At 43.4% G+C, this 224,904-nt stretch overlaps 3 protein-coding genes and 1 non-coding gene across 8 annotated transcripts; 2 read left to right on the top strand and 2 right to left on the bottom strand.

Moving 5' to 3' along the window:
* Positions 1–9,322: 9,322 nt before the first annotated feature.
* Positions 9,323–169,456, bottom strand: CLIC5 (chloride intracellular channel 5). 2 transcript variants are annotated; one of them, XM_060109968.1, is made up of 6 exons: positions 168,986–169,456; positions 56,942–57,051; positions 52,984–53,109; positions 44,881–44,987; positions 17,191–17,375; positions 9,323–9,490 (listed from the first exon to the last, which is right to left on the bottom strand). In XM_060109968.1, the coding sequence occupies exons 1-6, from the start codon at positions 169,454–169,456 to the stop codon at positions 9,323–9,325; spliced, it is 1,167 nt and encodes a 388-aa protein (XP_059965951.1). The 2 variants fall into 2 exon arrangements, with proteins under 2 accessions (XP_059965951.1, XP_059965952.1); XM_060109969.1 differs by lacking the exon at positions 168,986–169,456 and adding an exon at positions 113,551–113,613.
* On the top strand, positions 117,238–117,343 carry LOC132498049 (U6 spliceosomal RNA). Its single transcript, XR_009533672.1, has one exon. It is a non-coding gene; the product is annotated as a U6 spliceosomal RNA (small nuclear RNA).
* Positions 169,457–197,318: 27,862 nt separating the features above from the next.
* On the top strand, positions 197,319–211,120 carry ENPP4 (ectonucleotide pyrophosphatase/phosphodiesterase 4). 3 transcript variants are annotated; one of them, XM_060110829.1, is made up of 4 exons: positions 197,319–197,558; positions 203,277–204,135; positions 205,319–205,489; positions 207,514–211,120. In XM_060110829.1, exons 2-4 carry the CDS (start codon positions 203,301–203,303, stop codon positions 207,876–207,878), a joined length of 1,371 nt encoding a protein of 456 aa, XP_059966812.1. In that variant the 5' UTR covers positions 197,319–197,558; positions 203,277–203,300; the 3' UTR covers positions 207,879–211,120. The 3 variants fall into 3 exon arrangements, with proteins under 3 accessions (XP_059966812.1, XP_059966814.1, XP_059966813.1); XM_060110831.1 differs by lacking the exon at positions 197,319–197,558 and adding an exon at positions 197,586–197,640; XM_060110830.1 differs by lacking the exon at positions 197,319–197,558 and adding an exon at positions 197,706–197,783.
* A 119-nt stretch (positions 211,121–211,239) lies between these two features.
* Positions 211,240–224,676, bottom strand: ENPP5 (ectonucleotide pyrophosphatase/phosphodiesterase family member 5). 2 transcript variants are annotated; one of them, XM_060110581.1, is made up of 4 exons: positions 224,584–224,676; positions 221,048–221,911; positions 219,241–219,417; positions 211,240–215,187 (listed from the first exon to the last, which is right to left on the bottom strand). In XM_060110581.1, exons 2-4 carry the CDS (start codon positions 221,874–221,876, stop codon positions 214,760–214,762), a joined length of 1,434 nt encoding a protein of 477 aa, XP_059966564.1. In that variant the 5' UTR covers positions 221,877–221,911; positions 224,584–224,676; the 3' UTR covers positions 211,240–214,759. The 2 variants fall into 2 exon arrangements, with proteins under 2 accessions (XP_059966564.1, XP_059966563.1); XM_060110580.1 differs by having other exon boundaries at positions 224,437–224,659.
* Positions 224,677–224,904: the final 228 nt, after the last annotated feature.

The raw sequence follows: 224,904 nt of genomic DNA, 5'->3' as shown, positions 1-224,904 counted from the left end.
CAATTACACTCCCCCCCCAAAAAAACCCCAAACCAAACTAAACTAAAACAAAACAAAACAAAAAACACACTAGAAAATCTTGATTAAGAAAAGCTAAGTTTATTAGATTTATTTCAATAAAGAAGAATACAGAGTCTTAGCAGTAGAGCAGAAAGGGGAAGCTGCAGGAGGAGGATATTTACAGGGCTTTACGCCAGAGCTCAGTTATTGATTATAAGGTGGGTCTTACCAGGTGGGGAACTGGTGGGGATTGAACGATTTATGACATAACAGCTTTGGACTGATGGACACAGTAAGGTACTGTCTTGAAACAAACATTGTTGAGCAAACTGTTGATCTTGATAAGTAAACAAGTATTTTCTGGAGCAAATAGCAGGTTATTTGTGCCTAGTCCTGGTATAGTTTGGTGCAGAAACAAGAATATATGTTTTGCTCATAATTGTTTACCATAGAGACAAGAAAGTACTTTGATTTCAGTTGTCAATAATAGCTCTTTTGTTAAAAAAATTGTTTATATTTATATTTCAATCTCACTAGAAAATGCCTAGAAAGATAATTATGTGTAAATTAAATGTGGTTACCTCCTGGTGGAGGGGTTACAAGTATTGTTTTAGTTTCTTCTTTTTTGCTAGGTTGTATTTTCTAAGTTTTCTCTAATGAACATATATTCAGAAAAAAAAGATGCATTCGTTTAACTCATATTGAGCCAGATAATTGCAGGACTATAGCATCCTTAGTCACTCTCATTTCAAAACTTCGAATCCATTTCTAAGTACACCAAATCGAGCAGAATTCTGTGGCCAACTTGGGAAACTGGCTAGATCATTACCTAATCACAACCATGCGATTCAATGTGCATTAGACGGCTTTTCATCTTTTCAGACAGATAAGCACTGTACAGACTGTATTAGAAGGATCCATTCTTCACATGTATAATGAAAGCATACTTAACAAACACAGACATGCATTTCTGTCCTGGACTCTGTTATCATTCTACTTTCAGAATTACGATACAGTGGGGATCAGAGACTCCAGGGAAGAGAGGGGTAAGATCCAAGGTGAACCAGAAGTCTTGAATACTGTCTCACGACTCTCCAATCAACCACTGATAAATATTTTTGAGCATCTGATATTTGCTGAGTGTTGGACAGGTGAGGCATGGCACAAAAATTGGATAACCTACGTTCCAGTCCTTAAAGGAGCTTAGTTTTTCATTGGGGAAGGGGCTATGAGGAGTGATTGACACACAGGGAACAATTCCAAGTAGCTGAAAAATGGCATATAACCACAGGTGGATCAGGACTTGATTCTATGCTGGTCTCTATTATGACATTTGTATTATGCTTCTTATGTGGTCTAGACTCCAAGTCCTATACAAATTCACTGGTTTGAAGGTTTGGGACATTGAGATATTCTAGTTAAAGACGGGTTAAACTCAAATTTTAAAAAAATATCCTTTCTTTATATTGAAAACCCTTCCAAAACTTGAGTCTGCTTTACTTTCTGCATAAATAACTGTAGCTCAGTGAACCTAATTGCAGGGCCCACAGTCATTCTCATTGCATCTAGATGTAGATTTCATTCAGTGTAGATGAGAAAGATAGGAGGCTGATGTGGATGTGAACTAACTCCAAAATAGCCTGAAATTTACTTTAAAAGACACCCCCCAACACACACACACACACACATTCCTAGTATCCATGTGTTTTCTGGTGATCATCTCTTTCCATTAAAGACTACAGTGAGACCTTCCAACAGATTGAAGATTCCAATTGGCCAAAATGTCATTCCACTTGAAATAACCCTTTATTATTCATAAATACTCTTCATCAGGAATTTCATCATCTCATAGGCAAGAGGCCTTAATAACCCCTGGGGGAAACTGAGACTCAGAAAGGGACTTTATTCCAAGTCACATAGTAACTAAGTGATGGACCTACGATTAATATCCTGATCTCCTTGTTTTTAATCCTCAGCCTCCTACCTCTCTAGTCTGATACGCCATGCCTTTCCCCACAAGGCAAAACTTACTGGGGACTCTGGCGATCTTAAGCTACTAGACATAAGAGTAAAAACGACACGGCTCACAACACCTTTGAGTATATGAGATGCTCCCATCTCCAAGTCCACCTTTTGGAAGCTTCTCTGGAACAAGGCACAGTTCTCCTCAATGTCAAGCACAGTGATTGCCACTTGCATGCCCCTTGGTTTTGTCATAGCATAGGGAAGGAAACAAGATGCAGAGAGATGAAGACCCATGTTCCCAGACCTTGGTCAGCCTGTAGAACAGACCCTCTGCATGCAAACAATAGAAACACAGAACACCTCCTGGGTGAACAAACTGATGATCTAACTGGCTATTAACAGCAACAACAAACCTGGCTAATATACCACTTAGGATGTTTTGGCCACTCATAATAATAAACAAATAAGCAATAAACATCCTCAAACAGTCTAGGATGTATTACAGGACAGGAAGTGCAGAGGTAGAACCAGTCTCAAGATTTGACATTTCAGCGGCTCAGGGTCCCATCAAGGACCCAGGCTCTCTCCACTCTTGTTGCATTTTGCAGTGTATTAGTGCCTTTGCCTGAGGCTTGCCCCTCATGGTCTCCAGAGGGTGGCAGCACTTCCAGACCTCACATCCACATTCCAAGGGAGCACCAGAGGCAGTGACTTAGGGAGTCACTTTCTGAAAAACAAGGAAATCTTTCTCAGCGGTTCCTGAACAAACCTCCCCTCAGAACACTGGGTGAAACTTGGTCAAGAGTCCACTCTGAAACCAACCACAGCCAGGAGGACAGGCTCAGACCATTCATGATTCACCCCTGAACCTGGGGCTGGAACCATTCTCACCTGAGTCACAGGAGGGTGGGGAGAGAGTGGGCAGGTGGGGAGAAGGGAGGAATGGGGAAGTGGACTCCGACCCCATCAGAGATCACCAGAGGAAGATAGGGGTGGTCGGGATGGAGAGATGACCACCAACAGTATCTGCTCTGAGCTGCCGGCTGCCTCTCCCACCAGGACTTATTCCCTGAGTCAAGGGTCTGATCTCTTCCAAGGGATGAGAAGCTGTTCTGACAGAGCATGGGGAGCACAGAGGACTGCCAGGACCTTTTCACCTTTCAGCAGTGTGACTGCTCACAGAGGTCCTCCTCAGGTGCTACATTGACTACAGGTAAATTCTTTTTTTTTAATTTTATTTTAATAAATTAATTAATTAATTTATTTTTTGGCTGCGTTGGGTCTTCGTTGCTGTGCGTGGGCTTTCTCTAGTTGCGGCAAGCAGGGGCTACTCTTCACTGTGGTGCAAGGGCTTCTCATTGCGGTGGTTTCTCTTGTTGCGGAGCACAGGCTCTAGGCACGCAGGCTTCAGTAGGTGTGGCTAGTGGGCTCTAGAGTGCAGGCTCAGTAGTTGTGGCACACGGGCTTAGTTGCTCCGTGGCATGTGGGATCTTCCCAGACCAGGGCTTGAACCCATGTCCCCTGCATTGGCAGGCGGATTCTTAACCACTGAGCCACCAGGGAAGCCCCTACAGGTAAATTCTTACTGAGGATTCTGGGGACCTTAATCCAGACTCAGTGACATGATGCTAAGGGCGGGAATTTCAGGCCAGGAAAACTGATAGGGCGAGGCCACCGCGGGCCAAGAGAGAGCTTTGGGTGCAGATAGACCAGTCTTTTAAGGTGTTCCTTAAATCGCACCTACACTGTCACTGCTGGCCCACCCCCAGGTACAATACACATAGGAAATTGAAATAAGACCCATGAAGGAACATCAGTATATTTTTTTCACCTGGGCCATGTACCATGATAGATTTTTAGCCTTGCTAAAATAAAAATCTGTTTTTGGATGGCTGAGTCACAAGCTTTTTGCTTTTCTTTCTGTTCTTCTTCCTCCTGTTTTTTTTCTTTTCTTTTTTAAATTGAAGTATAGTTGATTTACAATGTCGTGTTAGTTTCAGGTGTACAGCACAGTGCTTCAGTTTATATATATATATATATATATATATATATATATATATATATAATGTATATTCATTCTTTTCCGGATTCTTTTCCCTTATAGGTTATTACAAAATACTGAGTATAGTTCTCTGTGCTATAGAGTAAGTCCTTGTTGGTTATCTATTTTATAAACAGTAGTGTGTATCTGTTAATCCCATCCTCCTAATTTATCCCTCCCCCCCTACCCCTTTGGTAATCATAAATTTGTTTTCTATGTCTCTGGGTCTATTTCTGTTTTGTAAATAAGTTCATTTGTATCTTTTATTTTTCAGATTCCACATAGAAGCGATATCGTATAATATTTGTCTTTGTCTAGCTTACTTCACTCAGTATGATAATCTTTCGGTCCATCCATGTTGCTGCAAATGGCATTATTTCATTCCTTTTATTACTTTTTTTTTGGCTGCACCGTGGGGCTTGCGGGATCTTAGTTCTCCAACCAGGGACTGAACCCAGGGCCTCGGCAGTGAAAGCGCCAAATCCTAACCACTGTACCACCAGGGAATTCCCTATTTCATTCTTTTTTATTGCTGTGTAATTTTTATTCGCTTTTGATTTTTAAGAAGAATGAACATATTTTCTTTCATAATGGGAAAATAAAATAACGTTTGGGAAAAAAGAGGTATTTTGTACACATTTCAAACAGCATAGGAAATCCCCACCTCCAGTAAGAAGTCTGATGATCGCCTTTGTATTATTTGAAAATAAACCAACTTTATTTGAATCAGTTAATATCAATCAAGACTGGAAAACAAATTTATAACTGGTTCAGATTCATGAGGAAGACACTCAGTAATATCTTCATTAAAAGGCATTTTATATTATTAAGGCTTGAAAGCAAGACCTATTATTTTATCACCACAGTTAAAGGTCTTGAGAAAATCAAGTTACCATCATTGGGAGTGTCTTTATAAAATGATATGTTTGATCTTTTATAAAAGCTAGGCTTCTTTTGCTAAATTAGTTAGCTCTCCAGCTTATAAAATGGGATAGGCAGGTGGTCAGGAAAGATAGACAAATTCAAACATCAGCTGGATATTTTATATTTTAAATATATGCATAGTCAATATTGCAAAATCTCTAATTATACATAAATACCTTAGACAACTGTATCCTTTAAATTGTATTTTGCCAGAAAACAGATTGCTTTTATAGAAACACAGATTAGCCCAAACCCTACAATGAGGCAATTTTTAATTTTATTTTTGGTTGCAGAGGGTAGCATTGGATCCATTTCTTTGAGTAACATTAAGTAAGATTATGCACACTTTGGATCATATCTAATTATGAAATGAAAGTATCCTGAAACTAAACTGGGAGGAGAATATTGACAAAGGGAGAGGAAGATGCATTCATAGGAGGGCACGTGTCATTTGGATTAAATGCCAAGAGCAGCGGATAGAAGATAATGGGCCTTGTGTGCTAGAAGGGCCCCAAAGCCAATGATGTGATCACTTCTGTCCTAACATCAGAACCAGGATGCTTCACAGGCACACTCCTTTCTCTAATGCTTTAGGTTCTTTTTAATGTTACATAAAAAACAAGAAAGTGATCCCGTGTGAATCATCGAGCTTAGTTTTAACCATGAGTTAATGCTTCATCTTTCCAAGGAAGAAGACACCAGCATCTTGATTCCCTCTGCTGTTGAACTGGCTCCTGGGTCAGTGGAAATTGGAGCCACAGACGTACCTACTGGATGTCGGCTGTCCCTAGACCAACTTAATTTCAGACAGACTCTCCCTGTTCCCTCCGGATGGAAAACTTGCTCGGTAGACCTGCACTTTCCTGACTCTGCCTCCGTTTTCATTCTATTTGTCCAGACCTTGCTGATTTCTAAGACTCTTAGATCCTCAGGGTCCCTTCTGGGTGTGATGCATTTTGCAACAATTCTAAGATGCTTGGTCTTGTCTTTCTGCAGAGTGGCCACTGGGCACAGGTGTTGTGAGCTTCACTTATTTCATTCAGTACTAGAAAATTCAGCCCAGGAAACCTCACTCTTGCCATGGCCCCTTTCTAATGAAAAGATCAAACTCCTCAATGGCCCCACCAGCACAAGAAGTGAACGCTGAAGATAGTGCCATTTCCTAGGAAGCTGAAACTGGTTTGAGATCCTGTGGTCCAATAACCCAGTGGAGTGTGGGTGTCACTTTTCAACTCATGAGCTTGGTGCCAGGTAGTTGTATCCTTGTTCAAAACAAGACAGCCATACTCATGCCTGTGATTCTGAATTGTCAGGTGATGAGGGCGTGCAATAGAAGGAACTCTGCTCTGGACCAATCCAGATTTTACTGACCCAGCTCATCTTTTATAGTTATTAAAATCTTATCCCATACCCTCTTGGGGCCACCTGAGAGGCAGGCAGGACTGAGAAGATGGGTAAATTCAACACAGTCATTCTGAGTATGATTCTTATTTCTCCCCCACTATGCTACTCCACCAAAAAAGCCACAGTGATGTGAAAGTCGAAGGAGAGAATTAAATCCAGAGTAAAACAGGATCTTAACCCAAATAAATCCCCTTTCAGCGTCACTGAAATGCTTTCTGAGGCATCAATATGCATTCCAGAACAGTGACAAAGGTCACCTCCCATCTTAACACTCTGGATGGAGTTCAGGGTCAAAGTGCAGACCATCAATACTCCCTGAGTTGGTTCTGGGGACACCTAAGGACCTCTCCACACTGTTGCTGGGAGATGATAAGCTGTGTACATGACAAGGTCATGGCCAAAACCCGGGGAGGCTGAAAGATCTGGAGAAAAATCTCTTTGGAAAAAAATAATCATAAGGCAGTATTATTATGCTTTAAAAATATTCTGATAAATCTGGTCATAGACATTAAAGCTTTAAATCAATAGTCAGTTGCATCACATGATAATCTCCTGTTGCAATAAAAAGATAGTCCTGGATTGAGTACCAGGAAGTGCCGTCCATCTGTAACTCCTCTCCCTCTTCTAAGTGGTTACGATGGATCATATAACTGTCCCAACCTCACCCCTGTGCCTTAATATTGTTATTTATGTAAAACTAAGTCAACCACAGAAAGAACATCTAGAACCAACAATGCTGATTTGGTTTGGCTTGTTTGTTTTTAAAGGCTGTGTTTAAAGACTCACCAGTTGCTGAATTCTGAATATCAAAGCAGAGTCTTGGTGTGCAAAAACTCCCCTGGGGGAGCTACTCCACTTGAGCTCCTCCTGTTTTCTCTGTCGCCGGCTGGCTATGCTTCTCAGATGTGCTTTAAGAAGAGCGCCTCCCTGGGTCTCAGGAAAGTAAATTGCCTCTTAGATCATCAAGCCTGTGCTGTGACGTTGAGGGAAGGATTTCTGGGACAACAGGATTTCACACTACTTAAAAGGCCTTTGGGATCATTCAAGCTTTCACCTCCCAGGAGGCCAGTTTGGGGTTTTTCCCTACAGTCAAAAGGACTGTTTCCTTACCAGTTCTTTTCAAACATCTCCAGGGACAAAATTACCAGGGAGTCTGTGGAAAGATTCCCTTAGAGGTGAAAATGCATCAATTCCTTCTGCTTTTTGAAAGGTCTCAGGCTTATAGGATGTCTTGCTGAGAAACGTCGTCTTCCTCCCTGGGCTAAAGGAGACCCTCCTGCTGCTTCTCCTTGGCTCTGATCAGGGGGCCCCTTTTATCTCCAGAGATCCCTGGAGGCAGGTAGGTCCGGGCATTGCTTGGGTTAGAATCTGGTGATGTTTCTACAGGAAGGCCCTGTGCCGTCCTGCCCTCACTGAGCAGTGAGCCAAGTCCTGGGGCTTTCGGGCACTTGGGAGCCTCTCTCTCCACCAACAGGCAGCACAGAAGGAAGGATTGTTGGAGGTGAGGGTCGGTGGAGGGTGGACTTTCACCCAGGGTGTTCACGGGAAGAGGGAGCTGATGACTAGCTCATTTTTCTTTGGTTCCTCTGCACAGGTCCCCGTGCTCAAGCAGGGTGAGATTTTAAGGAGGTGAAATTCAAGGAGAATGACTACAGAGCGAAATATTAGCTAAAAAATTTCTTCTTTTTCATCTGGCAGTTGAGTCAGATGGTAGGAAAATTTACCCAGATGTGTATGTACTTTCTGTTCGAGTTTAAACCACATGGTTTCCCAATCAGAAAGGCCCATGAACTTTATTCCTAAGGCTCCGTGATCAAGCCACCTCCTAAATGTATTCTCACCCATCGGAGGCTACAGTTGATTCAGAGAGCACCCGGCTTAGCAGACTCACATCCAGGAACAATTTGAAGAGACTGGACAGTCATTTTTGGCCAATTCTTGGATTTTTGTTATAAGGTGTGTAGTTACATGACATCACCAGTTCAAGACTTAGTTAGATCATAAGAGAGAAGACCAATCTAAAAGATTCCCGGGAAACATTGAGCCTCCTAAAGGACTTTTCTGATCTTCACCCATCCCTCCACCCCCGACTCCCATCTGCTTTCTCAGAGACCGAAATTCACTCGTGGATAAACACAGTCAAACCCAGGCATGTAATCTCCAATGAAACCACTCCCGTAAGCAAGCAAACCCCATGGCTGGTAGACCCCTTGGGCCTTTTGGCATTAACACTGTTCCCCTCCCCTCCCCTTCCCAGTCACCCCAGCTTGGAATTACATGCCAATTTCCCTTCCTGGCAAGGCCTGGACAGATAAAAATGGAGATCAGCATCAAGCCAGGTACTTGATAGCATCAGACTGTGCCTGGCACTGCAGCGAACTGAGATTGTGTCTGAAATAGTTTTCCAATCTGGCCTTCAGTGCCCGAAGTGACAGGAGTGCCAGAAAGTGCTGAGTGACTGGAGGTGTGTCTGCCGGATGCCCAAATCCACACCTGCTCCATTCTTTCCATTCACTCTCTGTCTCCCCCTAACAAAGCACTGCATCTCTTTCTAATGAGAACTAAGATGGCGTTTGGCCTTGGCCTTGGAGTTACTGACAAAGAGGTGAGTGGATGAGGACCGGGTGTTGCACGTGTCTAACGCAGCCTAGGCGATATTTTGATATTGGCAAAAGGGGCCAGTGACAATCCCACAGACGGGTTCGTTCTCCTGCACGGACCCCAAATACACTGAACCCAGCCCAGGCCTGAAAGGCTGAGAGCTTGACCGTTTCTCTCACTTCTGCTTGCAGATTCCTGCCTGATCAGATGGGGATGGTGCCGACCTTCATCAAAGACAGCAGGCTGGGGTTCCAATGATGCCAGCAAGATGTGGCCTGATAAAAAGAGAAGTTTCTGGAGGTGACGTGGAAAAGGAGTCCGTGAAGCTGGAGTCCTTGGGGAGATGGTGAGTCTTTCTGCAGCAGTGATGGGGCAAGACGGCCAAGTTCAGGATCGGCTGAGGCGCTTGGCCACATCCGCATAGGCCAACTCAATCTCACTGTCGGCCGCGCAGGTGTTGGTGAACTCGTCCCGGGCGTAGGCATTCTTAAGGTACCGCCACAAGCCCGTCATCTCAGCCGGGAAATCGTAGTTGCGGTATTTCTTGGCCACAGTCTACAACAGAGATGGCAGGATGGAGATGGTGTTAAAGCATGAAACAAACCACTGGGAAGGTGTTAGTGGTGTGACCGAGTGTGTGCACAGCGGGAAGACCCTCCATGCATCCTAAGGGGCCGGCAGCAAGATGCTTGTCATGCAAGGTGGCAGTGCTGCCTTTTTAATGCAATTTTGTTTATTTTATTTTATATTTTATTTATTTTTATTTTATTGTATTTTCTCAAGCAAATATAATTTGCCCTTTGACTTAGTAATTCTGCTTCCAGGGATTTTTTTCCTTAGGAAATTCCATGGGTGTACAAGAAGATTTAGCTACACACATAGGGCCGTAGGACTATTTGGAATAGCAAAAAATGGTATCCAACACAAATGTCCAACAACACGTGAATGGATAAATACGTTATCATACATATCTGGAGAGCCATGAAAAATGATGCTGCAGAGGAAATCCCAGTGACTTGGAAAACGCTTCAAGAGAGGCCGTGAAGTTTCAAGTGTAGTATGAGGCATTTGGAGAAATATGTAGGATGACTAGAAGTATATACACCAATCTATTACCCGTGGTTATGTCTGCTTGACAGAATTATAGACAACCTTTTTTTTTCTTTTTTCCCTATCCACTTTGTTTTACTAAGCATCCTTATTTACAGAAGAGAATACAAAGCATAAAACGCAAGTTAGGTATAGGAATGTATCTGTAGGTTCAGGGTATGTGGGAGTGAACAGACAGTGATTTCCGTTCTCTCCTTAGTTTACCACACTCGGGGCTGTGGACTTGGGCCTTCTGGGGAAGTGGTGTTTGTGTTGAGAGACACAGTAGCATCGTGGTTAAAGCGTGGGCTCTGGATCCCAGCTGACTGGATCTGCAATCCTGACCCCACTACTTGACAGCTGTGTGACCTTGGACTAGTTACTTAACTTCTCTGAGCCCCAAATTCTTTTCCTCTAAAATGGAGGTAATAAGACGAGCTACCTTGGAGTAATAAATCAGTTAATACACATAAAATGATTGGGGGTGTGGGGGGGGCTGGCTCATACTAAGTGCTCAAGAAAGATTACCTGTTGTCAGAATTCACTGAGACCCACCTTTTGCCCATTGCATGCATTCCTCCCTAGGTAGGGGCTGCGTGGTCTCTTTAATAAGGTCTCTCTAGCCGGGGGCGGGGGGGGGCTTCAAAGACGTGAGACCCGTGAGTCGCAGGGGGTCTCACACTCAGAAGGGCCCTGCTCTTGGTTTAACACTCTGCTGTCAACATCTGGAAACTGAAGACTTTTTTAACAGGCACGCTTTTAGTTTCGCTGGGCACTGGGACCTGCACATTGGCTAGTCTTGCCTCTACCCCCTCGGGAACTGGGGAGGAGAGAGCAAAGAGTAGCCTCTCCTGCAGCACTGACTTCTGACTCCTTTCCTTGCTTTCTTTTTAAACAGGTCACCAGATCCCTGGCCCAGGGATCCTCCCACTCAGGGGACCCCCCAGACCAGCCACTCCGGGCTTTCATCTTCATCTGGGCGCCAGTGCTGTGCAGGAGTCCCCAGAAAGCAGTTCTGAGTGAGGGACACCGATGACCTATTGTATGAACAGCTCAGTCGCATAGACACGACCACGTTCCAGGGAGGATGCATTTCCCCGCTCCGACCTCCTACCTGTGTTTTGAACTTCCATTATGGCCCTAAGCTCTATTCTACTCCGAATCACAGTCAGTTCATAACCTCCCTCTCTTCCCTAGCTCGTGAGCAGTATGAGGACAGGAACCGCAGCTTCTTCATTTCTGTCCCGCTTGACAACCTCAATAATGCTGCTGATAAGAGGAACAACAATAGCAAACATCTATTCCCTCTGCGCTCTGCACCGGGCACTGCCTTAAGCACTTGGCGAGCTACTGAAATCTCTAAATAACTCTGCAAGGAAGAGTGTGTTATATTCCCATTTTACAGATGAGAAAAGTAAGGCAGAGAGAGGTTAAACAAGCAGGGAGGGATTCAATAAAAAGTTGTATTTAATCTTTACCATCTTGTTATCTGAACATCAGACAGAGTGCCTCTAGTGTCAAACGTATATGATCACTTCACTTTAAAGCTTGCAGATCCTTTGCCATGAGCAAACTGGAGTCACAAGAGATTTAGTGGTTGATACAATGTTACACAGGAAAATAATTCAACCAGGATCTGTTATCTATAATTTTCTATTAATCACTAATATTTATTACAGTCTCTGCTGTCTAATCCAATTCTTTCCACTTTGCCACTCAGCCTTATGTAAATGATAAAGGAAGAGCTCCACTCAGAATCTCTCCTGTGCCAATGATTCAGCTACTGTTGCTTTATCTCCAGACCTACCAGTGTAGCTGTACCGGCTTCTTGGTGATGCTGGGACTGGGACTGCAAACCTTACCTCTGCTTTGCCGGCAACTCCCCTGAGGCTCTAACAGGGGGTGCTAGACAGAGGCTTCGAGACTGGAGGAGGGAGCAGGGACTGGCCCCTTCCTGTGGGTTTCCTGTTCCTATGAGAGTCTCCTTTTCTCCAGTAGCAGCAGCTGAATCCAGTTTGCCATTCTGCAAACGCTCACAGGACCCGTGTCCTCACACCAGCTCAGAGAGGCCGGCACACAGCAGTGAGCCCCCCACTGAGCTTGCATCCCAGCCCCACGGGCCTCTCTGAACTCAGCCCTCAGCCCCAGCTAAGCGGCACCCCACCCCGGAGGTCCAAGGTGTAGCTCTGTGGGATCCCTCATGGAGTTCAAGGTTTTTTGTTTTTTTTTTTTTAATTTATTTTGTTTAAGTGTAGTTGATTTACAATGTTGTGTTGATTTCTGCTGTGACTCAGTTATACATATATATTACAGCAAAGTGACTCAGTTATACATATATATTACACATTCTTTTTCATATTCTTTTCCATTATGGTTTATCCCAGGATATTGAATAGAGTTCCCTGTGCTGTACAGTAGGACCTTGTTGCTTATGCAGTCTATGTACAAATGCAAATGTAGTTTGCATTTGCTCATCCCAAACTCCCAGTCCGTCCCTCCCCCACCCCTGCCCTTGGCAACCACACGTCAGTTCTCTCTGTCTGTGACTCTGTTTCGTAGATAAGTTCATTTGGGTCATATTTTAGATTCCACATATAAGGGATATCATATGGTATTTGTCTTTCTCTTTCTGACTTGCTTCACTTAGTATGATCATCTCTAGATCCATCCATATTGCTGCAAATGGCATTGTTTCATTCTTTTTTATGGCTGAGTACTATTCCACTGCATATAGAGATGTACATATATGTATACATGCATATATATATATATATATATATATATATTACATCTTCTTATCCATTCATCTGTCAATGGACATTTAGGTTGCTTCCATGTGTTGGCTATTGTATAGTTCAAGTTTGGATCATTCCACCCTCTTCCCTCTGCCCTGCTGCCCTGAAGGAGGGACCTCAAGGAACATTTTGGCTTCCTAGTTCTCAGTACTTAGTACTTCTTCATATGAAATTATCTCGGTTAAAATAACTGGTTTGGGGTGGTCACTACAGAAGCCACCTGGCACTGTGTGTCTAGCGTAGGTGTGGCTGATAACACAGGTGATGGAATCAGGGTCCTTCGACAGAGCCCTCTGCTCACTGCAAGATGGCGGCTCCTTGGGTTTGCTCGCGAACCTTTAGAAAAGGCTGTCTTGGGTAACGAGAAAATCCATGCAGGGGTGGAGGTTCCACCAAGGGAAGCAGCTGGAAATTGCCAGAGTGAACGAAAAAGGCCCACACAATGTAAAGTGATGCAGCCCCTGTGGAAAACAGTATGAAGTTTTCGCAAAAAAACTAGAAATAGAACTACCATATGATCCAGTAATTCCACTCCTGTTTATACCCTAAAATAACGAGAACTGTATTTCAAAAAGATACATGCACCCCAGTGTTCATAGCAGCACTATTTACAATAGCCAAGATATGGAAGCAACCCAAGTGCCCATCAACAGATGAATGGATAAAGAAGATGGGGTCGGGCTTCCCTGGTGGTGCAGTGGTTGAGAGTCCACCTGCCGACGCAGGGGACACGGGTTCGCGCCGCGGTCTGGGAAGATCCCACATGCCGTGGAGCGGCTGGGCCCGTGAGCCATGGCTGCTGAGCTTGCGTGTCCGGAGCCTGTGCTCTGCAACAGGAGAGGTCACAGCAGTGAGAGGCCCACGTATTGGGAAAAAAAAAAAAAAAAAAAGAAGATGTGGTCTATATACAATGGAATACTACTCAGCTTTAAAAAAGAATGAAATAATTCTATTTGCAGCAACATGGATGGCCTTGGAGGGCATTATGCTAAATGGAAGAAGTCACACAGAGAGAGACAAATAATGCATGTTATCATTTATATGTGGAATCTAAAAAAGAAAACAAACTAGTGAATCAGAAACCGATTCATAGATACAGAGAACAGACTAGTGGTTACCAGAGGGAAGGAGCAAAATAAGGGGTAGGAGATCAAGAGGCACAAACTACTATGTATAAAATAAGCTACAAAGATGTACAATACGGGGAATATAGCCAGTATTTTATAGTTAACTATAAGTGGAGTATAACCTTTAAAAATCATGAATCACTATGTTGTACACCTGTAACTTATATTGTACATGAACTATACTTCAATTTAAAAAATGGAAAAAAAAACAGAAAAAGTCCCACAATAAGGTCAAGGCATCGATCAAAAAATATTTTTCAAAATTATAAACTGATCCATGGGGCAGCCTCAAGTCTCTACATGCTGGAATGCATTTTCAAGTTTTTAAAGGATATATATAATATGAGCTTGAAAACGGCAGAAATGCAACTTATGAATATATATTTGTATTTATATATATAGCTCCCTTCCTGTTTGCTTCAGCAGCTAAACAGGTCCCTGTGCCACATGAGGGTCCAGGGGCTAAGGGTCCCAGGGGCAGCCACAGGAGTCCCGTGTGTCCCTCCCTGCCCAGATCCACACACCATGACCTTGGCCAGAGCTGGTTCTTTCCTCACACGTTGACTTGTGTGGGGAGATGAGAATAGAAGGAAGCCAGGCAACGAAAGTTCAAACCAGGCTGTCCGTGAGCAGCGGGGCCAGAGCAACTCAGCCCCCAAGGATGCAGACACACTGAAGGAGAGCCAATGAAACAGAGAGGGAGAGGATGCGCACGGCAGAAGCTCTGACGTCCGCAGGAACGTCCATGCTCATGTTCTGAATTTGCTTTCATATGAAAACAGTTAGCTCCCCCAGCCCGGATTAAGTCTCAGCATCTGAAGCCAAAATGGAGGTCTGACTTGGCTTCCCCTTCACGCTTTCCACACTTCAGAGGTTTGCCAGGGCTCTGGGATCTGATAAGCTGGATCAGCAGAAATCCAAGAAGACGGGAGGTGAGGCCCAGCCTTTGGCCCCTCGCAGGCCATCCTCCCTCTGATCCCCAGCTCCTCCAAGTAAATGACACACTGCACTTCATCCCAGGACAGGAGTGTAACTTAGTCATCCAGGGCTGGAAGGAACTGGAGAAACTAGAGGATGAAGCACGGGGCCTGGAAGATCCATTTGTTCACCTGATCAGACACATGCTTCTTGAGTGGGTGGTCAACCCACGTGTGAGTGAGAGGAGGAGGGACGGAAGTGAGGGGGAGAGGCGAGAAGGAATGTAATCCACATCTCTTCTTTTGGGCATGAGAGAAAGGATTCCCCAGAAGAGTAAAAGGCCTGGCCCAACTCCTGCTGCCAGTTGGTGGCCCCCACGGGACCAGACCTTGGGTCTCTGGACTTCTAGAACAGGTTTCTTTCCATTACCTCACTCTGACAGTGTGACTGATAGAATCAGATCACCCCTAATGGTGCCACTTGTTCCTCAGGAAATGAGAATAAAAGATGTTTTGGAGGTGGGGTGGGTGTGCAGTAATTAATAACTTCAAAGGCATAGCTTGGCTGGACCTACCAGTGACCACTGGCTTGGCCCAAACCCAAAGTGTCTTCCTACTAATAGACTGAATTTGCTCTGCCCATCAGCCCCAGCAAGCAGGATGCTCTCCCAGCCTCCAGCCCTGACGTGTCCCACAGGAGCACCGGTGGGTGCACAGCTAACATTTCAACTCAAGCTGGCATGTGCTCTGATTGGAGGGCTCTGATTTCCAGCTCAGGACATCAGCTGAAAACCAGTAGGCAGATATCCAGCTGATAAATGATTGAATCTGGTTCTCCTTAGTGACAGGTGGAAAGAAACTGGGGATCACACGCTAGGTGATCAAATGGTCCATCAATGAGTATTTATTAAAGGGCCACCATGTACCTACCATCGTGCTTGGAGAAGACCTGTCCTCACAGAGCTTTTTGTCTGAGACAATAAGATATTAACACATGTAAAAGTAGAGAGCAGTCTAGCTCTACGATCACACTGTAATTTTCTCTGGTCTGGTGAGCGTCAGAAAAGGATGGGATAGAAAACAAACTTATGGTTACCAATGGGGATAGTTGAGGGGCGAGGGGTGGAGATAAATTAGGAGTTTGGGATCAACATGTACACACTACTATATATAACATAGATAGACCACAACAGTATAGCACAGGGAACTATACTCAATATCTCGTCATAACCTATAAAGGAAAAGAATCCAAAAAAGAATCTATATATAACTGAATCACTTTGCTGAACACCTGAAACTAACACAACATTGTAAATCAACTAGACTCCAAGAAAGATGATGTTAAAACAAACAAATAAAATGGTTAAAAAAATAAAAATGAAAAAAAGGATGTGAGAAGAAGTATTAGTGTAGAGAAATGTGGGAGACACAACTGCTGTCTTCAAATGAGATGAAGAAAGCAGCCTTGTTTCGTGCTGCTCCAGAGAACCAAGGGGAGCAGGGAGGCATGTCTGGGCTCCATATAAAGAAGGATGGTTTAATAACTGGAACCGTCCAAAATGGTAGTTCTGGTTCGGTAGGCAGAGGGCTCTTGGTCATCAGAAACGTGCAGTCACAGCTGCGCAGAAGCCTGTCACAGACACACAGGAAGGGGTCCGCTTTGGGGTGGGAGATTAGGGTGACCTCAGAATCTCCCCTTTCTTGCCAATTCTCAGGTCCTAAGGCTGGATAGGAAGGGATTACCCTGCAGGTTAACCGTGATCAGTAAGTGCAGCAGTAGCAAGAAAATGCTGTCACGTCTTGCAGCCTCCAGTTCTTCAACTGGTAGATGAGGAAGATGCCTGCCTGCCCCAGAGAGTGGCTACAGGGAATCAGAAGGTGCATCTGCCCACAAAGAAAAACATGCATATGAGGCCACGCTTAATAGAGATGTCGGGGTGGAGGTGTGGCCCGTGAAAACCCATGAGGAAGAGGTAAGGAAGAGGACTGTGGAGTGACAGGACTATATATAACTATATATAACAGGACCATAATAGCAACTATTATCTATTGAGCCCTTACAATATGGCAGGCACTTTCAGGCCACACTTAGTCTCCCAACAGCCCTAAATAATATATGCCTATGCGACAGGTGTAACCTGGAGCTCAGAGAGGCTATACAGCCAGCACGCAGCGGAGGCTGACTTGGGGTCCCGGTTCGCGTGACTTCCGAGCTCTGACTCTCCATCAGCAGGCGGCACTGTCCTCACCTCACCTCCACAGGTGACCCGGGCCCTTTGACGGAGCTGGATCTGGGGAGCACCTGCGGATAGATAGAGCGTTTTTACCTTGACCACATGGAGCTTGGGCAGCAGGTTGCAGTCGGCCAGGGTCAGCTCGTCGCCATCCAGGAACTTGCGCCGGGAGCCCTTGTCTTCGTCCCCGCGAGTGTTGGAGTCGATCTCCTCCGGCAGAGGGGTGTTCAGGTAGTCATCCAGTTTCTTCAGTGCCTTGGTCAGGCCTCGCTCAAGGGCTGTCATGGAACAGCAAAAGAAGTGTCTTTAGTCAACCTTCCTGCTGCTGGATACAGCCACGGGGTCTTCAGAGCAAAGGAGCTTATCCAGAATCCTGTCCCCCTCATCATAGCGTCTTCCCCCACACTACAGAGTACCTGACAGCCAGGTACACGCTGCCATAGAAGAGTATTAAACAGCCTGAAAAAGCAAACCTTAACCAAACAATAAACATTTGCTAATCCTTTTTTTTTGGAAAAGATCATATAAATACAGAAGTACAACCATCAGGATATCTATCAAAGCTTGTACAGTACTCCTCTCCAACAGATGCAATAATAATTGTCAGTTTTCATTTTCTTCTTTTGCTCATCTAAATTTTGCCGATATTCTGCAATTAACCCGCATACTAATTTTGTAGAAAGAAAGAACTATTAAATAAGTAAATAACAACTGCATAGAGGTCCTAGGAAAGAGATAGTCACTAGATTTGAGGGCAGCCTTAGCTATGGCTAACCCAACCTCAGAAGGAGAGGTGTGAAGGCTTCCAGGAAGACGTGACATAGGACAGTGAGCACCCGTGTCTGGGGCTGCCCCCAGGGAACCAGTGGGTATCAAGGAGGCATCCCTGACTTTAATCTAGAGGGGTTGTTCTAAAAATCAGAGTGGTCCAAAATGGAACGCCCAACGCACCGGGCAGCAGGCTCCACCAGAAACGTGCAACCTGCCTTCGTGGAAACCTGTCATGGATACAGCTCAAAGAGTGAAAATCCAAGGGAAGACAAGGTGGCAGAAGATTTTTCCAGTCTTGCCCCAGTGATTATCTATCAAAGAATTCATGTACGTATAAGAACAGAACAAAATACTCAAAAGAGCAGCTATAGAAAATCACTATCACTCAGAGTCATCCCACCCGAAATCTCACCGACCATTCCAGTCAGAGAACCCTAATCTAGAAACTGTCCACCTGACCGCTGGAGGAGATGGCTGGCCAGGTCATTGGCCAATGCACCTGTCATCAGCCCACCCCCCAATGACTGTTTTTTCCAGACTCTGGTTTAGAGATTGACACCGAGATGATGGGAATCAGTCTGGATGTTAATTTCAGCAGGTAAAGGAGGGAGCTGCCTCTGGAGGAAGAGCCCAGAGGACTGTGCTCTTGCTCAGATTTTCCCCAAATGTGCCTTCTGTTAGCTCCGCCTCCTCACATAACCCGTGTTTGTCTTTTCATAGAAAGACTTTGTCTGAGACAATGAAACGACACCAGCCCACGATACATCAACTGAACGCTTACTGGAACATGTGAAAACAGGCTGGAGGTTGGATGTGGTTTCTCAACACTTCCTTCTCCCTGGCATTTGAACTTGGACTTCATCATCTGCTTTGTGTTTCCAGTTTGGGAGAATAGAGTGAGCGGGGCTGGGAAAAATGCTTGTATTCCCCTTAGTAATTGTCTAGACTGGGATGGGACTGCAAGCCTATTCAAGAGCACCAGCAGAGGGCGCCAACAATACTTCTTAGCACCCCAGCTCAGCCCCACTGAAGCAGCTGTGATTGATATCGGGTCCGTTTGCTTCCACAAATCCCGCTACCCTTTCAGTGATGGAGATGATGACAAAATCTTGATTCTAATGGAGAAAGGAAAACTCAGATAGAATGCCTGCTGAAATTTGATGAGCTGATATCATCCGAGGGAAAGAGACATTGATGGGATACGAGACATTGCAGGTTCTAACTCCAAGTGCCCCCCAGACACCTGAGCAGGTCCCTGCCCGAGTGCCCAGTCTTGGAAACGTGAAATTTGGTAAGAGAGGCCTAGAACAGCAACTGAAGCTCTTGGGGAGGATAGCTCTGGAGAAATTTCAACTATCGCTCCAGCCGTCTCTTAAGGTGGAAGGGTAAAGTTTGGCAATCAGCAGGGTCGTTGCCTTAGGTCACAACTACGACATGCCATGTAATATGCCAAGTCAGGATGTTCTGAGGACATCTTCCGAGTGTCAGTGGCATCACTCGTGTTTGTGCATTTTTGATCAGGAATGTGAAGGCCGGAGCTGGCGATAATCACGGTAGAGACAAGAGGAGACGAGGCAGCGGGGGAGGGCCCACGTGACAGAGCTGACTCCGTGTTTAACTTTTGACCCCTCCCAGGGTGAATGTACCATGATGCTGCTGAGGCTCAGACTCCAAGGCCTTGAACTTGACTTTTCAAATTCCCTTTTTATTGTATTGGCTTCCGATTCCACAAATCCTGGAAATGACCCTGATCCTGGCACTTATGAAGTGTGACCGTGGGCTCGTTCCTCAATCTCTCTGAGCATCGCTTTTCTCATTTCAACTGCAGGATTAAACATCCCTAACTCTCGGGCTTCCCTGGTGGCACAGTGGTTGAGAGTCCGCCTGCCGATGCAGGGGACACGGGTTCGTGCCCTGGTCTGTGAAGATCCCACATGCCACGGAGCGGCTGGGCCCGTGAGCCATGGCCGCTGAGCCTGCGCATCTGGAGCCTGTGCTCAGCAACGGGAGAGGCCACAGCAGTGAGAGGCCCGCGTACCAAAAAAAAAAAAAAAAAATCCCTAACTCTCATAAGGCCACTGGGAGGATTAACTCAGCCAATGCAGGGAAAGCGCGTCACGCAGTGCCTGGCTCCTATTAGGACATCAGTTAATGACACTTACTGCCATTGTGTTACCAAACGTGGCAGTCATCCTGCTCTCTGTCCCTCACCCCACACTCTTGGTCAGTATATTCCTCAAAAAATCCAAGTTACGGCAGAGCACGAGAGATTCTAAGCTCCGATTCTGAAGCCCAGTCCCTAGAGGAGGAAATTCAATGGCCTGCAGCTTGGCTTCTCTTACTGACTGAATGTCCAGCCACAGCCCTGTCCCTTACCCTCCCTCGGGATCCTTCTCGGTGACAAGCTGTGTTGAGAGGCAGGGCCAGAGGGAGATAGACGTGCCTGTGTGCTAACACACTGCTGTGTTGTTGAATGACAAAGACCAGCACCAATACATTCTCTGCTGCTTCTTTCCCCCCTACCTGCCAACTCATTCATTCTTCTGACCCCCCGGCTCAATCTGGCATCCATAGAATTTAATGATCTCTTTTGGCTAATGGTACCCAGGTCATGAAACCGTTGCTGTTAAACTTTCTGCTCTGCTGAGAGTGAAGGGGATGTGAAAGAAACCAGAACGACAAGAAGATGTTAATTCCTTCTGTGTTGGCATTTGAAACCCTCCCTCCTAAAGACTTCCTCTGAGTAGCAGGACGGCGTTGGGTGGGGGGTGGGGTGGGGGAAACCTCAGAGAGCAGCAAGCAAGCCTGAGGCCAGGGGACCCCGAGACCCGGGACCACTAACGTCCCAGGCACTTGATGGATCCCCAGTCCTTGAACTGCTTTCTTCCCCTCTCCACCCCACCCTTCCCGTAAAGATTTATTCCGTACCACACACAAACACACTGGGTAAAATATGTGATGAGGAAACAAGGGGAATAGTTCATAAATATTCTCAGCCATATGCAAACAATCTCAAATTTATTTTTCTCTTTTTTAAGGAGGGAAAAAAAAAATCCACCCATTCCATGATCACTTCCAGATTCACTGAGGTTGATATTACATAAGACCCAATATTGTTTTCTCTTCGTAGAGAAATAATGACTTGGAAACGGCAATTTGAGCTAAGAAAATAATATACTCTTACCCGGGCATGGAGGCTGAATGGGGACCAGGGAGCCAAGACCCAGCCTCCAACAAGCTCTTGCAAGCAGGGCTCAGCCCTGGTTTGCTGACATGCTTTGTGCAGCGGGGATATCAAGCAGCAAAGAGCCATGCAGACCCCTGGGGGCTCAAAATTCACTTGGAGCTGAGCGATGTCACAGGTGGCCTTTGAAAGGACAGGAGCAGCCCTGGGGGCCCAGGTTGCTATGTTCTCAGTTTCTCGTATGTTATTTTTCTCTGGCACGTGAACTTGCAGACAGATAAGAACCAGGGGTCCACCTCTGATCAGGGTCCGTGGCCTGGATGGGGGTCTGTTCACCTCTCCCGTGGAGAAGGAGATGGTGGGGAAGGGAGCCTACCCCAGAGCGGGCACCCTGTCCCCTGCTGTGTTCCTCTCCCTGCTTGAATCCTGTTCCTCGGCACCAGCACGAAATACACTTACTGATGTTCTGAAGTGGACCAGGGGTGTTTACGCCACTGATCATTTAAATACACAACGAAGCCATTGAGATGAGAGTTATTATTCATCCCCATTGAACAGATAAAGACATTGAGTCTTAGTCCCATCCAAGGCACACAGGCCTGTGCCAGCAGGCTGTTCAAACGACTCCTGGGGCGTACCATGAAAAACGTACCTTGTTTTTTGTATTTTTTTGTTTTTTTTTTTTTGCGGTACGCGGGCCTCTCACTGTTGTGGCCTCTCCCGTTGCAGGGCACAGGCTGCGGATGCGCAGGCTCAGCGGCCATGGCTCACGGGCCCAGCCGCTCCGCGGCATGTGGGATCTTCCCGGACCAGGGCACGAACCCGTGTCCCCCGCATCGGCAGGTGGACTCTCAACCACTGCGCCACCAGGGAAGCCCCCCCTTGTTTTGTTTTTAACCGCTTTGCTCTTCCTGACAAGCTCCCAACGCGTGGGTCATGGGAAAACAACAACTTTAATTTAGTCCATTCTGGATTAGAATCTAGTTGATGTAATAATCTACATAGTCCCTCTAGGGAATTCTCAGTCTCTTTCATAAAAATGCTCAGTTACTCAGAGAACCTGCTCTCCCCTGCGCTTCCTCCTGAATAAATGGGGAGTGGGTAGGTGAGGAGGACCCTGGGACCTCCTGGCACTGGGGAGACGGGAATCCTGAGGTCTGTCGGGTGGGTGGCTTGGGGAGGCTACCACAGGGGTTCTGTCTCTTCTCAGCGATGCTGACCCTCCACATCCTTCCAGAGTAACCGTGGGGATGTTGACCCTTGGGTGGTGGTCAGAGGTGGGATGCTGCTTGCCTTTGTCCAAAACTTTGATTGGGAAGAATACCTGAGCAAAGCATCCCATGGGGCTCCCCAGACACGTCTCTAGTTCCCTTTCTCCCTGCCTCTCTCTCCTCCTTCATCCCCAAAACCCCTGTTTCAGTTTCCTATGTCAAAGATTCCTTCAACCACAGAGCAGCTATCCTCCCTGTGATCTGAGTCCTCCAGGCCTGGTTCCTGATGTGCTAAAATTGAGAGAAAAAGGCATCTAGGACATTTTAAGACAATAGCTTGGCTTGCAAGGCTACTGTCTTGTTGAAAATGCTATTTTGAATATCAGAGGCTAAATATTAAAGTCTTTGCTCTTTCTTAGAATTCCTTCTATAGAAACCCTCATCTCTCATTGAGTTGATGGAGGCGTAGGACAGATTAGAGTTAGGTACTCAGGAAAATATTTTCAAGATAGTAATCCTATCCTACGAGTTAAAAGCCAAACGAGGAGTTAAAACCAGGGCTGCTGGATTCTAAAACTTAAACTTCTTCTACTCTGCAAGGCCATGTCTGGATGCTGAGGACTGGCCCACTGTTCCTTGGGGGTCCACCCAGCCTGCCATCTTCCTTCCATACTGCAGACCTTTCTCACGTACCCCTTTCCTCTGACAAGAGTGTGGCTGTCAGGATACCATTCCTCACGTCCTAGCTTCCAGCTATTTGATAACATATTTGTACTCTGCTATTAATGGGTTTATTTTAGCTATAATCCGTGGTGCTCTCAGTAAGCATGATGGGCTCTAGAAGGAATAATCTCTGAAGAGAGAGCTTACCAGGGCCCTTTCCATCACTCCTCAGTCACAAATAGCAACTCTGCGTGTACTCGGGGCCAGGGCTGTCCCCTTGCCTCAGGTGATAGCAAAACATCTGGGTGAAGAAAGAAATCCATTTGGGTTTTGCCTATGAAGGAAGAAATATCTACATATTGAGAAATACCTGGCTGACTGAATAAAGTTTTTATTTTCATCTCCTCATTTGAGACCGTGTCAATATAAAGGAGGCAAAAAAAATAAATGCTGCTGTGGTCTGAGGGAGACCACAACAGAGATGTTTCTGGCCATCACATATCCTTGGAGGGAAAATACAAAGATGGCCTCACCTTGTTGATATTCGATAGCTTTAAGCATGAATGAAAATGTGATGGGAAAAACAAAAAAAAAATCAAAGAGTCAGAATTTACTATCACTTCTTCCTCACCTTTTGGAGAAAGAAGGCTTTCTTTAGAAACCAAGAGAGGTCAAATTGTTCTTCCGTGAGATGCCCAGGGCCAAAGATCCAGGAGACAGGAGCGGGGCGGGGGCGGCAGAAAGGCCCAGGAGAGTTATGAGAGGCGGGGGAAGAGAAGCGGTGGGCCAGGTGAGCAGAAACGTAGATGCTGTCATAAAGAATACAGTTTTGAGGAGAGAAAAAGATGTTCTAAGGGCATATCTAGGACTTTCAGCTTTGTGACGGGCAGTGTAATTTCCTCTCACTAAACATCCTCTGTAAAGATCTGAATTCCTCTTCCAGGTTTTGGAATTAGAGTCATGTAGCTTTTCTCTGTTGCAAGAGTCCTTAAAGAGAGGAAGGTGGCCCAGTTATATGTGGGTTACATGAGTATGAATGACCACATAGAGGGAAACTTATAAAGCAGGTAGAAACTGGGGGCCACACCCACTCTGATTCACAGTGACCCTTCTAGAACACAAAGCAGGTAAGGGGTGGCTGATCCCCACGGTCCCTTCACTCTTAAAGCAGTGTCTCTGCCGGGTCCTTAGACCCCAGTGAGGCAGAAATGGTAGCAGGGTTGTAGGAGATGGGAATGGCTTTCCTTCTGGTTTGGTGGGCCCTTCTCTGCTGTGCCTGGGTCCTCTGGCTATGTTGGCATATCACTGGTATCATCAGGGAAGGGACGGAGAGAGCCTGGGTCGGGGGTGTCACACAGCCCTGGACCAGGCTGCCAGAGAGGGCCTGTGATAACAGCCATGATACCAGGCAAGGTGGTCCAGAGCTCCGGTGTTCAGGAGACCTGGGTTTGAATCCTGCCACTGGCCCTACAGAGTCCGGTGGGACTTAATGAAACATCATTGTTATTATACTAATTATTATCATTATTATGGCTGTAGAATGTAAGTTTGAGGATGGAGCAAGGACAGAGTGGGTAAAAGATGAGAGCAAGAGATAAACTCAAGGCAGAAGCTGGCTGTCTGAAGTGAGGCTTATCCCATCACCCCAGAACTTCGCAGGTCCAAGGAGAATCGAGGGAGCTCAGAGGGTGAAGCCCACTCCTGCATTCCCCGACACACTCGGGACCCCAAGTCTCCTGGAATCATCTCTTTGGGTTGAGCGTTTTTCTCTCTGGGCTATTTGGGTGTGTCAAATATTCTTGGTTTGATGGTTTGGAGAATTCACGTCCACTTTGGCATCAGACCAGGAATGGAGGATGCTGTCAAATGGACTCTGTCTGTGACGGGCTCATATGTGGGAAGCAGTTCCCGGGTCCCCATTTCTAGGCACTGGTGAAAACAGGAAAGGCAGAAAAACAGTGGTTTATGAGAAAGCAAAAAGCAATGACAATTTCAGCAGACCCCCTAGGGTTCCCTTGTGTGGCGTCACCTGGCCTTGAGAAGAGTCTGCAGCTCATGCTGCCATGAGTATTATTCCCTCCATTCTAGAAGGGATTTTGGCCTTGAATGAGAAGGATGTTAAATGGCAAATTCTTGTGGTTCTTCCAATAAGAGGCCAGTAGATAATTCTCTACTCCCAAGGCAGGATTCAACTCTGGCAACAATGGTGGATTGGGATCTAGTACATCGTTGGATGCCTCCTTATCCCCCTTTCGTGGAGAGAATCATCGAGTGAATGGGGCACTCTCTGACAGATTTCCAAAGAATTCCAAAGGATTTTCCTTGAGGAAGAGACAGATCCTCTGCATAGCTTCCTCCTCAAGCCCTGTAGGGCATCATTGTGAATAATCATCTTACTTATACAGCTCCACAAATCAACTTCATATTTGCCCTTTGTTCAGAAGTATTATTCCCCAAAACAACAAACAACGAGAACAAAGATTTTTCTTTAAGAAAGATGAGTCTTTGGCAATTATCTGGCTGTGTTTAAAACACCAGCGTGGTAAAGAATTTAGGACAATCCAACATGCCTTTCATAAGCTATGATTTTAAAGTATGAGGGGAGGTATGGATCACATAGACAATTCCAGATTCAGATAATTTGCTAAATCTCCTAAAAGCCACAGTAAATTTGAAGAGAAAGATTATCACTTAGCTCTTCACATGTAGGTTTCCTTTTGTGGACACAGTCTGTACCATGTAAACGCCCCAAATGTTTATTTATGAACAGGAGGAGAAAGAGACAGAGAGACACTGAATGCAGCCAGCTGAAGAGGAAAATGCAGAAACTCACCAGGGAGGGTAAAAACTAGCTGGAGCCGCCAGGAGGGAATGTGGTCCCCATTAGGGAGCCTGGCCCCGACTTTTGTGACGGGGAGGTGGCGCCCCCTACTGGCTGAATGAGATTCAAAAAAAAAAAAAAAAAACCTCTTCTGCAGCTTCCGCAGCAAACACGTATGTGTGTTTTCTATTAGGCTTTCCAGAAACTCATAAATGGTTGTAAAACCCATTGTGCTAATAGGAAGAGCGACATAAATGCTGACTAAAGCTATTAATGCTGGTTGTAGTTTATGCAGCGGACTGAATCAGGCTGAAAACTGGGAGTTTTTTTACAGTGATTTTCCAACAGGTTATTTTTAAGTATCAGGCCATAGATTAGCTGGAGTGCTGATGTTCAAACATTTGGAAGGAGCTGGTCAAGGGAGATTCTGACTTCCTCAGTCATCTGTTCCAGCGTTTAGACCTAGAGACTTTCATTCTCAACTCTCAACCCTTCCAAACAGGCTGAAATGATTTAACCACATTCTGCCTTGCTTCATCCTCAAATGGCCACATCTTTTATGTAAGAGCTATTAACAGCTTTAAAAACGGCCACCCTGCTGTCACAGCTCTGTATTTAAATGATTACTGGTTCTAGTCGTTTTGTGATTATAAATTCCTTTCCAGTTGGCCCGTTCTTTCATTTGTTAAACGGGTATCTATGGAGCGCCCTCTATGGGCCAGGTTTGGGACTCCTAGTTCCCCACGGATTGCTGAGTTAGGACTCTAGAGGTGAAACTGGGAGGGTTGGGTACATATAGCGAAACATATGTGGTAGTTGTTCAATCAGTATTTGTTGTTCTATGAGTTGATTTGATCCCAGTTTCCGAAATGACCTACCTACTCTTGTTCAAAAACTCCGTACCACATGCATTTTCAGTAATGAACTGTATTAAATGTAGACTGTGCCTAGATCAAGTGCACAGACCATGGGACCAGCTGCTTGGGTTGAGATCCCAGCTCTGCCACATACTAACTTAACCTCTGGTGTCTCAGTTTCCTCATGTGCAAAATAGACATCATAGCACAGCACACCTTATAGGAGGGCTGTGAATAATGCCTGCAGAGGGCTTAGGACAGCACCTGGTCGTTATGTGTAGTGTGTGATGATGCTGGTGTATAAGGATCAAAGCTACAAAACAGCTAATAAATTCTTAGAGTTGCGAGGAAAAGGACTGCTTGATAAATATTGTGCTTGACTGGTCGTCTGCCTCGAGGAAGTCACCTCGGATGAATTAGGCAGAGTCTTTTTTTCGTGTGTTCAGCTGGTCCTTTCACTCTGACTCTGCTGCCGTGACCACAGTCCCACCAGAGTGGGCCTTTGTCCTAACAGTCATGCAATGAGGCAAACTTAGAGGCTAAGATGAGCGGGGGTTGAGGGTGACCGACACTTTTGCAGAATTTCCCAGATAGGCCACAATTACACCCGCCCCCTCCCTTGCTCAGAGCAGATCTCTGGGTGCCCGCTCTTGCTCCCCCATGGATTACAGTCTGGGGGGGGGGAACTCTCCACTGTGTATTATAGCTTTTACTAAACAGCTTTTGCTACGTGAGTCTTGTATCTTCTAAAGTTTGAAGTAAGAGTACTGCAGATTAAGTGTGAAATTTTATATTTCTGTTGCCTAAACTCTAGGTGGGGTAAGATTCAGAATTGGTCAACCCCAAGGGAGAATTTGAAATAGTATGCCTTTTTTTGGCATGGCTAGCTGAGATACTTTCACTGCAGTTTTTTAAAAAAATCATACTAAATTGAAAGTGAATTATATGCAAGAATTCACTCTTACCTTCTTTGTTACCAAGAGAACCCAGATTTTTTCAGAGTAGCAACATGCTGGGTCACAAATACTTATTTTCCCAGACTCCCAGACTAGAGGAGGCCAAATGATCAAGTTCTTGCCAATGAAATGTTAAGTGGAAATTGATGGATACGCTTCTGGGAAAGAAAAGACAAGATATAGCTGGCAGTGCCTGAACTCAGATGTAATGTCTGGAAGTGGAGCAACTATCTTGTGACATGAGAATGGGAGTCACACACTCAAGATGGAGAATCAGGTGCTCTAAGGAGCTGGATCCATGACTTCTTGAAGAACTACAACTGCATGGAATTCTCTCTTCTCTGGACTTCTTGTGATGTGAGAAAAGCAAACTCCTATTAAGAAGTAAACGTTTATAAAGATAAAGAATAAAATACCTAGGAATAAACCTACCTAGGGAGACAAAAGACCTGTAGGCAGAAAACTATAAGACACTAAAGAAATTAAAGATGATACCAACAGATGGAGAGATATACCATGTTCTTGGATTGGAAGAATCAATATTGTGAAAATGACTATACTACCCAAAGCAATCTACACATTCAATGCAATCCCTGTCAAATTACCAATGGCATTTTTTACGGAACTAGAACAAATAATCTTAAAATTTGTATGGAGACACAAAAGACCCCGAATAGCCAAAGCAGTCTTGAGGGAAAAAAACGGAGCTGGAGGAATCAGACTCCCTGACTTCAGACTATACTACAAAGCTACAGTAATCAAGACAATATGGTACTGGCACAAAAATAGAAACATAGATCAATGGAACAAGATAGAAAGCCCAGAGATAAACCCACGCACCTATGGTCAACTAATCTATGACAAAGGAGGCAAAGATATAAAATGGAGAAAAGACAGTCTCTTCAGTAAGTGGTGCTGGGAAAACTGGACAGCTACATGTAAAAGAATGATATTAGAACACTCCCTAACACCATACACAAAAATAAACTCAAAATGGATTCGAGACCTAAATGTAGGACCGGACATTATAAAACTCTTAGAGGAAAACATAGGAAGAACACTCTTTGACATAAATCACAGCAAGATCTTTTTTGATCCACCTCCTAGAGTACTGGAAATAAAAACAAAAATAAACAAATGGGACCTAATTTCAAAGCTTTTGCACAGCAAAGGAAACCATAAACAAGACAAAACGACAGCCCTCAGAATGGGAGAAAATATTTGCAAATGAATCAACAGACAAAGGATTAATCTCCAAAATATATAAGCAGCTCATGCAGCTCAATATTAAAGAAACAAACAACCCTATCAAAAAATGGGCAGAAGACCTAAATAGATATTTCTCCAAAGGACATACAGATGGCCAAGAAGCACATGAAAAGCTGCTCAACATCACTAATTATTAGAGAAATGCAAATCAAAACTACAATGAGGTATCACCTCAAAACAGTTAGAATGGGCATCATCAGAAAATCTACAAACAACAAATGCTGGAGAGGGTGTGGAGAAAAGGGAACCCTCTTGCACTATTGGTGGGAATGTAAACTGATACAGCCACTATGGAGAAAAGTATGGCGGTTCTATGAAAAACTAAAAATAGAATTACCATATGATCCAGCAATCCCACTATTGGGCATATACCCAGAGAAAACCATAATTCAAAAAGACACATGCACCCCAATGTTCACTGCAGCACTATTTACAATAGCCAGGTCATGGAAGCAACCTAAATGCCCATCAACAGATGAATGGATAAAGAAGATGTGGTACATATATACAATGGAATATTACTCAGCCATAAAAAGGAATGAAACTGAGTCATTTGTTGAGATGTGGATGGATCTAGAGACTGTCATACAGAGTGAAGTAAGTTAGAAAGAGAAAAACAAATATCGTATATTAATGCATGTATGTGGAACCTAGAAAAATGGTACAGATGAACCGGTTTGCAGGGCAGAAGTTGAGACACAGATGTAGAGAACAAAAGTATAGACACCAAGGGGGGAAAACGGCGGGGGCCTGGGGATGGTGGTGTGCTGAATTGGGTGATTGGGATTGACATGTATACACTGATGTGTAGAAAATTGATGACTAATAAGAACCTGCTGTATAAAAAATAATAATAATAAATTTTAAAAAAGAAGTAAACATTTATAAAGAGTGCTTAGAGCAGGGCATGGAACGTAGTACTGATAAAATGCTACACAGGTTTGCTAAGTAAAATGAAATAAATATGTGCTTTAGGTTCTGTGATCAGGTTTGTATCATATGCAGCCAAACACAACCTTTGCCAGTACCCATAGATATTGCCAATATTTCATTATTACATTATAATTCTAGCACCTTGGGCAGTGTCTGGTACTGACTACGTATTTGTTGAAAGACTGAGCTATTCAGTGGGGTTTGAGGAAAGATGAGAGGCCCTAAAATGTAACTCCATGTTTCCCTATGTTCATGCAACAGGCTTCCTGTCCTTAGAGGACCTAGGATGGCTCCTTTCTTTGTGTGCTGAGAGCCCTTGGTTTCTGGGGGATGGATGCAGGGATTCCATTTGTTTGGCCTGGCATGCCCTCTTGCAGGGTCATCAGAGTCAAATGAGATGCAAAGGCCATCACCAATCTGCAGCCCCCTGCCAAGTGATGCAAGCAGTATGGAGGCCAGGGCCAGACCTGGGCAGAGCGTTGAGGAAGCTTGCTTTGAGGTCTCCACCATGGAAACAAAACATGGGTAACTGTCAGTGCAAACGCCAGCAGGCATGTGACCATCAGAGTTAGAGCTGGGCGGGGGGGCAGGGGGGTGCTGAGAAATCATTGGGTGGGACCCTCTTCCCTGGAATATTCAGGAATGGAAGGCGTTCTGGACATGCGCACAGAGAAACGCATTTCTTACTATGATCCAGATCATTAAATGCTTCTTCAACTAGGAGTTCCTAGAAAAATAATTTGACCCCTGGCTTCTGGCTGGAAGAACACTAGAATTTAGTCTTGGGTGCTTACTTTCCCCGCTCTTGGTGATGTTTCACCTTTAACACCGAATATAACGTTCCTTGAATGTAGTTATAAAAATGAGGGTGACAAGAAAAATACCATTTAAGCCAACACCACCACCCACACTGACAGTCTTCATGGGGGGAACTGTTCAGATTTTTACACTTTTATTGATTTTTTTTTTTTTTTTAATGTGGTACGCGGGCCTCTCACTGTTGTGGCCTCTCCCATTGTGGAGCACAGGCTCTGGACGCACAGGCTCAGCGGCCATGGCTCACGGGCCCAGCCGCTCCACGGCATGTGGGATCCTCCCGGACTGGGGCACGAACCCGTGTCCCCTGCATCGGCAGGTGGATTCTCAACCACTGCGCCACCAGGGAAGCCCTACTGATTGGTTTTAAATGAGGTTTTTCTTTTTTTTTTCCTACCATGATACTGGATTTAATATAACAGAGGTTATATAAGCATGACATGTTCCCAGCTGGGAGGCAGTTCTAGCTATAGAGTATCATAAAATTTAAAAGGAGACTTGGGAAGTGTCAGGGGTAACCAAGAGAATGGAAGGGGCTGTACAGTGGGACAGGCTTAAAGGTGAGTGCAGGACAGGCTGGAACGGGAAGCATCCTGGAGGAAATGCTCCTGACATGGGTGAAGCAGGGTCAGCCCTTCCATCCTCTCTCAGTAAATGAGCAGAGAGGGTTGGGGCATCTCGAGGTGTTTGGGATATGGTTCGTTCATTCATTTAGCAAATGTTTATTGAGCACCTGTTCTGGGCTAGATGATGAGCTGCGCTCTGGGGATGAGGATGATGAATGAGACCCTACTTCCCAAAGCTCTGTCCTGGACCAGCAGCATCAGGACCACCTGGGGGCCCTCAGGCCCCACCCTAGACCCATCAATATCTGCATTGTCACAAGACCCCTCGGGGATTCAAATGTACGTTCAAGTTGGATAATGGTCTGGATCACAAGGCAGAGTGAAGTGCCACTTGAGCCTTAAGTCCTGAACTTATGTGTCTCTTTAGTTCATGAGGCTTCTCAGGCTGAACTCACCAATAGGCCGGAGGTGGGTTGGGATGCCTTCCAGAAAGACAGTTCTAGAGCAGGGTTTTAAAGAAAGCTAGAGGTTTTAAAGTCAATATTCTGTGTAGCAACTTTGTTTTTCAATAAATTATCCTCAGGACTTTCCTGGTGGTCCAGCCAGTGGTAAAGAATCTGCCTTCCAATGCAGGGGAAGCGGGTTCCATCCCTGGTAGGGAACTAAGATCCCACATGCCGCAGGGCAACTAAGCTCGCATGCCACAACTACTGAGCTTGGGCGCCTCAACGAGAGAGCCCGCATGCTGCAAAACTACAGAGCCCACGCTCTCTGGAACCCACACAACACAACTACAGAGCCCAGACGCTCTGGAGCTTGCGTACTACAACTAGAGACAAGCCTGCACGCCACAACGAAAGATCCCTCATGCCTCAACAAAGATCCTGCGTGCCGCAACTAAGACCCGACGCAGCCAAAAAGATAAAGAAAATAAATAATAAAAAAAGAAGGAAGAAAATAAAATATTTTAAATAAGTGAATAAATAAATAATCCTCTCTAAGTTGCTGATAAATACCAGACTGGATTTAACCCCTGGTTTCAATTCTTATGTTTTAGTATTACTAGTTTGTTAGCAAAAGAGTTTAAAAGCTGAGAAATGCCTGGTTTGCCCTGTGTCCATCTCTGGCTCCATCATGTCTTCTGAACAGTTTATCCACGCTTCAGCTTTCCTCGTGTGAAATGGAGAGAATGTTGCCCATCCTGCCTGGATAAGATCGCGACAGATTTGACAAGGAGGATTCATAATTGGGGTGAATCTGAAATTTTGGTTAGAAGGTTCAACCCACTACCTGGATTTCACATCTTGTCATTTTCAGCCCCAGCTCCACCACAAATGGGGAACCCATTCTACGTGCTCATTTCCCCAGAGCCATTCTCCACCGAGAGTCAACAGAGAAGAGGGGGACTTTTCCCTCAAAGCTACGTTCTAATCACAGATGAGGGACTATGAGTGCAGTCACCGTATAAACCAACTACAGCCCTCCAGACCGGTACGCGCACAACGACATGTAGACACCTGCACCCACACGCATCCCACGCTTCTGTGGTCTGAACACCATGGGGCTTAACGGCAAAGCTACTCCATCATGTCCTGGCACTAACACAACTTTACACGCAAGCACTTTTTTTTTTTCTCAGATTAATTGATCGATGACCCTGTTTATTTAAAGAGCTATGTAATGGCCTCAGCTGGCACATAGAAACATCAGAACACACACTAGCTGTTTGTGTGTGTGTATGTCTGCATGGAGGGGGAGAGAGAGAGAAAGGTAGAGATTGAGTTCCCACGTACAGACTGTATAAGAGTCTGTATCTGTTGCACAGGACAAAGTAACGGTAGCCCGAGGTGCAAGAGCACTGAACTCGTGTTCGAATTAGTCATTTAATGTTCCTTATTCCCCAGGCCTTGATCCGAGGCCAGGCCAGGCGAGGCGAGCTCGTTCTGGTCAGACGGCGGGAAATTCCAGCACATGGAATGGTGTTGGTGGTCTCAGCTCTGCTGCCGGGAGCCCACACAGCTAACGGCGGCTCTCTCCACTAATGAATGCGCCCACCCACACAGGACCCTGCTTGCCATCCCCCTTCCCCCCTCCTCCCTCCCCAGGCCCGCCGCCTTCAACAGCCCAGTGCCACCAACCGCCTTCCTGAAGACTTCATTTCAGGAGCAACATCTGTGAAATTCGACATGGCCAGCAACGGCCTTGATCGTAAGCCAAATCAAAGACCCTCTGGAGGGATGCTCTGGGCAACCGCTGGTAGGTGCCAAAAGGAATTGTTCGACCCTTCCCCTCCTTCCGGCTCTTAGCCTCAAGGACCCTCCGTGGGTGTGAAGACAGCCGAGCATCTCTGCAGGGCGCTCCACACCTCGGAGGTGGGTCCCCCCGAGCCTAGGTTATTTTTCCTCGTAAGACCGTTAATCAAAGCAAAACGGTAACCCAACAAACAAACAAACAAAATACCCCAAGTTGGCCCTGGGCACGCAAGGGTGGCCAAGGAAGGCAGCCTGAAGGGCTCCTTTATGACTAGAGGCGTTTTTGAAATGAGACAGAAATGGCTGCTTTGTGAGGAAGTGGGAGGACAGCCCCCTCGTTACCCTCCGCTCTGTGGTAGTCCAGGGACCACCCCGGAGATGCCCTCGTGATAACAGCCTGGGCTCGGGCCTCCTTCCAGGGAACCCATTGTCCCGAGTTGGACACAGCTATCTTCCTCCAGAAGAAAACGTTGGGGTTTCTTATAGACTAGATCTGGAAGCCCACGCCACCTCAGGACCTCTGTCTCTGAGCAGCGCGATTACAACGCATGTTCCTTCTCCTTTTGACATCTTGCCTTAGCTTCCATCTCTGAGCATCAGGCTGAATAAGGGAGGGTCGTGCCCATCCCCTTGGGCAGGTCTGGCCTCCAGCCTGGGCCCACCGTGACCTGGGGCTGAGGGCAGGAGCGAGGAAGAGGTGAAGGAAGGAAGTTCCTGGGATGGAAACGGTTGGCTTGGAATAATAAATGCACACACTGGCGTCTGAACGCGGCTTGCCACATCCTGGGGAATCTGGGGAAACGCTCCACCACTGCACCCCCACAGAAGCTGGCTTTCACGAGGCCGCAGGAAAAAGCACGGGGGGCTTTGATAGTAAAGGGCTCGTGAGTTCTGGGCTAACGGCCCTCCCAGGCCGCTCCGACTCCTTTCAAATACTGTCCTAGTTTAGGTCAAGGAAGGTCATAAAAGCAAAGACTGGAGGTGATGGAGTGGGGAGAGGCAAGGGAGAAAGAAGTAGTTGATGGAGGACAGCTTATCACCAGGCAGCCAGCGACCTCTGGAGGATCCATCAGGCCTGGGACACATGCCTCACCCTGGGTGCAGGGGGACAGAGAAAGCAAGATGGCTTCGAGCCCCCGAAGGAGACCTGGCCTCTTCTGGAACTCCCAACAAAAGCTCAGGATAACCGAGTCCCTGAACGCAGAAGATGCTTAAAAGTCCATAGGTTTCCTTACACTAAAACATGATGAGCTGTCCCTCACGCTGATTCCTCCACCTGCCAGAAGAGGGCAGCACATACTTCTACATTACCGGGAAAGCTGGACTGCCCAGTCCAAAGGGTGGGTACCATGGAATCTGGGGCAGGATGCATGAAATGAATAGCAGAAGCAGTAATAGCCATCACCTATTGGTGCCTACTGGCTGAAGTGCTTTAATGTATTCATTCGTTTAATTAACATGACAATGCAAAAAAGGACACTATTATAGTCTCTATACTAGAGATGAGGAGGATGAGAGGCATAGAAATTAAGAGAATCTGCTATTGTAGCCCTGGACTGCCTAAGGCAGAGCTCAGCAAATTATATAGTCCAAGGGCCAAATCCAGCCTACTGCCTATTTTTGCACTGCCCTGAAGCTACGAATGGTTTTTACATTTTTGGATGGTTGAAAAAAAGTCAAAAGAAAATAATACTTTGTGATCCCTGAAAATGTTGTGAAATTCAAATTTCAGTGCCATAAATGAAGTTGTATCGGAGCACAGCCACACCCATTGGTTTACATATTGTCCGTGGCCACTTTATTCTTCCAGCAGCAGAGTTGAGCAGTGGCGACATCCTGCAGAGCCTGAAAAGTCTAAAAGTTTGCCAAACCCTGAGCTAAGAGATAAGCACTACTTGTTTCCAGGCAGGAGAGACAAAGGGATATGGGGTTAGGACAGCCATCCCAGAGGGATCTGGAAGCAGTATTGACCTCAATTCGCTTTCCTTCCAACAGGGTAGCTGAAGGTCAAGCAGAAGGGAGGGTTTGACATTTCATGCTTAGCCTCTAGGAAGTAACGGAATGTTAGACTTAAAAAGGGCTATGGGAGTTGCCTTCCATATTTCATTGAGACTAAGATGCACATTTTTTCACATTTGACGTCTTCGAAATCAGACTGCATCTTACCATGAAAATCTTAGAGTTTAAGTGAAAGCATTTTTGTTTACTTGAAGGCACTTTTTGTTTCTTAGTGGTACTTAAAATAAGTGTCTTATAATAGTCGACCACTTAGGTTAGGCAAAGGTCCAACCTCTGAAGGTCCAGTCTCTTTTTGTATCCTTCCATTGACGGGACCCTCTCTTCTTTAGTTAGTGGCCCATTCTGCAGATTTAATTGTAAACTTCTTAATATTGAGCTGAAGTCTTGTGATCCTCAATTTTCTATACATCCAATGGGGATTGTCTTGTTTAATATATGTACTTAAGGGGTCTTACAGATCTTATTAAAAGGGAGTGAGGGGCTGTGCTAGGGAAGAGGCACTTTGACGCAGGGGCAAGCATGTGCAGAGCTGGACGCAGGAGGAATCTGTGTGTTGGTCTGATGGAGCCAGGCAGGCTGCGGTCAGGGGTGAGCTCATGCAGACATGAGCCTTGGAGAACATGGCAGGGAAAGAAAGATTGCCAGTGCTACAGGCAGATTCTTTTTCTACTAGCATCCGCCCGGAGCATGGCCCACTTCGGGGGGCACCTCTTAGAAGAGAAGACAGGAGTGATTTGAAGATTCGGGCCTGAATGGAGGATGGAGACAAGGAAGGAGTAAGGAATTCAGCTGTGGCTGGTTTGCTCAAGCTGCCTTTCCTGAGGGCTCCTGGAGATGCTGGGGGCGAGAGAGGCAGGATGAGAGTAATTGATATTGTGTTGATAACCATGATGTAGGCCTTCAGTCACATGTCCATCTGGAGAGAATGACCAGTCCAATGATGAGATGAGCTCACCGAGGTTTCTAGATACCCTGAGGGTCTTCTTCAGGATACGTGGCTGTGACTATCAATTTTCTCAGAATAAACCCAGGGCGCCTGCTACCTGCTTCCAGGTCCCAGGAAGTGAAGCTGCTGACACAAGCCTCAGGAAGGGAGGAAACCTTGATCCTTATTTGGAAACAGAACCAAGACTGCTCAGAGAAGCTCATGGCTAATGGACACTCATTTGTCTGGTCAAGGATGTGGGGCCAGGAGGTGGCAGGAAATGCGATGCACTTGCCTTCCCCCCCACAGTGGCAGCCAGGTGTGGATTTGGACTGGGGACCAAAAAGCCAGGTGCTTTTCATTTGGAGACATATGTCCTGGATTTTCTGGGACAGTACTGATTTCTTATAATTTGATTATTTTCAATGAAGGCAATTTGTTAGACATGCGATTTTTCAGTTTGGAAAATATGGCCACTGCACTTACAACTAATAAAGGTCAACAGCTAGAGAGACAATTCAGTGCAAGCACGGGACACTAAATACATAGCACTGGGGCCAGCACATCATGGGTGTCCAAGGAAGGGGCTTTAGGACTTTATTTAGGAAGTTAGAAGTATCTTACTAGGGCAAATATTTTAGCAGGAGTATGTTAGGATATCCCAGTGTCTTCCATAGCTAGAAAGGGGGATATCTTTGCAAACACAGCACAGGGGGCCATCAGTCATAATAAAAAGAGACAGGCATGATCCAGCAATTCCACTTCTGGGTATTTATCCAAAGAAACAAAAACACTAAAAATTCCACTTCTGGGTATTTATCCAAAGAAACAAAAACACTAACTTAAAAAGATATCTGCACTCCCACGTATACTGCAGCGTGATTTACAATAGCCAAGACATGGACACAACCTAGGTGTCCATCAGTGGATGAATGGATAAAGAAAATGTGATATATATGTGTATACACACACACACATACACACACACACACACACACACACACACGCTGGAATATTATTCAGCCATAAAAGGAGGAAATCCTGTCATGTGCAACAACATGGATGGACCTAGAGGGCATTATGTTAAGTGAAATGAGTCAGAGAAAGACAAATACTGTATGATCTCACTTATATGTGGAATCTAAAAACAAAACAAACAAAAAACAGAGCTCATAGATAACAGAGAACAGATTGGTGGTTGCCTAAGGCAGGGGTTGGGGAGCAAGCAAAATGGGTGAAGGGGGTCAAAAGCTATAAACTTCCAGTTATAAAATAAATAAGCCCTGGGAATGTAATGTACAACATGGCGACTATAGTTAATAATATACCGTATTGCATATTTGAAAGTTGCTAGAAGAGTAGATCTTAAAAGTTCTCATCACAAGAAAAAAATTTTGTAACTGTGTGTAGTGATGGATGTTAACTAGACTTATTGTGGTGACCATTTTGCAATGAATACAAATATTGAATGATTATGTTGTCTACTTGAAACTAATACAAGGTTATGTGTCAATTAAAAAAAAGGGAGGGGGGCTTCCCTGGTGGGGCAGTGGTTGGGAGTCCGCCTGCTGATGCAGGGGACACGGGTTCGTGCCCCGGTCTGGGAAGATTCCACATGCCGCGGAGCGGCAGGGCCCGTGAGCCATGGCCGCTGAGCCTGCGCATCCAGAGCCTGTGCTCCGCAACGGGAGAGGCCACAACAGTGAGAGGCTCGCGTACTGCAAAAAAAAGGGGGGGGGAGGGGGAGGGCTAAATTGGGAGTTCAGGATTAACAAGTACACACTACTATATATAAAATAGATAACCAGGACCTACAGGGAACTATATTCAACATCTTGTAATAACCTACAATGGAAAAGAATCTGAAAAAGAATAGGTATATATATATATACATATATATATATATATGAATCACTTTGCTGTACACCAGACACTAACACAATATTGTAAATCAACTATACTAAAAATAAATTAATAAATAAACTAATTAATTAGCTAATTAATTAATTAAATGCCTGTTGGATTTAGCCCCACGTGCACCACTGATGACACTTATGAAGGTTGGTCTAGGCCATCCCTGATTGGGTTGCATGGAAACTGAATAAATGGAGATACAGAGTGTGGATTTAAGAATCTGTCTATGGGGAACTTCCCTGGTGGTCCAATGGTTAAGACTTCACCATCCAGTGCAGGGGGTGAGGGTTTGATCCCTGTTCGGAGAGCTAAGATCCACATGCCTCATGGCCAAAAAACCAAAACAGAAAACAGAAGGAATATTGTAACAAATTCAATAAACACTTTAAAATTCGTCCACATCAAAAAAAAAAAACTTAAAAAGAAACTTAAAAAAAAAAGACTCTGTCTATGAAGGAGATTAAAAAAGACAGAGAGAGAAACAGGCCTAGGCAGGAAAAAGAAGAACATGGATGTCAGGTGTAGTGAGGACTGAAGAGAAGACAGATGGGGAGGGGTGCAGCCACAGGGCGGGGTGAAGACGGAGAAGTCATACTGGCATGAAGTCAGCGGGCCTGGGCTCCAAGAGAACAGGAAGGGGAGTCACAGGAGGAAATGGACAAAGATGACAATAACAGCTCCTCTATGACTACGACTCAAGCCCCAGTTCAGGAATACTCGTCATTCTCCTGGGAGGCTGGTTTGCTTTCATCTTGGCCAGGGTCTCGTGGTCTGCCGTCTGCATTCAGCACAGGGGCTCTGGGAGCTGCCTTTCCTGTCTTGCTCGCCCTGAGCTCATTTTATGACCTGCCTTGTTTTTCTTTCTCACCTCCCTCTAGGATATGTTGCTTTGCAGAGCTTTACGTGTCCCTGTGGGTGGCTATAAAGCCATTCTGGGACAAGTGGAGTATACATTTTAAAATTAGAAAGAAAGCCCCCAAGACGGTCGCATACAGAGGCGGAAATAAGAGAGAAAGCCAGACTTGAGGGGGGATGAGATGAGGGAATTTCGAGGGAGCGTTGAAAGACCAAAATCATCCGAATTGGGAAAAACACCACTTAGCACAGAAATAGGTGGTACAGGCAGCCTGTATCAGATGTGTGAAAAAGGAATATGTAAATGTAGGAAGGAAAAGCCACGAGGCTGCATATGATCTATGGATTAGATACAAACAGAGGGGTTTGGGACTTTTTAGACCTCTTAGCAGGGGAAGAGAGCCCCGTGGACATGGGCTTGTGCAAAGGATAAAGGAACGGTGATGGAAAATGGGGGAAAGTACATGAGAATGAGACACAAGCCAAAAATGAGATGGTCACGTGGCAGGGATATTAACTATATCTAGGGACACGTGATAGGGCTGGAGGAATTAAAAAAGAACTTTTAAAATAGCGAATAAGAATAGAGAACTAGGGGCTTCCCTGGTGGCACAGTGGTTGAGAGTCTGCCTGCCGATGCAGGGGACATGGGTTCGTGCCCCGGTCTGGGAAGATCCCACATGCCACGGAGCAGCTGGGCCCGTGAGCCATGGCCACTGAGCCTGTGCGTCCGGAGCTTGTGCTTCGCAACGGGAGAGGCCACAACAGTGAGAGGCCCGCATACCACACAAAAAAAAAATAGAGAACTAAAAACACACATGAGATCCATTTGTTAACTGCCTGGACCCTGCAGTATGTACAAAAAGTGAAATAAACCAGTAGAATGGATAGGATTGAAGCAGAAGGAAAAAGAGAGGTGGGGGAAAAGAAAGTAAAATATAGTCATTTATGCCCAGATTAGAATAAATAGCTAAAATGAGTTTCTTGAAAGCCGAGGGGTTTGGCAGAGGTTTTTAAGAGTCTGTTCAAACAGCAGCTTGAGGGTAAAAAATGCAAAATACAAGATGGATATTCAGAGAGAAAAGCCCAGGTCCTCTTACAAGACGACAAAGAAGAGTGGGAGTGACAAGGTAAAGTAGCGTGTCAAAGAAACCCCTCGAGGGAAGGGATACACCAAACTGACATCCCAGCGGGCAGAGCGCTTAGCAAGTTGTGGGGCTGGGAAGCGAGGGGAGCCGGAACTGCTGAGTCTGGGGGCTGCTGCCCGGCCTTGGGTTGCCTGGGGTCTGTGTGCCATGGTGGCATCTCTGAGGAAGGTGAACGGAGAAGTGCCAGGATGGGTACTCACAGAGAGAGAGGGAGGACATTAGAGATGGGGCCACCAGCATGGCTGAAAGTGGCCTCTGCCAGGCAGAGGCAGGATGCAGGGCAGAGCTGAGCACGGCTAACTCCAAGCTTGTCACCGGACATGCCAAAGGTGGGATGGATGATGCTTGCGCCCTCCCTACCATCCTTCTGCTTCAGAATTCTATAAACCTTCGAGACTCAACAAATGACAAAACCTTTCCTTGCAAGATTGAAACACAAATGTGCGGGGCCCAGGGCAGGGATTCCTGCAGCCAAATCTAAATGCAGGGCTGCTCTCTCCCGTCTCCAAGACGCCCTTCCTCGGGCCATGTGGTTTCTTGGTCTCTCGCTGCACCTCCGAGTTCCAAGGGAGAAGGGCCTGTGCTCGTGGGTCAGCCTGGCTGTCCCGTTGAGTAGGGTCTGAGTTATGGGCTGATGCAGATGAGAGAAGCAGTCGGAGAAGGATGCCTGAGGACAGGTCCAGAAAGCTGAACACAGAAGGCAAAGCCGGGCTTCCCTGGTGGCGCAGTGGTTGAGAGTCCGCCTGCTGATGCAGGGGACGCGGGTTCGTGCCCTGGTCCGGGAAGATCCCACATGCCGCGGAGCAGCTGGGCCCGTGAGCCATGGCCGCTGAGCCTGTGCGTCCAGAGCCTGTGCTCCGCAACGGGAGAGGCCACAGCAGTGAGAGGCCTGCGTACCCCGCACCCTCAAAAAAAAAAAAAAAAAAAAGGCAAAGCGTCCCATGACCTGGGCAGTGTCTTATATCATAGATCAGTCTTTTCCATAAAGTTTTTCTTCCTCATCTTCACGATCCCCTGACCCCCCGCCCCCTTCCGCACTTGCTACTGCTTCTTAATCTTCCTCCCTGGCTCCGCTTCCTCAGACCCTTCTGACCCCACAGCTGTGGGTGATCCTTGGGTGTCATCCCTAGAGCTCTTCTCACTCACGAATGCCCTCAGGTATCAAAAATCCACAGATACTCAAGTCCATTTTATAAAGTGGCACAGGACAGTCAGCCCTCTGAATCTGCAGATTCTGCATCCATGGACCAAGGGAGCAACTGTATACTTTGGAGAGGAGGAAAATGCACCAAGAAAATGGGAAACAAAATTAAACAAGTAGAAAAGAGAATAAATGAGTGGGAGGTTTGGAAGTGCTGATTAGGGGTCAAAAAGTAAGAGCTGCAGCAGCAGTTTCTGATGCCAGTATTCGTGTTTGTCTCATGTTTGCTCTAGTAATAATCAAAGTTAACATTTGAAAAGCATTTATGATGTGTCAGGCAGTGTGCTAAAGGATTTACATGCATTAACTTATAAATAAATGACTGCATGACAGACCTTGGCTATGCTATTAATGGCCTTATTTGTCAGATTGATGAAATTGAAAGCATTATGAAGTATGTTTTACAGATGCAGAAACGGAGGCTCAGAGAGAAGCCTCTCAGGCAAAGTGGTACAGCTGTAAGTGGCAGATCTGGGACTCAAACCCAGGTCAGTAACTGCATGTTTGTATGTTTCACAGGCCCCTGTGGATGGTTAGTTTATAGAGGACAATGATGTTGTCTCATTTGTCTTGGCAAGTCCAGAACACAGCCCGGTGCCTGGCACACAAGAACCACCCTTTATACATTAGCTCAGACTTGGATCCACTTCGTGTAATCTGTATTTGTTGAATGAATAAATGAATGACTGAACGTCCTAACTAACGGACAACTCCCTTGGGGGCTAGCTGTGGATGGCTCCTCCAGGATGGGGTCTTGAGTTCCAGTAGCTGGGGTCTTTTTTGAGGATTTGTGAACAACAGGGAAATGTTGAATGGTGGTTTCTGTATCCACCACGGGAGTGGAGAACTGATCCATCATGTAGAACCAGGTCACAGTGTGGGGTGTTTTCACGCTTTGTTGTTGAAAGGGCAGAAAAGGTCCAAGAAGACAGTCAGTGTGTTGGGGGGCTGGGTGGAGGGTGCTGGGGTATTAGGTGGAGAGAGGGCTCTGCTCAAGATAAAAAAAAAAATTGAAAACACAAAAGGGACAGTCTGAAAAAAGGACGTTGGAAAAACAAACGCAGAGCTGAAGATGCAGAAGGCTGTCAGGGGAAGCCTGGGGGCTGAGGTTGATGCCCTTGCAGAGACCTGTGAGTACAGAGCTCGGACAAAGCAGAGACAGGGTGTGGATGGTCTCACAGGCCAGCGGCTGGGTGGGGTGGGGCCATGGTGCCAGCTCTCGAAGCCCAGCGCGAGAGGGATGCTGCTCTCTGCTCAAGGACGGGCCCACCGGAGCTCCGGGTGCTGGCTGGCTGAGACTAAGAACTTGCGGAGCCAGCTGACCAGCTGACCAGGACTAAGGGTGTGGGCTTGGGGAAGAAAAGTGAAGGGGGCGGCAGGGGAAGCTATAGTCACACTGAAGGAAGAACTTGGTGTCTTGTTAAAAGGCAGGAGAGAACAGCACAGAGGACTGTGATCTGGGGGACAGGCAACTGGGGACAAGAGAAACACTGGCGTCTTGAAATGTGCAAATGAGTTTTAGGGGAGAAGGAGTCACAAGCGCAAGACCCATCACAGAGAAAAACAGGGTGAAACAGAAGAAGCGGAAACAATGAAAATTGGAGAGTGCTCAGTTTATGAGATTGATACATGATGTTCAGTGGTTGCTTTGGCTTTGGGGCAGGAGAACTGTAAATATGGCTCATATGTAAATACCACTCAGAACCTGAGAAGTCTGGAAGACTCGGCTAAGACAATCTGTCTGCTGGCGCTTCAACGACTATGAAGGAAGATATTTGCGGCTGAAAGGACGCTGGATGTGGAATCTGAAAACTGGAGTTGAGAGCCAGCTTAGCCCCTGGGGGCGAGGACAAGCCACTGTCATCCCATTGCTTCTGTGTCTGCAGCAGGGCAAGGGCAGGGGTTGCCTTTCACCCGTTCGATGGCTGTGAGGGCTGCATAGCCACCTAGGGCTGCCACCACGAAGGACCACAAACTGGGTGGCTTAAAACAACAGAAATCTCTCCTCTCCCAGTTCTGGAGACCAGAAATCCAAGTCAAGGTGTCACAGGGCTATGTACCCTCCCAAGGCTCTGGGGGAATGCTTCCTTGCCTCTTTCAGCTTCTGGTGGCCCCAAGCAGTCCTTGGCTTGTGGCTGCAGCACTGTAATCCCTGCTCTGTCTTCACGTGCCCCCACCCCCATCTCTGTGTGTCCTCTTTTCTTCTTCTAAGGACACCAGTCATTGGATTTAGGGACCACACGAAATCAGTATCACCTCATCTCGAGACCGTTACCTAATTACATCTGCAAAGACTCTATTTCCAAATAATAGGATCCAGGTCCACAGCAGCTGTTCCTGAATCATTTACTTCCCACCACACCACTGTTCCTGCCAAAAGTTCATCCTGGCTGCCTTGCCTGGTCACTTTGGTCCAAAGGGATGCCTTTCTCTTCTGAGGTCCTGCAGCAGTTTCCTCCAAGGGGGTCCAAACAAATGGACCACCTTGTTTCAGGATCCATTGTGTGTTCATCTGATATACATTCAGTTCCTGGTTCATTCATGAAGACTCAAGATTGGCTGTTCAGCCAATCACCATTCATTCACTCACTCATTCATGAAGTTTTCGTGCTGCCCTTGCTCTGCACTGGGCTCCATCCTCCTATTCGGAGGGCAAGCAAACTTCCTCTTCCTTCTTCCTTCTCCTCACAGGAACTAACACGGTTCTAAAGTTACACATGCTCATTGTGACAGTTCTATTCAAATTGCTTCAGCTCATGCTTAAAGGACCAACTCAAGTGAGGGACTAAAAGTGCTATCCACTTAAATGAGGAGCTCAAACCCCTCTGAGAAGGCACCACAAGAGAACCAGGTCCGAGTTCTATGGCCAATGCTAGAAATAAAGGGCCGGGTGGAGGATGAGCCGGGCTTGGAGAAGAGGCTTCCCAGCACCTTCTGCGCTTGCCGTTGGGGGGAATGCAGAGGGCCGGGCTCTGCCTTGAGCATTTACCACCATGGTGACTGCCCTGTCCCACCATGGGCTCTGGTCAACCCCCTGAGAAGTCTTTCAGGGACCAGAAGGAAGCTGCAATGTGTCGTTCCAAACAGGACTTCCTGTGAGCGCAGCAGGGTCATGAACTGGGGACAAACAGACAGTAGTATGGCCGAGGCAGGACCCTGTGTGCAGTGTATCATGATGTGGACTAAGGCAGGCTCAGAACACAAACTGCATCTCTCCTCCAATTCCACAGTAAGGCTCACTGGCCGTTTCTCCTGCACTGGCCAGAAAGCAAGATCTACCACCCACTCTCCTGCATCAAGGGGGCCTCAGGGTGAGTGAATAAAAGCACTGATTCCAGGTGCTTCTCTGGTCTGAGTGTCTGAAGATGCCCTGGGCAGGGGACAGTGCCACCAGGGGCTCTGGGTAGAAGGGAACCACTTACCAGCGTTGTTCTGCTGCTTTGTGTTTTTGATGTAGGCGGAGAACTTGGAGAAGATGTCGATGCCCGCTGTGTTGGATTCCCGGTGCTTCGCAGCCAGTTTGGGGTACCTGGAATGCAAGACCAGTGTTCTAGGGTCAGTGAGAACTCGGAGGTCCTTTAAGGGAGAGCCCCTTCCCATCACCTCACGATGAGTTTCTAGCAGGAAACACTATTGTTTCTAGCAGGATCTACAAATCTTTTGGGGTTTTTCCATCCCATCCTCTAGGGAGGGTGGGCACTTGCATCTCTGGTTCAATGATAGAGGAAACTAGAGTCCAGTGAGGTGTGGAGAACTGCCCAGGAACGCAGTCTGTGGGCAGAGAAGCACAGCACCACTCAGAGGGTCCAGGGTGTGTTCTCTTCCTGGGACCACCAACAATAATGCAGCAATGCCCAGGCCTTAGTCAAAATTCTCAATGAGTTCTCCTCTGCATCAGGTGGGGTCCCAGACTTTTCCCAACCCATGTTAAAATAACTATCCACTGCCAGGCCTGCGATTATAATCCTAGCTTCATGGAGCTAATTCTGGGGGCAAGGAGGTGCTAGGCACCTTGGCACTGAGGCCTCGAAATCATCTCTTGAAAGGAATGCTACCCATGGTCCCCTTCTGAAATATTCTTCTTATTTGTGTGCAGGAATAAGATGCAGAAACTACCAGGCTACGTCAGTGGGACAAGCATTTACAACTGTTTTATTTCCAGGCGTGGAGATATATTTACAATGACCCAGCGCCTCTCCCTCACGCATTCTTCCATTTTGAAGCCAGAAGAGTATAAGTGGCAAACTGGGGTTAGGGCTCTTTCCTACTGGCCTTGAGGCCAAATGAGGCAAACTTGCTTTGACCCCACTGGCACCATCAAAACAAGCCATTCTAATTTTCAAAAAATATTATTTCACAAACATTTTACATGGATGGCCAGGCAAGGGTGGAAGGAGATGGGGGACAATTGCTTGGTCATCATTATCACCAAGTATGTGGACCTTTGTGATCTCTGGGTGAATAGTGTGAACTGCGAACTATTTGGCTACTTTATATGTTTAAAATGCAAAATCGTTGCTTTTTTTTTTTTTTGGTTTAATGTTTTAAATAACTTGAACCAAAATGCCTGTAACAAGTATTTGTGTTCTTTCATTTTTTGGCTTCTCCACTGACCATTAGCTAGGACCGCCCACTCTTGGGCCATATTAGGTGGCTGTTAAATTTCAGATACTGCCATTGGACGAGTCCACGGAAAGTCACTGGGTCCAGTCCTCTGCCAAGAGTCAGATACAGAGGCATTATCGTCCTCATTTTATGGAGAAGCAACTGGAGACCAGAGAGGTTAAATGGCTATTTGAGGGCTCATGGGAAATAAATAGTGGAGGGACCCTGAGAACCCAGTTTTTGGGCACTGAAGCAGTGACCCTTCTCCAATATCAGCAAAAGCTAACTTGTACTGTGTCCACTACGTGCCAGACACTGTTCTAACCCCTTCGCAGTTTCATCATTTACTCCTCACAATTTCATTGGTATTGTCATTAGCCTCATTTCCCACAGAAGACAAACGAGACACAGAGAAGCTAAGCAATTCATCTAAGTTCACGTGGCTAGGTGGCAGACCCAGGAGCCCAACCCAGGCAGTTTCACTCTGGAAGCCCAGATCTTAAGTTCCATGTCTTGTGGCCTCTCACCGACTCTGCTGTTTACCCTCCAAGCTCCCAAACACCCTCTGGAGCTGGGCTGAGCACCATGGAGGAACTCCCCTCAACCACCGGGAGGGGGAGCTCTGCACAGGTTCTGCACACATATTTTCCTGAATACCCTGGGAATCATCCATTCATCTGCTCTGACTTGGGGTACAAAGCAATTGTTCCTGCAGGATGCTAGGTTAATCTTCCAAGACAAGGGAATTTAGGATCATCCATCCCTATTTTGGCTTTCTCACATAGAATTAGGCATGCTCTTAAAATGGAATGTCTTAAATTATTTTAATATATACCAAGTGCTCCTTGTTTTTGCTTGATAAGGTAATCATGTAAAGAGAGAAGGGCCTAGATAATGCATTTTTCCTTTGGGTTTATTGGGGTTTGTTTAATTTATGCCATCATTTGATCAGACTTCCACTAATCTGACCATTTCTTCATGGCCAGTGTGGGCCAAACATGATTGGGTGGTAGCAAATCCAAGACAGGCGAAAAAAGGGCCATGTGCTCAGGGAGACCATGCGAGTGCCGTCCTGTTTTCTAAGCACTATGACTCATTGAGATGTGACTTTATAGCATAATGTCCCACTTGAAGACTGTCCTTGTGGGAAGTGTGTCTTCAAATATTAATCTTACGGAGTTTGGTAACTAGATTTGGGGCAGCTACTGTGCAGGATGTTAAGTGCTTTTATTTTAGCTCCATATTTACACTGCATTTTAAATATGAAAATAAGTGGGTTCCAAGGTACATTTTGTTTCTCTAAAAGGCTAACAAATAGTACTTCATTTATAGAAACATCTTTGAAATAAGATTGTGATGTCATCTGGTGACAGTCAAAGAGATGGGCAATTTCTCTAACTCAAGGGTGAATAAATGATGGCCTATGGGCCACATCCAGCTCAACATTTGTTTATGTACCTCCCATGAGCTAAGAATACTTTGTATACTTTTAAATAATTGAAAAAAAATCAAAAGAAGTATATTATTTTGTGACATGTGAAAATAATATGAAATTCAAGTTTCAGCATTCACAAATAGAACACAGCCACATCCATTTACTTACATATTGTCTATGGCTGCTTTTACTCTACTAAGACTCTATGGCCACAAAGTCAAAAATGCTCCCTGGCTCTTTCCAGGAAAGTTGGCCAGCCCCTGCTCTCAATAATGAAAATTTCTCCCCACTCTGTTTTTAAGATATCTTATTTCAAATGCATTCATTTTAGATATGCACTTAAGCTTCATTCTGGGAAGTAAAACAGTTGGCCACTCATCAAAACAATTTTTTTTGGTAAATAGTAGCAAAAAAAAAAATAAGATATGATTGCAGATGGAAATGCTCTGATTGGCTTAGAGTCCCAAAAGATGTCTCACTGACTAACCATAGGCCACCATGCCCCTGAACAGAAGGACTCCATGGAACTAAACCAACATGCAGTAAGCACCTACCAGGGGCCAAGCCCTGTCCCTGGCATTGGGTATACACTGGAGAAAAAGAGAAACAGTCATCTTGTCCTCATGGGGTGACCTCTGCTGATTCCAGGGGCTCTTCTGGCAGCCTGAGTGTTGACCCTCCATTTTCAAATAAGCTGAAAAGTGGAAGGATGTCCCCTCTCTCCCTTCTCTGTTATTCCTGCTTCCTCACCTCACCAAACCCTCACTGAAGAAGCAGATTAATGCTTCTGACTTTTCTGCTCCTGAACTGTGAGCTTGCCTTGTCTTGTCCCTGCTACTTAAACAAATGATCCTTGGAGGTGGTTGGGGTCTGGCTTATTCATAAAAAGACAACCACTGGGATCTGTGGATTTAAGACCTAAGCTCACCAGTTGTTTTTATGATTACACCTGGGAGACGGTCACAAAAGAGGCACTGACCTCTCTAGCTCTTCAAGCTGCCATATAATGAGCTCTGACTCTACGTCAGGTGCTAGGTTAAGCAGTATCATCTTCAATAATAGTCGTTCAGATCAACTTGACGTCATCAGTTTATAGATGTAAGAATTAAAGATCAAAGAGGGAATGAGTAATTTATCTGCAGCAGAGACCACACATGCTCATTAAATACCCATGTGCCTCTCTGCATTTCCCTGCCCCTCCCTCTCAGATAGGTTGGGGTCACGTGACTGGATTCTGACCAATAGTATGGGAGGAGAAGTGATGTAACCACTCATAACCCTGGGCTTTAAAAATATTTTGCATCACCCTTCTCCTCCCTCTTTCCCTGCTGAAGGAGTCTTGGAAGAAATGTATTTCAAAGGCTACAGAATGGAAGAGGGTCACACTACCCACTCAGACTCTGCATGAGTGAGAAATAAACCTGTATTCTGTTAAGCTACTGAGATTTTGTGGTCAATTTGTTACTTCGGTGTAGCACAACCTGGTGGTTCAGGTTAGAACCCAAGGTATTCTGACTCCAAAGCCCATACAGTAAGTTCCCTACATACGAACCTTCAAGCTGCAAACTTTCAAAGATGCAAACGTGCGTTCGCATGTCCAATCATGTAAGTTAGTTCACATGTCTGGCATACACTGTCATGTGTATGCATCCTCTACAAGTCGTTGTGCTTTTGTGTACTTTACTGTATAGTATTGTATAGAGTACAGTAGTACAGTATCTTTATTGCAAGCCCCAGATGTCCGGAAGCAGGCGTAAAAGCAGCAGTGATGTAGCTGGTACCGTTAAGAAGCACCAGCTGTTGTACTGTACCACTGTACTTTCCAAGGTACTGTACTGTAAGATTAAAAATGTTTTCTTTATTTTTTGTGTTTGTTTTTTATGTATTATTTGTGTGAAAAGTGTTATAAACCTATTACAGAACAGTACTATATAGCCGATTGTATTAGCTGGGTACCTAGGCTAACTTTGTTGGACTTATGAACAAATTGGACTTAGGAACACGCTCTCAGAACAGAACTCATCCATATGTAGGGGACTTACTGTACTTTCAGCCACTATGCCATCCTGTCCTTGGTACTGAGGCTGCTTCTCCACCTCCCAGAGGATCAGAAGAAACTTCGTGATTTTTACTATCATGAAATATCCATAAACATTTCTTAAAATAATGAATTCAAAGTGTCTTCCAATTCTGGTATGGCTCTGAGCACTGTTAATACTCACGTGATAGTTGACTGACTAAATGACAAGACATGTAACTAGACTTTATCCGTTCACTCCCCTGAATTTTTACCACTGTTTATTTCAAACCGCAACCAGCTCTGGGAAAGCACTTTGAAAAATTCGTGGAATCATAGAACTTCTGCTGAAAGGCATCTTAGAGACTATGTAGTTTCAGAGATGATGGAATGGGGAGGGTCTGAGAGGGCACGAGGCTTGGCCAAGTTCATACAACAAGCGCTGTGTAGAAAGGTGGCCGGACTTTGGTCTCCTGACTCTCACTTCTGGATCCCATTAACTCGGGCCATTCCACGAGGATGAGGATGAAAGGTAAAGGCAGCATGTCAACAATAATCCCGACGCTTCCCTGTGGAGCATTAACTGGGTCAGTCTAAGGAGAAGGATGGAAGTTCGTCTCATTTGGAAACTTCTTGAGACTTCCTAGATTCCTCACTTTGACACCAAATGCTTTGTGGAACCAAATGTGATCTTTTAAAAAGATTGCTGGAGTGTTTGTATGTGGGTTTTTTCCTTTAAAAAATAAAGCTAAGGGGAAAAAGGCTCCCACAATTTCTTGGCTCTCTGGCAGCTTTTACAAACAGCAGTGTGATGAGAAACACATGCCGACCAGCGTTTGTGGAACAGAAACGGGGGTTTTGCTGCCCCCTAGAGAACCAGAAGGCCAGGCTGCCCTCCTCCTGGGGCCTCTGGACATGGGCCACCTGACCGACCTCCCAGCTAGAGTTGGTGGGAAGCCAGCCGAGGTGGGTGGCTTTGCTGTGGGCAGAACAGCTGGTCTCCCTTTTCAGGGCTGAAGCACAGGTTTGCTGACATTTCCTGGGAGGTAATTATGGCACCTGCCCCAGTCTGATCCATACAAAGGCATCTAAAGGACACTCCTGGGGGCTCTGAAATGGTTGATGGTCTCATTACTAGGGTCCCACCTTGGTGCCCTTCTGGAGTTGTGCATTTTAAGAGTGTTGAGGTTCTGCTACCGTGGCGTGGCGGACCGTAGGGTCACTGACACATCAGGAATGGACTTAGTAAAACCTCCTACACACATTGCAGTCCAGAGGGACCTGGACCAGATGAAGCAGAGCTCAGGACAGGTGGAGAGAGAAGTGAAGAGGCAGCGTCTATGTCCCGCACAGCTTAGCCTGAATCGGATCATGGAAATTTTCCAGAATCTGATGATATGGTGATGAATCTGATCATGGCCCTCCTCTGGAAGAATCTACCTGAACACATGGGTATACAATTCTCGGGGTGGGGGGTCTCATGGGCCCCCTTGGTCCTGTTGGGGATGTAGATTAGAGAGCCCTGAGTTAGAGAAACAGCCCCCCAAAGGCACCGCTGGACGGGGATTGAGGGAGCCTGGTTAAGATGGGCGTGAAGGGTCATCCTTTCACAGGGGAGGGAATGGAAGCCGAGAGCAAGAAAGGGACTGGTTCGAGGGGTCACACTGCATCACTGGCAGATCCAGGAGTGGACCCCAGGCCTCCAGGCCCAGCCCAGCCCAACCCTGCACGCCTCCACCCACCAGGCTGGCTATCCAGCCTCCGCATTGTTTCAGTTTCCCATTCCCTACTGGCCTTGATGGAAGCAAGGACTCCTGCGTGCAGGTATTACTTCTAGAAGAGAAAATGTTCATCGTTCACTTTCCCCTCTGGATCTCCCAGGCAAAGTCCAAACCCTATTTAGTTATTGAAAACAGCATTCATTTTCAGCTGTTGGATTCCAAACCAGAGCCCGCAATAAGGTTGAGTCCCAAGGGAGGAAGAAGGAGCCTGAGCCCCTTGGGGGTCTTTTCAGTAAGTGGCTGGCCTGGTGTTATGGGAGGGGCTGCCCAGCTGATTTAATCAATGCATTTATTTTAAAGTCTATTGGACTTGAGGCAATTTTCCACACTCAGTATGGAGGTAAACTGTCCTAATGTGGATGACTAGGAATACATTTTTAGGAAGAATGTATAAAAGGTTGAGGCTTAATTAGATCACGACTGGGAGTTCTGATTTAACAGTGATTTGCTAGATGTGTGACCTTGGGCAAGTTACTTAACCTCTCCAATCCTCAGTTTCCGCAGCTATCAAATTAGGATAACGATAGCACCTACCTTTAAGGGCCCACTAAGTGAGGGCTATATAAATATCAATTAAAAAATAAAACTTTAGGAAGGGATATGGGAACAGATGTATATGTATAACTGATTCACCTTGTTATAAAGCAGAAACTAACACACCATTGTAAAGCAATTATACTCCAATAAAGTTGTAAAAAATAAATAAATAAAAAATAAAGTATACAATTTGATTAAAAAATAAAAAATAAAACTTTAAAATAAATGCAAGATGGTCATTTTTATAGTCAATCCCACTTATTTTACCTACTAAGTATGTCCTAAAATCCTTCCTACCCCTCTCCCCCCATTTCAGTGTCACTGCCTTAGCCCAGCCCTCCAGTCTGTCTTACCCGGAATGTCACCAATTGGCTCCCTCCTAGTTGATTTCTAGGAGCTTTTCCTCCTCTGCCCGCCCCATCTTCCCCCATACCCCAAAGTAAGCCTGAAAACAGATTCTCCAACACTTTTGCTTAAAGCTTTTCAGTGACTATCCTACAGGATAAAGTCCGTGCACACCTTACTCTATATGTAATATTATTGTTCCAGTTTTTTTTAAAAAGGTGATTGTTTGAATCCCTGATTTCAGTAGAGTCCAATGAACTAGTCTAGCTTCCAGAAGCTTTTAGAATTCACCTCTATTCTCTTCACTCCTCTTTCCCATCAGGAGCAGCTTATCTACCAGACAAGAACCCACAGCCCTCTGGTCTCTCCTCTCCCTGAGCTTGTTTTCAGAAGAGGAACTGCTTTCAGTCAGTGTTTTTCATGTTTACTTATGGGCTCCGACCTGACAGGGTCAGATTTATGACTCTTATTCATACCTTGGTGTGGTTTTAAGTCATGGGATTACCTCTCTCCTGGCTGACTTTTCACTTCGTCGGCCTTTCAGCTCTTGCTTTGCAATGAGGGAGCCTTGGCCTTCACTCAGGCCCAGGGACCTGGCGTTAAGGGGCATCAACTCTTGGGGTTGGACTTCGTGGAGCAGGTTTGAGACTGGCATCCCTTTGGGGGTGGGGAGGGCCATGCGGGACTCTCTGTGCAAAGAGGGTCCTGGGCTCTGGATTGATGAGATGGAAATCTCCCCCAGGATCTAGAAAAGCACAAGGACCCCCCTCCCTCTCATTAGCTCCAGAAACAAGCAGCTCATTACTTTTCAGGGGTCAAAGTCTCCTCTAGGAATTCCTCGATCTTATTGACGTCCGTCTTCACGTCCCCGTTGAAGGTCAGGAAGGGTGGATGGGTGCCAGGGGCGAGGTTGTGCAGGTCGGCTGGCTTTCTGTGGAGAGAGCAAGGTGCAGGGGTGGCTTACACCAGGGTGCTTCACGGACAGGGAAGCCCAGGGTGCACTGTCCATTAGACGCCCGTGGGCAAAAACAGACCCAGTGTGAGGCGTAGGGCAGAGGAGGTTGGAGAGATTCTGGAAGGATGTGGTGTGACACAGGATAGCCAACCGGTGGAGTTCAGTGAGAGAGGAGCAAGTCGGGATGGACTTCGAAAAAGCAGTGTGATCACAGGTGACTATCTAAGCTACAACCAAGCTTCTGATACCCAGGGAGGAAGTCGGGCTTTGCTTTCCAAAGGTCCTTCACCCATTAGCATTTACAAAAATGCACGAGGCAGAATCCCAAACTTTAAATATTCATGAATTCAGTCAGGCTTTTACACTAAGAACGAGCTTCCCTGTTCTTTAAGGTTTGAGCAATGGGAAGGAAGTGACCTTGTGTTTGACGTGGGTCCCTATTCACGTCCAAGGCTGAGCTTCTGGGCTCCCCACAGCCGGTCAGAATGGAGGTGCAGAGATGGAGCAAAGCGAGGGGAAGACGGGCTGGCGGACGGATGGAGGGAAGTGGGCAGGGAGAAGGCTGCACAGAAGACAGAGGGAGGAAGAGGAGAAATAATGATGGAAGCTTCCCCGGGCAGGGCTGGACCTTCAGTCACCCCAAGTGCTCTCTCTGAGAATGCCACACTCCCTGTGGGAGGCGAGCATGGAAAACATTAGATGGAGGACCCGAAAAGGAGTAAACAACGGGGAAGAGGAGTCTGTAATGAAACACATTCCTGGCGTGATCAGCTTGGGAGGGGAAGAGAAGAATTTCAATTAAGGGGCCCCTCCCACATCCTTGCACAACACACAGACTCTCCAGCTGCCTTCTGTGGCCCTTGGAGCTCCTCAGACAATTGACACTGAAAGCATTTCTAAAATCTCATTTCCTTAGTCCCTGTGTTTACTTTGTCAGTGTTCTTCCCTTCAGACATTCTTTACCTTCTCCTCCTGTTTTTGAAAGCTCACCCAAGGCAGCAATGCTTGGGCTCTCAGCAGCGAGGGAAAATCTATACTGATTTTATTTTTCAGCAATGACTTCTCTGGGGCTTAAAGATCCAGAAATGATTAAGGATGATTTTTTTTTTTTTTTTTCCTAGGACTCAAGAGAACAATGGGCTCTGGAGTCTGGCATCCTTGGGAAGTACTGCCCTGACCGCTGTCACTCAGCTGACGTTGCCAACGGACGCTGGTCAGGGGTGGCCCCCTCTCTTTGTTGACCCTCTTCAGCAGTTATGAAATTATGTAATTAGAACTTAATTACATATTGCCAAGTCTAATTTACAGATTATTTAATGTATATCAGTTCTCCTTCCCTACGTGGATTGCCAGCTCCGTGAGGGCAGGACGATGCTAAAAGGAGCCGACATGTGCGGTGTTCTTGCTAGAAGCCAGTACAACACAATGCAAGTGGTCCATGGCCTGCCCCATCAGATCCTCACAATAACTCTAGAAACCAGGCATAACTTTTATCCCCATTGTACAGGTAAGGCAATGGGCTCAGAAAAGAGAAGATTCCAGGTCACTCCACCAATACATGGTGGTGCCAGGATAAGAAATTAGTTTTATTAGGAATTGCTAAACTTCACTGTATCATACATTTTAAAAATTCCTTAATTCATATACATATATATATATATATATATATATATATATATATATATAAATTTTTTTTTCAGTAAGAAATTCTCCTTATCTATAAAACTGGAGTCGTGATACTTGTCTGGCCCACTTCAAAGGGTGTTGGCAGGATCGGATGTGATAACAGCTGGGAAAGAGCCTTGTAAGGATCTAAGGAATGCTGGGATGGTTCCCTCTCCCATGCTGATCCCCAGCCAAATACAAGTCTACTTTCACAGATGATACTCTAAAGACCTCCTGTTCTCCACTGAAGGAAGCCAATCTTTCCAACTGTAGGAAAAAAAGTCTGCCCTCTGTAGTTGTCACAGACAATATCTGCATTTCGTGTGTGTTTTCATTCATTTGACAGAAATTAGTCAGGGCCCCGAATGAATGAATTGGCTTCTAGGGCAGATACAAAGAAACTTAAAACATGATCTCGACTTGCCCTTGAGGAGTTGAAGGTCTGATGCGAATGACCAAATAAACTTCATAACTGATGTGTCCTGAAGAATGCGGCATTTGAACCAAGAAGATTGGGGTTTTAGTGGCAGCCCCTCCAATTCCAGGTGGGCACCTTGGACAAGTCATTTAAATGTGTCTGTCTTCGTTTCCTCATATAGAATGAAGAAATAAGATCTCCTTCACAGGGTTACACTTTATGTGATTTTTTATGGGGAAGCATGCACTAGTTGTAAAGCATCGGGATTGTAGATATCGTAAACTGGTGAGATGCAAAATGGACCATAGATGCTGGGTGAGTCTGGAGGGAGGCTGAGGGATAGATTTGCCTGAGAGTGGTGGTGGGGGGGAGGGAGAAGTTTCCCAGGGGAGGGGTTTGCTTCTGGGGGCTAGGCACCATCTCTCCATTCAGGAAAAACAGAGAGCCTCTGTGAGACAGAGGAAGCATCACAGGCAACGGCTGGAGGCCAGAGGGACAAGGACAGCAGAAGGTGGTCCAGCCTGCCAGAGGCAGGTAGGTCCTGGGAGACAATGTTGGCAAAGACAAAGGAGGGCTGCAGATGCATTTATGCTGCGGGCAATGGGAACTGTCAGGAGGTTTTCTGAGTAGGGAGAGCCACATGATTATAGGATTATTTTAGGAAGAATATCCTTATGATAATATAAAGGATGGATCAGAGAGAGACAGAGAGAAACCAGAAGGATGAAGACCAGTTTGAAGAACAGAGAAACAGTCCAGCTGCCAGTGGTGGGACCCACACCATGTGTGGGCTTTGGGAATGGACAAGAGAGCCTGGAAGTAAGAGACAGCATGGTGAGAGAATGCCCTGGGCTTGGCAACTGATGGGCAATGGGGGTGGCAAGAGAAGGCAGCTGGAAACGTTTCAGTGCCTAGAAAAATGGAAGAACAAAGGAATTCAGGAGGGGACCCCAATTCAAAGGGAAAATGAAGGTACAATTTTTGACACACAGATTTTAAAGCGATAACAGAAAATGCAAGTGGAAATATCTAGACGAGAGCAGGGCTCTGGGTATGGAATAATTGACATAAAGGTGACAGGGAGAGTATGCTAAGCTCACTGGGGGAAAGCTGTGGCAGGTGATAAAGACCCAGGGAGTAAGCCTGAGCCAGTCCACATTTAAAGGACAGGCGGAGGAGAGGAAAGAGAAGAAAGATGGAAACAGTGTGGCTTGTGATGGTGAACAATGCCCGTATTTTTAACAGCCATTAAAAATGCACTTTAAAAGCAGAACACTAGTAACTCTCCATCCCAGTCTCTAATCCAGAGTTCTCACACTAAGGAGTTCTAAAGATGGGAACATAGTGGGAGAAATGGTCTGGATCCCAGCTCCTTGGAAACTCAACCTCTCCCTCTGAAGTCTGGCTGGGGTCCCCTAGGTTGGGGGCACTAGTAGGACCAGAATGGCTCACTCCCAGATTTTTAGATGCTGCGTCCACCTCTGTGCTAGACACTCTCAGTCGAGATACCCATTGTCCATTCCCTCCTTCTTCCTTGCTAATCAGGACTTGCTCTGTTCCAAGGGTGTTGCTTGCTTTTGCAGCCTCCCTTGTGACTAGGGCTCTGGCCAACAAGGTGTGAGCAGGAGGCTGCTGGGAGCCTCGAGGTTTTCGCCCCCCCCCCACCATGGGAGATTCTCTCTCCCTGCAGAGAAACATATTGCTCATGAATGCAGCATCCTTTACCTTTTCAGATCCACAGTGGTGACATTGAACACAACTCCTTTCAGCCAGAGGATCATAAAGAGGCGCTGAGAGAAGGGACAGTTGCCGATGCTTTCCCCATCGATTCCAGCCTAGAAAGAAGAGCGCCAGAGTCCTGAGTTAGCTTGTGCACATTAGCAAGAAGAAATGTAGGATTATAACAGCCAGACACCAGTCTGAGCAGAACCGAAAGTCCATGCCCCAGCCTTACTTTAAAGTTGCCCTCTAAGATTTATCCTTGTCTTCCTAATGTTTATGCAAGGTGACACCTGGCACAGGGTAAGGGCTCGAGAAACACGTGCAGAACTGAATGTGAGTTTCCAGCATGGTGATTAGGGAGAGTCATAACTTTCTGAAACCATCGAACCCTTTTGCATCTCAGGGTAAAAAAGAGACCTTCAGGGCTTCCCTGGTGGCGCAGTGGTTGAGAGTCTGCCTGCCGATGCAGGGGACGCGGGTTCATGCCTCGGTCCGGGAAGATCCCACATGCCGCAGAGCGGCTGGGCCCATGAGCCATGGCCACTGAGCCTGCGTATCCGGAGCCTGTGCTCCGCAACAGGAGAGGCCACAACAGTGAGATGCCCACGTACCGCAAAAAAAAAAAAAAAAAAAAAAAAGAGATCTTCAGCATCACATAGTCTAACACAAAAAAGAGATCTTCAGCATCACATAGTCTAACACAAATGATGTCGGACCAACCTCTGTACTCCTGGGTAATCATCCTGTCTATGCTTGAATATCTCCACTCACCGGCAATATATATCTCTCAAATCAGTCCATTCTGAGGACAGTTCTATTTCTAACCAGTTCTAACCAAAGAAATGCTTTTCTTTGGTTATACCTCGCCAAAGTATGTTCCTCTGTAGTTTATCTTCTACCCTTTGGTCCTTACTCCCTGAAGACATCATGAGTATAGACCCTCAGATTTTGACCCTATCTCTTTCTATCTTGTCAGCAGGCTCAAGACTTTAATCAATGTCCCACTTAGTTCTGACTACTGCTTGACCTAGTGTCAATAAACCATTCATTTGTTAAATTATCCTTTTGCTCAACGAATACATATTGACCATGTGCAAGGCACTGGAAGAAATTACACAAGGGATTCAAAACTGCATTTACTCAGGAGCTTATGGCCTCCTGTGGGCTGGGCTGGGGGATGAGATGGGAACACATAGGAAACCATGACAGATAGCATTATTGAAGACCTGTACACTTCTGCTCTCCACATTTCCCCCTTCTCAGTACCCTCCTCAAAACAGCAGATTTTTTTTTTTTTTTGTCTGAAAGGCAGGTCTATCTTTACCTCTGAGTAGGCTGCAGAGATGTGAATTTGATAAAGAATACACTTTCAGAAACATACGAACAAAAAGTTTGGAAAACTGATCTCTGTGTAATTTTTTTTCCAGTGAGTGGTTTATTGGCCCCAAAATGGTACTTGGAGGGAGAAATCACCCATTCATTCTAGTTTGCTGTTGGCTCCCCTGGAAACCATGGTGGCATCAGGACCAGGCTCCACTAACAGGGAGGGTTCAAAGAGGGAAGGCCCCCCAGCCTTGCTTGCAAAGCTGCCAGCAATCCAACCAACATCCTGGAATGGGGGCTTACGAAGATTTTCTTTTTCTGAAAGAGAAGGAGAAAAATCTACCCTCCAAGCTCAGCACATTATTTTTCCCCTCGAGGTTTGTTTGCTGTGGGGTTCGGGTGGGAAGGCAGGTTTGTGTCCTTATTTCTACCTGGCCCATCGCTCCCAGCAGAGGCTCAGGTTTATAATGGAAAACTGGCGCCTTCGACGGTATTGCTTGTAGGTAATTGCTATGAAATTACAGTTATTTTACCTCTCTCTTAACTCCACCCAGAGCCCCATCCTGATTCAGTTCTCACTTTCCTTAGTGCTGGAGACAGACCCACCCTGAGTGTTTCAGACACCACGGCTAGGTTATAGAAAATCAGAAAGGTGGAGGGCAACAGAGCAGGCGCCACCCCTGCCCACAGGGCTAAAGTTACTGATAAAGCCACACTCAGACAGGTGACTATGAATTTAATAATAGCTCATTGCAAAACTTGAGTTGATGACATCAGTTCCCTAAGACTTTCTTTCCCAAGAAGCACTCATCTGACAGCTTCCTGGTCCTTTAAGACATCCTGACAAAGGAACTTTTCCCCAGGGCCGGTTATGGTGTAAGAGACAAGTGGAGAATTAAAAAACAGAAACAAAAAACAAAAGCCAGCCACATAGCACAGGGAGATCAGCTCGGTGCTTTGTGACGGCCTGGAGGGGTGGGATAGGGAGGGTGGGAGGGAGGGAGATGAAAGAGGGAAGAGATATGGGAACATATGTATATGTATAACTGATTCACTTTGTTATAAAGCAGAAACTAACACACCATTGTAAAGCAATTATACTCCAATAAAGTTGTAAAAAAAATAAAATAAAAAGCCACGGTCCACACACTCTCATCTGTTTTACCTCCGGGGGTGGAGGTGGTCATAAGGGGATTGAAGGAGATACTACTGAATTATTGGAATTCTTATTAGCTGGACCAAAAATTCATATAATAATGTTAATAATGTCAACGAATGTCTATATAGCCAGGCACTGTTCGAAGTGCTTTACGTATATTATTAACGCATTTATTCCTCATGCGAAACCTGTGTAGTGAGATAGTGTCACCATTTTACAGATGTGGAAGCTGAGGGGAAATTACAGAGAGGGGAAATCACTGGTCTGAGGATCCCTGGAATGAACCCAGGCCACCTGGCTCCAGATCCTGAGCTCTTAACTGCCATGTACAGACTCCACCCTGAGGGCCCAGCCCAGATGGCATGTTCACCCAAGGTCACAGAGCAGGAGGCGCGGGTGCTGGATGTGCGTGATGCATCCCAGCCTTCAGTCCATGTGCCACAGCTCTGCGGGGGTGTACAGGCTGGTGGTTGTCACAGCTCCCCACATTTCCACTATTGTCTTATATTATGATTCTAGACCTAGTAGACAAAAATTGCTGCAAGACCAAGAGAAATAATATGCGAGGATTTTACGATTTACCCTTACTTCTTTGCATCTCTCCTGAAGCTCCCCATTCCCTTCCCTCTCCTTCCCTTTTCTTGTGCTAGGAACATTTAACATGAGATCTACCCTCTTAAAAAATATTTCGGTGCACAATGCAGTATTGTTGGCCATAGGTCCAGCGCTGTAAGCAGCTCTCTAGAGTTTACTCACTTTGCTCAAATGAAACTGTATTCCCGTTATTAGTAACTCCCCCCTCCCCCCTCCCCTTGCCCCTGGCAACCACCTTTCCACTCTTTGATTCTATGACTTTGGCTATGTTAGTTACTTCATATAACTGGAATCATGCAGTATTTGCCTTTCTGTGATTGACTTAATTCATTCACCATAATGTCCTCGAGATTTACCCATGTTGTTGCATATTTTAGAATTTCCTTCTTTTTTTAAGGCTGCATAATATTCCACTGTGTGTGTGTACCACAGTTTCTTTATCCATTCATCTGTCAATGGACATTCAGGCTCTTTTCATATCTTGGCTATTTAAATGGTGCTACAATGAACACAGGGGTGCTAAGATCTCTTCCAGATTCCAATTTCAATTATTTTAGCTAACTACCCAGAAGTTGGATTGCTGGATCATATGGTAGTTCTATTTTTTATTTTTTGAGGACCCTCCATACTGTTTTCCATAGTGGATGCACCACTTTGTATTTTCACCAACAGTGTGCAAGGGTTCTAATTTCTCCACATCCTCACCAAGACTTGTTGTCATTTGTTTTTTCCAGAATGGCTACCTTGACGGGGGGAGGTGAGATCTCATCATGGTTTTGACTTGCATTTCTCTCATGATTAGTGACATTGAGAATTTTTTCATATCCCTGTGGGCCATTTGTATGTCTTCTTTGGAGAAACATCTATTCAAGTCCTTAGCCATTTTTCAATTGGGTTATTAGGGTTTCTTTTTTTTTAACCACTGAGTTGTTTAGTCTCCTCTTTTCTTCCTTCACAACTCACCAGTTGCCCATGGAAACCATTTGCTAAACTCATGGGTTAAATGCGGTGAGCTTGTGGCAACCACTTAAAACATTAACCAAGAACTTGGTGGGGCTCAATGGGACCCCAGGTCCTGAAAAGTATGAGGGAAAATCCAGATGGGCTGTGGTCCAAAGAGGCTCTGAGCAATGTGGGCTGGGGACAGGCAAAAACATGGTGTACTGGGTTGAATAATGTTCCCCCCAAATTCATGTCCACACAGAACCTGTGTGCGTGACCTTATCTGGAAACAGAATCTTCACAGATGAAAGCAAGTAAACATGAGGTCACGCTGGATTTGGGTGGGCCCTAAACACAACTGGTGTCCTTATAAGAAGAAGGAAATTTGGACACAGATATAAAGGAGAAGGTCATAGGAAGAGAGATTGGAGTGATCTGTCTGCAGACCAGGGAACACTAAGGATGGCTGGCAGACCCCAGAGGCTAGAGGAGACAAAGAAAGGGTCTTCTCTAGAGATTTCAGAGAGAGCATGGCCCTCATGATAACTTGATTTCCAACTTCCAGCCTCCAGCACTGTGAGAATACATTTTTGTTGTTATAAGCCACCCAGTTTATGGTCATTTATTTTGGCAGCACTGGGAAATGAAAGCAAACAGTGGGGTCAAAGGAGAATGGTGTACAGCTACTGGCAAACTTCCCAAGTTCACGTTTCTGCTTTGCCATGGGCCTCGTGTGCACACAACCGCCAGCCAGCTATGACTCCAAGGTACTGTCTGTTCCCTAGGCATAGTAAATTTATTTACTATTAAGCGTATATATTATACTATACCTTGTTATACTATACGGTATTATATACTATATTATTTAAGTTGTAATAAAACATAAAATATTATACACTGTATAATATTACATAATAGTGATAGCATGATGTAATTATATAGGTTGTATGATTATACTTTATACGTTGTATGCCAGCTAAGTCATATTATACGTTCTGAAATATTGCCTTCCACATAGTCTCTCCCCCATATGGTGAGTTTGGCTACCCCCAAAACACGACTATGTTTTATTCATGTTACCTTCAGCAGCAACAAGCACAGGTACCTGAAACTGAGTTGATATTCAGTGCCTGTTAGAATGGATACATGTTGAGGGGAGGGTGATATTGCTCCACTTTTGTGGCTTGAGTATCCCAAAATTTTGATATTGGCCCTCTGAAGAGCATTCTGAGAAAAAAGCTTGGGTTGTAGAAGACATTATAGCAGGAGATCACGGTTCTAGACCCACCTCTGCCTGTAATTCACCATGTGACCCTGAGTCTCAGTCTTTGCACTTATAACTTCCCTCAGTGTTGTGAATTCAAGTGCCTAATGAAATTAAGCAGTTTAAGACAGCAGTTCTCAAACTCTTTGGTCTCAGAATCCTTTTATGCCTTTCATGATTGGTGAGAATCCCAAAGAGCTTTTGTTCATGTGGGTTATAGATATCGATATTTACTGTATTATAATTAAAGCTAAAAAATATTTCAAATATTTGTTTACTCATTCATTAAAATATAATACTAATAATAAACACATTACATGTTAACATAAATAATGTTTTAATTAAAGAAACCATATATTTAAAAAAAGAAATTTAGTAAGAAGAGTGGAATCGTTATATTTTTACAAAATCTTTAAAGTATGACTTAACAGAAGTTGGCTTCTGCATTCAGTCTTTTGCTACTTGGTTGAAGTATATGAAGAAAATCTGGCCTTACCCAGATATGTAGTTGGAAAAGGGAGGAGTAATTTAATAGCCTATTCAGATAATTGTGGGTATTTTTCTTTTATACCACACTTAAACTCAACAAGTGGTAGTTTCTTAAAGGTTAGTTGACAGGTGGAATTTGAAGCCCTATCAATGAAATTCTTCTGTTCTACTAAAACCCATTCATCTATCTCACACTTTGAATGGGTCTTGTACCCATGAATGATTTTGTCACTTCACAAATTCATCTTTTGGAAAATAGCATTTCACAGAGTTAAACAGATCTTCCAAATGGTGATACTTCTCTTTATACAGTAGCAAAATATCTCCTTCTGTAATATCACCACCAAGCTCATCAGAAAAGTTTAAGCAAAAGGAGGCTGTCAAGATCCTGGTGGCAAATACCTGTTTTCCAATATTCTCATTTTCTCTTGAAAGCTTGTCTTTTATCATTGACAATGAATACTGTCAGCTGTTAGTCTTGAAATGACAAGCTCATTTCCTTGACTTCCCAGGAAATGTCTGGCAAATAAATACCAAGTAGTAAAAACCATAGTTTTTCTGCTGGTTGTCTTTCAGGTAAAAACTGTTCTGCGAGAGAAACTTCTGGTCACAGCTCAATGGTGCAAGTGCTTCTCCTGAGACAACTATTGTGCTTGGTAATGAGGCCAAAGAGCTGGATGTGCATTTCCCATTTCATCTGCCAGAATGTTTAAAAGACATGTACTTGTGAGTTGAGATTTAATTACATTAGATCATTTTTACTGCTTCGTCAAGATCATTCACAAACGAGACTGGTTTTTTTTTTTTTCTGTCCATGCATGACTCCTCCGTTATACCACTGCCTCTATTTGCCCTAAAATGCCAGCAAATTTTACCCACAAAATAGCAACCCCAGGGAAAAATGATGACTTTGAAAATAGTTGTGACCTCTCAGCAACCCCCCAAAGGATCTCATGGACCCAGGAGTCCATGAACAACATTGGAGATCTGTTGGGATAAGATACCCCATGAACAGACCAGGTACATAGAGCTTCCTCTCCAGACAATAGAGTGAAGTTGATAATTGCCCCCAAGTCATTTGAGGGCACCAAGGTCCAGAAGAGGGAAGCATTATTCAGAAAGGATCCAAAAAGGAATAGCAGAATGGGGAGAGATGACACTGAAGCTTGACAGGTGTCGGGTCCCTTATCAATTTATTGTTTCCCAGCTCTGAAGGCACCCTTTGATAAATGCTGGGTGAGAAACAGTGGCAATTCCTCTCGGCATTTCTAAAGTGAGCGCGAAGGTAGGATTTCCCAGAAGAGAGGACTGGAGGGACCCTGCAGGAAGAAGGGGCTCTTCTGCTGCCTCTGGCATGGGCTGGGGGTCAGCAGTGAGCCTGGCCCCGCCCCAGCCCAGACTGTGACCTCTCCGGTTCCCTGTAGCCTCAGCCTGCTGCTAGCCCTCTGGACACAGGAGGCAACGCCTCCATGTAGCCTGAGTAAGTCTGCCTGTGGCCAGGGTGTCCACACAGATCTGCCACTTACTCTGCAAGCCCCGTGTGGCCTGAAGCCCCCCGTTCCCGCCGGCACCTGGACCCCAGTGCACACCTATGCCCCCATTGCTGACCGTCTGCTCCCGTCCTGAGCGCTGGAGGGTGGCTATTGCTTGCCCAGCGACTCCAAACCAGCTCTGGCCTTGCCAGTCCGGTGAACGTCTACGCTTTCTGCTGGGCTGACCACACTTCGCCTGTGAGAGTTGAAACCCTTCTAAGTTTGTCATCCCTTGGCTATTCTCCTTCAACTCTAGGGTACCATGTAGTGGCCTTATATGTAATGGTTACTCTTTTATCCTAGTTAACTATTGCTTTATGTTAAACTTCTGCTAAAATCACTGTGTGGTTTCTCTCTCCTGATTGGACCCATACTATGACAGATGCTTAGATGTCAGATATTTCAAAATGGAAGATTTTTAGGCTATTTGTCTGATTCCTTTAAAAATCTCACACGGTTAAGTCCTAAATGAGGTACTAGAAGAAAGAAACCTGAATTTTCTCCAGAAAGTTAATTAAGTCACCATTTATGTCACATTTCAACTTTTTGTTACTTTAGTCTGTGAAAACTATCCCTGAAGGCTCAAGTGATTAAAAATTTTTTTCAAGTTACAGATAAAAATTCTACAACAGTTGGACTAGAACTGACCTCAAGGATGATATGGTCCAGCTCTTTCTTTTTACTGGGAAGGAAACAGGCCCAGAAAGTTTAGACGTTTTGCCCATGGTGGCACAGCCTGGTCCCATGGCAGAATCTGGGGTATAATTTTTGTTTTTAATGCTGTGCCGTGGCTTATAGGATCTCAGTTCCCCGACCAGGGATTGAACCTGGGCCATGGCAGTGAAAGCCCGGAATCCTAACCACTAGGCCACCAGGGAACTCCCAGGGATACAATTCTTGATTCCTAATTCCTAGCTTTTCTCTATGCCAGGCTGATTTTTCTCTTACAGAAAGAGTGTTGAAGTGACAGAGACCACAGGAAAAGGACTTTCTTTGGATATAAAGTGACTCATCTTTTTTTTTTTTTTTTTTTTTTCTTTTTGCGGTATGTGGGCCTCTCACTGTTGTGGCCTCTCCCGTTGCGGAGCACAGGCTCCGGATGCGCAGGCCCAGCGGCCATGGCTCACGGGCCCAGCCGCTCCGCGGCATATGGGATCCTCCCAGACCGGGGCACGAACCCGTATCCCCTGCATCGGCAGGCGGACTCTTAACCACTGCGCCACCAGGGAGGCCCGTGACTCATCTTTATAGCACTAAACTGATTCATATCACGTGGAAGAGAAAATTTTTCCTCATAGTAGCAATATTTGGATTTGCCCACTTTCTCTTATTCATGTAAGTCAGATAATATTCCTTACTATGACTGTTTTTTAATACCAAATTATCTGCTGTTCCAATAATTTGGTTGGTCAGCCTCCCATGAAAAGAGATGGGATTTGGGGCCGGTTGTGGTCTGCTTGAAGATGGCGAGTTCTACCCTTGAAGAAACAACATTCTTTTTCTCAGTAGTCACATACGGCTTAACTCACTGGGGTCACTCAGGCCTTATTTTCTTATTTTTCATTCAATAAGCAGTCAGGTAATAAGTATACATTTGAGGCTTCAGAGATTCTTAGCATTTTATCTGAAGCTGATTATAAAGGCTGAATCAGCTCTATGCAGAAGGCTGCCTATATAATGTCATATGAGGAATTTCAGGTGTATTCATCAGGGTTCTCCAGAGAAATAGAACCAATAGGATTTGTGTGTGGATAGAGACAGAGATAGATAGAGATAGAGATAGATAGAGAGAAAGAGAGAGAAAGAAAGATATATATATATATATATGTATATATATATATATATATAGAGAGAGAGAGAGAGAGAGAGAGAATTGTCTCCACCCAATTGTGGAGGACTGGTGAATCTAAAATCTCGTGGGCTATATCATCAAGTTGGAGACTCAGGGAAGAGTCGCAGTTGAAGTCCAAAGGCAACCTGCTGGCAGAATTCCCTCTTCCTCCGACGTTGTCAGTTGTTTCTCTATTAAGGCCTTCAACTGACTGGATGAGGCTCACACACAGAACAGAAGGTCACTTTGCTTTCCTCAAAGGCTACTAATTTAAATGTGAATCTCAGCCAAATAAACACCTGCCTAGAAACAGTCAGCATAGTATTTGACCAAATATCTGGGCACCACAGCCTAGCCAGGTTGACACATAAAAATTAAACATCACACCAGATGAATTTAAAAATATTACCTGAGACAGGTAACCCATCAATTTAGTATGCGTCATCAACACCTCAGCTTGCCAGATGGTTTTATAAACAACTGAACATAGTTATGTAAATATCCCCTCCCAAAGGACCTCGTAGGCTCCATGCCCAGCAGGCTACTCAGCTCAAGTGTCTAAGAGAGCAGGGTCCAGTGGTACCTTGGACCCTGAGTTACCAGCCTGGTCCGATAGTGGCTTTTGGGCCAAGGCTGCCTACAACTCAACGTGCTGCGTAATAGTACTGTGCTTGAGGCCTCTTGGGAGTGACCTTCAACCTATGCTGAGCTTTATGGCTTTCTGCACTGAGTCGGTACTCACCCTCCTGTTTGTTCACAGACCCTCCGAGAAAGAACAGCCCTCTCCAGCCCAACACCACACCCTAGCACCATGCCCCTTCCTTCCACTCCTACATGTTCTCCTCCCTATTCTTTCATGTCCAAACAATTTAATAGGTTACTGTGTCTCTCTTAAAATTCTTGCCAGTCTTGCTTCTACCTTAATACCCTCTTCTAAAGCGATTCTCTTTCAGTCACTTTCTGGGACTAAGCAATTTCCCTTCCTTCCCTCCTTCCTTCCTTCCTTCCTTCTTCACTGACTTACCCTTACTTGACTCTGGTAGCTAGAACTTCTGATTATCTCTCCCTCTGCTGCCTGCCTTGTCACCTGGTGCCTCTCCTGTGTCCCAGACTGGCTTCACACACGTGCCATCTGTGCGGATGCACGAGACCCTGAGCACAGAAGGGCCTCACACTTGGCTTAAGGCTCTGTTGTTGCTGTCTCGAAATTCTTAATCATTTTTGAACAAAGGATCCCTCGTTTTCATTTTGCAGTGCGCCCCACCGGTTGCAGCCGGTCCTGCATGTGACTCTCCTGTCCATGTACTGACATCCTCCTCTTCCTGACCTTTGCCCTCTCAGCTAATTGCCCTTCCCCCGCCATACTTCGTGCCCTTCTGAGAACTCACCTACTCCTAAGAACAGGATTATCCTCCCCAAGACAGCAAGAACTCTGGCTTTTAAACCTATAAACATGCTATTTACCCGGAGCTTAAAAAAAAGGAAAAGGAAAGAAAGGGAACAAAGAAAAAGAAAAATGTTGAAATGCTGCAGGGCTTGCTTGCTTTAAGTCTTCCTTGTTAGTTCCTTCTCCTTTCCTAGTGTTTTCACTCTAGTGTTATGTATTGTTCTAGAATTTGCTTCATTTCTATTAGATAGTTTTGCAGTTACTAGATACGTGAGGTTTTCTATTAGTAAGTCAGACACTACTCCGTATTATTTTTTTTGATACCAAATGATCTGTCCTTCCAACCATCTAGTTGGTAAGCCTTCCATTAGCATGGATGTGACTTGGTGACTTGTTTTATTTTGGTTCTTTATTTTATGAAACCCTAGGAACCCAGTAAGGGCTCAAGAAATGTAAATTTGATTGCCCTGATATGTCTTCCAAATGACTCCAGCATGCTTAGCAAGGCAGAATGGCTCTCATTCATACCAAAAACCTGCACCAAGGCTTAGACGGTCCCAAGGTCCAAATCCTCTGCCCTTAAGTTTGACTCTTTTGCTGCACTGGCCCCACATGTAACATTTAAAAACTAAATTCCATTGCACTAGAGGCAGGCTTGTGTCCTTGACTTCACAGAGTTCAGTAGTACAGTGTAAAGGGCCTGGTGTAGAGCCATGCAGAACTGGGTTCAAACTCCAGCCCTGATATCAACCAGCTGGATGTGGCAGATTTTATTTTCCCAAAGTGGCTACAGTACTATTTTCAGTCCCATATACTCTCCACTGGAAAAGCCTATATTTTCTTTCTTGAAATTGGGTGGACCTTTGTGGCAGCATAGATGAATAGAAGAATGTCACAGTGTGAGATCTGAGACCAGATCATTAAAGGTGATGCAGATTCTGCCTGGCCTTTTCTCTCATTTGGGATGCTTACCCTTGGAACCCAGCCACCATGTTGTGAGGAAGCCCAGAGCCCATGAAGAGGCACTGTGTAGTGTTCTGGCTGATCCCCAGCTAAGTTCTCAGTTGACAGGTGCCCTCAACCACCACACATGAATGAGTGAGATTTCAGATGATTCTAGCCCCCAGCCTTTGAGCTGTCCCAAATGATACCTAGTGAAGTAAAATGAGTCATCCCCACTAAGCCCTGGCCAAACTGCAGGTTCACGAGCAAAATAAATGTTGTTATTGCTTAAAGCCACTAAGTTTGGAGTGGTTTATTATCCAGCATATAACTCACATACACACTTAGACTCAGGTTCCTTATCTACAAATTGGGGGCAAGAAACATCTACCTTGCAGGGTTGTTGCACAACTAGATGATAATATGTACAAAACACATAGTTTTTGCTTTATAAATTTAGAGCTATTGTCATCATGAGCACAGAAGACAAACATTTAGGAAGAGCTAATTAAACATCCCTGATTGTGAAATGTTATGCCTTAGTAAAGAGTCAGTAGATCTCTCTCTCTCTCTTTTTTTTTTTTAACATCTTTACTGAAGTATAATTGCTTTAAATGGTGTGTTAGTTTCTGCTTTATAACAAAGTGAATCAGTTATACATATACATATAATATCCCATAAATGTATAACTGATTCACTTTGATGGCACAAAAATTGAGCAATACCTCCATGTTCAGGGTTTTGTGTGTGGAGCAATACATTCAATGGAGAAAGTAAACACAGGAAGAACTATGGCCACTGTCCATTGGCCGGAGATGGGTGATCCTAAGCTAGGGCAGAATCCCATTGACCATGAAGGGGAAAAGGGAAAGTGATTCATATTTGGTGAGCTGTTGTTACAATGATGGGCACATGCACATCTGCTCTCCACAAGGCCATTGAGTTTCTATGCAGAGAAATGTTCTGCAACCAAACAAGATTTTCAAGTAGTTCAGGAACCAGACTCAAAGGTCTGGAATTCAAGGAAGATGGATGGGTAAAACTAAGGGATCAGGTCTGTGACAGATTCCTGGCAGTTTTATATTGAAGCCTAGTGGAAGCCTTTGTGTCCTCTGAATATCCAGGAACCTTTGCCACAAATATTTATGGGACCGTCATGCTATTCTTTAGGCCTGATAATGGCTCTCTGTGCTCGGATCAGGAGAACTGAAAGCTGGAATTCTTCCACCTCAGAAATGCACCAAAGCACAGGAAACCAAAGAACGACACTAATCTACAGCCTCATATAAACAGAACTCCTTCCCACATGGGTTTAATTTGAAGAAGACATCTTCTTACTTAAGCCTCTCCTGGAGAATACCAGTCCCTAATGGAGGAAACATGCCTTCTACTTAATTAAGCCACTGTCAAAAGTTTTGCTTTCCTCCCTTGACATACTTTTTATTATTCAAGATGCTACAGAAATTAGTTCCAGCTTTTGATCATGAATCCATTCCCCCTACATTCATGGAATGAGCCTGCAATTCCTATAATCTTCATACCAAATGAGGGTATCTTGATACTGATTCTCTGACAAAGAGAATGGTGTTTGGGATCCTATGATAATGGAGATTCTGCAATTGTTCTTCATCCTGCCCTCTGCTCTGGTTGTCTGCGTTGTTTTTTTTTTTTTTTTTTTTTTTTTTTTTTTGCTGTACGCGGGCCTCTCACTGTTGTGGCCTCTCCCGTTGCGGAGAACAGCCTCTGGACACGCAGGCTCAGAGGCCATGGCTCACGGGCCCAGCCGCTCCGCGGCATGTGGGATCTTCCCAGACCGGGGCACAAACCCGTGTCCCCTGCATCGGCAGGCAGACTCTCAACCACTGCGCCACCAGGGAAGCCCTTGTCTGTGTTTTTTACTCGAGCATCTTAATATCACAAACTGGTCTGAAAAGACTTTAGAGAAATCACAAAATCTGTCACTGGGCCTCTCAGTTGGGTTCACTAAGCTCTCATCTATCCAAACCTCTCAAATATGAGAGATTAAATGCCTTGTGGCACTAAAATCAAATCTGAATCATGAGATTTACTAAATAGGGTGATGTAAATCCAGGACCCTATGGAACATTCTTTGCAAAATTAGTACTTTATAATATGTCAGTGCAGTAGGGCTTATAGAGCTTGAAAAGTCTATTCTAATATTCATTTAATAATGCCATGTCCGGGTCCCATGGTCAGATATTCTGATTTATTTAATCTGGGGTAGGACTCAAGTGAGTTTTTTTTTTTTAACTCTCAAAGTGATTCTAATGTTCAACAACGCCTGGCCATCTCTGACCCAGTGGTGCTCAAAATTGGGGATGGACAATAGAATCCCCTAAGGAGCATGATAAAAAAGAAAAGTGACAACAGAGCTCCCAGAGCCCACTCCAGACACAGGGAGGCCAGAGTCTCAGGAGACACGTGAGGTGCCCTCCACTCTGTTCCCCATTTCCCTATCTAACCTGGAAACTCCTTTGGATCACAGCCCCCTTCTCCCCCTGACCCCACTTCTACTGCTGTTCCTCCCCACCATCAGTCCTTGCCCTGGACGAAGTGCACCATTTTGAGTCATTCAGGACACACTTTGGATGAGAACATTGGTAGAATCTCAAGTCAACACAACCACCATGTCAGGAGCTTTACTCACAAACTGATGACTTCCTAGTTGCCCATCCACACAGAGCTCTGCAGGTGGGTCATCCTTGAAGGTGACAGCACTGTGACCAGGTCCAGAAATCCTACCCGCTAGGGCAAACTTCTCACATGGTCAGATGTGCTCAACCACTTTCCTCTCTCCAGGCACTATCCTCTACTATCCTCTAGCCAACGGTGGCAGGAAACTTCACTGCTTCTGCAACGCAGGATTCCATCAAGTCCTATGTTCGGCTTTCCTGGCTGTGGGGGGCACTTAGGAGGCTTTAGCTCCACCCTCAATGATGTGTAATCACCCAGCCATGTGGGCAAGGTGGGTCCTCGCAGTGAGGGGGACAAACATCTTCACTAACAGCCTCCTCGGTGCAGAGCCCAGGAGGGTGGTGCTGAATGAGACCTGGTCATAAGTGGAGTGATAAGAGCCTGGGTGGGGTGGGAGCAGGAAGGAGACCCCCTGAGACCTCAGGGAAGGTTTTGGGGCAGCAGAGGCTCCTTCAAGGCTCTACCTTCTCACAGTTTTCCTTGATAGGAGACTTGAAGGGTAAGAGGATTTGTTCAAGCAAAGTGGTGGGGAAGGACATCAGAGCAAAAGCGACCAAGTAAGAATGGGTCTGGAGGCTTGATTACATGATGTGAGGTGTGTTGGGAACCATGAGCAGGTGCTCCTGTTCTTCGTGCTGTATCAGGAAAGCCCACACAGGAATTCTCCAGGTCCCTTTCTTCCTCCAGCTTGAGGATGCCAGCCCAACCACATGCCAAGCCACAAAGCAGTCAAAAGCCTATCTTCTGGGAACCACCTGTACCCTGGGTCTGCTATTCCTACCCTCACTAATCTCTAACCCCGCCAGCCACCCTTGGCCGACATGGCATCTTTCCCGCTTTCCTTTCTCAAAGTCAACTCTGAAAGTATTCCCACTGAAGTGTGAATTCTGGACAACATCTCAACGTTGATCGTGGACCAGATGTAAGCAGAGGGGATAAAGCTCCAGTGGTAGGTTTTCAGGCCTCTGGCAGGGGAGTGAGGAACCGGGAAAGGAGGAAGAAGGACTGCAGGAGCTTCCTGGAGTCTTGAAACAAGACACATGGGCTCTCACCTATCACATCTTTTTTTTTTTTTTTTCTTTTTTTTTTGCGGTACGCGGGCCTCTCACTGCTGTGGCCTCTCCTATTACGCAGCACAGGCTCCAGACACGCAGGCTCAGTGGCCATGGCTCACAGGCCCAGCCACTCTGTGGCATGTGGGATCTTCCCGGACCCGGGCATGAACCTGTGTCCCCTGCATCGGCAGGTGGACTCTCAACCACTGCGCCACCAGGGAAGCCCCTTATCACATCTTATGTGAGATCCAATCAGTTCTTACCTCTGCAACGTACAAGGACAAGCGTCTATAATGGGTGCCCAGGCCAAAGGGTAGCACTTCTTATTGCAAAGCTGCTTTCATTTCCATTCAGAATTCTCTATTTAAAATCACTTCAGGGCTGGTTGGAAGCGTAAGACTTAAAAATAACACATTCCTTTCTAATTAATTTGGAAGTGGGAAACTATAGGCATATTAAGTGTTGCCTTTAATATGAGCACTGTGAATTTGGGATAGTTTGTTTTCCTATAGGCTGTGCAATAAGGCCTTAGTCAGAATTTTTGGAGAAGCAGGATGGTTGGGTGAACTGAATGCCTTAGGTAGCCCTTTAAGCAAAAGAGCGCATAATGAAAAGCAGAGGATCCAGAGTCCTGTGTTCTAGACCTAGTTTTGGCACAAAGAACTGTGTGATCTTGGGCAAGTAATTTCCCCCTCCTTGGGCCTTAGTTTTGTTATTTACAAAGTGGATGAATTAGAAGAGATGATGTTGAAAGATACTCTGAAATATTTCTAAAGTGTGACTGGGAGAAGGTGAATATCACTGAATCGTTTATTTGCATTTAAGAATTCTGGTGGTATACATGTGAAATTAACACAACATTGTAAATCAACTACAATGGACCTGCGGGGTAGCGCCCAGCACTGTAGGTTGGAGGGCAAATGAAGACATAAAGCAAGAAGCCTCTGTGACCACCTTCAGAGGCTCCTTCAAGGCTCTGCCTTCTCACAGCTTGCCTCTAACATCTCTCCATCGTATCCTCAGTACATCACCTTCAACAGCAATTAAAGAAGCATCCCTCTGGGAAGGCTCCCCACACCCACCCTGATCCCTCAAGCTTCATCCAGCCCTCTTATGTTTCAGACCCAGCCAGCTGGAGGTCCAAAGACTTTAGATGACTGTCCAAGACACCGACAATCAGTGGGGGTAGAGTTTGCAGTAGAATGGAGATGGTTGAAATCTCAGTCGAAGTCATTAATGTAAGTAATTCAGCCTTAACCACCAAAGCCATGAGAACTGAATCCTTTCAAACGTCATCTTACGACGTTCCTGCCAGTCCTCGCTTACCTGCCCTTTGATTCTCTTAAGAGCAAAATGTTGAAGACATGAAAAGAGAAGTTCTGATTACTGTAGGCCACAGATTCTCATCAAGGTTTATTCTGCTTTAATGTGGAGGATTCCCTCAGGGTAAAGACCAGAAGCCAGTCTCACACTGAAGTTCCTGATCCCCCAGGGGGCAGATAGGAGAACAGCTGGGTAGCTAAATCCCTCCTCTCCAGAGTCCTTCCTCCCCAGAGGTGATGGGGGAGGTTAAGTAGATAACACAAGTAAAACGCGAGGGCAGGGGCTGCAAGAGAGCAAGCACTCAATACATCAGCTGTCGTCATCGTCACTCTGCTTTCTGGACCACCTCTCCTTCCTCCTTCTCACACCCCCAGGTCACTAAAGGTCATGAGCCTGGAGGGTCTTCTCTGCCACCATGCAAGACAGAAATATTCTACTAACCAAGTGCCTTCTGTCCCATGAGCCCACCCTACTCATTTCTTTCAAGCTCCTGCAGAGCTTACTGTAAAGTGTCATTCTGGATGATTCTATTTCCTGCTTCAGAGGGGGGCTTTTTACAAACAGCATCCCAGCTACAGACGCAGAAACTGAGCCAGGTTTTGCATCAAGGAGACCTCCTTTCATTTCCTCTGCCTTTAAAAACTTCAGTCTGAGCTCGCTCCTGGCTGAGTTATATATTCAAGCTCAAGCCAAGCTATAATTGAAAAGAAGTCTGTCTTTTGTAATTCCCTAGGCCCAAAGGGAAAATGAAAAGCTTTCCCAAATGACAGTCTAAGGCAGGAAATGTTCTATTTATTGTACTCCCATTAAAAAAAAAAAAAAAAACCGACCCTAGTAATTATGCCACACACACAATAGTCCAGGTCATCACCCAGGAAGCCACAACCTGAGATGGAGTCTGCGTTTCTCTCCAAAAAGGGAATCATTCCAAGACCTACCATATTTATTTATGTTTCACAAGTTCTACAGTTACAAGAGACAGATTGCCCACTCTGCTTTCTGCCTGGCCAGTGGGAGTCAGAAGAATTTTCGGGCTGGTCCCACATGTTCTGCAAGGTAAATATACCTTTGAGAAAGTCACTGCCTCAGTGTGGGCTTGTGCATCCTCGCCTATAAGATGAAAGGATGACTGGACAGTGTCTAGCTCTGAATTCTCTGCTTCTCTCCATGCTCACTTGTTCAGCATTATTAATTGGGCACCAAGAAGTTAGAAATAACCCTTGCTTGTGAAGAACTATAATGCAAATTCCCCACTCCATGCCTAGGAGAAAACACTGAAAGTGGCCATCATAAAGATAGAAAACTGCCCCAAATAACTCCAGAGTAAGTGAGGTATAGAAGTTTTCTCTTCTTTCCTTTCTTTTATATTCCATTCCTTTTCTTTCCTTTTTTGCAGTTTTCTTCTCCTCTACTGGATCTTTTCTGTACATCTCAGAATTTGGTGTGCTGCTTCTGGGTACCTCAAGTTCACAAGTACCACAAAACCCCTTGTTTTGGCTTCTGTACCCTAATACTGGGATTCACAGAGAGAATCCCTCAGATCAGCCATTTGGTAGAAGATGTGAAGACACGTTTCCACCTCTAACAGAGATCACCCATGGAAGTGTATGTCACTGTAGATAGTCATCAAAGCATATCATTTGTATTTCCATTTAGTATGAAGGTACTGAGAAGAATTGTTGCACCTGTGTGTTAACAATTGTACTAATGCCATGTCCTCCACACCCCAACCCCCATCAAACAGAATCCACCCTTATAAGCCAGGACAAACCAAAGTCACAACAGCTTCCCTTTACTCGCAAAACCTATCTAAGGAAGGAAGCCTGCTATTGTTGGGCTATGTTTAGTCTAGAAGATGCTAAGCAATGGCCTGCAGGGATTAATAGCAAATAGTCTTCTAGATCTTTTACCTAATGTTTAGGATCAACCCCTCCCAATGATCTTTTGATGGAAGCTCAGAAACGACAAAGACTTTTCAACTTTGCTTCATCTCCCAACTATTGGAAGAGGCTGCTGGAAGCATGATGAAGAAAATTCTGAGGTCTCAGCTAGGATCAGTGGGCAAGAATGTCAGTGTCATTTGGTGATCACGTGCTTTATTGATCATGCTAACGTTAGATGGAATTCTGCAGACACTCCCACATGTACATGTGAAGAGGGAGAAGAAACAGGGCAAAGCTAAAGAAGCAGCAGCAGCATTTTCCTCTGTGTTCTCCCATTTGGCTCTTATCACATCTTTCTTGAATGGAATTTCTTTCTGCTAAGTCATAAAACAGACCCTGTTTTATTTTTCTCTTTTCAGTCCCGTGATATAGTTAAGGGCCAGATATAACACTCTAGTTGTTCAACGTAGAGCTTACATGCAAAGACCACAGTCTTGGGGCCAGATATAACACTCTAGTTGTTCAACGTAGAGCTTACATGCAAAGACCACAGTCTTGGAGACATACGGTAGGGCTGAAGAGACCTTAGGAACAATAGAACGTGAGTAGAGTATAGGACTTTTGCTCTGTCATATTTGCAGTTCTGGAACTAGCTTTGAGCATGGCATTTCTTCTCTCAATTGTTTCTCCCAAAGGGGCATAAAAGATGGCTTGAACTGGCCTCAGAGCTCTCTCCCTCATCTGTCACTGGGGAAGAAAACAGCTGCCCGCCTGCTTCAAGTTCTCTGTGAAGTTCAAATGAGATGATGTACATGCAAGTGCCCTGCAAGGCAGGGGCACAAGAATAACGCTACGACCCCATATCTGGTCCTTCATCAGCAATTACAGCTAGACTATGGTGCCCAACAGCTCAACAGTAGGGGAATGAACATGCACCCAGCCCTCCACCGAGTCCCAGTAAGAATGTCCGGTCTCTCCCACAGAATTCCCAGCAATGGCCCTGAAGGGAACAACTGTCTTCAAAGGAGGGAATTCTAGGCTGTCTACAGCCGTGCTACTCAAAGTTAGGTCCACGGACCAGCAGCAACAGCCTCCTCTAGGAGCTGGGTAGGTATGTAGATTCTCAGGCCCTACCCCAGACCAACTGAACACGAGTCTGCATTTTCAACAAGATCTCTAGGTGATTTATGCCTGTTAGCGTTGGGGAAGCCTGGTCTTCAGAACCTTTGGATGACAAAGGCCTCATAGAGCAACAATGCAAAGACGTTCACGATCTGTGCACTAGGTCAGTGATGTCCAGCTTTTCTGTTTGATCTTAAAAGGTACATTTTTGCACATCTGGATTTGACATCACTCCTGTTTAGGGGGAAAACAAAAAAATCTCTACTCTTGTACCTAGGAATCTGGCCCTACTGGGTTCTAGAAATGTGAGTGAATCTCAGCCAAATTTCCATACCTTGCGCAGAGCAGGGGAGCCTGAATGCAAATAGCAATGGCAGCCTGGCACTGAAAGCGAACACTGCAGCTGAAACTGGAGCCAGGGCTAAATTATTTATTGAAATTCCATGATGTGGCTTGTCCATCATGAGCCAGCAGAGCTCAGAGTCACTGAGCCTATCCATCCCACGCAGGCCTGATCCCTGTGAAGCCCCCTGCCTCTTTGCCTGTGGGGACCAGTCGGATGTTGGACCCTCTCCTGAGAGGTTAAGTTATGGAAACCTGACAAGTCGTGGTTTGTGACCTGGGCTTTCTGAAGGTGTCACATCAGTGCCCATTGCTTGTGCAGTGCAGGCTTCCTGCCTGCCTGCAACCCCTGGGGCATAGAAAGCTTACACAGAGAGGGGCAGAAAAATAAGAAAGCCAGTACGTTGCAACATACTCTTAAAAAAATAAAATAAAATAAAAAATAAAACAAAACCAGAGAAACATTCTCTGCCTCAGGGTTTCTACTTATACAATGGAGAGAAAAGGTTTCTTGGCTAACCAACGTGCCAATGTTTATAAAACAAATTAACCTCTGTCGATAACTTGTCCTTTTATAATCACGAATATTCGATCCCCAAAAACAAAATACTGTTAACAACATGTCCGTTGATAGCAGAATGGTTGATTACAGAATGATCCAGCCGTGTTTAATGCAATAGCATATGGCTAGTAAAAGGAATGAGTTGGAGTCTTAAGTCTTATCCTGGGATATCATGGTGGGGGGAAAAACACAAGTCACAAAGTGATGTGAGTAGTATGATCCCTTTTTATTTAAAAACAAAATGCTGTGTTACATGTGAACACACACACAGGGCTTCATTTTTAAGTTAAAAACGTGTGTGTATGTATGTGGTGTGTGTGTGTGTGTGTGTGTATGTGTGTGTGTGTGTGTGAGAGAGAGAGAGAGAGAGAGAGACAATAGATGGAGGGGAGTGGAGGGCAGTACTTAACACCAATAACATCAGCTTTTCTCCAGTAGGAGGCATTTGAGGGGTGGGGAAGGGAAAGTCTTCATATTTTCTTTATGTGGTTTATGTGGTTTCAGATAAGGAAATATCTGAAACCCTTGAGCCGGATATGTTTCAAAATTTTAAATATTTTGGTATGTAGAAAGGTAACAAGATGCATGTAACCTCATCCCATCCTCAGCAGGCTCTGGGCACCACCCTGTAATCAAGTCCATTCACATTTCTGCAGCACAAAGTGGGACACATAGAGGCAACAAATAGCCTCCAAAAATTTAGGTCAGTTTTGCCTTCAAATGAATTAGCTACAAATTTACAAAAGAACTTTCAGGTGTCAGGGCTTTTTGAATTTCAGGATTCTGGATCCATCTATCTCTTTAGGGTCTGATTTGCCACACTGATTGTGTATTTGTAATTTAAACCAATAGAATAAAATAAAAGGTAAGGGACAAAAGAGAAAGGAAAAATAAAGGGGAACCCCCTTTGGTGTACCCTTGGGTACTTGCACTTGTGCCTCCAAAGGGCTCTGACTTAGAACTTGAGAGTGATCCCGTGGACGCAGGTTTGGTGAAACACATGCAGAGAGTGGGTTTGTGCATTTGAGACATTAGCAAATTCAAGCGCTCTGGACTGCTGTGTAGCAGATACAGGAGAACACAAAAGAAGATGAAAGAAATAGTTTTAACAAAACAGAAAAAGTAACTTAGGTGCTAGGGAGTAACCAGCTACTAAGATGTGGTTCCTGTTATTCAATGTGCAACTGAAACCAAAGCATCTGTGTCAAAGTTAAAATGCACATTGTGTGAGGTCAACAGGGAGAAGCCAGCATACGTATCCATGGCAGCCCCGGTGCACCATCAACTTGTTCAGTGATGGTCTCAGATTCTCACTGGGGCAGGTAAGCTTTTGCTTTTTGTGGGTCTCCATCAATCTAGACATTTCTTTTAAAAATATAAATAGTTATGCTGTTGATCTTTAAAATATCTTTAAAGGTGCTAAGTGTCTAATTATGCCAAATCACAAAGAACAAGACAGTATTTTTTTTTTTTTTTTTTTTTTTTTTTTTTTTTTGCGGTACGCGGGCCTCTCACTGTTGTGGCCTCTCCCGTTGCAGAGCACAGGCTCCGGACACGCAGGCTCAGCGGCCATGGCTCGTGGGCCCAGCCGCTCCGCGGCATGTGGGATCTTCCCAGACCAGGGCACGAACCCGTGTCCCCTGCATCGGGAGGCGGACTCTCAACCACTGCGCCACCAGGGAAGCCCCAAGACAGTATTTTAACTGTCAGTCTCCAAGCTGTAAGTCCTGGATAACCTAAGCCAGGGCAGTTGGAGCCTTTGTTTCTCTTACTGTGAAATGGGGGTTAGTACCATTCACCACGCTCACCTGGAAGGTAATCAGTAAAATTGAAAGGTGTTTAAAAGCCTTTGGATTAATACATGTTGTAAGTTATAAATGACCTATTTCTCTACATTATGGAGGTGAAGGATCAGGGCCAGAATGTCCCAAAGGGAATACAAATGATCAGTGGTGGTGAAATCACTGGACCAGGAATCAGAGATCCTAGGTGTGGCCGAGATGCTCCCCTAAAACCGGGAGCTGCTTTCATACCTGGATCTCTGACACCTGCCCTGTCCATCTTTCAGAGTGACAACAAAGGTCAAATGAGACCATGCAAATGGGAAGGGCTCTGATCACTGGAAGTGGTTCCAGCTTCCAGCTACCTATAAAAAGATGAATATAATAGTAATAATAATAAAGTTATATACAAGGCAGAATGGAATAAATGGTAAATACAGTCCCACCAATGTGTCCTACGTATCCAGGGGAGCAGTGTTTACTTCTGGGTGGGAGATTAGGAAAGTGTCCTTTCATTTTCACCATCTCCTACGGATTTATTTTTTTGTCTGCTTGCTTGTTAAATGTGTAGGATGTCCAGCCATCCCAGCTTGCCTGAGACACAGGGGATTTCAGAGCCTTCAGGGTTTAAAACTGGGAAAGTCCCTGGCAAACTGGAATGAGTTGCTAACACTATATAGGCACATTTCTACTTTCAAAATAGGATTTAAAGGGACATTTAAACATAGATGCTCAATTTAAGAAACTCATTCATACAAAGCCTATGTGTAGACAGAGTTCATTCACTTCAAAGCAGCTTAGAAATTTCAAATAATCCTTTCTTAGCACTTTTGGCCCATCATCCTGCAATTTTATCCTTCATAGGATCAAATCTAGTGATTCTCAGTATTAAGATTGGGAGTTTGGGATTGACACGTACGCACTGCTATATTTAAAATAGATAAACAACAAGGACCTACTGTATAGCATAGGGAACTCTGCTCATTATTCTAGTAAGCTAAATGGAAAAAGAACTTGAAAAAGAATAGATACATGTATATGTATAAGTGAATCACTTTGCTAAACACCTGAAACTAACACATTGTTAATCAACTATACTCCAATATAAAATAAAAATAAAAAAGTAAAAGATTAAAAAAAAATCATTCCAGACTTTAAGTGGGCGATGGACATTGTAGTGGCTCAGACCTATGAGTTTTCCTAAAATAACTAGAAGAGATAAAAGACAGCTAGTCAGGAAAACAGCAATAACAGATGGGTATTATTGATTCTCTTGAGAGGTGGATTTTTTGAGTGCGCCATGTGTATGTGAGGTGCATATTGTATTGCCGTATTCGCTTGACTTTTGACTGAATGGGCAGTGTAGTTCAAACAGATCTGCCCACATATCAAAAGAGGAAGTTACTTCCTTTCAGAGCTTTCTGCTTTGCAAGGAAGCTGTGTTTAAGCTATGTGATGACTGATAATACACATTTGTAATAAATATTTATTTGAAATAAATAGATTGGGTAATTGCTTTTATTCTACCCTTGAATAACAGAGATTATAGCAACGTCTCCATTCTTCATTTTTGACCCTGTGGCCTTTTGGATTTTGCATCCCTCTTTTCTATGACAGCCCTTCAGACTTCAGAAAAACCTCATTTTTATCAAATGCCACTGCAAGCTTTACAGACAGGCATATTGTAATTGTTATCACTCCATGCAAACTATAATGAATCAAAATGACTATGTGACTCTTTTGGAGAGATTATCTTTTTGCTGTCATCCCAGCAAACTCTCCCAGATCTGTAGTCCAGCTGACTTTCCTGTCATCTGTAAAATTAAAAATAACAGACATATATACTAGAATGTTCTAAGTTGTTTCCTTGGCCCTTTGGAGCCCATATTCAGAACCCTCCAATGACCTTTCACTGATAACAGGATAAAGTCCAGCTCTGTAGGCTGCCTCTCAGGGGGTCCCGCTCTCTCTTCCCAGTTTTAGCAATAGTCCCCTTTCAGGACCCCTTCCCTTACCTCCTCACTCCTCCAGGCAAACCGCTTGCCCACCACCTCTGTTGGAACTTGATTTGCTATAGTTGTACTGTTATCTGTACCCTTTCTCTCTTCTGGATTGCATTTTCCCTACGTTTCCATTTTCAAATACCAACCCCGATCCGACCATCCCTGGAAAGCTTTTTATGCCCACTCTTAATAGAATTATTTTGTGAACAGTTCATTTCATTCATTCACTAGACACATATTAGGCATCAACAATGTATTGTGTACTGTTCTAGGGACAAGAGATACCCAGTAAGTCTCCACTCAGCATCTTTCCCTATGACTTGCTACAGCACTGATGTTCTCTGGAAGATGCAGAACATGAGAAGGCAAAATACAACAGTATGTAAGCTCCTGAGCTTTGGAATCTTACTGGGCTTTGCCACTTACTAATTTTGTAATCTTGGGCAAGTTTCCTGGCCTTGGTTTGTTCATCTGTAAAGTGGGAATGCAATGTGGTACACACCTCATAAAGTTGTGGTGAGGATTCAATGAGATAGTTCATGTAAGCATTTAGGGATAGTTTGTGGTACAAACTAAGAGCTCAATAAACGTTATTTACATTACGTTCTTCTAGCTGGTCTGATTCGCCCATCCATATCGTCTGTGTCTGTGATGCCTTCTTTTCTCTCTGTACCTTTCACACAGAGAAACAGGGCTGGGCCTTGTCTTTACTGTATGATAAAATACTCCTCTCTCCCACTGGGGATTGGTTAATAAGGGGTCATTGGAAGTTTTCAAATAAAAATATAAATGGGATTTCTTAAATATTTTAAACATGTTAATGAAAGACTATTACTTAAACATGTTAATGAAAGGAATTCTAGAAAGTATTTATTCAACAGTATTTATTGAAAACTTTTAGAACAGTGGTCCTCAAACTTTAGCATACCTCAGAGTTATCTGGAAGGCTTGTTAAAACACAATAGGTTTGGGGTGGAGCCCAAGAATTTGCATTTCTAACAAATGCCCAGGGTACGCTTCCTGGTATAAGATTCACACTTTGAGAACCTCTGTGCTGGTGCCAGAGAGAGAAAACAATTCAGCCTTCCGAAAAAGTCACCAGCCAAGGTCTGAGGAAAACGCACAGCAGACTGGGACGAACCCTGGACTCAGACAACCCAAAGTCTAGCTCTGGTTCCATCCTTCATTGGAATATGACCTTGTATGAGTCATTTACCTCCTTTGAGCCTTGGTTTCCTTATTCGTAGAGTTAGGATAAGAATATTCCCTTTATACCTCACGGTGCTACTAGGACCCGGGACAAATGTAAAGTATTATATGTACGGACTGGTGATCAACTTAAGAGTCATAGGAAACACAAATAACACATGTTGGTGAGGATGTGGAGAAAAGGGAAGCCTTGTACACTGTTGGTGGGAATGCAAATTGGTGCAGCCATTGTGGAAAACAGTATGGAGTTTCCTCAAAAAACTAAAATTTGGGCTTCCCTGGTGGCGCAGTGGTTGAGAGTCCGCCTGCCGATGCAGGGGACATGGGTTTGTGCCCTGGTCTGGGAAGATCCCACATGCTGCAGAGTGGCTGGGCCCGTGTGCCGTGGCCGCTGGGCCTGCGCGTCCGGAGCCTGTGCTCCGCAACAGGAGAGGCCGCAACAGTGAGAGGCCCGCGTACCGCAAAAAAAAAGAAAAAAAAAAAAAAACTAAAAATAGAATTACCATGTGATCCAGCAACCCCATTCCTGGGAAAAAATAAAAACACTAATTCGAAAAGATATATGCACCTCAATGTTCATAGCAGCATTACTTACAATCACCAAGATATGGAAGCAACCTAAGTGTCCATCAAAAGATGAATGGCTAAAGAAGATGTGGTATATATATACAATGGAATACTACTCAGATATAAAAAAGAATGAAATTTTGCCATTTGCAAAAACATGGATGGACTTGGAGGGCATTATGCTAAGTGAAATAGGTCAGACAGAGAAAGACAAATACTGTATGACATCCCTTATATGTGGAATCTAAAAAATACAACAAACTAGTGAACATAACAAAAAAGAAGCAGACTCAAAGATATACAAGACAAACTAATGGTTACCAGTGTGGAGAGGGAAAGGGGGAGGGGCAATGTAGGGGTGGGGCAGTGGGAGGTACAAACTACTGGGTATAAGATAGGCTACAAGGATGTACTTACTGTACAACATGGGAAATATAGACAATATTTTGAGGGGCCATATCTTCCCCCTTTCCCAGTCCAAAATGACCCCTTGAGTGGAAGAGATACCCTCTAAGCAGGTTGCATTCTTTCCCAGTTCACTGAAGTATTATTTAGTATCTTAAAGACCCAACTCCCTGAATAGATTCCCCAGGGACTCAAAACCTTGAAGCAGCTTTGAATCAAGAGCCCCTCTGGAAAGGGACATTTAGGGAAGGTGCGCCCAGGGCTACAAGCAATCCGTCTACCCCTCCCGCCTTCTGCCTCGTCTGGAATCACCTTGCCCTGCCAATAGTTAAACACTTATACCAAGATTAGCACCTGTGAAAATCACTCTCACTAAATTACATTTTAATGTCATGGCCTCAGCCTTTGCCAGCGGTCACTAGAAGAAATCATCATACAAAGCTTTCTACTGCATTTATTGTTTTTAAAAAGTTGATGACATTATTAAACTCTTCAGTGTTTCCCCACACACAACACATAAAACACCATTTGAGAAATGACCTTAAGACCCAGTGCCACATATAAAAAGACACTTAATGTTCAGGGGAAATGCAAGTGATATAATGCTGTGAATAAAGCATCCTGCTAAATGTATAAGCTATACGATCCCAATATTAAAAAAAAAAAGATGGAAAGAAAGAAACGAAAATGCTATTAGAAATTATCTTTGGGTGGTAGATTGTGAGAGATGGTCTATATATTTATCTGTTCCCAATTTTCTTCAAAGAGCATGAATTACTTTTATAAATAGAAAAAAATTAAACTATTTTTCGAGGTAATGCAGTGGTAGGGAATTTTATTTAGATGGCTTCTTCCACTCTCAAAAAGAGAATTCTATAACTGATTTTGCTTTCTTTCCCCCCTTGCCTTCCATGAAGCTCAAAATCATATTTGAAACACACTCTCAATAGCTATGCTCACTTTGATCGTAGGTTCTTAGTGTCCTTATTTTCATTTTCTATTTTCTTGCAATTTCCTACTATAAGCTTTTACTTATTAGACAAGTAGAACCTTCTTGTCCTATATAATTTCTGAAATTTCGAAACACTCTGGGGTAGAAAAAAATGCCATAGGGAGCCACATCAAGCGAAACATTTAATTCAACAAGTTAAATAATGCAGCTTCTCAACACCTGTTCCTTAAAGGCTTATGTTTACAACCAGGGAGAATTTGAAGCAGTGGGCAAATCTGAGTCAATGTTTTTGATTGTCAGAGGCCACAAAGTGTATAACATCCATCTTCTGTATGCGGGTGATACTCGGATGGGGTACAATGAGGGCTCCTCTGACCATGGACTCTGCGGGGCTGCACCTCGCTATGGCTGTTCAGTTTTGATGGCGTCAGCCAAGAGGACGACTCTGAAGGAAGACCTGCTGTCTGATGGAACAGAGAGGGCAGTCAAGGGTGACCCTGAGACTTTGCTCTAGGAACCTGGGGAATGGCAAAGCCAACATGAGGGATCCTGGCTTTGGGGGAAAGTTCAGATGGGAGATGAGGTGGCTGCACAACAAGCAGTTTGGAACAATGAACAAACACCAGATCACAAACCCAGTAGGGGCTCTTGTTCTTGTGCCAGCCCCACCCTATCCATTTGGGTGGCTTGGGAGAAGTCCCTCCTGCCCCCGCCTGGAATTCAGCTTCCTTATGAGTTGAACTAGTTCATCTCTAAGGCTTTTCCGGTTCTTTTGGTGGATGAGTCTATGACATTATATCCATATAAGCTCACAAGAGACTGCGCACGTGGAGATTCAGACTTGGATCCACTCTGTTTGTCTCAGATTGCCTGGCTGCGTAGATGAGTGGTTTTAATAAGAGACATTTAAGAAGGTAATGATTAGCTTTCAGTGCTGACTGGCATTTTTCTCTCTCATTTATCTCAGTCTAAATGACAAGCCATTGGAGTTGGGAAGAACTGAAAAGAATAATGATATATCCAGAAACGGAATAGCCTTGGTAAAAGATGAGAAATAATTCGAGGATAAGGTGAATAACTGAGGCTGGTTGCCTAATTTTATGGGCTGTCCAGGGAAAAGCCTGCACGTCCTAGGACAGGGAGGAGCATGGAAAAGCAATAAAAGAGAGGAGCTGAGCATCCTTATGGCATATATTTGGTGACAGCCCATAATTCTCAATAAATCTGCTAAATCCTCAGACCTCTACCCAGGGTCTCTCTCACAGCCTGACCGCACCTGATGGAAAGTTCCTGCAGCAGCACAGAAAGGGAGGATCAAAGAGAATCACTGGGTAAGGCTTTACGGGCATTCTTACTGGGAAGCTGTAAAAAGCCAGACCTTCGGGAAGGGGTGTGTGCAGTCATGCACCGAGCCACCAAAGTGTCACTGAAAGAGTAATGTCCCTCCTACCCTCCTGAGCAGGGGTTGGGCTGGTGCATGAAGTCAAGACAGGAAACGTTCTTGCACAGCACGTGGTCCTGTTGCTTTCATCACAGCCTGCTGGGCAGGTGACAGTGGCATCCCCCAGAGCCCAGCTGGGGTCACACTGCTCCCCTACTCAGCTCTCCACAGGGAATTATGGGATTACGGGGCGGAGAGAGGGTGAAGAGCCACATGGAAGAGTTAGGTATGGACCAGCTGGGACCAAAAGGCAACAAGTAGGTCAAGGTGGGTTGAGGGCACGTCTGATTTGAAAGAGAATACAAATAACCATTCATTCACTCACTCATTCATTTTAATTTATGCATACATGCATTCATTCACCAAACATTTCCTCAGCCCCTGATAAGGGCTAAGCCCTGAGTTCAGGGCTAAAATATAGTCTTTCCCAGATAGCTCTGTACCTTCCTCCCCCTTCTAAATTAGCCCCTACTTATTCCCTTCATAGCACCTTATATATATATTTAAAAAAATTTTTTATTGAAGTACAGCTGATGTATATAACATCATGTAAATTACAGGTGTACAATATAGTGATGCACAATTTTAAAGGTTGTACTCTATTTACAGGAGGAAGAGGGGAGAGGGAAATATGAGGGTGGGGGATTAAGAGGTACAAACTATTAGGTATAAAATAAGCTACAAGGATATTTTGTACAACAGGGGCAATATAGCAAATATTTTACAATAACTATAAATGGAACATAATTTTTTATTTCTTTATGTCCTGTCTCATCCACTAGAATATAAGCCTCATGAAGGCCAGGACCCTGTCTACTTTGCTCACTGCTGTACTCTGGCACCTAGAACAGTGCCAGGCACATAGCAGGCCCTCAAAAAACTGCTTTTTGAAAGAATGACTCACAGAGATGAACAGACCTTGGTCCTTCGAGAAGAGATTCTAAGAGAGTGTGGAAAAGCATGTAGTGAGGCAGAAAACGAAAGGGAAAACCAGCACAGAAACTGAATTCCACCACTCTCTCCAAATTTAAAAAGGTACTTGGCATCAAAAAACAAAACATCAGAGGAATCATCAATGCATAGGTTCCTTGTGTTTGAGATGAAAGGGTTGAGCAGAATTAAGTCTGCAGTACTTTCTAGGCCTCCTGGTCTGTGATTCTACTGTTTTCATCTAGATGATGCCAGCACTTTTCACGTGGCCCGGGCCATCCTTAGACCCACTGTGCTCGAGCGGAAAGGACACTGGCAGAAATCAGAAGGCCTCTATCAATAAAATGGGGATGATGACATTTGGACTAAGTGCCCCCACCAACAGTTTTTTTTTTTTTTTTTTTTTTTTTTTTTTTGCGGTACACGGGCCTCTCACTGTTGTGGCCTCTCCCGTTGCAGAGCACAGGCTCCGGATGCGCAGGCTCAGCGGCCATGGCTCATGGGCCCAGCCTCTCCGCGGCATGTGGGATCTTCCCAGACCGGGGCACGGACCCACGTCCCCTGCATCGGCAGGTGGACTCTCAACCACTGCACCACCAGGGAAGCCCCCAACAGTTTTGTTTTGAAGGACACATTAGATAATGTAGTGCCTGTGCTCCATAAACTGTGACATCACATGTAGACAATCACAATTTGACTGTCACCAAGATGCCTTCCCCTGGGACTCACTGCAGGCAGAGGCCTTTGCTAGGAGGGCTGGTTACTCACAAAATGGGGTTCTTGTGGACTTTTAAGGAAAAAAATCATGAGGAGCTGAGTGCCTTTGTTTACAGCCATCGCTCAAAACCACTCATGATGAATTCATTGAGTTTCCCATGATACTTTGTTTTCAAGGGTGAGAAGACCAGGATGCAGGAAATCCTTTCCATCTGCAAACGCTCACTGAGCAGCTCTGGGTCAAGCACTGTCCTAATACAAGGGCAATAAGGTTAATAATCACCATCCTTGACCCCACGACTGCCTCAAGGGCAGACAGAACATTCAGTCTTTGGTACCATTGGACAAAGCCACCCAAAGGATGAAGAGCACCGGCTGGGAGTCAGGAAACCCAGCTTCCAGTCTCATCTTGGCCCATGAGTAGCTGTGTGACCTCAGGCAAGTACAAATCCTGCTCAGCATCAATTTTGATGAAAGGACTTTGTTGCCTTAGAGGGCAGTGGTATCTGCAAGTGGAAAGGGTAGGCATGAATTGAAGGTTTTGGACCATGTCGTCTCTGGAGTTCCAGTGTTCTGTGGAGGTGCCTCAGGGCCCCTTGGGGTTGGGGGGAAGGGGAGTCAGAGCTCCCCTCCTTTTATCTTTTTTATATATGAGGTTCCATCTATGATTTAGTGAACTCTAAAAAAGTGGAATCCAAAAAAGAATTCCTTGCCACCAGGAAATACTTGAAAAATACTTGAAGCTGTGAGGTCCTTTCTGATTTTTAGAGCTGAGATTTCCCCTCTGCTCATTCATTGGGTAGAGAACCTCATAAGGATGCAGCCTCCTCTACAATCCACAGGTATTGTGGCCAGTAGCTCAAGCATGGATGGCATCACTTGACTGCTTAGATTACAAAGGGACAGTAACTGTGACCTTGCCCAACATTAGGAGGCTTGTGCAGGGACAGACGACCTGGAGCCATATTGTTTGTGCACAATTTCAGAACAGCATTAACATGAGTCATTTTCCATGAACTACTCATACATATCAGTGGCAGTTGTGTCTTACTTGAAAGTCAGTGTAGCTCCAGTGATGCCATGAAACTGGAGACCTGATACTCTTCCACTGGCAGCCAGTGGAAGATGCTGAGAATAGCAACATGAGTGGTACTGTGGACTTCACCCAAACATTTGACCTCATTAACCTAGCTGGTATGTGGGAAGCTCTGCAAAAAGTTTGCTTCCTAAAGACATTTACTAACCTCGCTTCTCACTCTACAAAACCTGTCCTGATAATGCCCCTGCCACACATATCCTTCTCAATTCAACATTTAGCACGATCTTCTGCTGCCCTTTGAAGTTAGATACCTGTGGGTGTCCGTATCCACATTTACCTCTTCTGCTGAACTGCAGTCTCCATTGGAGAAAGGAACATGATGTATACATCTCTATATTCTCTGCAGTGTTTATTGTTTATTGATTTTAGCTGATGGTAAAAGTTGGTCAGAGAGGGACTTACAGAATGCATTTTTTTTTGTTTTTTGATAATCACAACACTAAGGTTTTAAAGGGGTTTCTTATTCTTCTTGGGCTGCTATACAAAAGACCATAGACTGAGTGGCTTAAACAATAGAAACTTGTTTCTCATAGTTCTGGAGGTTGAGAAGCCCAAGATTAAGATGCCAGCTCATATGGTTCCTGGTGAGGGCTCTTTTACTGGCTTGTAGATGGCCGTCTTCTGACTGTGTCCTTACACAGTGGAGAGACCTCTCTCTTTCTCATTTTGTAAGGCCACTAGTCCTATGGGACCTGGGACCCACCCTTATGACCTCATTCACCATAATTACCTCCTAACAGCCCTATCTCCAAATACAGTCATGTTGTGGGGTTAGGGCTTCAACATATGAATTGAGGGGGGGCACAATTCAGTTCACAGTATTCCACTCCTAGCCCCCCGAAATACATGTCCTTCTCACATGCGAAATATATTCATTCCACTCCAATGGCTCCAAAAGTCTTAACTCTTTGCAGCATCAACTCTGAAGTCTAAAGTCCAAAGTCTCATCTAAATATTATCTAAATCAGATATGGGCGAGACTCCAGGTGTGATTCATCCTAAGGCAAAATTTCTCTTCAGCTGTGAATCTGTGAAACCAAACAAGTTATGTGCTTTCAAAACACAATCGTGGGACAGGCATAGGATAGACATTCCCATTCCAAAAAGGGAGAAATACAAAAGAAGAAAGGATGATGGGTCCCAAGCAAGTCCCAAATCTAGCAAAGCAAATTCAGCTAGATCTCGTGTCAAGAGTAAAACTCTTTAGCTTGATGTCCTGCTTTTCAAACCCACTGGGGCCGCAGTCTTGCCCCACGGCTCTGGGAAGCCTCCCTCCCAAGGCTCTGCAGGGCGATTTTACCACAGCAGCTCTGGTTGGAGGCTGTCTGACCTGCGATGACTTGGGGAGAAACCTTAAAGGCCAGTCTCAGTCCATAGGGCCCTGGCTGTGAGTTCAGAGGTAGCAGTATGAACCTCCTACCCACCTGGGGAGAACTGCTTTGCAGTCTGGAGGTGCTGATGTGCATGGGGGACTTGGTCTGCCTTCCTAGGCTGCACTTGACATCCATTTGAATTTGTTTCATTCCGTCAAAATGTCGGGAGGAAGAGGGTATATAATTATGATTGGCTTTAACTCTGAATACTCTCCCTGCCCCCACGGATGTTTTCCAGGTGGCATTTTACATGAACTGTGTCCCCACTCCTGACTGTCATCATAAGACCTCAGAGACCCCCTTCCAGGTTCTCTTACACGTAGCCCCCATCATCCTGCTAAAGCTGTATTGTTCTGTAAATATCCTAATTCCCAATACTACCTCTGTAAAGAAGGAATAATTTTGGCTGACAATAGTCAGGGCTACTTTGAAATTTTGGAAAAAAGTATTACGGAAAATACCCCAATTAAGATGTAGATCAATGGAAGTAGTTTTCTAGAGTCACCACTTTTCTGTGCCTAACATCACTGCTGGACCAGTATCTCGGGTGCTGCCTTCACAACATCACATTCACAAAGTCAATAAACATGTAAATCAGGTACATAGTATAACCTGAATGGGAAAATGAGAAAGGCCCATCTTTCTCTCTACAAGGATTCTCAGCTTTGGCTCTGTTTTGTAAATGAGGGATATTAAAATACACAAAAAAATAGCTTGAGCAAGCTAGGCATCCCATTAAAGGTACCCAAATCCCCCAAGGATCCCCCAGGGCAAGTCACACTGGCCTCCAGGATGGGAACCAGTAGCAAAGTACCAGACCTGGTCTAGTGTTTTGAGGATTTTCACCAATCGGATGATGGCTGAATTCTGGGGTCAACTCTTGGGTGTTTCTGTGGGTCCAGGATGGGATTTATTTCACATCCGTAAGCTTTCTTCAATGACATCTCCCCCCATATATCCATCTGTGCTCACGAGAGGGGAGTGGATGGGGAAATTGGCAGCAAATGCCTAGGCAGGAGACCCAGCTCTTCCTCGTACGCACTGTGTGACCTTGGCCAAGACACAGAGCCTCTCCCTGAAACCTTCCCCCATCTGGAAATTAGGGACATGGAAACAGAGCTGTTAGGACAATTTCATGATATAATTATGCAAGTATTCTTTATAGGCTGCAGTCTGTTTTACAAACAAAAGGGATGATGAAGATAAGCAAGACCAGGTAGATTCTTTGCACTCCTGTAAAAACCTCACCTTTTCTGCCATTGCAGGTGGCAGTGATAGAGACCAGTGTTGACCAGTGTTGGACCATTATTTTTTAAAGTGGTTTCCATTCATGCTTAAGTTACCAGTTTCCATTCCAGCAAATGGGTCAGTGAGTTACAGAGTTGGCTAAAAATATAACTGTCTAAAGCAGACAAAAAGAAACCTCCATCTTGACTTTTGTTTCCATTTGAGCTGGCCCATAAGTGTCTGATGGAATGAACTGTGATAGACAGATGGTGGGTTTAACATCTCACTCCCAACAACTGTACGTGGAAGGTCACAGAACCTCCCTGAGCCTGTGGAGGGGTTTCCTGGTAGAGAAAATTTGGATAACAACATTTACACTGCAGAATGTTTATAAGAGAATATATGCAAAAAAAAAAAAATCCTGTCACATAGTAAAGGTTTCCTTCCTCTCTCAGAAAACAGATTCATGCCAACTCCAAGGTCTTAGATGTGAGCTCATCTAAGCTTGGGAAGAAATATAAATAAAGTTGGTGAGCATCTAGCAAGGTCAAAGTAAAACCCGAGTTTCCAATGCAATAGTGTCCTCTGAGTATGTGAGACTGTCAACTCCCTTAAGAGGCCCATAAGTTTTTGGGTGGTTGGCTTGATGTATGACACACCTAAATTCATGACAGGTTCTGCCCCTTAGAGCTGTATGACTTTGGGAAAGGGACTGGATCTCTAAACCTCAGTTTCCTTTCCTATGAAATGGGCCCATATCAATTCCTTCCTCATGCAGCTGTGACGATATGAGAAGATGGTGTATATGAAGTGCTGGGCTATATTATTATTTGTAGAGGAAAGTAAGCTCAACCTACTTGTGACAGACCCTAAGGTGACAGCCCCATGACCCCTGCCTCCTGGCATCTATGCTCTTGTATAATCCCCTCCCTTGAGTGTGGATGGGATCTAGGACGTGTTTCTAGCCAACAGAATACACTAAAGGTGAAGGGATTTTGCAGGTGTAATCAAGGCTCCAAATTAGTCAAACATAAGTTAATCAAAAGAGACTCCTAAGCAGACCTCACTTAATCAGGAGAAAGCTCATGAAAGAGAGGCTTTCCTGCTGGCCTTGGAGAAGCAGGCTGCTGTGATGTGAACCGCCCACATGGAGGCCATGTGGTAGGGAAATCTGAGGAGCCTCAAGGGGTTGGGGGTTTCAGTCCTATTTCTGTCAACCCCCATAAAGGCTTGGGAAGGACTCTGAGCTCCACGTGAGATGCAGAGAAGAGGACCCAGCAAAGCAGTCAGACTCCTGGTCCACAGGAACTCTGATATAAGAAATGCATTGGTTTAAAGAAGATGTGGTACATATATTCAATGGAATATTATTCAGCCATAAAAAGGATAGTAATCTGTAGAGACGTGGATGGACCTAGAGACTGTCATACAGAGTGAAGTAAGTCAGAAAGAGAAAAACAAATATCGCATATACATGGAATCTAGAAAAATGGTACAGATGAACCAGTCTGCATGGCAGAAATAGAGACACAGATGTAGAGAACAAACGTATGGATGCCAAGGGGGAAAAGCAGGGGAGGAGGGTGGGATGAATTGGGAGATTGGGATTGACATATATACATAATATGTATAAAATAGGTAACTAATAAGAATCTGCTGTATAAAAAAATAAAATAAAATTCAAAAAGAAAGAAATGTATTGGTTTAAATCACTACGTTTGTGGTAACTTGTTACCCGGCAATAGAAAACGAATACACCATTGCTTCTGGAAATCACTTGTAGAGACAGGCTTGGATGGAAGGAGCACAGGGTTTTACTTTTATCCATCTACAGAATTGTTGGGTATAGGGATGAAGGAAAGGAGAGGAAGCTTCCCCAGACACATCGGTCCCTTTTTCAAGGACTGTGCCTGGTGTGACCACTGGGAAGACTTCAGCACTCTGGAACCTCACCAGGCCCTTGCCACCCCAGTCATGCCCAGGTCTCCATGAGGCTGCCCAGTGGCCACCTGGCTCTGGTTTGCTGACCTGCCCTATAAAGTTGGGTTAGTCTCTTATTCTCAGCTGTGTGTGTGTGGGGGTGTCTTAGTTTCCACATCTGCAAAATGGGTATAATTATATGAATTTTGCTCAGTTCAGAAGAATGTTGTAAGGATAACATAAAGTAATCACTGTGGAAATAGATTTTGTAAAATTAAAATAAAAAAGAGTGGCAGCAATCATTCTTCTGAAGAGGAGGGGCGGGCAATCTCTGGCCCCTTAAAGGGCGGGCTTCTAATGGAACCTGGAAACAGCCACTGCTCTCACCCACAGGGGAGAGTCAGGGTCAATAGCTCTGAGGTCTCAGTAACTCAAAGCTAAGTAGAGATAGTAGCTGTAAATTGTTCAGGAAATTTTTAAAAATTAGTCTTTAATTTCATGTTATTGATTTTATATATTCCACCAACTCCCCCCAAAAGTTTTGAGGGCACTCAAAATCAAAACAAGCTATGATCATAACAAAAATAATTAACAAAAATAATAATTCCAAACTCCTCTTCCTTATATTCAGGAACCATCATGACTTGGTCACAAACAGAGCAGATATTCAGGCCAGTTGTTCAAGAACTGAAGTATCTGCACTGGTTGGTCAGCCACTGTTGTGCAGCACCTCCCCACCCCCCCACACCCCATTCAGGACCCCCCTGATTCCCCAGCATCCAGCACAAATGGATTAATGGCAGACATGGCATGGGGCAACCCAGACCTTGCCCCAGCGCTGTAACTGATGCTAAACGTTAGAGCAACTATTATCTAGACAACCAAGCTGTCTAAGTGTAGCTCTTACTCATCCCCTGGGCATAACCAAATGGGTTTCTCACTGGAGGCTCCCACACCCACCCTGTGCCCTACACTCTCATGCTCTGTCATATTTCAGCTGCTGCCACTGCGTGGAATGTCTTCTCTACTCCCCACTGCTCTCTGCCTGGAATCAAGTCTTCTCCACACGCCACTGCTCTCTGCATATATATAGGAATATATATAGGAATATGGCTCTGAGATACCGAGTGCTGGCAGCCCCCTCTCTAAGCCTCAGTGTCCCCATCCATAAAGTGGGACTTCTAAGAGGACCTACAGTGCAGGTGATGCCTGAGCACAGTTCTAGGTGCAAAGAGGTAGAGCGTGGCCTGTTCGTATCACCAGCCCTACTCTTCCCAAGGCTTCTCCTCTAATGCAGGCATCCATGCAGCCTTCCTCCAGCCCCTCAGCCTGAAGTGGCAGCTCCCTGCTCTGAACTCTACAACCGTCTCCATCGGCCTTCCACCTGGCTCTGGCTCCTTCCATCTCCCAGCGTCAGGCAGGTGTGGAAGTGGTCTCCCCCTCCAGTCTGATCAAGAACAGACACCCTGATTCATTTTGTCATTGCTAAGCCCAGCGTGGTGACCCCCCCCTGGGATGCTGAAAGCGCTCAGTGAAACTTTGTTGACATAAGATGAAATGCCGAGATAAGTGTCTATTGAAGGAGTAAAGACCAGAAAGCTTTCAATAAGAAATGCCATGGAGCTTTGTAGACAGGAGAGCAGCACAGGGTCATGGACAAAGCCAAAGACTAAGGACAGTCCAGCTCTACTGAGCACTTACTAAGGGCCAGGCACTGTCCGAAGCACTTGGCATACTTGAACTCACGTAATCCTCCCAACAGCCCTGTGAAGGAGGTCCTGAAATTGTGGACCATCTGCTGCACACCTCACAGGCAGCGAGCTCACTGTGGGCAGGGACCGTGCCCTTCATCTCCTGCCCTGTCTTGACACAGAGCGGTGGCTCACCAGCCAAAGGCAGGCATGTTCCCTTCCACCATCCTGGGCGCCTCCCTTCCCCCCGGCTTCAGGGTCCTGTGTCGTGATGCACCTCCCCCACCCGTACGCCACATCTGACTTCGGATGCTTCACTCACACTAAAGTACGATAGCCTTTGAAGTCTCCAGGGGGAGGTGGCACCATTTGGGAAAATGCAGGAGTTTTTCTTTGTGTCCCTGAAATCACACCTATTTTAATCATACGTAAAGCTAGTACCGCAAATCCATATTCTATGAACCAAGAAAGAGGGTGCAGGAGCCAGAGGGATGCAGGAGAGTCTGTGTGAATCAGAAGGGGGTTTCTTTAAAGCAACACAATCCTGAGCCGGTTTCTAAGAAGGTAAAGGGGAGAGATGAAGGAGAAGAGCATTTTAAGCAAAGAACAGGGTGCATCGGGGGCCGAGGCTGTCATGAGAAAGTCTGGCATTAAGGCAACAGTAAATACAGATTTGTTCCCATACCGGAGTTCCTGGGTGGAGCACAGGGGCTTGTATTTTTCAGAAGCTCCCTGAAAAGGTTCCGATGTGCAGTCATTTGAGGAGTTAAGGGAATAAACCAGGGATGCCCAACTCTGGTTGCATTTGGAACCCTCCGGAGAGCTTGTAAGAAATGCTGAAGCTTGAGCCCCAGCCACAGAGATTCTGATTTAACTGGTCCAGAGTGGGGCCAGGCACTGGCATTTGTTGAGGCCTCCCAGGTGCTTTCTAAGGAGGGTTGGGAATACAGCATCAAGGTAACAGGCGGGGATGAGTATGAACAGAGGGTCAGGATAATGGCAAAGGAGCTTAATGAGATAGAGTGTGAGGAATTCAGCATGGACACTTGACAGCCTGGTCAAATACGAGTATTAATTGAAACTGTTTTTAATAAGATCTTTAAAATTTTGACTTTTATGGATTTTGCATATACCACCTATTTCCAAAAAGGTATGATCATAGCAAAAAATACTTAACAAGAGGCCTCAGAATAAGGTGGATAAAGGGTAGTGATGGAAGAGAAAATTGCATCCAGAGCTCCAGAGGATGTGAGGTAAGCCCCTTCCCCTATCTCGGGCTATTCAAATCATCAGCCATCCTTCAGCAGCATCTGGGGTGCTCACACCTGTACGTTCCATCCCTCACCCTCACCCTGCCTTGGGTCCCTGACCCAGGGCCCTTGTCCTCCATCTTTTCACATCCCATGGGAGACACTGCAACTCCACCCACTGAGGAGGTGCTTGGCAGGTGACTGGTGAAATGAATTGTTGACCCAGCTCATTTTTAACAGGCAGCCTTTCCAGAGAATGACAGGAATATGGATTATCTGCGTTTGGAGACTGTATGCCGTGTTAACTGAAGTGTTTGCAATTTAAAAGGAGAATGGCAGTTCATGAAAAATCATGAAAGTGAATGCAAATCCTTAGTTGAAGAAAGTGTCAGAAAGAACACAGAATTCAGTCCTGCCCCTGCCACCAATTCAAATTTCTAGGTGAATCTGTTATAGTATGTGTTATCCCTGATAGGCACACATGTATGCATGGTATACATATGGATGCCCACATCCATGTGTATTTATGTGTCAGTCCATCTGCTCTATATCAGTGTTTCTCAACTCTCAACTCTTTTTTTCATTATCACCTCTTCTAAGGAGACTTTTTAGACATTTCTTCCCTCATTAACTCCCCATGAAAATTTAATACCACAGATATACTGTCTATCTGTTTGTGTGCTGTGTGTGTATTTGTGCCTTATATAAAAGCAAAGTAAGATGGTTCACCCCTCAAGAACCAATTTTATCCCCCTTGGGGAGATACTGCCCCCGTTGAGAATGTGTGGCCTATACGTTCATCTGTGCACACGTGCAAACACACACACACACATGCACACCACTAGCCAGCTAGCTAGCGGGCTCCTGGGAGAGAGACCTGCAAAGCATGTTGAGCTCTTAGAGGGGAGGCTCCCCACTTATCACAGCCAAACCAGAGAGCAGCCCTGGTCCAGTGGTTCTTGTAGGAAACAGACACCAGCAATTAGAAAACCAGGGAACTCTAGCCAGTTCTGAAGCTCACTGGGCATGACCTGGTTTCCGGATCTTCAGAGTTGGGAGAGATTTTATAGGCCACACAAGCAGAAGACATTTAATTGTTTATAAAAAGAAAATACCAAAATTCTAATTTTTGCATTGCCCTTGCAAACCACTACGTTCAAATGCCTATTTTAAAGTAAGCGAACAAAACACATTTTGGACAAAAAGAACCATCAGCATATTTATCATTTTATAGATCTGGTCATCAGGGTAGGCAAGATTTTATTGCACAGTCAACCAGTCAATCTCTGAAAAACTCATTATCTGTCAAATGTTTAGTTCTGTGCAAAGACTTGCAGGCGGTGTGGAAGTAAAGGTCAATGTCTTCAAATGTCTTACAGCCCAATTTTGTTGTAACTTAAGCCAGGTATAATATCTGAGGGGTAAGGAGGCTCTCGGGAATTATTGTAACCTGTTCCCACCCAGTGAAAAGGCTTTACTTTGGTGGTACTAAAGGGGGTGAGGAGGGAGGAGAAAAAACTCACAGTGTGATTTGCTGGACCGCAGTCTTTCCCCCAGTGAGTCAGACGCTCCACATTCATAGCAAGAACTACATGGGATCCTGGATCTACGTTTCTGTCAGTCTCCAATAAAATCACCCCAAAGAATTTACTGAAGTTATAAAAGAAATATTTGGTGTTAAATATCCTAATAGGACAGTCTAAGCACTCAAACTAGGTATAATTAATATCGTAGGATCAGTAAGACTTAAAAGAAGATTCTGTTGTACAATTTTTTCTAAGGAAATACTGATAAGGTAGCAAACCACAGGATTCACTCTAGCTCATTTAAGCAGAAAAGGAAATGGGCTAGAAAGTCAATTTCTGGCTTCTGCCTTGAAGAAGCAGGGCCTAAAAGAAGAATGTTCAAATGGTGCTGGGTCACAACAAAGTTGGACAAATGTCCCCTATACGTGTCACTATTGAAATCAGTTGAAAATACTCTCCCAAAATATAAACATATGAATAGTGAGCAAAAGTACCCTTTATTATTACTTTGTTGGCATTCAAAAGAACCAATTTCCTGCCAGATCATTGTATCTGAGACTGCTGAAAAGAAAAGACCTTGAATTTGAGGAAAAAAAGGCATACACAGACAGACACACACAGATGCACAGACACACACACACAGACACATGCAGACACACATTCAGACACATACAGATACACACAGAGACATACACAGACACACACACACAAACACACATAATGAAACTGGCCAATGCAAAAGTTAATCAAAATAAGTCAACAGTAGCCAGAGACCATAAGTGGATTCCATGAATTTATATAATTTGAATTGAGGCCAGGATCTAACAGACCCAGGAATGTAGTTCCATCCATTTCATAGTTGAAGAATTCCCCAGAGAGGCCAAGTGTCTTGGTCAAGGGCCCAGGGGAGTCAAGGACATAAACCACTCCAAGTGCTTACTGTTAGGAATGTTTGCCTTATAAGACAACATTCTCCTTTCTCAGAAAATCTACCTCTTGCAGCAGATGTATGAGGCCTCACAGATTGGCTTGCCTGTTTGAATCGCTTACCTATCTTATGTGGGTGCAAAACTGGTTGAGAAATGCAGTCATTATTGTATTTTTACCCAGTGATGTTCTTGGACAGACCCCGAGGCGACTCTCCATCACCAGGTGGCTGTGTCCCAGCACACAGGTGTCAGGGCACTGCCCAGAGAAGCAGCATGTGTCAGCAGCACTGGGCTTCGTGGAAGGCAGGCCGAGCAGAAAACGTCAAGGGGATCATTTGACAGAACAACACCCCAAGTGCAGGGCATGAGAGAAAAATCATGCTGGCAGGAGGCAGGAATGAGTTCTGTTCACACACTGCTCTCCCACACAAGGACCTGAGTCCACAGCCACAGAAACCTTTTCCTGGGTCTGGTAACAAAGTCTAGAGCCTCAGTTTCCGTGAATATTTCATCCCATGCAGAATAGGAATATTACTAATTTGGATTCACCCAGGAACACTCTCTAAGAAATTCAGAATGCTTCATCTTACAGCTCCACTCTGGGGTGGCCAGACCTCAGTGCTTAGTGGCAAGGACAGTGACAGGTGAGTACAGGCACCTCCACAGAAGGCAGCCCCTCCAACCTCAGCACATGACAGCAAAGGCTAAGACCTTTGCTCTGGGTAACACACCACGGTCAGTTCATTTCCGTGTCAGCTGGGCCCCTTGGTCAGGGGTCAGCCCAACACCTGTTTTTGTAAATAAAATTTTATTAGAACACAAGCATGCCCATCATCTATGTATTGTCTATGGCTGCTTTCTTGCTACAGCAACAGAGTTTGGTAGCTGTGACAGAGACTGTGTGGACTTCAAGGTCGAAAATATTTACTATGTGACCCTTTATAGAAAAAGTTTGCTGACCTCAGTCTAGGTTGTGGGAGCACGAAGACTCCTCACCAAGTAGATGGTAAACTGCTTGAGAGGGTCCTTTTGGACTCTCCCACCAGGCCTCCCACAATGCTCAGTACACAGTCGAACCCATCCAAGAATCAACTTGTGAGCTGAAAGGGACCTCAGATATCATTTCATCCAACCCTCTTATTTTAGAGATGAAGAAACTCAAACAACCAGTCCAAAATCCTAGAGTGGCAGGAAGCAATAGCAAACAGCAACTTTCCTGAATTCCATTGTATTGCTATGTTCCCCAGTAAATATTCATTAAATCAGGAATAAATGCAAAGATACATATGGATGTATATAGCAATATCATTAGTTGAGCATATGGTATATACCAAACACCATATGAATATAGGCATTTTAGTCTTAGACCTCAAACCTTGGGAGAAGAGTGTACACATAAAAAGTTTATATGTGTATTATATATGATGTATAATATAAATATGATCATATATGTATGCATGTGTGTGTGTGTGTATAAAGCAATAATAAAATGATGGTGCACATGTTCCCTTGTAGGAAACAGCCAGCCATGAGGAAAGGCTCCATCTGATCTGTGACTTCAAAGTAACCATGTCAGTTGGATACTGTCCTCCTTGTTTGAACCCAACAAAAGGAAATCAGCACGAGCCCAGGGGGCACAACCATGGCCCGAGTGACAGCTGTCTTCCATCCCTGGCCTCTTTTCCCAGATCCTTGTAGACCATCCTCCCCCCACATCACAAGTCCTTCGTCATTGAGGGGCATCTGATAACCGCTCCTTTGCCCTCCTTGGCTGATGTCTGATCACACATCGGGAGGTACGCCTTCACCCCAAGTGTTAACCCACCAGACCTTCCCTCCAAGGACCCTTTATCTCCACTCTGGAATGAAACACCCTTGATAATGTAGTTCTTGGCACATAAGTCAAAAAATGTTTTCTGAAGAGCATCAGGCCGAGATAGGCTCCAATTGCCCTTTACGATGACCTAAACTGGGAGCGGGGCCAGAGGGATAGGACTTGGGCTTCCTCCAGGGGTGCCCTTGCTCTCCTGGTCAAGAGCAGCGCCCGGGGTCCTGATGGGGTGGAGAACAGGAGGCCCTTCACCACCTGCTCCTCCAGGTCCTGCCCTGGCATCAGGTCTGTTGCAGGGAGAGGTGGATGGCCTCATCCCCCTTCTTTGCCCCAGCTTAGCCGGGAGTATCCCCTCACTCCCTGCCCCTGAACTGAACCCCAAACCCTTATCTGCCCATGCCACAAAGCTCAGCTCAGTGCCTTCCTAATACCGGGTCCCCTTGCTTCCAGCTCCCACAGCCTTGTATGTGCCCTTGGGTCCCAATCCTCCTGCATATCCAGTGGCTGCCCTGCCCACCCCTCCACCTCAGACTGCAAATTCTGCCTGGGCCCGACTGTGTCTGCCTTGTGTACCTTATTCCCTTCCAGACCAGGGGCTGGACACCTGGTCGACCTCAGGCAACAGCTGCCACGTGGAAGAGTGCATTGCAAGCATGTTTGACTTTAATTTTGTTATTTTTCATCACTAACATATGTTACAAGATGTGGTTTTGTAGTCAGTCAGACCTAGGTTTGAATCCTAACTCTACTACTTTCCATGGGACCCCAAGTTAAGCTCTAACTTTTCCAAGCCCTAGATTTCCCATCTGTAAATCAGTCACAAGGTACCCACCCCATGGCATGTCTGCCTCAGGGGTACTGAATGAAATGGAGTGGCGAGCACGACGTCTAGGGCATAGGAGATGCTCAAAAAATTGAATTTATTATAAAAGCCTCCCACCGCTTTGCTACCTTTGACTATGTCATGTGTCTCAGAATGATTCAGAAAGGGCCTAGCATCTGTGAGGCTGGGCCCCCATAGAGTGAACCACAGCCGATAGCTCTATTCTCCCTGCTGACTTCAGTCTGCTGTGTGGCAATATAATAGCCTACCCTCTCTGGGCCTCAACGTCCTCTTAACAAAAGCACCATCAGGCTCCTCAGAAGCTGCTGGAATCCCGTGAGGACTCAATGGAATCCACTGAATTCCAGAAGTAACACTTAAATTTATTTTGATGTATTATTTTTCACCTTTAGCGGGCCCTGGCAAATTGTTTGTAATTATTTTTATTGTAGGACTCTACCGTACCTCTTTAAATGAGTCTAGTTCTTAGTGATGGAGTAGGGGCAGAGTAACTGGAATACACACAGGTTTCCTTCAAGCCAAGGGTTCCATCCTTGCAAAGATGAGTTTCAAAGCTTACCCTAGAATCCTGAGGCACCTTGGCCAATGGCCATCTCTTGGCAAGGGGATGGGGTCTGCTCTGGGTAGCTACCCCCAGATCGCACAGCAAACATGACCTCTACTCCTGGCCTGAAAGATAGCAAGCTCAGTACACAAGCTGTTCTCCTCGTCTCTCTCTGCCCCTCCTTCGGATCCTCTTCCTCCTGCATCCTGACCTGATAAAGCAATCCCAGCCAACGAACGTGGCAGCAGGGGCTGCAGGGTCCAGGTATAGCCCATCCTGGGTAACACTCACGTTTTAAAAAGGACCTCTGGGGGACAGGCCTTAAAGCAAAGAGGTTGAGCAAAGGGTGGGAACTGATTGACATCAAAGTGTGGGAATTGATTGACAGTGGTAGAGAAATAGGAAGAAGACTTGAGAACAGGTGGGTCTCTAGGTGGCTCTACCTTCCATGTCTGGTCATCGCCTGGTCTGCCTAAGTGTAGCGATCTGACTTGGCCTTGGACTATTTGTTGTCACCTATGGAGAACTAAGGAAAGGCGAAGCCTTGGGCACCCCCCTCTAGCTGGCCATTAAAAAAAATGTCTCTTGACTCAGCACGACAACTTTCTCTTCACGCAGCTGGGAGGGTCTGGGTGCAATGAGAAAGCAGAGAGCACAGATCCCATTGCCTGGGGATGGGGGCCAAAGCCTAGCTCTACCGTGTCCTAGCTCTGTGGCCTTGGACAGTAGACTTGGTCTCTCTGAGCTTCACTTTCCTCATCTGTAACTTGGGAGTAATAATAGGACCCACCCATAGAATTCAAGGAGCTAAATAAGCAAGGCATTCAGAACAGCACAGAGCCATGGTTATTATTATTCAGTTTCCAAACGTATTCTCTGATTTCTGAAAGTGCAGAGACACTCATGGGACCAAAGAGGACTGAGGAATGAGGGTTGATTTTTCTACTTCATAAGTCAAGTCAGCTGCCCTCTGTTTATCTCACCTTATTTCCCCTGACATCACCCCCACCCATCGATTCCCGACTTTTTCCACTTCAAGCACATTATATTCCGGGGATAGGGGTGAACAGCTGTGCAGAAAACACAAGCCCATGACTGTTTTTTTTTTTGTTTTTTTTTTGTTTTTTTTTTTTGCGGTATGCGGGCCTCTCACTGTTGTGGCCTCCCCCGTTGCGGAGCACAGGCTCCGGACGCGCAGGCCCAGCGGCCATGGCTCACGGGCCCAGCCGCTCCGCGGCACATGGGATCCTCCCAGACCGGGGCACGAACCCGTATCCCCTGCATCGGCAGGCGGACTCTCAACCACTTGCGCCACCAGGGAGGCCCCATGACTGTTTTTTAACTCCAAAGGCCATGGAGCAGGTTCTAAAGTCAAGGGTCAATATTTAAGAGGATTGGAATATAATGTACATTGAGGTGACCTGGGAGCAGCTGGAAGACCCGCTGCCCCTCAGATTTCTCTCCAGTGCATGTCACGGTCCTTCACATTCCCACTGTTAGACTCACTTCTCTGGGTTCAGGGTATCCACATGGGCCCTTGTTAAGTCATGGGCAGTGTTCCCATAATGGACTGTGCATCAGAATCCCTGGGGCACTAGTTAATTACAGATGCCTGGGACCTCCTCCCCACAAGACTCTGACTCATAAGTGTGTGCCGGCATTTGTAAAGCGTCCCAGGTAGATCGTGTGATCATGCGAGGCTGGGACACCCTGTGCTGGTTGAGATCACTCAGGTCTGGGGTCAGGATCTCCAGGTTTCTCCCTCAGCTTGTGCAGAAGAAACCAGAGAACAGGCCCCAGAAAGTCATCTTGTCTGTCCTGAGGATTAAACCTCTTCCTTCCTCCAAGGGACTGTGTGAGGATAAAATCAGATGAGGCTCAAAAATGCTTCCGAAACTGTACGGACACATAAGGAACCGTTTTAAGGGCGTATAGGAAATCAGGCTGGGAAAGGGAATGCAGGCCTGGTTAGAGTGTCCTCAATGTCAGGTAGAAGCAGGGGAACTTGATCTAGCAGGTAGAGGAGCGGCTATGACAAGGAGAGTATTCCAGGAAGACTAAGCTCATGGTATCAAACATGGCAGACAGAAGAAGAGAGAGGCTGTCGGCAGGATGCCGTCCTAGGGAGGGATGAGATGACACAGCGGTAGGAAACAAGGAAATAAATCGTTTCTACGGTAGAGATTGGTTTGTTGTTTGTCAAACCCGCTTCCGCTTTTCCTGAAAACACAGCTCAATGACACTTGAGTTCTGGACTATGGAAAGAGGCTTGGAAGTGACTTGGCTGCTTCCAGGCAGGGACCATGTGCACACTTTCCATGTGGTCCTCCACCTCTTCCCCATGAGGCTCCATCCTTCCCCCTGTGCTGGTCGAATGCAGAGTCCAGCAGAGGAGTTGGCAGCCTTAGGGAGGGGCAGGACCACAGGGCAGAAGGAGCCAGAAGAAGGAAGATCGTTCACCAAACCCTCCACTGAGCTATTGTGGGAACAAGGTGATGGGTGCATACTGACCAATACAATGCCCTACACTTAAACAATGAAAACTCTAGTTTATGAAAGGAGTTCATGTTTCTGATTTTATTTCACCCTTATAATAATCCCACCAGACAGATAACACCTCTGACGTGCTCCTAAAGTACTCCAAGGAGAAGAGGTCATGTAACCTTCCCCACGTGGCATCCTTCTCTCCCGAAAGCCCTGTGGTCCAGCCCTGCTCACAACCCTTTATCTCCACAGGAAAAATCTGAGGCATTTGTGATAAAGGACCACAGACATATGGCTCCTTTGGTTTCCAAGGCAAAAAAACAAAGACAGAGTGGATGCTAGATTTTATGATATAACTACAAAACGCCACAGAAGCCAAATGTGAAAATGAATAAAAGGCAGGTGAGATTGCCCCTCCCTGCAACCACCTACCTGCTGTGTTTCCTGGGTCTCTGCTCCCTGTCAAACACAGGTGGGCAGTGAGGGGAGAAGAGCCTTGGGCTGAGTCAAGAAGTCTTTATCTGCTGTCATGCCAACCTCCTAAACTGAGTTCATAAGCAACAGTAACTGGGACGTGGTTTTCACTTCCTCTGCGTTCTAGGTAATGGGTTCGCAGTTGGCGTCCATTCACTACACACCCTCCCCTCCTTCACCTTTTGTGTTATCTCCAGTCTGATACTTGAGTCTTCCCCGCTTACCCTAGAATAATGATAAACTGAAGTGGAAAACATCACCCTGAGCTCCGTAGAGGTTGGTATAGGGTATAGGGTAACCAGCACCAAACTTCTACACACCACAGCCTGGGGGTCACCCAAGACACAGTGTGATGAACTCCACTTCAGAATACCTCTCCTTAGATACAAAGGGGCCAGGCACACCACGTTCAGATTATTAAGTACCTTCCTCGCTTTTAAAATATAATTGCCCCACAAGCAGGAGGTAACACATGGGATCTTCTGCATTTTAAATAAAAGCCCAAATTGCTCAGTTTGCCTCACGATCCGACCCAAACTTATATATCTGTCTGCCTTCCCCACATCCCTTCACACACTTTGCCAAAGAACAGTAGAATGCTTAGTTCTTCTAGACGCTTCCTGACACTTCTTGCCTCTACAAGCCATCGTCCATACGATGGTTTCCTCTGTCTGTGACATCATGTTTGTTTCCTACCGCTCTGCTTCTTCATCACCTTTGCTAAATCCTCCTGGGCCTCATTCCTCATTTAGGAAATGGACATTTCCTAAAGCACAGTCCTTACCTCTTTACCCCTTCTCCAAGCTCCCTCGTCCGAACCCATGCTTTCAACGGTGGTAGGAAGGAAACACGAGTTCAAATCCACACCCCTAGCCTGACCTTTATCTCATTGTTAGCTCTGGTTTTCCAGCACTCCAATGGCCATCTGCCCTCAACTGGTCTGCCATCACTTCAAACAGAACAGTTCTAAAACCAGAAGATTAGTCTCATGACCAACAACTCCCTTCCTCGCGGCTCTATTTCTATCCTAGATCCGTAGGGTTTCCAGGTTAAAAAGGAAGCATAAAGCTGAAGCTCAATTCATTCATCTAGACTCAATCCGTTTACAACAGCTTGGACGATAGTGGTCAAGCCCATCAATAGCATCACCATTCCAGACCTGGAAACCAGTCTCTCCAGAGGTGAAGTGACCATGAATCTAGACTTGGGCCTCCCTCCTGTGTTTGCAGAGGCTTCTTCCAAGGCCTGTGCTCGTTCTGTACCCACATCACTCCTCCCCAGCAGGCCCCTCCTTTCAGCCCCAGCTTGGGCTCACAGTGGCCTCCCCGCAGCAAACACTGGAGGAGCCTCCTCCCCAGCCTCTGCTGCAAGGCTCTCCTTCTTCATAATCCCCGTGAACACAGTCATAAAAGCAAAGACAAAAACAGCAGCAGCTCACATGTCATCTCGCTTCTCTTCCTCAAACCCATAGAGCAGGTAACCAGAAATGTTAGACTGTCAATTTATCTGACAAGAGGGGGTCAGACCAGATGACTTCTAAGAGGCTTTTCCCAATCAGAAATTCTATGATTTTATGATTGTGGAGCCCATCTTACAGAAGAGGAAGCTTGGCCTTAAAGAAAGCCCCACCACCAATATGTAGCAGAGCCAGACCTGGAATCCAGGTTTTCTTACTTGTCATTCATTAATCTTCCCACCACATCGTGCAAAATAGCATAGGAACCATTCTAACGAAGTAGGGACCAGATCAAGCTCCCACCCTGGGTAGAACCCTCTGGTAACTCCTTATTACTTACCAGGGGGCAAAACCCACTTACCTGCCATTCAAAACCCCTTCCCACTGCTGTGTTTCTATCTTATTTCCAGCTGTGGCCCTCCATATACCACTCCCTTCAGCCAACCTTGTAGACCCACTGGGCCCCACACATCCTCGTCTCCATACTGTTTCTGGACCTGACATGGTTGCCCACTCCTAGTGACTCTCATCACTCTTCAGAGCACAAATCAGGCCCCACCTCCCCGCAGACTAGACCTGGAGACCTCATCTGAGCCACATGGGTCCCTTCATCGGCTCCCCTCATTTCACTTCCTACCACTCACAGGGCATGATGTTGGCATTTTTACTCCTCAGCTGCAAGTTCATGGGCTGCTGAGACCCCATCTTCTTTGATCTCCCCTCCCTGATTTCAGCTTTCACTGAGCCTGGCACAAGAGTAGGTGGCTCCATAAACATGTTTGTTAATTGGTTAACTGATTGATGGATTGTTTTTAATCTCTTAACGCCCTACATTTCTTATCTGACTACTATTTCCTTCATGCCCAGCTTTTTAAATTACTTGTCATTCCTATATCATAAAAAAATTACAAAGGAAGAAAAGCAAGTGTAAAAGAAAGGTCAAAAGCATTCCTTTCCTCCCTTTTCTGGTTTATTTAGGGTCAATCTGGGGTGATTCATGCTAATAAGCATATTTGCCTCAGCCTCCTTCATCCCAAGAAATGCACGCTTCCAGTGGGGAGTCGACTTTCTCTTGCCCTTTGGATCCTCCACTGGGTAGGTTCAACCCTATTTACCCATGATCTAGGCCAGTGGTTCTCAATGTTTGATGAATCCCAGGATCACCCAGGGGTAGATACCTGGAACTCACCCTCACCTCCTGAATGTGAATCTCTGGGGACAGGGCTGGGCAAGTCCATATGAAAAAGCTTTGCAGTGACTTTTTCATGCCCCAAAGGTTGTGCGCCAGTGGCCTAGCCATTGTTCACCATGAGTGCTGCAATAAACATAACTCAAAGAAACTTCCCGTGCTAACAGAGCTAGAGGGGACTTTGTTTTAGAGGTTAAAAACTCCATTTCTCTTTACCAGAAAGAATTCATTTTAGTTCTGACAGCAGATTATCTATCTTATTTATCCTTAAAGCCCTTCACATCTCAGAACTAAGATACTCCTTGAATAAATATATGAGTGTGCAAAGTACATTCTCACTCAGGGAGCTGGCAGAGACACTTCCTTGGTAGTTGGAGCTCACCCCTCACAAGCAGCGTCAGATCTAAGATGCCCCGGGGTGGAGACACACCTTCAGGAAGCCCATGCTTTAAACACTTCGCATCTTCACTATTTCTGATCTTCCAGCTTCGATGAAAAAGACAACTGAGAATGTCTCCCGGGTAACAGTTTTTAAAGGTACCAGAGATTGAGAGTCTATTATGTTTTTCCTATAGTCCAGATAGATAATACATGTAAATGTGTGTGTGTGTTTTCTAGGAGAGTAACCATGGCTAGGCAGAGCTTGAAGTTTGCAAGCAAGTGAGAAAATCTGCATAGGGATTCCAGGGGTCCTCTTGGAACTAAAGGACCTGGACTCCAGAGCCTTCTCCTTATTGAAGGGTCAAAGTTGTAGCACCTACGGATGAGCCTGGGAGGCCCCACCTGGAATCCAGTGACAAGAAGGGGATAAAACCCCGGAAGTATCATCCCCATGGAGCTGAAAGGGGAGGGGCACCCCCAGTGGTTTGATGCATCCTGGTCCAGCCCCTCGAGCTATGTGGGAGCAACTACAGGAGGAATCAACATCCCTTGAGTTGGAAGAATCCACCCATTGGTCAGAGATCTACACTGTCCCTGTGGTTACATTACTTCAAACAGTGGCCTGTGGGGGATTCCAGCTTCTGAAGCAGCAGCCCTGTGGGAGGCGATCAGATCCAGAGACAGCTGCCCTGTGCTCGGGCTCCCAGCGGCCTTTGTCCCGGCTCCAGCAACAAGGCAGCAGAACATAGGACTGAATGTCTGACTTCTGGGACACATCAAGGAAGGGACAGGCAAAGGCTTGGCTTCTCACTTTTGGGGCTATACTGGGCCTGCAGAGGAGGCTTTACTTAGACCCCAGATTCTGCACAGCTCACTCAGTGCTCACACCCACCCCAGGAAATAGGTATTGCCATTATCAGTACTGCACTGGTAAGAAAACTGTGGCCCAGAGAGGTCAAGCAGCCTGTCCTAGCTCACACAGCAGATGACCCTCAGTCTGATACCCAAAACTGCACTTTTCTACTACACCTCCTGTCACCACTCACACGGGCCCAGCATCTGGAATCTCAAAAGGAACCAAGAATGGAAAGCTTTTGACCTGACCGTCTAAATTGATGGGCTCTTTGCCCTGGGTGGACAGAGCCACCAAACACCCAGAGAAAGAGCGCAAGGCGGCAGGGAGGCAGGACCTGACACCACTGGCTGTGGGCTTTAGCATCTTGAGACCCTCGGTCCTCACTCCCACCACCTGCCAGGGACGTATATGCGTCACCCTTTGACATTAGCACTGCCATGAATGTGTTACCAGGTAAGGAGGCACTCGCTGACACAGCAGGGCAGATGAATTGGTGTATTGGATTATTGACCAAAGATCAAAACCAGGAGGTAGTGGGAAAGAAACACAGTGGCATAATGTGATCAAAGGAACTTCAAAACCTGATAAACCCATGCTTGGGCAGGTGACCAGGCAGCCAGTGGGCAGCTGGGGTCTGAGAGGCAACACAAAAAGATTTGATCCTGTCTGTTCTGGAAGTCAGATGACCACACCACGGGTCACCACGTCTTGACTTGTGCCCCGCACCACTGTCAGAGACGTTCGGATCACTCAGTAAATGAAAAGACTAGTCATTTCCATCAGACAAACGGCAGGACTCCGTTCTGTTTCCCCCAGGCTGAACTGATGATTATTTACTAGACCGACCCCATGCACGGATTGTTCTGGAGTCCTGCAGATAGGGCTTTATAGTCCGTCAGCATCTGTTCCCGGAACACCGGTTGGCTGCAAGCTCTCTATCAACAATGCTCCTGATCGGGATGATCACGATGCCCAGAGGCTGTTAGAAGTTCTAGACATTCATCTGCACTAGCAAGGCTGCCTAGTTCAGCTGTGGCAAAGCTGACTGCCTCGGGACCCGCCTCTGATGAGGACTCAGTGGCTCTCCACCAGAGCTGCACGCCGAAGTCACCTGGGGGTGTGGTAAAAATACCACTTCTGGGTCCCACCCACAGGAACTCTTCTGTAATTGACCTGGGGAGCAGCCTGGCATCAGGAGTTTTAAAATCTCCCCCAAATGATTTGAATATGTAGCCAAAGTTGAGAACCACTGGTTTCTGTTGAAACTCACAGCCTTGGCCCCAAGAGACACTTGTTGCCAACTGGTGCACCATCATCACTTCACTTGGGTGGCTTTCTACCTCCGGGGTCTAGGGGTGGGACTGGGGGTGAGGGAGTCGATACAGATGGAGATCTAACTATGCAGCACATCCTGCGTTTGTCTTCCCAAATCACTTTCTGTTTTGCTTTTATTTCCGAGCTCTTTTTTCTTTCAATAAACCACACTCACTGCCACTATCAACTCTAACCTGTTGTCCTCCCTTTGTGATCAAAGTCCCAGCTGTGTATGAGCTCATTTATTCTCAAAATAGCCCTGCGAGTGAGGAATCAGCCAGGCCATTGTTCTCTAAGGCAAATCAGGGACCTGCAGATCAAGAAAGGTTCTATCTGCCACGGAACTCATATCCTTATCGAAGTCAATGTGTTCATGGCAATTTCCAATTTACAAAATGCTTTCCTCTATTTGTTCCTGTGGCATCCTCACAGCCCGTCTGTGGGGGAGGTATTTTCATAACCAGGGTGGCCACACGTCCTGCACAACATCGGTGACACCTGTTGTCCCAGCCTAACCATTGGTAGCACCTCCTTTCTCTCTCAGAAGTGTCTTGGTTTGGACAATTCAAGATACGGGCACCTTATTTGTAACCACCCTCTTGTTTTAAGAGAGGTGTATTGAGACTCATACACTTGTTCATACACTCTGAACTTGCTCAGAGTGACTCGACAAACGAGAGGCAGAGACAAGATCTGAATCCAGGTCTCTGGCTCCTCTTCTCGATCCACATCAGTTGGGAAATGAGAATCAGAGCTGACCTCCTCAAACCTCTGTGATCTCTTAAACATCCCCGTTAGAATGTTCCCTGGACGGGAGAGACTTGGAGTACAGAGCAGGGCTGGGCAGGAGCTTTGACAGCGTTTTATGCCCACGTTAGAATGGACTAATAAGTTGCCAGGAAGGATCATCTTGGAAACACTTGAAAGCCTGACTTGGCGAAAGAAGGTGCAAGACCTGACATATGGGTGTTTGGAAAAGAGTAAGAAATGTAGAGTCTCAACTGCTAGCTGAGGACTGGGTCTGAATGCTATTTACTGCCATCTACTTCTGGGCATTTCTCATACGCTCCCTGAGCACCTGAGTTATTCAACCATAAAACGGGACAAATCATCATCCTCAGTTCCTGAGGTTGTTACAGGGAGAGCAAACAGCCACTTGCCAAGTGCTCTGACAGCATCGCGTCTCAAGAGGTCCCTGGGAGCCACATTTATTTGTTTACATCACTTTTCCTGAGTGAACCAAGGCTCCCGAACAAGGAAGCTGGGGATCTGATGAGATAAGGTATTTGAATGCGCTCCCTAAGTCCTAAAACGCTACCATTTAGTATTATTATTAGCAGCAGCAGTAGTAACAGATGATTATCAATTGATGTGGCACAGAATCGTATGTCCTTGAAACTCTGGATTATGGAGGTTGTGAATGACACACCCAGGAGACAGGCCAGGTTTGGGGGCAAGGGTCCCTTCATGGAAGGGTTGAAGATGACATCACAAGTCTTACTGGGTGAGGCAAGCCTGCCTGGGAGGCTTCCTAGAAACCAACCCGCTGGGCCTGCAGAAATTACCTCAGATACCTGACCCCATCAACGAGAAGGACTTTCTTCTGATGGGAATCATACAGCTAAGAGACACGGCAAACTATGGAAATACCTGATTCTACAAATCAGGACATTGCTTCTCTAACACAAAACCGTTCAAAGCCTGGGCAGTGTCTTTATTTTCACAATTTTTTTCAGCCTTTACTTGTCCCTGTAAATGATAACTACTAACCAGAAGCTCAAAAGGGGGGTGGGGGAATCAAAAGAGCTTTCCTATCTGATTTTTTTGTTCCCTCATCAATCTGGTTTCTGCGCTGACCAAGAAGGTCTGCCTGGCTCTCATGGGTTCCTTTCCTTTAGGGAAAAAAAAGCAAATGACAACACAGGTGCTTTAGAATTCTTGCAGGCACTGGGGGCAGCGAAGTGAGCTTTCTATGCAAATGGAGAAACCCTCCAAGCTGCCAACATGAAATTCAGAAGGCGCAGGTAGAATGGTCTTCTCACCTAGGAGGGGGCAAAGGGCTCCTTTGGCTCTAAAAGAGTCAATTTGTGTTTCAAATATCTTTCAGGAACTTGACACCGTGAAACTACCTGCTCCCAAGGAATCTGAGAAAGTCCTAGAATAGCTTTCCTCAAGAAGAACAGCAAGACTCCTTGCTCTGTAAAAGCTCTCCGTATTCACTCCCTAGACCGCAGCCTTGGACGCTGGGGGTCAGGGCAGACCTGCCGGGCCCTGGGTCCAACACTGCCCAGCCTGGGAGGACATGAGCTCTTTCATTACCTGGTCTGCCAGAGAGCCTGGAAATCCTCCCAGAGGGGTCCCAGAAACCAAATGAGGGAGACAGAAGCCTCATTTTGGGGGAGAGAAACAGGTTGAGGAAAGTAAGTCTCACTAAAAAACAAATGTAATATCTATGGATTATTTTGAAAAATAACTCTCCAAAATGAAAAAATCCAACAAAGCTTCGTGGTAGGCTGGGCCAACTGAGACTGAGCAATTTCCAAGTGTAAATTCCACAACTGGTTTATTATTTTTTAGGTGTCAAAAGGTACCAAAAACCAAAAGGTCATATAGATCTTATACTTTCTGTGAAACTCTATTTGTTTAATTAGTTTGTATTAGATAAAGATCCTTTGGCCAAAACAAATTTAAAAGACGTGTATATGCCCCATCCTTGGGGAATATATATGCCTTTTAAATTCAGCCAGGAGGCCCCTGACAGGCACCAAGTTCTCTTCCCTTCTCAGTTACATGTATATGCCTAGGGAAACTGCATTCTGAGGGTTTTTTCCCTTTTGTGAAAGGTCTCAGCGCTCAGGCAGCCAGCCGACGCCCCCTCCCCCAAGTTCTGGCGACTCTGCACCGCCCCGGAGGCAACTTCCCTGCGCCTCAGGTTTCCCGGCTTCTGCTGCACGAAGACCTATCAAATGTTTCTTTCTTATTACGCTCGAGGACCGGGAGACGCTGCCTCGGCCTCCATCCTTCCCCCCTCCAGGTTGCAAAGGAAGTGCAGCAGGTTTGGATGTTAGCCCGTTTCTGCCCAGGGAGCAAGGCAACTTAATTTAATTTTTTCCCCTATGCCCCTTCCTCCCAGTCCGCCCCAGGTTACCCTTAGCCTTTTCTGCTACAACCCCGCAGAAGCATAATTATGACAATTACAATAATGTGGGCGAGTGGAGTGTTTGGTTTCTGCTTTGCGGGTCACAGAGCAAGAAAACGTCTTTGTTTCCTTTTGCTGTTCTTTTAATAGCTCTGAGTAAAAGAGAAAAGGGGGATTTTAAGAAATGTTATTTTTGCTTTGCCAAAGGTCATATTACTAGTAATGCTTTCTTTTCTCCCTCTTCCTTCCCCTCACCCCCCAATTTTAGAAGAAAGCTTCAGGGGTCCAGCCAGGTTCCTGCCATCTCCCTGCACCTGGAGATGCCCTTCAGGACAGGCCAAATTCGCGCCGGGGTAGGGTGACGGCTGGTCCTGCGGCGGGTTTGACAAACTGCCTGGCAGACTCTCCGAGAAGACAAGCCACCTGCCAGACTGCACCTGACTCCATCCCTCCCGGGAGCCCCGAAGCAACAGAAAGGCCACCCAAGGGACCGTCAGGGCTGGGCTGTGCTCCCTGGGGAAGGTCCGCGTCCCAGAGCGCTCGGCGCCCGGGCACGTGAGCCGCGAGCCTGGCTGGAGGCGCGGCAGGTGCTGCGGCGGCGGGACGCCGACCTACCTTCACGAAGAGTTCGATCTCGGGGTCCCTGTCGTCCCCGTTAGCTGTCGCCGCGTCCGTCATGCCGTCGGCGCCCGGGGCCAGCGTCCCGGGCCGGGGAGGCGCCACCTCTGCGGCGCCCGGGCCAGCGCTCCAGCCCCTGCCGCTGCTGCTGCCCGGCTGGGCCCCCTGCGGAGAGAGTTTATTTCCTTTAATCTATTTCTCCAGCCGGTGACAGCGGTGCCTGAGAGATCGGTGTCCCGGGCGATCGCACGGAAAGGAGAGAAGCCAGGAGGGGACAGGGGGCGGCGAGGGAGAAAGGTGGACTCAGGGATGGCCGGCAGGTCCTGAGAGCAACAAGTGCCGCGCGCTGAGAGGTGTCACCGGATCCGCGCCCGGCAGCGATCCCGCGGTCGCCGCCCGCGCCCAAAATAGCCGGCGCCGCGGGGCGGGGTCAGCCCGGGCGGGCGGGAGGGGCTCCCCGCGAGCGTGGCCCCCGCCCGCACCCCAGGCCCTGCGGGGCGCGCGCAGACCGGCCGGGCGGCACCGCCACCCGGGTAGGAGGATGCCCTGGGAAAGGTAAAAGGGGATGGGAGTAGGGGGTGGGGTGGTGGAGAGGATGAGAGAAGAGAAGAGAAGAGAGAGAAAGGGAAGATGGCTTTAAGCTTTACGTTCATTAACGAAGCATCAGCTCCTCCAAGTTACTCTCCTAGCAGCGATACCCACGAGGAAAGCCCCTTCTTGCCTTAGGGATGCTCAGAGTGGGGAGGGGCTGCGGGTAGCGCGGAAGAGAACGGAAGGACCCTGAAAACCATGCATTCACCATCCTCGTGCTGGATCAATAGAGTAGGGTTGGGGGCAGGGGGAGGCAGGGATGGGCAGGGGATGATGTGTAAGGTAGAGAGAGAGGTGTGCTAGCCCAGTCAGGTGCAGCCAGATCCAAGATCCTGTCCTTTAACCTTCTGGGCTGGTTTTCTTCCTCTTTCTTTCATTTTGTCTTTTGCATTCCCTTCTTTTTTCTTTCTTTTCTATTCTTATTTTACTTATTTTCTCTCTCCCTCTTTTTTTTGGTTTGTTTTTTGTTTGTTTGTTTGTTTGTTTAGTAAAGGATAATACACGCATGGGGAAAAATGCATATATTGTAAGTGGACAGTTAGATAAGTTTTCACAAGCTGAACCCATCCATGAAACCAGCACCAGATGACGATGTAAAATGTTAGCTAGCTGCCCAGAAGCTCATTCTGATCTCTCTAGCTGTCCTCCCTCTCCATGGCTCTCACCCACCTGGGGTGAGACTTGTAACAGCACAGGGTAGTTTTGCCTGGAATCTTATAATAAACGTAGTATATACTCCTCCGTGTCTGGCTTCCTTTGCTCACCAGTACGTTGGTGAGATTCATCCATTCTGCTGTGTGTAGTTGCAAACCACCCATTTTTATTGCCGTAATTTATTTATCCATTCTTTTGTTGATGGACATTTGCATAGTTTCCAGTTAATGACTACCATGGGGCTGCTATGAATATTCTATAAAAATCCTTTCACGATACGTGGACACTTCTCTGTTGGCTATATACTCAGGAATGGAATTGCTTGGTTCTAGAGTATTAGAATGTTCTTGAATAAACATTGCCATGGGGCTTCCCTGGTGGCTCAGTGGTTGAGAGTCCGCCTGCCGATGCAGGGGACACGGGTTCGTGCCCCAGTCCGGGAAGATCCCACATGCCACGGAGCAGCTAGGCCCGTGAGCCATGGCCGCTGGGCCTGCGCGTCCGGAGCTTGTGCTCCGCAACGGGAGGGGTCACAACAGTGAGAGGCCCGCGTATCACAAAGAAAAAAAAAACATTGCCAGATAGTTTTCCAAAGTGGCTGTACCAATTTACATTCCCACCCTCCATTTCTTTTAAAAACAGGTGCTAAGTCTTTTGCATCTGGAATCTGGTCAACTTCAATTTGTGTTCTTTGCCTTCTCTTTAGCTCCTCTTGTCTGTGGTCTTTCTTGCCTTACAAATATATATTTGTTCCACAGCTTTCTAAGAAAAATAATTAATCACTTAATAAAAATAAGTAACAGTACTTATTAGGTACCAGGCAAAAAAATGCTAAGCACTCTACATGTCTTAACTTATTTAATCTTTACAGATAGTGTTAGTATCCCAATTTTACAAGTGGGGAAAGTGAGGCATAGAGTTATTTAAGTAACTTGCCCCTAGTCATTCAGCTAGGAAATGGTGGAATCAGGATTTGAACTCAGACAGACTAAGCCCATGCTTTTTTTTTTTTTTTTTTTTTTTTTTTGCAGTACACGGGCCTCTCACTGTTGTGGCCTCTCCCGTTGCAGAGCACAGGCTCCAGACGCGCAGGCTCAGCGGCCATGGCTCACGGGCCCAGCCGCTCCGCCACATGTGGGATCTTCCCGGACCGGGGCACGAACCCGTGTCCCCTGCATCAGCAGGCAGACTCTCAACCACTGCGCCATCAGGGAAGCCCTAAGCCCATGCTTTTAACCACTCTACTAACTGCCTCTCTCAAACTTCAGGCACACTGGGTAAGGCACTTTGGGGAAACAAAGGCACTGCCCTGGTCTTAATGTAGATTAAAATCTATTTCAGGAGAATTGTCCCATGAGAAGAAGACTAAGGCTGCCACACATGGCAGATGGAGGGGCTACGTAAGTCAGCATGTAGAGAGATTATTCATCACAGTTGGAGTGGCCAGAAAGAAAGACCTCATAGAGCAGAAGGCACTACAGCTGAACCTTCCTGAATAGTCAGGCATCTGATAGGCAGAGAAAATGGCAAGGTATCCTGACCGCCCTTTATGGCAGGCTGTTTCCCCATAAACTCCAAGTGCAAATGTCTCCTATTCACTGAAGAAAACAGTCACCAAGCCTAACGTGCAGCCCTCATGGTACACTATAGCTTCATCAAGGTGAGGCTTAATTGCTCGCCTCCTCCTTGGTTTCGGGCTTACATCACCAAAGCCTTTAGAGAAGCAGTCACCTTCATAGCTGTACATTCCAAGCCAATGACCGCATACTCTGGGAAGGACAAGGTTACAGAGGGAGACTGCTACGTTCCCTGCATGCCACACAGACTCATCACTTTCCTGCTCGGGACAGTGGACAATATTCACAATAGCAATGTGAAAGAGGTAAATAAAATTATATGCTAAAGTGCCTTTGAGGGTTTTTTTTTTTTGAATGAAAGATGCTTTACACATGTGATTATTTTCTTGGCTATGAGCTAAACAATGTGTGGTATGACCTCTACTTTCCCTAATCCCAAACCTAGCAGAGTTAGCTTTTATTTCATCTTCTCCAAAGATCTACCACTTACTGAAAAAAAGAACAGTTCCCTTTTAATTTCTAGATAATACCTCCCGTTTGGACATCTCTGCAGATAACTGATAGTTTTGATCTTATAAACTTTCATTTTGCAAAAAAAAAAAAAATTTCTTCTTTGGTTATAAAATATTTCTGTGCATATTTCTAGTTTTTAATTCCACATTCTATTTTAGTTCATGATTAAAAAGACCTCATTTTGTACCCTTTCATGTCAAAGCATAATTCGTTAAGCAATTCTAGCTTTCTTCAGAGAAAAACACTTCCCTGATCATATAGACTGTACTTCTAATAATCATAGTTTCACAAACTTGTTGCAAGTTTTGGATAAATCCTTATTAGGAAAGCACTTCAAAAAACATATTCAATGCTCACTTTAGCAGCACATATACTAAAATTAGAACAATACGGCAAAGATTAGAATTGCCCCAATGAAAGGATGACGTGTACATCTGTGCAACACCCATATTTTTGTATGATCGTTGAAATAAGAAATTATAACATATGTGATTGGATTTTCAATATATTCAGATTTAATGATATGAATTAAAGGGTGAAGGCAAAGGAATTTATATAGCTGTAATGTTTCTATACTTTACTTGAAGTGGTGACCTATGAACTCTAAGCAGACTGAGAAAAGTTAGGTATGTATATGGTAACCACTCCTAAACAACAGCTATAAAAGTTACACAAAGAGATATAGTTTAAAAAACCCAATATGTAAATTAAAATGTAATGACAAGAAATATTCAAATAATCTAAAAGGGGGAAAAAGAGAGCAAACAGAAAACTAATAATAAAATGGCACATTACAGAATCTCACTTCAAACATAATGATATAGATAAAGTAAAAAGATGGGGAAAAATGCCATGCAAATGCTAATCAAAAGAAAGCTAGTCACCATATTAACACCAAACAAAATAGACTCCAGAAAAAGGAAATCATCATGAATAAAGAGACGGGTATTACATAATGATAAAAGAGTCAACTCATCAAGAAGCTATAACAACCCTAAATGTGTATGTACCTAATAACAGAGCTACAACATACATGAAGCAAAAGTGATAGAACTGAAAGAAGAAAAAGACAAATATGCAATTACATTTGGAGACTACAGCACTCCTTTGTTAGAAATTAATAGCACAAGAAGACAAATCAGCAAGAGTATAGAAGACATAAGTAATACTATCAAACAATTTGATCTAATAAACATTTATACAATATCCCACCCAAACAACAGAATACACACTATTTGCAAGTACACACAGAACATTCACCAAAATAGACACACGGAACATTCACCAAAATAGACCAAAATAGACCATATTCTGGGTTACACAATAAACCTTATTATTTTAAAAGAATGAAATCATATAACATATATTCTCTGACCATAACAGAATCAATTAGACCAATAATAAAGATATATGGAAAACCCCTAAATGTTTGGCAATTAAGCAATACAGTTTAAGAAATTCACTTGCTAACAAAGAGGTCTCAACGATAATTAGAAAATATTTTGAACTAAATACAAATGAACATAGAACATACCGAAATTTGTGAGATGCAGCTAATGCAGCACCTAGGAAGAAGTTTATACGTAAAGTGTTCTTTTTAGAAAAGAATAAAGGTCTCAAATCAATAATCTGAGCTTCCACCTTAAAAAAATTAGAAAAAGAATAGCCAGCTAAACACAAAGCAAGAAGAAGGAGGAAAATAATAAATATAAGCACAGAAATTAATGAAATTGAAAGAAAGATAAAACAATGGAGAAAATCAATGAAAGCAGAAACTGGTTCTTGTAAAGCATCAATAAAGTTAATAAACTTCTAGCTATATTTACAAGAGAAAAAGAATATATTATCATGAAACAATGATGATCCTTATAAGGAAATTTTCCAAAAATGTTCCCCTTACACAGTACCAGAGTATATCATTTAGTTATAGGCTCTAACTTTTATGTACCTAATGGCATTTAGTTGAATCCGCTCATTCTGCCCAAGGGAGCTATTTATATAGGAATCAGGTTGTTCAACCCTTACATTCTCTGCAGAGGATCTCTTGGAGAAGCTCAAGGGTTTCAGGTTCAAGCTGAGGAGACTGGCAGATTTTGATGACAGCTGCAGAAGCAGCAGTCATATTGTGTCTCTGTAGGAGGATCAAGTGAGGGTAGACACAGAGAGATGAGTGCTTCCACCTGCACGAGGTCACAGGTCGGGCCCTGAGGAGCATGGGGTGGGTTGCTAATTCTATTCCTTCATAAACTAATGTGCTCTTGGACGTCCTCAACATCGCCGGTGATCTTTGTCCTCGCAGCAATCTGCCTACTTGTGCTCAGCAAAGGGAGAGGCCAGGAGTAGCCTGGACTGAAGCCAAGAGTCCTTGTCAACAAATGTCACTCATCCCACTGATTCACTCATTACTCCACTAGAGTTTTGGGGATGCCATGCTCTTTCTAGAACCCTCTGAGAATATGCAGTGTGCATATCACTTCCTGACAATTAGCAGATTTAGCTCCTGCATTATTTCTTCATGGAATTCCTTCATGGATTGAGTCATGTCTTTCTCACAAGAGTGAAAGCTCCTTGAGGAGAGGAATCTAGTTTTATGTCTCTTTGGCACAACCCACAGAATGTAATGGCCCCTGGCTATAAACTTGCAAACAAACTGATAATATTCCCAGTACAGTGTACATGCTCATTAAATAATGGTTGATGGAATCAGTTAATAAATAGATAACTGGCACCTATTTTATTCACAGCCTCTTCTTCCTCTTGGACTTCTGTACTCATGTCTCTCAAAGGCTGATATGAGTGAAATGGACATTACAGTGTGAAGTCTTTATAAGTATTCTAGCTTTGAACTGAAACATAGGAAAGCATTCTGTAACAAAAATAATAGTTAATATTTACTAAGAGGCCACCATGTGTGGGAACTCTGAATCTCTTATTAGCTTGCTTCATCTTCATAATAACCCAAGGCAGGTGCCATTAGTCTCATTTTGCAAATGAGGAAGCTAAGACTTAAAGAGGTTAAGTAACTTGCCCAAGGTCACATAGATAAGTATAAATAACACAGCTGGTATTCTGACCCAAGTCTCTCCATCATTAAAGCCTATTTTCATAACCACCAAGATTTACTGTGTATGTGAAGTAGGATGTGGCTGGACGAGGTTGAGATACTGATAGAGATTTAGAAATTGCTTATTGAATTGGTAGGATCAGTGAATGGCTGGTCTTAGATAAGGAGTGACAGGATTTGGGGACTCTGGAACCCTAAGAGACACCCAGAGATAAGCTGAAAAAAGAAATCGGGACCAAGAAGTAGCACATCAAAAATAAAAAATGGGCTTCCCTGGTGGCGCAGTGGTTGAGAGTCCACCTGCCGATGCAGGGGACACGGGTTCGTGCCCCGGTCCGGGAAGATCCCACATGCCGCGGAGGGGCTGGGCCCGTGAGCCATGGCCGCTGAGCCTGCGCATCCAGAGCCTGTGCTCCGCAACGGGAGAGGCCACAACAGTGAGAGGCCCACGTACCGCAATAAATAAATAAATAAATAAATAAATAAAATTTTAAAAAATAAAAAATAAAAAATACCCAGCCCCTAGAGAAAGGAAAACCCCAGGAGACAAAAGGCAAGAGAAAAGTGATCTCAGGTCATGTTCTAATGCATCACCATGCATTTTTGACAGGGTTTACTACTCTGGTGATTGTCCTCACTTAATGGCAAAGCTCATACCTCAGTCACAGCAAGATCACATAAAAACACAACTATTACACAAATGCACTTTAAAAACCTTGGTCCAAGGTAAATACATGTAACAAAATTCCAAAACAACTGTTAACCCATATTACTCTTACCCACACATCTGATTTTATTTTGGCCAACAGGTTCATTTTGCCAATTGACCAGAGACAGCCTTTAATAACTCAAAAAAGGGTGTGCTGTTAAAGAGAGTGAGGGTTGGAGAAGAAGCAAGGTGAGGGACATTGGGGATGGAAAGTCAGCATCTATACAAGTGGGAGCAGAATATAGAATGTTTTGAGAGAAGTGGACAAATGTCCATTACCAAACAGATTACAGTTCTGAAAGGAAAAGTTAGGTGTTGTTATAATGATTGACAACTAGAATCCATTCTTTTTGTTAAAGGGGCCCCTAATTTTCCTTAAGATTCTACACCTCCTCCATTCACAGCCTGTTAGCTTCAAGTGGAGTTTCAGGGGAGGGTAGGTGACTCGTGTTGGCCAGTGGGAGCCTCTGAATCCCTCTGAGCACAGTGATTGGTTCAGAATGGGCACATGATCAACTTGGATCCAATGAGATCCAATTCTGGGAATTTTGTCAGAAAAGAGATAATTTTTTGAGACAATTTTTCCTTCTGCTGGACTTACGGAGAAACTAGGATATGATCCTGGAGCTGCTTGCACTATCTTGTCACAGCTAAGATGGAGTCTCACTGAGAGTAAAGCCAACAGAGAGAAAACAAGGGCCAAGAGTTGGAGAGAGGACAACCATGTTCTGTGAGGGACTGGACCTCTTTGTGCCTAGAATTTCCTGTCCTGATGGTCAGTAAAATCTCTTTTTGGCTCAGACCATCTTCAGTTGGGTTTTCTGATGTTTGCAACTAGAGATTTATATCCATAGCAGTTAGAACCTGCATAGACTAAAGAGGGTCATGGGCAAGAGATGGTCCATATGACAGAAATAAGATCTCAGCAACAGAATGATGCACTTTAAAAAAGAGGCCACATCCTGAGATGAATAAAAAGTATTATTTTTAAAGGTCTAGTCCTCATAAAAACACTATGTAGTCTTCTCAGGCTCATAAGCTAAGATATAAGATGAAAATAAAAATATGTTCAGAAATTGACAAAGTTACAGAGAAAGGTCCTATGTGTAGATTGAAGGTGATCATAGATAGCTACAGAATAAAATAACAAATTCATAAAACAATGTCTCCAGGAATTGATTTTTTTTGAATGTCTTACAATACAGTGAAAAGAACACCAGGCTTAGATCCTGAAGCTCCAAATTGAAGACTTGGCTCCTGCTGTTTTCTAGCCCTGTAACCTGGTCATCCAACCCCTCTAAGTCTCAGTTTCTTTATCTGTAAAATGGGGATAACTGTACCTTGCCTCAAGTTTTTGTAAAGTTTAAATAATTCTATTTATGAATATACATAAAGCAGCCAACATACTGACTGACCCGTAAACAAAAAGACAAAAGAGCTCTTTTCCCCAAAATGTATATAAGGCAGCATTGCATTTCACAGGCAGCTTCTCACTTAATCCCTCACTTCAACCCTACACACAAGGTAGCTACTATCAATACTCTATTTCGCAGATGAGGAAACTGACACACACAAATTACTCAGTAAGCATAGCTAACCACAGAGCTCTAGAGCTGGGGTTTGAATCGGGTCTGTTTGACTCCCTAGTGTCTACTTTTAATGACCTCAATAAATAAGCACTATTTAATATTATTTTATTATTATATTTAAATTCGTAGAAAAGTGAGAGAAAGAGAGAGACAGAGAGAGAGAAAGGAATTAAACACCCGGTTTGGAAGTGAAAGCTGAAGATCAGCTACTGGAACATTCAAAAAGCAATGCTCCCAGGTGAAGAGTGGAATTTGTACCCTGTAATTACCCTGATCATGCTTTTTGTTTTTTGTTTTGTTTTTGCGGTATGCGGGCCTCTCACTGTTGTGGCCTCTCCTGTTGCGGAGCACAGGCTCCGGATGCGCAGGCTCAACAGCCATGGCTCACGGGCCCAGCCGCTCCGCGGCATGTGGGATCCTCCCAGACCGGGGCACGAACCCGTGTCCCCTGCATCGGCAGGCGGACTCTCAACCACTGCGCTACCAGGGAAACCCCATACCCTGACCATGCTTGATGGCCTTCATCCTTTATCTTTATCTGACTGTCTGCCTGCCATCGTATCAGCTCTTTAAGTTACATAAGGAATTATTTCCTGACAGGCATAGTATATTATTTAGAAAATTACAAGTTCCTTCTTGGAAATGGGCAGAATTGATCTAATTGAATTGTTATTATTATTTTTTAAATAATCTATCCTAAAAGTGGGAGCAGCAGTATAAGTCTGTTCCTCTCTTAGAATTCTAGGAACATATCTGTATTTGAGTCTTTCTTCCTTTCCATATATTTCCTTGTATCTCTCTCTCTCTCTACTTTAGGAACCCAGAGAAATAGAACATTACATTTCTGTGCATTATTACCTGGTCATAGCCAGGCAGATACAGAAGAAATTTATTTCTTCAGCACAGTAATAAGTGGTTCTCTTTAATCTATATTCAGGGAGGAAGATTTGATTCTATTTTTGTCATATATTTTCACCAACTGTGCAATCTTTTACAAGCTGCCAGGAAGATTAACCCTACTCCCACAAAGCTTGGACAGAAAAATCAGAGAATATTACCTTGAATTGCTTCAGTTTTCTTCTTCCAGGGAGAAGGCAGAAAGCACTTCAAATACCTCACTTTGGTTAAATTCAGCAAACATGGTCAGCTGTTCTGTGCCAGGCACTATGCTCAATGCTAGGGATAAATTTATGAATAAGATCCAGCCACTGTCCCAAGGAACTCACAGTGCCTGAAACAAGTGTGTGTGTGTGTGTGTGTGTGTGTGTGTGTGTGTGTGTGTGTGTGGTAGGGGGGGGTGCTCCCATTCCTCAGCCCTTCTAGTTGAGTAGATACAATGTGTTTTTAGGAACACAGAATCAAAATAGATCTGATAGTATTGAGAAAAGATGCTCATTACCTACATTTTTGTAACCAGATAGCACTTGAAACTATACCAGCTGCCTCATGAATGAGTCCTCTTCCACTGAGACTTCCATGGCCAGTGTTACTTTCACATTCCTTTATCTACTGAGTACCTATTATATACCAAATACGCTTGGAAACACTGGATGTACCTTGGGGAAAAAAAACCATTGTGCATGGCCCTTGCCTGGTGGGTCTTGCAATTCATTGTAGGAGATAGAACAAACATGTAAACAAATAAATAGATGTATAGTTATAAAATTGCTCAATATTATCTGCGAATCTGGGTTACAATGCTAAAGAGTCACAGTGAGGAATGAAGGAACCTCCTTTGTAGGGTGTTCCTGAGGAAGACCTCTCAGGGGAGGTGACATTGAAGCCCAGATCTGAATGATAAAAAGGGGCCAGTCACTTGAAGACTGAAGGGAAGAGAGAAAGGAACAGCATGAGTGAGGGCCCCTGAGGTAGATAGAACAAAGCATTTTACATTGAAGAACTGAAAGTCTAGCTTGAAATCTTCCATGATATCCCTATGTGACTTTGTGGGGTCACATTTTCACCTTTTCTTATTTCGTTACATTATACCACCTTTGTAATTTCAATACATTATTGGAATTGTTGGAGAAAATCTGCCTGGAGGTTTTCATTCAATGAAAAATTTCCAGCCTGAAGAAATAATGACAGCTCCACTGAATGTATATTGAGTTTGCAGCCAATACACTTTCTGTATTGCTCTGTAATGATGCGTCATTTCCTCAGTTAAATACACTTTGGAAAAGTTTGCAATGCACCCCCATACAAAAGGTAGACATTAGTCTAAGACTCCTTTGCAATATCTGTTTTTCACCTCAAGATCTCTCTCACTTGGTTTGGTTCATTGGCTGCATCTAGACCAGGCTAGGACATCGACGGGGGAGGGGGGTGGGTGGGATGGTAAACCCACTTCCAAAGGCTGATATTTTATCTAAGTGAATTTATGTTTAAAAAATGGATTGAAACTCATTCAATTACAGTGGAACTAATTCTTTTTTACCTTGCTCTTTTGGAATCTTGTAAACCCAACCATTGTCACTTTTCCTCAGTCATAAAGTTAAGCCCCCAAATGAATAGAGCTGAATATGGACTCAGTCACTGATCTTCCGTCCACATAGCACAGAGTAACTGCATCACTAGACACCAGACTTAATGCCCTTAATGGAGCCTCCCAATGTTTAAGGCCCAAAGGGACAAACGCTGACCTAAGCTCTGCCTTCCTCTCCACACCCGGCTCCCCACAGGAAGTCATCAAATTAAAGGGCAGAGGGATGCAAAACAGCCACGCCAAAGTGGTCTGGCTGAGTTCATCAGTCAAGGCCAACTCTTCTGTTCCTTCCCTCTGGCTGTAGGGCTGCTGTGCACCCAGCCTAGTGGATGTTCTCCACTCAGCACCCCTCACCCCTGTCTCTTTGAAGCTGCTCGCTCTGCAGTAAATAAGGCTGAAGGGGGTCCTCTCTGAATGATAAATAGTACTGACCCTCTGCATGCACCGGTCACAAATGAAGACAAAATATCAGAACAACAAAAAAGGAAGGCGCTTGCTTGCACTGTATGCATGCAGGACTTACTCCTGTTTATCGATGTCTAAAGATCTGTTTATGTTCCTCTCTCCTCTAGTAAGCTGTAGGGGCCTAAAAGGCATACAGCATCCATTCTCTCTCTCTCTGTCTGTCTCTACATTTACTAAAAAATTGAGCAGTAAGTACAGAGTTTCCATGAACCCCCTGTCCCCACTCTTGCACAGCTTCCCCACGATCAGCCTCCTGCACCAGATCGGTGCATTTGTTACAATCAGGGACGCTTCGCTGACCGTCGTTATCACCCAAAGCCCACACTGACATTAGGGTGCACTCCTGGGGTTATATATTCCATTGGTTTTGACCAGTGTATGATGACATGCATCCACCATTGCAGTATCTTACAGAGTCGTCTCACTGCCCTAAACATCCTCCGTACTCCACCGATTCATCCCTCTCTCCCCCTAGCCTCTGGGAACCACTGATGTTTTCACTGTCTCCATCATTTTGCATTTTCCAGAATGTCATATAGTTGGAATCGTGCAATATGTAGCCTTTGCAGATGGGCTTCTTTCACTGAGCATTATGCATTTAAGTCTCCTCCATGTCTTTTCGTGGCATTCATTCTCTCTTTCACTGGCACAGAGCCTCACACAGAGGAGGTACTCGACTGGCATTTGTTGAGTAAATGGGTTGATAAAGGAGCAAACGAATGAGTGTAGTTCTTGGAGTTCCTCTGATGACTGCTGACGGAGGTCTGGTCAGTGCAGGCTCTCTGCCGGGCATCTTCAGACAATAAGAATGTTTGCATGGGTCCTCCAAAAATATTTCCCATTTTATCATACCAGCAGTCATGAAAAGTAGGAGAACAGGTATTTTTCTTATTATCCCCATTTTAACGAGATCAGAAAACTCAGATTCAGAGAGGTAAAATAACTCATCCAAATTCCCTGTGCTGGAGAGCAGCAAAGCCAGCACTGGCCTCTGGAACTCTCTGATGTACTCTGATGTCTTTATCCTACACAGAGTCTCCCCTGAAGCCAGGCTCTTGGTCATTCAAACTAGCGAATAGTAAACAAGAAACTAATTCATGCTGAGATAGTGACAGGTGAGGGCCACCCAATCCCAATCTTGTTATTCAGGGGAGTGCATCTTCTCACAAAAGAAGAGAACCCCAATTTTCCTTTCACCACAAGCAAACTATTGTTGGGATGTGGAATTGAGCTCTGGGGAAGGAAACTTGAACAAGGATCTATGAGCAGCTCATACTCATTCAACAGCAAAGAATGCACTGCTGGGCTTCCTCTGCTCGTGTTAGAGATCAAAAAGCTTCAAGGATCTAGGCCCAAATTCATTTCAGATCTACAGTGTGATGGGCCATCAGGGGACAATGAACTTCTGAGAGTGATGCCTGGTTATGAGGGAGTTATGAATGAGGCTTATGCTGTGAAACTCAAGGCCATCTGGAGTTCCTTCATTCATTCCCAGATCTTAGCTGTTAGCCTTTATCTCGTCCCTGAGAGCCTCATGCTAATATATAACTGTGCTGTGTAAATCCCATGGGTATCCCAGTTTCCTCAAAGTCAACATTTCCAAAATATCACACAAATAATCCTCTCCTTATCCTGTATTTTCTTTCCCTGCCGGTGACATCATCATCTATCCAGTCACCCAAACCAGAAACCAAGCCCATATTTTTGTTTGATTCTTCCGTCATCCCAAATACAATTAGTCACCAAGTCCCTACTCTCAAATCTCTCCACTTTCCATTTGCATTGCCGCGGCTGCATTGCTTCCTGCCTAAATGGTCATAGAACATTCCTAACTGCCCTCCACCTCAGCCACTCGCCTTGCCCTTAATTCCATCCTCCACCCTGTGGCCAGGGTAAGCTATCTACAAACCTAAATATCCATCGACAGAGGAATGGATGAAGAAGATGTGGTACACAGATACAATGGAATACTACTCAACCATAAAAAGAATGAAATGACACCATTTGCAGCAACGTGGATGGACCTAGAGATTATCATACTAAGTGAAGTAAGTCAGGCAAAGACAAATATCATATGATGTCACTTATATGTGGAATCTAAAAAAATGATACAAATGCACTTATTTACAGAATAGAAACTGACTCAGAAAACAAACTTAAGGTTACCAAAGGGGAAAGGTGGGGGAGGGTTAAATTAGGAGGTTGGCATTAACCTCTTATAACTACATATACAATAGATAATCAACAAGGACTTACTGTAAAGCATAGAGAACTCTACTCATTACTCTGTAATAACCTATGAGAAAAGAAACTGAAAAAGAATAGATATATGTATAACTAAACCACCTTGCTATACACCTGAAACTAACATAACACTGTAAATCAAATATACTCCAATATAAATAACAATTTTTTTAAAAAGCACATTGGGTCACACCAGCCCTTGCTCAAAACTCTTCAGTGGCTCAGTGTGGACCATGATGTGACAGGTTGTGACCTTCCTGCCCAACTGGACTCATCTGGCTTCAGGCCGTAAAGATTCTGGGAAGCCTATGACGGTTGATTTCCTATATACACACCCTGCTGTTTCCTATCTCTCTGTCTTTGCTCCCTTTCCTTGAGATACTTTTGCACATTTCCTCACCCAGCAAACTCTCATCCTTAAACTCATGCTTCCATAACCCATTACACAAATCTCTCTTCTTGTTCCACTACATTGAAATTATTTGTTTATGTATCTGTTGCCCTCTAGAGCTAAGATCTTTGAGTACAGGAGGCATCTACTCATCCCTTTACTTTAACCACCTTTTGTATTGTACTCATCACTTTACACATCGACAGCCCCCCAAAATTTTCAAGCTTTGAGAAAGCAGGGTGATGTTTCTTATCTTTGTTTCCCCTCATGCCCAACACATGGTATATATTTGGTTCTATCTGTCCACATCTACTCATTTGTTCCACAAGTCCTTATTAAGGTCCTATTTTCTTCCATCACTGTTCTTTGCAGAATATAAGATGTTACTCCAGTTCTTAAAGGTCTTACACACTAAATAATATAAGCAGCGCTTTTTAATACTGAGTTGATGGTTCTGATATCTTGATTAATTGGGAAATGGCTCCCTTGCCCCTCCCCCTCTCCATGGCATTTACTCTTTCCAACACTAGACTATTCACTCTTTGCCAACAGATGCCATAGTGAAAATAAGAAAACATGATGTGTGAAAACACAAAGGTGAGCCTTGACTCTGGGTAAAAGATATGAACAGTTAGTTCACAAAAACAGGAAGTCGGGGACTAATTAATATTAGTCATGTTAATGAAAAGGCATACCACTTAGCTAAGAAACTGAAATTGCACCAATGAACAAGTTTTCTCACTTATTTAGTTCGTAAAATTTTTTAAAGATTCATGATAAAAATTGTGGGTAAATATGCAATATGGTTAGGTAGTGTAAATTGGTACATCTTTTTGGAGGGCCTGTTATCCATCAAATTTGAAGACAAATTTGGGTCATATGAAGACCCAACAGGTCCTCTGATAGGAAATTCTTACATGAGCAAAGAGTGTAGATTCAAAGATGTTCACTGCATCATTGTTTGAAATAAGGAAAAATTCGAAGTGAACTAAAGTCCACCAGAAGGAGACTGGGTACATTTTCGTGCATCCACATAATGAAGGCTATCACAGGAAAGACATAGATTGTGTGACATAGAAAGATATCCAGGATGTATTGTTAAATTAAAAAAGATAACAAATTGTGGAAAAGTGCATGCATTTATTTTGTTTATTTTGTTTTTGTAAAATATATGTCATTCTACACAATTACACATATTGTTTGGAAGGCTATACACAAAACTCTAGTGATTAGTTCAGAACAGTGGGATGAGGGAGGGAGAATTTTTTTATTTTCACTTTTTACAATTTTTGCTTTGTATGTTGCTAGAAATTTTTTTTTCAGGCATGTCAGGAGACTGTCAGAGCTCGCTCGGGCGATGTGGGTCCCCCACTGCTACAAAGTCAATCACGTTTGTCTTTGGGAAGCCAATTCCCTCTTCTATGGACTTACCCTGGATTCAGGACCCTCGTCCCCCACAGACATCCTCACACTCGGAAGATCCTACTTTCCTCTGGAGACCCTCTCACTGCCCTTGTTCCTACATCTGCAGGCAGCACAGAGGAAATTAGCCAAGGGTTCATTCCCGTCACATCTGCATTTACAAAGGACAATGCAGGTTGATGGCCATAAATAGCACAAAAGCCAGCCTTTCAAGAAGGGCGTGGGGCCAGCAGAGTTTCCTAGGACAGTCCGTTCCTGAATCACTCAGGGAGCATCTTAAAAATGGGCTCCACTGAGCCCCTCCCACAAACACTGAATCAGAGGGTGGGGTCTAGAAATCTGCATTTTATAAGCTCCCCCCACCTCCCCTTGTGATTCTCTTGCCCACTGAAGCTCCATAGCCCTGCAGTAGAGGGGGAGAGGAGGGGAGGGGAGGGGAGGAGAGGGCATGGGAGGGGAGGGGAGAGGAGGGGAGGGGAGGGGAGGAGAGGGCATGGGAGGGGAGGGGAGGGGAGAGGAGGGGAGGGGAGGGGAGGGAGGAGGGGATAGGAGGGGATAGGAGGGGAGGGGAGGGGAGGGGAGGAGAGGGGAGGGGAAAGGAGGAGAGGGGATGGGAGGGGAGGGGAGGGGAGAGGAGGGGAGGGGAGAGGAGGGGAGGAGAGGGCATGGGAGGGGAGGGGAGGAGAGGGGATGGGAGGGGAGGGGAGGAGAGGGGAGGAGAGGGCAGGAGAGGGGAAGGGAGAGGAGAGTGTGGCAGCCCGACACTTTCCCTGCCCCTCCACAGAGTCTACCTTTATTCTGCACACACAGGAAGACCCACCCTGTTTCCTGATAACATCAGCCCAGGAAGCTTTAAGTCTTGACCTTGAGAGTCCCACAAAGACCCTGTATAGAGAAGAGAGAAGAAATGCCAAAGGGTGGGAAACTAGCATCACTTTGTAACACTAAATTTCTATCCATAGATGCATTTATCTGTAGATTTATCTATATCTGGGGAGCATCTTTCCGGCATGGTCCTCCCTGCCCTGACTTCCATCACGATAGCCAGAATGGCTGATCACCACCAATTATCTATTTAATAGGAATAAAATTTAAAAACAATCAACATTTGATCCTTAAATGGCATCTGAAGAGCCAGCTTTGACAATAACCCCAGTGGATGGCCATCAACTGCTATGTTAACACAAGAGGCTCTTAGGTTTTTTTTGTTTTTTTTTTTTTGCAGTACGCGGGCTTCTCACTGTTGTGGCCTCTCCCGTTGCGGAGCACAGGCTCCGGACGCGCAGGCTCAGCGGCCATGGCTCACGGGCCCAGCTGCTCCGCGGCATGTGGGATCTTCCCGCACCGGGGCACAAACCCGTGTCCCCTGCATCGGCAGGCGGACTCTCAACCACTGCGCCACCAGGGAAGCCAAGGCTCTTAGTTTTTAAGGGCAACAATGGCATCTTAGAGTAAGAAGACTAAGGGTAGAGCCCTGGGACTGCTACTCTCCACTTGCTAATATATCAGAAACAAACAAACAAAGCTACTAATGGAGATGGTGCCAGAGAGCTTCTCCTGTTTCTGGAGGGTCTGGATCGTAAAATACTGGAAGCTCAGATTTGCCCTTTGGGAGAGCCTTCCTTTGTTCTCTAGGTCAGTGGTTCCGAAAATTGGCTGCATTCGGGGCCTTTCAAAATATTTATTCCCGTCTTCCATCACCAGAGACTCTAATGTCCTTGGTCTGGGGTGTGGTCTGGGCACTGGGATTCTTTTTAAAGCTCCCCAGCTGATGTAGTGCAGCCAAAGTTGAGCCAACTGCTTTTAAGAGAGTCTTTTTAGGTCCACAGAAGGAAGGCAAGATGTCCCCTCCAGGTAGCCCTGAGCCAGGGGATAATTCTAACACAGTTGCTTCAGGCTGAGCCGGTGAACACATCGCAGCCCATGCTGGGGGCCCTCCATGTCACATCCCAGGAACCCACCCCTTTTTTCTGCTGTAGCTTCATCAGGTAGTTCAGTGTGAACTTGACACTCCCACCTCAAGGACTACACTCTTTCAACGTTCTGTCTCAGACCTTCTCGGAGCAAAAGGAGCACCCAGCTGATGGAGGAGAGAGCAGGCATGCAGTGCGCTGGCTCAAACTGTGTCCTTTGGACAATAAAGGGAAGAGTGACTCCTAAGGTTTGGACAACTGGGGTTGCAATAGCTGTGTGGCCTTTCACAAATCATTTAACCTCTCCCATTCGTAGTCTCCTTATCTGTGAGTAGGGCTAATCATATTTAATATGGACTCTTGTCTTCAGCATTAAACGACATAAAGAATGTGAAAGTACTTGGTTAAAAGGAGGTGCTCAAAACATTAAAAATTTTTACCTTACTTCCAACCCAAATAACCCTGTAAGGTAATTAAGGCAGTCCATGTTGTCATCATCTTGTGGGGCTAAAGCAAATCGAGAAAGTTTAAGTGACAGATCTCAAATTTCAAAGGGTATCAATGGCAAAACCAGGTCAGGAACTCAGATCTCTTGGCTACTACCAGTCACTTCCTTTTCCCTATTTTGTATTGTGCTGGGATCTTTTCCTCAGAAGACAGTAGGAATTTTCAACTTATTGATTGATATTAGAAGAAGAAAAAACAAAAAAATCTAATGGAACAGAAAATATTTTCCTTCAAGTAAAAGGCACTTTGGCTAAGTGACAAGTACAGTCATTTGGTTTAGGATATGTTATTTAAACAAACATGCTGCTTAATGACGACCTGGCAATTGCCCAGTGCTTCAATTCCTTTTAAATGATATAACCCAGCCTCAACTCCCCTCACAATGCCTCCATCTCTACAGTTCTCTGGGTCTGTTTGCTTCTGGACATTGAATCTCTCAGAATTGTGTTTGAAAAACTAGCACTGACTTACATCAAGCCTGTGCACTCTCTGCATCTACCCCAGGCTCTCACTTGGGGCCTTTGGGCTGATGTAACTGGTCAGTTTGCACAATTAGTCAAGTCATTCTAAGGGCCACTTGTCTGATGGGGGCACCAGCCGACCCGGTGGCTGCATCACAACCACACTTGGCTTTTTTTTTTTTTTTTTTTTCCGGTACGCAGGCCTCTCACTGTTGTGGCCTCTCCCGTTGCGGAGCACAGGCTCCGGACGCGCAGGCCCAGCGGCCATGGCACACGGGCCCAGCCGCTCCGTGGCATGTGGGATCTTCCCGGACCGGGGCATGAACCTGCGTCCCCTGCATCGGCAGGCGGACTCTCAACCACTGCGCCACCAGGGAAGCCCAAGACTTGGCTCTTAATAAGCTCTCTCCACTCAAACAGCCCGGTCTATGTCCTCCTTGTGTTCAAATGCTCAAGTCTCACCTCTCCAGAAAGGGTCTCCTATCCCGTCAGCCTGCAGTGATTTTTGCCTTTTGAAACTCAGAGTCACTTGTATTGTTTCATTTGGCATTTATTTAGCATTTGGCGATTTATTTATTTTTACCCTTATTGTTTAATACTAAACTGTGTTCTATTATTAGTTTCCCTTTCGCTCTGTAAATCTTGTCTCCCCAACGAGACTGCAGTGTTTTTAAGCTTAGAATAATGTCTTACAGTTCTTTTTATTTCCCCATAGAGCACCCACAGTGCTAGAATCATGCTCAGGAAGCACTTGTTGAATAAATGAACGGATGGTGACTGAATTCGGTGGCATTGCAGAATAGCAAGTATTTTATTAGAGGATTCCCAAGGGTTCAAGGTTTATAAACCTTGTGTGTTTTGTAGTATAAGAGTTATGATAGCTTTGTTTGAAAAGAATATGGGAAGTTTCTTCTTGGAAATCACTGCCCTCCAAATTCTGTCTACCATCTTACTCCAAAATTAAAAAAATAACATAAAGTCTCCATAGTATATTCTATAAAAGCTGAAAAACTGATTTTAAGATTCCTGCAGAAAAAGAAGCTTGGGAAAAAATACCCCCCAAAATTTTTTTTCCATTCTTAGTTTAACAATTCTTATTTAACCTCAGGTGTTAACATCTAAAAAATTATTGAGATATAATTGACACAACATTATGTCATCTTAATTTCAGGTGTACAACATAATGTTTCAATATTTGCCTATATTAGGAAGATCTTAATATTTTTGCATGTACTGTATTTTATCTCCTTTGCTTCCCTTATGAGTATTCAAGGGACCCTCCCTCCCATAAGAAGAACATCCCTGTGATTCTGGTTGGCGACTGACTATTAATTATTCCTCCCACCCTTTACTCAGAACAGTGCTAAGAAGCTCTTTTGCAAATGAATACCCAAACCTCGGTTTGGTTCAAAATTCAAAAGCACAAGCTTTTTTTTTTTTTTTTTTTTTTTTTTTTTTGCGGTACGCGGGCCTCTCACTGTTGTGGCCTCTCCCGTTGTGGAGCACAGGCTCTGTACGCGCCAGGCTCAGCGGCCATGGCTCACAGGCCCAGCTGCTCCGCGGCATGTGGGATCCTCCCAGACCGGGGCACGAACCCGTGTCCTCTGCATCGGCAGGCAGACTCTCAACCACTGCGCCACCAGGGAAGCCCAAAAGCACAAGCTTTTGATCACAGTTTATCAACTGAATGACATGCCTTGGCCAGTTTGAAAGAACAAATTACTTCAGTTGTGATATTGGGCAGAAAGGCCTGAGGGTGTGGGCACATGGGTTGTGCTCACTAAGAAATTAATGAAAGCACAAGGACTAAATAAGTAAGTGGATGGACCATCTGCAGAATTGTCAGAGGGCTCCCCCGGTTTGCTGAACGGTGCTTGCCCATCTTGGGTGTGTACTAGGGATGTGGTCATTGCTGGGTGGCTGAAAGCACAGGGGAGCATATAACTGTAGAATCACAGCAAGGATTGGTATTGGGTTACAGACAGGGATTCACCAAAAGGCAGACTGCTGAGTCGGTAGAAGATACTGAAATTGTATTGAGATTAAGCCAGTGACAATGAACCTCAGGATTAGAGGCTAACACCTGGGCCTCAGCCTGAGCCCGGGACTTACTGCACTCAGAGGGCCCACTTACCAAGACTAGCTTTTTATTTGGCAGAACACACTGGCCAGCCCCTTGGGCAGCCATTCTGTGACACCAGACATACTAACTCTAAAGTGAAGGGGACTCAGGAGCTCACCCGGTCCAATGCCTTCATTTCCCCCCTTTCACTTTTATCGATGAAAAAAAAAATCGAAGCCCAGGTCCATAGTTAGTGGCTTGCGAGACTCAATAATATTTGTTGAATAAATGAACGAAAGTTGGACTCATCTATTTTTGCTGTGACTGCAAATCTAGTCTCCAAACTTAAAGGCCTTGACTGTCAGAGAAGTATTGTCCACCCGGGTGGGACCCCATACCCCCAGGATCTCATTAGGACCCAGGGGCAGGGCTCCATCTTTGGGAGAAAGGGGGCAGACAAGGGTGGAGTGGGTTGACTTCTCAGAAGCCCTTCTCTGGAACCATTTTTCCAGCTTACACCCCAGTCTTGACTGTTACTCTCTGCCAAAGTCAGAACATAGGAGCCCCAGATGATGGAAAATGAGGGAACTGGGAGAAAGGGAAGTTTAGTGGCATCAATATCCCACTTCACATCACAGTGTTGTAAAAACTCAGCCTTAGTGGGCTCAGCTATTTACATTAGTGAGTATCCATGTGCCAGGAATCTCTCCCCATCCCCACCCCCCACCCCCACTGCCCTCTCTCTCCCAGAATGGCTCATCTGGGCACCTTGCCTTTCTGAACTATTTTGGCTTTAAAGAAGATGTCATTGTTTTCACTAATTTGAGTGTTGTTTTTCAAGAAACACAGAAAATTGTTACAGCATCTGAACCATTTATCTTCCTAGATTTTGCAGTTACAGCAAAAGTTGATGAGTTGGGAACAGATAAATTCACTAAAATTAGTTGTTTCTGGATACTTAGGTGATGAATAACTTAATAATGCTATAAAATCTATGTACTGTGGTGATAAAATACTATTAAATGCTCAGATAATAATTTAGCTCCAAATGATAAAATTATTTTGAAAGGAAAAAAATCTTATAAGAGAAAAAGAATACTATGAATAAATGAGAAATGAAAGCTTATTCATGGATGGAAAGCCAAGTATCCTTAAGATAACAAAATTCTATTCATATGATAACAATTTAAGTCTTCACAGTATTTTTTGATTTTATGTTTTAGATTTTATAAAATTTGAAACACTGGTTTTAAGATTCCTCCAGAAGAACAAGCAGGAAAAATATCAAAATTGTTTTTTCCAAAAGGATTGATAAAGGATTTAGTGTTTAGGTTTTAAAACAAGTGACAATTACCAAAACTATATGATATTGGGTTAAAAGCAAGAAAAATTATTGTGTAGAATAGATATTTCAATAGTAAATAAAATTATTATAAGAACTTATTAATACATGAATAAAAGAATATACAAATGCAAGAAATAATTATTATTTAATACATGAGGCAATCAAGTCACAGTAAGGAGAATATATTAGATTCACACCTCATATAGTATACTATAATACATTTTGGTCAAAGTAAAATGAAGAACATATAAAGAAAGCTAGAAGAAAATAAGCATATTCTTTCCAATTAAGAAAGGAATACTTTTGATTCCTAATACATAATTAAACGTAAAATAGTTAGAATATAAAAAAGCAAAAGGGCTTAAAAGATTAAATATAAGTGAGAAAATTATGTTATAAATGTTAAAAGAAAAGCTTTACCATAGAAAATGGAGAATTGATCTAATTATTTAAGATCAATATTCAGCTTTCATTCAAAATGAGGTCACAGGAAATAAATGGAGAGTTTACACCGAGGAAATGCAGACAATAAATCACCACATGGAAAAATGTTCAGTCTCCATAGAAACTAAAGAAATGCAAACAAAAGAACTTTGCAACACCACGGTACGGTACATCGATTAAAGGAAGCAGAGGCATTGGCTGTTCAGAGAATGGGCTGTGGAGTAGTCGGATATAGACAAGGATCCTGGCCTTGACACTTTGCAGCTGTGTCTTTGATCAAGGGTCCTAAACTCTCAACATCAGTTTTCTAATCAGTAACAGGAGGCTATTATATACTTACAAGGGTTACTGTGGGGACAAAGTCATTAACGTCAATGACTACAGTATTTGGCACATATTGAATATTTCCATGAATAGTAACAGCAGTGATGGAATATAGTGATGGTGGTATCGCTGCTGGTGCTGGGGAAGGTGTTGATGGTGTTGGTAGTGAAGATGATAGTAATGGTGGTGTTGATGACAATCTTGGTGTTGATGCTCTTGGTGAAAGTAATGGTTGGTAGTGCTGGTTTTGGTGGTGGTGGTGTTGATGATGTTGATGATAGCTGATCATGGTGATGGTGCTGGTGTTGGTGGTGAAGGTGATGGTGGTGGTGGTGGATGAGGACTAGTGATGTTAAAGGTGGTGGTGATGGTAGCAGATCATGGTGATGGTGCTGGTGGTGCTGGTGTTGGTGGATTTGATGATGGTGATGGTAATGAATGATGGTGATGGTGGTGGTGGTTTTACTGATGAAGGTGATTGTGATGATCGTGACATTGGTGCCATGGTGGTCGTTGATAAGGTGATGGTGATGGTGGTGGTGGATAAGGATGCTGGTTGTGGTATTGATGGTGATGGTAGCTGATGATATTAATGGTTCTGTTTTTGCTTGTGTTGATGAAGGTGATGATGACGGTAGGGGTTGTGACGTTGGGGGCAGTGGTCGTGATGGTGCTGTGGCCAAAAAAATGTTAAAATAACTACCATTCTTGGTGGATAAATCAGAAAAACGAAGTGTTAAAAATTCAGTGCTATTGGCCTCATAATTTATTCTGTAGTCTTTCTGGAAAGCAATCTAGAAATATATAACAAAGGATATAATATATTGTACACTTTGATATAGTAATTAAACTCTTGGGAATATACATCAGAAAAATATCTCCCAAATTAAAAATGGTCTGGAAATGGGATAGCCGTGCTCTTTATAACTGGGAACAATCCAAAGCCTCAACAACATGGAAATGACTAAGCAAATCATGATACGTCAAGATGATGGAATAATATCATGCAATTATTTAAAGTGAAACATGAGGAAATATGCATATAAAAATGACATTAGATCAACACAAAACCATGTGTTTAGTCAGTGTGTTTTTACCGAAGAACAGAAGAAAATATAAATACATGTGCTTAGAGCTCAATAAAGGTTTACAAATTAAGTTTTTCCCTTTTTATATTCTTGCTCAATAGACTCTATTTAGGAAAGGTCATGATTAAACTCAGGCTATACCTCACTCCAAATAACTGGTCGCTAACTGACTGGTTCTGGAGTCCATTTATCACCTGTCTTAGTCCCCATCCCAACTCTCATTTTATCCTCACAATGGTTAGAAAGAGCTTTCAAAACCTAAAAATTTTTTTGTTTCAAAGCCCGACCCCAAAAAAAGAGGTCAAAAAAGAACCTAGAGGTATGTATGTATGTATCAATTAAGTATGTATCAATTAATTTGAATATGAGTTAGGTTTGTGGTTGAATATAAAAATCCCACAGGTATTGCTAAGTTGTGAAATTGGGAGTACTTACTTGACTTCTCTGTGTCTCCATTTCTCCAGCTGTAAAATGGTAATGACAATAGTAGCAAATTCATTGAGCTGTTTTGAGGGTTAAGTAAGGGGCTCCATGTAAAACATGGCAGAGTGCCTGGCACAGAGTAAGTTAATGTCCATTATTATTTGTATTGAATACAATCATTGCTATTATTATATGTACTCTTCCATAAAGTACCAAGAGCTCTAGACCAGAAACAAAAGCATTGAGTTTCCAACTAATTTATACAATGAGAGGGTTAGTTCAGGTGATTTGTGACATTCTGTGTCTAGGAAAGAATAATGTTTTCTTTCTTTTTGCCTCATGTCAAGAAGAATAATAAACTCAAGAAATAGAAACTAAAATGGACTTCCTCCAAAACTCTTATTTTTAAAAAATTAAATATTGAATTAACAAAATACTAAAGTTTACCTTGCTTAAATATTCTGAACATTTTCTTTACTCTCTTAATGGAAGCACCAAAAAGACTGTATTTCTTCTTCAAATGTTAATTATCATTGAAATAAATAATAGTTGCTTTCTCTAAGTTGGACTTAATAATTTTTTTTCAATAATTTTCTGCTTGACTTGAGTTTCTGTATCTTCAATTTTTCACCAGGGTTTTTGTTTTTTCTGGAGTTTTTAAATTTTTCAAAACAAATTCAATTTCAATTGCCATCAAGATAGAAAAAAGGATGCAAGGACCGCTTAAGAAGCAGGCAGGTAATGTAGGCCCTAGGAAGTACGGCGCCCCCAGGTGTTCACCCAGACGTTTTTCATACTCTTACGTCCTCAATAGAGACATGCCTCTGAAAATCCCTAGAGGGCGCTGTTTTCCGACTTGTTTTCACCTCCCCCTTGTTTTCTCAATTGGGAAAGGGAAGGAAGAGTGAAGTAAAGGAAACACAGAGACTGTCCACGCCCAAGGGGAACGAGAGTATGGAGACTAAGTTTCTGTTTCCCCGGTGAGGATGCAGAAGCCCAGAGAAGTGCGGTGCTTGGCCAAGGTCACTCTGCTATTCATTAGAAGTAGACAGAAAGCTAGAATCCAGACCTCAGACCCAGACCTTCTCTGCTCCACCACTTGCCCATTTCAATGGGTAAAACACAATATCCATCAGGCGGGAACCTTGAACACACACTTTGGGTGCACATTCTCCCTTGCTTTATAGTTTTTGTTTCCAAGGAGCACTGTTGATGACTGACAAGCAGGGATATATTTAAAAGTGTATAATTCACCGGGATTTTCTACCTTGTGACTTTACCCAGCCTGCTCATAAATCACACCTAATGATTTTGCCTCATTAGCACCAACAGAGTTCGTTGCTGCTACTGGATGGGATGGTGATGATGAGACCATTGATGATGATGCTGATGCTGATGATGCTGATAGCTAACATTTACTGAGCACCTTCCGTAAGCCAGGTACTGGGCTAGGTTCTTTACATACCGCTCTAGAAATATACATAAATTTGGAAATTTCACGCAGTGATTCTGAATCCTTTTGCTTTCGTTACTGTTATGAACTTTCAGGGCACAGGTAAAATGTAAATGGAGACTTGCCGCCCACCTGGAGAACTGGGAATCTAGATTCCTTCGGGTGACCTGAACGAGGATGTTTTGGGGAACTGGATTCTCTCATTAAACAGTCATAGATTTCACAGGGTTTGTCTTTGGGGGACCATAGAGGTACTGAAGGTGTAAAAATTCAGCTCCAGTAATTCCTAGGGTTACAACACCATGAATAAAAGCTACAATCTAAGTTTTATCCTGTTGAAGCCAAAGAAAGTGAGAAATTCTCAGCTTGAATTCGAAATGGATCTGGAAAAATCATCGAACAATGAAAATCAAATGCAAAACTCTCTCCTAAATCATCAAGGCTGTGGGAATTCATTTGCTGTGTTTGAAGACTTCATTCTTGGGCACTCAGCTTCCCCAGAACCCCGCTGGCACCTAGCACACTTTCCATAAATAAATAATTCTGAGTTTGCTGACCTGGAGCAGTGAGGAGGCAGCTGCCCCTTCTCCACCCTGCTCTCCTCTGAGAGTAAAACGCCCTCTTACATTTTTAATGCCACTCCCAAGACTCTGTGTCAAGTTTCCACAAAGTTTGCCAGAGTAATTAGCTGCCTCTTTTTAATAGGCAGTTCCAAGTGTTCAGAAAATAAACAAATTTGACACCAATCTTTTTTTAATTAAAAAAAATCATGACTCAACACAGTTGATTTTACACTTTCAGAAAGATTGGCTTCTATAATTTTTTTTTTTTTTTTTTGCTGTACGCGGGCCTCTCACTGTTGTGGCCTCTCCCGTTGTGGAGCACAGGCTCCGGACGCACAGGCTCCGCGGCCATGGCTCATGGGCCCAGCCGCTCCACGGCATGTGGGATCTTCCTGGACCGGGGCACGAACCCATGTCCCCTGCATTGGCAGGCGGACTCTCAACCACTGTGCCACCAGGGAAGCCCAGGCTTCTATAATTTTACCACCTGGCCGGACACACTGAAATTTACCTTATTTAATACAATAACAACAAAGTTATTATTATTTTTCTTACTTCCTTCTCTTCCTTCCGCTCACAGATATGGGAAGCATGACTCACCCTAGACTGACTCAGAGAGAGTGTGACCTCATAAAGCACTCACAGAGGCGGGGTCTCAGGGGCTCCATTCTCCATGATGCTGGGTACCAAGAAACCATTGGCCTTCTGGGCAACAAGATAGTGTTATGTGTAAATTTGGGGATCTTATGTGTAAATTTACTTAATGCCATTGGGTCCATGGTTCCTTGCATATCAAACAAGATAACCAAAATCAGAAGCACTAAGCCAGATAAAATGAATTTCATTATTATTCAAATTCAAGGTTATTTTATTCTATTTTTTAAAAACTATATCTAATTTTTAAAATGTAGTAAGTAATCTATAAATTGTGAATAATCTAAAAATTATAGAGAGATACAAAGAAGAAAAAAATGACAAGGGCTAACTATGCAAATATAACCCCTGTTAACAATTCTCTCTCTCTGTGTTCTGCACAAGATTTTTTATTTTTTTACATGCTGTAAAATTGAAATCATACTGTATTACCAGTTGGTATGTATCAAGATCCCACGATCTTCCACATCTTCTTCTTTCCTATTAAATAGTATCCATAACATTTCTACCACGCCCTAGACATTGGAAGCCCTGAATAATTGTGTGATGAATATAAATATTTCATTATTATTTCATTATTATTATTTCATTATTACCTTCAAATACAAATTTCACAGTCACCTTAACTGTGTACAGACAGGTGCAGACACTTTGGGATAGGTAGGTGGGAGCAGGGCTGGGGGGATAGGGCTGAGAAGAACGATGCCTGAATTACCCCCTTAGTTTCCTGAATTATCTTCTCTACAAAGACTCTGAGTGAATGTCAGTTTGCATAGAAGGTAAACAAAGTGGACTTGATTTCCAGAGAGGACTCTTGCCTCACTTCCCAATAAGTGTGCCAGTTTCCTTAACTCTGACTTGTAATTTTGCCTGTGGGACTTTGGTTCCCTCCACTGTGCCATGAAGATTATCTCCAAGGCTCCTTTCTCCTCTGACAGTGTCTGCTGCCATCTGGTCTGCCTCACTTAAAGACCTTCCTAGTCAAAGTAAAGTTATCAGCAAGACAGGCTCATGCATTCTACCTTAATGGAAACAAAAGAAACATGATGAAGGATTAATACAGTGTCCCCAAAACAACCTGTGACCCTTGTCTAACAGTGCCAAGAGGGTGGAAAGTCAAAAGCCTCTTTAAAAAGTCTGACCACCTGGGACTGACTGCCTGTCCTGGGATTAGACATTTTACATAAGCCCGTATGGTCATCAGTGTGGTCACCAGAGACCCCACTGCTCACCGGAAAACTGTTTTTTACGTTTAGTTGATGTATTCCCCAGGCAAAGCCCTTTGAAGCAGAATCCATTTAAAGTAGTTTTAATGTCCTTCTTTTAATAACAGTGATTTTCTTAAATGGAAGCATCTGGCAGTGAGATCTCTCACACAGGAGGCATTTATTCCTAACAGGCAGCATGGATTCGGGCGGGAGGCACCTGTCTGTACAGCGTGCCTAGAGCAAGTGTGGAGTCCACGATGGCCCAGTCTTCGTGTGTGTGACTGTTGAAAGATCAGGACAGAGACAATCTGGGTCTATATACTGGGTCGGTATAGGAAGATGCTTAGCAACCTGTGACCTAACCCAAGCAGTTTTTATTGTGACACTAATAAAACTCAAAATCCTTGACAGACTCCCCCCACCCCTTGCATTCATCTCTTCCAAGTCTCAGAAAGGACCTACCATAGTGTTCACGTGATCTTGTTTTTTTAAAATTTGCAAACATAAGATATTTGAGCTGCAATTGGGTGAGACCAGTGTTTTTCCATTACAGCTTCACCTCTGTTACATTGTCTAGTATCAGGTGATACTGAAGTGGCCATGGTCATTTTGGGGACTTCACTTCATTTGGGGGATATATTTAGTTTGGGTTTAGTGGGAGATAATTGTGTGGTCCTAAGTCATTTCTGGTAACATTATTGTTAGCTCTCTTCATGAAGGACTAGCTTCTAGTAAGACTCTTGCAGTCCAGTGTGCTGACTTACCCAGGTCATGACACAAAGGTGCAAGGTCAGAGGTCATATTGCGATATAAATTTGTGCTAAGGCACCAGGCATCAGAGGTACGCGGGTGATAGAGGAGAATCAAGGTTTGAAATACACAGAGTCATAAGGTAGTCTCTGGTAAGCTCCCCCATTCATCAGATGCATAAAGTTGCAAGCAGAGGACTTTGTTCTCACCAATGCCTGATCAAACAGAGGTTCTCTCCCATCAGGAATATACTCAATAATGCAGCATATACAATAATAAATTCACTATACATTTTTAAGGGGAAGTAGCCAAAATAGACTTTATGTATTTATAGCATGTAAACCTGTAGTAGTTCTATAACTATTTGCATCTTTGCATCCCAACCATCAATACTAAAAATTATATATTGATCGATTGTTCTAGTGGAGGAATTAGATTTTCTTTCATTTCTCCCATAAAAAAGTATATTTACAAAGTCCTTGTCCAACAAGGAAGCAATCAAAATGTGTGCAGTCAAAAAAAACCCAGGGAAAAAAGTATCGTAGGTGTGTGTTAGGGACTTAATAAAACATGGTTACTTTTCTGAATTTTTTGATATCTGTGGTATTTGACAGCTTTTTTTTAAGTTTCTCATTTGTTTGATTTCTTTTCTCATTATAAATAAATATTCACTTCTGTGTCTAGTTTTATATTTGTAAATTTGGATCCGTTTGTGGAGGACGGTTCCCTGATTAGACAAGCCTTCTGGCCTCACGAATCCAGGATCTGTCCTCGTTCTTAACCTAACCCTTGGTGTGGGAATATTTTCAACCTCAGCCTCTTCTCCATCCTCCCCATTTCAAATGCTCTTTCTATCTGCTCCCTGGCCTTCTGTCCAGCTTACATCCCTCTCCTCCCAGCCTCCTTATTGCAAATCTCACTTTTTCTGCCTGCATTGCACCACCCAGCAGGGACCCCTGCCCCACGTTCTTCCTCAGCTCTGTGGTTCCAGTCCAGGTCCTGGAGCCCAAGCCCCGGTCAGGGTCTTGGACTCCCTCCTTGCGTGGGAGAGGAGTTCAGGCTGGCAGAGGGGACAGTTCAGGAGAGTTAGCCAATGAGAAGTTGACAGCTTGGTCAGGGGCCACTTGTCTCCAGGGAGAAGAAAGGGCAGAGAGCCTGAAACATCATCTCAGTCGGTCATGCCATGGTGGCTTAGCCGTCAGAATTCGTGGTCCAGACGATGGCAACAGCAAGGACAATGGACACTTCTTGGTTGCAAATGATGCTAAAAGTCATACAAAACTTAACTTGAGAATTCAAATTTGAAAATTTGAAAACCAGAGTGGTCAGAGGCAAGGGAGGAAAACAAAGGAGGCTGTTGTTCAAAGGCACTTTCCTAAATGTCTCCTGTATTAATAACCCCGGCAAGTCCTAGGGTAGGTAGATTTGATAAAGATAAGAGGCTGATTACATTACTACTACTTTGCTTTGCAAATGAAGGCTGAGAAGAACGGCTTGGGAGCTGCTCCATGGGACAGTCTTTCAAGAGTCACCCTAGACCATTTCATTCACAATCATCTTTGCCATCCTCTCCCCTTCCTAGGACGACAGATGTTTTTCATCCTGTAAATACTGATGTTTTTAACCTATGTCCAAGCATAAAATCTCCCAGGGAGTTGTGACAGTTGTTAGAAAGTGTAATAAAGAAACAAATGTTACAAGTGCTCAGAAGTATTCCTGTGGCAAAGTCCTACCCATGCTTCTACAAGAACTTAATCTTCCATTCCTCCCTCCCTCCCTCCCTCCCCCTTCCTTCCTTCCTTCCTTCCTTCCTTCCTTCCTTCCTTCCTTTCTTCCTTCCTTCCTTCCGTCTTTCTTCCCTCCCTTCCTTCTTCCTTCCTTCATTCCTCCCTCTCCTCCTCTCTTTTTTTTTTTCATTTCTAGCAAGGAAGTTGGATAATGTTGGAGAAATGAAAGTGCTCAACTATTACATGGTCTTCAGAGAGAAGGGGTTTATATTCACCCACATATCAAGTAGAATAACATATAATTAAAAACATGGGCTTTGGAAACCAACAGATCCAGGTATGAGACCCACTTTCAATAGAGCCTTCAGATCCAGGCAAGAGCCATCAAGCTGGCTGTAGGAATAGGCAGGACTAATTTCATCAAGTGACAAAACACTGAGTTGGCTACATCATCTCAAATAGATTTCATGTAAACTAAATTTTCTTTTCTTTGTCACTAATTAGATTTTTTTAAATATAAATTTATTTATTTTTGGCTACGTTGGGTCCTCGTTGCTGCGTGCAGGCTTTCTCTAGCTGTGGCGAGCAGGGGCTACTCTCCGTTGTGATGCGTGGGCTTCTCATTGCGGTGGCTTCTCTTTGTTGCAGAGCACAGGATCTAAGCACCTGGGCTTCAGTAGTTGTGGCATGTGGGCTCAGTAGTTGTGGCTCATGGGCTCTAGAGCTCAGGCTCAGTAGTTGTGGCACACCGGCTTAGTTGCTCTGCGGCATGTGGGATCTTCCCAGACCAGGGCTCGAACCCGTGTCCCCTGCATTGGCAGGTGGATCCTTTTTTTAAAATATATATATAAATTTATTTATTTATTTTTGGTCGTGTTGGGTCTTTGTTGCTGTGCGTGGGCTTTCTCTCGTTGCAGCGAGCGGGAGCTACTCTTCGTTGCGGTGGGCTGGCTTCTCATTGCGGTGGCTTCTCTTGTTGCGGAGCATGGGCTCTAGGTGCACAGGCTTCAGTAGTTGTGGCACGTGGGCTCAGTAGTTGTGGCTTGTGGGCTCTAGAGCGCAGGCTCAGTAGTTGTGGTGCATGGGTTTAGCTGCTCCTCGGCATGTGGGATCTTCCCGGACCAGGGCTTGAACCCATGTCCCCTGCATTGGGAGGCGGATTCCCAACCATTGCGCCACCAGCGAAGCCCACTAATTAGTTTTTGATGTGCTGTATAAATAGCTTCAGTCAGAAAGATTAAGATGCATTGATTCCACTATATGGGATGTTATAGTTACTGTTTCCAAAATATTGGGAAATGCTGGATTAAACAAGATTCAAGTTTTCTTAACTAATTTTTCTGCTCCTTTATAGGCTAATGTGCACTGTGGATTTGCAAGAGGAGGAAGTAGTAGGTCTTGTTTCTCAAATTTTTTTAGCCAGAGGATCCATTTTTGGGTGGAGTATGTCAAGGATGTGTGTTCCATGGGATATACCTTCAGACATAATCACCAGTCTTAGGAGATCACACTGTGACTACTGCCCACACGTATCGTCAACAGTAAACCATTTTTGAGCCACATGGATCTCAGCAGGCTATTTATTTAGTTGCCCATTAATCTGCTTCTGTGTTTCTCTGGGTCCCTGTGGGTCCCTGTACCACACCCCTATGCAGAGCCACCAAAACGAATCTTCTCAACTGTCCTTGCTTTGTGGGCAGAATACTGCAGGGTGGTACACCCACCCTTCACACTGTTGAATGTCCTGCTCTGGTTCTGGTTCTTTGGTTAAACTGAATTTTCCAACATAAACTAAAAAGAGAAGTTTTTCTAAAAAGATTTTTTAAGAAATGGAAACCAAGACAATATGCCATTTGTCCAAACAGAATAAACTTGGCATCCTGAGATGTTCAACCACATCACTTCATCACATCTCCTAATGGGAGAGAGTGCCCACTAATTGCTGAGATAGAATCATCCCCATCTTAGGGCAGAGTTACTAACAGATGCCAAACCAACTTGCTGCTCTATTTAGAAATTAAAACACTAATAGATGCATGGGCTTTCCAAACACAGGGATAGTATTTCAATACTAAATAAACATTGTTGCCAGGGAAAGGGATGTTTTCTCTTCTACTTCTTTGACACAAAAGGAACATGGACTCTGAGGCACTTTGCCTCAGGTGGAAAAAAATATATTTTAGGCAGAATGGACTCCACCAGCAGGTCCCCATTTCTCTTGGAATTTTTTAAGGTCAAGAAATTTCCCTTGACATTTACAACAGATTCTTCAGCTTGCATCTGTATACATCTCACACTATTCTAAAGATAACCAAGAAGGAGAAACAGGAAGAATAATAGTCTCTCCAAATCATATATGTCACATATGTATGTGAAATTTAAAAGTGTGTATATATTTATATATGTATATAAAATAAAAGTGTATATACGTATGTGTGTATGTATGTGATATATAGTCTCCTTATTAAGGAATCTTTGAGGTAAGGGGAAGAATTTCTGAAAATGGAAAATACCAACTACAAAAAATTTTCTGTCTGTCTCAGCTATCAACAATGACCCTTTCTCCGAACTCCTAGAACACTTAACTGAACAGCCCACTTCTGCTCTAGTGTTTGCTGTTACTCTCTCCTCTGAGCACTTGTGAGCTCCTTCAGGGTGGAAACCTTGCTCCCACTTGTGTGTCCTCCAGCCCTTGGGGCAGCGGCAAGCCGGTACCAGAGGCTGGGTAAATGTTTGCCAGGTTAAGTTATGTTGAACTTGGACACCTGCTTGCTAGCACTCACTGCCATTATTTCAGTATGATTGGAGGCAAACTCTTTATACTCTCTGGGTCACAGTTTCTATGCATCTAAAACAAGCAAGTTGGATCAAATGACATCTGAGATCTTCTCTAGATCTGAAGATCCCGGAGTCTGTTTCTTTACCTCAAAGTCTTCACTAGCGAAGTGAGGATGAAGTCCTGATTTAGCTCTGGGTACAGACCTAGGAATGAGTAGGGTTTCTCTCCTCTTTTCCTAAGTGCTTCTCCCTGTGAGCCGTGACTCTAGATGTAGGATGAGAAGGTCACCAGCCCTAGGCTATGTTTAGAGAATGTTCAAATGTTCCTTTTCACATTCTAACTCCCGTGACATAGTGATTAAATTTCACCACAAGAACTGTAATTCCTTGTATTTGTTTACTGTTTTATATTTTATAAATACTGGCTCATATAATTTATGTTTTGATACTCACAACTGCCTCACAAAGTAGGAAGAGTAGATATTATTCCCAGATATGGAAATCGGGACTCAGAGAAGTTAATCTGCCTGAAGGCACCCAGTAGTTACGTTAGTCTGAATTCAGCCTGGGTGTTCTTTCCACTATACTCAGTCTCTGAAGTTAGGGATCATGGCCAGGAAGTAAATCTGTAACTTGGGTGGAGTGAGGGTGGTACTTAGGACCCATCCCCTCAACCTCTTTTTGCACAAGCATTCAGCAAACATTGTTAATGTCTCATGTATTTCAGTCCCAGAGCTAGTATAATGCCAGTAAATTAATCCAGTGTTTTCCACAGTGTATTTCAGGAAGCATGGTGAGATTTCCCTGAAAAAAAGAAAATCTTACAGTCAAATAATTGGGAAATACTCCATCTACACCCTTTCTTAGAGCTTTGCAGTAAGTATTTGCAAATGAAAGGGCTGAGAAGTTCTGCAATAAAGAGCCCTATTTAAACACTTGTAAATTCAATAGTTCCAAACTATATTTAGAACGCTTGAACATGAAATATTGCCAGGTTTCTGTCCACAGACCCTCCTGAGATCCTGCTGAAATAACAGTATAGACCTATGAAAAGGAATAATCTCACAAGAATAAAGGAAGTGAGACAGGATCACCAATGGATAAGGGATTTAGACAAACTTCTGGAGGAGAGAAGGCAACACATTGACTGATGATAGAGGAAAGAGAAAACTATAGCTCAGAATAAATCCCAAGGGGGCTGCAGAGGAGGTGGGGGCCATGTTCTCTGCCAGGACCCCTGAGAAGCTGTGGGCTTGAACTTGGCCAAATCCACGGCAGGTGGGAGGTATGATGTGGTGCTTAGGTGGAGTGACTCATTAAAAGTCTATCTTAGAACAGCTGTCCCAGCTGGAGGTGGAGTTTAACTCCAGGCTGTAAATGGAAGGTTCTTCTCCACAGGAAGCCATCTGAGGAGCTGGGGAAAGATGCTTCCAGTGTGGGTGTGGCAGCGCCCCCAATCCTTCCTTTTCTTGGCATTTGGAAATCCACTTCCTTCCTGCTCACCCAGTGGTGGCCTCCTCTGTCTCTCTTCCCTTGTAGGGTAGCATGGGAAGCTTTGAAAAAGGAACAAGTAGAGAATAAAACCAGAGTTATGAGGAATTAAGAATGTCACAATCGAAAATGAAAAATGTAATAGAAGAGTTGGAAAACAAAGAAAATCTTTCAAATGCTGCCTGCCATATCAGTAAATGAAGGATGTTGTAGCCATCAAGCCATCAGCCACTGCAGCCCTGAGGAGATTCAGGATGGAGGAAAGCAGGATACTGGCCCTAGATAGTTAAGGTGCACATCAAAGGAATCATTTCAATGAGCCCAGACTCTTGCATCTTCCCATATAGAGAAAAACGCTAAAATCATTAACTTGAGATGTCTGGGGGGGTTTTGTTTTGTTTTTGTTTTTTTAATTAACAGCAATCTTTTGAGGTTCTGACTACCTGGGCTTTGTTGCAAAAACTCCTATACATCCTGGTTCCTCCCCTACCTCTTCGGAGCAGTCCCCCAGAGCCATCTGAGAGGCTGTCTTCCCAGCTTAAGTCCATGGAATAAAACATAATTCTCAACTTTCAGGTTGTGCATTTTATTTCAGTTGACAAAACATAGAATAAAAAAAGAGAGACAGATAACATGAGAGAAGTAACAAGAAGTAGAGGCCAAACCCAGAAGGACAGCACCCAACTAATACAAGTTACAGGAAAAATAGAGGGCAGGGCCACGCCTGACACACCCTATACTCAGCACAGCCATTCAAGAGCCAGACCCCAAACAGGCAAAGTCCCTGTCCCAGGAGCCAATCAACATTCTAGTAGGGCAGACCGACAATAACAAAGTGCAATGGCAGGGGCATAAAGCAAACAGGGAATAAGGAAAAAGATTGGTAGAGCTCTGTTGTGGATGGTGAGATGGTTATATTCGAGCAGAGACACTGAATAAAGGAACTGAGCCTCATTCAATCAATATTTGCTGAAAGAAGGAAGGAAGGAAAGAATGTGGATGGAAGACTGTTAGGGCGCTGAGGAAGGCAGACCTCACTGTTCTCAGGTATAACTGAGCAGTTCCACTAGATAATCACCAAGGCCTATCCATGGTAATTAGAAAGTAGCCTTCAATCTCACCCAGAAGACCCACTCTAATTGTTGAGGCTGGGCATTAGTGACTTCAGGGAATACCCCATCTGACGATGTGTTAGGAGACCTGAGGCAATGCTTTATCACAGCACGTCACTTCCCCAGCAGTCCTGGGAGCTGGGGTTTTATACTGGGGCTGTTTTTAGTCATCTGCAGTGACTGCTGGGAGCTACTGCATCAGGAGGGGCTGATGAGAACTTTACCCAGGGGAGAGGCATTGCATTCTGTAATCTTGGCCTGAAGAGCTCTCTAATGACTTTTGAGGATTTATAACCTCTGAGAACTGGTTGCCTCCTTCATGAAATGCAAGATCAGGTAGCTCTGCTGTGTACCCAGTAGTCAGCAAGAAACCGTCCAAAGTTATTTTGGTCAATGGGGCAATAGTTCCCATTCAAAATCTTTTGCTGAGATAAAAAGGACTGCTTTGCTTTGGGATTGATGCTTAGAAAGTCTTGGTGGAGGGTAGGTCCAGAGAAGATGCCTCCCATATTGATTTTTCACAAGGGCACCCCAGAGTCAATGTCCCAAACTGCATGTTCTTTCCTTACCAGTCAAACAACGCACTGACTGGCATTCAGAAAAGCAACTTGGAAGGTCTGGTTGGGAGATTCTGAGCTAGGTACTGAATCTGCCAGTGTTTCCACCTCCTTCTCTGCTCCAAGAAAACAAGAGCGAGACTGGCTTTAAAACCCATAGCTGCCGAAATCATCTTCCCAAAGCACAGTTCTGAACTTGCAACTTCCTAGTTTAAAACCCTAGATACTCCCTGATGCAGACAAAGTACCCTCTAAAAGTCTTAGCTCTCCTTCCAGGCCTTCTGTAATCCAGGACAGCCCCAAGGTTTAATTTTGCTTCTCCCATACCTCCACTTTCAGCCCCTCTTATGCTCCAATCAAACTATATCATCAAATGTTCCTTATAAAGGTATTTTCCACCTCCAAGCCTGTGATGGACTTAATTTCTGTGTCCTCCCCAAATTCATATGTTGAAACCCTTAAGTTCCAATGTGGCTGTATTTAGAGTTGGGGCCTCTAAGGAAGTAATTAAGGTTAAATGAGATCAGAAGGGCGGGGCCCTCATCTGATAGGATTAGTGTCCTTATAAGAAGAGACACCAGAGAGCCTTCTCTCCTTCCTATGAGGACACAGTGAGAAGACCGCCATCTGCAAGCCAAGAAGAGGGTTATCATCAGACCTACCGTGCCTGTACCTTGACCTTAGATTTATAGCCTCCAGAACTGTGAGGACATAAGTGTCTGTGTTAAGCCTCCTAGTTCGTGGTGTTTTGTTACACAGACCAAGCTGACTGATACAATGTCTGTGTACATGCAGTCCCTATTTACAGAATGTCCCTTTCACTATTTCCATTGGACCAAATCTTTCAAATAAATGCTTCATTTTCTGTGAAGTTATCACTGATCTTCTTAGCCAATAATAATGCCTTTCTCTTCTAAATTTCAAAAGAACATTGTTAGCACTTCTCTTTTGAAAAATTTCACTTTTTGACTTAGTAATAGTTACTTGTAAATATGAAATCTTTCCTACTGAGCTGAAGGTCCCTGAAGAAAGGGACTGTGTCTTGTTTACCTTTGTGTCTCCTATAATAATCTAACAACACCTTTAATATATTAAAAATGATAGCTGTCTATTACTGAGTGCCTGCTCTATGCATGTGTAGAATGTTTTCCATGTCTAGTTGGAATCTTCACAATCACCTTACTAGGAAGATATTGTTATTCTCATTTAAAAAATGGTGAAACTTACTGTATAATTCTACTATACGAGGTATTTAACACATACAGAGGGTTTAAATTCATAGGAAATCTCATAAATGCTATGATGAGGTCACAATAAGAAGTGAACAGGATCCCAATTAGAAGGTGAGGCTTAGAAATTCTATTCTTCCCTTATCTCAAGCTGTGAAACCACTGAGACCTTGGGCAAACCAGAGTCACCTCATTGTCACATCCTGGTCAACATGCTCTTCAGCATCATTACAGGGCACAGCTCAGCCACATCTGGGAATGGGAACTCTTCTGGCCAATCATAATCCAGATTGAGTTCAATGGTTGCTTTTTTTTTTTTTTTTTTTTTTTTTTGGCTAAAGGTGTTGTGCCCTGAGATTGTAAGGGCAGTGCAATGCTTTACAAGGTTCCTCTGTATATCTTTCCCTTAGGAGAAGCAAAGAGATAATAGACTGGTCTCATTAATCCCATGACAGGGGAGACTGTGCCTGACTTGCTCACCACTGGATCCCAGCATCTGACACTAAGCCAGGCACAGAGGGGACGCTCATTAAATGTATTGAATTGAATGGAATTGAATTATGCTATCCTATAGGAGCCAGGGGGAGTTAAGCATCACTAGCTCATTTTGCAAAAAGAAGTCCATTTAATTCAGGCATCATGGACCAACTAGGAGATGGCAAGTGCTATTCAAGATGCTGGCTGGGCATCCAAGGATGAAAAGGCCCAGTCTTTGCCATCAAAGAGTTTGGAAAGAACACTGATGCAGCACAGATGTCTTCCTAAACCAAATAATCCCTCTTGTATAATTTAGGTATAACCCTGGGAAACACATTAAGACCCAGCCTCAAATTTGGTGATTAACTCAATTCTACCCAGGGCTCTGATGAAAAGAATATTTTGATTAAAAAAACCCCAAAACTGAGATGGCCAGTAGGCACATGAAAAGATGCTCAACACTGCTAATTATTAGAGAAATGCAAATCAAAACAACAATGAGGTACCACCTCATGCAGGTCAGAATGGCCATCATTAAAAAGTCTACAAATAACAAATGCTGGAGAGGGTGTGGAGAAAAAGGAACCCTCCTACACTGTTGGTGGGAATATAAGTTGGTGCAGTCACTGTGGAAAACAGTTTGGAGGTTCCTCAGAAAAATAGAATTACCACATGATCCAGCAATCCCACTCCTGGGCATATATCCAGACAAAACTATAACTCAAAAAGATACACGCACTCTTATGTCCATAGCAGCACTATTCACAATAGCCAAGACATGGAAACAACTTAAATGTCCATCAACGAATGAATGGATAAAGAAGATGTGGTACATATATACAATACAATGGAATACTACTCAGCCATAAAAAAGAATGAAATAATGCCATTTGCAGCGACATGGAAGAAACTAGAGATTATCATACAAAGTGAAGTGAGTCTGAAAGACAAAGACAAATACCATATGATATAATTTATATGTGGAACCTAAAATATGACACAAATGAACCTAGCTATGAAACAGAGAGAAAGTCAGGGACATAGAGAATAGACTGGTGGTTGCCAAGGGGGAGGGAAGTGGGAGAGGGTAGGACTTGGAGTTTGGGATTAGCAGATGCAAACCAGTATATACAGAATAAACAACAAGGTTCTGTTGTATAGCACAGGGAACTCTATTCAATATCCTGTGATAAACCATAATGGAAAAGAATATGAAAAAGAATGTATATATATGTATAACTGAGTCACTTTGCTGTACAGCAATAATTAACACATTGTAATTCAACTATACTTCAAAAAAATGAATTAAAAAAAAACTGAGGCATTCACCAGGACAATTCTGTGGGTTGGTTTGACCTAAATAAGGTATATTTACTTATTGCAAAAATTAGAAATCAGGAAAACCAAACTGAATAAAGTCAGGGAAATATCAAGTCAATATGAATTACTGAGGCTTCTATTAAAAGAAGAGATATTCAATGGAAATACAGGTAAAAACAAATAAGGCCTGAGAAAAAGAGATTGGAGGGGGAGGGGGCCACTAATAGTTATATGATGCTTATTTTGTACCTAAGACTTTTACATATATGAACTTATTTCACCCTCATAATAATCCAGTGAAAGGTTAAATAAATTGCCTAAGTCTACATAGCTAATAAGAGACAGGATCAGGATGTGAATCACACAGTCTAGCTCCAAGGCTTTCTGCTGTAAGCCACTATGCTAAACTGCCTCCCAGTGACATAGGATTGCGAAGGATGATGTGATTGCTGAGGCCTGGCATCTTGTCCTTCATTCTGTCTGCAACCTGTGTGCCTACATTTCCTTCAAAGTTTAAGGTCTGCCCCTTCCATGAAGCCCTCCCTGATAAGTCCAGCACTCTTCCATCTCTGAACACCTTCAGTGCTTATTTGATACCATACATCATGTATTCTGGCAACTGATTCTCTCTCAACCCTCATATTAATTTCTAAATGCTTCATGGTGTGTGTTAATCCTTCCTTCTAGCCAGCAGGTCAGAGCCTCACAGAAAAGGCCCCCATCTTAGACTGCTTTTCTACCTCTCACAGCATCTGCACCCCAAGTGCAGTGCAGGCTCCATAAAGACTCATCAACCTGTTTATTGGAGATGGATTAAAGGGATACACAGGAAGGAACAGGCAATAGACCTGAGCTCATTCTTGCAGCAATACAATGTTTATTATGGAATAAGAACTCATCACACTTACAAGAGAATTGCTCAGCCTTCACCCTCATATCTTCTCAGTAAGCAGCCGCCTACCCCCACCCCAGATAACACTCCCTGCTTTACTGTGGCAAGTTGTTTTGATTGAGGAGAAGGACCTTGATCTCTGTACCTGGGTTCCAGGCTTAATGCTATGTTTGGCTCAAGTGGCTGGTGAGGCAGAATCTTCAGTCCTCCATGTTACTGCAGCTTTGATGGGTAACATTGCCGCAGAGACACCTTCAGTGGGTTTGGGCATGGCCAACGGTTATTGACAGATTTACTGAGATTCACACGCGCTGGTTAATGAGTTGTAGAGCTTTTCCTAAACAGTTGCCATTTTAAACCAACTGATTCATATGAACTTGTAGCACAGATACTATTTATCGATGAGAATAAATTTCACTGGTGATTTCTTTATTTTGTGGGCATGACCACTCTTCTGTCTCACTAAACGCAATCAACCTGCCTCTTATTTTTAGACAAGGGAATAGACCCAAGGAAGGGCCTGTGACCACATAAATGATTGGTCTTCATGCCACAGCTGAACCCAGGCCACTCTACAGTAGCACTGTCCTATAGAACATTCTATGATGCTAGAAATGTTCCTTAGCTGTATTTTCCAATATAGTAGCCAGTAGCCACATACGGATAGCCTGACTAAGGAAAAGCATTTTTAAGATTTTTTCACTTAAATTAGTTTAAATTTAAATAGCCACACAGGGCTAATGGCTAGTGTTTTGAATAGCACGGTTGTAGAAGAACCAAGCCAGTTTATAGAGGGTTGCTATTGTAAATATAAAAAGACTATCCACCAAATTCTTTCCTTTCTTGGCACCGTAGGAGAACAGGACAAAAATACTTCTGTAGGGGGAAGAAAATATGCAGTTGTACTCCAGTTAACAAAAGGCACTCAGGTCAGTTATTCATTACCACCTTACATATTTACCCTGCAATTGTTATTGTTGAAACCTCAGAACCTTAGTGGTTTCCTAAACAATGCATTCTCTTGTTTATTTCAGCTGTTGCCATGTTAATGCTGTGCGCCAAGTCCAGGCAATAATCAGAGGCTAGCACTTTTGCAAATCCACAGGCTCATGGAAGGAAGGTTCTGCTTATAAAGCATAAAAATGGGGCATGGCTTAAAACCCAGGTTCTTAATCTTTGACCTCACAAGATTACACAAAATATTTGGTTTTAGGGCTAAACTTCATGCTCCACTCACAGGGAGAGTCATCTCATATTTTTAAGGGAGTGTCACTCGGGAGCAGAGCTGCCAGTCAGTGCATTTTCCCACGTACACAATACAGTTTATACACTAATCCATTCTGGACACTCTGGGCCTGCGTATTGGAAGGTAGCTTAGAAACAGGATTCCTGGGACTTCCTTTGTGGCACGGTGGTGAAGAATCCGCCTGCCAGTGCAGGGGACATGGGTTCAATCCCTGGTCTGGGAAGATCCCACATGCTGCGGAGCAACTAAGTCCATGCACCACAACTACTGAGCCTGCTCTCTAGGGCCCGTGAGCCACAACTACTGAGCCCGTGCAGAACAACTATTGAAGCCTGCGCACTCTAGGTCCCATGTGCTGCAACTACTGAGCCTGCATGCTGCAACTACTGAAGCCCGCAGGCCTAGAGCCCATGCTCCGCAACAAGAGAAGCCACCACAGCGAGAAGCCTGTGCACCACAGCAAAGTGTAGCCCCTGCTCACTGCAACTAGAGAAAGCCCGCGCACAGCAACGAAGACCCAATGCAGCCAAAAATAAATTAAAAAAAAATTTTCTTTAATATAGGATTCCCTTTTGATAGTAGTGACAACCTCTTTTTCAAGGGTCATCTAAGGAACTCAGGGAATCATCAGAGGCTTGAATGGTAAGAGGTTAAAAGATGAGAAGATGGAATTGTCTTATGACTTATGTTGGTGAATGATTAGCTGGAACATTTTTTTCCTGTCTTGTCATTACTCAGAACTTAAGGTACAAAATAAACACTTTGCAAAAGACAACATAGTCTTAAAAGAAAATGGAAAGATGGAAGGTCAGCAAGCAGTCTTTGCCTGAAGGCCAAAATACTTGCGATAGCTGACTCCTACTATATCACTTTAATGTCATAATCATTAGACTTTAGTCTAGTTGAACTTCATGGCTATATTCCAAACTCCCATTCAAACTTGACTTTAAGGGGCCAATATTTGGAAAGAAAGGAGAAGCAACCCAAGTGAAATGAGGATCTTAAAGTCAATTTTGACAACCTCCATTTCTGGCCAGCATGGATTAAAAGGAACCAGATTTACACTTAACAATTGGAAGATTTCTTTAAACAATGAGTAAAGCAGACAAACTTCACAAAGTGATGGTTTTCAGACATTGGAGACAGATAGCATAGAACCCAAATAGAGGCTGGTGGTCTTTCTGAGTTGAGGAGACAACAGAGTTTGGCGTCTCAGAAGGTCAAGGCAGCTAGAATTCACAGATCTAAATACCAGAAGGGATGGAGCTGCAGAAAGAGAGAGAGATTGTGATAAAGTTAGATATAGATAGATAGATAGATAGATAGATAGATAGATAGATAGATAGATGCAAGCCATATTTGCACCCTATGGAAAATTAGCTCAAAATGGATCATAGAACTAAATATAAAACCTAAAGCTGAGAAACTTCTGGAAGAAAATATAGGAGAACATCTTTGTGACCATGAACTAGACAAATATTTCTTAGAACACAAAAAGCACAAACCATAGAAGAAAAAAAATTGATAAATGGACTTTATCAAAATCAAAATCTTTAGTCTTCAAAAGACACTTATGAAAATGAAAAGTCAAGTAACTTTGTAAACTATTTCCAAAATACTTACCTGATAAAGAAATTGTACCTTGACCATATAAGGAACTCTTAAAATTCAATAATATGATAATGCTAAAATAACAATAATAAGCAAAATATTTGAACAGATACTTCATCAAAGAAGATCTAATGATGGCTAGTAAGTACATGAAAAGTTGCTTAGCATTATTAGTCATAAGAAAAAATGTATATTAAAGCTGCCATGAAAGATCATTATATATTTATCAGTATACCTAAAACTTAAAAGATTGAAAATACCAAGTACTGGAAAAGGAGCAACAAGAAATCTCTTATAAATTCTTACAGCCACTTTGAAAATAATTTGAAAGATTTTTTTAATGAGGTTAAGCATTCACTGACCATATGACCCAATAATTCCACCCTTAGGTATTTGACCAAGAGAAATGAAAACACAATCAACACAAAAGCTTATATGTGAATGTTTATAGCCATTTTATTAATAATAGCCAAAAACTGGGAAAGAACCCATGTTCATCAACTTCTGAATGAATGAACGAATTGTGGTATATTCACACAGTGGAATACTACTCAGTAATAAAAAGGAACCACCTGCTGATATATGTACTGACATGGATGAATTCAAAAGCATTATGCTGGGCTTCCCTGGTAGCGCAGTGGTTGAGAGTCTGTCTGCTGATGCAGGGGACACGGGTTCGTGCCCCGGTCCAGGAATATCCCACATGCCACGGAGCGGCTGGGCCCGTGAGCCATGGCTGCTGAGCCTGCGTGTCCGGAGCCTGTGTTCCGCAAGGGGAGAGGCCACAACAATGAGAGGCCCACGTACCGCAAAAAAAAAAAAAAAAAAAAAAAAGGAAGGTACATAATAGGATATATAGTATAATACCATCTGTATTAAATAAAAGGGAAAAAAGATAATTTCGAATATACAAACATACATATATTTGCCAGGATATGTGTAAAATGTCTCAGGAAGCACATACATGAAAGTTTAGAATAAATCGCCTCAGAAAATGGAAATGTGATGTCTGAAGGAGTACGGTGGGGGAGAGACTATCTTTTGTACCTTTCAAATTTTGAACCATGCAAATGGTAAACCTATTCAAAAGGGGAGAAGAGTCAACTGGGCTCCAAAACCTGTTACTATTCAATATGAGTTGAGTCAAAATCCTGTTTCTGTGTGAGAACATCTTTTTCTTTGTTACTCACTATCTCCCTTTTCCCCCATTTAACAAGTCACGGGGCTGTCTAAGAGTATGTTCAGTATATAGTTCATAGAACCTGATGATAATATAAATTTAAGCTGTGTGTGTGGTGGGGGCGTGGGAGGGAGACTATTTTACTGTAGGGGAGAATGAAGCGTCCACGCTCTGCATGTTAGAACCAGTGGGGGCTCTTGGGCTCAACTTATTCCAACTGTTTATTTTACAGTTGAGAAATCTAAGGCCCAGAGAGTGCAAACGACTTCCCCAACATTGCGTGGTTACCCAGTGTCAGAATCCAGATGCAGACCTTGATCCTAAGTCCTATTACAGAGATAATTTCGATTAAGCAGGTGATTTACAGCACATAGTTCAAAGAAAACTTTCAGGTAATATGAATTTCTCCTTCTCTTTTCTCCCCCATATCAGCTGGCTTCTTACCATGACTCACCATTCCCCCATACACCATCCCCCATCAATGGATGCAGGGACATAGGGCCTTTGCTTGAAAATGCTGATCACATTTCCCAGAATACACTAATAAGCTTTCCCTTCAAAAATGAACTTAACTACTTTTCCCATAACACGTTCAGTTTAAGTCAATTTGAAAAATATTTATGGTTATGGGCCAGCCTCCACACTAATGGTGGAAGTACAAACACAGGTGAGTAAGATGTGGCTAGAGAGCACTGGGTGAAGCCTACATGAAGGGTCAGTTCAGTTTGTCCAACATTTATGGAGCCCCTTACAACAAGCCCAGCACCCCACAGGACAATGCATTGTGGAAATAAGAAAGACATCATCCATTCTGTCAAGGAGCTGACAGTCTGGTGAGTTACCCTTTAAACAATGGGAGTCCAGAAAAGGATCCATCATCCATGTCACTGTCCCTCTCCCCAAATATTCTGATTGTCAGCCCCATCCCAGTCAGTTGACATTCTTTCTCCCAGTGTTGACACTACTCACATTTTCTTGGTCACTGTGTTTGATCTGGCTTTCATGTCTATTGTCAGAACAGTGTTTGGTCAATTATATAGATGCAGAACCACAAAGCTAGACCCAGGAACCAGGACATGTTGAATTAGCTATGGCAACACTATTTCTGAAGGCCATTCCTTACACTGTTTCACACCAACCGCTGTGGGAATCCTCAAGTCCTTGGACTCAAATGTCCCTTCTAAGCCCAGCAAATGACACTAAGCACTCAGTGGCTGGCTTCCTGCCCAACTTCAGGGTGATGCTAGGCACGTGCCAGGCAGTCTCATGAATGCTGCAGAGCTAATGAGATGAAGGTGCAAACAGTCCACTGAATTCTCATAGAACCCCTTGCATTGGGTGGGATATGTGGATCCCAGGAGTAGCTGTCCATGTCCAGAGTTCCCATGCTTCAACTCAACTCAGTCCTACCTTCAGGGACTGTATGTAGTGGGTTGAAGTGTTCCTCCCTCCCCGAAGCTATGCCCAAACAGACTTGTAAATGTGACCTTATTTGGAAAAAGTGTCTTTGTAGAGTAATTAAATGAAGAATCTTGAGATAAGATCATGCTGGATTAGGATGGGTCCTAAATCCATTAACAAGTCTTTATAAAAGAAGAGAAGAGAAAACAGATACAGAGATGCAGGAGAAAAGGCCATGTGATGATGGAAGCAGAGATGGGAGTGATGCAGCCATAAGCCAAGGAATGCCAGGAGCCACGAGAAACTGGAAAAGGCAGGAAGGATTCTCCCTTAAAGCTGTCAGAGGGAGTGTGACTCTGCCTATACCTTGACTTCAGAGTTCTGACCTCTAGAACCATGAGAGAATAAGTTCCTTTTGTTTTAAGCCACCAAGTTTATGGTAATTTGTTACAGCAGCTCTATGAGACTAACACAGGGGCTTGGAGCACCGTTCTCATTATAGCTGCAGGCCACTGGGACAAGGCTTCCTCCTCCCCCCATTGCCCTGAGGCTCCCTAGGAGTAACTGATCCCCTCCTTCCTTCCTAATTCAATCATCATTTAAGTAGCTATGGACAGTGTATATGAAAATGGATAAAAGACAGATGCTCCTTCAGTGAGAGAATTATAACATTAAGTGTTATGGGCTGAGTTATGTCTCCCCAAAATTCATATGTTGAATCCTAATCCCTAGTGCCTCAGAATGTGACTGTATTTGGAGACAGGGTCTTTAATGAGGTAATGAAGGTAAAATGAGATCATTAGGGTGATCCTAATGGTATCATTAGAGTGGACCCCCTAATCCAATATGACTTGTGTCCTTATAAGAAGAGGAAATTAGGACACAGACCCACACAGAGGAAGGACCACGGGCAGACACAGGAGGAAGACAGCATCTACAAGCCAAGGAGAGAGGCCTCTGAAGAAACCAACCATGCCACACCTTGATTCTAGCCTTCTAGCCTCCTGGAGAATTCTGGAGACTTCTAACCTCCAAATTGAGAGAAAATAAATTTCTGTGTACTTTGTACCACCCAGTCTGTGGTACTTTGTTATGGCAGCCCTAGCAGATTGGTACATTGAGGTAAGACCCAACCCAGCCCTGCCTGGAGGGGCCAAGAAAAGCTTCTGGAAAAGGTGACTTCTCAGCTGGCTCTGAAAGGATGGTAGGCTATCCCAGGAAGGGAGAGCACTGAAAGAGAACAGCTTGAGCAAAGACCCAGTGTCATGAAATGGCATGAAGTATGCAGGGAAATACAAGTCAACATTTTTCAAGGCAAAGGGTGAGTGAAGAATAGCAGGCGATGAGGTCTTGGCTAAAAGCCTGATGAGGCATGAAAACCTTTCTGTACATTCTCTCATGCCAGCCTTTTTCCTGGGGGCAGTGGGGAGCCACTGTATAGCTTGAAACAGAGAATGGTGTGTTCAGATGCCATTCTGGTGACTATGTGGGGCTTCTTAGGAGGAAGATAATTCTAGAGGCAGAGCGACAAGTTGAATAACTGTGGTCAAGATGACCTTGGCCAATGGTGGCCAAGATGGAGAGATGAGAACACTTTAGGAGGTGAAATTGACTGGAATGTTGGGCAGTAAAGAAGCAGAAATCTAAGTTACTAAAACGTTTTAGCTTGTACAATTGGTGACACTGCCCACCAAGGTGGTGGGATGAGGTGTGGTTGAGTTGACATTAAGTTTGCAGTCCCTCTGGGGAAAAAATGTCCAAAATTTCCCTTGGAAAATAGGTGGATTCTAATTTGGTGGTATTTATTTCAGAATATCACATCACCTTCCTTTTCAGAGTGGACATAATCCCCCCATGATGATTCAGGTAATGCATCTTTATTACTCTTTTGTCAGTGTTCCTTCCCATGGTTTCTCAAGTTGCTAAAAGGCTTAGAGCAAGCGGCTGACACCACAGAAAGGACAGAAGTTAGTTGGGCTGCTCAGTCATTCTCCCCCTCCCACATGGAGACACAAAGCATGAGGACCCAGGTAGGGAAGCAGAATGCATCACAGAGATAGACAACAGCAAGAGTTCATGGACCCTCCTGGAAGCATCTTCCACAAAAAATTTGCATGGAGTTTTAGAATGTTCCTGAACCTCCTGTAGCACATTCATGAGCACCCAGCACCCAGGCTAGGAATGCCAATAGGAAGGAAAGTCCCCTGGAAGTGGCGGGCTGGTCAAAGCCCTGGCTTTGCTAGCAATTTACCATCAGCCTTGGGCAAGTTACTTGACTCATCTGGTTTTCAATATTCTTGTTATAGCACTAGGATTCTGTTCTCTCTTCGATTGATGGCATAGATTCACAGAGCAGAGTAGTTCACACGGGCACCTAGAAAGTGATTTTGAATAAAATTTGGACTTGATTGTTCCCAGTACCCTAATTAAGAGGACATTATGACAAGAAGTAGAAATCTTTGTTCAAACCTGCCCCTTGTTCCATATTCCTATGTTTCAAGGGTTCCACGAAAGCATAGTTGGGCACATGCAACAGGCTCAGACTTCCACCTTCTCACAAATGTTTCCAAGGACATATTTGATGTGTGCTTATTACTGACATGAGAGCAGGCTGTTCCTAGGGGTTGTGAACAGGAAGCCCCTTGCAGGGCTCCAGCTATCTCCAGGCATCTAAATGTAAAACTTTTGAGTAGTCCAGCCAGGCTAAGACAGACCTCACAAACACATTTTTTTATTGGGAACTGTACTAAAACAGCATCAATCAAAACTTTGTGCCAGGGCTTCCCTGGTGGCGCAGTGGTTGAGAGTCTGCCTGCCGATGCAGGGGGCGCGGGTTCGTGCCTCAGTCCAGGAGGATTCCACATGCCTCAGAGCAGCTGGGCCCGTAAGCCATGGCCACTGAGCCTGCACGTACGGAGCCTGTGCTCCACAACGGGAGAGGCCACAACAGTGCGAGGCCCACGTACCACAAAAAAAAAACAAACAAAAACAACTTTGTGCCAAATCCACATTATCCCTCTCCCCCAACCAAATATAAAGTACCTAGATACCCATATAGATAGTATATAAATCAGCATCACATTTGGTAACTTTTTCCAGAAATTTGTATGAAATCAAGGATCTAAATACTTGGACATATTCAGACAGACAGCTGAATGAATAAATAACTGAAAAAGGAGATAGTCATTTTACACAATGTATTTACATTCAAATGCTTGAACTAATCTTATAAATGAAAGTTGGTAGATGTCTGTTTTGTCCTGTTCTACACCAACAGGTGGAAATGCTTTTTAATTTGCTTATCCATCACCCTAAACATTACTTCGCTAATGATATTCTCTTCCAAAACATCCTGTTACACTCGGTTGCCTTCATGATAAAATCCAAGCTGCTCAGTTTGCCATGAAAGACTATACCCAATATTTTGTAATAACCCATAAGGGAAAAGGATATGAAAAAAATTATATATGTATGTATAACGGAATCACTTTGCTGTATACCTGAAACTAACACAACATTGTAAATCAACCTACTTCAATAAACAAACCAACAGCAAAAACCCAAAGATAATAGGAGAATAAAAGATATGATTAAAAAAAAAAAAAGACTGTACTCCTGGTTCTTCAACCTCAGCCTCTGCTCTGTACCAGTGTGGACCTTCCCTCCATTCCAGCCAAATATATCTCCTCACATATACGTGCATATTTGCTGTGCCTTTGCTGAGACCACCGCCTGGCACATCCCCACTTCTCCTCACCTGAATCAGATCTCAACATGCAAATCTAGCTGCATGTCCCTCATTTCCTCAATGCGATTTCTTAGTTCCTTGACTGAGATGGTGAATTTTTGTTTGCCTCCAAAGCAAATGGACTCAGCGTGTTGCTTATGAAAACTCCCAGGAAGGACCCAGGAGGTGAGGGAACCTATTCTCACTTGTTCTTGGCTGAGAAAAGAGTCTCAGACCCCAGGTGGTGGCAGAAAAGGAAGGAAAGCCTATGAGTCAATAAGAGTGTAAGAACTGAGCATCCCTCTCAATACAGAACTTAAACATTTACCCACAATATATATATATTTATTCATTTACAAATTATATTAATGTATTACTGCAAGAATACACTGTACATGTGATGAAATATATAAAATAACATTTAAGAGGACTAGGTTAAATAGAAATATTGCTAAATATTTTTTATCCTAATTACAGTATTCTAACAGCCCATGGATTAGGTTGAATACTCTATTTGGATACCGTGACCCCTGGAACAGCATCAGGCTCCTGTGCTACAGCAATAATAACAATTTCTACTAACAATTCTGTGACTCTTTCCATTATGCTGAACCAAATTATAGGGAGTCACTCTTTTAGACAAAAATACTCCAGGCTATGAGTCTAAGAAACATTTATCAGGGCTCATATGTTGCCTGACTCTAGAAGGACGCCATTTATATTTTCTGTGGATGGGGCCCCCTAACTTTGCTCACTGCACAACCTGTGCAACTCTACATGGGGACTCTGTGAGTGCCTAATCAGAGATAGACCCTGAGGATGCTTTCCAAGGGACAGGCTTCACGTGAGCTGAGGGTGGAAAGGCATGTTGATTTCCTGCTGGCCCTCCCTACCACACCCTAATCTAGAGACCCTAATTACTATCAAGTGGTCTGCTCAAGTGGATAATAGATGGTGCCAGACATGTGACACTGATACAGAGCTGGAGCCACACACCCTGGTCAAAGACTGTAAGAGCTGGAATGGACTGCATTTCAGAGATGAGGAAACTTAGGTCCAAGAATGTTTCATAGTGAATCATTGACAAAGTCGTGTTAGAATTTCCTGACCAGTGCTCTTTCCACAATATTACACCATCACATTAATATCAGATAACAGAACATTTATAATGTCTACTAACTATAAGGCATGGTGCCTAAAATAAAAATTATTTTATGGATGGTTCAAATTTATCACAATAAACAATAATAATTTAGCCTCCTAAATATTGAGCATTTACTATACGTCAGATACTATAATAAGCAATTTACATGGATCCTGTTATTCAATCTTCAAAACCACCCTATGAGGAACATATCATTATGACATCCATTTTACCCATGAGAAAAGTGGTAAACAATTTAAGAGAAATTAATTTGCTAAGCCAGGATTCAAACCATGCAACCTGACTTGAAAACATGCTCTACAGCATACATATATATACTGCCTTCCATAATCAATGACATCAATTATGTGCAGGACAAATGGTGTTCATTTGTACCATTTTTCTTTGCAACTGTCATCGTCAGAATACCTTTTTTCCTTTGTGTTAAATACCAGAATATTTTTTCTCTCTCCCTCTCCCTCTCCATCTCCCTCTCTATCTCTTATCTCTCTTATCTCCATCTATATCTCTATCTCCTTTCCTCCCTCAGTCTCTGTCCCTCTCGTCCCTCTCTTTGTTTCTCTTCCATACACACACACACACACAATTAGGAAACTGTCTACAGGTCCTTCAATTTTAGCAGAAAGCAGCAAGAAATTCTTATAATCCTATCAGCAAATTCTGAACTGACATCTCCTCTTGGTTGCCTTACGACATGAATTGCAGCTCTCACTAGAGACTTTTCCTTCACTGGATCTCAGCCAATGACCAAGAAGCAGTTATTTCTTTCCTCTTATTATTTTCAAGAATTGTGTTTCTCTGTCTTTGCCCACAGGACAGTTGCACTTGGGTTGTGCTGCGTTCATCTCTTACATCCAGTACCTGGCACGTAGTAAGTATCTTGTAAATGTTGGAAAGAAGGAAGGAAGGAACGAAGGGATGGATATATGAATGACTGTGAACACATTTTCTGGATCATATGCTCCTGGAGAAGAGGTCCACAGGTGAAGTGAGAATAACATCTCCATTCACTCAATAGCTCTTGTCTAAACCCTTAGAGTCAAACTTAGCTCCTTCCCTTCCTGATCCTACACATCAGACCCACCAGCAAAACCTCTGGGCTCTCTCTTCCCAACAACCCCATCTACTTGGCACCAGCTCCACTGCTGTCACCATCGACCAATCCACCATCCTCCCCTGCCTAGTTTTCAAGGGCCTCCAACCTGTCCTCCCTGCCTCTGCCCTTTCTCTGCTGTAGTCTATCATCAAAAAGGCAGCCAGAATTTTCCTTCCAAAACCCTCTGATGACTCCCCTTATCACTCAGAGTACAAGTGGAAGCTCTGGGCTTCCCTGGTGGTGCAGTGGTTGAGAGTCCGCCTGCCGATGCAGGGAACGCGGGTTCGTGCCCCGGTCCGGGAAGATCCCACATGCTGAGGAGCGGCTGGGCCCGTGAGCCATGGCCGCTGAGCCTGCGCGTCTGGAGCCTGTGCTGCGCAACGGGAGAGGCCACAACAGTGAGAGGCCTGTGTACCGAAAAAAAAAAAAAAGTGGGAGCTCTGTCAATGGCTCATCAGGCCTAGGCGTGACCTGTGCCCACCTTCACCTCTCTTATCTCCCTCGCCACCATCCCCGCCCCCCACGCCCCGGCTACCCCTACTCCTCCCACCCCTACTCAGCATCATTCTCGTCCCACTGTGGGAAGCTGAACAATGGCTCCCAAATAGGCCCATGCTCTACTTCCCAGAAACTCTGAAGCAAAAGGGACTTTGTAGAAGTGATTAAATTAAGGATCTGGAAATGAGGAGATTAACCTGGATTATCTTGCGGGCCCAAACTATTCACAAGTTTCCTTATAAGAGGGATGCAGAAGGAGTCAGATTGGAAGGCAAGGCGAAGCTGGGGGCTTCCCTGGAGGCCCAGTGGTTAAGACTCTGCACTTCCACTGCAGGGGGCACGAATTCGATCTCTGTGGGGAACTAAGAGCCTGCATGCTGCACGGTGTGGCCAAAAAAATAAAAGGTGAAGCTGGAAGCCAGGGAGAAAGGGACGTGTGACATGGGCCATGAGCCAAGAATGAGGACCATCTCTAGAAGAGGGGAGGGAACGAATTCTCGCCTCGAGCCTCCGGAAGGAGCTCAGCTCTGCTGACTCCTTGTTTTAGCCCCTTAAGACTCATTTCCAATTGATCTCCAGAAGGTAGGAGAATAAATGTGTGTGGTTTGGAGCCACTATGTTTGTAGTAATTTGTTAGGGCAGCAGTAGGAAATTAACACACCCGTTGTTTTGTTTTAAGTTTCTTTATGGCACTATCACCACTCGGCATATTTTACATTTACTTCTCTATTTGTCCGTCTGTTGTTTCTCCCACCATGATGCAAAGTGCTGGGGAGCCAGGCCTTTGTTTTCTTCATTGTTGTACACCCAGAACCTGACGCAATAACTCTCTGTTGAATGAATAAATAAATGACATACTTTAACTAAGTAAGTAACAGGTCAACACCCTGAAATGGCCCAGCCTCAATAAAAAGTTGGTTGAACACAGTTATTAACCTGCATGACATTTTCTCTGACTTGTCCAGACAGGTGGAAACATACACAAATGAATACAGGTGTAGCTGCAGCCCAAGTGGTCTACACCAAAGCAGCCCAGGAGGAGAACAACCCCAGAACACCAACAACAAGCCCGCTAGGAAGATGGTGATCCCCGTCCAATGCGGGGGTTCCAGCAGCCCCTCTGCAGAGCTGGGAGGAGGGAGGAGCCTGGGCTGGTCACACGCACGCCCTCCACTCCCACACAAGCCCTGCAGCCCTGTATCACCTGTTTTTATATTATGCATTTCCCTCCTCATTGAGTAAAGGACCACAGTGGAGGTGGGCTGGGGGTGGAGAAGCCAGGATTATGACTGCCCCTCTTCTCACTGAGTGATGCTGAGAATCTCTAAAAAGGAGCTCACACAGAGGAGCTGAGGTTGATGGTACATTCTACGACCCCTTAGTTAACAAAATTATACTATAATTATACTAAAATGTAAAGAGCTAATTAGATCCAATATTTACTTTAGGGAACTACAGATCTTAAATAACTTAGGAACCACATGGTACCATCAAGTAGTTTTTCCTAGCTGGTACCAGCTAGAAATGCCAACACTTCTATTTCCTCCTACTTCTGTATGGTTCAACAGTGGCAGCCTAATTTCTGATGAAATCGACACTTTGCCAAACATGCAAATAATGGTTTGATGTGCCCATAATGATGATGATGATCATGACGATGATGATTGATTCATCTTGTCTCTTGCAGGAAGTTGCAGGGATGCCTCTGTCTTGAGGAAAATACACCTAGTTCCCACTTTTAAAAAGGTGGGGTTTTTTTTTTTGAAATGAACACAATGGCCATGTGAATATAATGGCTGGAATGCTGCTTGAATGCACCTGTTTGAACGTCACCTCCTCTGTGGAGCCTTCCCTTACTCCTTCGTTCACCCTTGGGCGTTCCCAGAATACCCACAGCACAACGCTCTCTCACTCCTCCATTTCACCAAAATTCACAACGTGCAAGTCTGTCTCCTGTACTGCATTGTTATTTCTTGAGAGCAAGGGCTCTGTCTACACACCCTTCTTTCTCCCAAATGCTCAACAAAATCCCAGGCAAGTTTTGCCAGGTACCTAAATGTGAACCAAACGCTCTTGGTGCTTTTGAAAAGGACCTTGTGGTAGCATAAAGGAGACGATTTATACACCAAACAGCTAGAGAAAAATAGAAAAGAATTATGTATTAAATTAGAAAATAAAGTGCATTTCATTAAAGGAGTTAATTGGAAACCAGAAAGGGGAGAAATGAGTGTGGACTGGGGTTTGTATAGGTTCATAGAGTAATCATTTTTGTTGCCTTCACATAAAAATTTGTGTAAATATGAATTTGGGTGGGGAATGTTGGGGAAAACACCATCTTGATCTATAAAGATGATTTGTTTAGCCCTGAAATGATTTTTATGTTTTGACAATATTCATAACCATCATCTTTATTAGAATATCAGTCTAATACAAAGATCACCAAAGTTCTTTGTTTAAATATCCTAAGGGTTAAACATTAACACTGACACTAAGTGTCTTACTACTAGAGAAATCATTTTATCTAATCAGATATTTTAGCTATATTGGTGCTAAAAGGGCAAGCTCGGTGACAGAGGTAACATTTATTGACCATATATACGAAGTACTATCTGTGACCTTAGAAACGTTAAGAAGGACCATCGATTTGACTTCAACAAGCATGTTTCGTTTTTCAAAATCATGATGATGAAGGAAATTTAACCAGACAGGAAAATGCACTTAACGTCTGTCACAAAGGAAAGAATATGAGCAACAATTTCTGCTCCTTCATAAGTGAACTCTTAAAAAATGCTTTGCCTGTGGTATAGAGAAGTCAATGATTAGACACACACTTTAAATGCACTTACCAATTCTTGTAATTTTGAGCGGTCCTGGGTGAACTATGGAACAACTCATTCCATCAGCCCTACTCTTTAATATATATTGACCCCCAAGGACCATGACACCATGCATCTTTCCCTGGTCACTCAGAGCAAAATAAAACACCATCTGTGTGTGCAGGTGTGTGTGTCAGAGGCAGCCCTTACCTTCACAAAGAGGTTAACCTCAGGGTTAGTGGAAGCTGATTCGTTTTCTTCTGAAACATCATCATCAGAATAGCTGGTAGGGGAGTTCTGGCTGGCGGAGAAGGCTCTGCTATGCTGGATGGTGAAGCTGGAAGGAGAAGGCAGATCTGCTTCCATCTCATTTCCATTCTCCTGGGGCTCCCCAGGTTGAGGATGCTGAGCCTCAGGATATACTTTTTTGGGCAGGAGGTATTCTCCTGTTTCTCGCTGAAAAGAGGCTGAGGTGCCCTTCTGACCAACAACAGCATAAATGGCCACAGAGTCATACCCATGGGTTTCCAACTCAGTGGCACATAAATTGTCTTCTGCCTTCAAGTATTCATGGACACCATTGTAAAGGGGACCTCCGTTTTCTGCTGGCTGGTCCGAATCCTCATATGCCCTCTCTTTTGGGATTCTGTCATAGATGGTGCTGCAGTCTTCATCATTCATGTTTATTGATTTGGTGGATCCTTTTGCAGGCAGACCTGAGTAAGTCTGAAATAAGGAAAGGGACAGAGGATGCTGTATCACCTTGCAGAAGAATCAACGGGCTTTTAAACACAGCAACTAGCAACAGCTATCAATGACAGGTCTCTAACAATTATTTACCGGAGACTTTAATCAGCAAACCACAAGTCCATTGGACATGAGATAAAGCTTACACACTCAGTTAATTCCTTCACTCCTAAGGATATTTTCAAGCAGACTCTATAGTTTTCTTCATTGCCAGTAACTCCAAAATTCTTCAGATCAACTAGAGGTTGACTTGAATTATCTTCCCAGTATACATTGAAATTCTGAATATTTAGCCATTTGTCACTAAATAGTGTTCCCTCTTCCAATTGCCTCCAAATATTGACAACAGTCATGAAGTCCCTGCAGTTCAGTGGAGCAGAATTCTTCACAATAGTAACTCATCTATGAATAGCTGAATTCATTACACAAAACAGTTGTTTGAGTATTGATACCCTATGATAAATGTGCTACACATGCTCCAGTTACGTAATGAATGCCGTCTATGTTGCTTATCTGGAAACACCACTAGGTGATTAAATAAATTAAATAACAGAAGGAAAAGAAGATAAATGCTCTTGTCTATGGTCACATCAGTACAAATCACCCAAACTAAGGGACTCAAAGATTTATGGCTTTGAGTTTTATTTTTTTCTCTTCAACCTGTGTGATCATCACAGTCAAGACACCATCACAAAGATCCTCTTATGTACAGGATACTGAGTTGAGCACTAAACATTTGAGTTAGCAGATACATTCTCTGTCCTCAAAGGACTTCTAAAGCAAAGAGCTGTATGCACAAAGTTGTCTAGTTGATGTCGTCTACAGATGCCACGAATACACGGGCTCTTTGTTTTTTAACCTGGTACTCTATCCTGCTAATTCCTGCATCCCTTCACCTATCATGTACATCGTTCTCTTTGAAGTGACAACCCAGATGTATTGTAAAGGGACTTTAGTGTCTAGAAATCATGTGAAAATTGAGAAGCAGTGCAACTCTGGTTGACAGGTTCCAAAGCATCTTATTATTATTATTATTATTATTTGCGGTACACGGGCCTCTCACTGTTGTGGCCTCTCCCGTTGCGGAGCACAGGCTCTGGATGTGCAGGCTCAGCGGCCATGGCTCACGGACCCAGCTGCTCCGTGGCATGTGGGATCTTTCTGGACCGCGGCATGAACCCGTGTCCCCTGCATCGGCAGGCGGACTCTCAACCACTGCGCCACCAGGGAAGCCCTGATGAGCATCTTATTGACAAAACTTCATGGTATCATGGTACCCTTGCCTCCAATGTTGCATCCAGGAATCTTCTGGAGCGAAGTAAAGCAGTATTTCTAGAATTCAAGCTTTTGGGATAGCTTAAAGAATAGATAAAGGGAAAGAGACCAGAGACAGACTTTAAAGTCTATTGATGCTATCCCTTTCTTTTATTGAAAGGTGAGGTTTGATGGGTCCAAATACCTGATAGATTACCATAGTTCCCATAATCCGGTGTTTATAACTCAGTGGAGAGCCAGCTCAAGTCCTTCTCATAATTTTAGCACTGGAGAAAAGCTAAAAGGTCATACAGTCTACCTGATTTTACATTTGAAGGCAGGCTGGAACCTAGAAAGGGGAAGCAAGTGGTCCAAGTTCACAAAGAGAGTTAATGATGGAGCTGATTTTGGCTGTGATTTCCTAACCTCCAGCTCAGTGATCTTCCTGCCACTCACTCCCTTCTTAAGTCGGTGTTTTCCAACCTTTTTTATGATCATACAAACTTCCACTCCCACCCCATCCCTAAAGGATCCTTTTTAGGTATCTTTCCCATGAAATTAAAATACTGCCAATATATTACATATCTGTTACATACTGTATGTACACCTGTGCTTTATACAACAAAAAAAGAGTAAGCTTTTGTCCCTTAAGAACCAATTTTCACCCCTTTGGGGGTGATATTGCTCCTTTTGAGAATATGTGCCTTCACTGCTAGAACACTTCTAGATTACGTGCCATTCTGCAACAAGATTATGTGTCATTCTGCATCACTTCCAAGGAACAGTATTCTACAACGTGAGCTTATATATACCGCATGCTACCAGATCTGCACCAAGATGACCCAGTGAGTCTGAGGGGGTTAGCTAAGCTTAGGGCCCAATACACAGGTATTTTATAAATTTGGTCCCCCTGTTATCCCATTTCAGGACACACCTATCATGATTACAGGTTGTAACATGGAACCGGTCATCCCATTAAAGCATAAATCAGATCATCTCTCTCCCTATTCAGACTCCTATAATGGTTCTCCATTTCTTTCAGGAAAGGCCAAAGTCCTTACAGTGACCCTCAAGGTCCTATAATATCTACACAAACTCTCCTACATCTGCTTTTTCTCCCCCTTGCTTACCCTGCTTCAGAGGATATGGCCTCGTTGCTGTGCCTGGAACCCTCCAAAATGCTCCCATATTAGGATCTTTACATTGGCTGTTCCCTCTGCCGGGAATACATTTCCCTTGGCTATCTGCATAGTCAACTCTCCAAAATTCTAAGTTTTTGCTTATGCATCCCTTCTCAATGAGACCACTCTAACTGTCCTGTGTAAAATGACAACCCATCCCAACTCCTATCTGTAGCCCCTCCTCATTACTAAAAACCCTTACCTGACTTTCTATTTCTTTTTCCATAATACATATCACCTTCTAATAAGATATATACATTACTTATTTATTGTACATCTAGAGTTTGTTTTCTGTCTTCTCCCACTAGAATGTAAATCCTGTATGGGCACAGATCTGTCTGCCTTTGCATTATTGTTTCAGGTACCTAGAACAGTATTAGATTCTATATATAGAATCTAATATATATATTAGATATATATAATATATCTAATATCTAACACATATTAGATTCTCAATACATTATTTGTTGAATAACAAATAATTTGTTGAATAAATTTTTGTGATTGTTTGATGTCTTTATCCTCCATTGGACACTCAAATCCCATGACTATTTTGCTCATCAGTGCATACCTAAAGTTTAACAGATATCTGACACATAATAGGTGCTTATTAAATATTTGTTTTTATAAACAACTAAAATGAAGGAGATGTATCTAGAATTCAAGTCCTTTTACTCCCGGTCCATTTTCTTCCTGTGTTATGTGCATAAGTGTTATTTCATTACTATATTGTAAACCCCTGCAGGAAGAAAACTAATACTTGGGTCTTCCACAGCACTTTGTATAAAACAAGTTTGTTTGTTTATTGATAAAAGAAAGAGTCTATCAACCAGTTAATCAATTGAAAGTATTTTGAGAGCTCCATATGGCTGTTACATATAACCTAAGAAAGGAAACAAGACATATATTCACTTGATTGAGAAGTTCTAAGAATGAACTTGTGTGCTTTCTGAAATACAAGTTTGCCTATATCACACCCATGTTTGGAATTTTTTGATAAAGCAGGTACAGGAAGATGTGTGTTCCAAGACCTTTCACAAATGAAACCAAGCCTGTCTGTCCAGCCAGCTTCTCCCTCAGCACTCCTTCAAATATCCTACTCTGCAGCAGAAACATTGCTCTTCCCCGAATATACTATGCCATTTCCTGCCCCTATGCTTTTGCACATATGTTGCCTCCACTGGGTGAAATGCTACTCATTCTACTAGATACAGGCTATAAATATACATAAAACATGTTCTTACCTGCATGTACAACTGAGGAAATTTACAAATTAGCTATCCCACAGAAAGGATCCAACTGGGACTACAGCAGCCCTGCCCATTGTCTTGGATAACTGTGGGGCCAATGTCTAGTCTTCTGTTTTGCATGTACAAAGACTCAGTTTGGTCAGTTTACACAGGGTTTTTCAAACATTGTAGAACTGAGTCACTCTAACTAAACTAAAAAAAAAAAAAAATTCAGTTTAGCAACATAAAGGCCAATTTTTATATTTACCCCCCAAAACATAACTGCCACATTGACTTGAATATTTGCTTGAGATAATAAGCATGGTCTCTTCATGGTAGCAAATTCTACATACGGAATCAGTTAAGGTAATATCCTCATATTACTTTTATGTGATGTTTGTAGGATCTGAGGCAATACCCCTATTAAAAATAGGGGTATTTTTAAAACCCAATATCAGTGATTTGTGCCTTTTTTTCTTATCTTGATCAGTCTTATTAGGGATTTTTAAATTTTCTTTCTTTTTCTTTTGAGAATATTTGACTTTATTAATAGTCTCTAGTGTGCATTTCTTTGCAATTTCATTAATTTCTACTCTTATCCTTATTATTTCCTTTCTACTCTTTTTGTTTTTACTTGTTTGTTGCTGTTTGCTTTTTATCCCAAGATAATTGTGATGGACACTTAAATCACTGGTGTTCAACTTTTCTTGTTTTCTAATATATGGATTTAAGATTATTAATTTTCCTCTAGTACAGCTTTACCTGCATCTCACAAGTTTTGATATGATTTATTTTCCTTATCATCCAGTTCAAAATACTTCCCATTTCTGTTTAGATTTTTTTCCTTTATCCATGAGTTATTTATAAACGTATTGATCAGTTTTAGAACAGTTGAAGATTTTCTAGTTATATTTTTTGTTGATTTTTAGCTTAATTTCACTGTGGTCAGACAATACAGTTGTTATGATTTTAATCTACTGAAATTTGTTTTGAGATTTGCTTTATGGCCAAGCATATGGCCATTGGAAATATTCCATGTGCATTTGAAAATAACACGTGTTCCTCCATTGTTAAGTATAGTATTCTGTAGATGATAATAAATTAGTGTCTGTTTATTTTTGTTACTCAATTATTTCATTTTCCTATTGACTTTCATCTGCTTCCTCTATTAGGTATTGAAAAAGGAAAGTTAAAATCTTCCCTATGATCATGGATTTGTCTAATTCTTACTTCAGTTATCTCATTTTTTGCTTTAAATATATATATTTTTAATAAATTTATTTTATTTTTTTTTAATTTTTGGCTGCATTGGGTCTTGGTTATGGTGTGCGGGCTTCTCATTGCAGTGGCTTCTCTTATTGCAGAGCACGGCACGTGGGCTTCAGTAGTTGTGGCGCACGGGCTTAGTTGCTCTGCAGCATGTGGGATCTGCCCGGGCCAGGGCTCGAACCTGTGTCCCCTGCATTGGCAGGTGGATTCTTAACCACTGCGCCACCAGGGAAGCCCTTGCTTTATATATTTTTGAGGCTATATTATTGGATGCACACAGATTCAGAACTGTTATATAATCTTGGTAGATGGACTGTTTTTTCAGTAGAAAATGTCACTCTTTATCTCTAGCATTATTTTTTGCCTTCTTCTGCTATCAATTTTCTTTTGGTTAGTGTTTATGTATATATTTTCCCAAGTTTTTACTTTCATTTTTGTGTGTTCTCATATATAAGCATTAGATAGTTATATTTTTATCTAGTCTAACAATCTTTGCCTTTGATTTTCACTAGAAGTACTCACTTGAGTTTAATATCAGTTCATTCCAGCCAATTTGAAATTCATCAAACCATAGACCTCTAGGACAGGAAGAGATAGTGAGGCCAGAGCTTATAACAGGTCCTGGAATGAGTGACTGGGCCCTGATATACCTAGCAAACCAGTGACTTAAAACATGACCCTCTAGGGACTTCCCTGGAGGTCCAGTGGTTAAGACTCCATGCTTCTACTGCAGGGGGTGTGGGTTCGAGCCCTGGTTGGGGGATTAAGATTCTACAAGCCACGCATGTGCACATCCCAAAAACAAAAAAGAAAAATGACCCTCTAGCCTGAGATACAGAAATTAGCCAAACAAGCTTCAGGAAAATCAACACAAATGAAATGGTGGCCTCAGAAGAGCAAGAAAACCATTACAGAGGGGGAAAGACTGGTGAGTTATTTTAAGAAAGGCAGGTTTATCTCCAATGCCAGGAACTCAGTTTGCTCTTCTGCCCTCTTCTCTCCACCTCACCCCTCCCCTCATCTCTGCTTTTCCTCTCAGGAGCCACATACCGTCAACAAGCTAATTACTTACTCTCTCAGTAATAATTTCAATGCAAAGTCTAACCCAAAGGAATGAGTGGCTAGTGGTGAAAACTCATTTTCCACTCTTCAGAGAAGATCTATTTCTCACTTCCTGTCTTCTCTACTTATTCACAGTTGTCTCATATATAAAGTGAGAATAATAGTATGTGTTATTGAAGGATTTACTTAAATAATGTAGGTTAGAAGCTTATTGCAGTGCCTGGCTGGCTCTTAATTGGCATTATTATTGGTACTATTCTAAGCTTTATTCCTTAGATAACAATATGAATTCTTCTGTTATCTTTTTTGAGGAATAAGCAAACATTCTGGATTCATCTAAAGATATAAAATCTGAGATTATAAAAGGGCCTTATACCTAAGGGTCTTATACCTAATCTGAGGTTATGGAAGGGCTGTTAAGATATGGTCCATGAATTTAAGAGTTTAAAATATGACTGAATGTAAGATATAATATTCCAGCAAGAAAAGTTAATTAACAACATGAAGTACTATGTTCAGTGACAAAATAAGTGGGACTGATCTTAAGAGCTGTAGGATTTCAGAAGAGGGTGAGGTCATCTCAGTTGGGACTGAGGAACAGGGAAAGTGAGTACCTTAGGTGGTAGAAGAGACCCAGGGACAATGAAGTGGAGAAGGGGGATTAAGGTATGAAATATGATGCAGAATCGAGAATTCACAATGATGGAGATAAACCAGATTGGATGGAGTATGTGGATTCCAGAAAAAATAGAGAAGATGGCAGTACTGGGCTGGACTGTGGAGAGCGTTGAATGTCAAGATCAGAAATCTGAGTTTTATGCTCATAGGATGATATCAAGGATGGGCAGACACATAACACAGAAAGTCATTCAATTCCACAATCATCTACACTCCAGCTGGCTTCAAGACAGAGGCAGGTGCTCGGAGAAAACCATTTCCAGTAGCTGGTGTTGCTTACTGGAGCAACTGGGTCTACTGTCACATCACAACGTGGCAACCAGATTTCAATATGAGCACAGGGAGGGGACTGTGTGGAAGGCACCTGAGAACTTCAGATGGTTCTGCTGGTTTATTTCAGTCACTGTGAATGTGCCCCGCTCCCATTTACCTCTCCTGGCACTCTCTCTCCTCCTTGGAGCTCCCTCAAACACCATTCCCAGCTGGTCACTGCATAGCTTTATTTTCATAACCTTCATCTAGTTGTTCCAACGTTTTGAATTTCATTCCTCACAATTCTGACTCTGCCATTATACCCACCATAGGTATCTCTTAAAATTTTACTGCACTTTCTTACTTTTCAAATTGTGAACAGTCATTCGTATCTTGACTCGTCATTACAATAGTTGGTCCACCTCGGTGCTGTCTACTTTATACAATCTGGGAAAAGTCCTAAAGGTCCTAGAAGCCTGAGTAGCAGTCAGTTATGATGTTTTATTACTTAGAGGAAATGAATACAGAAAATAGGAAAAGGGTAATATTAAACATTGGGAGGATGAGACAGATGGGATGCTCTTCACTCAAACAATTTAACATAAATGGAAGGGACAACAAGGTTATTTAAATAAATTTGATTAAAAAAATTGAACATGACATCATTTTTAAAATTGGATGAACTATATACCCTTAAGTCCTCAGGCAGGGAAACCCTTGCTTCATCCTCTCCCTGCTCCTGGCTTTGTCGACTTACCCAGGCTGGGACTACACACTCAACCACAGGGCCCCACCCTCAGGGATGTCTCCCAGCTGTCCCCTTGCCCTTCATCTTTATTCAGACTGGGTCTAGTTTTCTCACTCCACTTCCTCCCTCTGCTGTCTCCAACATGACGAAAGTCTGACCCCTTAGTAGCTGTCTATCACTTCTCTAGAACCTTCTGTCACTTCTCTAGAACCTTTAGTACAGAAAAAAAGCAACTTGAAGCAGATGAATTTGCAGATGTCCAAAGATCGAAATGCCCAGATAGTCCATTGAGAAGAGAGGAAAGGAGAGATGGGCAACACTTTAGCTGGGCTTTTGCAGACAAGGATAAAGGCGTGCTGCATCAGTGTTGAAGGAACTTGAGGAAATATCAAGTTTACTTAGTAACTTAATGGAGTATCACTGGGCTATTTTTTTTTTTTATCTCCATCATTCTGCCTAAAGGGAATGTGTCTTCTTTCTGCCATAGACAACTTGACTCCACTGAGCTCTCTCACTCCACCTTCTTCCAGTACATTTCTCCATCTTTGGAGATTTTACTTTGTGGTTTGAGGGGTTTTAAAGTTTTACCGTTTGGGGATTTTTTTTTCTCCAAAGACATCCGGGAAGTTTGATTCTGTATTATAAAACTAAAGGCAATCTATCTCAGTAATGTTCTGAGTCATCACTCTGTATATTGTGTAATTCTCTAGATAGTCATCCCTCGGTATCTGAGGGGATTGGTTCCAGGACCCCCTGGGGTTACCAAACTCCACGGATACTCAAGTCCCTTATGTAAAATGGAGTATAGTCGCCCTCTGCATCCTTGGATTCTGTATCTGTATAACAGATACAGAGCAGACTGTATAACAAATATAATGTAAATTGTTGCTCTGAGCCATCCAGAAAAGATGGAGAAAGTGCTGTGGACTTTGAAAATGAAACTTGAGGAATAATTCCACTGGCTTGGGTACAAATGCCCGAGTAAGCTGTCCTTTCATACCTTGGTTTTACATTTTCTAAACAGTATTGCCCAAGGACACTGCCCTTAAGTTACTCCACAAGAAACACACTTACTGAGAAATAAGTCCACAGCTGTCATTTTCAGCTTCTTAGGTTCTTGCTGTGGCATCCAAGATGTCTGTGTTCTTTACATTAAGGAGACTTCTTTCCATTATAAATGTCATTCATGCTTATTATAAAAAAAGATAAGAATCATCTGTAATTCTACTACCCAAAGGTACTTATGTTAATTTTCTCTTACTCCTTTTCTACCTGTATGTTTATATTTTCAATTGGAATCATAGTTATCTTTGTATTCTGCTTTAAAAAAATTGACATTATACAGTGTATATACGTGGAATTTAAGCATATTTATATAAGACCAGTATTTTTCAGACAGTCAACTCAAATATTAGCTGATGTAATATGTCAGTGTAGAAGATTCAAAGATATTTTTCTTTACTGTCTAGCCAAAAGACTTTTTAAAAGGCATGGGATTTTGTTTAAGTAAGGGGTTGGCCCAACTAACGGGACAATAACATGGGAAACTCTCATTCTTCTTGCCTCTGTGCGCTTCCCAGGCTGTGACATGGTGACTCTACAGTAACATTGGGTGATACTCACATCAGGGCAGGGCTCACTGAATGCTTTGCAAGGGATTTCAAGACTGCCTATGATTTTCCTTTAAATATCCCTATCTACACATGTTTAAATTCTCTTTTGGTTTTAGTTTACATTTGGGTGCACAGTGGGCAGACCTGAGGAGCAGAGATGGGAAATTATGGAATTTTGGGGTGAAAAAAAACAACTTGAGGTTAATTGAAGTGTTTCTTGTTTATAAAAATTATGAAGATGAAGGGGAAATGTTTTAGCAACATGCAACATGGGTAAGGGAAACTTTGGTGCCAAACAGACCTGGGTGCAAATGTAGACTCTGCCACTTACCTTTTCTGAGGCTTGGTTTCCTTATTTGTAAAAATGTAACTAACACCTTCCTCAAAGTGTTGTTGGAAAGTTTAAATAAAAAGATACGTGTGAAGCCTCAGAGCCTGATAGATTAGACAGGCGTGTTCAGTGTTAGTTCCCCATCCTTCTCCCACAGCTAAGCTGCATTGGTTTCAGTTCAGAGCTCAGAATGAAGAGATTCTGGAGGGGAAAAAAATATGTATAAGTAACATCATGACATGTTAGTATGTTAACAGAACTTAGTTCTACTCTGAATTATATTTATTATTATGTATTTTTGGAGTTATTTTCTTTCCATAACCCTGATACCTCCTCTAAATCATAATTATATTTTGCATTTTGTAGTAATTGCAAACTTAAAAGACATTTAAGACAGTATTTTGCATGATTTGTCCAAGAACGCAGTAAGGCAAGTATTACCAAATCCGTTTTATAGATATGAAAGCCATGGCTCAGGCTGCTTTTCTGGTGCATGTTTATAACACTAAGATTAGGGCCCAGGTCCCCTAACAGCTGCTACTGAACTTCGTCCATAGCTCAAGATTGCTGTGATCATTAAAAGTTTAAAATGTATGCTCTGTAAAGTATCTCTGTAGAGTAAGGGAAAATATCAGATGTCTATAAATGAACCAGAATGATAGATTATGCAATAAAAATGAACATGCTTTTACCAAAGGCAAACACAATATGCAAGAAAGATCAAGCTGAGAAACGCTCAGGATTTGGAAAACTGAGTGTTTTCTTTCATTCCTAGTCCACTAGGGAGCACTGTTACCCGCTCTCAGGGCAGACCTGTCACCACCTCATGAGCTGTTTCCTTCTTCCAGTCTAAAAAGTTAGGTAACTATTGCAAGTTTACAGATTCCCTGGTCTAAGGACTTTTTTTCCCATTTCCCAATTATTTTGGTTTGAGGATAAGGTGCCTCAAATTCAAAACATATGTTTAAAATATTTTATCTATATATGTCCTATTAGAGCTCAATTCCCTCCCTTAAAAAAATTCCTTACAGTTCATTTAACATGTATTAAATTTAAAAAAAAAGAAGAAAGGAGCTCATGAGGACCATTTGATCTTCACAACAACCCTATAGGGCAATTCGTTTTTCTATCTTATACCCGAGGAAACGATTTCAGAGAAATTTTCCTAGAGTCAATCTACAAACTCCCTTTGAATGTGTTTTACATCTGCTCTGGTTCATTTTAGTATCTAAGTAACTAAGTATTCATAACATTTTACCCCAAGTCTTAGCTCCTAACACTGATAATGTCCAAATTGAATAGAAAAAAAGTAGTGATAACTGTCTAAATTCTGGATTGTCCACACCAAAATTCGAAAGGTTTCATTTTGTGTATGTGTATACACATTTGTCTATATACATATAAAATTACATTTGTACCCAATTTCCATACCAATATTTTGCAGCACTTTTGGTGTCCTGGGTCTTGATGTTTGCAGTTTCTTTACTGTCACTGAAGAAAACCTGTGTGATTTTCTTCAGTACTAATAATTATGGCACATAGTGTCTGTCTTATTAGTTCTACAACCTGAAGTCTCAAACTAAAAGCTAAGGAGTCTCCTTGAATGAATGAACATTATCTATCTATCTATCTACCTATCTACACAATCTTTTATGTGTACAGAGTACAGGATTGGGGAACATGAGGTCACTGTATTTTCCATCTTTCTCTCTTATTTGGACTGTCACTCTAGTCCAAAGGTTGCTTTCTGTCTCTCCTACTACCACCTCTCAGTCTAACTCCTGCTTTTTACCAGGGTAAGTAACCTACAATGCAGCTAAGGTTACGTGTCTTCCTACCTCTTTCCTATCTATTGCTCATGACCCAGATAGGTGATGCCTTCCCATGAAGCCCTCTCCCATCTCTCCAGACTTTGTTTTCATGTCGGATGGTACAAGCATCATATTCTACCTATTAAAATAGCCTCGCCTTTTTTCCCTCCCCAACACCTTTTTTATCCTGCACCACTTCTTGAGGACAATAACCGTACCTTATTTATGTTTACATCCCCTAATGCTATGCTTCTTAAGCTTGAACGTGCATAATAACTCTATGGGGATCTTGTTGAAATACTGATTCTGATTCAGTAGGCCTAGGGTGGGGCCTGAGACTCTGCATTTCCCAGAGAATATTAATACTACAGGTTCATGGGCCACGCTTTGAGCAGCAAGGCCCTTGCATAATGTTTTGCACATGGCAGGTGTTAACTCACATGTACTAGAAAATTAAAGGTTAGAAAGCAAATGCAAAGACAATGAGATACCACTACACAACCACCACTACGGCGACATCAGTTGTTAGTACGGACGTCTGAATGCCTGGATTCTCATAAAGTGGGGATTTAAAGTGTACCCACTTTAAGCAAAGATCTGGCTGTCCTTTCTTTTTTTTTTTTACAAAATTATCATATACTTACCCTATATCTAGTAGTTCCTCTCTTAGATATTTACCAAAGAGAAATGAAAACACACATCCACAAAAAGACCTGTACAAGAATGTTCAAAACAGCTTTATTCACAACAGCCAAAAACTGAAAATGGACACTCCTGTGTCCATTAACTGGTAAATAAATAAATAAATAAATAAATGATAAATAAATTGTGGTATATCTGTACTGTGCAATGCTGGCTACTATTTCAACACCATGGAATACTGGCTACTATTTCAACACCATGGAATACTGGCTTCAGTTCTCCCATGAAGCTGCAATTATGTAAGGTAGAGCTGCAGTCATCGGAAGGCTTGCCTGGGGCTGCAGAACTTGCTTCCAAGATGGCTCACTCGTCTGGCTGTTGGCAGGGGGCCTCAGTTCCTTCCCACACGCTGCTCTCCATGGAGCTGCATGAGTGTCCTAATGACATGGCCACTGACTTCTGTCACTGAGTGATCCATGAGAGAGGACTGCTGTGGCCTTGCCTGGCTCCAACCTGCTGCCAGGCCTGTCTTGAGGCTTTCTTGGTCAATGTTGGGCCAATGATTCCTAATAAAAAACTATGAAGTACTGATACACACAACATGGGTAAATTTCAAATGCATCATGTTAGTGAAACAACCAGACACAAAAGAGTACTTATTATATGATTTTATTCCTTTTATATGATGTTACAGAGGGTAAAACAAATCTATAACTTTTTAAAAAGTCAAACAGTGGTTACCTGGGGAAGGGGGTAGACAGGAAGGGTTATAAAGGTACTTGCCCAGGGGAATGAAACGTCGTGTGTTTTGACAGGACTTTGAATTACACAGGTGTATGTATTTGTCAAAACTCAGAACAGTATGCTTTAGATTTGTACATTTTAGTCTTTGTAAATTTTATTTAAAAAGAATAACTCTAAAAAAATTCTGTACTACCATTATTGATATGCTGCTGCTGAAATGTTTCTAAGTGAAGTGTACTGATAACCATGACAAATGACATTGAAATGCATCAAACAATAAGATGAATTGATGGATGAACAGCTGGCTAGATACGTGGGTAAAGCAAGTACAGAATATGTTTACAGCTGATTCTTGAACAATGTCAGGGTTAGGGGTGCCAACCTTCCGTGCAGTCAAAAATCCGCTTATAACTTCCTTTATAAATGTATCCATGGTTCCATATTCACACGTTCCATCAACTGCAGATTGTGTAGTACTGTAGTACTATTTCTTTTTTTTTTTTTAAATAAATTTATTTATTTATTTATTTATTTATTTATAGCTGTGTTGGGTCTTCGTTTCTGTGTGAGGGCTTTCTCTAGTTGTGGCAAGCGGGGGCCATTCTTCATTGCGGCGCGTGGGCCTCTCACTGTCGCGGCCTCTCTTGTTGCGGAGCACAGGCTCCAGACGCGCAGGCTCAGTAGTTGTGCCTCACGGGCCCAGTTGCTCCGCGGCATGTGGGATCTTCCCAGACCAGGGCTCGAACCTGTGTCCCCTGCATTGGCAGGCAGATTCTCAACCCCTGCGCCACCAGGGAAGCCCTGTAGTACTATTTCTTGAAAAAAGCCTGTATATAAGTGGACCCACGTAGTTCAAAGCCACATTGTTGAAGGGACAACTATCCTGCGGAATCTAGATGGTGGGCATACGGGTGTTTTTTAAGTTTTCTGAATGCTTGAAAATTCTCATAATAAAACGCTGAAAAGAAAACAACCCACAACAGTGAGGAGACACTTCTGCTTATATCTGTACCCCTGACCCCAGCTCAGGGCTGATGCCTCTAACATCCATTTGGAGAGGCCCTGACAGCACTGTGCAGCTCACCACCTGTGCAGAGAGAAAAAACTCAGGTGTGCACTCGGACACATGGAGAGCACCATGGCAAAGGTCTAGAAATACTGGTCGACGTGGGACCTTCATTTACTTAGAGGATCTAAGCCTCCTGAAGAACACAGACCAACATGGACTGAAGCTGCCAGTGGCAACCAGAGTGGCTGGGAGAACAGGAGAGAGAAAATCTGAGACCTGTTCATCATTCCAGACCATACATGATTCACAAATACCCTAATGAAATGTCTTGGTGGTTAAAATTTAACATATGTTGACATAGTTAACTTAGAAATGTCTGCAATTCTATGTATAAATCTAACTCTTTAGTACTTTTTGTGCCTTTAATCCATAGTCTTTCTGCTGGGTTAATTTGAAATGGTAACCTTCTTTGTTAATTGATTTCAGGTGGATATCAGCAATGTCATTCATTGCTGGACCATCCAATGGGGTGTAGGCGCCGCTTCTTACTGAGTGGAACACTGATCCCCAAAGCTGGCTAACTACTAGAATCACCTGGGGAGCTTTTAAAGCCAGGGTGATGCTGGCCCCCCTGGGACAGCTGAATCTACACGGGAGGGCGGGTAGGAGAGAGGCCTGGGCATCTGTACTTTTGATTTTTATTTGTTTATTTATTTTCTGGCCACGTCATGCAGCTTGCAGGATCTTAGTTCCCTGGCCAGGGATCAAATCTGCGCCCCCTGCAGTGGAAGTTTGGAGTCGTAACCACTGGACCGCCAGGGAGTTCCCTCCCCTGTACTTTTTAAATGCCCTCCTGGTGAGTTTAATATGCATCACATAACTAGACCTTACATTTTCAAAGTTAAAAAGTTTTCAAGGGGACTGCAAAGAAGATAAAATTTTACTTAAAAAATGCTGTTTTGGGTAAAGGTTTTTAAGTTTTGTGGGCATCTTTTTCTTCCAACTCTTAGAGATACATATCAAAGTGTGATATAGGTTGATGAGTTCTCATTAAAACAGGACAAACTTCAGCTTTAGATTCCCAGAATTAATAAGATCTCATTGGCAGAAATTAGTTTAATCCTATGGAAACTGACATCTAGGAGAACGCTACCAGTGTCCCAAATTCTGATGTGTGTATATCTGATCAGCATAGCTGGATTACCTTAAAGGTGGGCTCAGCACGTGTTTAGGGCAGACGCCAAAATATATACTTAGGAAAAAATTTATATTTGCTATTTCAAAAATTGCGTGGGAGGAGTCATTATGGTAAAAAAGAAAAAAATATAATTATATTAGCATTGATTACAGTTATTCTATCTATGGGAGGTTGGGAGGAACCATGGCTGTTGCCAGGATTGTGGACATGAAAGCTGCTCCCAGCCTGGCTGAGGGAGTGGAAGGGGCTTCTGCACCGAGGGTTCACCTTGCTTCCCACCCTCTGTTCTCCTTTGGTCCCCAGACAGGAGTCAGCGCCAGTCAATTAGAAAGTAAAAGTACCTGAGGAGGAGGGCGGCGGAGAGAGCATCCGCCTGGCCCAGCAGGCTTTGCACTGTGAACTCAATTGAGAACAACGTGCTAATTGTCCTTTGTTTGCTGAGCAGGGCCTGGAGCCAGTGCAGAGCTGGCCCTGAGAAGCTTCCAGAGCCTGGGGATCAGGTGTGGGAAACTGGCACTGGCCGCCTGGGGGTAGGAGTGGGGAGGGCGCACAGCAGGTGTTCCACAGACGGTTAGAAAGTTCCCGGAATTTACAGGTTTCAGAGTTTCTCTTATTAGAGAAAGGGACAGAAAATGGCTAAAAAGTCAGGCCAGTAAGAATCAAATCAGAACACTAAACTCCAGGAAGAACGTACTAAACTCCACTGGACTAAACTCCTCCAGGAGAGTTAGGGTTTTGTCCAAATGTCAAAACTCTTCTTGGCCTTCAGGATGTCTGACGTGTAGCAAGTAGGAGGGTCAGAAAAACGACCAGACCTAGTTCTCCAAGCTCTCCCTCTCGGACAACATGGAATAATCCCTTCAACTGCAGGGCAGCCCCCCATTGTGAATAAGAGAGAGTGAATAGGACTTCCCTGGTGGTCCAGTGGTTAAGACTCCGTGCTTCCAATGCAGGGGATGCGGGTTCGATCCCTGGTCAGGGAACTAAGATCCCACATGCCGCGTGGCCAAAAAAAAAAAAGAGAGAGAGTGAATGAGGCAACCTCCCTCAGAAGCAGGACTTTCTGGAAAGCAGAACAGAGGCTTTGCTCCATTATCACTATGCACTGAAAGGGTAAAAACTGTACAGCTATCATCTTGCTATTGGTCTTTCTGATGTAACAATGCAGGAAAAAAATTTAAATGTATGCAAAAGAAAACATACTTTTCAAAAACACACACAAAAAAAACTGTCACAAGCAGTTATCTTTGGGCGGTGGGATATTGGAAGAATTGTCCTCTTTTTTTTCTACATTTCTAGAACACCTTACTTTATGTGTGTACATATGTGTGTATTTAATTAATTAATTATTTATTTATTTATACAAAGACCGTAAACATCTAAAACTCAGGAAAACCATGGAGTTAGTTCTATGGTAAAATCAGTTTAAAAACTGCAGATATATTTACAGCAGCCAAGACCCAGAAACAACTTAAGTGTATGTCAACAGGTGAATGGATAAAAAAGATGTGGAATATATACACAATGGAATATTACTCAGTCATAAAAAATGAAATAGTGTCATCTGCAGCAACACAGATGGACCTAGAGATTATCATACTAAGTGAAGTAAGTCAGGCAAAGACAATTATATGATATCATTTATATGTGCAATCTAAAAAATTGATACAAATGAACTTATTTACAAAACAGAAACAGACTCACAGACATAGAAAACAAACTTAAGGTTACCAAAGGGGAAAGGGGAGGGGAGGGACAAATTAGGAGCTGGGGATTAACAGATACACACTCCTATATATAAAATAGATAAACAACAGGACCTAATGTACAGCACAGGGAACTATATTCAATATCTTGTAATAACCTATAAGGGAAAAGAATCTGAAAAAAAAATATATATATAAATCACATGCTGTACACCTGGAACTAACACAACACTGTAAATCAACTATATTTCAATTAAAAAAACTGCAGATGTATGCTCTTGCCCATGCATTTAATTATGGATGCATGTATGGATAATTTGGCCTTGGAATTGGCATTCTCTGGGATTCCCTCATGAGGAGAGGGAAGGGAAAATTTTTAAGTGTACATTTCCTCATTAGCATGACTGGCAGAATAGTGATCATTTTGATAGTATTTTTTTAATGGAGCTTTCTTAAAGGATAGAGAGAGAGACTTATATCTCAAGAAAAGTCTCCACTGCTTTCCTGTGGTCATTTAAAATTCATAAGACCATCAAAAACAGGGCTGAGCCCTCTCTTCTGCCACTCTGACAAAATGCCACTAGCTTTCTTTTCTTGGAAACGATGGTGTTTAGGTCCTGTTTTTAGCTCTCCGGAGATGCCAAGCAGAAGTAGGTCATTACAACATGTATCAGGTCATTAACTCGTCCCACCTTGGCTCCAGTCATTTTGTCTGCCTTTGACCCTTCACCTTGCTTCAATATCCAATTACTATGTCACACCCACAATGCATGGGAACATCAAGTCACCAGGAAAGAACAAAACCAAAGAAAAAAACAAAAGCCAAATCCTGTGAGTTGGCTGGGACTAATGTCATCGCCCTTACTCCCATTTTAAAGATGAGGAAACTGAGGCATGGAAAGGTTCTGGGGGTGCCCTGAGTTAAGAGCTCCCCAACTCTGCTCTCGTGCTGCCTGCCCCATGGTGGTGCCAGAGGCTGGCCCGTGATGCCGTCTGCCTTGGCACCGGCTACAAATTTGTACCCACCCTCTGCCCTGCCCTGCCCTGCCCCTCCTCGTGTGCCAGTTCCACACCATTAAGACCACAGTGGCAGCGATTTATCGGGGCCCAAGCAGACTGATGCTGTTCATGAACTCCATCTTATTCTGTTTTACAAGTCATTTTATATATTTTAATTTTAAATTATATAAGAAATACATGAAAGCAGGCACAATGTAAGAAATTCAAAGGCTATCAAAGAATACAAAATAAAAAGTGAAAAGCCTTCTTAATCATCTCCCTGTGTTCATCTACCTCCTGCCTCAAGAGACATACTCGAAGACTCACTCTGTCTCCGGAGGCAACCACAAGGTCATTGGTACACACTGTCCAGCAAAACAACTGTCAAAACGCTTGCTATGGTGATCGCTATATGCCTCCTGTTCTAGTTCTTTCCAGTTTCATGTTCCCGAAGCATGAGGCCTGGGCTGGGATAGCTCGTAAGGAGGACAAGTCAAGGTAGGGGAGTAGCAATGCAGGTCTGAGCAAGAGCGGGGGCCATAGAAACAGTGCAGAGGGCACAGGTGTGCAGAGAGTTTATTCTGGCGCCGTATGTCTGGGATCACCTCGTGGCCTGCCTCATCTTCCTCTCGTCTCTTCTTTTACCACAGACCAGCCCTGGAACACCTCCTTTTTCATTCTCTAGAACCAAAGCTGGCTTAAGAAGGAGGGTTTTGGTTTTTTTTTTTTTTTGCGGTACGCGGGCCTCTCACTGTTGTGGCCTCTCCCATTGCGGAGCACAGGCTCTGGATGCGCAGGCCCAGCGGCCATGGCTCACGGGCCCAGCCGCTCCATGGCATGTGGGATCCTCCATGACCGGGGCACAAACCTGTGTCCCCTGCATCGGCAGGCGGACTCTCAACCACTGCGCCACCAGGGAAGCCCAAGAAGGAGGTTTTTAAAGAGCTCTCTCCCAGCCCTCTAAACCTCAGCATCAACTCTGCTTTTTGTCTGGGTCTAACCAGGGCCCAACCCTGATGGTGTACCCTAGACCCGATCAGTAGGTCCATGATACATCGCTGTACTGGTAACATGCTCAGCAAGCCAGATCCTCTTAATTTGGTGGGCTGTCCTTGCCCTCAAATGTCCCCCGCCCTTGAATCCCAGCCCAAGAGCAGAGCCTGAGAGCCTGCGGTGGCCCCAACACAGGGCTCTGTGTGCCAGAATGAACTTCCTCCTGGCATCCACAACCTGGCTCATCTCTTTAGCAACCCCCCACCCCCATCGTGAATGGGTCCAGTTAATGAGGTATATCCTAAGATATGGCAGGTCACAAAAGCAGGAAAATGATGGGTAGCAAAGATACATGCTTCCAGGTACCTTGGCTACATTAATTGACATCACAGGCAGGGGTGGCAGGGAAGAACTGTCCAGAACACTTGTTCTAAAGCTGGGGATGGAGCTTAGGTCACTGGCCACTCTCAGCTATTTCTGTGCACACACCCTGCAGCCGTTGGCACCAGCACAGAGGTGGGGCCAGCTGACCACTGATGTCGCTGGTGGTATTTTTCTTCTCTGTCCAACTGAATCCTGTGGTCCACGCACAGTACTGTGGGACAAGTGGGGCATGGTGTGCTAAGACCGGTGTGAGCTATCAGCTCGGGAGCAACTTCATAGTGCTTCCATCCTAAACTCTACCTTTTAAGATGAAGAATACAACCCAGATCGTAAATCAAACAAGGAGATCTGCCATATGCTTTCTCAGGATGCCTGAATGTTGGTGAGAATCCCCTACATCTCTGCCCTCTGGACCACAACATTAGCTGTGTCAATACAATTGCCCCAGGGCACTGAGCTATTGCTTAAAGGCACAGTTAGTCCTGAGGACATGGAGAGAGGGCAAGAGGGCTCAGGACTTGCAGTGGGAACCCAGCTGGAGGTTCCGGGTCTAACAGTAATGGGTTGTGATCTCGAACCTGCCCCCCTGGGCCTCAGCCTCCCTACCTGGACAGCAAATAGGATGGACTCACATACCTTCTAAGGTCCTTTCCAACTTTCACATTTGATGAGTCTATGTTTGCCTCCATTACTGAAACAGGAGAAGCCACTTAAGTTTCCTTCTCACCCAAGCCACTGCGCCACATTATTAAGACCAGGAAATGGCTTATTGACATGTTTAACCAAGATGGTGCACCTGACCACCATCCAGGTATTTGCTTGGTGACAGTCTCCTAGCTGGATTGATGGGTAACTAGACTACAAGGTCCTGGAAGAAGCAAACTCTTGACTATACTTACCTGAGTTAACACAGAATTATGCACACAGTAGGTCCTCAATAATGCATTGAATGAAAAGAGTTGGATTGAGACATCCTACCCTTCTCACCTAATCCACCATAAAACAAAGAATGTCCCGTGGAGGCTTTGGGGGCTTGAAATGCATCTTGTAGAGGAGAAAATTCTCTGTGCTCAAAAAACTGACCCAGGGTCGATGTGCACCCCCTGCCAATCTGTTCAGTGAACAGATCCAGACACACGAATCTGCCCAGATGGAAGATAGTCGGGTTACAAGACTGCTTCAGTGCTTAGGAAGTGCCTAAAGTACCCAAGAAGCAGGTACAAACATGCCTCAGAAGGCTGTTCAAAGTCCTACGATATAATCTGACAGCTTTATAATGCCCTGAGGGAAGACATGAGTGTTTCAAATTTGCTATTCAGAACTAAGTAGGTAATTAAAGCTTCTTACATGTAAAACGCAGACTTGAATTCAATAATCTCTGAGGTCCTTTTTGGCTTTCACTTTCTGTAGTCATTCATAAACTTAAACACCTTGGAAATAATCATTTCATACATTACATACCATGCTCAGGGAAGAAATATTTTTAGGTTCATTCCAGATGCGTTCTAGATACATTGAGAAATCAAAAAGAAAAAAAAAATGTGTGTGAGTGGGTGTGAAAAATGAGATAACAGAAGGATAAACTCACATCCTAGGTTATTTTAATGTTTTCTGCTTCCTTATTTGCAAAATGACTCCAGCCATCTTCAAATCATAGGTTGAAAAGAAAGGGCTAATATGTCACAGAGCTCAAAGTATAGTTGAATTTTTAAATTAATTTTTTAAAAGCATGATTCCAGTATACAAAGGATGAGTGCTGTTTTAACAATGCATTTATATGTAACTTCAGCTTATTCCAGAAAGGACTTAAGGTGGCATAATATAAACTAAAAGTAAAAATCAGAGAAAAGAAAAACAAGGTCAGGACAAACTCCAGCAGAGAATGCCATACAAAGGGCCAGTGATAATAGTCTCCATCTCTCCCTTATGGATGGGCACACATTCAAATATAGCATGAAATATCCAGATGAGTTAAAATTTTTATCTCTTCTTTAACTTGCTCAATACCCACTCAAAGTATCCTCTCATTTGAGTTTGCCCCATGTGTATATCACACAGCTCCTTGAGGATGGCAAACAGAAATGTTTCCACTTACAAAGGACTTGGAGAGATTAACTAATTTGCCTGCAGTCACATAACTAGTTTTGGTGGAACACATAATTAGGATCATTAAAGAAAAGAAGGGGCTCCTGAAAAATTGTATACAATCTCCCTTTGTGTAGGACTTTGAGAAAGGAGATAAATAACCATCTTCCTAGGGCGCCTTAAATGTCATTCTTCTTGAAAAGACCATTAATTAGTATAAATTTTATCTCTGTAATTTTAAGTTTTTACAACACTGCAGTCTTCAAAACATCTGAAATTATGAACAACTGTATAAGCTCTATTAACCAAGTGAATTTCTGTATAAGCAGAGATTTAATGAGTATGGGGAGAGAGGCGTGTAAAGCTCATGTGGAGGGTGATACGGGCAGTGGGAATGGGGCAAAAGTTTCAGGGTGGGAATGAGATTTGGGTCTTTGGGGAGAAGAGAGGCCAGTGTGTCAGGAATGCTGTGCATGAGGCAGTGAGTTGGACGGAACCGAGGTCCAAGAAATACTCAGGTGATACAGAGCAGCAGATGTAGGAGGCTGGATGAGCTCTGGATGTGATGGGAGCCCACGGGTGGGGTCTGAACCATAGGAAGAGATTTTCTAACAAAAGCTCCAGCTGGCTGCTGAGTGAGGACTAGACAGCAAGGGTTAGGAAGGGAAGCAAGCAGCCCAGGAGGGGGCGTAGCAGAGTCCAGGGAAGAAGAGAAGGTGGCTGAGGTACTGCAGGAGGAGGTAAGAAGCAAACTGGGGGTATCCTTGCAAAGAGGTGAGGTCAGGGGTCAGGCTGTTGTGTCAGGAAGCCGGGGTTTTCTTTAGGGCAAAGGTTGGTCACCTTGGCACGGGGGCGGGTTCTGTCACAGGCGGGTGGGTGATGTCAGCAAGCAGCCACATGACCCTGGCCAGCAAGTATGGGACACTGACCAGCAGGTGGGGCACACTTGCAATCAGGTAAATTCCTCTGGCAGGTGGACCCGCCACCTCTTTGTGTAGGTTATGAATCGTGTCCCTTGCAAACTCAGAGGTTGAAGTCCTGACCCCCAGCACTTCAGACAGGGCCTTTAAAGAGGTGATTAAGGTCAAATGAGGTCCTAAGGGTGAGCCAAATCCAAATACGACTGGTGTCCTTACAAGAAGAGGAGATTAGGATGCAGACATGCACAGGGGAAGACCATGTGAAGACACAGAGAGAGAAGATGGCCATCTACGAGTCAAAGAGAGAGGCCCTCGGAAGAAACCAACCCTGCTGACACCTTCTGAAGGCTAGAAGTCCAAGAAACTTCGACTTAACTCAAAGTTTCTCACGGAACTTAGAATCATGAGAAAATAGGGCTTCCCTGGTGGCGCAGTGGTTGAGAGTCCGCCTGCCGATGCAGGGGACGCGGGTTCGTGCCCCAGTCCGGGAAGATCCCACATGCCGCGGAGTGGCTGGGCCCGTGAGCCATGGCCGCTGAGCCTGTGCATCCGGAGCCTGTGCTCTGCAATGGGAGAGTCCACAACAGTGAGAGGCACACATACCGCAAAAAAAAAAAGAGAGATAAAACAAGTAAAGTACTCAGCACACGTGCTAAGTGTCAGTGATTGTTATTGCTATGACCAGAAAAATGTTCCTCAACGTGAACAATGGTCAGGGGAAAGCTGAGCTCTGGGGAAAATTACATGACATACAACTAAGTTAAATTTAAACGTCCTGGCATTTGGGGCACAAGATTATGCATGTCCTGTTTGTTTATTCACTGGGTGCAAGACTGCTTAAAGAGTAGACAGAACTGGCTGCCGTATACGTCAGGTGGTGATGGAGACAGCTGCTGTATGGGCATCAGGAGAGAAGGGCCCCCTTCATTCACTTCATTATCAATAAGTAGGAATATTTTGAAAGAAATATTTTTTCCTGAGCAGTTGCTCTCAACAGTAGGCTTAAGATATTCAGTAAACCATATTTTTAACAGATGTGCTATCATCCAGGTTTTGCTGTTCAATTTATAGAGCACAGGCAGAGTAGATTTTGCATAATTCTGAAGGGCCCTAGTATTTCTGGAATGGTAAATGAGCTCTGGCTTCAACTTAAAGTCACCAGCGGCATTAGCCCCTAGCAAGAAAGTCAGCCTGTCCTTTGAAGTTTTGAAGTCAGGAATTGACTTCTTTCTAGCTATGAAAGTCCTAGATGGCATCTTCTTTCAATAGAAGGCTGTTGCATTTACATTGAAAATCTGTTGTTTAGTGTAACCGCCTTCGTTAATTACCTTAGCTGGATCTTCTGGATAACTTGCGGCAGCTTCTACATCACTACTTGCTGCTTCACCTTGCACTTTTATGTTATGGAAAAAGATTCTTTCTTTAAACCTCATGAACCAGCCCTGCTAGCTTCAAACATTTCTTCTGCAGCTTCCTTATCTCTCTTAGCTTTCATAGAATTGAACAGAGTTAGGGCCTTGCTCTGGATCAGGCTTTGGTTTAAGGGAATGCTGTGGCTGGTTTAATCTTCTATCCAGACCGCTAACACTTTTTTCGTATCAGCGTTAAGGCTACTTCACTTTCTTATCGTTCATGTGTTCACTGGAGCAGCACTTTTAATTTCCTTTAAGAACTTTCCCTTTGCTTTCACACCTTGGCGGTTTGGCACGAGAGGCCTACCTTTCAGCCCACCTTGGTTTTCAGCGTGCCTTCCTCACTGAGACTAATCATTTCTAGCTTCTGATTTAAAGTGAGGGACATGGCAATCCTCCTTTCATTTGAACACTCAGAGGCCACTGTGGGGTTATCAATCAGCCTAATTTCAATATTGTTGTGTCTCAGGGAATATGGAGGCGCGAGGAGAGGAAGAGAGATGGGGGAACAGCTGGGTGGTAGAGCGGTCAGAACACACACAGCTTTTGTTGATTGAATGTGCTGTCGGACAGGGCAGCAGTTTGTGCCCCCAAACGATGACAAGAGTAGCATCAAAGGTCACTGATCACAGATCACCATAACCAGTATAATCATGATTTAAAAGTTTGAAATACTGTAAGAGTTACCGAAATGTGACACAGAGACACGAAGTGAGCAAATGCTGTTGGGAAAATGGTGCTGATAAGAGTTGCTCGATGCAGGGTTGCCACAGACCTTCAACGTGTTAAAAAACGCAGTATCTGTGAAGAGCAGTAAAACGAGGGATGCCTGTATTCTACTTATTTAGCTGCTCCTGCTGAAAGACTGACTCTCAATGGTTTCAACAAACGTTTCAGGATTGAATCTTTTTAGTCTGGCCTGGGGCGTGTCCCCACCACCCACCACGGAACTAATTCCTCTGGTCAAGGAAGCAGAATTCGCTCTGATAGGCCAGGCTTGGGTCAGAGTAAGTGTAACCAGCTCATCGCAGTTTGCCTGGGACTTTTCTGGTTTCGGCACTAGAAGTCCCATGCCCCAGGGAACCCCTCAATTTAGGTCAAAATTTGCCCTAAAGAAGTCCATGCCGGAGAAGAGCCCCATAAGACTCTCACGACTAGGAGTGAAGGTGGGATGGTTTTCTGGAGGAACCCCCAGAAGGGGAAATGGATTCTGGGAAGGCCAAGTAACCAAGTAATATCTTCTCCATGTGCCTTTCTGGATTAGAGGTACCTTGAGGACAGGGATTGACTCTTACTTATTTTTGCATCTTTCCTAAAATTTAGCACACTGCCTTCCACATAGGAGGGGCTCAAAAGAATTTCTCCTATTTCTTGCACAACTTTATTAAATACTTGAAAAAATTCCTGTAGAGGGAAGAATGTCTAACACTAAGTAGTTCATGATGGATAATACAGGATCACTTTTAACATAGGCATTTAAAATAGTTTATAGTCTTATTTGATTGAGATTATTCAAATGCAATCTTGCTGACAATGGGGTGGGTGCAGAGTTTGTGTTAAACTTTCAAAATTATTAAAGTACTATGATTCCTAAGGTCCTTTCCCCATCATATTTAAGAGAAAACCTCTATTATATTTTCTTTACATTAACATCTAATATATATTAAAAAGTGAAACTTAAAATACATTCCTTGTGATTTGAAATTTGATTCACTAGTTTCAGTTTTGTTGTTAAACCAGACTGAGCAGTGTACAGGAACTGTTTTTCTTGGGGCAGGGTGTGACTTTTCTTGTGAAACTTTTTTCCTGTAATTTCTAGCTTCTGACCCATTCCTGCCAGCAATGAGTGATGCATCCCAATAAGGAGTTTAAAAGAAAAATAACTGCATGAAGAGCTATGTCGTTGCTTTTGAAAACAGGATAAAACATTTTAAATATTTTACACTAATGAATAAATGCTAAGTCTTGAGTCTACTTAATGGGGGGAAAAAGATACTCCCTCTAACATGCTGCTTCCAAACTTGACATTGGCCATGGAGGCAAAGAATCTAGTTGTAATTAGTTTGTGTGAATTTAGCCAAGTCGGTTCTCTCTGGGGCACCACATTCATTTGTACATGATGGATTTAGACTATAGCTCCTAGTTCATTTCAATCTCCAACACAAAAATGGGTTTAAATTTCATCCCTATTTCTAAGATTTATATGAAATTCCTTTTTCAAAAGCTGAGCTGAAAGAAAATTGTAAATGAATGTTATTATTTTGTCTATCTATATAAAGCAATATATCAAGAAAATCACATTGGAAATGGAGAATTTGATACTGTTATGTTTTCTTTTATTATCAATAAATGCCTCCAATGACCCTATAGTGGACTCTCTGGTGGCCTTCCCAGCACCCACTACACCTCACTTCCATTGACAGAAGAAGTGCAGTTTGGGAAAGAGAACTCAGCTCGAAGTGCAGACTGAATTGGTCTGCTGAATTTCATATGCTGGCTTAGGTTTGGGCCTATGACACAATTGTAGAGTGATTGAAGGAGATAGTTGCTGGAGCCAAACACAAAAAATAAAAAAACCGAGAAGTCATGTCCATTGCCCAGAGGAAGTGAAAAATGAATCATGATACCTGCTGTTGTTACCTTTACCACTAGAGGAACCAGAAGCCAATTCTGTTAATAGCTCCGTGAGGAGTTAGAAAGAACTCAGGACACGGTGACATTGTTGAGCTGCTAATTCAACCAGTTCTGAAGCCTGCCCTACCTCTGGACTTCCTGTTTTGTGAGATGAGAAATATCCTTATTTTTCAAGCATCTGAAATAGCTTTTCATTTGTGGTAGTAAATATTTGTAGGATAACAGATGCTTGGGACAAAGAGATCCTTATGAATCATTCTGTCCCTCTGTTCTTGACCACGTTATCTTACAGAGGAGACCAGGCTGCACAGGACTCCCTGATCTGAGCCAGTCACATGCGCAGGGGCAGGGACAGTGAATGAAGGGAGCCCTTCTCTCCTGATGCCCATACAGCAGCTGTCTCCATCACCACCTGACGTATACGGCAGCCAGTTTCTGTCTACTCTTTATGCAGTCATGCACCCAGTGAATGAACAAACAGGACATGCATAATCTTACGCCCCAAACGCCAGGACGTTTAAATTTAACTCAGTTGTATGTCAAGTAATTTCCCCCAGAGCTCAGCTTTCCCCTGACCATTGTTCACGCTGAGGAACATTTTCCTGGTCATAGCAATAACAATCACTGACAGCACGTGTGCTGAGTACTTTACTGTTTTACCTCATTTTTTTTTTATAATCACCCGAAGAGGCTAGTACTGTTAAGAGGGCCTGTTTTGCAGATGAGGACATGGAGGCTCAAACAGGTGGAGATACTGGCCCAAGATTGCTCAGCTGCTGAGTGAGGATTCAAACTCAGGTCTGGCAGATCGTAGGGACTGGACAACGTGGCCTCGGCCACTCCTTTCAGCTCTGGCAGCCCACGGACGGATCTAAGATGCCCCAATTCACCAGTGTACAGGCCAGCCTTGAGCTTTGAAACTGGAATTAACTTCTGAAGGTACAAACTAATAAGCAACAGAAAATATCCAGCCCCAAATTGTCTCTGCAGCTGCTTCCAGACTCTGGGGTCTTGGTAATGGCTATACACTAAAGGTCCAGACCCACACATATGTGTTAAAAAGAAACGCCCATTTCTCAGCTGGTAGCCATTCCTAGTTCCCTACTGCAAGGACCGTGTTTCTGTATTTCTTGCAACCTTACTCATAAACTGCCTAGTACTCAATTCGCGTGTAATACGGTGATCACTTCTCCAGCAACACGGACACATACTGCTTTGGTAGAGCCACACTGTATTTTTCCCAACTAATCGGAACTGGCTAAAGCTGCTCTAGACTCGTGCTGGGCCCTGGGGCTGCCAAAGTCGTTTTTCCTGCAGACACCTTACCGCCAGGTGCATGTTAACTAGGGGCGAACGGAGAATGGCAGTAAGCCTGAGGCTGGCAATAGCCAGGTGCCCTTTCAGGGACTCGCTGTGTTTCAGGTCCCCTGAAGGGCACCCAGCCCTGGGACGCTAGAAAATGGGGCGTGGCAGGAGAGTGGAACTAACCTCTCCTACTAGATCCAATTCGACCCCCACAAGGCCTCTGTCTCCAGGTTGTACCTGAATCCAACCAATCGGAAAGGGAGTTACATCGACCGCGGCTGAGGTGTCCAATCGGAGGACATGTCTCACACTCCGTTGCCCGCTGAGTCCCCGAGAGCTGTAAAACTGTTCCGCAGTCGCGCGCGGGGCAGCCGAGCACCCTCGGAGCGCCTCGGGTAGCGCGAATCTCAGGGAGGAAGGGGCTGTTAAGAGAGGGGGCGCCCGCTAGTGCGCAGGCGCCTCAGGAAGAGCTTGGTCTGGCTCCTGCGACTTCAGGTCTCCGTCGCTCCCAAGACCCAGGAGCGCCGGGTTCCGCGCGCGCCGGGTTCCGCGTGCTGCAGGGAAGCGGCGGTAGCGGGTGAGTGTCAGCCTAGCGCGCCCGGCGTTCCGGAGGGAAATGCCACCCCCTCCCCCGTCCACTAGGGGCTTTGAAAATAGAGGTGGTGAGATCCCCTACCCTTGATACACACACACACACACACATCCCCCTAGCGGACAGCCGCTAGGGACCCCGGAGCGGCCGGGAGGTACCTGGCTGGGGGCGGCGGAGGGCGGGGTGGGAAGAGGATAGGAAACTGAGCAGGTAGGCGCGGCCTGGGTGGACGGTGGGGTGTGGGGTGGAGGCGGGGGGCGGTGGCGGGACAGAGGTGGAGGCCGAGGGGGCGGGCGTTTGATTATACAAGGTATCGATCGACCTGCCTCCGCCTGAGTATTCGGTTAGAGTTGATGGGAGTGACACACCAAATTTAAAAACGAATTTCCTAGAAAACCTAACAAGAAAGGTAACACTGAATTGCTTTTTATCGGCCGGACACTGTGTTAAGCATTTTACAAATAACGCTTCCTTTTCTGGGCACTGCAACCCTGTGAGATCACAGCGTCGTCCCATTATACAGATGGGGAAAGTCCTGCTTAGAGACGTGAAGCACAGCTAGTGACCACGAGCAGATTCAGGTTTATACCAGCCTTGACTCCACTAGGGTTTCTTCTTTAACCACCAGGCCATCTGGTGGACCCAAGCCGGAAACCTTGCCAGTACTATAGAAAGTCAACTGCTCCTTTTAATATTCCGGTTTTCTTTTCTTTCTTCCTTTTTTTCCAGAGGTTGTTCCAAGCTATTTTAAGGAAATTAAACGAATTTAAAAGCAGGGAGGAGATATTTTATAACTAAAATATATAAAATATAAATATCTCCTCCTTGCTTTTAAATCAGCTACAAAATATAATTTGGGAGAAATTTGATGAACACAGAAGAAGTACACAAGGAGTTATTTTGTAGAAAGAAATAATATATGTAGAAAGTAAGATTAAGTGTAGCTGTTTTGAAGATGCTGGAAAAGTTTGTATGTGCTGGACAATTGAAGAATACTTTAGAATCCTAGAGTTGTTAAGAAATAGAGTCTTTCAGAGAGTAGTTTTAGTTTTTCTTTAGAATATCAAGAAAATTAATAATAATAATCTAGGGAAAACCACCAATGTTATCTATGTGCATAGACAATGCTATTTTATTTTTATTTATTTTAAAACTGTATAAGAGTTTCATTATAAATAGTATTTGTGAAGTGTTTAGAATAAGGCTTTTGTATTACAGAGCAGATGGCATGCTAATGGTGGCAAATAGCTTTCACCATATCTTTTAACTGTCACACTCCCCCAATTTCAGCTAAGAATGCCAGTGAGAATTGCCCGAGATACATTTCATCCAAGTAAGAAAGTCATCCCAGATGAGGTAGAGTGTGTTTTGGCCCCTGAATTGAAGAAAACTACACACAACTTCTGTTGGGATTATCTGGGTGTAGTTCCGGTGACTCTGCTTTTTTTCCTTCCCTTTGATATCTTTTTGGTTTGAAAAATTACAGAATTTCTCCCAGTGCTTTGTAATGTAGCAGTTAGTGATTTTTTTATTCCTTGGAAATACTTGAGAACTTCTCACTGGTGTTTTGTTTATAGCTTAACACTCCTGTTGGGATGAAACAGAATGCAGTAGACATAGATACAGGCACCATTAATGAAAGCAGGAAAAGTTCCATTCATAGTCTGGAGATTAAAACTAGACTTGTAAACTCGCTGTTACTAGACTTATAAACTTGTTAAGGACCTGAAATTAGTAAGAGTACAGACAGTAAGGCTACGAATTGCTTCCTGAGTTTGGCCAATCCAGGGACTTCATCTTCATCCTGTGTAAAAAGAAGAGGTTAGCCTAAATTATTTCTGTCTACTTTATAGTTTCACAATAGTATCATTCCGCCTGTCACAGTACAGACTTTTTCCCTAACATAACAGCTTTGTAACTGTGGATAAAAAAGAGACTAAATTTGAGAGCCTATTGTTTGACACTTTATGTATCCGCATTTTACAAACACAGAAACTGAAGCTGGTAGTTCTGCCCACAGTCGCCCGTCTACTAAATGTGAGCTCAAGTTCTGGGATCCTTCTGATTTCAGAGCCTCTAATCTTTCCACTTTGTCTGTGCTTCTAAGTCTGGGGACAAGAATCCAGCAGTGTGCTAAGGGGTTAGTGAACCCCAGGGTAAACAGCACATGTGCCTTGACCCTCCTATTCACTCAAGATTTGGGGAAGAAAGATTTTGATTTGTATGTATTTTGTGTGAGAGAGGGGCAGACACAGGTTTTTGTTTTATTGTTTTGCACTTGGGAAATGGGGTAAAACACATTCATGTTAAAAAACTCAGGTCTGTGGTATAGAGTACACATTTCACATAATTTTTGAGGTAAGATGAAACATCAGATGTTTCCTGTTTTGTGGCAGGACAATCCAGATGCTTTTAAGATTACAATTTCATTTCTCTCTACTCTTTTTTTTAATATAATGGTTTTATTAAGGTAAAATTCACATACTGTCTAGTTTACTCATTTAAAGTGTACAGTTTTACCAATTGTGCAATTGTGCAATTGTCAATTTGAGAACATTTTCATCACCCCAAAAAGAAACCTCATACCCATTAGCATTTACTCCTCATTTCTCCTCAACCCCTTGCTCCAGACAAATCTAATATACTTTCCATCTCTATAGATTTGCCTATCTAGGCATTTCATCTAAATAGAATCATACAATAAGTGATCTTTTGTGACTGCCTTTTTTTACTTAGCACAATGTTTCAGAGGTTTATCCAAGTTATAACATATATTTGCACTTCATTCCTTTTTATTGCCAAATAATATTCCATTGTGTGGATATACCACATCTTATCCATTTATCACTTACGGACATTTGAGATGTTTCCACTTCATGGCCCTTAGAGATAATGCCGCTGTGATCATTTGTGTACAAGTTTTATTGTTGACTTGTGTTTTAATTTCTCTGAGGCATATGCCTACTAGTAGATTTTCTGGGTCGTACGGTAGCTCTGTTTAAACTTTTGAAGAACTACCAGAATGTTTTCCAAGTGCCTGCACCATTTTCATTCTCAACAGCAGTGTATAAAAGTTCTAGTTTCTCTACATCCTTGCCAACACTTGTTATTATCTTTTTTATTATATCCATCCTAGTGGGTGTGAAGGGGTATCTCATTGTGGTTTTGATTTGCATTTCCCTGATGACTAATGATGTTGAACATATTTTCATGTGCTTATTTGCTATCTCTATAGCTGGAGAATTATCTTTTCAGATCCTTTGCTCATTTTTTAATTGGATTATTTAACTTTTAGTATTGAGTTGTTACACTTCTTTATATATTCTAGATATAAATCCTTTATCAGATATATGATTTGCAAATATTGTCTCCCATTCTGTGGGTTTTCTTTTCTCTCCGTTATATCCTTTGAAATGTAAAAGCTTTCAATTTTGGTGAAGTCCAATTTATTTATTTATGATTTTCATCACTTGTGCTTTTGATGCTGTATCTGAGAAGGCTTTGCCTAACTCAAGGTCATGAAGACTTATTCCTATATTTTCTGCTAAGGGTTTCATAGTTTTAGCTCTTAATCTTGGTCATTTTGAGTTTATTTTTGTACATGGTATGAGCTGAGGGGTCCAAATTAATTCTTTTGCATGTGGATATACAGTTGTCTCGGCACCCCTCTGCTCTTAGAGGAACTCCGTTGGAAAAGTTTTGACATACTGTGACATGATTCCTCAAAGGGCTTAGTTTTAAAAACAATACTTTATGATGTATGGGTCTCAAGCACAGCATTATAAGAAATTGTGGTGTTGTGGAACAGAGTTCACTCAAGCTCGTCTTTGTTCTTCCAAGATGACAGCCAGATTCGTTGTTTGGATTATTTATGCCCCTATTTTGAGTATTTTATGTTTGAAAAGTATAAAGCCCTTGTCCTCTGAAAAATGGCACATACATAAATTTTGGTGTTATAGACTTTAGTTATATTATTTATTGAATGATTTTTTTTTATTGACCTAAGAGAGTATTTGGGCAAAGAACTCATGTGTAGAAAGCAACTTTAAGAGGTTTGGAAACACAAATTATTACTGAAGAGCTGTTATAGGTCACCTATAGGTCACCTAGATAAACGATTATTGTCTCTGTAATACATCTTAGACAGACTATGACAGCAGTGTGTGGTAAAAGGGAATTAAGGTTGACCATGATTTCTGTAACTGTTTCATGTAATTTGCACATGAGTTGTGCCTAGGTAATGGAGGGACTTGAATGCCAGGCAGAGGTGTTTCTGTATAGGCTGGGGGACTTTGAATACTGATTTTATTAAGGAAGTATCATGGACAGGGCTATTCCTGGGAAGGTTAAGTTGGGAGCGGATGTTGGGTGAATAAGGGGAAGGTGATCGAGGTAGGAAGGTCAGTTAAGAGATGGAAGGGCTCTGGACAGGAGGCACTGGGGACTTGAAGAAGTGTGGCAGGGGACTTACCTGGCGGTCCAGTGGTTAAGACTCTGCACTTCCAATGCAGAGGGCACAGGTTCAATCCCAGGTCAGGGAACTAAGATCCCACAGGCCTCTTGGCGTGGCAAAAAAATTAAAAAATAATTAAAAAAAAGGAGTATGGCAGCAGTAGAGACTCACTCTACCTAAATTACATATCCTATTTTCTTAGGAACCAAAGAAGATAGAGCCTGAAGGCAGTGAGATTTGTTTGGGGAAATCTGTTTTTTTGTAATCAGTAGATTGTTAAAAAAGAACCAAAAAATCAGGGAGCGCTCTGAGCCTAGGGTGTTAGGCAGGAGAGTTACAGTGGTCCCTCATTATCTGTAGGGAGATTGGTTCCAGGAGCCCCAGCAGATACCAAAATCTGCAGATGCTAAAGTCTCTTATATAAAATGGCATAGTACATGAATACGGTCAGCCCTCTGGATTTTCCATCCACGGTTGGTTGAATCCATGGATGTAAAACCCGTGGATATGGAGGGCCAACTGTATGTCTTTGACAGTAAAAAGGAAGTTTAAAAGGGAATTGGTGATGAAATGCATTTCAACAGCTGTTGCATTTCTTCAGAAATTACCGTGGCATCCAAGTTCCTGTAGGCTTTGTCTGTTTGTCAGCCTCCTGTGAATATTGGGCAGGTTCAGATTGAGGTGGGACCTTTTTCTCAAGTAATATTTATTACTTACTCCCCTTTTTCATGCCAGTATTTTTCAACAGGAACTGATGATGAGCCAGTGTGGTAGAGTTTCCACCCCCTATTTCTGTGGATTAAAAGGAACTATAGGGTACCAGTCATTAAACTAGGAAAATAATCGCCCTCTCTGGAGCCTCTGAAAGCTTGGCGTTATTTCTGTTTTGTGCAAAAGGATTGTTTTTGTTTCTTCGTTTGTTCTTATTAAACCTTTAGAATAACTTTTGCTGCTGCAAACAAACAAGGCAACCCGTTTGTATGGAGCACAAGAATGGCCCATATCCCCTTCAGAGCATGAAAACTGGGGCAGGACATATAACTGGACAAGTAAAGGCAATTTTTATTTTTTCCCACTTTATTCGGTTATCTTTCAGTAAGTGACGTTATTTAATTTTCAAGTTGATGTAGGTAAAGCTGGTGTATAAAAAGTTTATAAATGTTGGTTTTCTTCTCCTGATGACTAAACTTTTGAAACCTAATCCAACTCAAATAGCATTACTGCTTATGAATTGTGTTTTTATATTTTAGGAACCCTGACTGCCCTCCTTCAGCATGTTCACTATGAAGTTATTGCTGATATTTTTGTTTTCTGGACTTATAACTGGTTGTAGAGTGAACTCTTCCTGTACTTTGCCACCCAAGTTACTACTGGTATCCTTTGATGGCTTCAGAGCTGACTATCTACACAACTATGAATTTCCTCATCTCCAGAATTTTATCAAAGAAGGTGTCTTGGTAGAGCAGGTTAAAAATGTCTTTATCACAAAAACATTTCCAAACCACTACAGCATTGTGACAGGCCTGTATGAAGAAAGCCATGGCATTGTGGCTAATTCCATGTATGATGTCATCACAAAGAAACATTTTTCTGACATTAATGACAAGGATCCTTTTTGGTGGAATGAGGCAGTCCCTATTTGGGTGACCAATCAGCTTCAGGAAAACAGATCAAGTGCTGCTGCTATGTGGCCTGGTACCGACGTGCCCATTCACAATACCACACCTTCCTATTTCATGAATTACAGCCCCTCAGTGTCATTTGAGGAGAGACTCAGTAATGTCTCCACGTGGCTGAGCAATTCGAACCCACCTGTCACCTTTGCAGCACTCTATTGGGAAGAGCCAGACGCAAGTGGCCACAAATATGGCCCTGAAGATAAAGAAAACATGCGCCGAGTGTTGAAAGAAATAGATGACCATATCGGTGAGCTAGTTCACAAACTCAAGGTGTTAGGACTCTGGGAAGACCTTAATGTGATCATTACAAGTGATCATGGGATGACCCAGTGTTCTAAGGACAAGCTGATAAACTTGGATCTCTGCATCGACCCCTCAGACTACACTCTTATAGACTTGACCCCAGTTGCTGCAATACTTCCCAAAATAAGTAAGTAAACTTTTAGCCAAGGAATATTTGAATGGGGCAGTTGATTGAGGAGGAAGGGTTTTGTAAAAGAATGAAGCTCAGACTTTTTGTAGTTCACAGCCATACACTCCTATACTCACTCAGAGTGGGATTATGTTTTTCCCCTGATGTATAAGTTTTTAGGCAATTAGCTTAAGGTTTAGGTTCAAAGGGATTATTTCTTCGCTTTTTTTTCTTAATTAATTAATTTATTTTTGGCTGCATTGGGTCTTCGTTGTTGCGCGCAGGCTTTCTCTAGTTGCGGCGAGTGGGGGCTACTCTTCGTTGCAGCGTGCAGGCTTCTCATTGTGGTGGCTTCTCTTGTTGTGGAGCATGGGCTCTTGGCACATGGGCTCAGTAGTTGTGGCATGCAGGCTCAGTAGTAGTGGCTCGCGGGCTCTAGAGCGCAGGCTCAGTAGTTGTGGCGCACAGGCTTAGTTGCCCTGCGGCACGTGAGATCTTCCCAGACCAGGGCTCCAAACCCGTGTCCCCTGCATTGGCAGGCAGATTCCCAACCACTGCGCCACCAGGGAAGTCCCTCCTTGCTTTTTGATATATTTCTTTTTTTAAATTTTTATTTTTTTATTGAAGTATAGTTGATTTATAAGGTTTCTGGTGTACAGCAAGGAAATGCAGTTTTACATATATATATATATATTCTTTTTCAGATTCTTTTCCATTATAGGTTATTATAAGATATTGAATATAGTTCCCTGTACTATACAGTAGGTCCTTGTTGATATATTTCTTACTTATTTACACTAATGGAAAAAGGAAATTTTTATCCTTAAAAAACATCTTGGACTTTTGTGTGAGATATACCCTTCATCTACTGATCTTAGAATTAGTAATTAGCAGTAATATGTAATTAGTTTATATTTACTTAGGAAGCTAAATGTGAAATTTGTCCTCTTTGTATAAAAGTCCACCAGGGATAATCACAAAATGAAAAGAGAGATATGTGAATGCTTGGAAAGGGGTGTGTGTGTGTGTATGTGTGTCCCCAACACTGTTACATCATTATTATTGCTCCGTTTTTTTTAATGACTAAAGGGCTTTAATAGATAACATTGTTCAGGACTTATTTCCAGTTATTCTAGTTAGAAATATTTTTTCCTTATCAGTCAGCATGACTTTTTCCCTTTGCTGTTTCCTTTTCTTCCAGACAGAACAAAGGTTTATAACAAACTGAAAATCTGTGACCCTCACATGAATGTTTATCTCAAAGAAGACATTCCTGCCAGGTTTCATTACCAACATAACGATCGAATTCAACCTATTATTTTGGTTGCTGATGAAGGCTGGACAATTGTGCTAAATAAATCATCACCAAAATGTAAGTATTTATTTAGAATTTTTCTTTTGTATCCTAGGGATAAATCACATGTTGTGACATTGTTCCATTAACAGGATACTTTGATTTAGAGATGTTCACACAGTATATAATTAGTTTGATTTTCAACTAGGTGATTCTCAGGTTTTCATCTGAGAGCAATTTTTAGAAACCACAGTTTCATCCTTAGATTAGAAGGTTGGGTGATCTTAAGGGTGAAGGAGTAGTTTTACTTTTTTACAAAAACTTCAGTTACTGTCAGTAACTTTCAAGGCTGGTTCTCTTGATTTGTAAAAAATAAGAGAGTAGTAAAGAAACAAAGAAAATAAAAGAGAGAGAAGTCAAGAAACAAAGTAAAAGGGGAGAGATTAGCTAGTTCAAATTCTTTTTTTGTGTTAAAAAAAAAAATTTGTCCAAGTAACCTTAAGTCTTTCCCCAGTGATGAAATTGTTTACCTGAGTGCTACAGCTAGTTAGAACACTGGGCAAGAACCAGAAAGTATGCAAACAAAAATCGACCAAGTAAACAAAACAGATGGATCAAAATCTCTCCTCAAACTGAAGAAATGTATAGGGGAGAATTACAGCTTTTTACCCATACGGTAAATTCAATTCAAGTACATTTTTCAAAAATCTGATTTTGTAAACCATAGCAGGGGTCAGAAAAGTTTTCTGTAAAAAGCCAAATAGTAAATATTTTAGGCTTTGTGGGACAGCTGGTCTGTCTCAACTACTCAATCCTACCTTTATAGTGGGAAAGCAGCCACAGGCAATACATAAACAAACTGTCATGGGGTGTTCCAATGAAGCTTCCTTTACAGAAACAGGCGGAGGGCTAAATTTGGCCAGGTGCTGTCGTCTGCAGATCCCTGATCTATAGCAGTTCAGACGCATCAGGCAAGGATAAGACTGAGGGCCATTAGAGTTTATGTATTATTGATACTTACATTGTATACTAATTATTGAAAACTTGGAAAATACAGAAAAGTTCAGAAAGGAGAACAAAAACTATCCATAATCCTTCAATACAGAAGTACAGTCAGTTGTTAATTGTGGGTGTTTTCCTCCTTCTAATCTTTTTCTCTGTTACATACAAATGCATATTTTTATTATTAAATCGTATGGTTTATATTATTCACATTATAATCATATTCATTTATATTACTGAAATCAGAATACCTATATATGATGTTATATTATGCTTTTTATTGGTCACGTGGGTTGTTTTTATTATGAAATATTTCAAACATACGATTAAAGAATATGTAACACTGATACACTCATCACTTAGTCACCTGCCCTTCGTATGGAAGTAGGAGCTTATTAAATGTAACTGGTCTGCATTAAAAGGCAATATTTAAAAAAATAAAGTGAAAACTTGAGAATCTGGTATTGGAATGATATTAGGGGCCGTCAGGTTTTTCTTTGAGTTAGACTTTGACTAGAGTTACAAGTTGGAGTCACCAGGTTAGACTTCACATTCAAGGCAAGAATCCCCTGGCCCTCCAGATGTTGAGGTGTCCATTAGCTGTCAGTAGACCAGTGGTGTATTCCACATCCTGTGCCTTGTCCAGGAGCAGCTGACATAGGTCAGGCTGCAGGCTCACTTCCTTGCCACTCACTGGTTTTACTCACTTCTGCTTTCCCCAGTTACTCAGGACCCTCAGGCCGACCACTCTTTTTACCACTGGTGCTGTTTGCAGTGGGCTTGTGCAAACAGTGCTGGACACTGGCAGGTGAAATACGTGGGGCTGGGACTGAGAGAGAAGCACATCAGGCTGAGAGAGAGTTTTAAAGCCTGAGGTCATGACCGATCGAGAAAAGGTGGGGGTCGTGTGTGTGTGAAATAGATGACATGGCTGACTTGAAGAAAACAGAAAATTTTACTTCTGGCACCTGTTTGGCCCAACTAAGCAGAATTTTAATGGGAATTACACTGGCAAGAATCCAGTGTATTTACACTAGAAGCAAGTTATTTTGTAGTAGAAAAGCTGCTCTATTTACTAACATTATCTTGTTCTTTTCCAGTAGGTGACCATGGTTATGATAATTCTTTGCCTAGTATGAATCCGTTTCTAGCTGCCCACGGTCCTGCATTTCACAAAGGCTACCAGCACAGCACCATTAACATTGTGGATATTTATCCAATGATGTGCCACATCCTGGGATTAAAGCCACATCCCAATAATGGAACCTTTGGTCATACTAAGTGTTTGTTAGTGGACCAGTGGTGCATTAATCTCCCAGAAGCCATAGGGATTGTTATCGGTGCGCTCTTGGTCTTAACCACTCTGACCTGCCTCATCATAATCATGCAGAATAGACTCTCTGGACCCCGGCCATTTTCCCGACTTCAGCTACAAGATGATGATGATGATCCTTTAATTGGGTGACATGTGCTGGGGTTTATACAAAGTGGCTGTAATTAGGACACACCCAAGGAATGGTGTTACAACTATGAAAAAGTATACTTTGAAAGACAAAGATCTTAGGCCAAGCATGCTACAATTATTTTGTTTTTCCTTGTGTTTTGTTTTGCAGCATTAGCTAATATAAAAAACTCTGACCATAGAAAAAATTGCTAGTAAATCATTAGTTAACACCAACTGTTTCCCTAACTAGAAAGGTTTTTTTTTTAAGAAAAATACTGCCTTTGCCTTTTTTTTTTTTTTGCAATGAAGATTAGACACATCTTTAGATGAAAATATGCAAAAATTTAGTGGGTATGCTTTTTGAATAAATTTTTACATTTGTAAATTATACAACAGAAATCTTTATAAAATGTGTGGATTTTGTGTATCAGGAAGGAAAACTTTCTTATATTTTTATATGTGCCTTTAATAGAGTTTGTATCCCAAGTAAACCCTTGAGGTAGGAAATTCTCTGTGATGGTTAGTTAAAATGGATCAAGCAGGCAGAAAAGATCTAGCATTATGAAGAAATTATTTTAAGAAAAACTATTATAGAAAACAAGCAAAGACCCTGTGATACAAAGCCTAAGTCTTCTTCACCAGTGTGTCTTTGTTAAGACCCTTAAGCTATTGAAGCCTCAAAAGTTAAATCTTTTGAAGAGTATTGCTAAGAAGAAATTAAGAAAATAGGGAAAAGTGCTTTTCTCACTTTGTAGTCAATGCCTTTGTGTAAGTTATTTAATTGTGTGTATGTATGTGCCAGTGTGTTGCATGTATGTGTGTACAGACTTTGTGTGACTTATAGCAGGTGGTGGGAGGTGAATGGCCTGGGAGCAGCCTCCCATATCCCCATAGAACCCAGCTCTCAGGAAAGGTTATAATTGCACTTCACTTTCGTGTACTTTCTTCTAACTCACAGGGTAAAATCATAATTTTTAAAAATTCGTTAATTTTTGTTACCATTTTTAACTTTCTCATGTTGTTTTTTGTAACCAGAGGTCTCCAGGCGCTGCCGAGAAATGTATGACCTGACTACAAATCTGGTTTTGATTGGGTCAGAATGAGGAAAAGAGATTTTTCTATTTACCTTTGGGAATTTTATGCCTTACTTTTTAGGCTATAGGGTAGCTAAATTTAAAATGGAATTTAGTATCTTTTGATCTTTTACATGAATCATATGTTAAGTGGCTGAAGAAACTCTCAGGACTCTGTTAACCTTCAGTAGCCTGAATGCTGCCTCTGCGTTTTTCTCCCATATTTGGTTCATAGAAATAATCACTCTGCTCATATTTTTTAAAACATACTTGTTCAGAGTGAAGGATTTGTTGTGAATAACTGTTATCCTAGCTTTGCTAAGTGGTACATTCTAACAATCATAATTAGTAGGAAGAAACTGAATTGTGGCAGACGAGATTCCATCTGTTAGAGGAAAAATTGGGTTCAAGAACCATTCATCAACAGCTGAGGCAAGCACTTAATATTACTAGTGCGATCTTTAAAGTTTTGACAATATAAAATAAACTAGGGAACTGTTTTACAGATACAAAGATAACCTGCAGTAAATATGCAGCCCACTTAAATGTTGATTATCTGTGGTGGTCAAGAACAGTGGTGCCAGTCATCAAACATATAATTCATCCTGTGGTCATTGCTGATCTCCTGATCCTGGCATTTGGTGCCTATTGTACTTGGGGTTCTTGAGAAGCATTTCTACACCCTGCATGAATAGTCCATGCATGCAGTCGTAGGTGGCTGTATTAAGAACAGCATAATAAACAAATAAAACCACCAGGACTCATTTTGCTTTTTGACAGATTTTATTTCTGATGTTTTTGCCTCACATAAAAGTTATCCTAAAGGTTAATAGTTGATCTGAACAAAATAATAGAATAATTTCTTTCTACTTCCATTTCCATTAAAAAAAAAAAGACAGGAGAACAGTCACATTTAAAGCAGTGAGCATTTTTTTGAAATGTCTAAAATACTAATTGAGGAGAGCTTGGTCTTTGCAGTGGTGTGAGCTTTAGTGGTTGTACTGGCTTGATTGGCAGTTATGAGTTTCAGAAATCGGTCCATAGCATCCATCCTGTGAGTGGATTTTACGGAGGATGGAATAGGAAGGGATGCCCCATCAGTGTCTCAGCCGTTTGAACAAAAGACCTATTTGTCTTGTTCTTTATTTCATTCTCAAAATACTAACTTGAATTAAAATTGTAAATGTTTGGGCTTCCCTGGTGGCGCAGTGGTTGAGAGTCCGCCTGCCGATGCAGGGGACATGGGTTCGTGCCCCGGTCCAGGAAGATCCCACATGCCGCGGAGCGGCTGGGCCCGTGAGCCATGGCCACTTGAGCCTGCGCGTCTGGAGCCTGTGCTCCGCAACGGGAGAGGCCACAACAGTGAGAGGCCCGCGTACCGCAAAAAAAAAAAAAAATTGTAAATGTTTTATGTATATGTTGATGGGACAAGAAGAGTATTTAATCAAAGAGATGTTTATATATTATTATATTGAACTTATGTTAATTCAGTTGTATCTTTAAAAATGATCACTTAAAGCCAATGACTCCTCTAGTACACTGAGAAAATATTTCAGTAAAGCCAGCCTTTTTCACTTGGTGTGTATTTTGTTAAATAATTGACTAATATGCTTCTGTGTTTTCTGGGTGGTAGAAAGTATTTGGCTCCAGGAAGGATTTAACTGTTTATGACAATACTCAAAGGTAATAGGAAAACTTTTTAGTAAGTTTGTTAATTCAGTGAGTGAATTCAGAATAAGTACATTTACTTATGTAAATGTAGGGACAGTTCTGCTGCTATTATTAATGTGCAAGTTCTTCTGGTAAACAGCAATAGAATAAAAATTACTTCAGTCCTCTGTACCACTGGTTTTGTGTTATTGTTCCATTAAGCTTGGTATATGAATTGAAAGATACTTGGAACATTAAAGGATTAAAAAAACCTTTGCCTTGTTCTTGGGTATTTCCTTCTCTTGCCCGTATCTGGTAAGCTTTAAGGATAATTGCATTTAATACCTTTTATTTGGAGGTTTTTACTTCATTGTGAGTATATAAAGCTACAAATGAAGGACAAAGATGAGATGGGAAATGTGTATTTATTGTAAATTCCTAAAATACTATGTAAATAAATGACATGAGTGTGCTTTAAAGAAATTTGTGTGTAGTGCCTTAAGTTAAATATATTTTGACCATATTGTTTGAATTCATAGTTGTGACTTTGTTATGATTTTAAAAATTTTATGTGAATAAAATCTACCAAAACATTTTAACCATAATTATTCAATATACAATGTGATGTCATTGATGATTTTTTAATTTGTCACCTTCTCGCACAATATACATACTGTGATAGATGTTGACATGACTTAGTAATACTGCAAAATCCACCTAGGCATTCATTACAATTTTTTTAAAACCAGGATTAAGTTGGTAACATTTAACCAAATTTTTAAAGCAGTGTATAAATATGCAATCCAACATAAGGACATCACTGGAAAGAAAGCCAAGATAAATTTTGCAGAGTTTCTAGAACTATAATTTATTGACTTACAGTGGACAGGAAGAAGTTTGAAAAAAGGTGATCACAGAACACTCAGGGTGAGGGCGGGATTACAGTATTTAAACTTTTTTTGTACATAGCCAGAGTATTTAATGTCTTTTCTAATATAGATTCAACAAAGTTTCCTCTAATAGAGCAGTGATTAATTTCCTATTTTGACATTCACTGAATACTTCTAGGAACTGTGGGAAAACAAAAAAAAAGGCACTTTACTTTGGAAGAGAGTTCTGTAGCATTTCAAAAGTGGTAAAACTTTATACTAACAAATTACTTTTGTCTACTCATGGTTTAACTCCTGGGCTAAGATCCTTGGATCCAGAACCATTTCCCAGGCCCTGTGCTTCCTGAAGTTTGGATGCCAGATTTACTGAATAAAATTGATTCCAATAGAGAAAGAAAATTAAAACCAATTTCTTAATTAAAGATTGAGAAATTTATAAACTATTCTACAAAAAAGTTTCAGGCCCCCAAAACAATGATCTTTTTTAGTGCCCCTTGGTTGTGTTTGATTATCCCTGTTATAGTTGCTTCATAAAACTAGTGTTGTAGAAAAAAATGCATGAGTTTTTGAGGGGAATATAACATTGATATCAAACCTGATAAAAATAGCATCAAAAAAAGAAAACTATAGATTTTCTAGAAATAGGTTCTTGTAAGAAACTGAAATTAATAATAGAATCGATCCTAATTTTACTTAAGAGGACAGAAAGCATTTTGAAAGGCAATTTTCAACTTAAATGGCAGGTGGCAAAGGGAGAAGAAATTGCAAAATACATGCTGAACAAGAAAAATCGTATCAACTAATGAACTTCAAAATAGCCGATAGAGGATGTAGAGCAAACATGTCAGTGTTGTGGGGGGGGGGATTCCATTCCTTGGACCTTTTAAAAGTTCTTACTTACAGTTAGGAAGATTAGCTGGTCTACATGTTATTTCTATGTGCTAATTTGTGTTGACTGCATACAAAGTTTGACCACAGAGACATGCAGATAAAACCAAAACAACAACGAAACTATCGAAAAATGATGAGTGACTAGATATTTCCCCAGCAAAGTTTAAAATTTTATTTTCCTTCAGGTAAACTCTCCTGCTGATATTTTACAGGAAAATACGTATCTGTAGATAAAGGAAACCATTCAATAATCAACTCTTCATATCAGAATTTTAATGATTTCATCAGTGTTACAGAATCTACTCTCTTGTTACTACTAAGGTAATAGCACCCTCTAAAATGAATTTAATGCAACAATTAGTTTAAATACACAGATAGCACTTGAATAATAATGCTTTTAAATAGACCAATTTCATCTTTCAGTCATTAGATTGACATCTCAATAACGCAGATAAGTTCATAGCTACAAAGCAAGCCAACACGAGTGGTCACTGTTGTAAAATGTCTAATCCAGAGTTCAGACCTCTTGAGGAGTTTGCTATCTACCATCTCACTTCTCAGCTTTTTAATCTATAGTACATTTCCAGCGATTCCATCCTATCCCATTTAGAGGTTGTATTAATGACATGAGAATTAAGTGCTAACACTGTTTACTGGTATCATTTAAAAATAATTCATTCACCTGATTTTAGGAAGCACTTCAATTGTATTTTTCACTATGCTACTTTTGTCCTTTACATCTGGTTTATCCTTTCTGGAATACATTGACCACTTTACCTACTTCTAGCGAGTTGGTGCACAAATATACACAAAATCACAGTATTTTCTATGGGCCACGTGTCTATAAACTGGTTTCTATTTTCTTCAAGGAAAGCTATTCTTTCCAGGGCTTTCTCTTTCCTCTAAGAAACCATAGGTAACACTACCCTCTCCCTAACCAGCCTACTTAAGAGATCTAAGGCACATCTTTCCATGGTGGGAATGGGAAGCTGAGATGAACAGGCAGGTGAAAAAACCTACCCAGGAGGTAAAGTCTATTTGTGAACCTGGATTCATCTTTGATTCCACTGAGCATTTGGTGAGTGGATATTCAGATATTTCAGGAAACAAGGCTATAATCTCAGCTCCTCTTGTTTCAATTACCTGTTACCTCTAGGAGTTTCACTATTTTTTGCCACCAGGCACCCTTTAGCAATGTCCTGCGTACACTGTAAACAACAATGGTCCTGCCTAATTTTTTTCCCCAAGTTTCTAATTCTTTTTCCCCCAAGCTCCACACATTTCTTTTCAAGGATTGTGTGGCCTACATTTTCCCTAATGTAGTTTGTGCTCTCTTGCCATTCTGGACCTTCACGTGCTGAAATCTAAAAGACGCTTGTGCTCTGTCACTACAGATTACTGGAAAGAAAACATTGTTTTATCTAATCTGATTTTTTAATGCGATTAATAGTGATTTAGTTTTCAAGGAAGCAAATAATTACAGAGCAAGAGAAAATATTGCTGAGATGGTGCCTGATGCCTTCTAGTCAGACCAGTGCTAGACTCGAGAGGAAAGAAATGTATATTCATGGTGTCTTATTATTATTTTTTTCAAGCCTACAGAGTAGAGGTCTCATGGTGTCTTACTATTAAAATCAGAGTAAAATGACTAATCAGGAAACAGCAATAATGAATTTCACGATGGAAACAACATACCTGGAATGAATCCGTCAGTATTTGGATCTCTTTTTTGGGGGAAAAATAAAATGAAAACCCATGCCCATTGCAAAGAAATATGACAAGGAGTGCCCACAGATGCACCCTGCTGTTGGGAATGCAGCTCTCCAAAATTGAATGTTCAAAGGTCATCACATTTCATTTTCAACAGTTTTCACTTTCTTCATGTTCTCCCAATTTAAGAAGATAGATAGATTTCTACAGTATTCAGGAATTATTCAAAATTTCATTCTGTTTGAACAAGGATTCCAACAGGTATTCTGGGACATGGGTGCAAAGTTGTCTTTTTCAACAGAGTTATCAGACGTAATTGTCAATAAAGTGCATTTCACATAAATGTACCCATTAGGAGAGTAATTTAAAGTGCAATATGTAAGGTACTTCACATAGTGCAAAGTTGTTAAATATATACATTGTATGTGCCAAGTCCAAATAAAGCAGGATCTTACCTACCAGAAGCCAGAGAGGACAATGGAAACATACCTCCCCATCTTTCATCCTTTGCAGGTATGTGTATTTTGGTCCATGTGCATGAGTGTGTGTGTGTGTGTGTGTGTGTATGACTGCCTCTGCATATGTACGTAACTGCTTAATGGTCTGTGCAAATGTCTGAAGCTGGTTTCCTAGAATTTGAAACCTTTAAACACTGACATAACTATGCAATCTCCACATCAAAGGAGCATCAGGCTTGTAATAATGGTTGAGATATTTCAGCCTGAAAATCTGGTAAGGCAGGTATTTGACTGCGAATTAAATGTTTAATGAAAATGATAAAAAACACAATAACTATAATGCTACCGAGAGAGACCCCTATGGAGTAAGCATATGGCTCCTCTTGTTCATTTTCTCTTGGTTTGACAGTACCATGGAGGAGAGGCGGGCTCTGTGTATAAGGACTTGCACTTGGAGTTGGTGAACGGAGCAGATCCTGGACGTTCCTGAGTGACCCGTTGTGTGGCACTGCAGTGATACTGAGGAGGTGGCAGAGCAGGGGGTACAGATCTGTTGAGTTCATGGCCTCTTTTGTGAAATTCTTTCGGAAGGCAGGACCGTGGGCTAAAAACATGGGATGCATTTCTGCTAATGCATTGTCATAACCGTGGTTGCCTACTGTGAAGAGAGAATGCACGAACAAGTTAGCCAGCCAGATGGTATTAAAATGGAAATAATTGTATCATCAAATTGTGAACTTAAATGCACATTTTATCTAATTTGACTTTTAAATAAAAGTATCTTTTACAAATAATCTCTGCTGTTGTCAACACCACAATTCACTTCAGGAAACAAAAAGTCAAGTGATCACAAACCTTCCTCTCCAGGCAACACTACCTTCAGCAGTACAGGAAGAAGGGGAAAGAGCAAAGCTGAGGCAAGTCAGGGGAACAGGAAAGTGATATTCTTTTCGTGGCAGGTAAACTAATATTCAACACATATTTGTGAGGTACCTACTATGTTCCAGCTTGTTCTAAAGATAAAGTGATAAAGGTGCTCTTAGTCATGAAGCCAATAAATTCATAATTACCAATAAAAGGAGAAAAATAATAAAGGAAAACAAAAGACACCACAAAAATCAAACTTCTAGTTACAGTTACAATCTGCTATCAAAAAAGTCAGGACTTGTGGGTAAAATCTTGACTTTGGTGGTTCAGATCAGGATCCAACTTAGCATTGTGTGCTTTCGTGTGGCTACAAAGAAGTAAAAACTTTAGGAGTCTCGTGACTTATCAAGTCAGAAGGTGATACAAAATTGAAGGATGAAAACTCCTGCATAATAAAAGCTGCCTTTTATTTTTATTATTTTTTTGCATTTTATTTTATTTTTTATACAGCAGGTTCTTATTAGGTATCGATTTTATACATATTAGTGTATATATGTCAATCCCAATCTCCCAATTCATCCCACCCCCACCCCCACCCACCCCTTTTCCCCCCTTGGTGTCCATACATTTGTTCTCTACATCTGTGTCTCTATTTCTGCCCAAAGCTGCCTTTTAAAGGCATGTGCATCTAGCATAATATCAGGGTGCTGCTGCTGATGAGACGGCAACCAAAGAAAACTGATGGACATATATACACTACCAAACGTAAAATAGATAGCTAGTGGGAAGCAGCCGCATAGCACAGGGAGATCAGCTCGGTGCTTTGTGACCACCTAGAGGGGTGGGATAGGGAGGGTGGGAGGGAGGGAGATGCAAGAGGGGAGGGATATGGGAACAGATGTATATGTATAACTGATTCACTTTGTTATAAAGCAGAAACTAACACACCATTGTAAGGCAATTATACTCCAATAAAGATGTAAAAAATAAAATAAAATAAAATAAAATAAAATAAAATAAAATAAAGGTGGTGAGAAGGACTAGCAAATTAGCCTCTACTGCTTGTGTTTGCTACTGGGAAATATGCAATGAGAGCACAGCATTGCAAAAAAGAAAATCCTAAATTCATTCCTCTGAGAGTCACTCCTCAAAGTAATTCCCAACCTGCCCAGCAAAACCCATCTAAAAAAGTCATTCTTAGTGTCATGATTCTTTTGAGTTTATTATTCAAGTGAAAATAACGCTGGATTTATGAATCACTAGGAATCACCTGACGGGACTGTGCTATTCTAGTTAATTAATCGATAGTAACCTTGGGAAATGTGCCATTATATAATTTGTAATTGATTGGATGACTGCTGTGCTCATGTCTATGAAAAGTTGGATCTAGACTCTAATCGTGAAGGCAAAGATAAATCATATCACACTTCTTACTAGAAAATCAGATTTGAAGTGAACTCATTATGACTTAGAAAACTTTTCCCATGAAGAGGGACTTTGTTTCATAGTTGTAGCCCCTACAATAAATGCTTGATCCAGTAGACAGTATTTAATATTGCATGCCTAAGGGCGGAGGTTCTCAAACTTGAATCTTAAACTTGAGACCCCGGGGTAGGGGGATGGGTGCAGGTAAAAACACAGATTGCTGGGCTCTACCCTCACAGTTTCTAGTTCTGTAGATCTGGGTTGGGCCCAAGAATCCGCATTTCTAAGAAGTTCCCACGTGATTTGGATGCTGCTGGTCCAGGGAACACACTTTGAGAACCACTGCTTTTGGACATTAGGGCTGAATTCTCTTATAGAACTCAGGCTGAGAAGGATTGTAGTAGCCAGTACTTAATTATTTGTTGAATAAATAATTATGGTTGAACATCATGTAACAGAAATAGGAGCACTATTAAGGTTTTCTACTCAAAATAGGTGTGACTCATCTAGTATGTGTAGTTCACCAAACCAAAATTTCAAGAGAGCCACTTACATTTATGTTAATTGTAAATTGCAATTCAAGCTCCTCAGAGATAGCAGTTCTTTTTGGAGCAACCCCTCTAACATAACAGCTACCTGCACAATACATGAAAACCTGAACATATAAAGGTGGCAACTATTCTCCTGGCCAAGGAAATTACTTTTAAAAGCCTTCTTAAAACAGCTCATCTGGCCTGATTAAATATTGTTTTACAGATTATTATCTATATGTAAAACCTGTTTTCAGGACCAGAACCCATGTACCTGTATGCATCTGCCAATATGCCTTACATATGCTCTACAAATGCCATGGCCAGGCAACTGCTTTTCTCTTTATCAATAAACATGATGGGAACCCAATTCTAGCTAAAGGGACACTTTGTTCATCTCTTATATGTATCAAGGACCAGTGCCTAAAAGAACATTTCTAGATAATGCTGACACCATGTGCTTGCTTCAACATTCAAGTAACAGAATGGAAACAACTCCCAGTGAATTGATTGGTAGTGCGTGTTAATATCTCCATCAGCTGGGAAAGTGGAACCCATCCAAGAGAGAGAATTTCAGATGGGGGGCTAGTTACAAAGGTGCTGAAGCTCAGAAGCAAACATGGGATGGCAAGGTTACCCAGTGAGTAGAACAGTGGGAACCTCCCATGGCCCCCAGGGCTGGAGGGAGAGAAGGAAGAGGTAGTGTCCCCAGAACCCCAAAGCCAGGACTACCCAGTAGGCACTGAGGCCACAGAGCAGGAAGTCGTCCAGAGCTGGGATCACAGAGGACATGAAGTCACTGTTAGAGACACAGCCTGGAGCAGAGAGAGTGGGGGAAAAATACCCTGGCTTTCTCCCAAACTCCAGCCTTCCACACTCTGCAAAGGTCCTCTATTGACCAAACTGAACCAGAAACCAGTTCTCAAAGGAGCCTGGGAAATTTAGTCTGTAGGGATCTGTCACTGCTGATACAAAGCAGAGCAGGGTAAGGGCGGGGAGATTGAGAGCAAATATGCAAATAACAGGCAAAATAAAAACGAGTGAAATCCTGTGGATGACTTTTCCATTTGACTAACTTGTTAAAAGCTATATGAGAAGGGAAAACTACACTTAAGGATAGCAGGGGGACCTCCCTGGTGGTCCAGTGGTTAAGACTCTGCGCTTCCAGTGCAGGGGGCGTGGGTTCGATCCCTGGGTGGGGAGCTAAGATCCCACAAGCTGCATGGTGTGGCCAAAAATAAATTAAAAAAAAAAAGGATAGCAGGAAGCTCTTTATTTTGCATGCTTTAATTTTAAATAGGATTTACATTATATTCTAAATTTATTCAATGGAGATATCTCCAAAATTATACCACTAGGTATTCATTAGGAAAATATATCTTGATATATTTTTATCCATGCCAATATGCGCTTCTTTTTTAGAAATGTTTCTAAGGTGTAAAGCAAAGCTGGCCTATATTTGGTAGAGCCAGAAGCGCAAAAGAAACTAGAAAGCTAGCAACTGAAAAGAAAAATAGAGATTAAACTCTTTTGAAATCAGAGTATAAAACAGATGCAGAAAATGATTCAATTTATAAAATTCAGTTAGGTTTTCCTCCAGAACATAACGGTTATAATAAGCAGTACTTATAATAAGCACTGTGCTTATCTTTGGTCTGAAGGCTTCAAGAGAAGTAAATGTTCCACTTTTAGGAGGTTACCTCATTTTAAAGCCCCAATAAATCTTTATTGGGCTCTTTAGTGGATCTTTATTTAGCTATTAATGTGTGACACTAGCTAGTTATTCGATCGATAAACAGACTGTTGAATACGGCAGAAACAACTCCCACTTAGCCTCCACTTTAGCAGACAACAATGCAGAATGGGGAGAAATACTATAACATACTCACACTGAAAGTCATCTGACTTATTCTGTAAAATATACCACCCTTCGTCAGCCACTGCGAGAATTGGCTGAATTCGACTGTTGTATTTGTAATGCCATCTTTCTGGAATCTCTTCTTTTTTGTAAACAGTCAGATTAGGATGAGCATGAGCTAGTGCTTCATAGACTTCATCAAATCTGCCTAAAAGAGAAGGATGAGGAGAGGCAGTCAGAACAAGACACTCACTGCTACAGCCAAAGAAACAACCATGGCAACAGAGGTCAATCAACGCAGACATCCTACTGACATAGACAGCCAGCAAGTTCAAGGTAATGAAGCCTCACCAGACACTTTAGAACTCCCATGTCCTTTGAGGAAATAATCTTGTCGGGGAAGCTGAGAAATAATCTTCTCTTAAAGTAAATTCACCTTAAGAGAAGACATTTTATAGAACCAGAAATCTCTAATCCCTAAATACATACACACACACACACACACACACACACACACACACACAGGTACTAAGTGGTGGCACAAAGTAAAATGTCAAGGGCACTGCAACATCCAAACAAAACCAAAGAGCTAAGTTCTGGTAGTTCTGAGTACAGAAATAGAGAATCTCAAGACAAGAAAATTCGGTAAATGGAGGGTGAGGGGTGGTCAAACGTTCTTTGAAACCCTGGAGGCATTGCAGAAGTACTCCCTGTAACTTCAAACACAGTAAACCTGGGCAATATCTTTAATCCTTTTCTTGTTTTTCAAATCCATTTGCTGGGGCTTCCTCCCTGCCAACAAGGGAACACCATACCAACTTGATCAGGGGAACAGAAGGGTTAATGCAATTTTCTTAACCACAAAAGGTTGCTATTTTGTATTGAATTGGTAGAAATGTTTGTGTGCAGCTGCACGTGCCTGTTTTAACATTCACTGTTTCCTATGATCCTCTTAATTCCCCTACTAGGGATCTAACTCTCATTTGTGAGCTCTTCAGCTTTTCAAGATCTGTTTTCTCATTTGATACCTAGACTAACCCCAGGAGGTGATAAAACAAACATCAGGAGTGCAAGTCTGAGTCTTGCTCTGCACTTACTTTTTGACCTGGGGATGTTAAACCTTTTGAGCTTGTTCACCTATCTTTAAAACAGAAATAGGGCTTCCCTGGTGGCGCAGTGGTTGAGAGTCCGCCTGCCGATGCAGGGGACGCGGGTTCATGCCCTGGTCCGGGAGAGGCCACAACAGTGAGAGGCCCGCGTATCAAAAAAAAACAAAAAACAAAAACAAACAAACAAAAAAACCCAGAAATAATGAGAGACAGAGTTGGTATGAGGCTTCCAGGAGAGGTTTGTAAAAATTTGAGGTACTGTTACTACTTCCCCTGTTTACAGATAAGAAAACTAAATCTCAGGACGACCAAAACTCTCTCCTTCCTATACCCCACTGCTTCCCTATAAGCAGGTCCTAACTAAGGATCCATTGAAGGCCTTAGGGCTTCCATAAAATCACTGTTAACTGCAGGCACATTTTGTATCTATCTTCCCATCTCAATTTCTGAGAATGGAGGCTGTAGCTTTCACCATATCCAATGACTCCAAAATGGTTAAATGCGACTACCATAAATACATAAAGTATCAGTTTTAGTATTCTAGGAAAAAGTGAAAAATCAGACTCTGAGAAAAGAGAGTTTGTCTTTTCAGAGACTAAGGATTAAATCCCAGAATATTACCATGACAAAGGCAAGCACACTTGAAAGACACAGAAACAAAAATCCCCCACTCAATCGCACTGGGCACACGCAGACCAGGCCCCAGACCAGCAGTCAGTTCAGACTTACCTTCTTTGGGCAAGATGGCTGCCACCGGCGACTGGTCAATCAGGGTATAGTGGTCTTTATCCAGATACTGGTCAAGCTCTATGATCCTTTCCTCAGAACACTGCGCCATTCCGTGATCACTTGTGATAATTAGGTTGAGAATGTTCCACAACTTTGCCTTTTTCAGCATTCGTATGAGATACCCTAACCTCTGGTCAATATCTGAAATGACAGGCCCCATGAGTGGGCTGTCTGGTCCCAAATGGTGGCCCATATCATCAGGTTCTTCCCAATAGAGAAGACCAAGATTGATGGGCTCTTTCGATGTAAACCATTCAATAATTTTGGCAACTCTCTCTTCGAATGAAACAGACTCATTGTAAGGCATATAGTAAGTAGGAAAGCTTTTATGTATTTTGACATCTGTTCCAGGCCACATGGCTGCACCACTCGTATGTCCTGCCCTCTGATTTGTGATCCATATTGGCGTTGCTCCTTCCCAAAACTCAGAATCATAAATGTTCATATTATCCGAGGAGAAAGATTTGTTCAGAACAGGATCAAACATGTCATTTGCCACAATGCCATGATTCTCGGCAAAGAGGCCAGTTACCAAACTATAATGGTTAGGGTAGGTCTTTGTAATAAAAATATTAGTAACTTGCTTCACGTGGACACCATAATCTTTAACATGATGAAAATGGGGTGTTGGAACTCTGTATAAGTAATCCCAACGGAATCCATCAAATGAAACTAGTAGAACCTTTGGCTGGTCTGGTTGGAGAGAAAACGTAATTGAAAGTGTCAATGCAGCAAGTATGAAGGACACCCAGAGAAGTTTTGAAGTCATTTTCAAAGTACTTGATCAGTTCAGTGTAAGATAATCTGTTTAAGAAACATATAGAAGTTAATGGCAATAATTTTGTTTTGTATACTTCACCCAAAATGGAGAGGGATGGTGCTTAGTAATCCCAGTTACATCATAAATCACAGCCTGGAAGGATTATGCTGCAGAGCTTCATCTTAAACAAGAGACCTGGGGCTCCCTGTATAAATAAAGCTAAAAATTATATTTGCATTTTAGAAACTGTTTTAGTTTCCAAGAATTTATTGAAACATTCAAAGAAATTACTTAAATAAGCTCCTCAAATATCATTTTAAAAGATGATATAATTTACATACAACTTTTCAGAAACATTTTCAGGTTGACTCAGACTTCTGACTCCTGGGCAGAAACATTTATATAGTCAAATACCCGTGGACATATTTATCATTATGGTTAGATGGGCTGTAGGAACCTAGCAACAAGCAAATTTGCACTAGCAAACTCAAAAATAATACTTTTTAAAAGTACATGTGTACACCTCTGTTTTTCAAAGGCAAGGCCTTATGTCTGATCCATAATGGTAAGAATGTGAGAGATGTCATGAGAGAGAGGAGAAAATAGACTAACTTGGTATCCTGAAGTGACAAAATTTGTGACATTCAAATATATTTGTGAAATGTAATTTGCATTCATGTATTAATAATCAAAGCATAGCCTTCTTTAAACAAAACAATTAGATTCTGAACGAAGTATAAACTGAAACATAATTCTAAAATTTGATGTTGACCTTCCTAATTTTAAAATTCATCAACATTTAACCTTATCAGTGATGTGTGTAGAAAAGGCACTTCCCAGGATTAAATAATCTCTTGGGATCAAGGTTGTTATTATTGTCGTTGGTAATCTGCCTATATTTCTAAAAAGCTTTTATTCTATTCAAGAAAGCTAATAAGAGATAATATGAAAAAACAATACATATGTAAATTTTGTCAGTTCTCATTGGGTTTGCAGATCCAGTAAGGATCTTTTGTTCTCTCCCTCTGCTGTCCATTCTTTCATGAAGGTATTTATAAGCCCACAGAAACCTGGATCTAACCGTATTTTGTGTCAAGAAATCTCTTGAGGAAACTCCCTGGTGGCGCAGTGGTTAAGAATCCGCCTGCCAATGCAGGGGACATGGGTTCGATCCCTGGTCTGGGAAGATCCCACATGCCACACAGAGCAGCTAAGCCCGTGCGCCACAACTACTGAGCCTCTAGAGCCCGTGAGCCACAACTACTGAAGCCCGCACGCCTACAGCCCGTGCTCCGCAACAAGAGAAGCCACTGCAATGAGAAGCCTGTGCACAGCAACAGAGTAGCCCCCGCTCGCCGCAACTACAGAAAGCCCACGCACAGCAACAAAGATTCAATGCGGCCCCCAAAATAAATAAATAAATAGATAGGTAAATAAATAAATTGATATTTAAAAAAGCAATCGAATTCACCTTTTGACATCTTCCTAATTTGAATATGCTGAAGACATATTTAAACCTCAAAATTAGCCCCTGTCTTGCCTTGCTGTAAGTGCAGGTAAATAAAAACTGCTTGGCGTGCTTGCTTTGCTATCAGGGGCAAGAATTCTGTTTTGTTTTTTAATTGATTTCAACATACCTAGAACTGAAATTGTTGCTTAAACTGAAATTGTTTTAGGTATTGGTCTCCAGACAATGGTTCAAAAATTAAATTTAAAAACTATTTCTCAAACAGCAATAAACTTTCCAAACCTGGAAGGAATGTGAATAATCAGTTCCCGTAAGGAACTGCAAATATACTTATTAACATTTCTGGCTAAGAGTGGTGATCCCTTCCTCTTTGTCTCCTTCACCTTCCTAACACAAGGAAGGATACTATGAACCAAATACAATTTAAGGCTAAGAAAGAATCAACTACATGAAACATCTGATTTTCCTCTATTTTAATAAATTAATTCAGCAACTGTGGTAAGCAGGAAAGAACTGCTTTCCTGGGACAAATGAAAATAAACAAAGGCTAAGTGTTGCCTCAAGCTTAGGAATGTTTGGTAAGAGGAACCAACATCATCACATCGATGACATAAAGCAACAAACTGGGAAGTGGGGGTAGGGATGGAAGGAGATCTGATTTCTTCTCCACGCACAAAATGCTGCACTGCGCAGTGGAATCCCTAGTTCTGGGTCCAGATTTCACTGAGCTGCTTTCCAGTTCCTCCTCCCCTCCAACCCTTACCCCACAGACAGCCTTGGAAATCTGGAGGGACGGGGCGCCAAGAAACGAGAGGAAGGACACTGAAGGAGTAGTAGGTGTGTGTAGAGCGAATATACATCAAGAGGAGGGTGATGCCTCGCCCCATCTTCTTCACCGGGATTCCATCCTAGCTCCTGGAAGGATCTCGGGGTAGGGTACGTTCCCAATTCGCAAACCTCCCGCCCACCAAGGCTGGCAGATGCCCTAACGTGGGCTCTGGGTATGTGTGCAGTGGAAACAGGTGGGAGGGTAGTTTTGGAAGCCCGCAGGAGGCGGGTGGGTCCCAGGCAGGCCAGCCTCCCACACTCCCGGACTCTTACCCTCGCGGCGATCCGCTCAGTCCGCATCTGCTTGGGGCAATGGCAGGGAGGGCCTGGAGGAGGCTCCCTCCCGCAGACCGGGGGCAAAAGCGGGGAGGCGGCGGCAGCAAGGGGCGCGCCCCGCCCCCGGAACCTGCAGTCCCTCACCTTTAAGCCACCTCAGCGCAAAGCACCTGACCAGCACCGCAGGCCCACCGCAGGCCCCGCCTCTTGGCTCCCATTGGCTACAGTAGGATGGTTCCTGCTGGGGTTGCGGAGCAAAAGCCGGGCTCCCGGTATCGCTGCCCCGCCTGTCAATCAGCGGGAGCGGGGCGGGCGCTGGCGGGTTCGGAGGATGGATGGGGCGGGAGCCCGGGGAGCACCGGGAGGCGTGGACCCGGCCGGGAGGCTCGAGGGCGGGGAGGCGAAGGCGTCGGGCGCTCGCTAAGGTCTTCTCTGCCGGGTCACGAAACCTTTATGCGCTGTGCC

Source organism: Mesoplodon densirostris, chromosome 10 (assembly GCF_025265405.1).
Source record: "Mesoplodon densirostris isolate mMesDen1 chromosome 10, mMesDen1 primary haplotype, whole genome shotgun sequence".
Lineage (NCBI taxonomy): Eukaryota > Metazoa > Chordata > Mammalia > Artiodactyla > Ziphiidae > Mesoplodon > Mesoplodon densirostris.
The sequence above is the reverse complement of the archived record's forward strand: the minus strand, read 5'-3'. Positions and strand labels throughout refer to the sequence as shown.

Coding starts and splice junctions, on each gene's coding strand:
- CLIC5 (XM_060109968.1), bottom strand. CDS start 169,456: ATGAATGATGAAGACTGCAGCACCATCTATGACAGAATCCCAAAAGAG. Junction 57,052..168,985: donor AGGTTAACCTCTTTGTGAAG/GTAAGGGCTGCC, acceptor TCTTCTTTCTAG/GCTGGAATCGATGGGGAAAG. Junction 9,491..17,190: donor CCAAGCTCCATGTGGTCAAG/GTAAAAACGCTC, acceptor TCTCTGTTGTAG/ACTGTGGCCAAGAAATACCG.
- ENPP4 (XM_060110829.1), top strand. CDS start 203,301: ATGTTCACTATGAAGTTATTGCTGATATTTTTGTTTTCTGGACTTATA. Junction 204,136..205,318: donor TGCAATACTTCCCAAAATAA/GTAAGTAAACTT, acceptor CTTTTCTTCCAG/ACAGAACAAAGGTTTATAAC. Junction 205,490..207,513: donor AAATAAATCATCACCAAAAT/GTAAGTATTTAT, acceptor GTTCTTTTCCAG/TAGGTGACCATGGTTATGAT.
- ENPP5 (XM_060110581.1), bottom strand. CDS start 221,876: ATGACTTCAAAACTTCTCTGGGTGTCCTTCATACTTGCTGCATTGACA. Junction 219,418..221,047: donor AGCCATCTTGCCCAAAGAAG/GTAAGTCTGAAC, acceptor CTTCTCTTTTAG/GCAGATTTGATGAAGTCTAT. Junction 215,188..219,240: donor TAAGTCAGATGACTTTCAGT/GTGAGTATGTTA, acceptor CTCTCTTCACAG/TAGGCAACCACGGTTATGAC.